The 288,358-nt window shown below is 43.9% G+C and overlaps 8 protein-coding genes and 1 long non-coding RNA gene across 12 annotated transcripts; 7 read left to right on the top strand and 2 right to left on the bottom strand.

The window, feature by feature from the left end:
- Positions 1 to 47,123: 47,123 nt before the first annotated feature.
- Positions 47,124 to 115,889, top strand: LOC120904139 (zinc finger protein 236). The gene is made up of 8 exons (XM_040313933.1): positions 47,124 to 47,234; positions 79,367 to 81,740; positions 82,005 to 82,480; positions 84,326 to 84,683; positions 85,601 to 85,999; positions 103,916 to 104,119; positions 115,366 to 115,525; positions 115,613 to 115,889. The coding sequence occupies exons 2-8, from the start codon at positions 79,501 to 79,503 to the stop codon at positions 115,820 to 115,822; spliced, it is 4,047 nt and encodes a 1,348-aa protein (XP_040169867.1). The 5' UTR covers positions 47,124 to 47,234; positions 79,367 to 79,500; the 3' UTR covers positions 115,823 to 115,889.
- Positions 115,890 to 117,237: 1,348 nt separating this feature from the next.
- On the bottom strand, positions 117,238 to 120,339 carry LOC120901980 (RNA polymerase I-specific transcription initiation factor RRN3). The gene is made up of 3 exons (XM_040310388.1): positions 119,805 to 120,339; positions 118,763 to 119,712; positions 117,238 to 118,168 (listed from the first exon to the last, which is right to left on the bottom strand). Exons 1-3 carry the CDS (start codon positions 120,006 to 120,008, stop codon positions 117,502 to 117,504), a joined length of 1,821 nt encoding a protein of 606 aa, XP_040166322.1. The 5' UTR covers positions 120,009 to 120,339; the 3' UTR covers positions 117,238 to 117,501.
- Positions 120,340 to 121,784: 1,445 nt separating this feature from the next.
- On the top strand, positions 121,785 to 123,769 carry LOC120901981 (probable cytosolic Fe-S cluster assembly factor AGAP009023). Its single transcript, XM_040310389.1, has 5 exons — positions 121,785 to 121,924; positions 121,981 to 122,076; positions 122,148 to 122,415; positions 122,489 to 122,881; positions 122,953 to 123,769. The coding sequence occupies exons 1-5, from the start codon at positions 121,862 to 121,864 to the stop codon at positions 123,567 to 123,569; spliced, it is 1,437 nt and encodes a 478-aa protein (XP_040166323.1). The 5' UTR covers positions 121,785 to 121,861; the 3' UTR covers positions 123,570 to 123,769.
- Positions 123,770 to 126,316: 2,547 nt separating this feature from the next.
- On the top strand, positions 126,317 to 137,743 carry LOC120902647 (probable chitinase 10). Its single transcript, XM_040311542.1, has 10 exons — positions 126,317 to 126,437; positions 129,165 to 129,224; positions 129,317 to 129,525; positions 129,605 to 130,116; positions 130,831 to 133,769; positions 133,833 to 134,018; positions 134,080 to 134,359; positions 134,430 to 135,430; positions 135,500 to 136,110; positions 136,186 to 137,743. Exons 2-10 carry the CDS (start codon positions 129,201 to 129,203, stop codon positions 137,621 to 137,623), a joined length of 7,200 nt encoding a protein of 2,399 aa, XP_040167476.1. The 5' UTR covers positions 126,317 to 126,437; positions 129,165 to 129,200; the 3' UTR covers positions 137,624 to 137,743.
- A 1,820-nt stretch (positions 137,744 to 139,563) lies between these two features.
- On the top strand, positions 139,564 to 155,365 carry LOC120900844 (transmembrane protein 65). 3 transcript variants are annotated; one of them, XM_040308352.1, is made up of 7 exons: positions 139,564 to 139,748; positions 139,894 to 140,377; positions 142,552 to 142,680; positions 146,914 to 146,955; positions 150,500 to 150,567; positions 151,503 to 151,706; positions 152,090 to 155,365. In XM_040308352.1, the coding sequence occupies exons 2-7, from the start codon at positions 139,960 to 139,962 to the stop codon at positions 152,264 to 152,266; spliced, it is 1,038 nt and encodes a 345-aa protein (XP_040164286.1). In that variant the 5' UTR covers positions 139,564 to 139,748; positions 139,894 to 139,959; the 3' UTR covers positions 152,267 to 155,365. The 3 variants fall into 3 exon arrangements, with proteins under 3 accessions (XP_040164286.1, XP_040164287.1, XP_040164288.1); XM_040308353.1 differs by lacking the exon at positions 142,552 to 142,680 and having other exon boundaries at positions 139,564 to 140,377; XM_040308354.1 differs by lacking the exons at positions 142,552 to 142,680; positions 146,914 to 146,955 and having other exon boundaries at positions 139,564 to 140,377.
- Positions 155,366 to 157,099: 1,734 nt separating this feature from the next.
- LOC120902466 (protein CNPPD1) lies at positions 157,100 to 161,527 on the bottom strand. 2 transcript variants are annotated; one of them, XM_040311222.1, is made up of 4 exons: positions 161,407 to 161,527; positions 158,873 to 159,163; positions 158,454 to 158,576; positions 157,100 to 158,376 (listed from the first exon to the last, which is right to left on the bottom strand). In XM_040311222.1, the coding sequence occupies exons 2-4, from the start codon at positions 158,954 to 158,956 to the stop codon at positions 157,447 to 157,449; spliced, it is 1,137 nt and encodes a 378-aa protein (XP_040167156.1). In that variant the 5' UTR covers positions 158,957 to 159,163; positions 161,407 to 161,527; the 3' UTR covers positions 157,100 to 157,446. The 2 variants fall into 2 exon arrangements, with proteins under 2 accessions (XP_040167156.1, XP_040167155.1); XM_040311221.1 differs by lacking the exon at positions 161,407 to 161,527 and adding an exon at positions 159,288 to 159,553.
- A 47-nt stretch (positions 161,528 to 161,574) lies between these two features.
- On the top strand, positions 161,575 to 162,508 carry LOC120902468 (ATP-dependent Clp protease proteolytic subunit, mitochondrial). Its single transcript, XM_040311223.1, has 2 exons — positions 161,575 to 161,710; positions 161,781 to 162,508. Exons 1-2 carry the CDS (start codon positions 161,669 to 161,671, stop codon positions 162,414 to 162,416), a joined length of 678 nt encoding a protein of 225 aa, XP_040167157.1. The 5' UTR covers positions 161,575 to 161,668; the 3' UTR covers positions 162,417 to 162,508.
- Positions 162,509 to 162,577: 69 nt separating this feature from the next.
- Positions 162,578 to 163,813, top strand: LOC120902469. Its single transcript, XM_040311224.1, has 4 exons — positions 162,578 to 162,912; positions 162,980 to 163,144; positions 163,229 to 163,390; positions 163,495 to 163,813. Exons 1-4 carry the CDS (start codon positions 162,835 to 162,837, stop codon positions 163,666 to 163,668), a joined length of 579 nt encoding a protein of 192 aa, XP_040167158.1. The 5' UTR covers positions 162,578 to 162,834; the 3' UTR covers positions 163,669 to 163,813.
- A 76,730-nt stretch (positions 163,814 to 240,543) lies between these two features.
- On the top strand, positions 240,544 to 240,962 carry LOC120902901. Its single transcript, XR_005739503.1, has 2 exons — positions 240,544 to 240,586; positions 240,681 to 240,962. It is a non-coding gene; the product is annotated as an uncharacterized LOC120902901 (long non-coding RNA).
- Positions 240,963 to 288,358: the final 47,396 nt, after the last annotated feature.

Below are 288,358 nucleotides of genomic sequence, written 5' to 3'. Positions count from 1 at the left end.
CCCGCACGCTCTACAGGAGGCATGAGGCACGCGCGACAAACCAAAACTACTGACTGACAGCTGGCCTCGGAAAGCATTATTGCATCCTGCGAAACTACGTCCTCACCGTTAGGCGGGTAAATCTTTAGCATCATCGTTATCGTTCCGCAAGGCGTACGACAGCGAGAGACACTCCACCGAAAAAGGGAGCGCTAGGGAGCAACACTGTACGGCTGTAGCCGCGTACTAGGAGTTCTTTCGGGTGCATCGTGAAGGATACGTTGACCACACGTTGGCTGGCTAAAGATAGATGACCGCACCGACAACGGCCGGTCTGGCGTACCGCGATGCATCTGGTCGTACACGCTTCAAATTGAATGACTGTGTTGTTCCCCTGTGTGCACGCGCAGCAAAGCGGACAGGACAGGGCGTATTGTGCGTTTATGCAAATACATATTTCCCGTTGATGCAGTTTAAATGCCATCCATCGTGTCTCGATGGATGCCAAACCCCGTGCCAGTAGGGAGTAAGGCATCCTGGGCCTGGGAAACGGTTGAGCCTGAACGGTCCGAACGCTTTGCTTTTCTCCAAGGGTTTGTCTTCATTCCGAATGGGAGGAAAGGGTGATCCCCGGTATACGACGAAGATGTCAACTCGTACATTTGAATGCCTTCCTTTTGCCTAGCTCAGTGCTTGTTTTGATACCGTACTAACCTGCTGGTTAGATGGATCGCATACATGACAACGATTGGGGACCACTTGGAGTGCAGCACAACTGCAGCAAACGCAAACGCAATGTACGACATGATTCGGAAATGTGTTTCCGAAACAGCAGGAATAGGATCGAAAGAAGAAGGATAGGAACGGTAGTAGCAGCAGCAGCCGAAAAAAAACGCACGCATAGAGGAACCGACCGTATCCTAACGGTGGCAACCATATCAAGAGTGTCCGAGGCCGCCTTCGCACTGCAAGCCAATCGTAAAACAATCATACTGAAACAGAAACAATGAAATAATCATTGTGGTTTTAAGGTCCGAAAGATTGAATTGTTTTAGGTTCGGGGGATGGAGACGGACGAGACCGAACCCGTGCCGGGAATGCCCGGAGACGGACGAGCCACTAAACAAGACTGATGAATTTTAGGGCAGATTAGGTACCGGCGTTGCTTACCGGTTTGGACTGTTGGAGACGTGTTGGTAAGGTAAGATTTTATGACTCCAAACCCCCCCCCCCTCACCCAGAGTCTCCATGTCCTAGCACATGAAGTGGAGAGACGTGCGTTTTACGTTTGGCATGCTGTGAATGTGAAACGAACGCATCATGCCGGCTCTCGGTTGGAGAACGCACGACGACCATGATGATGATGATGCGTCTGCTTGTCTGCATGCTCAAGTGTCGGGCAAAGAGTGGACACCGGGCACTAATGGCACTAAATAGTTAAAGGGATCAATATTTATGATGCCATTTGATAGAGCTGGTAATAATTTACGGTGATTTATTGGACGAACATAATTGTTTTAAGTATCCGGGTTTTTTTTTCCTGTTGTTGCTGTTGTGTGTAGTAAAAAGTAAATCATGAGTGCGATAAGGTTAATGGGGATCGTTGGTAATGTTTACCGTAATTTTAAAGTGAAAGAGTCATGTAAGGAGATGATTGTGTATTTAAAGCGTTTCGTACACTATTGTAAACTAGAAAACTGTTACTGGGCCCTTTTCCCTTTTAAGATCAGAGGCTTAAATTTATGTCTATCAGCTGCTTGCATTGCATAGCAGTTTTCGAGCAGCTATTAAAGTGGGTATAATATACAGGTGGGTTTATCCCATGGTGTATGTATTTAGAAGGTTAATTTTTATCGAAGTAGAAGCAGAACTAAATGAAGATTTCAAGATTTTGTGTATTCGTTAAGTTACCAGAAAGCCTATTAGAGCAAAAGTTGACGCCCGTCCTGTCAAAAAGTGACGTTCAATTTTGGTTTTTATTATTATTATTTTTATTATTATTATCATTATTGTTATTATTATTTTTATTATTTTTAATATTGTTATTATTGTTATTTACTAATTCTCTGGATAATGTAAATCCCGGTGAGTGATCCTAATACATATTAAAAAATAGGCTATGAGATCACCTGGTCTACATACACTTTGATGCTAGATTCCACCACCTGATTACTTTAAGACACCTTGGGAAGAATAAAAACACGACCTTGTTTGGACATTTTTTCGAGCAGATACTCGAATCTAATTCCAGCTTTGATGCTGAAATAATCTAGGCAAAAAATTGGAAGCTTGTTTTGTGTGTGGTTCTGTATGGCACTTTGACATGATTTCAGCCGGAAACTGTCAAACTCCATATAAAAAAAACTGGCAAGTATCGTAAAAGGCCCCACTATTTGTATTTTTTATTTCATTTATTCAACTTATCTAAGTAATTTGACAGAAAAATGAGGACTGAGAAAATTAAAACATAGGGGAAGGTAGGTAAAGACGGACACGTTAAGGGAAATGGTAAAAATCTAGGGAAATATAAGTGCAACGACCATGAAAATGTGCATACATTATCTTACAATCATGTTTTATCAGAAAATGTGTTAAAACTTTTAAGTTTCCATCGATTTTTGCGTTTTTTTCATGAATGAAAAACATGTTGTTTTTTTTTGTGCAGTTTTGAAATGTTCGGGTAAGACGGACACCTGATATGGGAAAGATGGACACCACGAAGGGTAAGATGGACACCTTTAGAAAACGTTGGAAATTGAAAAGTTTTACATTATTTTAACAAATTCTATAGCTTTCCACGTCCTGGTACGTTTATAAACCAATTCTAGGCCAATTGCAACGACGATTCATTCAGTCGTGAATTTAGGAATTGTAAGCATCGCTACTAATAGAACGTAGAATGCAGAATCTAAGACATCTTTTTTTAATATCGGGCACTAACGGTGGAGGTTGCACCAGTTTACAGAACAACAATTTAAAACTTCGCTATAGGCAATTATTTCGCGGAAAGTCCGCGACCACAGCATATTTCAGGGACTTGTTAATAGGTCCAGCCATTTCTTACATTGAAGATTGAACTTTTTGATATCTGTAAACCCATAGAATCTCTCATCTATTCCTGAACGTTTTGATATCTGCACTTTAAATTTTTTTTATTAAAGTTTTCCAAGTCGTGAAAAAATATTGGATTTCGTGAAGAACCTTATCAGCGTCGAGCGAGTAATATCATAACGCATGACTGCTATTTTGACCGGTGATTCATTTCTCGCTTGTTTATTACTTTTTCTAGTTGCGTAATGGTTTATATCTTCAAAATACCCTTATTTAAGGTGTTTGAAGAAATATATTTATCACCAATTGATATAAGAAGTAAAATAACTTAACAAATTCGGTGTCCATCTTTCCCTATGACAAAGTGTCCGTCTTTCCCGCTATGGTGTCAGGATTTTTAAACCATCAGAAAACAAGATTTTGTATTGCTTTCATTCTCGTTCTTTCGCCAGTTTTTTGCTTTACCATCATGACAAATCGTTCACCTAATAAAACTTCCGAAAATATAAACAATGCCAGATACAGAGCTTAAGACCCGCAATAATCAAATTAGATCCACAAAGGTGCGCACAATTGAAAATTTGTTTTGTTCGTGAATTTAACCAATTTCGCTTATATTACACGAAAAATGTTCTCAAAAGTGTTGTTTTACCTTCAGTTTGGATTCTACATTGTTGAATTACACGAAAATTACCTTTTTCATGCATTTATGAGAAGTGTTCATCTTACCCGCAGTGTCCGTCTTTACCTATTTTCCCCTAATTCGGATTTTCAAAATCAAATGCTGTAAATGTCTCAAGCAACACATCAAAAACAGAGCACTAAACAAAATATGATACTAAACATAGATGTTAAAGCTCAAGCTTTCATTTCGCATAAGAAAACAATATTTTTAAGGCTTTTTACGTTTTGGTGGTCATTTTGGTCCGAAGAGGTACTAATTAAACACTTTTTCCCCCTTTTTGTGACAACTTCAACATACGGCCATGTCTGTTTTTTTACACTTTTTTTTACACACTCCGAATCCACAAGTGCAAATTCCTCGTGGTCTGATTATTTTTATTTCCCGCGCCAAATCGCAACTCCCTCCGCCCGTCGAATCGGTTGCTGTTGCCCGAACCCAATTTTCCCTTCATTCCCGGCAAAACCTTCACGGAATGAAGCAATGTGAAACGTGAGTACAAAGGTACCATTGCTCCCTTTTATATTTTTTTGTTTTTGTTTCACTTGTTTTGCTTTTCACTTCCTTGTGTCCAATGCGTTGCACCATATATTGCACCTTTCCACTGGCCACCGTGCGAAACATGGGACCGTGGGTTCGTGTACGTTGTCCCGGGCGGAAGACAATCGTGTACTTTTAAATTAATTAAATATGTTAAACACAAATCTTGTTAAACGCTATCAATTTGTAGTATCACCCACCCGACTGGGGAATCGTTTGTGTGTGTGTGTGTATGTCTGTGTAACCGCAAACGCTTTTCCGATACCACTCCCGGGGGCTACCGCACCGAAAACTGGCACGCCGCAACAACACCGCAACGACCGCTCGGTCGCTCTTCGAACGCACGCCCGGTTCGTCGCCTGTTGGTTCCGTTTGGCAAGAACCCACCGAGGTAACGTACATGCAATGCGTACATGCTTTCTTGATTTGAGAGTATTAGAACCGAATGGATTTCACTGGAAGAAAGAAAAAACAGAAGCGAAGCCTAAATGCAGCGTAACTCGACGGCAGACAACACACACACACTTACCCAATGGTTTAAATTGATTCGAGTGAAGGTTTGTCGATACGTTTTCGAACTCCCCCAGACAAGGGTGGTAAAGAATGGAATGAAGCGAAGAAAAAAATCAACATGTGTGTGTTGTTACAATTTTAACTCCTCGAGCTGACTTTACTTGAATTGTATCAATTCCTACGCATCGCATTCAGCACCCCAAAACCACTGGTTAGCCTTCTGGACACACGGACACCGATACCGAAGATACTGCGCTGCCGGGTTCCCTGAATCGTCCCCGGGACCACACCGAGCCAAAGTGTGGTAACAAAACGGGTGCACCATAAATTTAAATTCTTTTCCTGGCCCACCAAACCAACACTGCTACAAGGGTTGTGCAAAAACGGAGTTAATACTTTGGCTGCGGTGCGTAGTTGCCACCGGATAGCAGCACGTCACACCGTTGTCCCCGAAACGAAATGCATATCGAATCCATGTTTTGCCATTTGTGATTATTTACCCAGAGCAAAACAAGCTCATTTGACTGTCCTTTTTTTTCATTCGGCAATGCCTACACTACCGAAAACGGAATGTCCCGCCGAGCACGAAACACACACTCGCACGCAAGAGGCAGCCTGTCGTGCCGTTTTTGGGCATCAGTCAAACCGATCACGGTAGAAAGTTTTGTCAACGTATGTTGTCTTAGACCTGTCAGTTCTGCCGTTTGTGCACGATTTACTGCTCCTCAAGGCACACAGCCTGCTTCCGAAGTGAATCATCCCGCCGCGGTGGGTATGGATTGGACTAGTTTTGCACACTGATTTATGAGCAGGTCGGAAAGCGATGTGTGCAGAAAGCGATTGGGTGATCCTGAGAAGCGTAAAGGAAATTGAAAGAGAAAGTTGTAAAGGTGCCACCATGTTGAGTGATGTTAGGGGACTGTTTCATGGTGGGTCTGTGCTGTGAATGTCGAGCAACAAAAGCAACAAACAACGACAGGCAAAAAAAGGCTGCCAATGAACCCAAATCAGGTTTATGGCAAATCTATCAACTCATTTGCATTCTTTTCGCAGCAGGAAATAGGGGCAAAAATAAAGGTCAAATTTTGGGAGTTTTGCTTAGATAACCATATGCGGATTGCATCGGCACAACATTTCATCATACAATAGCAACGGTCTATTGCAATAATGTCAAGAAAAATGGCACATCACAAACATTTATTCATGACTTCAAGACTCGCTTAACCTCAGTTTCAACAAATGCCGACAAATTGCATTCTGTCAACTCAAAACCAATCGTTGAATCGTTGACCATCGATAAGCAAAAAGCAGCCAGCCTGCCAGCGAGTGATTGAATCATTATGCTGCTCACTTGCGTCACCGTCAAAGTGGAACGAAATAACTCTTCCTGCAGGACATTCGGCACACGTCGTTTAACGATCCAGATCGTCCGGCGCTGTCCAGCGCTACACACAACGACGACACCGACGACGAGCAAGTAAAACATCACATCAACCTCATCGATTCGAACGCACGAGACAGAAACGATGCAAAGCTAACCAAAAAACAATTGATCTCATCCGTACAACAGTGCAACAAAAAACGACCTGTGAGTTGTTCCGGAACGGTCGGGAACTAGCGACAGAAAAAACACCAAACCCCGCTCACTGGATTGCTGCAGTTTTGAGGACATTGAAATGGAGCGTAACAAATTGAGACCCCATCAAAGGCAACGACCACAGCACACGGTCGGGGTGGATCTGCCGGACGTCACAGTCAGCACACGCCTTTGTGTCAGCGCAGTGAAAACTGCATCGAAGAAGATGTGCAACGTGTCAGCAAGTGTGGATGGACACTTTGGCACGGTTGTTGTCCCCCCTACCCTGATCCGGGGGTGCGATCGAAGTGATTGACGGGCTGGTACAACCGCAGTCATTATCTGTAGCACTATTTTTCCCTGGCCCTGTGCGTGTCCGCTGCGTGTTTATCGTTCTCCGCCAGTGTTCTCCCCGATGCATTTGCAGCGCGAAAGGTGCGAACGCTGATTGATGAATTACCGTCACCGAAACGGGGGGTTAAAGAAGGAAGAAGAAGAAAAAAATATGTCAAAACCAACATTCGCCAGCATTTCTTGCTTCCTTCCGCAGGCACGGTTTGTTTGTCGCACAGTTTCCTGTTTCTTTGTTCACGCTATCCGTACAATCCTTTCAATCATTCACCACCATCACCCAGATGGAAGGCGAACCGGACAGGCGAGCGAATGTGTCAACCGTTGCTAGTGATGCGATTTATTGCTGCATTAAGATTCATGATAAATTAATGTAATTTTATTTTTTTTATCAAATAATGAGGCAAACATTTCGCCGGTGATGCAGAACGGTGTGTTCGAGCCAACGGGTTCGAGGCTCGAGAAAGTAAACAGAAACTGCATTCGGATGGCACACGGTGCAGGCACGGTATACGTCCCGGGGTTCGGTTGGCTGGGGTGCGGTTTTGATTGATTTATGATGGACAGTATAAATCATTGTGAACGGTGTTAGCGCTCGCCCGCTTGCAATCGGACGGATCGCGAAAATGCCGAATGATTGAACGTTGTCACATCGCGAATGGGTCAGCTATGTCACGCCAGAGATAGTGAAAGACATTCTCATGCGGAAGAGTTTTTTTTGTAGTTGTTTACTGCAACGGTGAATCATTTGTTTGCCATGATGCCTTTCTGTCGGTGTTTGATTCTGAAGAAGGAAAGAAAAAATCTCGTTTTACGGGATTATTCATGATTGACCCACCCGTTGGAATTTAACGATGAGAGTGCAAAATTCGAAGAATTCAGACATTGCATCATGTCGTAATTTGTACCACTTCAATAGGTTTGGAAGTTGAAACAATTCATTTGAGTACTTTTGGTTTAAAGTTGGCTCATAAAATACACTTTACAGAAAACAACATGTTATTTGAAAGACAACATTAAACAGTTTAGTTTACTTACTTATCAGGCATTGAAATCGATTCATGCGAGTAGGTGCTCCATATATCCTTCATTGTACAATCGTAAAGTAAACAACACATTTACGCATTGCTCATATTTGTATGGATTCAAACCACTACAGTAGAACGACTTTGAAATCCTTTTTGCTGGACAGACAAAGAGATACACGTATGTACTCCTTTTCTAAAGACATGGTAAGTCCTTAGGGTAATAGTGTAGACCACACAAATACATTTTTAAAGGTCCACCAATTTTGCTGTTAAAGTTTATTTTTCCAGTTTCCATTAAATTACTACATGAATCGAAATTAAGCGGGTTTGGAGTCTAAACTGCTTCCACACGAATCTAGCCTGCCGGATCCTTTTTTTCAGATGTGAGTGCATTTGCAGTAGCTTCAGAATTTACAATGGAGACTTTACTTTATCAAAATGCTTTTTTTATTTTATTATGTATTGTTTAACCATAATAATATAGAACAGTGTTTTTTCGGGAACTATAGGCGCGTACTGTAGTCTAGACGCCATAATTTAGAACATGATTATGTCTTTTCGAGAATCGCTAGCCATACAAACGATATTGTTAGGACTGTTTTAAGCTTAAGCTAGTCGTTGACATTACAATTTTTGATAAGTGATATGCTTTCCATATATCTCTTAGCAAATTGCTCATAGCAGTCCTTTCTTCAATTTCGTAGTTTTTATTTCTTTTATATATTTGTCTAAAATTATCCTGCGCAATTGAATTTCCTAGCGTTTTAAATTTCTTAAACTTCTTCTGCTTCTTCTTGTTTGGCACAACAACCGTTGTCGATCAAGACCTGCATTTACCACTAGTAGGCTTGGCTTTCAGGGACTTATCACTCAGTGACTTACCATTGACCATAGACCCAGTGACAGTCCATTCGGGGATTGAACCCATGATGGGCATGTTATTAAGTCGTACGAGTTGACGACTGTAGCATTTAAATTTATTATTTATTCTTAAATCTTCATCCATGGCATAATCTATATCTGTCTTGTATCTTGCATATCGTGTTTAACCAGAGGAAGTAAATCAGTCGATCATTTCCTTTGACGATAGCTGTGCCCTAAAGAATGCCGTAGCACTCTTCGCCTACGGTTCAGCATAACGAAAGATCACAGAACACATTATATGCTGAGCTTGCATAAAATGTGTCAACTCTGATGGTGCATCATTCGCCAAAATCGACGCGTTAGATTCCAACTAGGGGCAATAAGGGAATTTTCATCGTTTTAGATCCTAAATTCAGATTTACACTGTATACTATACCCTCAGAGCAATAATGCACACGATTAACGATTAGACAATCAACAATCAATAAACGAATTCAAACGTAATGCACAAGCGTTTCAAAATAAAACCAACTTCGGTGACTAGTTTTGTCTCGCTTCGCTCCTAAATTACTAAACAATAAAACGTGACATTCGCATGACATATAAACTACGGCAGTTCCACAACACAACGCGGTCACAACAACAATCCTAACCCCCAAATTCGCACCGACAGGCTACAGTCGGCGGAAGCACACTTGACGCCGTAATAATATATTAATAGCGCTTGCAGTTCGGTGCAGTTCGTTACATCGCCCCGGCACTGATGTAAATCAACTCCCTCAGGAGATTATAATCGCTTTTCCTGAACTACTTGCAGGTGCAGGACGGTGTATAGCGCGGAGGCTGGGGAAATTTTATTAGCACAAACTCGCCGAACATAAAAATCCTGGAACCTATCCTGATCGCATTGGCCCCCCAAAACAAACGCATATCATCATATCCGCTGTACATGTGTGTATGGGTATACCTATATCTGTATGTGCGCGGATACCTGCAAAACTGTTCGAGCTGAAATCAAAAACTAAACGAATTATCAAAACATTTCGATGACGATTGTTCTGGTTACGGTTGAGTTACAATCGTTGGAAAATTGCAAATCGTAAGCACCTGCGCCCTTCGCCTGGCACTGACCCACACCGGCACTAAAATTTCAATACTCTGTGTGTGTGTTTTTTTTTTTTCTGCTTGTGCTTGCGATGCCAACCAGCGCTAGTTTTGGAATTGATTGCACTTTTACGCAATCCCTCCCAGGTTCCGCGCCACAACCGCTGTTTTCCCGCAGCACAACAACCTCTCGAACACATCCGTTTTCACCGCTATTGATATTTATGAGCGGCAGCGGTTTAGTCACACAAAAACCCAACCCCAACCCAAACCCTCCCCAACCGTGGGGGTTAAAAATCGTGTCCTCCGTGTCGCCGGACATCGATGGAGGATTTACTTCCAAATGCACATCGACAGCGCTATCTGCTCCGGCTCTGCATTCCACCTTCCCTTCGTGTCGCATGCGGCATTAGCACACGGGAATGATTAGTGCAGTGCCCGCGTGCGTCGTATTTCAAATGTTGCAGTACAAATGTGGCCCACCTTTCCCACCCACCTGCCACCCAACCGAACCGCGGACGGGCCACGGAAAATCACGGACACCGGCACTAGCCGGTCGAAATCGCGAAGCACACCATAAATCATCAAAATTTCATTTCTATTCACGCAATTTCGGTATTTATTGCAAACTAAATAATATTATTATAATATTGATAAATTATTGAATGTACGATTTTAATCATCATTTATGTGGACAGTTTTCTATTGTAACATCGAAAGCGGTGCTGCTGCTGCTGGGTCGGTTCCGAAATCGTCACGGTTCGTTGCATTCGCAATTGCAACCCGAGAGCTCGGGGGTAGTCTTGCGATTAGTCGAGAAATAATTTATGTCCAGTTGCGCCAAGCGCCAAGGCCTCACTTTCCTCCCCAATAGCCCTTACCCCCACTTAGCTATGTTGACACATACGCGACCTCGGCAGGATCTGGATGTGGCCATTGCTTTATTTGCCGTGCGAAGACAATTGCTGCAACCTTGTGTTTGGTGAGGTGTTAAATAGCGCAGCGCTGTGGTTTTTGCACAATTTAAATCAGCAGCAAAAATTGTGAACCCAAGTTTCATATTTTCAAGTGCGCAAGGACTACGTCTCCACCGCTAAAGACTGTGGCACTGTGTGTTGCCCATAATAATATTCCTGTTTGCGGCATTACCGCAGCCATAGAATAACAGTACACGATGGCAGCCCATTATCTGTCAGAGTTATTTTTCAACTCATTTACCTTTGATTCACGGCACGGTCGCCAGCCCACGGTCCGTGGGGCCTGGAATGGAAAGCGTGCACCAGAAACGATCACTGCGCCGCAACCATCGCAGAGACCCGCTTTTCGGGGGTCGTCTCTTGTTTGAAATAAAGCCTTTCAGCCCGTATGCAAAAAGGATCCCCGTTGACACATTGATTAAAGTTATTGATGCAATTTTTCAGCTAATTTTATGACACTAGGCGTGCCCTGGTCGGACGCAAAACGCGAATGCACCAATAAACGTCAACAAAATACGGCCAGATACAATACGGCAAGAGAAAAAAACAGCATAAAGATATACATACAGCTGCATTTCGGGCGTTGGACTTGAGTGAGAGTGCCCGACTTTGTCTTAATTTTGACACCGACAAAAGCTGATTGCAGCACAGCGGTTGTTATGGTTTTATTTTATACAGGTCCTGGAATACCATTGCACTGTGCTGAATGGTGTGCCTTTTTTTTGGAAAGTAGTTCTCCCTTAATGCACAGAATTCTGGTTCCGATTCTGGTACATAATTAAGAATTTATATGATGAAAGGTGATTATGATTTTTCATCGTTGAAATCAAATTCTTGAAATTAAATTTCAGATTAAATTGTATTTTTTTTTTGTTGTATCAAAGCAGTAAGTAACAACTGCGCACGAGATACACGGCAACACAAGGAAAGAGTGAGCAATCATTGGCAGTTTTTGTAATTCCGCATTTTATCATTCGCACCACTTTTGCACTAAACATTGCCATTTATCAACACGCACAATATTAACAGATAAAATTGTAAATTTTACCATGAGTCAAGATAATTACTTCATTAGCTAAAATACCCCTTGAATGTCATCGAACTACTTTATATTTTAAAAAAATCCATTTCTTCAAAGACGCAGAATGCATCCCGGGATAACTTCTTAATAACCGCCGCCTAAGCGAGTGCGAAACCCAATGCGACCAGATCGCGGAACAGCACCCAAAGGGTGCATCTCCAGAACCTGAAAGCGGTCATCATTTGTCGTACTTTACGACCCGCACGATTCGATAAAAGCAAAGCCGTCAAGTCTTCAACTTTCGACGTCGATGCGATCCAATGGTATCCGCATCCCATCCCGTTTTGGCGACAGAATTGCATTTGCGGGGACAAAGTGACAAACCGATAGTTTGTGCCGCGTGAAAAGCCGCGTGTTTTGATCGTCCTATAGCCCCCCGCCTTGTTCCAGCTTGTGCCAATTGTGAGGTCTTTGAACTTGTGGGGCGAGTGCCGGTGTGCTTGGTGCCGAGCAACGTTTCTTAAGGCTCTCTACGGCTAAAGCTCACTCGCTTCGGCGGCCAGCCTTGACAGAGTGCCGTGTGGTGCGGTGCGACACCTTGCGCCTGACCGTGATTAAAGCCACACCGCAATCGGCCTGTTGCTATAAATCAATACCTTTATGTGTGTTAATCGAAAATGATCTAAGCACCGGCACCGTGAGGGAGCCGTAGGAAGAGCTTGGCAACTCCAGCTCCAACCGGCAGCCGTTGCATACATGAAAAGCCTTATATTTATGCTCAATCGAGCTTGAAGGCTTTATGGTGCAACCATCAATCGGGCTTCGGAGGCGCGCGCGCTCGCGTTTGTTGCTGTGTCCAGTGAACTTTGTTGGCCATTTAGCTAATGCAACCTCCGCATTAAGCTGGTTGGCCCAAGATGTGGGGATTTTTACAATGTTTGAGCTGAAATAATATCCAACATGATCGAACAGGCCGATGATTTTAATATTACTGATGTTTACTGAAAGTTGATAGTGTAATTTATTTGTTTGTGCATTTAGTTATGCATTTTTATTAATAATGGCATGCCTTAGACACAATTTTCCCTTCACTATGTCATTATTTGTAGATTAATGTTTCATTGTTTAATCTTGTTTACTGATCATACCCGTTTTGTATTCAAAGTATTATATTAAAGCTTCAATTAAATATTCTTAACTATTTTACCTGTAACTCAATGAAATAATTTACTAAAATTATCACTCTGTAGGAGATGAATCAACCCAAAACATCCCCAATTTGCTATCATTCACATTCTCTCTTAATTGTGCCACACGGACACACACTCCGGCTCACGGATCCCTCCCCCAAAAACAGGTCCATCACTAAATCATCACCAGTGGGATCGTAATGGGTGAATTATGGGTTATTTGTCAAACCACGGGACAATTTTTCGATGCCCGTTTCATTCCGCACTGCTAATTGACATCGGCCAATGTCTGAAAGTTGGCTGAAACCGCTTTGGCTTCGCTGCCACGCTGCTCTCGCTGTAGATCAACCGGTCACCATTTCCGATATGGCGTCTAATTTATTGTAAAATATTATTGTTGTTTTCGTGCGAGCACATCAAATATTTCATTGTCTGCCTGCCTTCCTCGACCAAATAATACCATGCTGCGGTGGTGTTTTTGTTTTTACATTCGGTGAGGGAAAAAATTTAAGGAAAAGGACCGGTAGGTGAGGCAAACTAAGACGGCCTGACAACGACGTCAGAAAATTAACACTAATGAGCAGAGTGCAGATTGATGACTGCAGAGTACTAAATTATTTAATGCTTTGTATCATTGGTTGCCTTTTATGGGAAGTGAATAACATAAGTTGCCAAGTAAATAAGAGCATACGTGAGAGAAGATGATGTGTAAAATGAACAAAAACTGTATTGCTCAGTAAATAATTAAATTGTTCAACAGTCAATGTATGCAAAACATGTAAATTGTGCCCATAACACTTGTGTTTCTTCAAAACCATTGTTCGTTAATTTAATAGCAATACTACGTAATAATTTCCTATATTTTCCCCCATCAGATCTCCATCAGATACCAGATGGAACAACTGGCAAGAGGTTTGTCCAATGCACAGCTGCATAGCCGTACTTGCACTCCACGCAATAGCTGTCCACCGCCACGCGAAAGTGTCAAGATATCCCGCCAAAAACAACGACGTGTCAGTCCCGCGCAAGGCCCGTACATTCATTTATTTAACAGTTGATGGTGACAGCCCGAAAGCTCATTTGCCCCACCGGGGGAACGCTCTGGGAAGGGCCAAATTGTGCCAAAAATATAAGCGCCACTTCAACGCATCCCCGACCCCATCGTTCTCCTCCTCCTAAACACGGACATGCAGAATGCAATCCCACTCATCATCGTGGTTATGCCACTGACATACGGACCAACTCCTCGCTCGCGCTTAACCGTGTCCAGCTTGAACGCAGTCTCCACACGTGCCACCACGGAATGGGTAGCAAACTCACTCACACACACACTCGCACACACCACAACTGATCTTTTAAATCACAATTCGGACAGCTGAAACAGCTTTTGATATGAAATATAATGCGGCGCTCTCGAGCAGCAGCAGCAGCAGCGAAAGCCGTTGTATCCGTGGGCTGCACCACCATCAAAATAATGCTGCCAACGAGCAATTTTATAATGTCCTGTCTCCCTTACCCCGTGCTTCACGCTCCCCCCGGGACATCACACACCCACAACCATTGATTCATTCATTCATTCATTCGGTCGTCCATTATAAAATAACACCGCGGTTGGTCGACCGAAAAACATTATAATAGCATATCACCCCGCTCCGGCCACCGGTCAGGCGCCCTTGATCCCCAAGGCGCCTGTTTAGCTAACCCGGGTGCCTTCCGAAATGTGAACATTTAGCCCCACACAACTCGCCTCCCCTCACAACGACCTCACCCCGGATTGTGATGCCCAAGCGGATGCAACTAGCCTCCTTTACCACACTGCAATCGCGATGTGTTAGTGTGCTTGTGTACGTGTGTTTGCCAAATCAGCATAAACAGATAGCTGTTTCGGTAGCGATGAAAGATGGCAGCAGGATGGCCGGCATCCAGCCAGGAGGAAATGTATCTCGGCCCCGGAGGGTAGCGTCGGGCTGGGCTGCAGGGTTTTAGGGGGACGCGAATTATCCCTTTTTCGGGTATTATTCGGTGGATTTCCTACCCACCCGCACCTATTTAGTGCAGGAGGAGGATGTGAGGGATGGGTAAAGAACTGTGGGATATGTTCCGAAACCCCCGCTGTACGGGGTGTGAAAATCTAGGCGTATCTAATTTTATTCCCACTGTCTCGCTGAAAAGGATAGCCGTTTTTCCGTGACCCAAACTGACCCATCCGGTCCCCATATCTCCTGCGCGTAGCCTCTACACCCCTCCCTGCCCCTGCTCCTACCACGATTGAATCGCGTCCTGATTGTATGTCATGTCCATATAGATGTCGTTTTAATAATAATTAACTGTCATTGTCACATATAAACGCATATAAATAAAACTTATCGGGTTCTCCGGAGTTGTGAGCAAGCCGGACTTTGGCTCTACTACGACCAAGAGGGCCCAGCAGGCGGGTGGTTTTTGTGCTGCGGCAGCATCGGTTACGGGTAAACATCTCTCATCCACACAGACACATCCACACACACACATGAGTACGCCTGCACTTGCTCGGAAAGGATGTGAAACATGCCTCACACAATCGCGGTGGACGAGAGCCTGGAAAAAGCGGCACATCTCGGTCTGCTGGCCCCGGTTGGCTCGTCGGTGTACTCGTGCCACACACGGGCAAGCCCCACGAAACGGTCGAACAAGCCGTCGGAAGGATATGATGCATTTCATTTCGTCGCAAATAGGAACCTGCATTCGAAGGCGTGCACGTGTACCGTGGTGGGTGGTGTTGTTGATGTTCATTCGCTTGCATTTGCATTCGATTGACACGTAGCCGCGGTCTCCGGTTTCCGGCCCACCGGTTCCCACGACCTGTCCCCTCCCCAACCACTCGAAATGGAATCGGGTTGGTGGATCGGTCGCTTCAGCAACGGACAAGCTATCGGAAGCCGTAAATTATTTATGCAAAACACACGCGAACGCAAGCAAAAACCTAATGGACCAATCTAATTGCAGGTGATTATGGGGTGCAAATGTATTCTTTATTGTAGTGTAATAGTAATAAGTTTTCGTTTGCAGCGCAGCAATGTGCCGGTATTTACCACCGGGGTCTAAACTAACGGCGGGTGGGGCAGTTTTTCGGGTGGAGTTGGGCAATGTTTGGGGGGTAATTAGTAGGGCTACGCATTTTTTTATATTGATTTTCCAGTGACCAATGCGTTTATGGGAGTTACATTGTTGTTTAGATTTTAATGATTCTGACGATCATTTTTACAATTAGCTGGATTACTGGATTAAGCGAAACAGTTCCTATGCACATATAAAGGCAGAGAATCATTACAAAAAGAGCACTAAAACCCATGGTGATCCTGTAAAAATTCCTATGACTATTTCGGTCCAGGAATTGAGTCCGAACCCATACAAATCCAGGAACACTTGATACTGATCTTAAGCCCACATCAGACTTCGAACTGATCCTGAACCTACACCGGTCTTGGAGCTGATACTGCAGTCATACCAATTGTGGAACAGAACATCAAGTTACACCAACCCAGGAATTGTCACTGATTCCATAACGATATTGAATGCAGTCCCGAGCCCATACCGATCATGTAACTTCTCATTAACTCATACAACTCATGGAATTGATCATGAACCACTTTCTGGATCCAGAATTGTACCGACATCTAAACTGATTCGGAAGCAGAAGCTGAAGGAATACCGATTCTGGAGTTGATCCAGGTCCAGATCCTCTGGTATTGCAATTTGTGTCTGACGTCTACACCAAGTCTGGAACCTAAACCGATCTTTTGATGCTATCTGGAGGGATTGATCCTGAACCCATATGAAACTTGAATTATTAATATTGAATTATACCCATATGAAAAAAACCAGTCTCCTTAACTATCGAGGAATTGAATTTTGATACATACAGGACTTAGATCTGATTCTGAATCCATTCCGATCTCAATAGATCTCGAACTTATGCCAATCCTGGAACTTATTCTTATCATTTTTTAAAAAAATGGAACAGATCCTAAGCCCGTACCGATCCTTCAACTAATCGCAAATCAATACAGATTCTGGAACCAAAATCGACGGGGCCCCTAAATCGACGAGGCCCCAAGCGACCGCCTAATTTGCTTACTGTTAGATCCGTCGCTGGCCATATGAAATGATTCTTAACCCTGACAAGTTACAAACTCATACTAGTCCTGAGATTTATTGCAGATCAATTGGTAATGTAACTGATCCTGAAATCAGTCTAAGAATCTCTCTTTGACTCACAACAGTTTTGGAACGAATTACAAAGTATTGAGTTGATCTCAATGGTTTCAGAATGTTTTCGCATAGGTTAAGGAAATTCAACATAAATTTTCTACACTTTAATACATTGAGGATAAATAAATTTCAGTATTTAAGGTGTCATGACAAATTCCAAAAACTGTTATTCATATTTTAGCTAAAAGAACAGACAGACATTAAAATATGAGCTTCATTGTGTCAGCATTAGGCTGAGCTCATTAGGCAACAATCAGCTCGAAAACCTTTCCGCCACCCTTATATATCAAACAAAAAATCATTAACACCGACACAACTTCCTTTTCAAACATGGAGATTTATTATTTGTTCGTTTTATCGACGTTTGAGCACCTCTCCCACCATCCCTTCCAGGCACTGTAAATGGCACCGTTCAACAATCATTCTATTATTAATAGCCCCGCTCGGGGCCGTACACGGTGCACGCAAATGCAAAACCATACCACACCTCACCAAGTGGAGATGGGTGGTTGTTCTCCCTACGATGGACATACCCCGGGTGGACCAGCAGCCCCAGCAGCAGCACGAGCAGCCTGGTGGAAAAGGCTAAATAATACCTTTCATCGAAACGATCAATTTGTGTCAAATTTGCACCAACGCAGTCAGCCAACACTGCACAGCGGCCAAACGCCTTGCATCGAACTGCATCGAACTGCAGCAATCTTTCATTGCTCAGGTTCGTAACACATTGCTTAGAGAATGCACTACAACTCCTAACCCTCCCCTCTCTCTCTCCCTTCACACAAGTCACCGGATCGAAAAGAGGGTCATTTGATGGCATTGAAATTTATGACCATTGATACATCACAAGCCAAACGATTTATACCACAACCGTTTTCTTACACCGTCGCACCGTCAAGCACTGGACGGGAAAGATTTTCTCGAAATGAGAAAGCCCAAACCAAGCTGCGGAAGTCCCTCCCGTCTACTCCCTAACACCTCTGTGAGTGCTTTCTGATGCGAAAATCATTCGGAAAGTAACGCCTTTTCCGAAGCGTAAGGCGGCCGTCCCCCGTCTCCCTTGGTACAATGTGGTGCAACATTTCTGCGGCAAAAGGTTTGAAGAATGCGTTCACGGCATCGTTGCAAGAAGCCATAGCAGCAGCAGCAGCAGTACCATGTGTGTACGTAGCAATGCACACATGCATCATAATAATTTACTGGATGCCTTTGCCTTTGGATGCTTATAATATAGTCATGCATGTGCCGTGATAATGTACACCGCTCACGGCAATTTGTTCGAGTCGGCGTGCTTGTGGGTGCCCGCGCGTGCTTTTCGGCCTCGGTCAGGCTCCTTGTGGGGATCGTTATGGGTACCGGAATGTGGCAGAAGCTCTTCTGGCGATGGGTGGTTTGCAGTTTTGGAAAATCGTTTGCCGAAGCTACCATTAGCCGGGGATGGCTCGTAACGATGGTAACGATACTGCCTGTGTTCCCTTTGTCGAATCGGTGTGCCATACTAGCATTGCACTAATTGAACCCATTTGAGGCAGAATGGAAGGTCCGGGCAGGGGTGCAAGTGGACAGTAACCCATCATCATAAATATTAGCCTAATGGAATGGTCTTTATTGTGCCGTGGAAAGAGTATCGTGTTTGTTTTGTTTGCGTTTGCTCTGCTTACTGTTAACTCAATATTACAACCCGGAATTGAAGATGGCGTTGAGTAATCTAATTTTTCCATAGAAACAACTGCACTTTATATATAACCTCGAGAGAAATTATGATTAACCTACCACAGTTTCCCAACTCTTTTTCCCTATAATTACCTACCCCGTTCCATAAATCACAACTCCAGGCAACATCGCCAATCAAGCTACTTTTAATCGCCCACATAAATCCTTCATAACCATTTCGTCCTTGATGGATTAAAAATAATCCTTCGCACCACGCACCTCGGTGGCTCAAAAGCTGCCCTCCATCGGTGCATGCCATCAATCATGGCCAAGCAGCAGCCAGGGGCCCTAACGGCCTCGCATCGCTCGGTACAGAAGGGCCCCACGGTTGCATCCTTGTAACGCGGTGGCCACACCAGGTCCACTGCGAATGAATCACACCCCGTGGCCCCGTTGATTTATCGACACTAGCAGGGTGCTAAAAGCTTGTCACTTCCGTAGAAGGCAAAGGCCGTGAGCGTTTGCTTGACTTTGGTGCGTTTACCTCATACAATGTGTGTGTGTGTGTGTGTGTGTGTGTGTGTGTGTGTGTGTGTGTGTGTGTGTGTGTGTGTGTGTGTGTGTGTGTGTGCTTGTGTGCTGCAACCGCGTTATTTATTGTGCCGATGGATAGAATAATTCACATTCGCTTGCACAAAAACTATGAAGCCCGAGCGTTCGGTGTAGTAGCATCAGGCGTAATGCACCCCTCTTCCCCATTGAGGCACCATTAGTGCACCCGGGCGGTCAGCAATTGAAGCGAACCGAGGGGGTGCAATCGCGTACTAAGAATAGTTCACACATACACACTGCCACGAGCTGGCCATACGGTGGCAAGTAAATTTTTAATCGCCAATACTTTGAAACCTGTCCTGCAAGGCGTCGTTCTACCACAGCGCGCTCGCGGGAGCTTTCCCTATGCGTCGGGGGTGACTTTCTTTGCTTTCTTTGTGCCGGCGCCGGCAAGCGTGAAAAGGCGCTACACCTTGCCTTCCCATTGAGCCCGGGCACCCCAGGAGAGCCCGGGAGTGATTAGAAGGGTTAAATTTACGGTCAGTATAAATCATCGATTGTCAGTAATTAGTTTGTGGCTGTGACGTTTATGTTTTGCAACCCTCGCAGCCCGGACCCAGGGATGCGGGGATAGGATAGGGGTGGCTTTTAATTTACGAGCCCACTCGCCGGGGATCGCCGTACTCCGTACCCATCGCATTTTCGACGGGATGGTCAAACCGTGCCGGCCGTTGCGCCCCAGGAAACCGGAACTGAAATGAGTCACGTGGCGGACAAGATGGCCCAGTAGCAGCCGAACGGATCTTATAAAATTGTCAATTAAAATGATTGATAGACTGACACGTACTTACGGTACTTAAGCAGCTGCGCGTGGTCGCGTGGTGATCCTGGATCTCGACGAGCGCCACAAAAATCTAGCGCACGGTGTGGAAGCGCACCCAGAAGTGGGTGAAAACAAACGGTAAAATATGACGATTCAAGCCCGGTACTCGGCGCAGGAACATGCAAAAGCGGGCGCGCAGTGAGCGAATCTGTGCGGTCCCCAGAAGTGGCAGAACTCGTTTGGCAACACGCGCGAGTAGGACGCCAGCGCACCAGCGCCATCGAAACCATTGCGAGACCGGCCACGAGTGTGACCCAATAATATATCGCTTTCCCAAGCGCTCCCCCGGACACCGGAAGGTCAGCGTTACGCGCGCGGACACCGTTTGGCAAGCGAAAAGGCAAGCTGCCTCTGGTGATTACGCTCCGGCGATAATTAAGAGCAGCCGTAGCAGGCGTATCTTGCAGCCAGTGCCCGAAGCTCAATAATGCTCGATATCATCACCTAATAGGGTACTAATTGGTGCCCATTAGGCATCAGGCGCAGTGACCGTTCGGTCGTTTGCATATCACGTACGACATTTAGAATGAAATGCATTCTTATATCCAATTTTTTATTTTGGCAAAGCTGACCTAATAAGGAAGTGTCACTGCTGTATTGATCGTGTCTTGTCGTTTGCGCTTGAACGTACCAATGACAGCTCATTTCCTAATGACGTTTTATTATTAAACCAATAATTTGTACGATAAATCATCACCTTCACAAGGTCAAATTTCAAAACATTAGCAAATGATTTACAACTCCACAGAAATCGGAACGTTTTTTTGAAACATTTTCTTTAATTGATGACACAGAGCGTCAACAAACGCGCGGTTCTACCCAATCCCAGACTCGGTCCCTAGGCGGGAGCAAATCCAGTGTTGCGGACATGTCTGTTGCCTAATTTATGCCACAAGCAAGCGTCCGAAAAAATGCGTAGGACGCACACACACACACACCGCACCACCACCGGACCAAAACAACTGTCCAAGTGCTGTCCGTATATCCGCAAATGTCGCCCCAATCTTCTGCGTAATGCGGCGGTGTGCGGTAAAGAAGACACAAATCACTCTTTATTCGTCGTAATCGATTCGGTCTTCGTCAGCTCGGCCGCCTTCCCACTCACCAGCACCAGCCTGACACACACACACGTTCGGGAACGGCGGCACAAAAGGGGAGCGGGCTGTCGAACTCGCTGGAAAATGCCAAGGGCAATCTACTTGACGGAGTTTAATATTAGCCGGCCCCGTTGATTTATGATCGAGCGCCATAAATCTGTCCGATATATCCCCTCTTTCCCCCCCCCCTCGCTCTATGAGCTCACTCTCGCTTCAATATCTACGAAAATCAAGTCAATCTTTCGCACCACCCCCCCTGTTACCGGTCCGTTACCTTGCGCCTGAGCTGTCACGGAATGATCACAGGGCGCATTTCGGTACCGCCGGCCTGCTACGGCAAATCATTTCCCTCACACTAAACAAACTAATTATGTGATAATAAAACTTCGCCCCGCACACACACGCGGGGTGACACGCGCGTAGAATTTGATCGATAACGAATAGTGCGCGCATCTGTGCCGGTGCCGTAAATCATTGCCCTCCCGCAGGGGTACATTCCACCCTGCGGGACACTCCACCCGGAAAACCCGTTCCTTGGGAAGGACGACGAAGGCGAAGGCGCATGGCGCAATCGATGCATTCCAGAACCATTTTAGCAAGCAGTGCTCAAGGAAAGTGATTGCTGTTTGACCTATCCACGGCATAAGCGTGGGGGAAAGTGCATGATAGCGAAACCTGAAGGGGGGAAACGATGGAATGTATGTCAAGAGGCATCGAAGGCACATAAAAAAATCGGATCATAAAATGATACGTTTTTAGCCGTTGGAAAGAGGCGCATTTTGTGTCTTTTTCCCCTTTTTTTTAGCTCTCCGTCCGATCTTGCGAATGACGAATTGGCCTATTCGAATGTGTTCATCTCCTGCCGGTTCGATCCGAGCCGAGGCTTTGGTGCTATTTGATGGTGCGATTTTTTCATTCTTTTTTGACTGCGCTTCAAAAAGCGAAATGGGCATTAACGGGTGAAAGATTTATAGAGTGGCACGGCTCGTAACGGCTGTGTTGCCGCGCGGCTGCGACTGGACTGCGTTTTATGGACACTCGACACGATAAGCTTGTTTTTATTCGATAACGTTTTCCCTACCCCTCTTTTTTCACGCAGAAAATCGACAGGAAGGTGTGCATGGGAAAAGGATTGTAAATCAAAATGTATTCAGTCGTCCACTTGGGGAAAAGATGCTTTCGCATGGTTTTGAGGAGAACATAATGATTTTTAAACGACATTACAAGCTTCTCTTTCAACTAAATGCTGCGAAGATTTTGTGAAACGGCATTATTTTATTTTTGTGATTAAAAAGAACCTTCAATAGTCGCTTGCAAAAAAATAAATTAAATCACAACTGGACAACTGTTGATTTAGATACCGCTACGAACCGCGTAACTTACAGCTCCGATCTTACCAATACTTTTTAACAGCGTGCCATTTTGCACTGCGCTAATGTCATCCGGCCAAGATGTAAATCATGTGCAACGAAGCCTATTGCCATGCCTCACAACAACAGCAGCAGCAGCAGCACAGACATAAATCGTTAACAGCAACCACGTGGACGTAGGAGAACGCGTGGTTCCCACCGATCGTGCCGGCAAAGGTAAAGCACCGGGGAGGTTAATAGGAAGGTAAGCTACCTGTCACAGCATAAGCCACGAACCGCGCGCAAAAAGCGTCCTGTTTATGACCGCAGCCAGCCACCGGCAGCATTACTTCCAACCCCAATAATGCCGCTGTCGCCGCTGTCTGACGCCATAAACAAACAGATCGTTCAGGAGGCCCGCGAGGGCTCAACAAACGACACCAACGTGTCACTCGGAGGCGTAGACGCGAAGCGTAATCAAAAATGAAAAACACACAGAACACAGAGACGACGACGACGACGACGACGACGACAAAAAAAGCGCTCAACCGCGCGCGGCTTTCATTATTTACTCGATTCGGAAGGGCGGAATGGGGGCCTGGGAATCGAGCAAATGAAACTAACAGCTGACACGGTGTGAAACATTACGTGCAGTCGAGAACGTGCAAGGGAAAAGGGAACCCGTATCGCCACCCCTAACGTCACCCCGCCACCGAACCTGAGGCTGCATTGTAAAGATTGTGTCGCGGCAGTGTGAGGAAAGCACAAGTGAACTGCTGTGAACGCCACACACACACGGTCGAATGACACACATAGATCCTTGACGGGGCCTATAACTGTCGCTTGGCAGGTTGTCCATGTCACAACTCAACGCGACACGCCGCCCTGTACCGTACGACGGGGCCCTCCTTCAGCCTGGGACATTGTTACTCGAGTGTGTTGGGTCTTTGTGTTTTTCCCGTGCTTCCCTGCTAGCACCTTTTGCTCTGTTCCTGTTGCTTTGCCCACTCACCATATCAAAAACGCCACTTCCTGTAGCTTCCGTGCAGTGGCCGGAAGCCTCCGATCTGTGCCAATACGCTGCGCTACTAGCGAAATGTGCGCTTAACTGATGGCAGCGCCTACCATGCTTGTCCACCTAAAAGGCATGACTGTATCGGAATGTATGAAGAAGCGACAAAAAAACACAATCATCCCTTCCAACCTGCTCCGCAAAAGCGGCGCAAAAAAGATCCGAAACGCGCTTTACATTTCCACTCTTTTCTCGTGCACTTGTTTCTTCGACGGGAGACGCGTGCCCAGTGATGACCAAAAAAACAAACATAACAAGACCAACCACTTGCCATGCTGCTAAACGCTATCAAGTGCAGCGGCAGGCAAAAAAGAACAGGCGTTGCCCCACATGACAACGTTGACGAAATGTGAGGAAACAGCACCCTTCACTCGGAACTGGGATCCTCGTGGGATCCCCCTTTACCATTGTAACCGACGGGGGGAAAGAAAAGGTGAAACAAAACTGCAACCACATTTTGAATGCTGCCCGGTGTCGGTTGATCATTGGCGAGGCGAACGCGCACCGACATAGGAACAGGACATCCGAAAATGTCTAAGCAATTCATCTTTCTAAATGGATTGTAAACAACTGCTGGAATCCGTTGGCGATTCTTTTTTGGGGGTGCTTTTGGTGCCTTTTTTTTCTCCACCACATAAAGTGTGGACTGTAAATCTTTCCTGTAAGCGTAAACCATAAACCAGCCGACGCATTAGTTCATCAAACCGACGATCTGGACCGGACGGACCCGTCTTGATGGATGCGGGCCTGGCGTCAGTGCAGACAAATGACAAACAATGGTGGCTTCTGTTCACGCAGTACTTTATTTACATTCAATTTAGGGCGCAGGTTTTGCCGTTTTTTTGTTTTGTTTTCGTTTGGCTTAAGGAGAATATGTGATAATTCCTGGACAGCTGTTAACGGGATTGCCGTTTAGCGTGCTCGAAATGTACGAAAAGAGAAAACAACCAAAATTGATTCCTCCTTTCATTATTTTTCTTTTATTTGTTTTATTTTTTCATAGTTCTTCTTCTTCTTCTTTTTGGCTCAACAACCGTTTCCGGTCAAGGCCTGCCTGTACCACTTGTGGCCTTGGGCTTTCAGTGACTAATTGATTTCCCCCCATAGTAGGATAGTCAGTCCTACGTATGGCGGCACGGTCTATTTGGGGATTGAACCCATGATGGGCATGTTGTTAAGTCGTACGAGTTGACGACTGTACTACGAGACCGGCATAGTTATGTATAATTATTTTTCATAGTTATGTATAATTATTTTTTCATATACATTTTAACATTTAATGAATAATTCCGTTGACATAAAATGTATCCTTAGATATATTTAATGTTCTTTAGTTATATACTTTAATTTGATTATTTTTCTTTTCCTGGTTGTGTTTTCACTGTTGTTTGTTAATTATAGATTTTTACAATTACCTATTCTTTGTTATTTATTTATTATCTGAACTTTTCCAGAGTTCTCTTTTTTAACTAACTTGAAATATCATCTCGTTTAAGTATCATATCCTTCAATATTAAAATTGATTTATTCAATTATTTATTTTTTATTCATTTTTGAGAATTTAAGCGACTGGTATTATTTAGACTATGGTATTACCCTTGCCACTAAATTCTATGGGTTAAAACTAATCTTGCCTATTTTTTGAGTGCGTATGAATCTAAAATCCTAGTTTTGAAGCTCTGGGTAGTCACATGAATGTCAAATGATTCAAAAAGAGGATTGATTTGTCTAAACATTGTCAATAGAGGGTCATTGTATGAGGCTAAAGTTCTTCTATACTCATTGTGCTGTAATGTACATTGTTTATAAGTTCTAGCTGGTGATTATGATGGCAATAAATTATATTTATTGTTGTCAGGTCAAAATCATACAGTTTTCTAGTATATTTTAGTTATTTTAAAATTATATATACAATTTAACATGTGCAACACGTTTTCATTAATTTAAAAATATTGAAATGATGAAAATAATGAAAAATATTGACAATTGTAGATGAACTGAAAGTAACGTGTTTAAGCGTGTATTACGACCCTACGTGTATAACAATAAAAAAAAATTCAATATTGTAGTTAAAAAACTGTTTCACCTTTAAACATTCAAAAATCAATTTTGTCCACGTTACTCAGACCATGTTAATTTAGAAAAAAAATCTTTTTTTTTTCTTTTTGAGTTCTTCTTGTATGAGCGAATGGAAGGCCTCAGTTTACCATTGGATTAATTTGATATTTTTTTAGCTTTATTTTTGGAGCTTATGCTTGAGTGGCTCCTTTTTATGAACTTGAATAATCATTTAAAGAACCAGTGAGATCAGCTTCCTTCAGTATACAAACCTCACTTTTTTTTCTTTTTCTAGAACTATCTTTGATGATACGCATGCACCAGACTATCTTCTTTAGTAGTCAAATGTAATCTCAAGTGTCAAAATTCTAGGAATCGGTGCTTAAATTCTCTTCTATTGTGTGATTTGCTTAAGATAGAGATACAAAACAAAGGAAAAAAATAACTTTCTGAGAGAAAAGCATGAGTTTCATTATTAATATATACATTGATTCAATGTTTTGAATTTAAACGAAAAAAACATTAACTTTGGTCACCATATGCAATGGACAGCTTACTTTCCCAAGAATGTTATACGAATACAAAAAAAATCAGCTACATCTGCCATTTTTATTACTCCTCATCTTCACCACAGCTCTATCACGCTTCCGACAGCTTGATACCGGCTTACCGGATTATTCCTTGGCACTCGCTCACGACACGAAACAAGACACACAAACACACACACACACACACACACACACACACACACACACACACACACACACACACACACACACACACACACACACACATCCACTGCACTCGTAAACAAATATTGCTTTCTTCGTTTGCAACAAATCATAACCGTCCCGTAATAGGAATTATGGACGCCAGAGCATAAAATTCGTTCCAAATATCATTGTGTCACACAGCCGTTCCGGTTGCAATGTTTCTTCTAATATAAATCATAAACCCATCGTCCAGCAGCAAACACACACACACAAAGACTCGGGCAAGGTCCCGAACCGGAGCATAGTTGGAAGCCGGGGAATGAAATAGGATAATCGAACGCAACATAAAAATATACGACAACATCCCATAGCGCATACACATACTTTCTGAAACGAATCCCAGCGCAGCATAAATCCATCATCCCGGGAAAAATGAAATAGAGCGAACAACTACAGCTGGCCGGGATGTGCACACACATAAAATCCCTCCGCACACACACACACACACAACTACCACCGCAATCGATCAATGGGTGTAGAGACACTCTTGGGAAGAAATAAAATGGGGGTTTCATAACATCAACAAAAAACACACACACAATCAAACACAACCGTGAGCAAGTCATCCTAAGTTTGGGTAAACTAAAAAAAGAAATAGTAATAATAATAATAAAACTAACCGAATCCCACAAATTTTGCATCGAAATAGAGGCTATAAATTAAGATTTCTGTCGGATTTTCCCGGCCACTTTCCAAAAAAGCAATCGTTGACGAGCGAAAGAGAGAGAAAGAGCGAGACCAGGCTACGAATCTGAATCACGAGGCGCACGAACGCTCCTTTTGTCGGAAGTGGCCCAACAGCAGCACACACACACACATTCCAGACGGCCGGTCTGATGGCTCGCCTGTTCGGTCATGCTTCTCACGGAGGATGTGTCATCTCGTCCTGGTTTCCGGTGCCGGTGCAATGCAGAATGCATTCCATCTTTCCGCCATCGTGCCGGGTGCATCACCGACAAGCAAGAGAAGGGCAGACGCGGCTGTGCCGGCTTTCTCCAAACGTTTCCGATCGGTTCTTTATGATCGGTGTGTCACTTTTTGCACATTATTTCTATTCTCTCTTCAATCAGCGTTTCAGATGCTCCGTTCTGCAGTGTCGGTAGAAATGAAAAAAACAACATGCCGGCTAAACCCACTCTGTCTGAGCGTTCTGTGTGCACCAGCCCGATTCTGTTCTGTACCACTGCGAGACAGTGAGGTGCCATTAAAGTACATAAATAACCGATCTTCTGGAGGCAATATTTTATGGAATGGTATAATTTTAAAGGCCAGACCCGGCTAGACGTCTCGTCGTTGCAATGTTTAAATGTGAACCGTTGCACACTGTTTTATGGAAGTTATATTCTTTACTATTTCAAAATATTAAAAAAATATGTCATATTTACGAATAATAAATGCAAAATACATGTTTCACTCATTTGATATGACAAATTAACAAAACTAAAAATATATATATTAAAATAAAAATTGCATGATAAATATTGATTGAGTAAAGTGATTGACAAACGACTGAAAACGCTTACAATTTTCACGTTTTCGTCATAAATCGTTTCGTTATTCCCCCCCTTTTAACGATGCAGTACACTGCTAGCGAACTGCATTCGCAAAATACATCCTATCGTGAGACTCATCCCCCTCTCACTGCCAAGAACTGCAAACAACAACAAGCCAAACAACACCAAACTGCCATCGATTCTGCGATGCGACCGACCAGGCTTACGCACTTGTCACACGTGGAAACGTTTCTGTATGACATGACCCCTCCAACCCCCTCCCCCCTCCCTTGCAAACAGCACAACTGGAACGCGTGTCCCATTAAAAACGACGAGCCAGGGCATGATTTAAGCGCGAGTCGTAAAAATAATTGTTAAAACAATACTATGAAAGCGCATAAAAATGCATTCACTGTCGCCATATATCATATCTTCGATGCATTGTCATCTGGATGTCGTTCGATGGCGAGGCTGGACGTGCGCATTTCATCTCCGTGCACGCGCGACCGGATGTCTGGATCGAAGTGGGCCTGCATCGAGGCCACAAGGCACACCGTCGGCCAGAGCTGCTGCTGGGAACAATTTTCTATGCCAATTGTCACTCTCCACTACTGCTGCTGCTGCTGCTCCTCTACCGGGGGAATGGTTGTCTTTCCGGTGCATCAATAAATCGAATGCAACGCGTGGGCAAGCCGGGTACCGCCAGCCTCCCCCCACCGCACGGTGGTATGCAATTTCACGATGGGGCCCCATCTCGGTACTCGTTTACATTTGAAGTATGTGTTCATATCACACAAATCATTCGACTTCACTTCTCTGTTTTCTATTTTTTGCAACCCCCGCCCAGGTTTGCCTGCCGAAAAGTTCCATCCTGTGTTTTTTTTTTTTTTTTTTGGGTTACGCTTCATACTCTCGCTCGAACACTCGTTTGTGGTCACAGGTTCGGGCACAGGAGTAAGGGCGCGCGCGCGCGCATGAATCAAACCAATCCATCGCGAAATGGTGCATCCGCGCGGCCCAGCCCAACGGTACCACGATGCAAAATGCTGCTCAGGATATTTGAATTGCCACGTGAGTAATAAATAATTTACAATTATCATGTCAAGGTTGGGTACGCTTCTTTTTTTGTGTGCCGGGCGGTTCAATTCCCGCATGCCCGCAGTCATCTCGCGGTGGTCCCGAACGGCGCAAGCGATCGAAAGATGGCCAGTACTAGCAGGACGCGATGCAATTGTGTTTTTTTTGTGTGAATGTGTCCCTCTTGTTGGTTCGCTCTTTTCCGCCATCCATCCAGCACGGTGTGCTCGAGCTGAGGGTTATGAATGACCGAATTTGGCGCGTTCGCCTGCAATCCAACCGCCAAACTAGCCATTTCGCACGAGGATGGATGGATGTAACTGGCCATTTGTGGAGTGTTTTTGTTTCATTTTTCATTTCTTTTTTAACCGTGAGAGGCCAATTCTTTGCTTCTCTGTTACTCTTGCACCCCAGTCGGTCACTCGGTACATCGAAGACATGCTCTCGATGGCATGCTCCCGACGCAACGCAAAAAAGACATACACACCTTCCCGCAGCTCGCCGCCCCCCTCCCAACTGGTCCACTGAACGAACACAGATGAGATGAAGGATCGTTAGTTTTGGCCTGCCTCTCGTTCCTGGTGGTCGGCCGAAAGCCGAAACCCGGGAAGCTATATTTTTGCGGTTGTTTGCCTGCGGATCCATATTTCACCGTGACGAATGATCACTGCTCAAAAAAGTATCCAGAAGCGTGCGATGATTTATTGCGGGCATGCCGGATCTGGCAAACGATGCGCGCCAAACTAAGGCCTTTTGTTTTGGAGCGGGGGCACAGGGAGACAAGGACGCGGAAAGTTATGGTTTCTGGCCGTGGAGTTCGGTGTCGGCCCGTAACAGCGACAGCTTACGGCGAAGGACGAAGCCGATGAATATTAAAACTATTTCTACTAGTGCTGTGGCGCGAGAAAAGGTTCCATTCTTTCGGGACCCGGAGCACCGGCATCCGGAGATTGATTTAGCTGCATGGAAGGGTTTTTTTTGTCTGTTGTTGTTATGGTTGAGGAGGATAAAAGTGATAGTTTTAAGTGGGACACCACAACGGAATGCACCGTGTGACCCAGAGAGATGTGGAAAAGTGTCTCCTGCAGGTACTAAAGTGGCCAATGAAACCAGAAACTCGTTTGAAGGCACATAAAATATTCACTTTAGTTGCACTAAAACGCACATCGCACACATTGCCTAACGAGCGCAAACTTACAGTCAACCAATCCAACAACCGTTACAATGTTGACAAATTGTTTATAAAGTGATCCTCAAAACATTACCCTCCTTTCGCTCGATGTGGGGTTTGATCCAAACAAAAGCCCCATTTCCCAGCGTCGCCTACTCTACATTGGCAACAAGACCGTTGCGGAAAGGTCCGGCAGCGATTGCACCCTTCTTCCCTTCCATTCGATTTCCTCCTGCTTCTCTCCCAACCGTGTCACCATGACCCCTCTCCCTGTGCCCCGTGTTCACACAATTGTGCCTGACGAGGTTGGGCATCACGAAAATGACGTGGTCTTTAATTTACGACGTCTCACATGCTGCAGCAGAGCAGCAGCAGCAGCAGCGTTCACTTCATCACCAGTCGTCAAGTGAAGGGCGAACGCCGAACGCGCCACTGTGAACAAATCACGAGCTCGAACCCTGAAGCGGACCCTCTGGAGGGTTTTGCATGCCAGTCCCACACACACAAACAGAGACACATGTGATCGAGCGATCGAGTGGACGGGAGAGGGCGATGCGCGCGTCGAGACATCGTATGTCATTCATCTCGCACCATGCTTTATAGGCAAATTACATAAACACATAAATACAATTCGCATCTTCAACCGCCTTGTCCTGCCCACTGTCCGCTGTCCGCTCCACTTCGCTCTCTAACAGAGACATCCGAGCGAGCCCCAAGAGCCAAGAGAGAGGGAAACACGGGGAGAGGGGAAAAAAGATACACAAGCGCCACAACGCACATGAACCCGAGCCGGAGGAGCCAAGCCACATATCCCCCATTCGGTGCCTGACAGCTGTAAATCATTCAATCTTATATCAGAACGTTAATGTCACCTCGGGGTCCGCTGCGGGAATGCACCCGGCCGGCCAGTCCAGGGCCGTTTTTGCCCTGGGAATGTGACTGACTGCGTGTGTGTGTGTGTGTGTGTTTGTGAGAGTGGTTCGTTGCTGATGGGACACTGACAGTGCGACAGTGTCTCGGAGATTGGGTGAAATCCACATCCAGCACGACCTGATTCTTAACACAACCACCAGTCGGCTAGTAAGCGAGAGAGAGAGAGAGAGACACCATGTCGTTGAGTGTGGGCCGAAATGAATGTCTCTTCTTGTCTTGTCCATTTTCGTTTATCACCACCCCCGGGCGCCCTGCTCCACTGCTCCACTCAAGATCTTGAGCACCCAGACACTCTTCGGAAAGCTGTAAACGAGTGAATCGCTGCAAATATCATTATTAGCAAAGCATCTTTTCCCCCCAAAAACGCGTCGGCTGAAGGTGCCGGTGCCGGTGCTGTCGTACGCTCTCGTACATCAGTGCCATCGTTTCGAGAATTTTCCAATGACTGACACTCGCGGTGGTTGCCTGCATCCCGCGGCCGTTCCCTTGCTGGCGATTGCTTGAAGAAGTGTATGGCGTGTATGGCGGCCGTCGCATCAGCGCACGGTCATAAATTTTTCTTGCAGGCAATAAATAAGAGAAAAAATCATAACATGAGTCCCCCTGTGCCTTCCGCTCCTTGAGCGAAGCAAGTCCACTTGTCGGGGGGGAACTGCATCGCTTGAGAGTGAACCTGACGTGATCGAAGAAACTGGTGTGCCGATTGCTGGTTTGCTCCGTTTTTTTTTCACTCTGAATGATGTCATTTCATGCATGGAAAACATTTCATATATTGGGAGAGACTCGCTTAGTCTGATGATCGACTACCTTCGTCTTCGAGACGAAAAACCAATAAACGCGCTGCTTTTGAAATGTATATTATCGCGAGGGCGAGGTTGTCTAATTGTCTCCGTTCCTTTTGCGGGCATGCTAACAATCTTTCGGAGGGGGGGGTGGAAAAAAACCTCTTCCATAATCCTTCCCACACTCCGCTAACCTCAATCAGTGACTGTACGATCACCCCAAGCGCAAGCACTACATTCATTTCCACCCGGTTCCACCGGGACTCGTCCCGGTCCGATTGAAGGAATGTAAATAAAATAAATTAACACGTCAAACGCGTTTATTATTGATTTATTGTCTTGTTTTTGAGTTTTATGTGCGCACATTAAATTATATGCATGTATCTTCTACCATCTACCGTACCGTACCTCCCCGCCGGGGGGGGACACCGCTCGTATCGCTCATGGTATGATGGAGCGTTGATTAACATCGCGACAGGTCCGCTGTATGCGTCCGCTTTCTGTGACGGTGGTTTATTCCGCTCCTTCCTACATTCAACTTGATCGCTGTACACGCACGCGTTGACACCGGTTGCTGATCGTTACCGGTTGCTTGCCACAGCGAAAAGGGAGGAAGGCCTTTTTTGAGCGCCTCTGATCGTCCACTGATGGACAGGCGGCCGGCGCGAAACTGGCCCATTTAAAGCAATCGAGATGTTTGCGACCGAGAGAGGAAGATGCGGGATGCGTTTTGCCGCGGGGAGCTACGCAAGCAAAGATTTATGTGTTTTTTATTATTTTTTGCCCTTTCCTGTCTTTCCAGCGGACCGGTCCCCGAGAGTGGAGAGTATTTTTATGTGTTTTCCTGTTGAAATATTCTTTATTTCGTCGATATTTTGTTCATTGATTTATTGATATGAACGGGCAGGGGGGTTTTACATTTCCTGAAGTGGTGCTTTTTATTGACTTGCGTTATCGGCATAATTAACTGAGTGGTATGATTCTTAACAAGAAGCCACAGTATCCGTTTTCGTTTTTTATTCACATTCGAGACGAATATTTGCTTATTTCTGAGGGTTTTTTCTCAACCCAACATGAAGATTTTTCTACGGATACTACGATATCAAACAATTATTCATTAAAAGACACATTTGTTCTCATCTTGCCATTCATTCATTCAGTCTCTCATTCAATACTCAACCGGTAATAAACGAAAACAAATTCTTCAATTGATACCTGCAGCGCCATCTAGTGTTCGGTGGCAAAAAGACACTGCCAACACTGCAGCAAACGCGAAACTACCCCTGTCTCGCGCTGTGCCCCCGTTTTTGGGATTTGCCCTTTGCGTGATGAAGCGCACCGCTCTCCCCAACGGCACCCCATCACCGGACCGGTAGCCGGCAGCAGTCCGAAGCAGTCGCTTCACACACACACACGCTTCACACACACACACGCTCGCCCAACACTCCCCTGTGGTTCGCCAAAATCCTGTTTTAATCTCGGCCAATCGTCAGCGCTGCTCGCTCGCCACAGCACGCGATGCACGAACGCCATCCATCTGCACACTGTCCCCGCGAAAAGGGAACGCCACGATGGAATGCAACCGCCCCGGCGAGGTGACGAGCGAATCCGGGCACAAACATTTTCTCAGCGTGCTCGAAAATGCTCCGTGTGTCAAAAGGCACAAGGCATCGCGCGAGAGAGATGCATCCTGCAAAACAATTAATAACAATCAAGCAGCTGCCACCATCATCATCTCGGCACTGCACTGGGACGCCTCAGATCGGGCAGCTGTACTTTGGCGTGCATGGCGTGGATCTAGCGCGCACACACGGCGAGTAAACAGTAAGCGCCCGCGCCCCACCAATCAACGGACATCATCAGCTTCATCTCTACACCACCGTATTGTAGTCGCTGGTGCACGCTTTGCGGGGCGTTAGGCAAATCTCGTCGTGTCCATCCCAGCACGGAAACCGGACCCAGCCACGCAGCCCTGCTCCAAGTGGGGAAGGGAGAGGGAACCTGTTTCCCGCTGTCCCGCAGGAACACTGTCGCATGATCCCTTCGTTCGTGCGGGCAAGGCATCGCCCCGAGGGGGGGGCGGATGCAGAAAATGGCAAAGCCGAAGCATAAATTAACAGGCTACCAGTTTTAAAATTAACGACATCCACCCGACCTGCCCCCAAACGGGAAGCAAATAGGATTCTTTTTGCTTGCCGGAGAGAATTGGCATCGAACTGGCACACCGAAGAAGATTTATGTTGACGTTAGACGCGTAGCTTATTGGTATTGCTAGATTGCAGGTCATTAGGGTTTTTCTTTCTTTAAATACCCTTTAAAATCATTAATTAAATAATTTAATCGTCATTTTTTCTCTCAAAAAAGTATTACTTTAATAAACACATGCTCCAACCACCGCTGGAGCGCTACATTTGATCGATGTAGATGTTAGAATACATTCATTTATCCTTTCCCACAACACAACAGGTGTCAGCTGATGGATGCCGGCTCACCGCACACAACAAACTCCAAAAAACGCTTCGGCTGTACCAAAAAAGCAGTGTGCACACCCACCCCGGAAAAACAAAAACACAATTCCCGTTCACACGTTGCCGTTAACGATTTGCGGGCTGGAAAAACAACATACGCTGCAGCCCATGCGGCACATCACGGAAGGGGAGGGTCAGGAACGGCCGCCGAGCCTCCCATGAGGATGGCAAACGTTTAGTGCTGTTGTGCTTTATGCCGGCCGCTTTTCGATGAGCGGATAAAAAAGGATTTGAAGAGGCTTCCGTTTTAACCGCTGCTAACCACACACATACACTCTCACGCCTTCAAACCCCCTCCCCTCCCCTGCTCTTATGGGGGGTTGGCAACACAATCTGTACGTGTGAGAGAGCCCTTTTTGATTTTGTTATTGCTGTCAACCCTCGGAAGTGGTTCGCACTTTCGCTTCAAACGGAACAACACCAAACAAACAAAAAAAAAAGGCAAAAAACAAAAATGAGTGCAACCTATGCTAGATAAATGGGAAGCATAGAGCACAAAGCGGAAGCTTTGCCGAACGACAAAAAATGCCCCTTTTGCTGCAAGCAGGCAACGGCAGCATGAAACGATTTTGTCAAATTGCCGATTTCAATTTAATATAACATACACGAGATACACCCGGCTCATCGCCCACAACCACACACATACACTATACCCTAAACGATATCAATCTGTCCCACATACAGAGGCACACACACACACACATACGCTGACAAACACTTGAGTCGCGAAAACTAGCGCCACACTGTTGCTGATGGAAGTAAAAAACGGGGATTCACACCGACAAACCAAAATAACGAAAGCAAAAAAAGAATAGAGCTCAATACAATAAAACAAAACCAACCACAACAATGCAGGGCGGGATGGCGGTAGGAGGTGGTTGGATTTTTTTTTTTGCCTTCCCACTTTCTGCGTGAGTGTAAACTATGCTGCTTCTCTGATAGTCAATTTTAACCACCAGCGCCACGGTACAGTTCCTTTCCTTGCTTTTGTTGCGTACATTGCTCCTTACTTTGCTTGTTTTGCGCGTTTGCCTCATCGCGCAAAGCCACGCGGGCACCCCCGAGCCAGCCTACTCCGTTTGCTAATTGAGGAAATCATTGCCGACACGGGGGCGGCGATGTGTGCACACACAAGGGAGCGCAAGAGAAAATGGAGCAGCAACAACACCAGCACCAGCAACACTTTCATATTCAGTAGCTCAAAATGTGCAACAATTCGAAGGTTTTTTTTGTTTTTTTGGCACCATTTTTTACCAGTTTTTTTTATATTAATTATTTAAGCTACTTTTTTGCTACTCTTGCCCAGCGCTGCGTCAGCGGGTGTTTTACTGAGTAGCCAACCTCCCAAAAAATCAGGCTCCCTTTTCCGGCAGCAGTAGGCTGCCAGATGAACTGAGGCAGAAAATTGGTAAGCTACTGGTTGGTGAATATTTTATGCGGCCTTGCCTTGTTTGGGGGGTGTAAGGGGTGCAACGTAGGGATTGATTTTTTCTACTTTAACACAACTTATGGTTTGTTTAAGCAGTGTATAAGTATTGTTTTAAAGTATGCTTCATAGTATTTTAGTTTTTTACATTTGTTAGTATTTTTTTTTAGATTTTTAATATTTAATATTTAATATATTTTTTATTTTTAAGCACAAGGTTTCGCTGAACATATCGATAACTTGTTTAACTTGTTCGATACTTTATTGACAGTTTTCAAACCAATTGTCCCCAAAAAATGGTAATAAAATAGTCAACTATCTGAGAAATGCGGAATAAATCCTCCGAAAATGATTATGAAATAACTTTTAGGTAACTTGCATTTATTAATTTTACCTTTCAAACCATTCATTGCTCAAGTAGAAGTTTCATTTTCAAAAAAATAATTATTTTTCCTCCATTCTGGTATACGAGATGAATGCACTGCTTTCAAACTGCTCAATATCATCCGCAAAAAAATCGCCATACATAAATGAATACATTAATACGGACAGTTTAATAAACAAAAGCATCAAACCAGCGTACTCCTCGCTACTCCGCCGTTGCTTTCATTGCAGTTCGGAAGCGGAAAATCGCGAACCTTCGCGCGGAAAACTACCCACCCAAAAAGGTGAGTAATTTGCACCGAAAGCAGTGCGGCCTCATCATCATCGGCGGCGACGGCGGATGGGCGAGTTAAAATTACTGTAGAATTTCAATTCATTTTCACGCATCAATAATTGATTAATGTTATAATTATTGAAATAAAGATAATTGACTGAAATACAAGCCCCCCTCCCCGCACGGTTGCTCGCTCGAAACCCCCCCCCTGCATACAGTGAACGACGAAATTTCGGTGCATCATGATGACTTCTTTGATCTTTTTCCACGCAACCAAACCACGCGAGGCAGAGCCACGTGTACGTGTTATCCCTCTTCTACCAGCGGCGTGTTAAATCGACTATATTTTAGCTCAACAAAACAAGCAACAACAAAAAATTGGCTGTTTTTGAAGCATTTCAAGGTGAAAGGGGCAAACATTGTACAGCGAGCTTATTAATCGCTATCCGTTTGAGCGTCAGCCGAGATCGTGATTTGATCGATCAGTTGCAAGCAGAAGCCTGGAAGGTTCAAAGGGGATTTATGCATGATGTTTCACGATAAACATGCTTAATTTGACGGGCCCACATTCCATGCTGCCGTGAAGCGTGCAATGGATTGTGAAAAATGATTTTAATTTAAAACGCAAAAGTCGCGTTGTGAGGGGAAAGAACGCTCTTGCAATTAATTGCTCCATCATTCCACATCAAAGTTAATGCAAAATTGTTTTAAATACTTTAAACATTCCCAATTCAATGCTGCATTACTCTTCCTTTGTTCAAGCAATGGCGTCCTTAACAAAAATCCGCCCCCATCCAAAAGGATAAACGCTGGCTCACCGAAAGTATCATTCCTGAAAGCCATCACAAGCGTCTTTGCCCGCTGCTACTGCTCAGCCATCGATAATGGCGCTGCTGATGGTCACATCACGATGGCCGACCAAACCATCCCTACCACCGCCTCTCCCCAGAAACATCGCACAATTACGCCCAGTCGACTGGCACAAGAACCATTTACAAACACCAGCAAAGCTCGGGCCCAGCACACACACACAAACACTGCCACAAAACCCCGGGAAAGCAGGGAGTGAATAATCAAACCGAAGCTGAACGCCGCTGGTAATCAATCATTGTCATCTCTCATTACAAATAGAGTTTGTTCGGGGTGCGCCTCTCTGCGCAGCGTCGCTTCAGCTCGTGGACCGGTTCAGGCGGTACACCGGATTCGTCGTATTAGGAGACTGTTTCCCTGGCCAAATTCGTTCTTTCGCTCGCACCCGTGGACACGGTGGATGATTGCGCTGCCCCGCTAAACGGGGAAAGGGATAACCGGGTTTTGTCCAGCCCCGGCGTTTCCATTGCCCTTTTGCCGTTGGTCTTGGTCTAGCGGGGACGGGAGTCGTTCGCAACGTCAAACCATGCTCGATGAAAGATGGGTCTAGCAGTTGAGTGAGTACACGGGTTGGTTTTTTCTCTTGCCGTACCCATCCACTCGCTCCTTTGAAACCCTGTTCAACCAGCCAGCAGAAAGCAGGCAAGCACATTATATACAAATCAAGCAGAAGGCATCGAATTGACCCATCGGAACAGTTGATGAAAGCGACCAGCGAGGAAGAGAAAGAGAGAGGAAGATAACTCGACAGAAAACGGAGGGAAACATTAGGGCATCTTCTCTTCTGATTGGGCCACGCTAAGGAAACCAATCAATTTTTATGCTTTACATACGGCGTTCCTCAATGTCAATTTATCAACGTCAGCGGCGTACTGCGCGCCATGCAATGGGGTTGATTCAATTGTTTTTTATGGCTCGACAAACTGCCACAACGACGAGTGACTCATGGCAAGCTGGCGGCAACTGTTGTGCTAATAGAACGATAATATCACGTTTTATTTTTCGTTGTTAGAATTAGGATTCAATTATTTTTTTTATTATTTAAAACTGTTTCTATTATTCACACTTCTGTGTGCCGTTCTCTTTGAGAAGAACAGCCCAGTTAGCATTAATCTCTGCTTTTCTCGTGCAAAACCACCCTCCCTCGCCAAATTCAAATCATTGCATCATTTTGTTTTGTACCGCCAATCGTATATTCTCGCGCTTTTACGCATCGAACAGCCATGGTACGGCAACGGAGCGAAAGCAACGAACTAAACAAAAAAAACCGGCAATTATTTATCATCCATTGCTGTTCGACTGTTCGACCCTCCTCTGTTTTCCGTTTGCCTCTCTGCCCGTCGTCCGGGCTTGGGGTTTGATTAATTACCTATTATGGGCAGAGGAATCGAGTGTTCGCCATTTGCTTTGCGCTTCGCTTAAATTATCTGCCCAGACATCCATCCCGCCAGACGCACGGACTCACACCGCTCTACAGCCACGATGGCTGTACAGCGTGCAACACAAAGGAGCTACAATCAAGGATCTGACATATTTCAAATGCACGAGCAGGATGGGAGGGTGACCACTGTAGAATAAAAAAGTGGTTGATTGGTCGGAGAGGAATTGATTACATTTTAGACTCATTCCTCATCGGGGCCCAAAGAAACCCCGTGTTTGGGGTGTTTGCTTCTTTTGCTCGCTGTGTTTTTAATGTTTTATCGGCAACACCCATTCGTACAGAAGTATCGTTCACGTGGAGCGAGCAAATAAAAAACGTTCCCGTTTTAAGCCACCGCGCCCATGTATTTGCGCTGCGCTGTCAAGCGCTGGGTTACTTTCGTGCGAGAGCTGTTCAGGTTCAGGTTCGACAGTCGATCGAGAAACACTCTGCCAGCGTCTAATTGCGGAAACGAAGCGATGATGAACTTTGTGCGTGTGATATCGCCATGTAAGGTTGCCGCGAAACCGCGAACGACGCAATCGCGTTGCGTGCAGATACGTCACTCGGCCCGCGGTGCCGTTGAACTCGCACAGTCTTTGCGCTGGTTATGGCTTCGCGTCTTAAATCGCGTTCGACTGCAAATGATGCAGTGCGTATTGGTTGGTTGGGGGTATAGAATGTTTCAGCAATTTATCAAGCATAAGTCTCAGAAATCTGCCATGACTCTAGCAGGGGAGGAAACGAGTAGGGTGCGAGAAAATGGAATCCATCGGTGGTGACGTTGACAAAGGAGCGATTTAATCAGATCCTCGCCATCCTTTGCGCACCGAGCAGTTCCGTGTGCACGGCATTGTACTCATGGACATGAAGCAGTACAATAAATACGCAATATTTGTTTTATTAGTTTAATGCATTCGACGCTTTGGTAAAGGATTTCTTATTTCTTTTTACACAATTATGTATGATAGATGACTGATGATAGACTGTATGATAGATATTTCTATTCAAATGTTAAACGGGAAGGAGGCAATTATTTCCGAGGATATTCCATGTACTTTTGTGCGCTCTAACATTCAAAGAAGGATTACTCAATATTTTGGAAATATTTAAATCATATTATAGTTCTTAAATGCATTTTAAACCCTTAATATTATGAATTCTTTATCTTTACATCTTCTTGTTCTTAACGACTATCTTTTATTATCACTCGTACCGTGATTTCCATTGTAATTAACTCCTGATACGATGACAGGCTCTAAGGCATGAAGTTTTAACAGTGTGCATCAATTTTCAACTCTATCGTGTCTATTTTGTCTGTAGGTCATCAATTCATGACTTTTGAAGGAATCATGATAAATTTATAAGATATTTGAGAAAATTTATGACAAAGGTAATTTTACTTTACAAAAACACTCCAAAAACAGTGAAATTTGACTGTAAACAATGGATTTTTTTCGGCTAGCCATAAGAAAACAACCTAAGAGAGATATTTTCTTATATCCTTATATATGCTTATTTATATCATATAAATAGATATATCCTTTGAAAGGTAAAAAAATAAGTTCGCAAAAATAAATCTACGATCTTGCAAGCTGCCTTTCGTCAGTTATCCGTAATTTTTGCCATGACGGACGAAGACATGCGTGCAGGCATGTTTTTAAGACCTACCTCGATTTTTTTCAATTCGTCCACAGTTTTCGAGTCAAAAATTGTTGGATTAGAGTTTTTCATCATATTCTTCTTCTTCTTCTTCTTCTTCTTCTTCTTCTTCTTCTTATTCTTTGACACAACAACCGTTGTCGGTCAAGGCCTATCTTTATCATTAAGTGCGCTTGGCTTTCAATGACTTACTGATTACATATATCAGGATATCAGAGAGTCAGGAATGTAGCCAAGTATCGGAAATCATTTTCGGAAATCTTCTCGGAAATCATCTTCAGCTTTCTTTGGAATCACAAGTCGCTCTGAATCGTCGGCTGTTTGAAACCGGACATTCTTTCGATGCTCTGATTGTTGCCTTACTGTACCAAGATGCTATAGATGCCGGAACAGGCTTATACGACACGCTTCTTCAAGAAGTTGCTTTACTTTTTTGGCCATCACGGTTATAGTTCAACTAATAGAAGTATCAGATTTTGTCGCATGACTCATGGAATTCTTTTATTGGAAATGCAATTAGACGTTAGTGTGGGTTAAGATCTTCTTCTTCTTTGGTACAACAACCGCTCTTGACCGACAGCCTGCCAAGTGCCCACTAGTGAAGTGAGCTTGGCTTTCAGTGACTTATTGTTTACCATAGCAGGATAGTCAGTCCTACGTATGGGGGCACGGTCTATTCGGAACTTGAACCCATGAAAGTTAGGTGAGTTTGAGTTAAAACTTAGCGGCAACGACTGTAAATCAAAATTGGCGTCAGGTTGTTTGCATTTTAAAGGACATCATGTCCTGTACCTGGGTCTATTTTCAAATGAATTTGGACATTTTGTCGTGTTTAAGCAAGCCAGTGGAAAGCAGGAACAACTATTCTGATCCGTGTGAATCTACTAGTCACAGATAATGTTACGACTCCATCTATATGTTTTGCTCCAACTAAGAAACTAAGCTAGTTGAAAAATTGGTTTACTCGATCAGGGTTGTTTTAAAGGATGCTGTAGTTTGTTGGACTTCGCCACAATACCTAACACGATGCTTAAAACCTTTACAAAATCAAACCATTCACCCAAGAACCAGTTGTCGTTCCAAAGATTTATGTTTTCAAAATCGCCTGTCAATAAAACGAAACAAGCATCGACTCAAGCGAATCAAGCGAAATAACAACATCCTCCCAGGAAACGTCCGGACCGAAACACCGGTGGCAGCAACATTTCAAAAAACCACATCTGATAAGTCCCAAAAAAACAGTCGTTGAGCTGCGTGCGTCGTTTCTCGTTCGTGCAGCCCACTGTTGGGGTGTTAATCAATCCCCACGTTTCGCTCAAATGAATATTCAGCCTGACAGTGGTCAACTTTGCACCACCACCGATCTCCCTGTCTGTCTGTCTGTCTCGGGCTGGTACAGCGACCGGGTTAAATTAACTCATTTCACCACACCGAAATCGATCACCGAACGAGGCCTGAACCGATTGCATACCATTATTTGCGCGACTGCAGATCGAGCGCTTCACATATTGGGCGATATTTGGCGACCGCATACACCGCGCTGTTCTGCCACCGTAACAGCAAACAAACGGACGAAGGCTAATGGGTTCGATGGGCGAGCGATCGTGAGCCGGAAAATTTATCATCAGCAGCAAAACAATAATTTATTCGCATTCCTTCATCGCTTCGCGCAAAAGCGGGGAAGCGCAAAACCGGATCGCTTCGTCGCATCTTAAATTGCATTTCAACACGGGCGGACACTATCGACGAGTGTCGGTTGCGCATCGACCCCCGGGACGTCTGCGAGCTGAGTGCGCCGAGCGGTTCGATCAAATTGATCGTGTCCGATCAGCCGTCAAGCACTCTTATCCGGTGCTGCCGACAACGACGACGACATTTAAAGAGACTTCGACGAAGTCTCTTGCAAACTGACACGTCCGCCCGCGGTTTCAACCTTTCCGGCTATCAATTACCAGTCCCACTGCGCGCGGCCATGTTGCCGGGCTGATCGTCATGCTGCACATCGCCGTGCTCATGGGCTCAGTGTTCAGGCCCATTGCACGACTTAAGCTCACTCGTCGGCTAGCTGACACTGTTCGGTAAAGATGGAGGAGTAGGACGGGGGAGAAAATCACACATAAGAACTCCCTTTTATTGACTGCTCCCATTTTAAACCAGTTCACTACTACTACTACTACTACTACTACCACTGCTTCGCCTCCACACGCGCGGTCAGTCACTATCCAAAACCTGCCCATGATTACGCTTGCGCTCGATAGCCGCGGGCTATTGCTCATGTCCGCCGGGCGCTCGCTGCGCTTCGAAGATAAATCTGCGGCAGTTTTGACATTTTTCATTGCTAGCGCACATCGAAAGTGACTTAAATGTGCCGTTCGCCGGTGAGGAACGGCGAGGTTCGAACGGGGTTGTCTGATAGTACAAATACAGGGGGAGAAAACCCCGGCACAAATGGCTGCAGCAAACCTGTATATGGATGATTGTTGGCTTGGTTGCCCAGGCTCGATGTATCACAATCTCCACCTGCGGTGTGGATAATTGGGTTCTATTTTTGCACCACATCCACCAGATTAGCCCTCTTCACACAAATAGGGTCGCTGCGTAGCTTTCGCTCGATCACGAGGTATCAGCCGATAGGCAAATAAGCGTTATCTATGAGTTCGAAGTGCGGTAGCTGTTGTTGGAAAAGAAACCATCGCTTTATGTGTATTGTATCAGTTTGCTAATGCATTTTCGTGATATTTTACTCTATTGTTTGCCTTGGTTGAATTTGTACAGGCGGCGAAACATATTTTTTTAAATAATTGAGCACTTTTAAACCACCTCTATCTCGAACAGTATAGGGCCCCGTGAATCAACTTCCAACCGAAATCCATTTATTATCATTTTCAACCCCTTCCGGCAATGACGTATCGCGCAAAGGGGATAGCTGCAAATGCAAGCAAAAATGTGATTCGAACCACAAATCAAACGAATCTACTCCTCAATCGCTGAAACAGCAAACACCTGTCACACTCGTAAACTGTCCCTCCGCTCCCACCGGTCCCCAGCGGGGCGAACGATCATCAACAATGGCACGGAACGAAATTGCACTTCAACGCTCCCTTCAAGAAATGTGGCTCGCCTCGGCCGATGTTCGATGAGGACCAGGTCGACGTGACCACAAATCACCTACGGCTACGGAAAAGCTTGCAAGAGAACCTTCCCCCCCTTGTTCGGCCCAACACATGCATGCCATGGCACTAGCCATAGCCTCCGGGGGCCTCGAACCCGGGCTCGGAACACATTTTTTCGCAGGTGTTGCAAAAGGTGTAGCCCCCAGTAGCCCCCGTTGTGCTGGCACTTTGTGCTGGGAGCACTACCACAAAGGCAGCAATGGGAGAACCCCCCCGAGTTGGAATGGGTAACTTTTCCTAACATATGTTTCGATCGATCGACATTCAGGCGTACGGTGCCTCTCATGTTGCAAGTCAAGCGTTCCGTTTTCTGCACTCTGGAGCTGGAGGTGAAAATGGATAGGCAAAGAAAATTTCACTACACGATACACAACCGATACACACACACCAGATCCCAGGCATATACGACAGACAGACAATCCGTGTCCACATATATACACAAACGCGGATGCTCGGTGCATCCACACCACTAGAGCGCGTCCACTAGTGTGTCGGTTGAATACGGTTACATACGCCCTCGTTCGTCTGCTGCTGCTGCTGCTGCACCAAAAAAGGGGTGCATCAAGGTGCGATGAAAGAAAGGAAATTCTTTTCCCCTCCAGGGACGTCATGCGAGCGAGTCGGTATGTTCCTGGCGTTCTTTTTTTTTTCTTCCTCCCCTTGTCTTCGTGCACTCGTTTCTTGAAAGGCAAATCGACGGGCCAAATTCCTCACCCTGCGGGTGTATGTGCATGGCGGGTGGTGAGCAACTGTTCGATTGCGACAACCGGTCATGCGATAAGCAGCAGCAGGCAAGGGTAAATCGTAACCAGCCGCTCAGCGTCCAAAGACAACGGGCCCAAAATGCTGCACCACGAATCTGATGAAAACTGAACATAAAACAAACAAAAAAAATGTATGCCAAAAGCTCGTCCGGCCTGGAATGTGTAGCGCTGTCCACGCTGGATCGCTACGAGAATGTACCTAAAATGATTCAAATACCTGTACAAACTGTGACATGTAGCTTTTTTGTTGTTGTTGTTAAAGGTAGAAAGATTTACGCTACGATGTCATGTAATTGGAGGAAACTAAAATGTGGTGCAAGAGTTGCGAAACAATTCTTCTGTTTGGAGTAACAGACTCCGCGGTCGTATGAATCCTTAAACAGGCTTTATCAATCAAACAGAACAAATTAAACCGACCATGCTAAGACAGAGATGGTACAGATGCACTTAATATCAAAATTGTCACTCTTCACATGTATCATTACCATAAAGTTATGCTCAAAATATATTCACTAGTCTATGGACTAATTATGAGAAATTTCCATTCAATTGATGTTAAATGAATGATGTAATTTTGCAATATAATTTTGATTAATACACAAGTTCATAGTTGAAAATGCTAAATGTTGAACCGTCATACATCAATTGCAGCAAATAAATTCAATTATCACTCGTTTATGCCCAAAACGCAAACTCAAAATGCTGCAGCGCTGCTTGCTGTAAATGGTGCAAATCGATCACAAAACTGACGCTGGCTAATTATCATACACCTTTTTCTTCCCCCCTCTTTATGTGCTCCTTCAAGCCCGCCAAAAGCCACGCTGTAGCCCTAAACGCACCGAAATGCTTATGCCCATAAACACCTTTGTCGGGGTGCGTTGTCGGCAAGCAACAATCAGCGATCGGTTTAATCGCTTACTAAAGACCAGATAGTGCACATAAATAATGCCCCGAGCGAGCAGGCAACTTGCATCGACGCCGGCCGCGCACTCGATACCGCAAACGTGTTTCGGAGCCATTTTTCGCTGTTGCTTTCTTTATGTTTGGTTTATGTTCTTGTTGTTGTGCTTTAATGCAGCTGGTGCGTTACTTTTGAAGTGTTTCGTACTTAATGTGTCTGCTGCCGTCTGTGCTTCCATAGCGAATTTGTTGCACAATTATAAGTAATGCAACCTGCCTTGTAATTTATGGATAATTTATTGTTGAAATAATAGCATCACTGATAAAATTAAATGCAAAGTCCGATGATGATGAATTATTATACTAATTTTCATATCGAAAATGCTATGAATATTTAAATGTCGCTACATTTTTACAAATTTCCTTCCTATACAATCTTTTGCTCTGTCGTATGGAACAAAATTGGAACAAAGTGTTTTTGAAAAATCGATCTTTTTATCTGTAATGCTCTCTTATATCAGCCGCCTTTACCAAAGCTTTCGTCATCGCTGAAGACATCTTGGACGAAAATGTGAAGAAAATTGAAAAATTGAAAACGATAAACGCTGTGCCAAGCATGCGCAATGCCACCAAATTCAATCTTCCGAGACAACATTGACGAGATGTTCGGCTGTGGGTTGACTGGCAATGCTTTTCATTCGTCACTCTTGGGCTTCGAAATGGCTCGAGTGGATTGATTCAATATCGTGCTTTATGATGAATTAAAATGTACGATTTAGTAAAAAATAAAATTCCTATAATCTCTTTTCATATTTTATATTATTTTTTATTGTTATTATTGTATTTTGCCTAATAGATTGACTTTAAACATTAGAATTATATTAGCTGTTGATCCTATCTGTAGGTCCGAATTTAAACTCCATCTAACAAGGAATTAAGGCAATACAAAACCACTACTACAATCTATCCATAGACTGCCGAGCGCAAGATTCCGATGCATTGCTTCAGTTGTGTGATTCACTACCAGCAGAGTGGCCAGTACAGCTATGTGCTTGACAACCTTATTCACACCACAGAAAAAAGAGTAGAAACTGCCCTTATGTATGCGTGGCAGAGCTCGTGTAAAGCAAAGAAAATACAAACTTGTACCAGATTCGTCTCAGAACGGCGACCGATAGAACTGCCAGCCGAAGACGTTCCAACGCCTTACGTTTATTTTTTGCATTTTTTGATTGACGCGTTCAATTGTAGTTGTACAGTTCCTAGCTCTTATTTTTCTTCCTTTTCCAAAAAACTGAAAACCTTATTCATGCTGTAGACAGATTTGATTTTAGCATACCATACAGCAGCCTCCTCCAGTAGCGATGATTCAAATAAAACAACCTTATCGCATGGTATCGAGGCATATTAAGTTAATACTTTTTCCAATGTTATTCCCCTTGAAAATATACAAAAACAAGTAACAGATGGTATAAAAAGAAAGCAAAATTGCCTCTAATGTTAAATATACTTCCGCTAACCACTGCCGTCAAACAAATACTGCACCATTTTTAGGGCAATCAGCTGAGATGCTTCCCCTCGCCATCGTGCAACTCACGATGGCACTCACAGCGTACGCAAGCTCGCACATCCACACACACAGACACGCGCTGCTCAGCCAGTGCGCACTCAGTTTTGACAGTTCCTATTCCGGCGTCGTGTTTGTGCGGTGCAAGCTCCGTACGTTACGGGTGAAAAAGTGAAGTGTAGCATGGTTACAGTGCTTTTCGTGTGATAAATTGTGCATCTACTCGCTGAAGAACAACAGCGTAAGGTAAGGAAACCGTTCGACAAACAATAGAACACAGCGAAACGGTGCTTCGGGTGGTTTGTTTTGGGCTCACTGTGGCAACAGTATGGGCAATGTTTTTGCACATATTTTGCACACAAAACGAGGTTCTTTGTGTTGTACTCCATTTCTCCCGTGCGTAGTACTGTTTGGTGAACACATTGAAATGTGAGAAACATTCTAAAACAATTGAATTTGATTAGGAAAAGCATATTCTTGCTGGCTAGCGGTAGCTGCACCAGAATCAAAACAATGGGAGCCGTCGGCTGGGAGACGTGTGTGTGTGTGTGTGTTTGTGCTGTCATGCAACGTACACGCCGGCTAGATTGATGTAGTTGTGAGTGATATGTGCACGGCAGTGACACTCACGCTTGATTGTACCGCCCTTTTTAAAGGTGTGGCCTGGGCCAATCGCACCTCTGCGCTCGCTCTGTCCTGCCAAAACCGGCATGTTTGTGGCGGGGGAAATGATTGATGTCGGACGTCTTTGACGTGTGTTTTCTTAGCAGCGCTTTTACCGGCCTTTTACTACCGTCTCTTTGCCTATTTGGTTTATTACTTTAATTTGTATCTTCTCCAAGCGTCGTTCCACCTGCAATGCGATACCTATTAGCAGCAAATTAAACCCACAGTGCATGGTTCAAATATGGCCATATGTGTGCCTCCAAAGTGGCTCGTTTGCTTCTCTCTCTCTCCCACCCTGGAAACTTTATTACCCTGACCTTCAAGCGCGCACACTCTTAAAGCGAAGTAGCATCGTTAGCACACAAGGGGCGAAGGCATAAAACTTTAAGCTTGCCGCCGCCGATTTCACGCAACCCGGGCACGAACCGGACGAAAAGGCCAGACAGCGAGTCAAAACCTGCCGCACGAACTTGCACGCACCGCCGTAATGGCCATAAAATCTCCGCTCCCGCTTAACGCAAAGCAAGCGTTGGAAAATCCTCTGCCCGCACCGCGTCACCACCATTCACCACCGGTGCTGCAATGGCAACATGGGTTGGCGGGATACCGCAAGGGCAAAGGGGACGGCATCCCAGCGCTTTGTGTGCATGGGGAATGAAAAAATCATTACGCGTGCAATAAAACATTCTAATGTTGTTCGGCCGACAAACGGTGGAGGCCAAAAGGCTGCGCCCTGTGTGTGTATACGTGCGTGTGTGTATGGATTTTCCTTCCTTTCATTTTTTTCCTCCCCCCCAACCCCGAAATAAGGCTCGTCTGGGGAGGCGGCGTGGAAAATAGCGTCGACGGTTGTGGTGTCGGCCTGTTGCCGAAAATTTCCAATCTGCCCCTGGGGCGGGAGGGGAGGATGTGTGGATAGGATGTTTGGTTGCATGCCACGGGGAAGGTCAACCACTCTTTTTGTGTGTATGTGTGTGTTTGTATGTGTCAGTTGTTGCGTCTTTGAGAAGGAAACCGAGGAAGTAGATACAAAGGAAAGAAATAAGCCCATAAAAACATAACTGCGCCGTTGGCCTTGAAATATCGATTGACACCAGGACCGGCCGGCCCGTCGTTCTTCTTTTTTACGACCCTACCCAAGCCCCGGGTTACGTCACAATAACGTGTGTTTGGCTCAAGCGTCGCACACAAGCGTCTAATGCTCGGGAGAGAGAGGGCGCGCGCATTGCACACAAACAATCGTTTCTTGTTTCCCAAACGCTGAGCGCTGCTTTAAAGATGCTTTAAAGACCTTAAGAATGGCCTTGGAAGAGAAAGCGACCGAATGTAGGTGAGGCAAACGGCATTGCGGAATAGCAAAAAAGTGTGTGTGTGCACAAGATGTAGATGCAAGATGCAACAATGCACAAATAGGCACATAAAAGAATTGAACCGTTTATTTACAGTTTACAGTGTCTAGTTTTGTTAAGCTGTACTTTTGTAGCGGAGTATATTCGTGACATGTATCCTTTTTAATGCCTTTTCCAGTCAATTTTACTTATATTTGTTTTTATCTATGAGACAGATCGTTTAAGGGCAGTAAACGGAAAACGAGTGACAAAGAACATGACGAGAATGTTTACCCATGCTCAAACTGATTCACAAGCACTTCGTATTCATGGACGTGTCTGGCGATTGCAGCCAGAGCGATCACATCTCATAAATCATTCAAATGTAGAGTAGACTTCGGTTGCGTCGGTGAAGATGCTTCCGTTCCGCATGCATTTACATGATGGAAAATCCATTAAGCATTAAGGGAACAAATCGATTGGTATCAAACCGATTGCCAGATACCCGTTTGAATGTGCAAGACTGAAGTGGAGACTTGTGGAAGATTTGTGTGTGTGTTTTAAAGGCGAAACTATGATTTGGATTTATTGCGGGGGTTGAATTATTAGGTGGCTTGTGATTTAAAGCCTTGTTGACACATTGAAGAGATGGTTAAGAGTAATTTTAATGGCTAATATAACAAACAGCAGAATGTAACGATAAAAAGGCTAAAGTCTCTAATAAGTCTTGTGGTTAAAGAGGCATACAATTGTACGTTCAATTCATGTTCGTTGTTTGATTCTTTTTCAAAGTTTTAATTCATTGATTTAGCTTTGAATTTTACAATAAAAAAAACCAACTAAAACTAGATTTACAAAACTTGATTGTACCTCCGATCATGCTATCAATCAGCTGGAATTTTCTCATTTATAATTAAGATTAATGTTTGGTCCATCATCACAACATTTCCTTGGGTTCCAACAAATTCCACAATACGAATCCGGTCATCGAATTCGCTAATGGGAGAGAGAAATCAATTTAATTCATTGACGGACAACTTCTACATTCTCCCTGGGAGATATCGGCCTGGCCAAGACTACAGCTCCACCTCAACTCGAGTAGCTTGTTTTGCGAACCGTTCGGGGGTTTCGCATAGACACATACACAATTAATCACCATAGCATCAGCAGGAAATCGAATATTTGCATAATGACACAAAAGTGAGACGTGTTTGTATCGAGTTGGGAGGCATAAATATTGACCATAACTTACGATCACTATCGCTAAATAGCAAAATAGCGGTCATGTTCGAAGGGAACTACTTGAATTAATGGGACGACCGCTAAAAACGTATTGAAAAAGTCTAAAATCATAAAAAGAAAAGTCACCGTTCAACGACCAAAGAAGTATATCATTTTATTTAAAATAAAAGACAATTTTAATATCAAAGACTACCAATGAACCTCTTAAAATAGTCGTGCAGGTAAAATATACACATTCAAGCGAACGGAACCTCCAACACCTGCCATCCAGCCACACTGATTTGAAACACATTCGGCGCCCATACGTTCGCACACGCATCAATACCGTCGTAAAACATGTGCCACTCTGTCAGCATAATTTTGCACCATTGCCAATAAAAAAAAAACTAACTCCAATCCTCCCGGTAGCCCGACCGACCGACCGACCGCTTCCTTCCTAAACTTGATTGCTTTTTGAATCTTTTCCTTTCGCACTCTCCCCCTTTCGGACATCCCCAAACACGCACCAAATTACGATTGCCTTCCGTCAACCCCACGGTCACGGCTATGAACAGCGTGTATCGTGGATGTGGATTTTAGGTTTGTATCTACTCTTTCCCCGATATCTTTCCTCGCCCAGCGTGTCTGTTCCCGTTTTTATTCCTCAGCTCTTTTCCTTGACACGACTTTGAGTGTTTTTCTGGCATCTTTTAAACCGAAATCGAAGCGCAAAACTCAAAAACTAACGCTCCCGGGCAGCTTGCAGGATGGAGGGGGACAAAATATCAATAACACAATGAAAGAAAAACCATAAATTATGAAGATTTATACTTAACTCAATCTATTCATTCCATTTCATTTTCTTAATGAATGATTTATATGCAACGAAACAAAACAGGCACACACTCACGGTGGTAGGAGCAAAGGGAAACTGAGAAGGGAAAGGCAGAGAGAGAGAAAGGAGAGAGAGGGAGAGAAAGAAGCATAGCAAACAGCACCCTCCAGCACCAAAGACACCGACCGGCATCCGCATGAAAGGGCGACGCAGCCGGCCGATTTTGCTTTATGTGACCATGCCCAGCATCCAAGACGGGCATTGCTGGAAACGATCAACCGCTATGACGGCCATCGATGACGGCTTCGAAGATGGGTTTGTCGATGAGGGCCTTATGTCCCTTAACGATCAAAAAAACCGGATTGTGGGAGGCTTTGGTCGGTCGTGAAATGCACCAGCGCAATAGAGCAAATGCGGGTTCACAGCTTCCACAAAGCAGGGCGGCTTCCGCCATTGAGCGTGCATTAGATTGGTGCAAGATTTATACGCTTCGCTTTGGACGATCTCACCCACTCAACTCGGGGGGAAGAAAAAGAAGCTCTGATTGAAAGGCACTGCACAAGTGGTTCACTTGAGCGGGGAAGCCATTCATCAAATCGCAGACATATTTGGTAAACTCCTTCTCAACTATTAAGCTGGTATCTGGCATTTTGTTTCGACCGGATTGAAGGGATTTGTTAATGTGTTTTTTTACAGAGAAAATTGTAAATTTCTTAAGCATGTTTCATTTTTATACTTTTGAATGGGGTATAATTAATTTTAATAACATATGTCTCGAGTAGTGTTTTGTTTAGTTGTAATAGAGCCACTATAAGTCTTCGAATTGCTCACTTTCATTGTTAAATGTTATTTAATGAAGAATCATGTTATTTTAAAATTTTCAGATTTTTGCAGATATCTGTTGCCTAAAATGTAAATAAAAACAACAGCTTATTCTCAAAAAGCTATTAATATTGGCTTTCTTATTAACATCACCACATTTGCCAGCAATCACAGCGATCACAGGGTGATAATTTATTAACCTCCTCCGAATGGTGTAATCTGTCTTGGGAAATAGCGTCCGATACCTTACCAGTAACCAGTATCCAACATATGTGTGGAATGTTGAATTATTACATTCTCCCCACACAAAAAAAAGCGCCCGCGATCGACCGATTGAAGCCTCGCAGATCGTGATGATCGCTGTGTGGAACACATTCGCTGCAATCGAACAATCGCGCACCACAAACGAGCTGTCGGCCGGTGTATGATTTGTGTCTGTCGACTACAAACAACAACCAAAAACCCTCCCAAAACATACCGAACATCCAAATCAAAAACCATATTTTTGTCGATCGGGGGCCATCGGCGAGTGAGAAGTATATTTTTTTACTCCACAAAAATCCACTTCTCCAAACTAAATGAGATTCAAAGCAAAATGTAACTCACACACACACACATACAGAAAGAGAGGCAGAGCGATGCGGGATGCGATAAACAAATGCTCTCGAAGGCTTCATAAACCATAAAATTGGGGAGTTTGCTTATAATGAAAATGCGTAACCTGATCGGAAATTAGTCAAACAACGCGGCCACGATTTTTATCGAACGAGCGCGAAGAAGGCACGCCGGAAAAGACACATTCCGCGTCCGCATCTTCGCGTCCGTTTGGCCCTGCTCAATCTAAAGGCCCGGGCGCCAATACCTGTTCCCCGTTGGTGGATCGATCATTGAACGTTTCGTATCATTCTTACCCTGTGATCGAACCTTTAGGAGGTTTTATATTTATCGGCAGTTCTTTTAATTCGTTTCCCCCCCGGGTTCGCCTTCTTTTTCCCTCCCCGTTCCAAAGATCAACTCTCCGCGGCAGCGCATGAATATGGGATTCTTCATTCCAATTTGATGGTTTTTAATCCAATAACACTAAAATATCAAGCTCAGGAATCCCGATGCCATAACTCACTGTCATAAATTGTTATGAATGTGGCACACCTTCGCCCTCCTTGCTCCCTACTCCCCCCTGCGCACCTGTCCACGCCGGTTTGTCGTTAGCGTCTTTCCACGCCACAGGACCAGTTCACCTAAAATGGATCAATCCCGCCATCGCCACCGAGGGACACATACAGTTTGCCGCGGTAATGCAGTGTGTCTCTGTGTGTTTGTGGGTCTGTGTGTGTGTGTGTGCTAGCACTGGTGTTTGAGAATATTATCGTCGGAAATTAAAAGCTCGTAAAACTTTTACGATGCTTAATTTTCCCTCCGCGTATCGCATGTCGCTTCCTTTTGGTGCCTTTCGGTGCGTTCGGAACGGTCCGGGCGGTTCTGCGGTTCTGGCCACGGTGCTGTACCAAACGGTTCTTCCACGGTTCGGTCGCTTCCGCTTTTTCATCAACGATCGTCCCGTCATCGAAAGGGAAGGGAACGGGGGAGGGGGGGTACGTCCAATCGCGCACTCATAAAGGTTTCCATTCCATTCCGACGGTCGTTATCTGGCGGTCGTCCGGTAATGTGACAATCCCATTTTCAGCGACAGGACAGGTTAGCGCATCCTGACGTCGATGGGAGCCACCTGAAGCTGGGCGCTTAACGAACCGCACCGAAAGCTAGGTAGCACGTTTGATGAAGAAACAATTTAAAAAAGCAAAGGCGGTACGCATACAGCAGCAAATACTAATGCAGGTATCGTACAGCGCGGGCTTATTACAATGTCGGGAAAAATGATGCTTTAAAAGTGCAAAAGAATAGCTAGGTGACATCTGCATTACAAGCGTTACAATCATTTCTGGTAAATGATATGTAAGGGATAGCATAAAGAATTAATACATGTTAAATAAGGAATATCTAAAGTTGATAAAGTAGATCCTAAAAAATACACCTACTGAATTACTTGGATTGTTGGATGATTTTCATTAAATGTAACGTTAACAGAGACTCTATTTAGCTAGTGCCGATGGATGGACTAGCGCCGAATACTTTATTATTCATAGCAAGGCGAAGATAAAGAAATGCTAGAGACATATAAATACTTCCTAAAGATTGTGAATTGACACAGTTCAGTAGCTCGGTACGCTGGATGTTCCACTGTGTACTGTAGAATTACAGATTCTCTTAAATTTACAGAATCCCTTTGTAATAGAATGTCGAATAGTAACAATTTCCTGTCAGAAAAATTAAAGACCTCGTATGGTTAAGCTCGAGAAACTGCTTCGTAATATGAAGAGTAGAATCACATAAATATATACAGTGGAGTGCCGTTTGTCCGGGTACCTTTTATCCGGCCATCCGTTTATTCGTGCTGTTACGAAATGACAGTTTAATACAAAGGTGACATTGCGTTCTGAGGAGGATATTTAAAAAATCGGTTATCATAGCACATGGACATAAAAAAAAACAATATAATTCATAGCAATTTTCAAATATTCTCATTGGAAAAAAATGTAATTGATAAAAACTGGGTATTTTTTGTCAAAACAGACGATTCATTTCCAAAAAAACATAAGGAATTTGTGATTAAATATATCATTTGACTCATTATCCGTGTTATTCGCATATCCGGGCGAGGTCAAGTTTCGATGAACCCGGATAATCGGCGCTCCACTGTATATATACATATAAATTCATTTTAGCATGAGCTACTATAAGTCTGTCCTTAAAACATGCAATCCTTTTAATTTGACGTTTCATTGAGCGATATTGTGAAATAATTGGAAAAACATGGAAAACTCATGGAAATTAAGATCTGAAAAAAATATTTCATACACCTTTTTAAAAGCTGGAAGCAAAAATAGGGAGAAGTAGATTTTTAAAAGCTATTTATTCAAACATTTTTAGTGGCTTTTTTCATCTTTGTTCATTGGACATTGCACTACTAACTTCTTAAAAGCTACGATATAACACATAAAACCAAAATCTTCATAAATGGTTAATTGATTCATATAAAGCAATTAGTTCTAGAAGCCTTTTACATAGTCTTGCTCCTTGTACCTTAAATCGAGTGTCCATTTTTCACCTCTTACAAATGCTCCCCCACACCTCCTGCTGTTACACCCCAAACACTAAACGGTACAGATTCTTTTCCCTTTTACTGCAAGATGTAAATGCTGCTCGTTTTGCTCCACTTTGCAACCGGCCACAGCTACCATTGTGTGCACCAACGTGTGCACCCTGTCCAAGACGCACATAAAAACGGTCCGCCCCAGTAAACAATTTACCCAACAACCCAATCCCCCGAACTGGTCCGAAGATGTCGAATTAAGATAGGACCTAATGTTGGTATTTATTAAAACGTTTATTAACAATTTATTTCGCTAAATTATGATATCATTTAAGTGTTAAATCATTTTATTGCATCCAATTATGCATCCGCACCGGTAGCGTACCCAATACGGCGTCTCCCGATGCCAACCCCCCCCCCCCCCCTCATTCACCTTTCATCCAGAGCAAAACACTGTCGTCCAGGCAGGCGTGCTATTGAGAATTGGCAAACGGCATTACCACGGTGGTACCAGAAAACCGAATAGGTGGTGAATGCTTCAGGGCACCACCACGGACCGAGCTGGCAAACAGTGTGTTTGTGTGAGTGTGCTGCAAACTGCTTTCGTTCTGTGGGATTGGGATTTGCGGCACGGATTAATTCTCCTTCCGAAGGTGCAACACCAACAACGGATTGATTAAGCATTATTTTTACCGTCGATTCAGCCGCGACACCCGCGTGTCTCCTGATAATGTTACCGGGCACGTTCCAGCAGGCACTCTTCGCCGTGCCGCACAAAAGGCACCAACAAACCCCGAAAACGTAATGGTGCCTCGCTGCTTCTGTGTACCTCGGCCCGGCTAGGTAGAGAAAGAGCAGTTAAGCTTGCGCTTTTTCCAAACAAACAAAAAAGCATACAAAGCCAACCGAAAAGGAGCGCCGAGACTTGGGGCCGCTAATGTTTGCGGCCAGTGCCGGTGCTGAGGTCGTGGATGCAAAAGGAGCGAATATTTTTGCGAATTATTGATAACACGGACCATAACGGAACCAGAAACCCGATACACTTGAATTAAAAACGAGCTCATAACCCCACAAACTGCACAAGCTCGCTGTGAGGTGTAAGAGATTCGTTGCAATGATAAAATTTCATTCTCCGTTCTGTTGTTGCGTTGGTTGGCCGATTCCCGAGGTGTAATTAGTTGCGAACGGGCCGGGGCAAGGGATGTATGCATTCCAGGGCAGCGGACGGTATAAGACGGTTTTGTCTAATATGTTTTCGATTCGGTCACGTTGACCGGAACGCTCGAGGGAAGGCGCTCGAGAGTAGTTTTTCGATAGCGAAACAGTTTACATGCCGTTTTAGTGCAGGCAATCTAATACAATCGATCTCTCGCTCGAAATGGTCAAGCAGGAAATGCAATACGCTTTCTCCCTTTCTGTTCTCCGCTTGGGGGGAGGGTCTTGCGTAGAGTGAGAGTTATAAAAAATACAACAAAGTTAAGCCGTATGAGCATTGACCACGATCCAGCACCGAAAAGCTTAGGGCCAGGGACACGGTAAAAGTATTTAACATGTTTTAGAAGATAGGTATCTATAGAATGAGAATAAAATATTACCATCAAATACCCGTGCACCGTGCCGTTCGTTCGTGCTGACCCATGACAAACGTTCGCGCAGGATTAAAAACCCACCGAAACATGGGAGAAAGGTAAAAATTCTCCCTAAAAAAAAAGGTGGAAAGAAAGTTCCAGCACACACCCAAAGCCTGTACATCTCAATAGACCAAAAAAAACCGAGCGACCTCTGTGATGATTTATACCATTTTAAACGTAATCATCCATTCCAGCTTTCGACGTCAGGCTCGATTGGCTTGAGCGCTGTAATAATTACATGACTTCGGGCTTTGGGCTGAGCAATGGGAATGGGAAACGCAGGATGTAGCGCTTCGTGTGACCATGTGTATAACGAGAAAGAACGAGCGATGATGTCCCGCATGCCACGCACTAAACAGCATCACAGTCTTTCATCATGCATCAGGACGCCACACCGCGCTGGTACACGATGATTTACAACCAGCAGAAAGGCGGACCAAAAGTAGGAAAGAAAGAAACTTTCTAGCTTAGAATGAAGATGTTGCATGTTACAAGGAGAAAAAACGAGGATGTGTGTGTGTTAAGGATGTTGGAATTTGAAGAATGATTGCCTTCTTGATAGTGCCTCCCCGCAACAGGACGCACGAAAGGTGTTTTTTATCCAGTTTCCTGTTCCTTTTTATGTTGTTAAGCTGAAGGAAACACACATGCTAGGTACGTCAAAAAGAGAGCTGAACTATTTCGTGTATTTTGTGCCATGAAATGCATTCGATTGGTTCACATATTTGTAAAACATTCTTCTACCGCGTTTTGGAAAAGTTGCCCTCCTGTCATTCTTCACAATATGATCCGATCTTTCGTTCAACGTCATCGCCGACCGATACTGGCCATAAATATGACCGGTGCGATAGATATACCATTTCTTCATTTTCAATCTTAATGGTCTCGGGGCTTGATTTACGTTCCAATTATTGCCGATGTCATTCATTCCCGTCCAGTTTCTGGTGTGATTTGTTTTGCTCCATCGGCGCAGTGAGCTGATAGCATTCCATCTGCTTCGCCTCTTTCGACCTTCAAAGATGAGAAGAATATGTTTTTTTTTTTTTTTTGAAGTTTGATGATCTCCACTCGCGACAAAACAAAATCATTCACCCATACGTAGCCAAGTTATGAAAGCAGCACATCGCGCGTCACCCGATCAGGGTGTCTATAAATCAATCCTGGGGGTAGGCAGATTTTGATTGGTTTTATGGGACCGCACCGGGTCCGCGGGAAGTGACCTTTCGGATCGATCAAATCCATAGTTTATAGCTTCATATTTGGACCTGTTTATTATCGAGCACGGCTTGTATCGTTCCGGCATGGAGACGGATGAAAATATGCGTGTGTCTCTGTTGTATTTCCTTGACACAAAGTATTAAAATTACAGTGACTAGTGTGTTTGCTTGCAAAAGATTACACTTATTGGGCCAACATGTGAGAAAGCGATCATTAAAGGTGGTTCTGATGACGATAACAAACAAAATCCCTCTTTGTTTTAAAACTTTCATAGCTTTAATACTTTCAACTAAAAGACATTTTTTGTCTCTCTTTCATTTCTCCTTTTGCGTTACAATTCAAGCACTGTTAAACACAAGTCACACGCGTCAGCTCATGAATGGTGAAAGATAAACACCATAAAACATTTTATTGCTTGTACTGTTTTATGGCTATGGTTTGATGCATTTTTTTTGCTCTTTGTTTCTCATACCTTTTCTCCACCCGAGGGGCGAGACAGAGAGAGAGAGAGAGAGAGAGAGAGAGAGAGAGAGAGAGAGAGAGTTCCAATAATGCTCCTTATACGACGCACCAAAATACGGCCTCCCTCCTCGTGCAACCATTAAAACTGTATCCTCGAAAAAGCAACACACACTCGTATGATGATTTTACGGTAAGCGTTCCGTAAGCAGAACCTCCCGAAGCAGGAATAAAATTCTCTCCCCCCTCCTCCCCCCCTCCCCTCCACTCAAAGACATGAAAGAGCAAGAAGGGATTCCCAGTTTTATGACTTTCGATCAAAAACACCTTTCCTGGTCGGCTGGTCGCCTAATTTATTCATCCTTGGCTCTTTGTGTGATTTCAAAAGTGCCAACTTTTGTTTTCCCACTTCCACCGGCCGCCCTCACCATCGTGACAACTGTTCCATAAATTTTCTTTATCGATCCGATACGTCTTTAAGTAGCATTTTTTCGTAGGTCATCAATCGATCGATGGACCTTTTTATCAAGTGTGAAGCAGTTTTTAAGCGCTTGCCACGGTCGCGTCGTAAAACGGCTAAAAGGACGCCAAACACTACCAAACAACAACGATATAAAAACACACACCTGCTAGCGTTGTATACACGATACAGGAGCAACGCTTAGTTTGGCTTCAAATATTAACAAGAAAAATATGGTTTACACACTGAATTTGCTAGAGAAGAAATGTACACCAAATTCGTGCGCCTTGCACGAGCAGGCAAACAACAAAGGATCGTAAAATTTAATTGCTAAAATAAATGCTTCTAATTTTATTATCGTCACGTACGTCTCGTTAACCGTATCGCAGAGTAAAAGGCAGAGCAGGAACTGCGCTGCATGTGTGATTCGTGTGTGTATTTTACAAAATTCATTATATTTTATTATTATTAAAAGTTTGAATGAATTTCCATTTAAATCACAACCTTTGTCTGTAATTCGGTCTGTTTGATTGATAAGTTCAGTGCGCTCGCCTTGAACTCACCAGCCTTTTTGGTACGCTAATCCCAAGCAAGGATATTACTATGCATGTGCCCATCTATCAACCGGTTCAAGCGAGACGACGACAATCGCTAAGACATCTACTGTGCTTCGCCCTCGGCGCCGATCTCATCATGCCGCCGGGTTAACTTGCGAGCCATTAATATATTATAGCTAATTTTCTTACAAAAACAAAGACACCGCCAAGATTAAATTCCCGGCGCAATTTCCCGCCCATGACGCCCCATTGAAATGATGCCAATGAAGTGAAGGGTCCTTGCACCCCCGAAGATACTTGTGTGACATGACCTGGTTTGGGTCTAGCAATGATGCTGAAACCGTATCACAGTAAAATGGGTAGATGCGAGAGCGAGAGAGAGTAGTAGTAGTAGATCACTTCCATCGAGACTACAGATATGATACTTTTATGTAAATACGAAGCACAATCCCTGCTTTACCCCTTCTGCGAGCGTTCGATGACATTGCTTTATTTAACGCTGGCGAGTAACGCCGAAACGACTGACTCGTAGCGCTCGGAAATGTGCTCGGAATGATAATGGTGGAATCAGGAAAATTTAATTTACTGAATGAAAATCAATACCTCTCTGCTACGATTCCCCCGGACGTCTGTTGACGTGGGACTGTGGGTGTTGGGGTAGAAATTATGTACCTCTGTATTCTTGTTGGAGGAAGAATACAAAAAACAACAGCTCGCTAGCAACTAAATTTGACCAAAGAGACACAAAGAAAAGGGTGATTTAACTTAAACTCGATGGAAATCACTTTTCTTTACGGTCTATTAAGCTCTTCGGTTCCTTTTTTTATTTGCGCTGCGATGGCATTTTCATTACTTACGTTATGTTTTAATATATAAAATGGGATAATAATGCTTAGTGTTGATTTCTTCATAGAGTTTTTGTTGAATTCTCAACAATGTTTGATAGTTTTATAGTAATTCAAATCTAAATCTACTGTAAACATAGTGGAAAACCTTATATTTCCTACGAAATTCGGTTGTTATTTTTTAAATTTCGTACAATGTTTCCATAATTAAACTCTCACTGGCACTCAATCATTGATAAACATCATATTAATACACACATATCTTGACTTATCAATCGTTTTTCGCTACATTCCTCTCTCTCTCTCTTTCTCTTTCACAAAACACCCAAACCGTACAGCGTCATTTAATTTTTCATCTTTCATGTCCCTATCATTCCCCGGAAGCAATTCCCTAAACCTCCCGGGTTGTTCAGTTTCGTCAGCCATCCCCCGTCGTCAGGCCAGCATTTCCTCATTTCGATCGCACACACACACACACACCAATACCACGGCAAAAGGACGGTCACGGCTTGGGACGGCTTGCAAGGACCAAACCACCATTGCCGTAACAACACATCTACCAGCGCAGTGCTGTGTGTCGTGCGCCAAACAAGGACGGGTTGCTGGGACTTCCTTTTCACAGGGAAAACACGCATCACACAAACAGTCTCAATCGCAATCGTCATCCTTCGCTCATCATGTACAAGGCGTTTTTTGCTCTCCTCCTCCTTCTCTTCTTCTTTTGTGTGCTGTGTATATTGTACAAATCCCTCTTTTTTTGTTGTTCGCCTTTGCTTGCACGCTTTCTTCTCGTGTGGTGCGCGGCTTCATCTTGCTTTGCCGCTTTATAGATAGCAGCTCTCTGTTGCTATCTTGTTTCGTCCTTCGCTCCGAACGAGCCCTTTTCAAATTTAAAGAAGAAAAACATACACTCACACACAGTCACAGAGAGACAAACGAAGCTGTCTAGAATTGATGCTGTTTCGCTAGGCCAGTGCCATTTCGTCCTTGCTGGCAGATTCCTTCCATCATTCTTGCTCCCGGGGAAAGTTCTTGCGCTCGCAACTGCGACGGTTCGGTCCGTCACTCCAGAACAGCTCACCGCCATCGTGGTGAGTGGTGTACAGCATCATCATCCCTTTCTCTAATCTCTCTGTCTCTCGCTCTCTCTCTCGTGCTTGTTCTCTTTCATTTACTCCGATAAAACGACGCGTCCCGGGCGCATATCAACATATCAACGTGACGAATGCCAGAAACGCTTCCATCTGGCGCTGCTGCTAGCCATTTTCCTGCTCTTTTTTTTTTTTTTTTGCTTCCCTGTTTTTCTCACCCGCTCTCATCCTCTTTCATCCCCTATTTCGTTCACTCACTCGCACTCGCCTCCCCTAAATCTTGCCAAAGGAATCTCTTCATCCCTCGGTGGGAATAAACGGTAAAGGTGATTTCGGTACAGCCTTCCCCGTGTGTCAACTTGGCAATGCGCGCTCATGTGTTTGTGCGAAAAGGCAACAAAAAAACAAGGCGGTACGAAGAAAGAAGACAGCAAAAGCCCCACACGGACGTGAAAAACGATGCCCTGTCACGATGGGTGGTTGGAAAAAGGGGGGGGAGAGGGGTAGAAAAGTTTGGAGCGCAAACTAAAGTCCTGAACTGTTCCGTTTCCCTGTGTTTTTTTTCTTCTTCTTCTGTCACGTGCCTTCGGTCTCGAGTGGCACTTTCGAGCACAGTTTCGCCACAGTAGAGCGAATGGCGACAAATCCTGTCGGAACTTTGGAACGCCGGAAGACAGACAGGCAGGGAACGTTTTATCCTTCTCGCTCTGATTTGTGCTTCCGGTGCGTTGAGCCACGGGACGGGCGTTCGAGTTGGTGGATACCCGCATCAGCTTGCACTTGCCAAGATGGATTTGATGAGTAGCGCGTTTCGGTAACTTCTTTTGTCACACAAGAAAACCGTCCGCTTTTTTGGGACGTTGTGGGAACCAAGGGAGAATGTGTGCGACGAGCACGCCGCACGAACGGTTCGAACGGAGCAACTGCGCCATCCAGGACATTGCACTGCGGAGTGATGAACCAAACGCTTGGTGATGCCAAACCGACGAGGACGATGTCCTGACAATCTCTCGAAGGAGGTTTTTGTTGTGTGTCTATCTGTGTGTCTGTGTGTGTATGTGTATCGCAATTGGGATGGGTTTCGCAGCGTCGTGCCACAAAAGAGAAACGTATTTGGGAAATAGGGAGGAAAAACTTTGCACTCACACATTCACAAGCAGCACACAGACACTCAAACTCGCGTCGTGGAGGCAAACATCGACCCATCAGATGAAATCTTTGCATTGCTGACGATGATAATGGTGATCATCGGGGTGTCTGCAGAGTGTAGCAAGGAAAAACTCCCATTAAGCTAGCTGTACACAACACGATGCCGGGTTTTGGGTGGCAAAAAATGGGGACGGTTCATCCCAAAGCAGCACCGTCCAATCAGGTTTTTGCTGAGAAATGTTTGTGCAGAATGTCTGCAGAAATTTTGGAGACATTTGCTCTCACAAATATCACCGAAATATTGTTTCGCTTTCAATATCTGATGTATCGCATTCTATTGGAGAGCCTGTTTTTGTTGGTTTGATTGAAATTCCGGAGCTCAATTGATAAACTCCATGACGTTTTGTGAGCTGTCTGTATCCCGAATACAGAAAGTTCATCCCAAAACAGTAAATCCTCCCCCAGCAAGAAAAGAAAGCGCAAACAAATCTCAATTCAAAACAGTACACGGGAACATTATCATTTGCAAAATGTGATGCCCTAACCTTACCGAATGAAAATCGATCCACTCCTACAAATCCCAGCGACCCGGGTGGATGGGAAGGTTGGGCCGGAGATTGAGACGCGAGCAGAGCAAATCCCAAAAAACGTTGCAGAAGAAACAGCAGTCTCACCGACGGCAAATGGCAAACGAAAAACGGGAAGGACAGTGCCGGAGAGTGACGACAGGCAGGCAACTTACTAGCTCAAATGCGGAGTTTAAGCGGAGCTAGGAACGTGGCAAAGAAACCCGACCCGACACTTTGAGGGGTAAATAGTACATTTCGTCTATTTTCCGACATAATTCAAACTCCGAGACAGGCCGAACGTAATAAATCTGTCAGAAAATGGTCCCTTTCCGCACTCCGGCACTCCCCCCCGTCCGTGTGGGTTCCGAGTGGTTCTTTCACATCGACCATCATTCACAGGGCTTCCTGTGGCCTTTGCTGTCAGGAAGAGAGAGAGAAAGAGAGAGAAAGAGTCCTCTCCGCTGACTCCCGCCGAGGACCTGCCCGGCTGGAACGATTTCCAGCATGGAGCCAAATGGCTGCCTACGTCAATACCATTCCATTTTTTTCCCGCCCAGCACTCGTTTTCCTCTCTTATCAACCGGAGGAACCCGTCAGTCCTGGGTACTTTCCTTCTCGTCCTCTCCTCCACCATCCACCGTGTGCATCCATCAGACCGAGCGATCCAGCATTGGCCAGGAGAGTTCTTTTCTCCCTGCTCCCTTTCCTGCTGCTTCTTCGCCGTCCTCCCCGTGGGGCACTTTTAAAGACGCTGTGTCTTTCAAAGTCGCGGAAAAGCTCACTTTCCGGCAGCCGTCCTCGCAGCAGCAGCAGCAGCAGCCGGAATTGCATCACAGTTCACTGAACGCTTTTGTTATTAGACACATCAGTAAATTATGTGCCACGCCGTGCCGCACTTGGCCACCGTGCGGTTTGATGCGAAATGTGTTTCAAATGTGTGTGTGTGTGTGTGTACGGTAACTTTGGCAAAAGGGAGATGAAATGTACCGCCATTCCAGGTTTTTCTTTGGGCTAAGACGCATAACCGATAGACGAGAAGAAGGTGGAGTGGCAAATAAAATTCTACCGTCCATCGGGATCTGCGGGGAGTTGCCCTTGCAATCGGGAGTTGAAATGGCATTGATAATGGCCCCCTCCTGGTCTGGAGGTTTAAGCAGCGAACGGAGCACCGTTGTTCGATTCTGGATTGGTTTGGTCGCATTCGTCGTCCGCTCGAGGTTTCAAGGAGTGTGCTGATCCGGTTGATCGATTTATGCCGCTGCACTGGAGGAGGAAAACTTTCCATTCTTTTTCTCCCTGGAACGTCGTGAAAGATTGAACGCCCTGTGCGAGAGTAATTAAGGGGAGAAAGAGCGATGCGCAAGGAGAGCACAAAGCGGTGACATAAATTTTAAAACCGACGGGCTACCTATCGATTGGTGTACTGGAAAGAGGGCTCTTTGTAGTATTTTCACAAGGTAAAATGGTGCTGCAAATTTCCCAGACTTTGAATGCATTCATTGGTCGAATTTGCACTCGAATTTCGAAGAATTAATGCTGTAAAACTAAGATTTGTTTTAGCTATATTTACAAATTAATTCATATATGTCATACATATTTTTGGTTTCCATGAAGTGTCACGCACTGGCTTGCAAGACATCCTCTTGACATGCAAAATAAACCAATGTCCCCAAGACACATTTGCGTTTCGCCCAAAATGTTGCACAAATTTGTGACAACAATGACCAAACATATTGTGTCTAAATTATCTTCGTAAGGCTGCCGGTCCCCCCGTTCCCGTGACACTGCAAAAAGTTTACAGACAAAAATTATTTGAATTGTTGCTGTCCTCGTCCTTTGCTGTCTCGCCTCCCAGGGTCTCAGCACCAGCGTTTGGGTGTGGAAATTTATTTGTGCCATATTTTGTTGGTCCTTTCATAGTTTTTGCCAAACGACGCGGACCCAGCTTCCTCCCCCCAAAATGCACGGTTCCCATTCCTCATAGCACACCCATGAAAATAATCGGGCACAGTCTCACACAAACGAACACGCACAACTTATTCAAAAACACTCACGGTGCCTGAAATCTTCATCGAGCGCAAACCCGTATCAACCCGTGTTCCGGGCTGGCGGTCCGGGCTGCTTCCTGGCCAAAATGGCAACCCATCGCACTGTAACGGCATCCAATCAAACGGAACTCGTTATCGTAGATAACATAGTCGTAACATAAATATGAAAGGAAAGGATACCGCCCCAAAGAACCCGTTGCCGCTGCGCGCCCCCCACGAATGGCACACATTTTCCATCTATTTTCCATCACTCTCTCTGGGGCTGCTATCTCGCCGGTGCCGGGTACACACACACTCGACTCGACAGTTGAAGGAAAAACGTTTTCTCCATCAGTGTCGACTCCGGTTCTTCATTTCAGGGTTGTTTCGGTTTCTTCTTCCTCCTCTTTTTTGTGCTGGGCTGGTTCGACTGTTCCAATCCTTTCCAGCGCTTCCAACCCCTCCCGGTTGGTCCACCAAAAACGGGTCCTGTTTTTCTGTCCCGTCACATTTCAAACAGTGGTGGAATATTTCCCATCCAATCGACCCCGGCAACAATCATTCCGGCCGGGGCAGCAATGCAGCTGTGTATGTGTGAATGTGTGTGTGTGTGCATACATACAGTCACATACAAACACACACACATACATACACACAAATGGGACGCAAACACTGTGCGATGTACAGTCGTGCATATGGACAGTCATAGTCGTAACATAACTCGATCGTGATCGGAAGACGCTCCGACGGGCGCTCTCGCTTTGTTTTGCAGCATCTCCGAGGCGGCAATAACACGTACAAGACTTATGAGGGTTATCTTAAGTTATTGTTTATATTTACTAGCATCTCATTTCTTCTCCGACGACCGATATTGGACGGCGCGCAAATGTGCTGCTTGTTAAAGGCGTTTTCCTTTGCCGGAGCCAGGCGCCCCATGCCGAGATGAAACGCCACGCGGTGGAGCCATTTTGCAGAACGGGTGTATAGAAGGCAGTGTCTGTAGACGGACGAGGGGACTTTTGTGTCGATGAATGTTTTTGTGGCAAGCGTGATGTGAGAGATTTTAACATAACAAGCATGAAATCAAGGCAGTTTATTCATTCATTTACACAATCTGTATTTATTTCATTTGCTCTATCAATACTTTATTATCTTACTTCATGTTACTTTATCTTATTGAGATTAACTCTGAAACTGCTTTCTTTGCATCATTTTCTTTCTTGGTACATAAGCAAAAATCAATAAAAAGTATATGAAAAAAATGTTCTTATCTTATGTTTGTTAGTTTCAAATTTTCTTATCTCTTTAATGCATTAGAATCAAACATGCATTATTCTTCTTCTACAATATTACAATGCTTACAGCCATTTTATTTTTTTATTCATCGTTTCAATAATTGTGTTTTAAATTAGATTATTCATAAATTATTTATTCAAATTAATTTATTTTTATATTTTTTTATTACCATAAACATCTCTAAGCTTTTGTTAGTTCGTAATATTTTTATTAGAATCTCACTTCCTTTGCTGCTTCCTTTATTACATAAGCGTACCTAATACATATTTTCTTTTGTACAACTCTATATGATTTCATTTGTTTATTTATATTACCTTTTCTTTCTACTTCTTTTACCGTCTTTCTGCCTAAATATTACATTACTTCATCACATTAAGCCCCAAGAGCTTCATTTACGGCTCAAAAGTCCTTCAACTTTTGTCGCACTCATCATATCACATCAAATCTCACCTTTATACATTTACCCTTCCTGCTACGAATCGATAGGGTGAATCGAATCATTCTCGCTATATTTTCACCCAACCACAGACACACATCACATTCCCTGTTCTTCCTATGATCGGAACCTTTTAGCAGGTTAGATCCATATCCTCCCTCCCCACTCTTCACATCATTCTGACATGTTTTCGCTCCAATATTTTCTTCACGCCCTGATAGGCAGTGCGAATGCCCGAGCTGCGTCCAATTTGTCGTTACGCGATCCTGGCAAACAGGGACGCTGGTAAAGGTGTTGAGGGGAAACATCCTATCCAACCACAATCATTCCTTTTTCCCGTGCTCCATCGGCGAAAAATCAAAAGCATAGACACATCAGGGTCGACAAAATACGGTTACGATTATGGAAATAGATGAATCGAAGATAGACACCGTGTCACGCCGCGCGCAAAATGGCAAAATCGTGTCGGCAAAGACATTGAGCGCCACAGAAACGGGGGCCGTGGGAGAGCATCGTTGGTGCCGATATTGCGGAGCCTTGAAGCATTGAACACCGTTTTCCTATATTTTTGATCAGCTTTTCCATCAAAACCAAATCGAACGGCAATTCGACGCTGGCTCTGAGGAAGCGGTGGGCTTTTTTCATTTATTTTTACGTTCATACTTACGCGCGCGAAGAGGAATCGATAGCGAGGGAAGGAAGATTTGCACCGTCGAGCATGTTCGTTCGAGCTGCGGTGGACCGATTTATAGTGACGACTCTGCGGAGGAGGACGTAACAAAGAGATGTCAGGCTTTTCGTGGTGCTAATTTTGTTTGCCTTGATTTGATGGCGATTGCGGATATTTCAATGAATTTAGCACGAACGCTTCGCCGAACACACGGGAGAGTTGGTTTGTTGTGGCTGTAATTTGTTTTCGGGGCGACACATTTTTTGCTCATTACGGGTTAATGGCGGATGGAATTCGATTTCGACCTAGCTCATCATCATTTTCTGAGCCTAATAAATATAGGCATCTACCAATCGAACAGCAGACGAGAGAAAGGTGCCTTCATCATCAGTGCTGGACATGCTTCATCACCATTTGCGCCCGAGTGTTTGGAAGAACAATCCAAACAAACTGCTCAGTGCCCTGGGAAAACTTCGTTTTCAATCAAGCAAATGGTCCCAATTCCACGTGCCACAAATCCATCCCGATTGCGGAGGGGCTGAGAGTAATCATGGCACAATCGTCCCATCGTCCTGTCGCAATATTCATCACGCTGTACGTACGTGTGTGGGATGCCCATTTTTCGCGAGTGCAATTTTTCTTCATTATCGCACACACAGTTGCTGATGTGCTGCTTCCTCTTCTCCTCGGAGGGTTTGTCCTTCATCTTTCGTCCTCAATTTGAAAGATTCCAGCATCCAACCACGCCCGATTATGGCGTCGTGGTGTCATCTTTGCAGCACCAACGACACTAATATGTGCTCCAGAACGGTTATTTGCGTTCCATCCAATCAACACAATGTGTACGATGTGTGTAACGTTTCTGTTTACCGTGGTCGTCCGCCATGCCGGTGTACCCGCACGTGCATCCGTCAGGCGTCAGATGGCGGACAATGCTTGGGTATGGCAAGGTAATGTGCCATGTGTTGTATGTGTGTTAGTTGCAGCATGGCGAAGATGTGAGAAACACGATACGAGCTCTGCTTGGAGTTATGTTTTTATATAAAATATGAAACATTACTTTCAATTATGCTGGAATTTGCGCTGTTTTTGGGTGAAAACGAAACTGAAATATGTGATAACATAAGTCATGTAAACGTTCTGGAAGATGATATTTTGGAATTTCAGTTATATTATACTTTAAAAAATAGAAACATTTAATCTTTTTTTTTTGTACCTACCATTTTAAATCTCTTTTTCTGTACTTAAAAGCTTTTCAAGCCACGATGTTACGATTTCCTGCCCTTTCCAAGCAAACTCTAAATAGACTGTTCGCAACACTGGCGTCATCTAGCGGTGGGTGTCAAAAGCTGAGCCACCATCTTCAAGCTCATAAATCTTTCCCAAACCCCGAAACCCGTATCCTGATAGGCGTACTATCCCTTCATCCCTTCATAATCCTCCACCGATGGAAAGTATTCGTTTTCCTCTTCTGTCTCTATTTTTTTGTGTGTTGCCTTTCATTTGCTTCACATTACTCACGCTCATGTCCTCACGCCGGAGCTGGCTCAGCTCGACGAACCTGTTACGACCCCGTCAAAACCCGTACCGTGCTTGATCAATCCGAGCATCATCCTACGAGAGAGAGAAGAAATAAAAAAAAAAACACGACACCGCACCATGCGAAAATCCTGGCGAAGCTACATGTTACACGCATCAAAAAGTCAAAGCATCCCTATCGAAGCGCTTGGGAGGGGATTTTCATTCGCTTGCCGCGTTCTGAGTTATGCGTTTTATGTGCGTTTCATTTGCCGGGGACGCCGGGGTGTGTGGGTTCGCCCCGTGTCCCCGGGAACGTCAAGATAGTGGTAAAGTGAAACGAAAACACGCAGCCAGCAGCCGCAGCCGAAATAATGGTCTCGGATGGAAAGTAACACGGACCATTAAAAATATGACATACGGTGAATGGCGTCATAAAAACGCCCAAACGATGGGTCGTGCGGTGTTGGCGGCGGCAGCGGTGGCGGTGCTGCTGCTGCTGCTGATGTACGCTGGCGAGAGATAACAAAAATCTAATGAGGATCATTTCTTATTTATTTCGTCCTGCCAAAGTTTGAATTTTACAGCGCTGTAGGGTGTAGGAGGGTGTGCCTTCAAATTGTAGGATTTATTGCCATTTTGTTAGCTAGCACGTTGTGTTGTGTATTTGTGGAGGCGGAATGAAGCGCCCGAATCGACAAGTTGACGGTGGAAATGGTTTGAGTGATGCCATTTTCCTGTCATGAAATCGAAATTAAACATTCCTGTTTTACTCACGCGTAATTTAATATTGTAAAGAAAAACCTGTGCTGCTAAAAGACAAACGTGTACACACAGTTGAAATTGTATGCGTGCAGGAGTTTTGCTCCGTCCTTCGCACGCGAGGCAAACATGGGAAATTCCCCGGAGGAAAATCATTTACACAAATCCCGTGATGGCAGGGCGCAGGGCAGGGAGGGCAAAGCATCACACAAATGAAAGCAAATCGCAACCAAACGTACGGTTTGTGCTTCGTGCGGAATGAAATGGAAAAATCCCCTCCGCGCAACCGGCGAGAAAGAGCCGGCCTCTGAGCCGGGACCCGATGATGCTGGTGTTGGTGTCCTACGGTATGCCCGAGCCCGAACGGCTGGACAGGCAGGCAGGCGATGGTGGCGATGGCTGGAGGCTTTGTTGCTTCTGCCGGCGCATGCCATCGCTTTGACGAGCAACGGACAGAATCGAAGACGGAGCCGAACGAAACCGGCCCAAAAAAAGCGGTATGTACGTTTCCTGCGCACCAGGCGGCACACCATCCAAAACCACCGTGGAGCCACGTGGAGAAATCGTTCGAATCACACGAAGGGTTGTGTAGATAGGAAAATTTTCGTGCAAGCGAGAGCGAAAAAGAGCAGCCACACGCCAGCCTGACGGAGCGAAACGGAGAGAGATCCGCTGCCGTAAAGGTGCGTAATGACGTTCGCCGTCAGCTCGACGGAGCGCATCCCTGACATCGATTAGACATAAACGTGTCACTGCTGAAGGCTGGCACGGACGCCTTTTTTGACGTGCCGCAGGGCTTCCGGCGCACCCGCATCCTTCGCGCGGCGTGGGGAGGTTCGAAATTAACCCCCGCGCACACGGACACACTGAAACTGCTTGGAATACACCACTACAGAGATGTAGCGAACGTGTAGCAGCAGCAGCAGCAGGACCAACCGTGTAGCGATTCGTCCCATCGATACAAGACGGTGACGACGACGACGACAAGGGATGGCGATACACACTGACGCTTATGTACTGCGCGTCTCGCGTGGAGGGGTGTTTTTTGATAAGATGCCAAACAGTGAAGTGAGCTGGGCGAGTGTGTTTGCAGAGGAAGGACGAAGAGAAGGGAAAACTTTTGAACACTGCCTTGGACGCACACAAACACAGCTACACATTGTACCTTTTCTCGAGCACGAAATGAATTTTCCTTAATTTTCCTATTTTTCTTAGAGTTTTATCAAAATTCTTGACTGGTTTTTGTCGCTGCTGTTGTTTTTTTATGATGTAGATTTTTGGCGTTCATTTCCCTTCCCTTCTGCCTTTTCATACCTATGTGTATATATATATATTATTCAACAAACTCCATTAGTTGAAGAACGGTAAAAAGTAACATAACGGGATGCCAAACTGAAGTGATGTCGAATTTTCACGCAAGACGCTAGAATGGATTGTTTCGATGGTTTTTGGTTTGATTGAAAGTTTTGTGCGCCGGATGGAAGGCTGCCATGCGAAAGGCGGTTACTGTTACTGAAGGCAAATCTCTACCAATTTTCGTTCGCACTCGCAAGTCATTCGCTTTTCGCGCGGAGGTTTTTATTCACTTTTCATAGCAGTTGGAATTTTGTTACTGCACGTCATCATCATTTAGCATAAATTCGGCGAATGGTTTCGGGTACAGTTCAAGCGCCATTTCGTTGTTTTGTATTTGTTGTTAGTTTAATGTTTGAAGAGTGGGTGAAATGTTGGCTTTATATTTACGTTACTTTTGATGGTTTTGAAGGTAAAAGATGAACCATTATGGGATTTGGTGCTGTAAATGTCGTTTTGCATCGTCTTGATTGCTTTAAGGAGACCTAATCCTCTTACCTAGCCGTAAAATAATGGCAACCTTGTTCCAAACTTTATGATACAATGAGATAGTTTTATAGCTTGTTTAGTATCATTTCTGTTTATAAGATAATGAGATAGTTTTATGGCTTGTTTTGTAACATTTCTAGACATCAGGTTAGGACTATTCTATTCAAGCAAAAATTCCCGTTGAAGAAGGCCATAGACAAATCTATACAAAACATAGAGATGCAGTATAACAAGTTATTCGAAAAAGGCGACTGACCGCGTTGAGCTATTTCATGCTTCATAATTTTGCTTACATTTTTGGTAAAAGAAACTCAACAACTGCTGTATATCTCTGGACCATATATCTATTTTAAGACGCCCGTATAAAATTCAATACTTTTGGACGCTTAAATTCTTCAACTATATGTTAAGATTCTATAGTCGGATGATGAGAGTTATTTTTGTGTTTTTCTATACTGAATTGGTTGTCATCAGATCTATTGGCGAAAGTATTTTCATTTTATTGGACTTCCTTAATTTATCAAGGTCCTCTAACATAACTTTGATTCATGTAATTTTATCAGTTAATGATTCAGAAATGCAAATATGACATAAACGACTCACTGTAACTGAAATACAGTAACAAAAACGTTGATTAAATAGACCAAAGGATGTACTTTAAAACATATTTTTAACTCTTTTTAGTATAAGTATTATAGAATTATAGTATAAGAATTAAACATATTCTCCAACCTCTCTAGTAGGCCGCTAATGAGATAAAAAGGAAAAGAAATTAAATCAATTTTTTCCCTAATTTCTTTCGCATAAAAACATTTATCATATTATTTTTTTCCCTAATTATTTTCCCCCAAACCAACAACCATTGCCAAAGCTGACGTAAAGCTAACGCTCTTACTTCATATTAGGCACGTGGAAACATTTCGCACGATTGATGTATCCCACGGGAGTCGAAATTATTCATTACTCCCGATATTATATCGTCAATTTGTCAGTGCCGGAGCATTCCCGGTACAGCAAACGCACTTGTGCGTGTGTGTGTGTGTGTGTGTGTGGGTTTGTATGAATTCATCGTACAGTACACTCAGCACGAAACCCGAAATCTCTTCTCCGTACGGAGCCCATCTCTTTAGCAAAACGCATCCGACGAAAGTGTACGCAACGCCGCAAGTACCAAGTGCGACAGAAGCAACTCTTTATGCAAAACGCAGGATCCCCCTGCTGTTGGGCAGGATGCAAACACAGCTACACAGGAAATAGGCAGTTCTCCGGTGTTTTGATTTAAATCTACCGTTAAATGGCGTAAATTGGACTGGTTCATACCAGCGCGCGCGGGGGAAGGTGCAACTACTTTGTGCCCATGGGTCTGCGCCTTGCGCAAAGTGTTGAAGGGAAGTGAAGTGAGCTCTGCTTCCAAGGGGAGAACCGTACGTTTGAACGACGATGACGATGAGTGTTCTGCTGCTCCGGAGATTTGGTTACTCTTCCTGGACAAATTTAAGCATGCTGCATGCACAGTGTGTACTTGAAAATGGACAAAATTGAGCTTTTTATTAAGAAGTATTGTGAGAGTATTTTGTTATTTTGAAGGCTTTTAAATTCTCTTAAGAACCAGATACACTTGAAACTAAAAAAATATTATGAAATTTCTGTACAAAACTCAGCACATTTTATTCGTATTTTAGCGAACCTATTCAAAAAATATTTAACATTCAGTGGAATTTATATTTTTATGAACCTATAGAGGACTCTGGCCTACCTTTTTCTACGTGTTAAACGATCACTTTCTTCGCTTCCTTCATTTCATAACATTCTGGGCTGTCTAAAACCAACCTGAACCATAGTCCCAAACCCCCGGCGGTGGTGTGTTAAATGTTCACTTGTAGTTCATATTTTGTCCAACGCATCTTGTTGCTTAAAAGCCCGTACAGCCTTCCAGTAATGTTCTACTTAACACTTGCCCACGTGCTTCGCGCACCGTTTCGGCACTGTCCCGCTGCCCGCAAAATAATGCACCAAGTGTAGCCGGACGCATAAACAATCAGCTCGCCGCTCCGTACGCAAATATCTTTCAAACTAACACGGCAGGGGCCTTACTTTACGTACGCCGGACCGGCCACTATCATCCATAGCAAAAGTGAAGCTCGCAGAAGTCAATCTAAAACATACGTGTGTGTGCGTTTATACGAACCGGTAACCGGAGCTAGGAGCAATATGCAATTGCCACTACCGCCTACCGTTATGCGGCGATGCCACCGATAGATCGTAGTCTACTTTCTACTTTGACCACGTCCGTCGTGCCTCGGGTCCAAAGCTCCAGTGAGACCACGCTCCGCAACGAGCATGCGAGAAAGCATTTATCTTCAGCTAAACACGCTAATACGACGACAAAACATACATGTCCTTCCGGCCTCCGGGAAGCCCGTACACTGGAGCCGGTAGACGCGATGGTAGTATCCTTGCTTCATCGTCGTCATCGTCGTCGTCGAGTGGCACATAGTACTCCGCACGGTGTGCGAACGCTACCTGACGTGTTGGATTTCGGTGGAGAAGCATAACCCAACCCAACACGTGTGTGCCTCCACGTGCAAAGCCTCCACCGTTCTCGACCGTTTGGCTTCGGTCAGTAATTTTTGGGGTAAAACGAGCGTAGTCATTTTTGGCGCTCCGTAAGCAGACCCGTTCACCATGTACCGTACAGTGATCGCGCATTCCGTCGCGCCACGGGCATTACGGGCGCGCGGCTCGCTCACGTTACGGCTTGCGGTATTTGTGGCTAATAACCGCAGGAATTTGAAGCGCGAAACATTAAATCAGAGCGAGTTATGAGAGTGCTTTAAATAGCAATTGTTAGATCCGGTGTTTATTGGTGGCTTTAACGGGCTCCCGAGGGCTTGCAAGGGTACGTGTTTCTTGGTGTGAGTTTTTACTGGAGTGGTTTTTTTTATTCGTACGCTAATCAATTCAGCAGATGATGTGTTAGGTACGTCCAATAATTATATTGAACAAAAGTTTTAACATGCAGTTTTAGAAAGGATTCTTTTTCTTTAATGACATTGAAGAAACAAATGTAAAAAAGGGAACAGTTATTGGTAAGAAAAACTAATTTCGATGCTATAGCGCCACCTGCGAACTAGTCACTCTCAATTTTCCTCCCCTTTAGCACACTATCAAGGCATTGGACCTTTACTATCGGCAAGAAACACTCCATGGTTGGGACAGGCCTCGGTGTACTGACGACTTTGTCCCTTGGGTCAATTAGGTCGCTCCTGCGCACGGCACAAGTCCGCAACCGATTCTGCATCCACAACTGACCGGGTTTCGTGGTTATCAAGACAAGCGCTTGGTCGTAAGTAGCGTGTTCGGACTGTAACTGTATGTACTGTTGACCGTTTGCGAATGGAAACCTCCAATACAATGCGCTATCCTTGACGCAAGGTCCGGTGTCGTCAAGTTAGTTCCGACCGACAACGATATCAGTGCTATTCGCACCATCCTAACCTCACGCGTCCTACTGTTGCAAAATCGGACAGTGGAACGTGGAACCGATTGTCAACCGTATGGCCGGACACTGAATGGAAAATATGCGAAGAACAGCGTCCGGACAGCGTTCGCCCGAGCGCATGTTGGCGCAAAGTTTTACTGCCGCTGTCCCGGTCGGAAAGACGTCCCCGGGACGAAATTTAAGAGACCTCAGGGACAATTTTATTGTTTTCAATATCCTGCAAATCAGAACCCGCATCCGGTATGTGTGTACTCTTGTGTCTAACGGTTCAGTTCCGTACCAATTTGTGAGCAGAGATGCGTTTAGAGCTCGGAGGTTAGAGTTAATAGATAGGAACTTTTTTTTACTTCTCTAGTTAATTATTAGTCTTGAAATATGAAATGGACCAATGCATTCCTTTTAACTGTTATAATTGTATAGTTGTGATAAGATCTTATATTTAAATGTATTTTTGAATTAATTTAAGGATCACTTATAGATGATCGTCAGGACTAACAAGTATATTACAGGCTTTTTTCTATAATCTTACAACAGACTCAGAAAATAAAGAAAAAGTTCATACAGTTACTAACACTTTTCATTTCAAATTCCATCTAAATCGTCTCACTATAACATAGACTGACACAGGCCAGTAAGATCGCGTCGTGAAAAAGGAACACATTTTACATTTCTCGATCGTTGCAGGAAAGCTTAAAATTTCCCGGAATATCAAACTACATATCGTAAATAATAATACCATACTTCATACCATACAGTCGACTGGAATCTTCCTAGCCCCTTTTCGTGGAGTTTGACACTCTGTTGTATTTGCCCTAATATGTAATTGGATTTCACCCATTGTAAGTTCCTCCTCTAAGAACAATAGTAACCAATTTTACCATAAAGCACATGACCAAACAAATGGCTCTCTTCATGCGCTTTACAAGTTGTTCCCAAAAACCAAGAAATACAGTCATTTTGGTAGCTCCCAACCAGTGATACAATGCTCATTCAAAATGACTGATTCTCCTCGCTAATCCATACAAAGTACCTGATTATCAAAATTTGTCCAATGTTTAAGCGACATTAAGAGTCGTCATTTTTCTTGCCTTTGCGCACATCTTGAACGAAATATTCACTCGTGTATGTGTGTAAACAAGCGCTCCAGACCGCCCCAATGCACTAGAAACCACAATCGTAAAACACTGAGCATAATCTTTTTCGGCTCAAACTTTGCCTGCTACTGTTCGGGTGTAAAATTGGACTCGTACTTCCGCTCCTACACGACTTAATCATGAGTTATTAACAGCTTAGAAAATTTATGATCTTTTACAATCTTTTACTCCCCCCTTTCTCTGGGACCATTAACACACACACATCCTTGTGCTGGTACTCTATGTTCTTCCATTTTGCAACTAACCCGTACCATTCCGACACACTCAGTCGCTACTATTTGCATGATGAATTTTCACTCACAAAAACCATTCGCCACTCGTACGGGTATGCTGCGTTTCTGTATCATCCGTTGTTTTGTGATACAATTCAGCCACAGCAAGGGAGAGGGAGCTGTTGGATTTAGCACCATCATGTTACTAGAAGCACCAAGCTTCACCACTGCAAACGCAAAAGATCATCAGCGAGCCGGCCGAACCTGCCGATCGCACGTGCTCGTTCATTTTCGCAGGGCCTCCAAATGGACTCTCCAAACAGTTGTTTGATCGAGTGCGCACACACCACGCAACCGATGTGTCTGCCGGGTACCATCACCCGAAACCTTTGCAAACGTAATTAGATATATTTATTAATGTTTCTACACGGCCGTACCATTCATGGCTGCCCCAGGGGCCCCGGGAACCGGTAAATGAAAGTTACACGCCCCGATTGGGGCTATACTTGCCCCGCCGAACCTCATTGACGCTAAACTCTGGACCACTGGTGCTGCTGCTGGACCTCGGAGACTTCGACCGGTCCGAGTATTGCGCCCGCGTGCAAGAAAACTTCCCTTTTTGCATGATGTCGTTCACTGATGAGGGATGGTCTGTTTCTCTCGCCGGGCCGGCCTTTCCCAGCCCGTGGCCGTGGAGGACGATGGGCGATGCTGACCTTATTCAAAGACAGCCCGAACGAAATGAAAACGTGCAAAAGTAGCAAAAGGTTTCTGGTTGCTGGCTGGTCCCGAAAAGAGTTACTACCGATGTTTCAATATAACCTGTTTGATAACGGCGTACAGTGGTGGGCATAATAATAGTACTGATTTTAATTTTATTATGATTTGAACTGTAAACAATTTGAAACCAAGCTGTTTGCTGATAATAAGAATGTTATCATTTATATTCGACGTATTTTTTCAATTTAATTAAAAACAATTCAATCTAATGGAACTAAACTTTTGAGTCCAAAGGAATAATTAATCTTAAGGTTTTCTCCCTTAAATTAATTTGGATTATTATTTTGACAAATATTTAAAGAGTTATCTTCAAATGCTGATTGTTACAATGAGCTAATTGTTGTGACAATTTCAATCGCTACCTCCTTAACAGTTATCTATTTTTCTTCTCAAATCGGACTCCCGACATTTCCCGTCTCCTAATTAACTGGTTGGACACGCTCTGCTAAAAGGATGCCCATCACTGTTCACACGTTCACGGCACCAGGGGTAGTAAGTTTTCCATCCGGTAGCTTCGGGTTTTCGGGTTGAGGTGGGGTAGAGAACCATGTCTATGTGTACATAAATTTGTGTAATAACCATGTGATATATCAAACAGAATTTATTCCAACAATTAGACAACAACTTTGCCCATTCATCAAAATAAGGATTTCAGTTTTATGACCGTAACAAGCTCTAGATGGCAGTATAATCATCCTCCTCAGGGATCATAACATTCAGCAATGCTGCCCGAGCGCCACGGTAGCCGCTCGACGGCCACGGACAATGCGGGAGTTGCTGGTCAGTCCCTGTAGGTGGAGTGCTCTTCCCCTACCCTACCAAACACACGAGGAATGTGTTACAGAGAGAGGTGGGTTGCAGCCGATATGGCAGTATGTTAAAAGATATCGCTTGTACAGGGCACTGTCCCTTCCAGCGGGTGTGTGTGTGTGTGTGTCGGATGGAAGTCACACGCCACACCGTGTATGCTTCGGCCGGTGCTAAGTGAACAATGTTTCAACCGTGTAACCGGTGGCTTCTTTGTGTCAGGTTCGGGCTGTACTTTGTGTGCCCCGTACCCCCGCCAGGTCGCCTTTCTCCCCCGGCTGCAATGTCAGTAATGTATGTTAGCCCTTTTGTTGCTGCACAACTAGCAACCGAGCTTTATCATCATCGTCAGAGGGCTGGCCCGCTTGCCGCGTACCGGCAAAAGTGTCGGAATTTGTGTGCTCCGGAGCCTCCGAGAGACTGAAGCGTTCCTTGTCTTGCCGTGTCTAAATTTTCCTCCCGGAACACGGGTCAACTCCCGGGGCCCAGTTAATGGAGACTCGTGTTCTCCTTCTCCTCCTCCTCCGTACGTTTTGGCAGCCTCGGGGAAGTTCCCCAGCAGTCCCCTTAATTCTTCTCGCTTGAAAGTTGTCCTGCCCTCTCCATGCTTCCGGGAAGGCTCCAAAACCCTACGAAGCCATCCGGTTTACCATCGCTTCAAAACTTCCTTTCCTCATCATCTTCCAACCATCGTCATCGTCGTCATGATGTTTTCTCAAACCACTGGGAGAGACTGATATTTTATCTCGGTAAAACAACGAACCGAACTTGTCCCGAAAAGCAGGTGACGTTGGACCGAGGTGGGGCACGGCCAACGGCAAGAGCATCAGCATTGTGTAGCACCGAACGCCTGGTTCAATGTTGCTCCCTCAAGAAAACCTCCACCAGGGTGAGGAAAGACGTAAAGGGAGACAATAAATGTTTTCACATGATATATTTATCAGAAAGTTCTTTATCACCTTCTCGAACATATCCACACACACACACACAGCTCATGTGCACACACGTTAGACACGATGCAGAACTGATTCGGCCCTCACGAGGGATCCCCCGGGTTTGTGCACTCTTACACACAAGCCCACGGATGCACCTCGTTCGCTTCTTCATCATAATGAAGCTTCCTACCTTCATGCCCATTAGCTATGCAAAACGAGCGCTCTCAAGGCACCACGGTTCGATCCGCTGGCCGTCGTCGTCGTCGTAGCCGTTGTTGTCATCGTTCGGCTGTCACCGTACTGTAGTTCCAAACCGGATCCACACGAGAGCGTCTCGGGGGCTTCTCTTCATGGTGGGAAGGGGGGGGAGGAGGGATCCGCTTCTTAAATGCTTCGCTTATGTCTAAAGTTTGATTTACTTCCTGTTTTCGCCAGACCGTTCGACCGTTGCGCTCAACGGTGCCGCTCGTGTGTCAAAGGCGCGACCGCAAACTTCATCCACACGGCCCACGGTCCCGTTCGATTGCGGCACGCATCCACACTCGCAGCGCTAATCTACTGCGGCAGAAATGCTCGCCGTAGAGGAGGACACCGAGCTGGACGACACCCATCTCTGCATCAAGTGTGGCAGCACCGTGGAGGGAATTGAAAATTACATCAAGCACCGTAAGGCGAACTGCACGCAGCAGCAGCAGCAGCAGCAACCGGCCGGCAAATCTTCAGGTGATGGTACCGGTGGTCTTCCGCCCAGTTCGGCTGCGGCTGATGGGAACGGCGATGATGACCAGCCGACCGTAGCCACACCGGCGGAACCGGCGCCCTATGGGACGTTTGACTTTGGCAAAACAATCAAGGAGCAGGAGCAGCATAAGAAAGTGCCGAGCTATGACTACCATAACTACGAGCTGGAGCCTCATCATCATCATCATGAGCATCATGAGCATCATGAGCACCACGCTGACCCGGTGCATCACCGGTCGGACGGGTCGAAAGCCGCCGGTGCCGACTACAAGAACGAGGTGAACTTTGAGTACGAGCTGGGAGCGGATTTGTTCTTTTACTCGCTAGAGCTGCAGAGCAGCAGCAAGCAGAAGCAGCAAGCAGCCACCCAGCCGGGTCCGAGTGCCGGCGGTGTTACTGGAGCCGGTTGCATCCCGGTTGCGTCAAAGCTAGCCATGGCGCAGTCTAGACCGAAAACCCGCACCCGTAACGTCATTCTCGCCAGCCTACAGCTCGAAGCAGATCAGCAGCAGCAGCAACAGCAACAGCAGCAGCAGCAACAGCAACATCATCAACTGCCGGACGACTGGCTGGCGACACCGAACGAGTCCGATAAGCTTATGAAAGCTGTCAGCGCTATCAGTGGCCACAAAAAGGTGGAGCTGTACCCGATATTCCACCAGGAGTCGCCGGAACCGTCGGACGACGACAGCGAGGACGAGGAGTGCGACTACAATGCGCCGCCCCGCACGCACACCGGCGGCAAGTGGAAGCCGGAAAACCGTCCATCACCGAACGCACTGCGCAGCACGTCGCAGTGGCGCCACTGGCCGCCCGGCTCGCCGCTGGACAAGTCCGCCACCGGCGAGCCGGAGGAGGAGGACGCCGATTGCTTCAAGAGTTTCCCACCGCCGCCCGGGCACACGCGCGGCAAGTGGGTGCCCGGGTCGAAGATTACGCGGCTGGAGTACAAGCGGAACGAGGCGCCGGTCAGAGGCTACGAGGACAATTACTGGTGCAGCATTTGCAACCGGCGGCTCGCCTCGCGCCACGTGTACGAGCGACATCTTCAATCAAATCTGCACCTGAAGCGGGCCCAGGAGGAATGCGAGCTGGAGCGTGCGATTAAGCCGACGCTGTACGCGAACGAGCTGTCGAAGCGGCTAGTGGAGCCGGCCACGACGAGTGGTGTTAGTAGTAGCACCGTCGTAAAGCCGTTGGAAGAAACGGACACCACCGCCGCCCGGGACGAGGGAAAGCGAAAGCGCAAATGCTACTACACCAAGTGCGCCGTCTGTAAGACGCGGCTGCCGACGCACCTGCTCGGGAAGCATCTGATCTCGCGCTACCACTACCGGCGGATGCTGAACCACCCGCGGCACAGCTTTGACGTGGTGCTGAAAAACATGCACCGCATCGTGCTGCAGGCTCCGTTCCAGTGTCAACCGTGCCGGTTCTACGCGAACAGCGAGCACTACTTCATGGAGCATTGGCGGTCGGGCGAGCATGAGGCGCGCGTAGCCGGCAGTGGGGGCAAGTTTTGGTGCAGCTTCTGTAAGTTTGAGTGTGAGGGTAACTTCCAGATGACGGCACACTTGATGGGTGCGAACCATCGGGAGGTGATTGCCGTTATCAATCGGTCGGTGCCGATCATTATAAGGAAGATTACGCGCATCCGGTGCAGCTGCTGCGAGCAGGAGTTTCGCTACAATGCTGAGCTGCGGCAGCATCAGCGGCACTGTGGCGCGGTTAGTGAGCGGGTGATTGACGAGGTGCGGGTGCAGGTGCAGAACACGTTCGCATGTGAGCTGTGTCCGGCTAGCTTTCCCGATCGGACGCGGTTGCTGCAGCACGGGCAGAAGCTGCACCGGCTGGGGAACTATTACTGTTCCATTTGTGAGTGTTTGTTCGAGACGGCTCGGGAGTCGGTGCAGCATCGGAGGACTTCGAAGCATAAAATAATGTCGGCGAGAAAGTGTCGGAAGGGAAGCCTGGTGCCTAAGACGTGCTCGGTGTGCAAGGAAACGCTGGGCGACGTTTTGGAGCTGAAGGAGCATATTGCGAGCCGTCATCCGGAGGTGAAATACAGGTAAGCGTTGATCGATTAGTCTCTGAATTGGTTGAGGTTAGTTCTGTCTCTCCTCAAAGCTCAAGGATTTTTTAAAAATTGTCTTATTGGAATTGCATCGAAATGATTCACTTGAACGACTACCCTTGTGACGACCAATTTCTCGGCTCATTTCCTAAACTCTCGGTCCCAAGCCCTGGGCACAGTTTTTCATCCTTCTGCCCCTTCTTTATAGCACTCACTCATCTATTAATTTTCTGTTCTCTCGCACGGCCCGCGCTCCAGCTGTCCGCAGTGTGGCGAATGTTTCGTCCTGGCGCAAGAACTCGGCAGACACGTACGTGACAAAAATTGTACATTTTTCAATTCCTCCACCGAGACATCGTCCGCGGGCCCGGCACCGTACGCCCCGACGGAGGTGCTTTCGATTCCGGCACCATCCACGCCAACGACGACGACGACGACACATCAGCTCACCGGCGGTGCAGTGCCGGCGATAGTCCCACAGGCGGAAACTTCACCGTCATCATCAGCAACCCGGCCGCATCTTTCGGGCACAAATTCAATTATCTCAAATGATTCAATTAAAGTAAATATGAATGATCGTAAACTAGGCAGCAAGGAGACACATCTGTATTCCTCGACGGTGGCGGTGGCGGTAGTGCCTCCGCTTCTGGAATCGCCCGATGCCCAACCAGAACCAGCCACGACGACCGTCGACGAGCAGGCCGGGCAGGGCTCAGCTAATGAGCGCTCGAAAGGTTAGTGTACATATTTCACCGGTTTTTATTTTCCCAAACCCGCCTCTCATCCGCCCCGTTTGTGGACGATTTTGCAGGCACCCTTGGAATGGAAATCAGTTTCCCAGACCAGAGGGGGAGACATGGGCAAAGAATAACTTTTACTGGTTAAATTCTACGCGCCAGGCTGCGCTCCGTCCTGTGATGCGCTAACCCGTTTTCGTGCTTTTGGGATACACGATTTTGGGCCAGATGACTAATCCGTTGCATCTGGCCACCAGTAAAGAACGGTGATGGGCAGCTAAATAATTGTACTGTCAGAAAGTTTTTGGAGCACGCCTGGACGTGCCGGGATTGGGTTTGTGTTGTGGGTCAAGGGTGTATATGCTGTAGCTAAGAGTGTAGCACAAATTTTTCAGATACAAATGAAAGTAAATTAGATCATCTTGAACAATGTTATTATTATTTGACATAATAAAATATTTTGAAGGACTCGTACACCTTAAGGCATATAGTATTACGTATTAAAACATGGGGCAATATGCATTTCTTTTTCGTCCTTTTGATCGAAAGCTTATAAGGTTAAAACAATCCATTTAATGTGATTTTAAGAAGTGTCAAGATTTACCTATAATATCGTTCCACTGATGGTTTGCAGTGTCGTTCAATAAACATTTGAAAGCTTTTTTGGAGCTATGTAGGTATTACGAACGACTATTTTTGAGATGTAGATTTTGTTTAAATTATGAGAACAATTTTCGTTCCCCAGTCTCATGGATAAGTCATCTAGTCGTAAGCCTCATCAACAGGTCCGGCAGTGGTTCAAGCTGCCTATAGATCAAATCTTCATATTCGTCGTATCTCGTCCAATATGCACTGCAACTGATGTACAAGCCCATTGGGAGGCCTAGGCAGGACTAGACAGATTACGGTTGTGTTTACAGATTTTGCAAAAATGTATGTGTTTTAAACATTTCATCACAAAAAATGCACCATTTTGGAGCATAATGCACACATGCTTTTGGCAGCTATCTTTAGAATGCAGTGAATCCAACAGCAAGAATCAAGGCTGTTTTGTTCATTGATAATTGTAGTTGGTTTCGTCCTACAATATAGCAAATTATATGAGGTCACAACTTGACCCCTTAATGAACCATTTCCAGGCTTGATAGTGCTTAGTATATGTATGGAACATTCTAAATATTTTCATTGCATAGTTTCAATAGCTAATCTAACTTGCTTAGAGCACAACAAAGTTAATTGATTGGAATTTTCGATTGTAATAGTTATTTATGACAATCTACTCCTCTCCGAACAATAACGTCCTTTATTTAGACTTTATATTGTATTACTATTATAGTAAATCTAGATTACTTTCATGCATAAACTTAATCAAAGAGGGAAGGATTTTGTAATTATACGAATTTTGTCAGGTTATGAACTCAAACCAAACATTTGATTTTTTACAATCCTATTTTGAGCTCAAACCCTCGATGGTTTCACAATGCCAACACGGTGGTGATAAGAATTTCATTATTAATCAGATAAAAAATTGTTAACCTAAAATATTAATTTTCTCAACACAACATGTCCTGTACTTTGTAGCGCTTTCGGAAAAACAAATTTCCACCTTATGTACACTCCCCGTCAATGTCAACCCACTTACCGATACAAATCACGTCCTTTGATAGGCTTCGCATACCATCAGCGCAGCAAAAACACGCACCAAGCCACTAATACCTGTCCACCGTTTCCTCCCCTCTTCCCCGATTTCTTTTCATGCCCGGATGCCTTCGCGGACGGGGGAGTCAAAAATCTCATCAAATCACGTCACAAAACCGCTACGGCCGCGCGCTGTACAAACAGTTGATATGATGGAAAATTATTCACCCACCATCGGGCCACCGGGCCAACGCTCCTCCGCATCGACGCCGTTCGGGATTAAATTGGAATCGCTCCGGCCGACAGCCCGACAGCCTTCGCCCACTGTCCAACGCTCGGCAGCCATCACCACCGCCGCCACCTCAGCCCCATCGACAGTGGTATCAAATTCGGATTGCGATAATATTGTTGCCGGCCGGAGCCCGCAAGCGTCAGCAGAAATCTTTTTCACCATGGCTAATAATGCGTCCGAAAATAATACTGTTTACGTTGATGAAATTGTTGGCACCATCGGCGAGGACGGTTCGGCCGTTTGCTGGCAGTGTAAAATATGCCCATTCAGGTATTTGTTAGCCCCAAATTGGGAGCGTGGGGAGCACTGGAGGGCTGTGAAAAACCTTCCCCCCCTTAAACCGTCCCTCACCGAACCTTCCGACGTACCTTCCCGGACCCGCTGGATCGTTAAGGGCCTCCACCCTCTCGAAACCGGTCGGACATACGATCGGTGCCTCGGAAAATGTATATTCGGAGGCACGCTGCCTTCTGGCAAAAGCACCGTCTCCTCCACCACCGTTCCATAGCTTAGGGCTCTGTTCTCTCTCTCTCTCTTTGCTTCTTTTTTCTTTGCTGTTGTTGTTCACTTACCTTCCCTCTGGTGAGCCATCGAACCACCACGGCGATTGTCCTTTCGGGCCTGGCTGCTGTACCAAATGAGCCAGGATGAGTATCCGGAGTGTGTTTACCTGTTTGCTTATTTGTTGCTGTCCTTGCTAATTTTCCATTTTCCCGCTCCCTCTCTCCCCCCTGTGCGAGTGTGCCGTCTGTGCGTGTTTTAGTGTGCGAACATTTCCATTTCCAGTACCCTTGCCAGTGCCGGGTATGCGTATCGGTCTGGTAGGTTTCGTAGGAAACTTAAAATACATTCGCACGCCCGTCACTGACCAACTCCGCTCGGGGATAATTCAATGGGGATACAAAGAGCGAGAGAGAGAGAGGGAGAGAGAGAGAGAAAGAGAGAAAGAGAGAAAGAGAGAGAGAGAGCAGCACTCAAAACATGGCCCCTCGGGCAGTAAGCGACGAACGGAGGGCTCGGAATGGTTCGGAATATAGGGACGAGTAAATGACGCTTTTTCAACCTTCATTAAAATTTTCTCATTTCATTTATTTTATCCCCCCCACTCTCCCACCCATCGTCGTGTCCTTTTGTGTCCTCCCCAACACCAAACAACAATGAAAAAAAACACCCTCCACACCCCACAGAACCTCATCGCAGGCCGAATTTCTGTTTCACGAAATTTTGCACTCATCAAAGTTGGATGACAAAGCAAAGCCGTCCCATTCCCCGTCGGGGCCGAATCGGGCCGAGGGAAAAAGGCCCGCCCCGCCCGCCAAAATCACCTGCCCGCTGTGCGGGAAAGCATTCTCCAAGGCGTCCCTGCGCTGCCACCTGCGCCAGCACACGGACGAGCGGCTGTACCGCTGCCCGCACTGTCCGATGGCGTTCACGCGCAAGGCCAATCGCAAAAATCACATTGATAACATACACCACGAGCAGAGGCCGGTGGGGACTGCTGGTGCACCGGGCGACGAACCGAACGAGGACGCAGGCCCATCCCGCCGGGCGATCTGTACTAGCTGCGGCAAATCGTTCGCCAATCGGTGAGTATAGTAGTTTCGGCTTGTTCTCTTGCTGCCCCTTTTTTCCCGCTGTAATTGTTGTATCTACCTGCACCCGCTGTTGGGCTATTGTCCCACAGTTCTACATTCTCCTGCCAACCCACCCTATCTGGTCCACACAAAACCGGACGCATTTGCAGCTAATTTATGACCCGCTGGGAAATATCGGAATAGTTAAATATTTAGCAATCGCTTTCTTCGCGCAATGTTACGTTAGCCATCGGTGGGCTCTTGGGTCCGTTGGAATGTTGGGTTTGTGTGGGAAAGCGCAAACCAACCGGCTCGTGTTTGTGCTAATGTGTTTCCGCTGCGGGTTGCGCTGTCTTGAGAGATAGTGGAATTTATAGAAAACCATCGCTTCCCGTTTCAACCGGGCGCCCGCCTTCTGTAAGGACATGTATGAAATTAATACACCATCCATTAGAGCCGGCGTTACTGGCCTTTAAAAATATTTTGCCACAATTGCCCAACAACAAATGAGATGTGCTCTCCGTTGTTGACCCCAGCCCCCAAAAAGGAGACGCAAAAAAGGGAAAATCTTTCCCCAAACTTAATGACCCTCGGCCTTGCCCGCTTTACGTGGCATTATTTCGGAGAAATATGATAACACCTCCCGTTGTAAATTGCATAAACATATATTTCGTCCGGAAAATGATGCTTGCGACAGAAAGGATGAATAGCCAGCTGGAGAGAGCGAGAGAGACACACACACACAAACCAAGAATGGGCTGCAATTAAGCGCTGGTGAACGGGCGAAATGCGAAAACGACACTCTGGGTGTAAGGAAAACCTCTCATCAGGTCCACCAACGGCGACATGAGTTTTCGATTTGACAAATGTTTACATAAGCGTGTGTGTGTGTGCGCGCGATGGTGGCACCTTCTTGCCGCAGTAATTAGGGTAGGGAAGGCGAGGCATGGAAGTGTCAGGACGATAAAACTGATAACTTTATGTGACCCAGCCCAGCTCCAGCTGAAGATCCAGGACCTGCTGACATGAGCAGGGCAGCCTCATCACACAGACACACAGGGCTCAAGATAACGAGTTTCGCATACGGGTGTGCGCCTTCCGTGTCAGTCAACCGATCCGACCAGGCCCAGCACAAACGACTGTGACTGGTGGTCACAAATTTCCACGCCCGCCCGTAGATGCGGAGCCCGGAAGCTCCGAACAAGTTTGGGTCATGTAAATTCTTCGGCCCAAACAGTGGAGCGAACCCACTCAGCATGTAAACACATCACACGCCTTCGACGTAAATAATTAAATATTTTTACCTCCTTTACACTCGCCGTACTTTATGAGTGTTTAGATAAGGCGCCGTTTGAGCCTGGGGCTGTTTTATGTTGCTTGCTTCGGCCCTCTCCACAACCCTCACTAGGAAAGACAAAACACGGCGCACACACACACATGTCATGTCAGTGATTGTCCCACACAGGCCGGCAGAAAATGGCCATCAGAGTGCTAATGCCTATGCCTTTGAAAGACACTGGTGTCGTCTGTCGGTCTTGCGAGCTTGCCAGTTGTGGTCGCCGGTCCTGCACCGTACCGGGGAGCTGGTAGAAGGAAGAACGTCCAGCAGCGCCCGGAGCAAAGATTCCGATGGTCACCGCTTGTGGGGTTTGTGTGCTGCTTTTCCTCACATGAATGTCAACGAGATAATTCAGCAATTATCCTTGCGCCCTACCGACAGTGGAACAGCGAGAAGGAGAGAAATAAAGCACATGAGATGGTGACCTTTTTCCCGCCTTCCTTTTAGGTACTACGATTACCAAGGTAGGTCTAGATGGAACCGGGTGAACTAATTCATGGATCCGCACATCAAGATCACTTAACCGTGTGGGTTTTTTTGTTCTCTCTCTCTCTCTATTCTTCACCTGCCACATCTCACACACGCCCAATACGGGTGCCCATGCTCCGGGATTGGCCGTAACGGTCTGCTGCCTCCCGGCAGGAACAAAATCGGTAAAAGATTCATTGTAAATGGTTTTTGTACGTTCAGGTCGGCCACTGTCCACTGCGGGGGTTTTACCCCAAAGATACCCAGGCAGCATAAAGATTCGCCCCGGGGGCTAATCCGTTGTGTCGCATTGCACTGGAAAGACAAAACGCGCAAGAACGGTTCGCAACAACAAGACGGCATCGCGATGCCGCCTGTAACGGCGCAATGAGGCACAAATGGAGCACAAAAACACGCCATGGGTGGCTCCAGTTGCCTGGTTAGAAGCGCATCCTCATCGCCGCGGCCCCATTATTGCACAGCCGCCACATTAGCGTAGTGGTGGGGGTCGCGATTAGTGTGACCGGCCGTGATTGGTAACTCGGGCCCGCGCAAATGGGCATATCGGACATGCGGATGGGGGTGAAGCTAGTCAAATGAACCAGAAAAGTCCTTCACATCCCTTTAGTGTGCAGCCACCCTTACACACATACCCACACGTGGGTAGAGTGTAGCGATAAAATGCAAAGTTAATTACAGAAATCCTAACGTAATTTGTGAAAATAGCTACTTGAGTTGATAGATTTATAGAAAGAAACACACAAAAAACAACCACCGCTACACACACACACACACATACTGTTTGCTTTTGTTGCTTTCGGGGCTGCCTTTGGTTCCTTCTTTGCTATTAACAATCGTATGGGATTGTGGCCGTTCCCGTTCCGCACGGGGCAAGTGCTTCACGGCGGCAGCGTTTACGAATATAGTACCAATTAATGTCATGTGTAATCTAAAGACGAAACAAACAAATAAGGTACACTCCGCTACCTGCCGATCGCGTAATTGGTGGTGTACATTTCGGTATCGTTTTGTTTGCCGGAACAGTTTTGCACGAATCGAGGTTTTGTAGTGGCATTGGGTGGGGTGTAAGGGTTGTTTTTTGTTTGTTTTTGCTCGTACATGACTCTTTGATGTATTTAAGCAAATTAGTGATTTCATTATCTTTGTACCACGATTTGTTCCATCGTTTAACCTGTTTTTGTTACTTGATTCAACTAATGCTTGTATTTTTCCTTTGTTATTCTAATCTTACAAAAGTTACGCTTTGTAACTTACGGTTTACATGCCTCATATAAAATTAAGTTTTTACATTTAAAAGTTCGCCTAACCTATCCGAACATTACCCAAAATCTACCTCCAAACTATAAAAAAGAATAAAACCCCCAATCTCGTCAAATACGTATTTGCTGCTCGGCAGATAACGGATAAAAAGGATCGTCAGATCGTCTCTCGATCCAATGTTAACGTCACAAAGTTGCCACTACAATTAGGCGTATTATTATTATACCAGCACAAAGGTTGGTAATGGTTATTTCTCATAATTATATATCTTATCTGATTGGCTAGAGAGCCTTATTCAATGCTTGAGAGATGTTTTTCACCAGTTGTCAAACATTTTTAACAGCAGTATTGTTAATAATTCACTTCAATAATGCTTTCAAAGTGAAAAGTGAACAGTATTTACTCAAAAGAAGCGTTTAAATTCTAATATATTTGAATATTTCTTTTTGTTTAGAAGCAAGATACAGCGTTTCCAAGTCATTTTCGAATTGAAACATTGCTTTTCATCGCGTGCAAGAATTAATGACTCTGTTAATTCATGTTCATCATAATAATTTTTAATTTCTTCAGCATGATGTTCAACACTTGACCTGTCAACGGGTGATGAGATCCGGCTTCAAACCCCGGTGAAAAAAACGATGGCGATTTCAAGAGATGTCAAATGTTGTATTTGCTTAACTATATTTTTTTAGTTCTTTAACATGATTTTCAACACGCCTTAAACTGGATTGAATTTGACTGTGATTTGTGATGCATAAGAACTGAAATTTTATTCTGATGTCAATACAATGTGTGACAGCTGTTGAAACATCTTGAAGGCGGTGAGACAATGATGTACACATTCGGAAGTGACTTGGAAAGCCCTATGAAATATTGTTTCTTACTCTTGATTTTCAACACGCATTCAGCTTCACGCGCGTTGAAAATCATCTGGAAGAACTGATAGATTATTGTGAAACAAATACTATTATTGTGTGCCTGTTATCGGAAAAGGCTTATTGATATTCATTTGTTCAAGCTTTTAATTAAATGAGCCTTAATTTCCTTATTTCAATACAACAGATCAATGTTGCTGCTTGGTTTTATGAGTTTTCTTTATCTTCATTTACTTAATATAACTAATTCATTTAAATCACATATACGCATACTCTACGTAGCCTAAACGCTATAAACCACTGCTAAAAACACATCACCGCTTAACGAGCTCGTGTGCGTAACTGGTACCGGCTTAGCTGTAGATAAATTTCCAACAACTACCACCATCACCCGACTACCCAACTGGCACTCAGCTCCCGTTGGGTCGTTCGAGGTCGTCCGCTTCGAAGTTGAACACCGCCCAACACTCACACCTACCGTACAGCGAGCGGCTGGGCAAGAGCAGATGGGTAGCACAACTATGCGCGAATGTCCTGTCATTTTGTGACACTGGCACCGCAAACGCTGACGACCGTACGCCAAGCCGTGTAGCACGAAGTTCATCACACGGTCCTCTTCTTAATTGGTGCGATGTTACGGAGCTGGGACAAATAACTCCCTCTCCGTGCTACGGACACAATGGTGGCCCAGTTGGCGCATAAACATAGCCACCACCATGCCGTTAAACTGGCCACCATCACCGGTCTGGCATTTGCGACGCGCTCCAGGACGAAACTTCGTGGACGGATCATTTTTGTGCAGAGCAGCACAGTCGGGGTACGCACCTCGACGACATAAACTTGCCACCCGCCCGTTTCTGTGTGTGTGTGGAAGGGGGGATTGGAACGAGCGCACCGTAACCATAACATCGTAACAGATGCGATACTCCGGGTCGTCCCCGTGCTGTGTCGGTCACGTTGCCCACAGTCGGCAGTGGATGTGGTACGGTATTAATATGACAAGCCCCCGGTAATATACACGGTCCCAACACATATATTTAGAAGTCCTTGTACCGTTGTCAATATGGTTAGTTTTAAGATTTACTGGGCACTTCGCCCATCGCGCCCAGCGGGCTAATCCTGCCTGTTCGTTAATTCAGTCGGCGGCTAGGCGTCGGCCCAGCGTTGGAAGCCCGGGGTCCATCAAAATGTGCCATAATTGTATTTTAGCCAGCCCACAGCATACGTGCGGGTGGGCGGCGGACTCGTCGTGCCGAGCGATCGTGGGAAATGCATTGCATCTTCCCATACACGTTGCGCTAATATGCTATTAGTTTAAGAGAGAAAATGGCACCAATACATTGTTAAGGTTAGCTCTATGTGTTGGTCCTTCAATTGGCATGTAATGTACGTGAAATTACTTTTTGAAAGTATAATCTTAATTTAAACAAATATTATATGAAGATTATGATTTCTCTTAGATCATATTTATTAACTTTTCTTATATGCTGAATGTTTCTTGTACGATTTTAAACCTTTTAAAAATATGGTGTACTGTTATGGTACAAGATGTTGACAGCTTTTACAGGCAAAATTGAATAAGGCAATGATGTCCAGTATTGAATTTTGGCGTTAAGCCTCGAAGAATAATTAGAAATTTTCATTTATTAATTTAAAAAAGCAATTAAGGAACGCCATATTTTTCACAAAATATGCTAATAATTAGAAAACATGTTAATTTATACCTCAGAGACCGAAAGCAATGCTTGACAAGATATTGAAAACTACAAAAAAGAGTAAAACTGAATGATTAATAATAGGTAATAAAATAATAACATTTAATACTTTAATGTTGCAGTCTGCTCTCTTCATTTGTGCTTCTGAGTACATTTTGCTATAATAAGATAGTAATTTCAAACTACTATTTTCCTCATTTTTATCACAGCTTAAATTGAGCTTTAAGAATTGTGTGTACAACCCATAGAGCCTGACAGTTTTGTTACATCTTTTTAGCGTTTAAAGCACTTAACTTATGACCACTTCTCCCCAAATCCTACCACACTGACAACGCAAACCTGGTGTGCATAAATTTCTGGCAACATATGGAACGCTAGATGATATTCACCCTTCACGCAACCCTCGCAGTAACCCCGCAAGCCAATTTACAACCTCGGCACCGGTGCCGGCTCAATAACGATCGGAAGATTTAATTACATATTCATACACCACTCGCTTTTGCCCGGGGTCCAAAAAAGAAATATATAACACCGTTTGTTTCCTCCTGTGCTGGGCTACATTGTCGAAGTGTAATCTCGCCACGGCCTAGGCCACGTTACCGAAAAGGGATAATTCGATTGAGTTTTGATGATTTCACTCTGCTAACCTGCGCCCAAACTTTGGAAACCCCGTTTGGCCTTCCGTTACAGGGCAGCCAACAACGACAAGAAAAAACGGGACAACACCAAATAATGGTAGGAAATGAGCTTAAGTCCCTGGAAACATTTCGTGTAATTTATGAGTAAAACACCACCGTCCGGAAGCGTCGCCGGGTAATGCAGGCGCACTACCCAAAAACATTCACCTATGCGATCCGAAACGCGTGGACACCGTGGCCTAGCCGTGTGAGGAAAATGCCCCCGGCTGCGCCTCTGTACCGGCAGCGCGAAGACATGGCAAAGGAGCCCGGTCGGGGTTTTTGCAAACGGAACAACCAACCCAACCGAAGGGACAGATCCGCAGAAACCGCTACAATGCCAATTCATCTAAATACCGATGCTCGTTTACATTACGACCGGGCGAAATACTACAAATATACTTTTGTCCCGTAATGGGCACTTCACACACACACATACACACACACCTGCCCACGTACCAGGTTGCACTGTCCGGCATCTCGGATTCCGGTCGCAACATCCGGGAACACATGTAGGGAAAGATTAAAATTATTTCCACAGCACAGCCTCGTAATAATGGAGAGTTCTTAGCCCTCGACCAAACGGTAGCCCCTTTGGCCCGGCCGTCCGTGCTCAGTTGACCACGGGCATCAGCAGCACTTCCCCGATGCTTTCTTTCTGCAAAGGTCTTTACCGCGAGTGCATGGGTACGTGTGTGTGTGCTAACAGCTTTCCGTTTGTATTTCCGTATGTATCAGACCTTCCGGTCCGGTGCCGAAACAATCCTCGACCGTTCGGTGTTGACCCGCGCCGACTACCCCATTAAGCATAAGTATAAATCTAAATAGCAAATAAATTATGAAGATTTTCATTTTATTTGTTTGCGGGAAAATTGTAGACTCTCGTGTGGGCAGGGGCAGAAAAGAAACAACGACCAGGAACAAAGCAACAACAACAAAAAATACAAACCCGGGAAGTGCAACGACAATAGGAGCTTTTCGTAATGAGAGGAGCAAATGTGTGGAAAACAGTTTTGTATGTCGTTCGCGGGTAAGGTATTGCTTTTCGCGTTACGGTTACTGGGAAACACGAGTAAAGCGTTCGAACACGGGTGGCAAATCATGCAGAAAATAGTGGCATAAAAATGGTAGATAATAATGGTACTATTCATTATTGTTTTTTTTTCGATTTGAATTGAATGTTCAGTGCAGTGATAACTGTTTTATTCGATCGATTATTATTTGTTGCTCGATCTGTTTTGATTTGTGTTTTGTATCTTTTTATGTTTAAAGTTCTTTTCATCTTTTCGTTGTTATTCTTAACAGTAGTTAAGTATATTCTGAGTGTTTACTATTTATAGTTACTATTCATCTCCATTTAAACATATTTTATACTTCTTTTAAATATTCATTCGTATGCACCTATTTGGTATGTTATTTTTACTACATATATTATTACTTTTATGCAGTATTATACATTTTTGCATTTACATTCAGTTAATTAATCAAACAGATGCAATTTGTAGCTATTAGAAGAAAAAAATATTATAATATTTGATTTGATTGTAAGATTTCAATTGAATTATTTAGTTTGAATGAATCTATTTGAAATGCACGTTGCTAACGTTTATATTTGTTTTTATTTTATGGGTTATTGCTCGATTTTTTTGTTTTTTTTTAATGTTTATGTCTTTTTGCAGTTTTTATTGTAATATTGACAGTTTAGATTATTTTTGTTAAATATATTATTACTGTTAATTTTTTATATATTATATTCTTTTTTGGAAACCACGTTTCTGGCTTATTTTTAAAAATATATATGTTTAGCTATTTTTTTCTGTTTTTACTACTTATATAATTATTTCTTCTAGTATTTGATATTTTATGGTTTTTTTATTGTATTTAGTCAGTTAAGCGATTAAAATATAAATTTATTGTTTTTGTTATTTGTAAAATGTAATATTTTCTAACTCTATTTTAGTTATCGCATAAAAAAAGAGATGTAGTACACAACATCTAAAAGTCGTAAATAAATTGAAAGTGTTGTAATACATGATGCTACAACGATTATCTACCACTAGCAACAGGAAATGAAACTACAGGACTTCCTAGCCTTTGTTTGCTTTTTTACTTTTTTTTCCACCCCGACGTGTAATGTTTGTCGTCTCATTGTTTTTACATACACTTTTTTTCAACACGCCATACTGTTCTCTCTAGTTTCGGGAAATTCTTTTCTATATAATTACAGGCCGTGGCAATAAACAAGTTGTAGGCATGCTATTTGCTTCCGGGCTCGCAATGGACATCTATGCGGAAAATAAAACACTTTACTATCGCTCTAGTACCGCTGTGTCTCCTAACCTCAGACAAACCAACGACCTCTACAGTCAGAAATTTTCCCGCCATGTACCGAGATTCAGTAACATCTTTCCGCCAGCAACCGGGCCCAACAAATGATCATCCCATCCACAAAAACGACCAGGAAAAACTTTTTTCCCACCATTCAGGGGGAAAATGTGCCTTTGCAACGCATTTGCAAACTGTTGTTTCGTAGCACGGAGGTTTTGGTCAAACCCTTTGGCCGCTTTCTATTGTCAAATGTGTCCTACCGCCGTCGTAGTCGTAACCGAAACTCGGTACTTTGTTTTATTTTCCCGACTACAGGGGGGTCCATTTGCCATATAATCCCATTGACGCCGAACATCTCCTGTCACCTTTTTATCCCGGCACAGTAAACCGCCAGAAACGGACCAAAAATGATTCCAAGACCCATTATCCAGGTGAACGGGCTTACCGGGGTTTGGTCAGCCATACGTGGCCGTCGGTTTCGTAAATCGTTTCCGTGCGTCTTTCTGTTGCCTTCCGTCCTGCCAGGAGCCGGAGTCGGAGCTGGCGAGAAAAGTCATCCACGGAATGCAAGAATCCATCCGTGATCGGACACATCGGATTCAACTGCATACTTTTTGGGGTATTTTTGCCCGTTTGGTCGTGGTTTTTTTATATTATTATCCTTACGCTTTCCGCTGCACGGTGCTAAGGTGTTTCGGTATGTGGGGTTGGCAAACGTTTCGGTCAACCGAGCAGCCAGGCAGCTTCCCTTCAATCCAAATGGATTAAATAGCAAAATGACCGCGTCTGCCAAGGATTCGCCGACCACATTCTCGGCTATAAACTCTCATTTGCCGTGTACAAGTGGGAATCCGTGCCGATTTTTGGCTCCTTTCGTATCACCACGTTTATTTTTTTATTTTGAACTTTTCATCCAGAAATGGTTAGAAAACGGATCTGAATGGCATGCAACCTGCGCACTTCTTTCTAGCCGTGGAATATGTTTGTCGTGTAAATAAAAGTCTATCTAGAAAATGGTTATGGTAGCAACATTCCTTCCAACACATCACACCGCTTGATTGGTCATTTGATGACTCCCCGAGAGTTCCGAGTGCAACCTGATAATGGGTAAAATTCGGACAAAAATAAAGTACCAAGCTTACCAAATACAGTCGAATCATTGCCATAACCATTACTTTTAATTTCTTCCATCCCGACGCACGCATTCCAGTATTGCCGTGTTTATTTTTTGCCCCGGTTTTCTAATTTCTTTTTTTTTGGATCATGCATTCAAAACTCATGAAAAAATAAAACTTCACAACTTGTGTCTTTGGAGATGCACGAGACTCTTTCCGAATTGCCTTTTGCATCGAACACTTACGGTCGGCTTGTTTTATAGCGCACTCTAACTTCATTTGAGCTCTCAAGTTACTTTATCTACCTTTTTGGAGCCACGTTGAATTCTTGTAGACAACGGGATGGTTTTGCGAAAGTACTTCAGCACTAGCTATAAGGCCGCAATGGCATGAAAACGGCACTCCAGCTGCTACGGTTTGCTGTCGTACCGTTTTGATAGGCGAAAAAATATTCCTTATTTCGGTTGACCAGCACATAAATGTCTATAAATATTTCGCCCTCCAAATCCACCTCTTTTCGGCGCAAGAGGTCATCGGGAGGGTTGTCTTGGCCGTTTGCCTGGTCCTTTCTTCCGCAGGTGATAATAATATATTTTCTTCCCTGGACATGAGCATTCGCTTTTTAGTCGTATCTTTTGCTCTTGCAAACAAACAAACAGCGTACACACAAACAAAAAACTACACTAAACCGGACACTTTTACGCTTCTACAAGCTGTAAAGTCAAAAGGATCGCACACTAAGACTCGTACGAAAATCCTACGAAAAATGCGAACGAGAAATCCAAACCTAGCTTTGGTATTCTAGCTTCATCCCAGACTTCCCCCCATTGCACCTGGTGCGCTGCTTGCGTACAGGGGACAATCGCTATTTTATGAACCGCCCGGTGCCCGGTGACCAAGACTGCATTTTGTAGTTTATGGCGCACTTTGTCGGCGGCCTCGGGAACGATTGAATACTTTTATCTGCCCGTGCAACGTCCAACCGTTTACATGATTTACGGTCCTGGGCGCGTCGAAACATCCTGCCAGTTCGGTGCGGTGGTCAAGGATTCAGCCCGGCTTTAGGCCTGGCTTTCCGGGCGGAATGGATTTCTTCACTCCGCGCCCCGGCAGAAGGGTGTGAAAAATGTGACCGCAGTCAGGTCGAAACTCCCGCCCTGCAGAAAAAAAAACGTCATCCAGGGGGGGATCGGAAGTGCACAAGTATTTTAACGTGCATTCCATGACCATGTCCGAAATCGTTTGACGTTTCCTTGGACGCTTGAAGCGGTGAGATGTGGTGTTCCTTCGGTGTAAAGTCCCAGCCGAACAGAGTAAGGGGGGAAAAAACGGACCGGCTCGTTTCCACCTTTTCTGACGATATGTGCTGGCTGAAGGTCTGATGTGCGATGAGACCATAAATTCCACTTCACATATCATCCCGCACCGCTTTCCCACACAGGAGAGTTTGAGCTTTATCGAAAAACGATTTATAAACGACAATCCACTGTGGATCGTTGTTGGGACCAGCGGTGGAAGGTGTAGGGGCGACTTGCTGAATGACGATCCCATCTCAAACCGTGCCGATCACACTGTAAAAGGCGAAGTGTTTCGCTCCCATCATCGCACACAAACTGCCTTTATAAATCTTCCCGATATGCTGGCAACCGTAGCGAGAGCCCCCAAACTACCACCGAAAACGCATCGCATCCCAAAACATTGCTGCACCGTCTGTCAGACCCGTGCAACACACATATCCTTGACTTTGTCTCCACGCTCAAACTGCTGTCGACGGCTACGGTAAAACGGCAACGATCCGGAAACACACCATCCAGCCCAGGCTTCACTTGATGGTACCGAGTCCCCCATTTTCCACGCCGGATGTGGTAATGAAGTGTGCACGGAAGTATTTACCACGCTCGGAAGGTGAGTGAGTTGAGTGGTGAGCGGGCTCGATATCTTGCGGCTGTGGTGCGCATTTCCGAGTGATTGGCGCTTGGTTAGATGATCCATGGAAAAGTGTGTGTTTGTGTGTTCCATTCAGTGGGAAACAAATCATTCTTATCGATACCTTGCCAAAAAAATGGCATCACATTGTGAGCGGCAACACCTCACGGTTCTTGGTCGTACGGCTGTGGATGGTTGTGGGTTTTATGTTGGTGGATTTTATGGTGAAACGATCGCTATTGATGTCTGAGTTTGACAACGTGAGGTTGATTTAAGACACACCCCAGCATGATGGTTTGCTCCACTGCTGTTTCCTAGTGCTGAGATAACGTTTGATTAAGCGCACAGTAAGTGTTGTGAAACGTTTCATTGTTGCTGGTGTTGCTTTTGCTTCTACTGCTTCGGTACACTGGCAATGGCTGTAGACATCAGTAAATGCAGTATTGAGTTTGAATGTTATCTTTGTCTGTGTTTGGGTCTGTTATTAACAGCGCAAGTGATTTTGACATGAAGATGTCTCATTTGTTTTGTTGTTAGCCAATGACTTCTTATCAAAGGAAAGTCTGTCCTTTGTAAAAGATTTTTGCAAGAAAGCAAAATATATGTTAGTGTTTTATTACAAATGATTTACATCGTAATTTATGTGCTTTTCATTGTCAATTCGAATTCTTAATAAAGGAATCTTAAGGAATAAAATAGTGTCTATTTCTTCTTGATGAATTAAGATATGGATTTATATCTTCTTGATGAATTAATGTAACAATTTGTTTGCAATTCAGATTAAACTTTTCAAATGAAAGGAGCCATTGCAAATTGAATGGGAATCTTACCAATTTCATGATTTTAGTCATTATTTTGCTACATCAAAGTCTTGAATCTACTTGCGTGTTTCTCATCTAAATGCTACATACTAAAGTGTTGTTTACGTTTAATGATACAAAATCACTGTTCAAGTGCTGTGCTATTGTCAGTATCACTTTATTTATCTTTTTTTTTGTAATTACTGAAGCTTGTCAAAGCGTTTAGTTTATAGCTTAGTAATGTCATAAGATGAGACATTTTTTCTATGTTTGTATTATCTCCTCTTATTTTCTATGAAAGTAGTACAATAAATGTTTGGTTTATTCAGATAGGTCTAATAGAAATACCTCAAATTCGGATATCAACGTGTCTCTTAACGTTCCTAACAAATCATCTGAATAATGTCTACAACATCTTTGAAATACTTTGAATTAATAAACAACAAATTTGTTTTTATTTTATACAAATAATTATTGTTAAGATTTATCTATAAATTGCTTTGACACATTTTTGTATTTTTAAAGATATTGTGAATATTTCTTCTTAAATAATGAAAACAAAATCTTCAATGAAGTATGCAATCTCAGATTCAAGCGATTTGCTTTTCTTATTTTTTCATCAGAGAATATTAAATAAAGGCGTTCATGTTATCCGCTTCGCGAGTCATGTGTCTTCGGAGTACCATGGCTCATAACATTTTCATATTTTTAGCCAAACCCCCCGCTGCCACACGAGCCTACCATATATGCTACCGGGAATAATGAAACACCTTGCCGGTACATGGATTTATAATGCGCTTGTTACCCGTATTTGCCCCGTTTCGTGAGAATGTTGGCGAACATTCCGCGCTTTCTCGGGAGCATGAGCACCCTCTTTCCTGCCCAGTTTGACTGGGAGGAAATGTTATATTTGCATACTACACCTTTTGTTTGGTGGAGGTGTAAAATATTTGTCCCAAAATCGTTCTATCATAATTTTTACAGATAAAGGCTAATTTCATAAGACACAAACTTACGCCGTCTCTTAGTCATTCACGCCGCCAGCCAGTTTACTCAGCGGATTCATTTCGTATTTCAAGCGTGCCTCTCCGTTTCTCTGCCTCTCTCTTCCCTTCTTGTTTTGTAAGAGCTAAGGTAAGGAAAAATTAAGTTTCATAAGCATCGCAGCTCCGAGACGTTTAGCTGCGTGTGGATGTGGATATCCTGCAAGGATGTGGAGGATGCGCAAACCACACGAAGTGCCATAAATATGAAAAACAAACACACGTGGAAGCGGCTGCTCGCAAGGATTAATGGAAATGAAAATCGTAAAATGCCACCGCCACACCGCCTTCGCCAGCACAAGTTGAGATGAGTTAATGGGCGCCCCGCCCCGAGCTCCTAGCCGGTAGAAGAAGTGTTACTTTTGTTTGTTGTGTGCTCAGCCACACTACAAATGTGCTCAGGTTACGGGAGTTCATATCGGCGGTACTTCTTCACGTACGATTTTCTTACGACTTTTCATCCTTCTTAGTGGCACAGCGGCAGTTTCCCCTTTTGCCGGGCCCCGGTTAATTACGGGTGTCTTCTATTGTCTTTTGAATTTTAAAACGTTCCATTTCCGCTGTGCACCATCTTTCACGCCAACTTTTGCCTCCCGCGCGCATATGAAGACACATTTTGGTTGGTGCTGCCGCGCTCCTCCCGGAGCAACAAGGCGGCAAAAACTCACACCTTTCCGTGGGCGCTGAATTTCACATTCAGCGCGAAGATACGAACCATATCTTATGGTTTTTTGGCCCTGCGAGTCTTTACACCGTTGGCGGGCATCGCTTTCGCAAAACCTCACGATGAATACCTAATGCAAGCTGCTCGCTTGTGAGCTTGGCAATTTGCTAAGTGTTTTGCTCAAGACGGCCGGTACCGTACGGTCAAACTAAGCTAGCCGGCACACACACACACACACACACACACACACACACACACACACACACACACACACACACACACACACACACACACACACACACACACACACACACACACACACACACACACAAATAGCCCAGCAAATTAGCGTAGCAGCGCCACACACACACACTTGCGCGTAATTGATTGTGGACAAACTCTTCGTTTGTGTGGTGCATGGTGCATGGGAAGTGTTGCATTTTGTGCCTTAAATGGAATGAGCAGCCATTTGCTGCTACGAAGTGAAAATTATGCATTTTGATCGCGCCCGATGCATCTCGAATTACAATTTGTGCACGCTTTTTTTGCGTTACAACGGCAGCTACTTGCTATTGGTAAAATGTTTCCTCCATTCAAAGTAATCGCTTGCCATTAACCGTCACTCGATGGACACCGAGTGCCAAATAGTCCATCGTCGTAAAGTATTGTGAGCGTGTGAGTGGCAAAAAAAGGAACCTTCCATGCAAAAAGGCGATATCGTCACCAGCAAAGGACACTATCCACTAGCTTCCTACTTCAACGGCAATGCATGCACACGGCAGTGCAGCACAGTTAGTAGCAGAGAAGGAAGAAAAGAAAGGAAAAAAAACACACTCTCCACTCCGAATCCGTTTTCCGCTGAGACGAAAACACTTCTGCTCAAAGTTCCACTGCAGTTGATGAGTTTTACCATCGAAATAACTCCACGCAAGAAGAAGACGAAAACAAAAGCGCAAAGAAAAACCCTCCCCCAAGCTCTCTGCTTCAGGGAGAAGCCGTTCTGAAACTTTTGCCCTAAAATTGCATCCGCATTCTTTTGCGCAAGTTTCGATATCTGCTCCTTCTTTGCTGATGCAGCAGCTGATGCCCCTCGATGTGGATGTGGAGATTGGTGGGGGAAGAAAAAAACTGTGCAAGGATCATTTCACGCGAGAGATCCTGCACCCGAAGACGCAGACCACGGTGACGAAACGCTTCCTCTGCTGAAGCGGGTCCGAGCTCCGATTCCGATGCATCAGCCAATCAGCAGTCCAAGGGAATGGCTGGCTCGTTCGCTCATCAAGCATGAGCAATGCATGACCAAGTTCACTTCACCACAGCACTCTTCACAGCGCGTCAAGATGCGCCCGTACAGAGGGAAACGGAATGCAAATTGGCCATCGAACACTTGACACACAGGCGCTCAAGCACACACACACTGCACATTCAGTGCGGGTCCCAGCGACGGCGGAAATGCACCGCACACACTAAACATAAAAATTTATCGCATCATCCATTTTGAGTAAGAGCAAAAAAAAGCGGCTGCAGGGAGAAAAGCAACGACAACAAAGGAAATGAAACCTAACAGAGATGTGCCGTCCCTGGGGGGAGGGGGGAGCGATGGACATTCTGCATGTCCTTGAGGAGGAGTCCGAAGGAAGTGCTCTCGAAGTGGAGCGGTTGGTAGGGTACAAAAAATATGTATATATATCTATCTCGCAAACGCAACTCAAACGAACGAAGCCGAACGGATCTCCGAGATGTCATTTGCATTTCGAACGTAAAATGTCACATCATGCAAAGCAAGGAAGCGATCGTCTACTGCTACTACTACTGCTGCGATAGTCTTTTTGATGATTCCGCGATGGGAAGGGCGAAGGGCTCCCGCTGAGGCAACGGAGTCTGACGGGAGATAGGGTTCCGTCCGTACGTTCGTTTCGTGTGCCTTTAGCTGCCAGCCAATGCCGGCTTATAGATATATATGATAATTGCATTCCGCTTTTGGGATGAATGGTTTTTAGTGCACGATAGTCGTAAGTTTGAGTTTTGCATGCGAGAGGAAATCAGCTCGACGCTGACCGCTTTCTTTGTTCGGTGTAGTATTACCGGAGAGAGCGAGAGAGAGAGGGACAGAGAGAAAGGGGACGAAAATCTGCACTGCAAAATATTGCAGTCGATGGTGGAAACGGAAGCAACTTGCTTCTTGTGAAATAAAGTTCCTTTCCACATTCGTAGTTAGGATTTGGCTTTGAAGTGAATGAAGAACGTTGAAGGGAAGTGGAAGTATAGATTTACTTTCTAGATTTTTGTCTAGATTTAATAGTTTTGTACTACAATCTAATGCACTTTGGAAGATACAGTACAGTACAAACATTACTAGACGACTAATAGACTGTCTAAACGATATGACTTCAAACAATTTGAAAATTTTAAGATACTTATGGTCTTATTTAATTCATGTAGTTCAATTTAACCAGTTAACTACCCTAATTTTTTCCATATTTTTTCCTCATAGAATTGCGTTTAACTTTGAACTGCCGTTCGAGAAATCTGGGAAGCTTCCAAACGTTAAATTTGTATTTTCGATTGGTAGAGGTTATAGTAATTAGGTATAATTAGGTTATAATAGAGAAGCAGGAAGTGCAGAGAAGTAATCGGTAAGCTTCTTTCCACTAAATCAACATCTTTTAAGGTCAACTATATTCGTATCCACTCGACCTCACATTATAATTTATATGCATTTTTCGCAAAACCTGGCTAATAAGTACAATCTTTCAGTTTGGTCCTTTGTTTGTTCGGTTAAACAGACAATGTTCACTACTTTTGGATGAACTATACTATAAGAAACTGTTGAACATGGGTCCATCATTCATATGTATTAGCTGAACGAATTGACTAGTTCTCGTTCATTCGTTCCACCTCTAGTTCAAAGGTCCTTAAAATCTTACCTGAAACTAGAAAACAGCCTTATTCCTTGCTATATGCGACAGTCGCTATACTTCTGGCGACAGGACAATCAAGATTAAAAGTAACTGCAACATCTGGTCACTTATTCGACACTTTCAACCAACTCATTTGTAACTGCTTGTAAATTGCCATTACTTTCCAGTCCTGCAAAGAGCAATATTTCTTTTTATAAAGAGATGTTTTTGTATTAATGTAAAAGTGATGGGAGAGAGATGGAAATGTATAACCACAGGTGGACGGCGAACAATATTGGACTATACAACCGTATGACGATGACCAAAACTGACTGAGGGCGTAGGGAAGGTGGACCGAATAAGGGAACACCAGATGTCTTCTGTTCCAAAACGACGTTCCTTTATTGCGATCTGACTGGCGATCAATCCAAGTTCTTCCCTTTTATAACAATTCAATTGCTTGCATCAGACAATACTATCCTGCCACAATTCTTACATGAATATCTGAAGAAGCTAATTAACACAATTGCTATCAATTGAGTGTTTTTATGTGACGTATTGTGGGCACAATCCTGCTTGATGTTCCTGTCACCTGTAATTGCGACACATACAAACCATCCACAGCCTTTTTGTTTCTTAAATTAATCCCACACACTTGTACTGGAAGCGGATTTGCTTGCAAACGGTTCAACTCCCGCCAAAATCCATCATGATTGATTGAACCCAGCTAACTAATCATCAAACTAATCTAATGTAATATGTTCCTTCGAATTCCCCTCATCACATCTCCTTTCCAGCCACATTATGCTGCAGCACAGCCGGGTCCATCACGACCAGCGATCCGTCAGGGAGTTTGCCTGCCAGCACGAAGGCTGCCACTATCTCGCCCGTTCCGCGACCGATGCCCGCCGCCATCTGGTGTCCCACACGAGCGACCGGAACTTTGCCTGCAGCGAGCCCGGCTGCGACTACCGGGGAAAATCACTCGCCCAGTTGCGTAGGTAAGTCGAATTTTGTTCGTCTTTCTCTCGATAATTAAACGCTAATTTAGCCCACAACATCCAGCAGTACCGGGCATACACGCCGGACGATGACGGATGGTTGTTGTTTGTGATTGTGAGGGTTGTTTTTTTAGTATTTCTTAGATTCTTTGATTAATAAATTACCACATTCGCAAGGGAATTTTGCCCACAGTACCGTAGGCATCAATTAATTTGTGTGCAGCACACTTCTGGATCGAACCGGTACGAGAACTATACCACAGAGCAGCGGGTTGGATTATCTCATCAATATCTTCAAACAAGGCTACCCCGGCGGACGGACGGGCAGATGCATACAGATGGGATTTAAATACATTAACATTATCAGCTGGTACATTCTTTGCTGTTTTTCCCCCAGTTTTCCTTTTCCCGCGCTATGAATCATGTGTATTAGCATTGAATTCAATGTATTGTGTGCTAACGCGTGCCACTAACTGTTGCCACAAGTTAGGGAAGCTGTTGGGGAGAGCTGCCTGGCTCACTCGCCTGCCATATAAGGCAAATCACGCCTAGGCACCTTAAGGCACCAAACAGGATAGATTACACTGTACCATTTGCTATTGTGTATTGCTGTACGCTCTTACGCTTCTTGCGTTCTAAGGAAGAATTTCACGTGTACCTGCTACAGCTCAAGCCACCGGGACGCACTCCACACCAAGCGACGGATGCGCAGCACATAACATAATGCGACAACAAAGAAAACATTTCAACATAAATGCAAACCATGTTTTCCGTCCCTTCCACCGCTGCTGTCTGTGCTCTATCGCGAATGGGCAGATAATTTATCATTGAGCGCGGGGTATTGGGTGAGCTGTTTTTAGTATGTACGCTGCTCACCAGAGCACTTCACGTCATCGTCCGAGGACGGCGCGCGTAACGAGCGTTCGATAACCGATCTGGCGTGAATCTTTTACGCATGAAGGATTTCAACCCAACCGTTTGGGGCTTTGTCCTCGGTGCCGGAGCGATCGATCGGTCCTGCGATGTTTTGCACATTTTCTGCACTTCTGCAGAGACTGCTGCAACACGAGGAACAGCGAGTTCCAGAAATAACTACAGCGCGCTAGCATACACACTAGCGCGCACAAAAAAACAGAGGCTCTCCTTCCTATCAAACAGACAGATACACACACACGAGCATACCCAAAACAACTACAAGGCAATGGAGAATAATTAAATTAAATTAATACCGCATTCCTTTGATATCGAAGCACTTTTTTATTGTTTTTAATTTTCAATCTTACACACATATTCACTACCGTTCGCTGCGATTACTGCTGCTGCTGCTGCTGCTTTTGCTGCACATTGACTTGCCACTCGCCACTCGGAACCACCTTTTCGTCATATTAAGATCGGAGGTTTACGCAACGACTTTTTCTCCCTTGCCTTCAATGACCGCTGCTATCAGCTGCCCTGCTTGTGGGGTTTAGTGCATGCACATAAATAAGCAAAGGAAGCGAAGGTAACTGAGTGAGAATGACGTTCCTGCCACGGTTTACGCGAGCAGCCGCCAAGGATACGCGAAATAATTGGACACGAGCATGCCCGCGTGAAGGGTTTCGAGAGAAAGAGAGAGAGAGAGGTAAAGATTGTGGGATATTGGGTCTGCGAAATTGATGGGCTCACGGAACGGAACGGTTTACCATGGGAAATACGCAAAATTCTATAGCCACATCCCTGATCGGTTCGGGGATCGGGGTTTTTTTTTCAATTTTATTTCAATGCTTTTTTAGGTCGGTGTTTGTTGTTTTGTTTTCTGACTTCTGTTTCTCCTCAACCGTTTGAATCATTGTTCGCTTGTTTGATGTAAGATTTTGCTCAAGAAATTAGTTGCTTGTTTCAGTTTATTGCTTATAATTGCTTCGAGGTTTTAAGTTGATGTTGAACATTTCAATGATTTATTTTGAATTTTGCAGCTAAAATCGTTTAAAAAATCGCATCAAAACGTACACTCCCACAAAAACGCCATTTTTCTTGCAGTCTTCTCGCTCAAGATCCTTTTAACCAAGAAAAAAAGCCTACGAAAGCAATCGAGAATGCATATTTTGTGCAGTACTGCAATCGCTACTGCAAGATACTTCAATCGGTAGAGCAAGCCACCAACCACAGGGTGGCATTGAAAGCAAACAAACAAACAACAAATAGCATTTTTCAAATGGAAACACATTTTACGGGAATCCACAAAGCGGACCAAAGCTTCGCTTGTATCGGAAAAAAGGAGGCAAGATCAAATCAAGCAGCACTCCGTGGTTTTGTGAAAGCGATGAGCAAAAAGACACAGGGCAAAAGTTGGTAAAAAAAGTGATCCCATTTAAGGTCCCCAAACAATCGAACCGAGAATGACGGAGGGGCGCTACAATGCCAACGAAGCGTTTGATGGCACGAAATGAATGTGGCAAACAACCAGCAATAACAACAATTCAAGTCTTTCTGTGCTCTGCCTTTAACTCTTTAAGGAATGCACGAGGATCGTGGTTTTCGTTGATCGACGAATAACAAAAACTAGTGGTGCCCTGTCAGGGGCGTAATATTGTCAAAATGTAGATCAAAGTGAGATATCAACTACGAGACGGAGCGTATTTTGGAGGATCACAGTTTTTGGTTTCTGTTCAAGCGAATAAATTCCTTTAATACTCGTTTTTTAGAGCGATTGAAAGCAGTTCAACAATACGCAGCTGTGTTTCGAAGAATGTACGTCTCGTATGTAAACATCAAGAATTTTGGTTTGTTTTGGACACTCAACGGATTCGGTCACTTCATTTCAAGTACAGTTGAAGACTAGCTGTAGCAAATTAGAAAAATAGAATTCAATTTTGGCAATATTTGCACTCCTATTCGATTATTTGTGTGTATTCTGGAGCTCACTATTGCCTCTTCAAATTGGTCGGCTTAATGGGATACACGTCAAGCTTACTCGGTACGCCTTATGTCTACTTCCCTGGTAGTACCATGACACTATCGATCTTCCTTCGTAAGCTGCGCCGTGTCTTCTTCTAAGTCTTTTTTCTCTTTCTGTCAGAAGACGTAAAAGACAGAGCATTTTCATTGTCGGCTTGCTTAATGCTGCAGTATCGCATCGACATTTACAACCCCATCTCGACCACTTAGGTCTAGGATGACTCTGTCCATAGTTTAGCCCAGCACCATCGCTCCGCAATGTCGCAAATTTAACACTATTTTGGTTTATTTCAACTTTGGTATTTCAACTCAGTGTCTCAAAAAAGACCTTCTGGCGTGGTCGTAGGGAATTGCGGGGTAAAGGTTGGAATTTGTCTAAACATAATCTAACACTCACTGTGTCTTGTATCAATTGGGTTGATCATGACTGGTAGAAGAACATTTAAATTAAATGGAGAAGAATTTTACTCTGAAATTTGTATCAACGCTTCTTCTGACTTAGCGCAACAATTGTAGATGATCTTGATTGGCCTTTGAATGTGTCAAATGTTTCAAAATCAAATTAATTTTTCAAATTATTAAAACTTTTGTGTAGAAATCTTTTGGAATACATTTTTGCACATCTTATTTGTCTTATAAAATGCTGTAATCAACTTTAAAGCATCTGCAGAACTATTAATTTCACCATAACCTTCAACTCTTTTTCTCACAATCCAACAATTACATCGAACAATCCTTAGCCTATGTCACATTACCGCTTGCCCGGGCAGACACGATCATCAAACTGCGGACACATTGTATGAAAACATGGATCGCTTTCTACACCTTCCAAGCTGCATCATTTCCTACATCTTTCTCCCTGGTTGTTGCATGCATAATGCATAAAATTATTGCACCGTCCACGAGATAGCGTCATCATAAATTAAGGCAAAAACCCCCAACCCGGCCAACAATGGGATGTGGGAAGGGCGGCTGGCTTTGGCCCTCGAACGCCATCGCGCCCCATAAAGCAACGATCCTACTAGACCATTCCGTTCGTATGCGCCTCATCAAGATCAACTGGCCGAATCGGTCACGAACTTATCACCCAGTTCGATACAAAATTCCTACTTACTTTTCACCCCCTGTTAAGCTATGCGGGGTACGGTTAATATTCCACCCCGAGCGCGCTCCATTTTCCATTGTTTTCACCAGTTTGTGTGTGTTTGGGGCTGGTGTTTAGCAAACCGACCGACCCCGGGACGGCTCACGTCTGTTAATCGGTTGCATATGCATATTTTCCTCCTCTATCTGCCGGTACATCATCATCTTTTGCGTATGGCTGCTACTGTGCCGCTCCGTTCCTCTGCTGCGGCCCTCCAAAAAGCTCCCAGTTAGTTACTTTTATTAAAAGTAAATGGTCAAACACACAAACCGGGCTGCCACTGGTACGTACTTTTAGCACTGTTCTTTGCACAATCTGCACACTCCACAAACAGGCAATGCCATTTTTCCAAATGCACTCCTTTTTTCCACGGACGGTTTTATTTCTTGTGCTTTTTCCCTCCTTCCGTTCAAAGAAGAACGCCCAAGCAGCAAAGAAAGGGAGAAAAAACCCTCCACCAGTTCGTGGACAAAACTGGGAGCGGGAAAAAAACACGGCCACTTTTCCCTACGCTCAGATAATTCTTTATGTTATTATTTCATTTTATTATCATTTGCATTATTATGCATTCCTCGGGCAACAAATGCATAATAGCTGCATAAATAGGGGCAGGACCGGGGTGGACACAGCCGCTTGCGCCTACATTACCGTGGATGACGATGTTAATGACGCTTGTGTTGTGGATGTGTCATCAATATCTTGGACGAGGAGGAACAACCGCAGCACAGCCGGCCGGAGTAGAGCATGGGGTAAACAGATTTTACAGCTTAAGACACACCGTCCAAGGCCCCTGCAAGGCTTCGGCGTATGGCCAATACCAGCAGCTTCAGTAGTAACGCCGCCCGCAATGCAGACGCTCAACGGCGCTCCGGGCCCCGTACGGAGTGCAGTCTTAATCAAAACAGACAATCCTCACGATACGCACATTAAGAAGCTGATGCTGCTCCTTTTGTGAGTGGGGAGAACGCCATGGTCCGTGGCCATTTTTATGAAGCACGCGGGTTGGGATGTATTGTGGGGAATGAAATTCCGCACCCTGATCTGGCAAACGATGGCCCCCGCCACAAGCAATGGCTGAAAATGGGTGCAAACGAACAAAGACAATAGTTGCGAATGGAGGAAACGAAATGAAGAACCATCCTCAGTCCTCTCCAGCATAGCACCATCCTCCCGTAAACGATTTGTTTACTTCCGCAACCGTCCCGGTCCCGGACACACAGCCACACTGCAATGGATTAGCTGTGCGCTAACCGTACCGGGAAAAGCGCTCTGTGATGCTCCTCCTTGCCATGCATTGCCATGATGCCGTGTTATGGTTATGACGAACGCGCGTCGGAACGCTCCCAGCTGCACAAATGGGTTTATTAGACCACCATCGCACACACAACACCGGAGCACCCGAATCCGATCCAATCCTATTGCAGTGTGTGTGTGTGTGTCTCGGATTGTAAATAGGGAAGCAATACACTGGAACGGCATTGGCGGCATGATCTGTCCGCGCCTGTCGATGAGGCGAACCTTTCTCTGACCTTTCTTCGCACACAGCTTTCGCGCGTGAGATTGTGTTAGCGCTCTCGCTCTCAAAGGAAGCTCGCATCGCTTATTGCGCATAAAAATGTCTTCATATTTTTCGTGGTTATGCCTGACTTTACACTACACACTGCTGGCTAGCTAGCATTCTTCAGCACAGCATTAGCGCAGTGCAAACATTGAGCAAAACGGTGGTTCATTTCAAACAGCTCAATTGACGGGGCTAGCCGAAAGCTGTTTATGTAAAAGAAGCTCGAGCAAAAACTTGCAAACAGGGAAAATTGGCTGAATGCAACGGTTAGTCGTTAGCAGCTGTTTCACTATACGATGAGCTTCTTCACTTCAATTTTTGATTATATTTTTTCTGATAATTAATACATTATCATAAATAACGTTAATAATTTTAACAAAAAATTTCAAAATGACGAGCAGTTTTTTGCAAGGATGCTACCTTCTATTGGTAAAACATGAAAGATATCCTTAATAATTCAAACTTGTTAAATGAAAAGTATTTATTGAAAGCTTCTAGATCCTCCTAGGAAGTGGATTGTAAGCTCCATTTCAACATATTATTCATTTCTTCTTGTCAAGACATCGGTCTGGACAGGATCTAGTCTGAACAAATAGTAGTTTGATCGGTACACAGGAATACATACATTTGAATGTTGTTAAGAGATTATAAAAGTGTTTTTATTCTTGATATTGCATACGCTAGTAAAATTAAAATATTGATTGATTGATTGATTGAGGATGCTAAGGACTAAAATGTTTGTTGAAAAACGTCCCCAATCGACTACGAGACGCACCCTGTTAACTGAATATTACCAAGTCAGTGAATATAGTCACCTACTAAATCCTTCCACGTGTTGCTCTAGATCCTTGTTCATTTAGGGAAATTCCACGGTCAAATTTCGCTCTTCTTCTTCTTCTTCTATGGCTCAACAACCGTTGTCGGTCAAGGCCTGCCTGTACCCACTTGTGGGCTTGGCTTTCAGTGACTAATTGATTCCCCCCCATAGCAGGATAGTCAGTCCTACGTATGGCGGCGCGGTCTATTTGGGGATTGAACCCATGACGGGCATGTTGTTAAGTCGTACGAGTTGACGACTGTACTACGAGACCGGCTTCGCTCTAACTCTCTGTTATTGTTCGTATCTCTTGAAGCCCAAAAGACTGGAATAAGTCATGGACATGCTGTACATTGATATTCATCAGTGTACCATAACCATTAATAAAACGATTGATCCATTGATTGGAAAACCTCAGCTCGAATTCTGTTATGCTAGATTTCAGAACAGCGTGAACGTCGTTCTTACTGTTCCGAACACTCAGTTCAGTAGAACGGAGCTGCAAATACTCGTCAAAGCCGAGGACGAACTACAACCACGAGAAACACAAATGTGGTCAGTGTTTATGTTGAAAACTTGGAGTATAAATTTGAAAAAAATAGGCTTAATTCAGATCATTTCTGCGAAAGCCCTTAAATATGTAAGATTTAAGTAACGTTCCTACTATTAAAGTAAAAGCCAAACACTACTGACCAAAGACGAATATTGATACATTGTCATCTTTATCAGCAAGGCGCTTCCATGATTAAGAAGTATGCTAGAAGATACTGAATGCAGAAGAGGATGCTAGAGTGATCTTGAACTTCTTAGACTGATCATGAAAAAAGTCTTATCAAGAAGTATTGTGGTTTGAAAGCCTCCTCAGCGTGTCTGTAACAATAAAGTTATCCATGAATAACATCTATCTTCTCATGAATAAAGTTAACGTAACTAACTGATACGTCCATAAGGTTTTCATCTTCGTTTATACATTTTAGATTTGATTGGATTATTGCTATGGATCATTGCTCAATATTAATAACTAGAGGCCTCCAGGATATCAAAACACATTATTATACACTTACCTCAACTTCCACGGCATCGACGTGGTCTCTCCACACTGGATATCAGTATTCTGCGATTTATCTTCAGCCTGATGCGATACCATTCCCATCCCCTGCCGACGACACGACAGTAAAAAGGCTGCTGACAGTTGAGAACCTAGCAACCCGAATCGCACAACTACGCTTTCAGCGAACTGCGGTAACATACAAATATTCCACAAAATGTCCGCCACCATTCCCTCCATTGCCTTCAATTTCTGCCGATTGGCTTTCCCGATCGCATCGATCGCACCGAATCGGGTGGCTCCACATTCTGAAACATAATACCTAAAATGCGAGCAAAACCCAAACCCCCCTCCTGCCCTTTCCCCTAGCCAAGTGGGGACGGTCAAATTCAACAAGAAAGGAGAGGGGGAAAACACCACCATTTCAACAGCTCGGCTTCCGAGTCCGAATGTCGCCTTCACTCGCCGAATGCCGATTGTCGCATAGTGATCGCAATTTACATAAAACGCGCGGTGGAAGCGCTGCAAAAAATGCAGACGAGAGACGGTGAGAAACAGAAATGTAACCTCGTCCACACAAACTTCAGGACGAAGAACGCGATCGATACACGCCATCGTCGTAACCCGCCACCGCGATCACTGCAAACATGCGCTTCTTCTCACCTTAGGTTGCTTCTCACTGTCGCTAAACGAAGACGACGCAATGAGCCCTTTGCCGTTTGGACTGCATATTTATGCCCTCGATCGTCTCCCCGTCTCGATGCTCCATCGGAACTTACCTCAAAAGCGATACACTTTCTTTCCCCCTTTCCCTTACTTCAGGCAAATATTTCACCGCAGAACGCAGCGCTGAGGACTGTTTGGTGATATTCGATCAAGATGTGTCTGCGGTCCACCCCTTACACCAGGGACAGGCACAGGCAACACGACTCCAAGCTCCGCAACGAACGAATGAAGGAAGCGATGCAAAACAAAAATCGAACGCGGTGCTTTGTTTCCTTGCGCGGATCCTTGTACGCTGCGCGACTGTCCGCGATTCCGCTTGGCGGGCTCGGGTGTTCCCGGGCGGGTTGCTATTGTAATATGATCGTGGCAGGCGTGTATACCGGCTCGGTGTGTAAGTGGAGTGAAATTGTTACAGTTTAAATCTCTTGTTTGTCGCCAGGCCGTACTTTGGCCGTATAAGGGCCCCGCTGATCGGGGCTGGCTGATCGAGCAAGCAGTAGCACCCCCGTTTTGCAGGGGCAGCGTAATGAAACGTAACATTAATCGCAAGATGTCCATCGTGTTCGGGAGTCGAAACATTGGACGTGAGGGAAAATGGTGTGGAGGATGGAATGTGGCCAATGAATAAGTCACATGGGGACACTTAGAGGACGTGTATGGTTTGAGAAAGAGGCGAAGCCTGAAAGTAACTACAATTATTAAATTTCTCCAATCCGAATTTATAGTATTGCTATCAAATCAAGTGTACATGGTACATCAAATCCAGTCTTAATTGTTCCCCCGACTGTATTGTTCAGAATCCGCTAACGCATTCTGTGTGTCAAAACAAACTAGAGTAATAAAAATGATAGATCGTGTGCCACGCTTGAACCTCTTTGTGACCTCTTCAATTCAAGCTTATTTTCTCGTGGAAACAGGCTTTACGTTACAAGTTGTCTTGGTGTCAATGACGAATGACATGATCCCGCTAGGCTCCAGCTTGATCGTCGTATATACCATACAGATTGTAGCGGCTCCTTCATCAGACTGTCCATGCAACCATAAGAAGCTCGACATCCCTCGAAGCATCATTCTCCAAAAATGACTGTCGTCAGATCAGGACAATTTAGTGAGTCCTCAGACTATGACAAGACTCAGACTTGTTCCTTCATGCTGGTATCTACTCAGAAGATACCTAATCATTATTGGCTAATCAAGATATAATTGTTAAGGTCGTATCCAAGTTGACCAAATCCAAACACCTTCAAATCCGTCAGAATAGCAGATAATGACAAGATTATTACACTTCCTATATGTGATTTAGTCCTTATATTTAGTTGTTCTATGTTTAAAAAATGACCTACGTTTCAAAATAGATATTCCACCCAGACATTGAAAAAAATGTCCAAGATATAGGTCACTGTAAATGACTTAAAGATCAATTTTATGTTAAAAAGCCTTCAAAATTCACGTAAAATTTATATAAAAACCAACGAGATTGGATCGAAATTGAGATTTTAATACTGTTTTGAGATCAAATTCCAGAGGTACAGGATGGATATAGATTTAAAAGCTTTCGAATTGTTAACTAACTTTATCTTAAATGCTATTCGACACTATACGCCGTTTGACTGTTCAATTGTCTCTGGTAATACTGTTAATTGTTATTATCTAATGCATTCTTTTTTGAATGGTATTTCCTCACTTTAAAGAGACCTGCAATTGGAACAAAAATTGCATAAAGCCTAGAGTTCTTGGACATCATAATTGAGTTTCGTAACTGGGAACTATTTGAGTAATAAGCGATCCTTAAGTAGTTTTTAGCTTGTATCCGTTTTTTCACCTTTAAACATATTCATAAACTGTCTAGACTGTTAAGGTTAATTTCATGACGTATGAAATGTCCATTTTCCTTCAGTCCATTGGTAATGCATCTCAAACTACACTATAGCACCCACAGCTCACATTCACGACTGCTTCCTTATCCCTTACGCGTACACTCCGCCACAGCAGCTCCATTAAGCTTGACGTGATGAACGAGGAAGATCATGTTCCCATGGTAACCCCCGGGGGAAAGCCAGCTCAGCCAGTATCCATCCGAGCAGCCTACTAAGAACCTCGTGGTACGGTACCTCTTTCGCCCGGCCGCACCCCGTACAGTAATCGTAGCCATTTTGGCGAAGTGAAAAACCTTAATACATATTATTATCGACACGATAGCATCAACGTGTAGTATAATTTATATGATCACAACCGCAACCATCTCTTTATTGTTGTTTCTGCAATGCCTCTGCTGCTGCTGCTGCTACTCGCAATGGTTAAACTGCTCTTGTTCCTTTTTTCTGTTGCTGTTGCTCCACCGTTGACCTCCTCTCTCCGAAGACGCGTGCGCCCTCGATCATACTGCGCCTCAAGACTTCCTCCCCGCAGGGAATCCGCACTCACATTGCTTGTATCGCTGTGGCAGCAGCAGCAGCAGCAGCAGGCCTTTAATAAGTCACGATTTCTTCATTTTACGGCAGTCCAATTTGGTGCGCGACCGATCACATCGAACGATTCTGGACAGTGCTGTGTCCACCCCACCCGGGAACCTCGGCCTGGACTCGTCCTCACCCGTGTACACGGTCGATCATTATGCTTATGCTGCGTGCCGAATCGATGCGGAAAAAGAATGTGCAATGAAGGAAGCAAAAAATGCATTCCCCGCAAGCCGATGCCCGATCGATGGACAATTAAAGTGCACCAGATTTTACCTTCCGTTGTACGTGCACACATACACGCGCGCGCGCGTCTTGTGTCGGGACTTATCAAGTGAATTTATTGTTCAGCTCGTACTGCGGCTGCCCCGGCAACACATGACATGCAGGGGACAAGGGACAGCGCATTACCATTTAATGTGTCAACTCTACCCATATTTGAAGTGGTAGACGACGAACCTCATTCCCCTAAATTGATCTTCGATCTTGACTCGATCCTCTCTTGGTGTGATAAATAAATGTTTTTTTTTATTCTCTCTCTCTCTCCACACAAACAGACATGCACTTTTTCGGCACGAGGAGCTGGAGAAAAAGTACAAATGTGATCAGTGTGACTTTGCGACGCACATTCCCGGACACCTGCGCCGGCATCTGCTGGTGCACACCGGCAGCAAACCTTTCTCCTGTCCACACTGTGACTATTCCTGCAACAACATTGTAAGTGTGGGCTATAATAGCTGACGAATGATTTTACCTTCAGTGCAACTCTTTATCTCAATTCTTTCCTCCCCCTCTTGTTTGTAGGAAAATTTACGCAAGCACGTTATTTCTACCGCGAAGCATAAGGGGAAGTTTTTGTACGAGTGTAAATTTTGCCCCAGCGGCGCGGCGAATGAAGCAAGCAGCACGTCACCGTACGGTACCAACTTTCAGAAAGAGTTTAAGGACCATCTACAGCACAGCCACAAGCTTACGCCGGAGGAAGTGAAAATGTTTACTGCCACTTTACTGTAACCGAATTTTGAGAAGAATGTACGGATTATTACGACATGGAAATAAATCTGAAAACGAAGCAAAAAGACAGCTGAGTATCATAGCTATTAAAATTCAACGATTTAGAAAACTAATTGGGTCTCAAAAATAAGAAACGAATTAAGTGTGCATAAAAATAACAACAGCAAGGTGTGGAAAATTCAAAATATATTTGAAAAAGCGCCACTCTGCATACGGTGGTGAGTTGTTGAACTAATAGATGTTACATTTTTCCTATAAAATGGAATGGTTTGTATCTTTACTAAACTCGTTTGCATGCAATGTACCGTCATTGGGCACATGTAACGCTTAGTAACGCTGTTGTGTCCTTTTTTGCATTTGAGCTTTGAACGGTTCCGACGATTCCAATGGGCTTCGACAGTCGACTAGTGACTTTGAACTAGTGATGTGCTGTATGGAGCGCACCCACGACTCCGATCCGACTCCGACTATTGTTAGTTCGATTCCGACTCCGGCAAAATGGAACCACTAGATCCGCCCGGAGTCGGAGTCGTTCGGAGTCGTCCGAGTCGACGAGTCGTCCGGAGTCGACCGAGTCGTCCGGAGTCGACGACTCCGAACGACTCCGAACGACTCCAGTCGACTCCGGACGACTCCGAACGACTCCGACTCCGGGCGACTCCGGACGACTCCGAACGACTCCGACGACTCCGAACGACTCCGACGACTCCGAACGACTCCGAAAGACTCCGAATCCGGGCGACTCCGGACGACTCCGAACGACTCCGAACGACTCCGAACGACTCCGAATGACTCTGACTCCGGGCGACTCCGGGCGACTCCGGGCGACTCCGGGCGACTCCGAGCGACTCCGTACGGCTCCGGACGATTCCGAAAGACTAAGGATATTGCAGCGCGGACCTACCTTCCGCAGTCGATTCCGAATTTATCGGAGTCGGATCGGAGTCGGATCGGAGTCGACTCCGGATTTTTGCCAACTTTACCCATCACTACTTTGAACGTCTGAGGATAGTTTCTGGATGGTTCCGATCTTGAAGTGTTGTACTCATCTACCAGAATCTAAATACGAATGCAATATCTATCTGTGATTTAGAGAAATATCCACCTTGGACCAAGTGTTCTGCATGGCTTAAATGGTAATTGACCATAAGTGATTCTTTCGTTTCACTTTCATAGCTTCAAATAACCGCCTCTCATTCGATGAATGGGAATAATTTGACCAGTTTGACTTGATAACTCAAAGCATTATATTTATTTCCGCAACTTTTCGCAAAAATTAATAGAACGAAAATTCAAATAATAACCGATAGAATTCCGTTTATAAAGTTTGAAGTATGTTTCGTAATGATAATGAGTAAAACGTAGCGTGGTGTGTGATGCAAAGAGAAGATAAGACAAGAGTACATTTTAGCGAATCTAATTCAAAACACACAAATCAAGTTATCAAGAGAACTGATAACCAATATGACTCATCTAATGTTTCTTTCCAAACACACGCGCCAACCTGTTAACGCAAATGCTCCGCATTAGTGTACTGTGTATATTAAATGTTGGATAGATAGTGTATTTATCATCAGTTGTGTAGTGTAAAAGCATTACAGAGACACGGGAAGATTGCACGCCCACCACTCAAGACCATACCACTGGGACCATAGCGTGGTACACGTCTCCCACCCACTTCAGCTATGAAATCCCGGCGACACACCGTACGAGAACGTAAACTCGCCGCTTACGTCCACCCCGTGGTGCTTGTGGCGCTTGCTCTCCGGGATGAAATCGTCCACATCTTCCGACACCGATTCGTACCGCTTGCGACCCCTAGCTCCACTGGTTTCGGCACCACAACCACCACCGCCGCTCTCCTCGTCCAGCTCGTGCGCCTGATACTGCAGGTAGAACGGTTCGATGCGCTTGCCCGACTTCTTCAGCATGTACGGATCGAACGGGAAGAACGTGTCGAGACAGTCCTCCGGCAGCTGCGTGTTGTTCTTGTACACGGTGGCTAACTTGCGGCGTGCATTCCGCTCCAGAATGGTGTGACAGTAGGCCAGCTGGTAGGCGCGCGTAATGCCCGCGAAAGCCGTCGCCACCGTTGGCAGGCAGACGCGCAGCGGGTTCAGCTGACAGGTGACGATCGACGACAGCTGCAGCGACTGCAGGAACGTGAGGTTTTTCGCGCTCGAGGTGAGATGGTTGGCGCGGAACGCGACGACGTAGAAGATCGCCTGACACACCGAGTAAAACACGAGATGCGCCTTCAGCGATTGATTGTAGTGCATCGAGTCGCACCGCTGTATGTAGTTGTGCACCCAGTGCGACATTTCCAGCAGCATGGACTTTAGATAGCTGCAAGTAGAAGAGAGTAACACAAAGTTTAGCAAAACGGGAGCGGACTAGTGGGTTTACAAGTAAATTTAAATTCTTTGCGGTTATTAATACGTAGCATCATTGGACCCAAACGCCTATTCTTTTAAAGATTGCTGAAACTGACTCCGATTTTGATTCCGGAGCCAATTCCAATTCCGGAGCCGATTGCGATTCCGGACCCGCTTCCGATTTCAAAACTGGTTCTGATTTCGGAGCCGATTCCGGAACCAATTCCGAACTTGAAGCCGATTCCGATTCCGAAATCGATTCTAAGATCAGTTCCGGATCCGATTCCGTAACCAGTTCCGGATCCGATTCCAAAACCAGTTCCAGATCCGATTCCAAAACCAGTTCCGGAGCCGGTTCCGAAACCAGTTCTGGAGACGATTCCCAAGTTGATTCCCAAGCCGATTCCGAATCCATTCTGGAAACTGATACCGGACCTTCTATTATTCGGAATCGATTCCAGAAAACTTCGGAGCTAGCCGGAATCGATTCCAGTACGAAAACTTCATTTTTCCCATTACTAAAACGGACAAAGAATCCGTTTTCCTCCTGCTGCCCCATACTTACTTTAACGGGACATATTTGGCCCGGGCCAGCATGCTGGCGATGTAGCCGACCGACGTCTGCCGCACGTTCGGCGATTTGTTCAGATTGTTCACGTTCTTCCACAGCGAGCTGATGAAGTGCTCCGCGTACGACAGCTTGAAGCTGCAGATGTAAAACATAATAAACTGCGCGTGGTCGGTGTTGTGTGCCGGCAGGATGTGAGCGTCGAACTGGTTCAGCACGATCTTGAACAACCGATCGCCCTGCCCGTCCACCTTCACCGTCTGCTCGATGTAGTTGAAAATGATTTCCATAAACCAATCGAGCGTTTCCGCCACGGGATGCTTCATCGTGTCGCTTTCCTCGCCACTTTCCCCGTCCTCACCCTCTCCGGTGTCCGTCATCTCGAACATCATTTCCTCGTCCGGATACTCCGTCTCCTCGATGACGCTGCGGGGCATATTGACGTCGAGCTGCAGCAGATGGTAGAACACAATATCCAGCAGCTCGTCGCAGTAGATCGACGCGTACTCCGTCATGCGCAGCACGTTGTAGAGGTAGCCGGCCACCTCGCCGGACGGCCGCTTGTAGTACGGGAAGTTCTTCCGCAGCTGCGTCAGCACCACGTCGAAGATCATCGGTATCACATTTTTCAGTCTTATTATCAGATCGTGCAACGATCCCATCTGCTGCTGCTGATCCTCGCTCGGGATGCAGCTAACCGTGGACGACGACGACTGTAGTGCCCGGTCCGGGATGAACTGTTTCACCAGCTTGGCCACGGTCATGGTGCAGTAGTTTTTCTGCACAATCGACAGCTCCACCACGAACTGTTTGTACGCTTCCTGCGCCTCCTCGGAGCGGTTCAGCCAGCGGGAGGACAGCAGAAACTCGACCAGCTTGCCGAAGTAGGGCTTCATCAAAGGAACGGCTTGCTTAGCTTCGGCGAATATTTCTACGAATTTCATGTCCTGTGCATAAAGAAGAAGAAGAAAAACCACAAACAAGCTCCGGATTAATAGGGAGCACCAGTCAACCGGTAGTACTACGCCCTTTTACTTACCTGCGGATCTTCATCTTTCAGCTTTTCTAAAAGTTCATCGTACCCCGTTAACCGGTTGTTATCCAACACGTCCCGCAGGGCCAACTCGATCGACAGCTCGGCGAAGCGCACCTTGTTCCGGGTCGGTGTACCGCTACCGTCCGGCACCGACTGTGATGGCTTGAGGATGGACGAGACGCGACGTTTCTCGGTGAGTGTGGACATTTTGGCATTCTGGTTCTCACTGGGGGTGGAATGGTTTTTGCTTGCAAAGGCTAGCACACACAGGAAACGCCACGATTCCACGCTCTTTCAAGGTTGCTTATTACGCAGTACCGCACCGACGGTGTCGCTCCCGGCGAACCAAAACACTGCAGCCAGGTGATTCCTGCACCCGGGACTAGCCGTACGACACTACGCAACAACACTACGGAAAGGAATTAATTCACAATTTCACCGAATTCGTGGCACTATTTCACAATTCACCCCACGAGCACCTTTTCACAGCCGGGTGGCGAGCACGTTTTAGCACGATTCGATGACGTACGGATAATCGGAGATGGGTTTTTTTCCCCGCTGGGCAAAGCGACGAAAAAAATCATTGCCTTTCACCCATTTTCTCAGGCCTTCTCCTTCTGTCCTACGGCAAATTTGTCAAGCAGCTCGTCAGCTGAGCGCGCTGTCGAAGGTTTAGATGTGTTGGTGCGCCCGACGGCCAACCGCTGTCAGTTGTTGTCTGTGCTTTTTCCTCCATAGCGCTATTTCTTTCTCGCGTGTGGTAAAGGTGGTAACAATCATTGCGACGATGAAGTTACATTTTCTCAAACTTCGCTATATATAAAATCGAAAATCAAACCAAAAACGCTGCAATGTAAAAATGACCACGGAATCGCTACCTCACGCAACGCGCAGAACCCTAATTCACATTAACACGTTCAACCCGGTGCTTATTTTCATCAACTTTCCGTTCCGCCGGCATCTAGAACGCAGGCAGTTGATTGTGACACCGGCATACTGGAAAGTTCTTTGATTTTTTTCTTTTGGCACAACAACCGTTGTCGGTCAAGGCTTGCCTTGTACCACACCACACTGGCTTTCAGTGACTTATGGATATTCCTCATAGGAGGATAGTCAGTCCTGCCATACGTAGGACACGGTCCATTTGCGGAATGAACCAATGATGGGCATGTCGTTGAGTCGTACGAGTTGACGACTGTACCAAGAGACCAAATACACCATTCGAATGCAAAAGGTTAGTGTAACAAAGTTGTGCTTAAGGGCCGTGTCTGTGCTGCGTTGGGTGCGATTTTATCGGAAAGCCTATCAAAATGTTATATAGGATTTGACAGATAAGGTCGGACGTGCGATTTTCTCGTACGACGGTATCAATCTTGTTTATTTCTTCAGACGCCGCATTCGAGTTTATCTGTCAAACTAATTTTGTGGTGTTTTGTAGGAACAACCTCAACTTAATTTTTCACAATCGTTTAACTATTAAAATCATCCAAAAAATCGCAATAAGAATAAAAAAAGCGTTTGACAACACATGCAATAAAATCGCATGCGACGAAGCATAGACACGGCCCTACTGCTTAACACGTTCAGCCCGGTAGCAGGCCCCAGGACCTGCCGGTGGAACGGTAAGTTGATGAAAATAAGCACCGGACTGAACCTGTTAATCCGAGTTTGTTACCACATCTAGCACACGCGAAAAAGAGATAGCGCTATGAAGGGAAAAAGCACGGACAACGGCTGACAGCGATTGGTCGTCTGGCGCACCAACACAACTAAACCTTCGACAGCGCGTTCAGGCAGAAGGGTAGAAAGAAGACAAACAGAGGACAGGTAGCTCAACGAGCTGCTTGACAAATGTTGCCGTAGGGCGGAAGGAGAAGGTCTGAGAAAATGGGTGAGAGACAATGATTTTTTCCGTCGCTTTGCCCAGCGGGGCGCGCGCTCCAACGTTCGAGCAGTGCAGTTGCTCGATTTTCAACGCAGCTGTCAAAATCAGATGTGTTTTGTTTACCAAAAATTGTTGCGTTTCCAAAACATCGTAATCCATTTTTCTGGTTGTTGCAATGTCGCGTTTTAGCAGCGCTCTTCAGCTTACCGATTTGGATGATTTCATTACGCCGTCGCAGGTAAGCATAAGTGCAATCATAAAAGTCCAACAATGCAATAAAACTCTCCCCCACAGGAATGTATAAAACCAGTAAAAATCGAGACGAGCAAAAGCAAAACCGGAGCAAAGATAACAATCCAGGAGGATGGTTCCTACGTGCAAGAATCCTCGGTAAAATCAACCACCATACCCAACAAATAGTGGAGCAAATGTTTATAAGTTTACACGTCTTTTCCCCACAGAGCGGAATCCAGAAACTGGAAAAGGTGGAAATAACGCTCGCTGACTGTTTGGCCTGTTCGGGCTGCATTACCTCGGCCGAGGGCGTGCTGATATCGCAACAAAGCCAAGAGGAGCTGCTGCGCGTCATGAACGCGAACAATCTGGCCAAGCTGAACAATCAACGCGACGAGATCAAGTTTGTCGTGTTCACTGTCTCGCAGCAACCGATTCTGTCGCTGGCACGAAAGTACAATCTCACACCGGAAGACACGTTCGAGCATATCGCTGGTAAGATAAGATTCACCGTTGTTGATTACATCAAGTTGCTAATAAATGCACACACACACACACACACTTCCAGGTTACTTTAAGAAGCTTGGTGCGGATATGGTAGTCGACACAAAGATAGCCGATGATCTAGCGCTGATCGAGTGCCGCAACGAGTTCATCGAACGGTACAACACCAACCGCAAACTTCTACCGATGCTTGCCTCCTCCTGTCCGGGCTGGGTGTGCTATGCCGAGAAAACGCACGGAAACTTTATCCTCCCGTACATCGCGACCACCCGCTCGCCGCAGCAAATAATGGGCGTACTTGTGAAGCAATATTTGGCCAAGCAGTTGCAAACGACCGGCGACCGGATCTATCACGTCACGGTGATGCCCTGCTACGACAAAAAGCTGGAAGCATCGCGGGAAGACTTCTTCAGCGAGGTGGAAAACAGCCGCGATGTGGATTGTGTGATCACGTCCAGTAAGTAACCCTGTAGCTGTATTACGGATTTCATAGCAATAACCAAAACCCTTTCCGTCGCCCTTCTACAGTCGAAATCGAACAGATGCTCAACAGCCTCGAGCTCCCATCGCTCCAGCTGGTAGAAAGATGCGCCATCGATTGGCCGTGGCCAACGGTGCGGCCGCCCGCCTTCGTCTGGGGCCACGAATCGTCCGGCTCGGGCGGCTACGCCGAGTACATCTTCAAGTACGCAGCCCGCAAACTGTTCAACGTCCAGCTGGACACGGTCGCGTTCAAACCACTGCGCAACAACGATATGCGCGAAGCGGTGCTGGAGCAGAACGGTCAGGTGCTGATGCGCTTTGCCATTGCGAACGGATTCCGTAACATCCAGAACATGGTGCAGAAGCTGAAGCGGGGCAAAAGTACGTACGACTACGTGGAAATCATGGCCTGCCCGTCCGGCTGTCTGAACGGCGGTGCCCAGATACGGCCCGAGGAAGGTAGGGCCGCACGCGAGCTAACGGCCGAGCTGGAGTGTATGTACCGTTCGCTGCCCCAGTCGACCCCGGAGAACGAATGCGTCCAAACCATGTACGCCACGTTCTTCGACAGCGAAGGGGATCTGAACAAGCGGCAGAGCTTGCTGCACACCAGCTATCATCAGATCGAAAAAATTAACTCAGCCCTCAACATCAAGTGGTGAAGCGGGAAGAAAGGCTGGAAGTTTACCGGGTATGAGGGACAGGGAAGGATGCATTAGTAAACATTCACAGGCTGCAGAAAGCAAGCAGCATCGCGCAAAGAACAAGTGGGGAGATAAAACGGACCGATTGTACGAGATAAATAAACAAAACGGGCTATCAGTGGTCGGTAGCTAGGCTACGAAGAAAGTCAAAACAAGCATTAACCGGTTTCACTCTGGCAAGCGCAATGGCACGCACGCGATCCGAACACACACACCCCGCCAACGATGCGTGTTGCGAAACGGGTTTCCACCTGGAGGGGGTGGCGACATCCCATCCCAACCCATGGGCCATGAGCTGCAATAGCGCTCGATCTTGACATTCAATCTTGACGCGGTAAAACTAAAACACACACCCATCACCACCAGCACTTTGTACGCGAGCGGAGGTGTCTGTGCGTCCCATATCTTCGGTGTCGTTTAATGTACACGCACCAAGATGGGACACATCCTCATTGACAAACCAGTGCGAAGTACCATCCTCGGTACACTCGGTACAATGGATAAGCATTATAAATATTAATTGCCACCCTGTATCCCTCCGGCCAGTGTGACAACACCAAAAGGTAGCGAGTCAATGTGAGAATGTAACGATAAAACAGCAAACGCACCGCGGCTGAAAGGTCTATGACATTTGCTGTCTGCAACGTACAAGCCACCGGATTGTTTTGTACTTCCCATCGATTTCGCTGCCCGAAATGATCGAATTTTGGTGGCATTTATTATTAGTACGGTCTTATTTGTCCGGATTCTGTTGTGTTATTGATTTTTGCTGCTGGCCGGCCGTTGCCGTCGCCGTCCGTTCAAAACGGGTTTCATGGGTTTACCGAACCGGGGCCCGGGCAAATAAGCGGAGCGTTTGACATTTTGAGGTTTGCGTTCTGTAACCAGTTGTTCGAGTTGAGGTTTTAAAGAACACACAAAAAGAGCATTAATAAATACATTAATCTTATCTTTTTTCTTTGCATATTGCAGACCAATTGAAACAAAAACGTTCATCGGGACCGTTTTGCGTTTGAATATTTACTGGGCGTCTCCATAAGCGACCGATTGCGACGCACCGTGTGAGAGTGGGCCCAGTCAATGACCCCCCAATGGCAAAACATGGCTGCTATGTAACATGATCGTGCTTGTTAATTTTTACGGGTTTATATTTCCATCTCTCTTCAAAAGATAAAAAAGAGGAAAGAATCCACTCTCCCAAAGCCAAAGGGGACAGATGACGATGTCACCCAACAACGTTTGTTTGTACCGCCTCACTGCATTCGCACATCCTCCCAAAGCTCCTCCTCACAACCCCCAAAAAAGGGGATGAAATAATCGAAACGAAATTCTAATTTGCATAAGACAGATTAAGCAGCTTTTCGAACCGCGGCAAGGCTGGGTACGGCACAGGCTTAAGTTTTCGCGTGCGAGACACCAACCATCCCGTTGGAAAAGCAACGGTACATCCCGAAGAATGTATTTTACCCCAATTTGCGTAACGTTATTCAGAATTTTGGTCGATTCTGTTTATTATTATTTTTTTTTTTGGAACGAATGGGGATGCTGCGTATGCGTGTACCGGTCGGGAATTCGGGAAGCTGTGAAGCCGCGCACCTACGCGCATACCGTACGCGAAACCAGTTTGAAACAGTCGCAGTCCGGGGATCGCGCGGTAGGTCTGGCCTGGGATGATCTTTGCGGTTTACTAAGGAGATATGTATCTATCGTGACAAGTGGTAGGCAGCATCTGGCAGCCGCGAAATCGTGCCCAAAGGATTCGCCAATCAACACACCGCCTCGACGCCTCCCTTGCGCGCGCTCCTGTGGCGTAATATGTTGTGGTGCGTGCTGCGCTGAAGATCAAGGGCGTCCAACAGCCTTTTCCGGTGTTTCGTGGGCAAGGCGTAGGGAATGAGAATACCGGTTCGATCGGTTCGATGACAATTGCATGCCACGACCAAACGACCAAGCCGGCCGGCTGGACACAGCGCCTGGAAGCGCATGGGATGAACTGGAGCACTTGAGTGCTGCGATTTGTTGCGCGATACGCGCCCAGTACACACACGCACTGCAGCAAGAGGTGCCTCTGTCCCTGTCGATCGGTTTTATCTTTCGCACGTGTTGCTTTGGTCGAGAAGAGCTACCGCAATCTTCCGGGGTGCGTAGGGGCCTCAAGGGCTTGAGCTGACAGCGCGATGCGCAAAGACTTCCAATCGTGGGGTTGCAGCCGGTCCGAGATGCTTGCTCACCGCTTCCTAGAGCACGTGGGTATCTAATGTGTATCGTTGCGCGCGGCCGTTAATATTCTACACGACGCCACGCCACGAATACTAGATGGCACTAGATAGCGTGCAAGGGGTTCCTTCATAGATTAGTATCTGAAGCTTCCGTTGCAAATTAACCCGTTTGCAATGCAAGGATGCCGCTCTGCGGTTAATGCCCCGTAAAGAAAGCCATCGTTATTGCATCCTCTTTTTTATGTTAAACAATATTAACAAGTAATAAAAATAAATAAAAATGGAATAAACTGTCTACCGCCCTCCATGGTGGATTTATTTTCACCTGAATCGCAGGAACGGAAGAATCACCGACCAAGAACGAAATGTCGCAGAACAAGTTTTTGGCGTCTTCGGCGTGTCGTCTTGAGCTTCCCTGCGGAGCCCGTGTCCAGCACCGGAAAGGTATAAAAGCGGGAGTCGCGGATGAATAAGAATTAGTCGGATCGGTGGTGTCTTTGACGGCGGTACGGTGTACTATCGACTGTGATCGAGTGTGATCGTGTTCAAGTGCTTGTGAAACCGAGTGCCGAGAAGAAGTGCAGAATTTGTGCCAATAAAACCAAGTGTAAGTGAAGAAGGAGTGGAGCAGAGGGAGAAGGAGAGAGAGAGAGCGATTAAAAAGTGAATTAATTAGAAACCTCAAAAAAGGTGGTTAAAGCCTGGTTAAAAGGCTTTAGCAGGCTACAATTGTTTCCAATTACTGTGCGAGTGCAACGGTGAAGCGTGTGCAGGCGTAATGGTGCACTGTCTGAACCCGGTGTGGGTCGGTGGGAAATTAAAATGCATACAACATAATGCAAATCGGTTGCTTCTGCTGAAGATCAATGGGAAGGAAAAAAAGCAGACAACAGACAACAAAGAATAGTAATACAAGCCCCAGTCGGTCAGGTAGTTGTGTGTGGACCAACAGCATTATCAACTGTTCGATTTTGCCGACCCCCAACGGAAGAAGCCGAGTGTTATTTAGTTTTAAATAAAAATTGTTATCGCAAAACGATCATACCGCGGGACTATGTCATACCCTGAAGATTCTGGCTGTGAAGCTCGGACCCAGTGTGAAAGCATGAACGTGTCCCGTGGGCCCGTGAGCTGTGCAACAAAATTGCGCGGACCGATAGACGGGGCGTGGAACGAAACCGTTACACCGCTGTCCAAGTGACCCCGATTGCTGGTGAAGAATAGAAATTGAATTGATTTCTTGGCGTGGCGTGTTGAGGATCATGTGTGCGATTGTGTTTGTGAACGGTGTGCTAGAAAGGCACGTTTGTTTGTGGGGAAAACGTCTGATAAGTGACTGTAGTACTGGCCAATTAAAAAAAATGAGACTTTTTTGCGTTATAGTGTGTTATTTCTACATTAGTGCTTATTTTTCATCAAATATCAAATCAATCAGGATCGCTAAAAGTTGCAGATCGTTAATCAGCGCGTAATTATTTTTGATTTAGATAATCGTTCATAAAGGACAGTTTTTGCTGGGTATTAGGTGTACAATCGTGCCTTTGATTCGAACCCAGCAAAGCATTCCAGAAGGATCTTCTCTCAACAAATAAGGTCCGTGAACCTTTTGCAAGAGCTCCGTAGAGTGTATTCTCCTTGGAGAACAAATGCAGCAAAGCTTTTGCTTATTTTTTCGCCATGGTACCACTAACATCAGGCACATTAACAAAATGACCCAAAATCAGTAAAGAACATGATGAACATCTATTGTAAACAGTCAAAATGCAATATGAGTTTGAGTAGAGCACTCAATCCCAAAGCATCATAAAATAACAACATCTTTCCGCCTTTATTAATTAAGAAATACATGAAGAAAGTAGCACATGAGGCAAGATATCAACATTGAAGCTTAGGCACACGTCAGATCAAACCGTGGTTTTGCTGGCGCGCAACACCAGGGAATATAAATATACAAGTTTTTCGATCTGTTCTACATCTATTTGTATCTATCTTGTCTATAGATGGAAAATACTAACGTTATGATAGAATAACAACGACTTCTAATTCATCCGCCTTTGTAGTGCAATCGTTACTTGTACGTCCTAACAACGTGTTCGTCTTAAGTTCATATCCCATGTAGACTCGAGAACTTTCCGGTATGTCGGAGTGTGAACATATAAAGCTTGGTCGGGGTGAACCAATGAGCCCTATAATACCAAATGATCTTTTAAGGCTTAAACACACCTGGATACAAGTCATTGAACCAACAAAAATAAAAATAAGAAGGAAATCGTGATGTTTGTCTTTACGTGGTAGAATTACGGTGATGTCTTCTCGGAAACGCATTAATCGCCTAACTCAGTCAAACACGACTGTCAAACAGCTAATCGTGATGTCATACCCTCGATCCCACTGCCAGAGTTTGGGCTCACTGCTAAAAATCGAATTGCTCTCATAGTCCTGGCACTACACTCACTCACCCAGAATACATTGATTTGAATTTTGCCAGCACACACGTCCATTTGTTTTAAACTCGAAGGCCTTAATACACTGGAACCATAATTTTTCGCATCAACCCTGACCATTTGCCCAAAATATCAACTACCGCCATGGTCAGTATGAGCAACAAGCGAACGATACGAGCACAGAATCACTAATTATCGCACTGGCCGACCTATTACCTGCGTGGCATTGCACCTGCACTGCCTTGAAGATTCTCATGGCTCTCATAAGCTTATCGATCGTGTTCCACCCGTAAGCTCAAAGCTCGCTCAACACCTAGCAGATATGTTTATGCAAACCGATGAATGATCATAGTAAGCGGATGGATCGAGCTCTACTGATCATTCTTTCTGCTCTCTGCTCTCTACCGCTCATTCGTTTCATCTCCTTCATCTTTCTGCCACTGCTTCGGTATGTCGCACTGTCGGAGGTCGAGACACCCACCGCCGCCTCGACCGTATGCTAGCGGTACCGTGCGTAGCCGTGGACTTGAATCATAACTTTCGTAGTATTTTCTTATGCTCGTCAGTTCTTTGCTCTCGCGAGATGTCTTGAATGGGCACGTGTGCACGGGAACAGGTTTCTGCTGCTGACGCTCTACACCTGGGCACTGGTGACATAGACCTTGAAACAATTTTGCTGTTTCGCTGCAATAAACAATGTAGTTCGTTGGAGGGGGAGGTCGGGCCAGGAAAGGGTGACCCATTTTCGGGGGCTTGGGCTTTCGTTGTTTGACTGAATGAGGATAGCACTAATTGATTTGTTTTAAGTACGATTGCCATGGTAATTTTAACAGTCCGGGATTTCCCTCCTTCTTTTGTTGTCGCCGTTTTTTTTTTCTTCCTCCTCACAGTCAGCTCCAATGCTTCGTTGAGGTGAAAGCATCAGAATGAGTCTTCTGCCATATAAGCGGGTTAGTATGCGCTACGTGCAGCGAAAGTACAATCACCGCTGTGCATTGTTGCAGTTTTGATTCACGACAACCATGCATCTCATTCTTTCCAGCTGACCATTGTCGGTGTCTGGCTGGTGCTGGCAGCGACCGCTGCGATCCGAATCGAACGTCAGCCCGAACCGGTCAGCTTTGTGCGTAGCAGCGTGGAACGGATACCGCCGCACGGGTTCGAAAAGCAGGTGGCTGACGCAGCAAGCCATGACTTTGGCAGTGAATCATTACCGCTGCGCAGTGCCGTCGAGAGTGTTCCAGCGAACCTGTAAGTACGCGTATGGCTTGGTAGGAAATGCAATGGAAATGCAATAACCCCAGCGCACCACCTACTGCATTGTTTCCAGCGTCGATGAGCGGCTCCCGCTACGTGATGCCGTCGAGTTTCGCATCCTGGACATGGATCAGGAAATTGAAGACACCGTCAGCAGGGTGAAAGGGGTAGTGAACAAGCAGAAGATCAAGCTGGTCCCCGTTGACACGTCGGAGGTGGAGAGCTTCCGTGTGTTTCCGTTCCAGGATCGGTATGCGGCGTACGTAATTCCTTCCAAGCCCGCCAATCAACCAATGCCATATCGGGCTGGGTCACCGTACCAGCAGCTGCTAAGCAGCAAGGATGTGGCAATGGTTCAAAGCGCACAGAATAGTAAGCTGTTGGCTGCACAGAAAGCGGCACCGAGCGAGTACAAGGTGCTGTGCCACATGACCAACTGGGGCTTCTATCGGAAGGGTGAGGCACAGTTTGTGCCGGAAAATCTAGACCCGGGGCTGTGTACGCACATAGTCTATTCGTTTGCCACGCTAGATCCGGCAACGCTGACGATGAAAGAGTTTGACAGTTGGGCGGACATTGATAACAGTGAGTATATTGGTGTATAAGAGGTGGATCATTCCGAATTGGGGCATTCGGTATATCTTGTATCGTTTTAATAATTACGGGGACATATGTACTATAAATCCTGGGTACGGGCAGTATTTTTTTAATAAACAGATTCTCATCTTCCCTGCACATCAAGATAGATAGATTCTGAAGCATTACTAGAAATCAAACTGAACTTTATCATTCCTCGAACTGATCCTGAACTCATACTTGCCCTAGAACTGATCTTGAACCAATTGAACAGTTAGTTCCAGTATTGGTTCTGAATCCATACCAATCTTAGAACTCTCTCATATTCAACATGTGCACAGTTTCTTCAGTCACCGTTTTGACGAGTAAATTCCACCAATTCTACATTTGTGCAATATCCTTGGCTGCTCCGTATCCCTTTTCTTTCATTTCTTTTTTTTTTTATTTCAATATCTGTTTATTAGACGGAACTGATGGCTATTTGGCAATTTCTGGGAATTTTTGGATCAACTTGACTCCATGATGGTTGTACACTTGTACTATAGCACGTTGCTTCCTATAGTGGCAGCTAATTAGATCAGGCAATAACATGACTGGGTCCGTTTTAGGCCACTGCGAGAACTACTAGGACTCCTACTTTCCCAAATAGCCCCATTTCTAAACGAACCATGTCCTATTTGTTATTCAACTCTGAATTAATTTGATTGACGTTATATTCGACAGATATGTACCAACGTACCGTGACCGCTGCTGGTGATGTCCCAGTGCTGCTTGGTCTAGGCGGCTGGACCGATTCAGTGGGCAACAAGTACTCCGAGATGGTTGGATCCGCCGCCAACCGGCAGAACTTTATCACCAATGCAATAGTGTTCCTCAAAAGGCATCGCTTCGCTGGTCTGCACATGGACTGGAACTATCCCGTCTGCTGGCAGAGCGATTGTTCCAAGGGATCGGATAGCGACAAGACTAACTTCAGCAAGCTGATCCAAGAGCTGCGAAAGGCTTTTGCAGCGGAAGAACTTTTGATAAGTACGAGCATCTCCGGCTACAAGGAAGTGCTGATGGTGGCGTACGATGTGGCCGAGCTTACGAAGTACGTCGATTTTATGGCCGTCATGACGTACGACTATCATGGCTCTTGGGAGGAACAGACCGGGCATGTAAGCCCGCTTTATGGTAATACATACGACAAGTATCCACAGTACAACACCGACTACACGATGCAGCTGCTAGTTAAGATGGGTGCAGATCGAAGCAAGTTAATCGTTGGCGTTCCTTTCTATGGGCAAACGTTCACGCTGGCACAAACTACGCGAGCTACACCGGGCGAGGGTAGTCCAAGTATTGGCCCGGGAACAGCCGGCGATGACACGAGACAGCCAGGTATGTTGGCGTATTATGAAATTTGTCAACGCGTTCGCAAGCAGAAATGGAAAGTTGGGAGAGATAATTCAATGAAGTCGGGTCCGTACGCAACGAATGGTGATCAGTGGGTTGGTTACGATGATCCCGTGTCGGTCACGGCAAAGGCACGCTATGTGATGAAGTCTGGCTTTGGTGGAATTGCCGCGTGGACGATCGATTTGGATGATTATCAAAATCGATGCTGTGAGGAACGGTTCCCTGTGTTGCGTGCGATCAATAGAGCACTTGGACGGCTTGATACACCCGCTCCGACCGGGATGGATTGTTCGCGTCCTACGCAACCGGCTACTCCGAAACCGGCCGAAATGACATTTAGCCCGGATAGTGGAATTCCGAGTACAACGTCAACACCGGCACACTCACACACCACGTGGCCATCGTGGACGCCGGAAACGACGTCTACAACTAGGAGAACTACGACTGCACAGCCCTCAACTACTACTTCTAGAGCAACGACTACCACCACAACAACTACAACTACGACTACCACTCAAAGAACGACCAGAAGAACGACTCCATCAACAACGACCTACAGTCCAACGACAACTACCGGTACGACCATCCCCGTACCCGGACTGGTAATGCCCGAGCTCAGCAACGCGGAAAGCTGCGAAGGCAATCAGTACAAGGCCCATCCCACTAACTGTAACTCGTACTACCGTTGCGTGCTGTCCGAGTTCAAGCAACAGTTCTGTGCCGGTGGACTTCACTGGAACGATGCGGCAAAGCTATGCGATTGGCCTGCATCAGCCAGGTGTGAAATGGACGAGGGAACACAGGGACCAGATACCACAACCACCACCACAACAACTCCAAGACCAACGAGAACCTCTTCCAGACGTACAACTACGTCCAGAACGACCACTCCGACCACCACTACCACCACCCCAGAACCGATGACATCCCGTCCCACTCGCAGGAAGACGACGCTCGCTTCGAACACTCCCACCCAGAGACCCACCAAAAAGCCAGCCACAACGACGAAAAAACCTGTCAGTCGTCCCGCAGAACCCTGCACCAATGGCGAGTACTATCCGCACAAGTCCTGTGACAGTTTCTACATCTGCGTGAACGAAAAGAAGGTAGCGCAACAGTGTGGTCCGGGCTTGTACTGGAGCCAAACGGACAAGAGCTGCGATTGGGAGGAAAACGTGAATTGTGTAAGCAATGAGCAGTACTTCCGCCTTCTCACGACAACATTCGGCGCGCTGAAGGCACTGTCGGAGGATGATCCGTGTGATGGGAACTCGCACGTCCCTTATCCGGGCGATTGCAGCCAGTACCTGGTGTGTAACTGGGGCCGCCTGGAGGCGGCCAGCTGTGCCGATGGGTTGCACTGGAATCAGCAGCTGAAGATCTGCGACTGGCCAGCAAGTGCCAAGTGCTCGCAGGGTGGCATCCCCGAGAGTACGGAAAACATTTCCGACGAGAACAACGCCTGGCAGGGTTCGGACATTGATGGACCCCAGTACGTGATGTCTACGACGGAGAGGAGGACTACAACCACTACAATGCGCACTACGGTCGCACCGTCGACACCACCACCTGTGCTAGAACCCCTGTCGGGGCACTACAAAATGGTGTGCTACTTCACCAACTGGGCCTGGTACAGGAAGGGTTACGGCAAGTACACACCGGACCACATACGGACCGATCTTTGCACGCACATCGTGTACGGGTTTGCGGTGCTGGACTACTCAACGCTCACGATCAAAACGCACGACTCGTGGGCGGACATTGATAACAAATTCTACGCACGTGTGGTGGCCGCCAAAGAGAAGGGCGTGAAGGTAACGCTTGCGATCGGTGGGTGGAACGATTCGGCGGGCGATAAGTACAGTCGGTTGGTGAGGAGTGCGGCGGCACGATCGAAGTTTGTCCAGCATGTGGTGGGCTTTTTGGAGAAGTATGGATTCGAGGGGCTGGATTTGGACTGGGAGTATCCCGTGTGCTGGCAGGTTGATTGTAAGAAGGGATATGCGGATGAGAAGGAAGGATTTACCGAGCTTGTGCGGGAACTTTCGGAAGCGTTCCGTCCTCGGGACTGGTTGCTTTCGGCGGCTGTATCTCCGAGCAAAACGGTTATCGATGCTGGGTACGACGTGGCTGCCTTGGCGCAGTATTTCGACTGGATCGCAGTCATGACGTACGATTTCCATGGCCAGTGGGACAAGCAGACGGGACACGTTGCACCGCTGTACTACCATCCGGACGATGAGATTGATTTCTTCAATGCGGTATGTGATGATGTGACGATGGGGGGGCGTGTTTTTGTTTACTAATTCAGATTTATTTCTCAGAACTACTCGATCAATTACTGGATCGAGAAGGGAGCACCACCGCGCAAGCTGGTCATGGGTATGCCACTGTATGGGCAGTCGTTCCAGCTGGCTGATACGAAGAAGAATGGACTCAACGCGAAGGCTCCCGGGCCGGGTCAGGCTGGGGAATTTACCCGAGCGGCAGGATTTTTAGCTTACTACGAGGTAAGGATCCTGATCGTGGAAAGAAATTTCATTCAATAATTCAAATTGAATTTCCAAATAGATCTGCGATCGCATACAAAACAAAGGATGGACGGTGGTACAGGACGATCTCCAGAGAATGGGCCCGTACGCTTACAAGGGCAATCAATGGGTGTCGTTCGATGATAAGGAATCGTTGCTGCGAAAGGTACAGTTCATTCGTGCGATGGACCTTGGTGGAGGTATGATTTGGGCCCTCGATCTGGACGACTTCAAGGATCGATGTGGACAGGGCAGTCACCCGTTGTTGACTGCCATCCGAGAAGGACTGCGGGAGCCGTACAATTCGAATGATGTGCTTCGTAAGTATTACATAACATCTTTGTCAATGAATCAAGGTAATAGATAATTTTATTGATCATTTCTTCGCAGCTACGATCGTAAAAGAACCAATGGCAAATGAAAATCTCGCCTTGAGTACGGAGTCCCCCAGCACCAACAGTAATTCTTCTCCAGAAAAGCAGCAACCTGCATCCAACGAAAGCACCGAAGTGGATGAAAACTCTGTCGATTCCGATGAGTACAAAGTGGTCTGTTATTTCACCAATTGGGCCTGGTACAGGCAGGGTAATGGCAAATATCTCCCAGAAGATATCGATCCCGATCTGTGTACGCATATCGTGTACGGGTTTGCGGTGCTCGATCGCGAAGGGCTAACGATCAAACCGCACGACTCGTGGGCTGACATCGACAATCGCTTCTACGAGCGTGTGGTGGAGCTAAAGAAGAAGGGCAAGAAAGTGACGGTCGCGATTGGTGGATGGAATGATTCGGCGGGCGACAAGTACAGCCGGCTGGTGAGGAGCGCTCAGGCAAGGAAGCGTTTCATCGACAATGTGATGCAGTTTATCGAAAAGTATGGTTTCGATGGGCTCGATCTGGATTGGGAGTATCCGGTGTGCTGGCAGGTGGACTGTAAGAAGGGTTATGCGGATGAAAAGGAAGGCTTTGCCAGCTTGGTGGTGGAGTTGGCGACGGCTTTTAAACCGTACGGGTATCTGCTGTCGTCGGCGGTGTCCCCGAGCAAGAAGGTTATCGATGCCGGGTATGATGTGCGGACGTTGTCTGACTACATGGACTGGATCGCGGTGATGACGTACGATTATCATGGCCAGTGGGATAAGCAAACGGGGCATGTTGCGCCAATGTACGAACATCCGGACGATGTTGATACAACGTTCAATGCGAACTTTACGATTCACTACTGGATCGAGCAAGGGGCGGACCCAAGAAAACTGGTCATGGGTATGCCAATGTACGGGCAGTCGTTCTCACTGGCGGACGTGAATGCGAATGGGTTGAACGAGAAAACGTATGGAGGTGGAGAGGCGGGCGATCAGACGCGTGCCAGAGGGTTCTTGTCGTACTATGAGGTGAGTAAGGATTTTAGGTATTTAGCTGAAGTAAGACCAGATTAAGACATAAGGATGTTATATTTACAGATCTGCTCTAACATCAACAAGAAGAATTGGAACGTGGTGCGTGATCGCAAGGGACGTATGGGCCCGTACGCCTACAAAGGTGATCAGTGGGTTTCGTTTGACGATCAGTACATGATACGCCACAAGAGTGAGTACGTGAAGGCAATGGGTCTGGGTGGAGCTATGATCTGGGCACTGGATTTGGATGACTTCCGAAACATCTGCGGATGTGAAGAGTACCCGCTATTGCGTACAATCAACCGAGTGTTGCGAAACTATCCTGGACCTGGACCAAAGTGTATACTAGGATCAACTAAACCGTCGCCAGATCGTCCCACTACAGCTATGACTACTACTACCACCAGAAGTACTACAAGAAGACCTACAACAACGGTAAGAACTACAACTACCGCCACCACTTCTACCACACCCAGAGCAGTATCGACAACAAGGCAAACGACGCGTCGAACTACTACTAGATTTAGCACTACTAGCAGACCTACAACGCCATCAATTGATGATCTTGACTCTAATCAATCGAGCAGCAAATGCGATGGACGGCTGTTCATTCCACATGAGTCTGATTGTTCAAAGTACTACATCTGTCAGCATGGCAAACGCTACGAGCAAAGGTAAATCGAAGGGAGTCTTTGTTAGTACATCGATCATTGTACTAAAAAGATACTGCTTTTCTTTCTTGTTTGCAGATGCCCAACCAACACAGCCTGGAACAATGGATATTGCGATTGGGAGGAGAATACTAATTGTAAAAATAAACAAGGTCATGTAACATCGGCCCCTCCAACTACAGAGGACGGCAGCTGGATGACTTCGACTGGTCGTCCCGCTACTACAACAACGCCGCGACGAACCACTACTTCAACAACTCAGCGTACTACAACGTCTACAACGAGGCGTCCAACCGCTAGACCTTCGACGACCAGTTCCACAACGATGAAACCGCTGCCTCCGTCCGCTGAAATCCCCCCAGGTGGCAGCAGTGACTACAAGGTGGTGTGCTACTTCACCAACTGGGCCTGGTACCGGCAGGGTGATGGCAAGTACACGCCCGATGATATCGATAGCACGCTGTGCACGCACATTGTGTACGGATTTGCGGTGCTCGATCGTGAAACACTTACGATCAAGACGCACGACTCGTGGGCTGATATAGACAACAGGTTCTACGAGCGGGTGGTCGAGCAGAAGCGCAATGGTGCGAAGGTAACGCTTGCGCTGGGCGGTTGGAACGATTCCCTCGGCGATAAGTACAGCAAGCTGGTGCGTGATGCTGCCGCTCGTGCTAGGTTTGTGAAGCATGCGGTTGAGTTTATCGAGAAGTACGACTTTGATGGGCTGGATTTGGACTGGGAGTATCCGGTGTGCTGGCAGGTCGACTGTCAGAAGGGATATCCGGACGAGAAGGAAGGCTTTGCGAAGCTGGTCCAGGAGCTTGCGGTCGCGTTCCGGCCCAGAAGTTGGTTGCTTTCGGCGGCCGTCTCGCCGAGCAAGATGGTGATCGATGCCGGGTACGATGTGCCAGTGTTGGCGGAATATTTCGACTGGATTGCGGTCATGACGTACGATTTCCACGGTAACTGGGACAAACAAACGGGTCACGTTGCACCGCTGTACTACTACCCTGGCGATACGTATGACTACTTTAACGCAAACTTCTCCATCAACTATTGGATCGAAAAGGGAGCACCGTCGCGGAAGTTGGTCATGGGCATGCCACTGTACGGGCAATCGTTTTCGCTGGCCGATACGAAGCGAAATGGGTTGAACGAGAAGTCGTACGGACCGGGTGAGGCGGGTGAGTTTACCCGGGCGGGTGGATTCCTGTCGTTCTACGAGATATGCGACAAGGTGAACCGTCAGGGCTGGACCGTGCGGCGGGATCCGGAGGGAAGGATTGGCCCTTACGCGTACAGCGGAAGCCAGTGGGTGTCGTACGACGATGTTGATGAGATTCGGCGAAAGTCACAGTTTGTCAAGCGGATGAATCTGGGCGGTGGTATGGTTTGGGCGTTGGATTTGGACGACTTTAGGGGCCGATGTGGCTGCGGTACTCATCCACTGTTGCGCACCATGAACTTGGAGCTGGGACGGATCAGCACACAGGCGCCGGAGAATTGTACGTAGAGTGTAGGAGGGGAGTGTAGAGTTTAATAATTGAGTGTAACGATGTGAAACTAAGTTTTGTGTACTAAAATTGATTAATTGAATAAAATTCAGTAGAATCAATTCTGCTTAATCCACGTACTAGAGTGTATCGTTGTGTCGCAATGTAGCGTAAGGCACTTTCTTGTTTCGCAAAACGAAAATGCAAAAAAGTCTGTGGTATCACAATAATAACCCTAAGAATTAATTCAATTTTCTTTTATTGGGAAGTTTCCTACGCGGTCATGTCAAACTATGCAGGTTTTCGATACTTGTTGTACCTAGTAGTGGTGGGAGCTCGGAATCGGACCTACTCGATTTCGATTCAATGTTCGGAATCAATTCCGTAGCCGATTCCGATGCTGGAATCGATTCCAATTCTAGAGTCGATTCTGGAGCCGATTTCGGAGTTTGTTCCGGATCCGATTCCGGAGTTGAATCCGGAGCCGATACCGGAGTTGACTTCGGAATCGATTCCGTGAGCGGCTTCGGAATCAGAACCGCCTTCGGAATCGATAGGTGGGATGGTTGGTGCTTCCATGTCCTTCCACAGCACGGCCCAGCAGCAGCACCGGATCACCCAACACCAGCCAGCACGAGTCGTCGCCCGAACTGAGCAGATTCCGGGACTAAATCCGGAGCCGATTCCGGTATCGATTCCGGAAACTGATTCCGAACCTATCAGTCCTATAATTAATCCTGAATGCATATCGGGGCTGGAACTGTTCCTGAACTCATACCAGCCCTTCCGCTGATCTTAAATCCCATTAGGTCATGGAGCTGACTCTGAAGCTCTATCGATCTCAGAAATGATCCGAACCTCATTCCGATCCTAGAACTGAACCCAAATCCATATTACTGAATGAATTGAACGAAAAAGGTACAATCCAACCTTAATATTTAATAACGAACTTAGATTTTAAATTTGAAATCGTTCCAACCGCTATTCGAATATTTCGAACTCGAAACTGGAAGTAGCCTTTCTCTTTCTAAAATCGGTTTGTCTCTCTCTCTATTTGCTAACACACTATGGGATATTGTTGTCTTTGGATAGTCATAGTTCACATTGAAACTTAAAAACGGTCAAAATATGCTTATTTATTCTCAAATTTGACTCCAGCGAGGTATGTACATGCCATTTTGTGAGACACGCACTCTCACGAAAGGTCTTGATAGTTTTGAGCAAGGTGGATTATGCCAATGGTTACAAAATATATGTTTTTAGTGCTATACGAATTTTCATAGAATGTTAACAATTCATTAAGCAACACACGTCGCCTTTGTCAACTGTCATTAAACCTGGCTTTAAGCTTGTTTCAAAAGCCTTTACAGTCATTATCCGATATTCGCTATCGTACGGGACCGAGCGCAATAGCGTATCTCGAGTTTTCGCGTATAGCGGATTCCTATGGAAAAATAGTTTACACTACCGGTTCGAGGGTTGAAAAATATCGCCACAGAGTTTTTCATTAAAGTTTTTTGTTATAAAATAGGTATCTTTTGCACAAATTTAATGCAAAATGCATTAAGAACATTAAAGAAATTCAAAAAGAGCATAACATATTTCAAAAAATTAAAATATTTGCAAAAACACATGGAGCTGTCAAATTTAGAGGAATCGCGTACTGCGAATTCGCATATATCGAGTATCGCGTACTGCGGATAATTGCTGTATAAGAAAATGTTCTACATGACGTAACCTGAATTAGTCATGCACTTTGTGGTTTATTCATTTTAGTAAAGGGGACAAAAAATATTAAAAAGATGACCAATCTCTCAAAGCTCAAATCTACTATGAACTCAAATGTCAGTTCTTCACCTATAGTCACCCAACTGTCACTTGTCATCCTACATTGAAAATGTACCAACCGTCGCGCTCGGCCAACTTTGCTTTATTTATTTTTTTCTTCTCCCCATTGTGTCATTTGTTGTTGTTCTAGAGCGCACGCACGCCAGTTCCGCTGCAGTTTTCGGGGGGTGATAAGCGTGATTACGGGAGTCAGAAGTGCGAATCATTCGTTTCCCCACGCGAAACAGTGCCACTGCTGCAGGGATATCGAAATACCTGGCTCGTGCTAGAGTGAAGCGAAAGTGATACGAAACCGAAGTGAGTGTGAATTTATTCACGAAAAGCGAAACGTCGAAATCGAAAGCAGCAGCACACACGCACTCGGGCCCGCACTGATAAGCGTGTGCGGTGAATCTTTGGCAGAGTGTGTAACAAATTTACCTTCCCCCGCGGTGCGCACCAGCTTCCGTGTCCGATTGTTTCCGCCAGGTGAAGAAGCAAAAAAGCAGCAGCAGCAACCGCAAACGGAATGTGTGCGAACGTGTCGTGTGTTGTGCGCGCTGCCAGCATGATGTCACAGTGTGCTACGCTGTGCAGTGCCCCACGGATGCCACCGCGGCTTAGTCACCGGATAGGTGGGATGGCTGGTGCTTCCATATCCTTCCACAGCACGGCCCAGCAGCAGCAGCACCGGGCCACCCAACACCTGCCAGCGCGAGTCGCCGCCCGAACTGGATACAACCACCACCTCCAACGGCAGCCCGTCATGGCGCGGGCGTACTTCTTTCCGGGAGGTGGCCCGGTGAGGTCCTACACCCAGGCTGCCTCGACCCTCACCCGGGAGCAGCTGCACGATCTGGTGTACAGGTTAAACGAAGATGAAAGAGAATTGCTCATGAACACGCTCAAGCAATTCGAATCCAACAAAGTGAAGGCAAAGTTTGAAGGTGAAATTTAACACTCGGAGCCACTCAAGAGGGGCGCCCCCTCCCGTAGATGTACTTGATCCTTTTGATTTTCCCGAATTCTCGATGTTTCATCCCTGTCTGTCTCACTCGCTCTATCTCTCTCTCTATCTTTCATTTTCCCATCCCTTTCCCCGGAAACGGGAGCAGAAACGTGCGCGGCGCCAAATGGGAAGCGTGCAAATTGAGAATTTGCTCTGGCAGTGGCGCTCGGTGGGGCACCACACAGGCAGCAAAAATAGAAAATGCCACAAATTTTACGCTTCACCGCTGGGTGTTTGCACGTGAAATGTAAACAAAGACTCGCTCGCGGTTCAAAATGTGCGTACTGTGCGCGTCCCACAAACGGCGCGCGCGAATGCCATCATGCCATCATCATCATCGTCCCACCATCTCACAATGCCAAGCAACAAGTTCTCAATTTTCTTCCCATCCGGGCACGTTTTGCTACTTTCCTTCCTCCCTTTCCCCTCCTACTTACCGATTACCGACCCTGCGTACCCTGCGTAGGACAGTGAAGAATGGATGATGATGAACTGAAGATGCCGAGTAGAGCGAAGAAAGGCTCTAAATCGATGCGAATTCGATATAGCTTCAGTGGAATGAAAAGGAAAATGAAAAAAATGGGAAGAAAATACTAAATCAACCAAAACCACCATTCTTCATCTGTGTACGTACCGTGGGTACCGGTGGCTCCGGTAATGATGTAATCAATCTTGAACAAGATAGTACCCATGTTTCCCACAGCCCACTCGAACACACTTCACCCTGCACAAGCTACAATGCGATACCAAATGGAATCCCGAACCAAAAAAAAAAACAAAAAACAAACAGAACAGAACACCTCGTCCAAGTAGCCCGAGTACTTCTTCTCCTTCTTCACACGTTTTTATACTCCCCGCACACTCCTTCCCTCAACTGTCTTATCAAACAGCATTCAGTACCTGCTATCCGGGTAACCTACGGGTAATTGTCTTTCTCACTGCGGCAGGTTTGTTGCACGTTGCCGCCGCCGCCGCACTTGTCGGCTGTAATCAGGGCTTCTCTCTGTATGTTATCTTTTGCTCCTAGTAGGATCTGTCTACCTAATGTCTCTATATCAGCACACCTACACACACTTTATCGCCTCTTCTTTCAAACTCTAGCTGCTCTACTCTACTCTTCTACTGTACCACTACTACTGTTATCTATCTATCTGCGCGATTGATGTGATTTTAATTTAGATGTATTTTTTTCTTGTGATAAGTGGTAATCGTGCGTACTTCTTTTTTTAGTTCCCTTTGTTTTAGTTTTCGTGTGCTTTCGATTAGCTCTGTACAGTTTACGTGACACTGCAAATGGGCTTGCTTTATTTGCACTGTTACAGCAAGATTATTACAGCAATAATTATGGTTTATGATGGGACCCCGTTTGATGGCAAACCACGGGCTGGTTGCGTAAGATTTGGGAAGAAAAACTGGAACTGCAAAAGCTTATTTAAGTTGAACATAAATATTTGCGACTTTTTTAAATCATTTTCTGCTTCCCTAGTGATCGTATTATTCGAGGAAAGGTAAAGTTTACCGTAGATAGCATTACGTATTCCTTTTGTAAATGTATTATAAGACCCCTCGAAAAAGGGTAACGTTGGCAAAACATGACCCAATGCTTATGCTGCTTTTGTTAGTTAGACCCCCGTTGAACGCGCTCTTGGAAAAACGATCCTTCGAGTGGGAAGGTGCCTACAAATGGCAAACTTTCCCTCTCTCTCTAGCTATACCCCAGTCTAATGATTGTTCATTCATAGCTTTATAATACCCTTGACAATTGAGTGGTCTAGGCGGTCCAATCCCGGGAACGAGCCCTGACCGTTTGCAATAGCAGGTGTAATGGCGTGATCTTACACGCTCGACCGTGTAGCTCTCCTTTTGGCCAGGTGCCCTTTTAGCAGGATGGATTGTGGGTGTACGTGTGTCTGTGTAGACCGTCCCCCGACCGTCATTAGTTGCGCCGTCCCCCTCCGTCCAACCCTCGTGTCCAATCCCCTAGTACTAATAAAGCAATGCCTTCCCTTGATCCCCCACGGTAGTAAACGACGATAGTCGAGGAAATGTCGCGCTGCTTACTATATTATTATATATTCAAAACCCTCCTCCCTCCTCCTGCATCACACATAGGGCAGTTGGCAGCAACCGTTTGGCGAAGTAGATTCGGCCGTCCAGCAAAGCTAAAGCCGGTCCTGGGTGATGTAGATCCGACCGGTTCCTACTGCGCGGTGCCGGAAGATTGGCTGCAAAAGAAGTTCGGTATGCTTTGTGTATGTTTACGTTTACTTTTATTGGTTCTGTGGTTTGGCCTGTGTTTTTTTTGTTTTGTTTGTTTAGTTTTTGTTTACCTTATATTTAGATTGCTCTGCCATACGTGCATAAGGATTACATTTTACGTTTTTCCTCTGCTTCATTTATTCATTGAGATGACCGGCGCGTAGTGGGGAGATTAGTCGAGTGCTTCATTTGTATAACGTTTTGGGTTGCCCCCCTTTTCGTTCGCTTACTACTAACCCCTTTTGTATTCCATCATTTTAGCGTATGGTTAACCTGGGCGGGGTGGAGGGAATAGGTTGACAAAATAACCTTTAGAATAAGTAGTGTAAGGCGGGGTAATTGTATTATATTAATTTTATCTTAGTTTATTATAGCAACTAACTTGGGCAATTTGCTTCCCTTTTGCTCAGTACCGTATGAATCGAACCGAACGACTTTAAGCGAGTTTTTAAAGTATACTTTTTTAATTACTATTTAATATTTTCTAAAAAGTTTTTTCAATTTTTCAAGCTTTGCTGAGCTTTTTTTTTAAATGAAAATCGTACAATATTACAGGACTTTCCTAGTCAGTTTCGAACCATTGTAACCATTGTTATTCACCGCGTGCAAAATTTTATTCCCCATCACTCTGATATTTCACTTCCGTTATAATAATTTTTAATTTCTTCAGCATGATTTTCAACACTTCCACGGTTTGCTGCCATTGTTTGTTCACCGGGTTTTGAAGCCGGATCTCATCATTCGGTGACATCTAAAGTGTTGAAAATCATGCTGAAGAAATAAAAAAAATATTACAGGGTTTCATGTCACTTTTAAATGTGCACATAGTTACAGGGGTTTTCAAGTCAGTTTCGAATGTAAACATTGTTATTCACCGTATCCAAAATGTTTGTCAACAACTGTCAAATGGTTTCTTTGTTTCAAAATGAAATTTCAGTTTTAACACATAACAAAGAACTGTCAAACTCAATCCAGCTTGAGAGCTTGAGAAAGCTTAGAAATGAAAAATTATTATGATGGAAATGAAATTTCAGATCGATGTGGATTAACACCTTGCACGCGGTGAACGACAATGTTTCGAAAGCGACTTGGAAAACCCTGTATTCACCGCCTATTGCATGTTTTTCAACAGCTGTCAAATATTGCATTTGCAAAACAACAATTTTCCTGTTATTATGCATGATTTTCAGCACGTCACACAATAACTGATAAACTCAATCCAGCCTGGGGGCGGGTTGAAAATCATGTGGAAGAACTGACACATTATTGTGATGCCAATACAACATTTTACAACTGTTGAAAAACATCTCGCAGGCAAGGAAAAATATCGTTGACATTGGACATTGACTCGGAAAAACCCTGTGTATGATGAAAAGGAAATATCAGAGTGATGTGTAATAACATGGTGACCCTAATCGTATTACTACCAATGTTCGACATTGATTTATATTATAGTTCAATTATATAAGACAAAATATTAATATTCAAAACGAAATTTTAAAATGTTTAAAAATGAAATTTTATTTTATGTGTATATAATATGTAAATTGTGAACTGTCATGTAGTAGTTTACACAAATCTTTCTCCAAATTTGGAAAAAACACATCAAACTTGAACAAGTTAAACTTGGTTTATCTTTTAGAAAATTCATAAAAGAAGAATTATGATACAAAACACAATAAAAAAAGAGAAAAAAACAAGAATAACTACACTTCCCCTATCACCTTTTCTATATAAAAAAAATAAAAACGACCCAAAACTTGAGTGAAAACTAATAAAAAATAGTTAAGAACTTTAAGTAAAAATAAGTAAATATGATCCAGTTTTTTTGTTGTGCATTAGCATATACCTGTTTCCCATCGTCAAATCAGTACATAAACCGTTTATAAATCAAAATTACAATCCTATTGCACAACTTACCCCAACCTGTAATACGATTAGGGGGGGGGGGGGGGGGGGAGAGGGGAGGTGGAGGTTAAACACCCCCTTTTTACCGCCCTTTCCTGCCGAAGAATTTAAAACGCTTACACACCCAACTATACCTTACGTACTATGTAGCAAGGATTTGGTTTCTCTTCTCTTTTTTTGTGCGCTTCGTCAACTCCTTCTTCTTCTTCTGCTACACACGCCATATATGCCTAGACGCAAAATTAAGTCAGTTGGTGTGGGGACAAACAGGGCACATAAATATGCGATTTCGGTAGGTTCCTGGCGCTGTCTTACGTGTATGTGTACTGCGAAATAGGTGTGTGTGTGTGTCGATGTTGTATATGGTGTATGTTGGTAAAGCGGTAGTATGTTTATGTATCGGGGTAGATCGGTATAGAAGGATACCGTTGGCAAAAATTGAACGATCCCCATAGCATTCACCCATAGACCAGCGCCCAATCCAGCACCCGGGAGCTAATTTCATGTTGCAAACCCACCTCCCCCCCCCCCGCCCCTTGTATGATTCGTGTGCTCGCTGTGTAAATATTGATTTTGCATTATATTGACTGTTTGCGTTGCGCCAGATGATACAACGTGCTCCCCGAAAAGCCAGTATTTGCCAGCACTTTGAGGTGCTAGAACGATTAGATTTTGCATTACATGTAGTGCTGCAAATAAAGGTGAAAGTATGTAGTATTGAAAAACAAATTCAAATGCAGATTAAGTAGAAATTGTAAGATTTGAGGGCCACAAAACAAAAAAGAGCTCGAGAGACGCTCAATCAGTGTAAGGATTAAGCTTTCATTACAAAATTAGCATGCTGCTGCTGCTGCTGCGGCCAAGCAAGCAGTGAGAGCTGAGAAAGGGCAAAGCCAGGGAATTAATTCCGTATTCGGCAAAGCTTCATGCTTTTAGGGGTTTTTGCATCACAATTAATCTTGTTTGTGGGTGGTTGGTGCTTCCTACATCAAGCGCTGCTGCTGCTGCCGTGGCTGCGTTAAATTATGTTCGTCCCACCATGTGACGCGCTATTTATCTTGAGACAAGGATCAGCCAACCTTCATTACGGCTCTAATCAACCCGACCCGTTGCATTAATCATCGGCAGGAGTGGCGCGTGGCCGTGCGCTTGGACGTGAGCGGCATGTGTATGGAAAAATTAGATGTACTTTCTGCGACTGCGACTACCGTAATGAAACATTGATTGGTGACCGGTAGCACAAACCGCGATGGGACAGCGTTGCGTTGCGTGATGGACCGATCTATTTGCTGCACACACACGCGCGCTCTCTGTCTGAGCGGATTGGCTTTGCTGTTGTGGCTAATGATTGCATGACTTCCTTGTATTGATGGGTTTTAGATTGGTTTTAGCATTTTCCGCCCTTCCAGTTTTTTGTATCTCTTGCTTTACCTTCGCTTCGTTAAGCTGACACTAACAAGACAAAGCATGTTCACGTGAGAGAATGTAATATTACAAACCCGGACAAGGGCAGCATCGGGGGTGGGCAAATTGCTTCATAAATTCGCATGCCACGTGCTGTTGTTGCTTGTTCTATTTTTACCCGGCGTACGGGGATGACCACGATGTCTGCTACCTATAAAACGCGTGAAAATGTGTCCATAAAATAAAGTGTGTATGAGCTCTCGTGCGTATTACATTAACGCCTAATGTGTGTGTGTGTGCATGCAACACAAACTCCACAACAAAACACTCAAAACGATAAGTCTGAAACGCGCTGAAATACCAACTAAGCACTGGAGAGTTGCCCTCGAGCCCCTTTGTACAAAGCCTGGCAGTGAACAACCCCGAATGTCTGGTTGCGAATGATTTAATTTAATGTTTTATTATATTTTCTTTCTTTTTCTTACGCTTTCCTGCTCCATGCTCCTATCGAGCAGCGAGTGGACTGGCTTTTGATGTTAAATTATGCATGAAACGAATTTAATTCTGGTCTCTGTCTCTCTCTCTACTTGCTCAGGCACAACAAGCTTGCTTCCCTTCTCATCTTTGCATGCTCTTGTTATCCCATTTTCATCTTTGCTTGTGTTGTGTTTCCTATATACGAAGTAAAACATGCGCCAATCGTCTTGTAAATCCGTAGAAGCATTAGAAGAGCTATGTTTTAGTGCCGAAAACAACCCTGAAAAGACACTGTTATTGTGGTGATGGTGGCGGTAGAGATAGGTGATGGTGGTAGCCACACTTTTGGTGCAATTATTATTGTTGTAATTTTTTGCTTTCCTCTATACTAATCGATACATTTTGCTTGCCTACTCCACATGCCAGCCGAAACAGTGCCAGTACCACCGACTTCGGACCTCATGAAACGTAAGTAACCGAATTTGTTGAACACCGTTTTCTCTCTCCACACACACTAATGGAGACGCATGGTACTTTTCAGCTTGAAGCATGCATTTTTCACGAAAACCATTTCTTATTACAGCCGAAGTCTCGAAAAGAAGAAGGGGAAGAATTTAATGTGAAAACTTAAACACTTTAACACAACAGCAACCAAAAAAAATCGTTACCTGTTGTCAAGTGACGAAACGCAAAACCGACGAAACCAGTTGGCAAATTGCTTTAGTAGAGGAGCGACATGAAGATAGATGGTGCTCCGGTGCTGCTGCTTTTTCACAATCTGTCACCTTTTTGGGCCCCCGTTGCATTGCTTGACGAAAGAATGGAGCAATAATTGTTATTCAGCTTCAGCTTTTATTGCAACCCCGGGGAGAGAAAATCGTTATTGCTTTGTGTGTGCGGAGAAGAAACTGTCCCTGGCATCTGCTGCCGGTGCTTGACAGCTAAAAAGGAAGACGCGCCACAAAAGCATTGTGATTTCATTGCCGTGCCAGTGTGGGGGACGAGTTGCTCGAGCTGTAGCTGTTATCTGGAGCCGGTGTACGTTAGATAGACGGTTGGTTTTATTAGTTTTGAAGCTCTTTTTTTTTGTACAAGTTTGCGCTCCGTGCGCTTCAATGTGTGTGATAAGCACCGGGTTTTAAACTCATTTTGGCTAACATGCTTAGACAAAGAGAGTTTGAGTTATACAATATTCCTATTTTACCAACAATTATTGTAAATGAACCAAGTTTCAAGTATTATTAGCCCACTGAATGTTTGTTTTAATTGCAGCGCACGAAATGTAAACGAAACGAACAGAGCAATCCGACTGAAACTTTAATTGAAACCAACAACACGAACCAACGCTGGAAAGGAATGGAATGGTAGCATTAAACCCGTTTGAAACAACACTTCTGCAATTGCTAGTAGTGGTAGCTTGCACACACACACACGCTTTCGCAAAGGATTATCCCTTTATTCAACTGATGGCGAAACGCGCTCGCGTCCAATTCCCGCCCCGGCTGTTCTGTCGTGCCGTATCAGTTTTTTTCCGAACTGCTCCATGTCGCACTGCGTGTAGTAAGGTGTGCACCATTTGTCGACTGTGTGCATGCGGCCCTTTCACTTACACCTGTGCTGGGAACACGTCGGTTCTGGCGTGGTGGCGTTTGATAAATCTTTTCCACTTACATTCACTTGCACGGCGCGCGTTTGCCACGCGGCTCTGCGTTTTGGCGTACTCGTCGTCTGAAAAGGGCTCGCTTTCCTCCACTCGAGAGGGCAAGTGGGTGGAAATAAGCAGGAAAAAAGGCAGGTTTGCTATGGTTCTAGTAGTAGTAGAAGTAGTCGACAGACAGGGAAAAGAATTGTTGATTCAGTGAAAGGAGTGAGCTACCTTGCACAATATGTGTGAGTATGGCAGTGGCAGCTACTTGATGAGCTTAGCGAAGAAGTGACAGCATTTGAAGAAGCATATCATTCGTTAAGGACCGCTCGGCTGGCACAGAACGGATATGGAAAATGGGGTGCAATCCCGTTGATTGAGAGCAGTAAATGAATCATCCACTAATTGAAGGCCCGTGATTGAGCGGGCACATATCTAACACAGCTAAAACACAGCGTCCCCCTTCGCTCTGTGTTGCCTTTTCCATCTCGGTGCGGATTTCGTATCGATTTTTCTTGAAGCGAGACGACGACAGCCGCCTTCCGTTATTATTCAAACCAAATTGACTGTGGCTACAGGTTACAGGCGGCACGAAGCAACAGTTGCCAAACCGTTAACGCTTTTCGAATTGATTTAGGGCGGGCGGGCGAGCGAGTTTGTGGTTCACTGCATTGTAGTATACCCTTTTTTTGCTATCCTCGGGATATAGAAAACCGGAAGCGCGTATTCCGGGAGTTGGAAGGTTGCGGAAAGGTTAAAGTAACTTTTGTTTGGTCCCGGTAGCCTGACCGCCTTCCCCCGCAGCATTGTAACATAATACGGTAGGCAAGAGAAGAAGAAGAAGAAGGAAAAAACCATAAACTCACACACACTCACAGGCACACAGTACAGAATCAAAGGGCAGATAGAGATAGAAATTTAACGTTTTGTTGAGGTGGGCGTTTGTTAACTTTTAACCGCCTGAGAACTCTTGGGGCGTTTCCGAATACTGCTGCATTATCCCGGAAATCAGTGGAGACCTCCCTCGGTAGGGGAAGGGAAGGGCGAGACTGAAGGGATCTATCATCATGATTCTGCGGTTTCTGCGGGGCCATTTTGCCGCCGGGGAGGGCAATTTCCGGACAAAGCATAATATTTAACAGCTTTGTGGTGGCATAAATGCACCTTTTCTTTCTACATTTAAGCCAAAAACCCCACAAAACTTAGGTGAGGTCAACATCTCTTAGATTGCTCCCCCTTCCCAAAAAAAAAAAAAGAAGGAAGTTCAAGTAAGGTTCGCTTTAAGTTATTTCATCATTTGAAAAGATAACAAAACCCCAAAACCATTCCCACCGCCGGGGAGGTTTATGAAATTATGCACAATCTCTTTGCTTCTCAAGATTGGAGTTTAACGTGCTGGAGACAAACATCAATAGCGCACAGCAAAAGCAGTAACAGTAAGCAAAAAACAACATGCATAAACTTTCAAAGGAAAAGGTTTTTGTTTTGCACAAAAAGAAAAAAAAGGAAAGCTCTCGTTCGAAAGAATGGAGCCGTTTTCGTTGTCCTTCGCTAATGAGATACTGCTGCCCGGGGAGATCCGCCACGGAGCAACGTTTCACGTTGGCGAATGGGGTGCAAAATGTCGCCCAGCGACCCCACCCATCACCACTCCTTCACCAAACAACGGTGCAAACTGGTTAAGTTTGGAAAAGTGTTTAAAGTTTTAATGACGTGCATTATACCACCGTGCCTTCGTCGTCGTTGTCGGTTGGGTTGTGATTTCTATGATCAAAAGGTGGAAAGGCGGATTCTTCGGAACACGTTTGACATGTTGGAATGCGCCAATTAGTTAATCATTAATTGATTTAGTACATACCCCGTACTTTGCATATTTTAACGGATCGGGTGTTTGATGGAGACCTTTGCAAATGCGCCATGTCGTAAAAGGTTAAGTTGGAATTAATAGACAGTTCTTGTCAGCAAAAAAAAAACATTACAGGGTTTTCTAAGTCAGCCTCGAATCAACATCGTTATTCATCGCATGCAAAATGTTGTTCCGCATCGATCTGACATTTCATTTCCATCATAATAATTTTTAAAATCTACAGCATGAATCAACACGACTCAAGCTGGCTTGAGTGTGACAGTTCTTCATGTGTTGAAACTGAAATTTCATTTGGAATCGAATAAATCAGCTGTTGAAAAACATCTAGGAGGCGGTGAATAACAAAGTTTACATTCGAAACTGATTTTGAAAACCCTGTTAGCATATATTTAAATTACAAAACAAAGTTAATCCTTCAAATAATTGCCTGACAATGTTTTAGAAGAATTAATTCCTTAACTCACTTTGTTTATGTTATTTTTTTTGTTTTTAAATTACAGTTGGATTGGTGAACGCCCTCCCATTCATTGGATTTGGTTTCCTTGACAACTTTACCATGATCATTGCGGTAAGTACTAGTGTTGGAAGCTCGGAATCGGACCTACCCGATGTCGTGTTCGGAATTAATTCCGGATCCGATTCCGCTGCTGGAATCGATTCCGATTCTGGAGTCGATTCCGGAGCCGATTTCGGGAGTTGACTCCGGAGCCGATTCTGGAGTCGGTTCCGGAATCGCTTCCACGATTCGAATCGGCACCGGAATCGGAATCGATCTAAGTACCGCAATTTGGCCCGATAACGGAATCAGGATTGTCTCCAGCAAAGGAATTAGCTCCGGAATGAGAATCAATTTTTGAATTGCAATAAAAAATTTCAGAAGCGAAAAATTTCAGTCCGAGAATCTCCATGAGAATGGATTATTTACAAGTACATTTTGATTCTTTGCGGTTATCAATACGGACGGACCATCACGGACTATAAGGATCATCATTAGACCCAAATGCCTATGCTTATGGAGATTCCGAAACTGACTCCGCTTCGAAGCCGATTCCGATTCCGGATCCAATTCCGATTTCGGAGATGATTTCGATTCCGGAACCGATTCCGATTCCGGAACCGATTCCGATTCCGTAACCGATTCCGAATCCGGAACCGATTTCGATTCCGGAACCGATTTCGATTCCGGAACCGATTCTGATTCCGGAACCGATTTCGATTCCAGAGTCGATTCCGTTTCCAGAGCCGTTTCCGAAATCGATATCGGACGTACTATCCGGAATCGATTCCAGAAAACTTCGGAGCCAGCCGGAATCGATTCCGTCAAAAACTTCATTTTCCCATCACTAGTAAGCACAGCAGCAGACCCTTTTTTCCCATCGAGTAGCAGTCGTTTACGGACACGTAGCTCGTTTCTGTTGCTTGCCATTTTGTTGCACAACTCTCGCTCTCCAGAGGTGTATCCGTATACATTTAATTTCCCCTTTCGTTTCATGCCATTTCCAGGGCGACTACATCGAGCACACGCTCGGGCTGTTCATGTGCATATCGACGATGGCGGCGGCAGCACTGGGGAACACCATCAGCGACGTAATCGGCATCGGGTCCGCCTTCTACGTGGAGAAGCTGGCCGAAATGAGTGGCGTGAAGCCGCCGAAGATGTCGCCGATCCAGCTGGAGATGAAAGCCAGCCGAAGGGCGGCCAATTTGGTAAGCTTTGGTGCTGGAATGAGCGGAGAACTTTTTTTTTCTGTGTGTGTTACGGCTGAAAGCACTCGAGCGTCGAAATGGCCACGAGTTCGCTCGGCGAGTACGTCAATGGAATAATTTATGGGCATGAAATATTTTCACACCTCACTGTCCCGTCCCGAATAGCATTGGTATTTTAATTTCAAAATACATTGCGCCATACATACCTTTCTGTTGGTGCGTTTCGTGCCCCAAACCAGCACCATTTTTCCATTTCTCAAGCGGAGACGAATTCATTTTAACATTTCTTTCTTTTTTGTTATTCTTTCCAACACGCACATACACACACCCGGCGCCTACTGCGTGTAAAACCCCGCACACAAATACACAATGTTGTGCTCTAGGGACGAGTGCTGGGTATTACCATCGGATGTCTGCTGGGAATGTGCCCTCTATTATTCATGAAGGAGGATAAGGAGAAGGAAAAGGACAAGGATAAGAACAAGCCGTCGGAAGCAAGTGCGACTGATGCTGCTGCTGCTGCTGCGGATGGTGTTGCTAACATTGTTGCCGTGAAATAAGCCTCCGTCAGTGTGCAAAAGGTACTGAATTTGAGCTGCGCTGCTGTTGCTGTGTGTTGTTGTCGGGGAGGCAGACATTCTGTGGTTTACGGTCAATTTACGGTGGCGCTTCACACGCGTGTGTGGAGCAACGCAATCGGAAATTTAAATTAGCAAACCTTCCAGCTCGTTCCGACCCATCTCCCTCCCTAGCGTGGTTCATATTTTACGTTGATTGATCGATAACGACCGCGTTTGTTTGAAATTTCGAAATCGCTTCGGGCATTTTACCGACCAACGAAACGAACGATGATAGAGCATCGAGCTCGATGAGAGAGGATAGATTGGCGGTGACACCCTCCCCCAGGGAGCTGGGTGGTGCAGGAATATGTAAATATTATCAGTTGATCGAATCCAGTACTACCCGAGACACACGACACGCTTCCCCGAAACGACGTGCGATGTGATGCGTATCGCGGATCAGTGGTATAGGATTTATCGTTCCATCGTTCCACTCTGGGAGATAATTGACACAAGGATAGAGGAGTTATTCGATTAGCCCACTGCACACGATTGGTGCTACTGTGTTATTACTATTGCTATATTTATTAACCACCACTCTTAACGCAACAGCCCACAAACGCTTTCCTGTGTACTGTGTTTGTGGCGAGCGAAAACAATACGACTTAGTGCAACGTGCTTGTGTTTCGGTTAGTGTGTTACGATTGTGTTTCAGATTAGTATCGTTAAGAGAATGGGAAGGAGCAGCAAACTTTGTTAATGATTAATGTTCTAGGCAAACCTGTTACCTACTAGTAGCGGAATGACTAGTCAAACTAGTCCCTATCTATATAATGTGTTACTGTCGACGCAATAGAGGAAAAAACACGCAACAAACGATATTACTCCTCGGCTCGGGATGAGCGTAGTACGTACACGACCTGCTCGGGTGAACTATACTAATAGACGAATTAAGAATTCGATGACACAACACCAACCAGCCAGCCGTGACCCACTCTAGTAGCATCAGGCTTAGTTTAAGCGCTATTCGAACAGGAGAACGAGTTTTGTTGCTTGCGATTGATTGCGATTTAAAGAGTAAAACTATCCACTTTCTTCCCAACTTTCGGCGACGACTTTCAAAGGAGAGATGGCGGTTTATTAACGAGGTTGAGAAATTACTTCGAAAACAAAACAAAAAATGCTATTAAACAAATTATTAATGTCACTTAGGGGTATGTAGGCGAGAGTGCAGTGTAGTGTAATTGGGTCCATTTAAGAACAAGAAAAAAAGATGCAGGAATACTTTTTATTAGCGATTAGAGATATTTAAACACATTGGTATTAGCTTTTCCGCTAAATCCGTGACCAATTTCTCAAGTATGTACTAGCAGTAGTAATAGTAGTAATAGTAGTAGTAGTGGTAGTAGTAGTTGCATAGTAAAAGCAGATATAATCATCGTGTTCGTTGGTGTGAATGAAAGCTTACCAAAACTCTTCTCTTTGCGCCATTTTGCGGTAAGCAATAGATTACAATATACCTCATTAATTTCGCATACAAGTATTTACTTACCACACATGCTGCGCCGCCGCCGCCGCCGCCCTCCTGTGTGGCACGCTAAGGTGAAACGCTTTCGCGGAAAAACTTTCACTGAAACCCGTAAGAATGAGTTGGCACATTGGCAAACGTTTCGCTTTGCAATGTTTTTTTTGTGTTTTGTGCCACGTAGTAATAAGCAGCATGGTTTAAGCATGTACCAAGTGGCCGAGATTCCATTCACACCTTTTTTTTGCCTGCGCGGAGTAAAAACAATAGAAGCAAGTTTCTCGTTCCATTTCATTTTTTGCCTTGTTTGCCTTTGCCTTATTGCCAACAAAAAAACACCTTACAAAACAAAACGATTCGGAACCAAGTTCTTCCACACACACACACACACATTCCCTATGCAGCGTGCGGATATTTTTGACTAAGCAAAAGAAGGAGCTGTCGAAAAAGGCGACGCGCCCCCCAAATGCGCCACGTAAATCCCTCCATGTTAAGCACAATAATATTCTAAACATGATATTTCTACTACCCCAAAACCTACACCTCGGCCTTACACCTTTACCTATCTACTAATTATTCGAAGAAGAAGAAGAGGAAGAAGACGAAAAAAAAACAAAAAACTATAGTATATCATCGTTGAATTGCTTAAGAAAATGAAACTATTTTTCTATCATCCTTCCTCCTTCTGGCTGGCCTTTCGTCGGTAAGCAAGCATGCAGTCAAAAAAAAAAAAAAGTGGGCAGCTACTACTAACTAACAAACTACTAAAAGAAGGGGGTTGGGCAAGTGCAGCCACCTTCACAGTACCTAAGTATAATGGGTCAATTTTCTAGCCACACAGCGCCACATGGATACTGTTGTCCCTACGTCGTCTTTCAACCTACTACTACGTACTGTCGATTAACTTATATAGCGTATGAAGGGGGTTACATCCTGCCCCAAACAAATTAAGGGGGACTTAACCTAATAAACCACACCATGATGCACAGTGCATTTGCAGCATACATAACGTAACACACAGACACACACACACGCTGTATTCTAGCTATTATAGCAAGCAAAACAAATTGACAATTTTGAATTATGCTGTAAACTGCGCCAGGAACCGGAATCGCGGAGCCTAGTGTGTTGAATGAAAACAAGTATAGTCTAGAAAATAATCCCGTTCTAATACCGTATTTCCATCTCCAAGAGAGCGATTGCTTGTGAAATATGTAATGCTTTCAGCTAGATCTTCCAGTTAGCAGAGTTCAGCGAGGGGGAACGATGGTCAAACCGATGCTCAAATCAAAACAAAACAATGAGATCACAACACAGTCTCGCATACACGCACACCGAATAATATATGAATATATAGTAGGATATTATAGTATTAAAAATACTACTACTAATACACACTCTCTCTGTATCGCTCTCTGGTGTCCTCGACACTCGATTGCATACGCATACACGAACACGACAAATGCGATAAAACAATACAACAATCGACGAACAGCAATAGAGAAACTAGCAAATATTGAAAACCGAAATGTGTACCAAAATAAACAGTAAATTCATTATCATATTCAACCTTACGATTTGGCGATTCTGTCCTTTCTGTGATATTTGGTTTTTATGGACAATTGTTGTTGTTGTTTTTTTTTTTGACGATTATCGCTATACAAATTCTTCTACTAAATTTCGTACGAATTGTATCGGATACATACCCGAATCCGGTCCAAATATCATTCCGAATCCGAATCCGGAACAGTTCCAGATACCAATCTTGGAAATAACTGATGTTGGGAGCTTTACTTGGATCAGTATGGGTTCATGATCGATTCCAAGTTCACCATCAGTTCCAGGTCCTTTATGGGTTTACTTTCAGTTCCAGGACTGATACGGATACATCCTATCGGATTATCCTAAAGAACGAACGACCTACGTTCATCTAATCTTCGTTAATCGATTCTTTATAAAACAAAAATGTACTGAGCTGGTCATGAAAAGAGCGTCCTACCCGTCGAAAAGTTTTAGTACGCCAGGTCGTTCATCTCATCCAATACAAATATGAACGTTAACCGTAAGACCAGATCATTCACAAATAGAACGTCCTACTCGTCGAAATGAGAAGATAGTCCTGGTCTGCCAAAACAAAAAAAAATCCAGATTTAATAAAGTAATTCTTCTTGCGAAATGAAACCATTTACCATATTATCTTACACTGAAATGAACGAATGAATCGCGATTCACGTTCAGTCCATGTAAATGAAAGAACTAGTTCGTTCACGTTCATGAAAATGAACCGAATTGCCCATGCCTAGTTCAAGTCCTGAATAGTAGTGATGTGCTTTCTGGAGCACACCCACGACTCCGGATCCGACTCGGGCAAAATGGAACCACTAGTTCTGCCCCGAATCGTTCAGAGTCATCGGAGTCGTCGGAGTCGGCCGGAGTCAATAGGAATCGGAATCATTCGGCATCGTCTAGAGTCGATCGGACTTGGTTTAATGTACTTGTGATCAGGCATTTCGTTTCGTTGTGTCTTTCCCGTTGCGCGTGCACCTCGTATACAGGCCTTTGTTTTGAAGACCGACTCCGAACGACTCCGGACGACTCCGAATAATGCAGGGCGAACCCTACCCTTCCCGAGTCGATTCCAAATTTATTGGAGTCGGATCGGAGTCGACTCCGGATTTTTGCCAACTTTACCCATCACTACCGGATAGACTATACCCCCATACGTACAGGACTGACTATTCTGCTGTGGAGCGAAGCCCACTTCATTAGTGGGTACAGAGGTAGGCCTTGACTGACAGCTGTTGTTATGCAAAAAAAAAAAGATAAAATGAGTTCATATTAGGTTCCAGGACCGGTATGGAGTCATGATAGGCTCCACGACCAGTAAGTGTTCATGATAGGTTCCTGGGCAGATATGGGTACATGAACAGTTCGAGGACCGGTATGATCAGCATCGCTTCCTGGGTTCGGTTTGGGACTCAGTGTCGAGCCCTGGACTTGCATAGGTTCATAGGTGCCAGTCCTGCAGGCATTAGGTCATGTGCAGTTCTCGAACTAGAAAAGGTAATGTATTGGTGTCAGGACCAGTATGAGTTTAGTGTTGGTTTTAGGTCGCTTAAGGGCTTGTCATAAGTAACTCATTTTAATTGAGTTTCGATACCATTGTTTTCGGCTTACTCTTTACAGTAAAGGGGATCGTTGAAAATTACGCGATTCGCGAAAATTGCGTAGCCCTGTAACCTCTTCCGATTTTCGTTCTTTTTTTCGGACCTTTTAGATGTATATTTCACACACACACACGCGCGCGCCTTTCTGTATGTATTGAGGTCCAATAATAAAATTTATTGCAAAAGCATTAAACGGATTTTTAAATTAAAACAAATGGAGAAATGTCACAATTTACAGTACACACATTCAATGTAAATAACATACATCATTAGTCCTGCTTTTGAAATAATGTTAGCTGTAAAACTCGAGGAATGGAACGCATGAAAAAGGTACACTTTTTTGTTGGGGTTTTTGGGGTTTGCAATTGCACAATTCATTGATTTCATGATTTTAGGTTCCTTTAAACGAAACGAATCCATGTTGTGTTATTAGTCGTCTATCCTACTGCGGTCAGTGTTTGACGCCGGGGGCGGGGAGGGGGTATACGTTAGAGAAACTTCAGCAGCGAACTGAACATGTCGTACGTTTTCTTGTAATGTTTGTAGATACCGTCATAGTTGCCGTGCTGCTGCTCAGCGCTGCCCTCCGCACACCAACGCCCACTGCCGCCCATCAGTGGAATGAAGCAATCGTAAGAACAATTTAGAGATCCAGCGTGACGAAGTTCCAGCGATCGATCGTTGTTCGATCCGCCGTCGCTCGGTGCCCGGTCTGACTCGTTCCCTTCCTGCTCGGAGCGAAGGAAATCAATCTGCTGCACGAAATTGTTACCACCAGCAGGATCGAAAATGAAGCGTATGTTGCGATAGCGGTAGGGTAGTGAGAAAACGGTCGCTTCGTGACGTTCGTTTGTGCTACTATGCCAACTAGGATTGTGCAGCTGCTGTTGTTGGTGGTGATGGTGGTGGTGATGTTGGTGATGGTGATGGTGCTGCTGCTGCTGCTCATGTCCGGCAGCAAAAGCAACCTCGCAGTCTTTCAGTGCTGTTTTTATCTGCGATGCGGCAAGCGTGCCATTCGAGATGCAGTCTTCGAGTGTGTTTGTGTCATCGACCGTCGCATGATCGAGCCGACTGTCGACCCCCGTTGGCTGTGGTGACGACAGCGGGTTGCTGTTGCTGCTGCTGCTGCCCTCGAGACTGGTCGATGAACCGCGGTACAGTAGGTTGCCCGGGAGATGAAGATTGCTAGCTAACAGGAAGGCTCCGGCAATGGTCATCACGCTGGCGGTGTAGCTCAGCGCGAGCACGGTGCTGTAGTGGATCAGCTGCTTCGCCATCGCAAATGAGGGTAGAAAGTTGATAAGCTCGGTGTACGTTAGCCAGCCGCGTGTGAGGCCCTGCCGTTTCGCCAGCACCTTTTCGACCGCTTTCAGCTTCTCGAAGAAATCGTGCTTGGAAACGTAGGCATTCCAATTCTACGGACCGAAACCGAAGATGTATAAGTAAGCAGCTGGGGGGGTGTGGTACGAACTGACAAAAACAAATGATTTACCATTGCGTCCAAGAATTCCAATTCCAACGCTTTCATCTGATCCGGCGTCATGTTTCCATACTCTGCCCAGGCACTTAGATAGATGTCTTCGTCGTAACCGCAGTAAAATTTAGTGGAGACCATCTGTAAAAAGAAGGAGGAGAGAAGAGCGATGACGCCAAAGCATGAGTAAAGCACATCGAACGAGAAAGTTGTAGCTTGTGCGAAAGGAAAAGCGGGCGAGCTGCTGCTGCTGCTGCTGCTGTTGGAGAGAAAATTAGCAAGCTTTCTTGTGCGTGCTTAGTGAGCCGTGAAATGCACGCCTTTTCTACGCCTCTGTTCGAGAAGCTGCGTGCCATTCGATTCCAACCAGAGCGAAGCGCGCTCGCTTTATCAGGTCACCGACAGCAAAACTGCCAATTCTACTTAGCGCTACTTACCATCGACACTATAAATAATTCCGACGGCGTTACGCGACGTACAAAGGTCGGATCGGTGGCGTTCAACCGATCGAGATAGATCATCGCCAGGATGAGCGAGCATGGCGTCACGGACAGGTTGCCCACAGTCGCAAAGTTCAGTCGACTGAGGGAATGGCCGCGGTGGGTTTCGGAAAACACGTCCGCCGCGTAGTCGGCCAGCGGGCGGCTAATCTTGGTGCACCGTACCTTGGACGAGCCGTAGTACAGCGTTTTCTTGATGCGATCGAGAAACTCTTCATGATCTATCACCTGCAAAGAGGAAACGCGACCACGACCCAAAACATGACCATAATTAGACCGATTGGCAGTGAGGAGGAGGGGGATGTTCGCCGTCAAATGGATGTATCGCCTGCGGAAGTGCTCGTCTCATTACCACGGTGTCGGTGATGTTCGGCTGCTCACATTCAATCATTGCGCACACTTTACACTAAGCAAACACCATCGATTGAAAAAGGGGGGGGGTAACTTCTGTTCCAGGTACGCTGTAACTTCTGCACTGCACAAAGTGCAATATAGTGTTGCTTGTAATAAACTTGCGACGAAGAAAAGAAAAACACGCGCTGTCCCGCTGCTTCCGATGGTGGGTCGCAGAGTGACTGCAGCTGTACGAGCGCGAGGTACTGTCGTGCTGTCCCGTTTGACTGCTGCGTTTGACGTTCATCGACCCGGTGCGGCAGTGTGACCAGATTATTTTGGCGATTTTCGGTAAGAGCACCAAAAAATTTTATCAGTAGCTTTCGGTTGGTTTTAAAATTTGATTCTCAGTTAAAAAGAAGTGTTGAGCGTGGGAAGGGGGCGAGGGGACTTATCTGCAAAACGAATGTTCCAGGGAAAACGAATCCTTCATCTATTTCGAGGAGATGGATTAGATTTGGTTCAGCGGCCACATGAATGAAGGCCTTTCTGAATCCAAATGCCTTAAATCCACTAAACGACTCAAGCTCTCTACCTGAACGAAATATAGAATGATTTTCCAAGTGCCACAAATCCACTAAACGACCACTAAACGGCTTCTAAACGACTCAAGTTCTCTAACTAAACGGAATATAGAAAGACTTCGTTTAGCAGACGGCAAACGACTCATACATTCTAACAATGGCAAAAAGCTGGTGGCGCCATCTGTTGGTGGGATACCCAACCAGTGAAGCTTCGTCGCTTGGAGGAGAGCTTTCTCATTCCCTCTCCTCTGTACTGTTGTACGGTTTCGTATTGAAGTTATGCATCGCTAGAACTAGAACGGCGATACGATTGTTTAAATACTAAACTCCAATGGACTCCACCAGCACTGAAGCAAGTGAGATTTGATTAATGGTCGTTGGTATTGATACCCACGTATCTGACCACACGACCATTCATATAGATTTTTGCTCAGAAAGTTAGAAGGTTATATAGGTCATGATAAGATGAAACTTGTCGAAACACATTGCAAGAAAAAGATAGCAATATAATGATGAGCAACGCCATCTATTGATCAAACCAATGAAGCTGTGGAGCTTTCATTTTTTTTCTATGAATATTCAATTTTCCAGTCGTTAAAGCTTAATCTGTGGCGCTTGGGGAGATTTGAATAATGGTCGATGGTGTTGTGATACCCATGTACACGACGATTCATATAGATTTTTGCTCGGAAAGTTAGTAGGCTATAAGTGTCAAGATTAGATGAAGCTTGTCGAAACACATTGCAAGAAAAGGACAGCGATATAATGATGAATTATAATACCACCGATAAACCAACGTGACACTTCGAACAAAATGAGCTTCAAAAGTTGTCTCCTTATTTCAAATGAAAATTTCATTTTGCTTAATCTGTGGCGCTTGGGTTTTATCTTCAAGGTTGACTAGATTTTGTTAAGGAACGAATTGCCTAATCGTGTGTCGATTAGTGATGGGAAAAATGAAGATTTCGTCGGAATCAATTCCGGAATCAGTTTCGACCGGAATCGATTCCGGAATCCGCTACAGAATTGGTTCCAGAATTGGTTTCAGAATCAACTCCGGAATTGGAATTAGCTCCGGAATCGGAATTGGTTTCGGAATTGGCTCCGGAATCAAAATCGGCTCCGACATTCAAAACTAATTCTTATTCAATTCAAAAACTAAATCTCATTCCGGAGCTAACTCCATTTCTGGAGTCAAGACTGATTCCGTTACCGGTGCAAATTGCGATTCCCAGGTCGGTTCCGGAAACGATTCTGTTTCCGGAGCCGATCCGTGAATCGATTCCGGAGCCGATCCCGGAATCGGCTACGGATTTAACTCCGGAATCGGCTCCGGAACCAACTCCGGAATCAGCTCCGGATTCAATTCCGGAATCAGTTCCGGAACCAACTCCGGAATCGGCTCCGGAATCGACTGCGGAATCGGAATCAATTCCAGCATCGGAATTGGCACCGGACTTGATTCCGAACACGGAATCGAAATCGATTAGGTCCGATTCCGAGCTCTCACCACTAGTGTCGTTAGATTAGTGAGGAAGAAAACCATAAGCCTACCTGATATATACACTCACTTTGGCCGCGCCTTATAAATTGAACAGGGAAATGATTTCATGACATCTGACCAGTATTTAAAAAAAACTGTGTTTTCGCTAGGAAAAATAAAAAAATAAAATAAAAAAAATGATAGGATTACAGATAAATCTGGTCACTCTGTGTCAGCCGGCTGCTGCTGATGGATTGGACATGATTACGAAATGTTGTTTACATCTTGCATTCGTGTCTGCCGCCAGTGTTTATCATCCTAATCGCATCCACAATGAATAGAATAAAGTCATTTTTACCGCATTTAGCTTCCGTGGTAAGTAGCTGGAGAGCGTCCCGTATGCTTTTCTGAACGCTGACCCGTGTTGCTTTGTTTTTGTTTCTAGCGCAAACTGCATGCGACCAACAAATCATTCCTGAACCTGGTCCCGATCGTGGTGGAGCAAACAGGTCGGGGAGAGCGGGCGTACGACATATTTTCCCGGTTGCTGAAGGAACGAATCATCTGCCTTATGGGCCCAATCCATGACGACCTGAGCTCGCTGATCGTGGCCCAGCTGCTGTTCCTACAGTCGGAAAATGGCACGAAACCGATCCACATGTACATCAACTCACCGGGCGGAAGTGTCACGGCCGGGCTGGCCATCTACGATACGATGCAGTACGTGAAGCCCCCGGTTGCTACGTGGTGCGTGGGGCAGGCGTGCTCGATGGGCTCGCTGCTGCTTGCGGCGGGTGCGCCGGGAATGCGCCACTCGCTGCCGAACGCACGCATCATGATCCACCAGCCGTCCGGCGGTGCCCAGGGACAGGCGACCGACATTCAGATACAGGCGGAAGAGATACTGAAGCTGAAGAAGCAGCTAACGGAGATTTATGGCAAGCACACGAAGACGTCGCTGGACGTGCTGTACTCGAAGATGGAGCGCGATACGTTCTTGAGCCCCGAGGAGGCCCAAACGCTGGGCATTATAGACACGGTACTGGAGCATCCTCCCTCGTCGACGGAAGCCGCGTCGTAAAAATGGTGGGGCGGTGCGTGGCACAACATTTCGTTTGGTGTTACTGAACTGGGAAGGAAATAAAAAGGGATGATATATAGCAAATTGTTTAATTGCGTATGCCTTTCCTATCGTTTGTGCAGGAAATGAGAATTAATTAAATGATCGAGGCTTAAAAATCAATTTTTTGAAATTTTCTCTCGAAAGGCAAACTGAAGCTAAGTTTGGAATAACACAAATTGTTATAATTAATTTTTAATTATTTTTCATTTTCATATCTTTTGTCCATCTTTTGTCGCACCGGATTCAAATGGTAATGATGCCTGAAATTAAATTAACCTATCTCTACGCTTCGCGGATTGCGATGAATTGAAACAAATAACTAGTAAAGATTTACTACCGTTTGGGTTAGTTTTAGCCAAACTTTAGTACCCACGACATGCATTCCACTGTTTGGTGCTACCTTTTCGCCGTTGCTGCATTGGTTTTCGTTCCCACCACCAACGCACTGGGAAGGGTGAGCATTACCGTTGGACGTGTTCCGTTAAGTTGCTTCGTAATTTAAATTCTCTTCGGTTTTGCAGCGAAATAAAGAGCTAGTGATTGATAAAGCGAAAACATGCCAAACGAATAAAACCGAATCATTTTTGATCAAGTTCATCATTCCGGCAAACTTCACGTCCAGCAACAATGTGGTGCGCTTTTACGGGAACTTTTCCGTCGTACAACAGATTCGACCACCGCTGGAGGTATGCCACTTATTGGAATACAATAAGAATATGCGCAATTGTCGTCTTTTTTTCCAACGGTTTCCACTTCCAATTTCAAAACAGCTCACACTAGTGGCGTATCGCTGCACGCTCGATTTGCAAAACTGCCAACGGTACAATGCGGTGCAGGTGCCGAAAATTTGCTCCTTTTTGGCCGACACCAACTCGTTCTGGTCACCGTTTGTGCGCAGCATCGAGCCGACAGTGAAGTGCCCCCTGCAACCGGTGAATAGCTAAATCTGTTCATTGTTAACCTTATTAGCACCGTTTTATTAATTTACTTCTTGTTTTCTTCTTCTTTTTCTTCTGCAACTTCTTACTCTCGACAGGCAACGTACGTGTTTAAGGATTCCGCGTTTGATTTGAGCTTTTTTACCAGCTTTCCACTGGACGGGTACACCTGGCAAGTGACGATGAAGCTGTACAGCACGGCCGTCACGCCGAAGAAGGAAGTGTTTTGCTTCGCTGCGCAAGCTACGCTGAAAACAGTCCGCCGACCTTAGCCATCGTGTAGTTAAGGGAGTGAAAAGTCTAGTGCAAACGGGTGAGCTCAGCTCAGTCTCAACTTTTAAATAAATCTAAATTATCAGCAAGTTTTACTACACCAATGAGTAGGATGAGTAGCGGATGTACTCTGCCAAAACCGGACTTTACAGCGCACAGTAGCCACCTCAATTTGGCTCTACCACGCCTCCTCTGTCGTTATGAACGGCCTAAAAAGACTTTACGGGCTTTTTGTTCGTCCGTTTCGATGCGTTTAACATGGCCATCCATGGGGCGGTCCCGTGGTACAGTCATCAACTCGAACGACTCAGTAACATGATTCATTTAACCGACAATGTGTACAACCGCCTACACGGGTAAGTTTCGCCTCTTTATTCCTAAATAACTTTGGATTAAAAAAATCGTATCGACTTCAAATTTAAAAAATGCCTCATAAAAGATGTTTTCTTCCCATGTGCAAAAATTAAAAAATATCAAAAAATGTTTAAATATGTTTTTAAATTATTTATGTTTGTATACCCTTTACATGTACACCCAAGCTCCCGACCACGCTGGTTTTCGTTGGTCTTTTTGGGGATAATTCGTTAACGAATTATCCCTGAAAACATCAGCGATATACAAAAGATTTTCGGGGATAGTGAACACACGTGAAGGATGAACCCATGCAAAAAAGAGCTAAAAATAGAAATGAACTTTCGGATTCACTCCCTCCCTCCATGTTCCAATTCATGCTCATGCTTCATCCTTGATGCTACCAACCACATCGCTAATTCTACTTCGAATCACTTTGCCAGTTGCGCCACCATATTATTATTCATGATCTTGCTATTTGCTTGTTTTGTTGTATGAAGGGGTACTGATGCTAATTGAATCAAAAGAAATAAATAAAACAATAAAAATAACATATTGTCTATTAAACACGCATTTCTAATAATGAGAAAAGTGGTCTGAAGTAACTGGAACTGCTTGGTTTAAAAAGATATCAGAAACTTTAAATCATCAATGAAAACAATAAAAATGGAATTGAACTCATGTCGACCATGGTACAAGCATTACACCATTACCATTAGACCATAACTACTTCATGAACATGAATCGTTATCTATCAGTTTTAAACCCTTCAAATATAGCACAATGAACTAAGAGATGTGTAAAAGTTCATCGATGCGTGTGAGAGAGTAGAGCTGATGAATAGAAAGAGATGGCATGAGTTTATGTTCATTATCCCCGAAAAATTTCGCTTGGGCAACCACCTACCCTGAAATCACCTCTTTTACAGGGTTTTCGAGGATTATATAGACATGTTCAGCGAGTTGTAGATTCGTTCAGGCATATAATAGACTCTTTCAGCGAGATATAGATTTTTTTTATTATTTTTTTTTTTTATTGATTTTTATAGACACTTTGAGCCTTCCGGCTTCATTCGCCTCTAGATATAGAATTGTTCGGAAGTAGGTGTAGACATGTTTGGTTATACTGTAGAGTTGTCACTTTACCCCTTGAACTGCAGTTTGGATCTTGCTCATCAGGAGGTAAACAAAAGGTTTTCGAAAAAATATGCGTTTTTCAACTAATTTATGTATTAAACAGCTTGGGGAATGATTATTAGCAACTTTTAGGGCTTTTCAGAATGAAAAATTGAACCCTGCGGCACAGTGTGTAAACAAAACAAGTGACAGCACTACAGAATCGCTGAACATGTCAACGCCTACTTCCGAACAATTCTATATCTCGCTGAAAGAGTCTATTATATGCCTGAACGAATCTACAACTCGCTGAACATGTCTATATAATCCTCGAAAACCCTGTAAAATGATACCTACCACTACAAGTAAACGAAATACAGGGTGTTCGAGATAAATTTGACACCTGGCCTTTGGGTTTATATCTCAGGGTTGAGTAGACGTATCGAAATGATTGATCCCAAATAACCAAGATACCGAAAACGCCACCAATTTCCTGTACTAAAAATCCAGTTGCATCGAACAAAAAAAAACTGTCAGATTGCTGGGTTAAACCACACATCTACAGAAGCGGCCACTTCAATGTTTGTTAAAGTCAGTTTTCTTAATGCACGGGTAATTCATTTACTCAACATGTATCTACCCAAAATGTGTTTAATTGTGCAAAGGAAGCAATAAAAAATGTGTGTTTAAGTTCATTTGTTGTGAAACATATTTGTGTAAGATGTGGGTGCGTGTGTTTGTTTACTTGCAAATGGACTCTTTCATTTCCCTGGTCAGTGCACAGTTTATTTATTAATTATATTGCCGAAGTTATGCTGTGTTGTAAGTGAATGAGTTAAAGTAATCGATGTGTTAAAATCATGTTCAGCATATTGACCTTAGCCCGCACTTGACCCATCTTTTTCTCGTCAACATGTTTGGAAAAGGTGGGCCAAGTGTGGGTAAGGTCAATACATCTTATTAGAACTGACAGCTCCGATTGTTCTAAAATTTGGTGGGTTAACGACTGAATCGACCACCACAAACCCACGTGGGTTTGAAGTGACTTTACAGTGGGTTAAGGCTGATTTGGTTATTTGGGATATGTCATTGGTTTGCTAAAAGTTGTGCGAACAAGTGTAAAAAATGTCTAGCTCCGTAAATATGTGGAACCCGTCCGAATTGTACAAGCGCGTAACGTGTGTTATGATGGTTCGTGCCGGCCATACGAATGCCGAAATTCGGAAGGCGGCGATGTGTTCGCTGAACACCGTAAAAACAATACGGTGACCAATGGGCGGCCGTACGTTTGGCAGCAGGATTCTGCACCATGCCATACGGCCATAAAAACACGCCAATGGCTCACTGTTAATTTCGACCGATACACCAGCACCAGCGACGTTTGGCCACCCAGCTCCCCTAACCTAAATCCTATGGATTACTTTGTGTGGGGCACAGTTGAGCGGGACACCAACAGGGCGTCCTGCAATACCAAAGCGGAGCTGCTGGCCAGAATAAAGGCCGTGTTTGCGGCCATCCCCAGAGACATGGTTGTCCGGGCTTGCGCGCGGTTCCGGAAGCGGGTGCAGGCGGTCATCGACGTAGAGGGGGGTACTTCGAATAAAAAATGCGGCAAACATGCGGGGCAGGTACCGGCTTCGGACGACGAAATCCGTTCGACGCTCATGAGAGAATGAGAATCATGAGATACAACTGTCAAGCATTTAAAGACGTTTATATCTACGATTCAAGGATGGTTATGTTTTGAATTTTGATTTTTTTGGCCGTTGGTATTGGATTTCATTCGTTACATCATTATTGGATGATTTGTTATGAATTATAAGGTAGCTTTACTCACTTTCTTTAAATTTGAATTTAAGTTATTTCAAATTTAGGAGGGACGACAGGATTGGATTTGCTTTATAAAAAAGTATAAAAATACTGATTGATTTTATTTTAAAGAGTTATAAACGTTATTTACATTTGACCTTTACATGAATATTCATGAATGAATATATTATTATATGTATTATATATGTTATATATATATTATATATATATATATATATATATATATATATATATATATATATATATATATATATATATATATATATATATATATATATATATATATATATATATATATATATATATATATATATTTATATAACTTTTTATTATAGATATTTGTATTTTATTATGTATATTTATATTCCGATATATTTTATGTTTTTTATATACATTTTCAAGACTGATGAAAAACTTTTTTTATTGGAAAAAGATCACAAAACATTTTCAAAATGTTACATACCTCTAAGTTCAATTCACTTCAATCATTTAAAGCAAAATTTGAAGCAAAACGTTACATTGAAAACAACATTCGTTCCAAATCCGCAGCGCAAAACCTCGCGGATTTCTCCCCATACAAACGGGAAAATTCGACCCCGGCAGGTAGAACTCATTCTTTCGCGCGCTTCTTACGGTCTCTCAATGGTACGTTATTTTAAAACTGAGCGCCAAGTGAGCGCCTTCTGACAACCGCGGCGAACGGATCTCGTCGTTCGAAGCCCATAGTCGCCCCGATGGTAAGCTAAACTTGGTAGAATTTTTTTTTAATATTTAACAGAAATTTGATAAAAAATTCCTTTCCTATTCCCTCACAAACTGTCAAATTTATCTGGAACACCTATATAAATATACATATTGGTATTTAATGGCTTAGTTCATTCCTTACCCTTGCTCTGCAGACACGTTCCTGCAATGGGCGCCTCCAACTGCACTCTTCTCTCCGCTGCGGCGCTCTGCTATTCCGCAGCAGGCCACCGTGTAGAAGAGGCCATTGGAGGCCCCATCTCATCTGCTTCTGAGCGTTCTCTCTACAAAAAAGTTTAAAGGAAATAATGAGTTATTTGTGGTTTTTCACAAATCAAACTGTTTTATCTACATACCCCACCAGTTTCTCCCAGCGACTGATCAATTATTTCCCGCAGAAAATTCAGAGCCCTATAGCAGTGCCACGTAGGGGATTGGGGAGGGGGATTGGGATCTGAAATTATAATCAATAAATATAAGCACGATTTAATGTGTTTTATTAGATACATTTACAGCGCGTCTAGAAAATTCTTACTTACATCCATTTTTTTTGACCGCCTTCAGCTCATCTATCCTCATCGCACGGTACTTGTACCGGAGCTGGTGCCAAACTTTCTGGCATCTGGCCACGGTGGTCCCCAGATGCCTGGCTATTTCCCCCCATGCTCCGGCAGTCTGACTTGTATTTTTATAGTTGTCAGTGGTATGCCAGAGCATGGGGTGCTCCGATACAAGTCGGATCAAATCCATTTTCTCCTGCTTTGAGGAAAGCTTGCAAAAAAGGAAAATCATAAATTAGTTTTCTATACAGACAGTCTTGTTTTTGCAAATTCATAAAATGTATCTAAAAACATTAAATATTGGTTGAACAAGAACCAGAATTTCGGAGGCGCGAAATTGTGGCGCCCTATATTGAGTGGCACGTTAAACGGTGGGCGGACTGGGCGGCCGCTAGGGGCCCCGTCAATGTGGATGTTCGACTTCGTCTAAGGGACCTATGGGCCTTGTTCATTTTTATATGGTTTTATTTATCGACTACAGGCGTACCCCGAGTTACGACCCTCTCGAGTTACGACGATTCGCAGATACGACGATTTTGATTTTGACAGTTAAAAGTAGTTATTGAGACGAAATTGATGCATATTTTTGAATTTCTGTGCAGATAACCGATACAAAAATATTTCCTCAGATTCCACAACTCCCCCATCTTGAATATCTATATTGTGTAAACGGCTTTTGGAGGAAAAATAATACATTATCGTATATTGTTTTAAATAAAATATACGATTTCATAGATTCCGACTCTTCAATTTCGGTTATAAACTATATATTCACAGATATTCGACATACGACTATTTCGACTTACGCCTTGCTTTGGGACATTTTTTCGGTCCCAAATACAGTCGTATCTCGGGGGACACCTGTATGTAGAAACGCTCTCAGAGTATCGCGTTGGACTCAAGAATAACACATGTCGTGTTCAGCATGTCATGACGTACTTTGATTGACTATCAGCAATGAGCATCAAGCTACCACGGATATGTTCATTGTTTTTGTAGGTGAAAATCTCGTGATACTCATGACATTTTGCAACACTGGTTGAGATCGGTTTCGGAGCCTTTTAATGTCGTATGTGCATGTCTCAATAACTACTTTTAACTGTCAAAATCAAAATCGTCGTATCTGCGAATCGTCGTAACTCGAGAGGGTCGTAACTCGGGGTACGCCTGTACACCGAGAAAGCAGCTGAGAAAATAACTGACAGCATGCTTTGACAGCGACTGACAGCATTTTCGGTGAGAGAAATCTCCTCGGCATGCAAAGAACGATGGAGCTGAGAAAAAATTGAATTGGCAGTTTATGGCGAACGATCAATTATAGTTTGTATTTTTGCCGTCTAATAATCGTATAAATATTATTAAAAAGTAAAAGAAACTTTTTTGAGTACATTTTAGCGATTAAAATGGATTTTTTCAACATCATTTTAAATGTCTCACCTCGGCGCTTTTCAGAGCTTCTACACACACCGGCGTGAGAAACCGATTGTCAATTCTCTCACAGCCATCTCTCACCTGCTTTCTCGGTGTATGTAGAAACGCTCTGACTTACAAGCTTAGCTTAATGCCGGCGCAAGCATAATCATGATTTTTTTTCTCGCTGTGAACAGTGCTGCCAACTGCCACTGTTTCAGTCATCAACACTCATGACTGAAACGAAGCTCAAATCAGATCACGTACACAACTGAGATGATCAGTGACGATACTCAAAATGTTGGAGAATCACATGCTTGGTGACATTTAGTTTAGCACCCAAATGTTGGTCACTCACTTGGTCACGACATTTTTGTTGGCGATAATCACGACATTCTTGGAATATACTTGGCGCGTGGGCTCTAGCAACAAAATGAGCATGCTCTCCCTCTATCTGTTTTGATTATCTGTCGGGTCAAACAGAGCGAGAAAACATGCTCATTTTGTTTCTTGGAACCACTCGCATGCACCAAGCATGTGATGGTCGCACCAACTGTTTGAGGCTCCCCTCTGAGATGGTTTTTTTTTCAGCCGGAATTTTTCATGATTTTCCATTAGCAAGAAAAATTGGCTGACACCAAGAACGCTCTTTTTGGCTGGTATTATTGAATCCGTTCGTAGCGGCGACGTACGTCCCGACACTCATTTTCCTAACGTACTAGATGGTTGCTACAGTTATTCACCGCGGCGTTGTAGGACCGGGCTCAAGAAATGTGTTGCCATCCCTAGAATTTCACGTGAGCGCCGTACGTTCCCGCTACGAACGGATTCAATGGCTGGTATTGGCTGGTATTATTGAATCCGTTCGTTGCGGGAACGAACGATACTGCGATTTTACTTTGTTGTTTGGAACTTTTAATGACTTTTGCACACTATGCTGCTGAATAATCTTCACAATTAATTTTAGTAATGTAATTTAATAAAATGAATTTTAAACTTGCTTGGATAATAAAATAATTTAAGAAAAACAACAATACAACCAATCACATTGTTTTATATCATAAACCAGTTATTTTGTTTATTAACTGTAATAATGTAATAATGAAAATATTGTTTTTCCCGCGTGCAAAAACTCCATATCGCTCTGACCGATTGAAAATGAATTAGTAAGAACATATGAAATTCCAAAAATTACCTTAAGCGGCCGTAATTCGAAGCAAGACGGTACTGCAGGTTGCATTGTAAAGGTAATCACCAACGTAAAAGCAAAATATTGTTCTCATGTTATGCTCACATTTTTAGGAGAAACAACTTTAGCATTTTGTCCGGAACTCAAAGGAAGATTGTTTATGAAGTTTTAAATTTGGGTCAGCCGAAACAAAATTATGTTTTGTTACTGTCAATATTTTAAATCAAATCGTCCGTAAAATGAAACACGAGCTGGAAACTGTAAAATAGGAAAGAAACTATCTTTTAGAAGCATCGTTCATGCCAACAAAAAACAAACGTAACTCGCTTAGTGAAAACAATAACTTCCCAACATACAACCCGGAACCAAAGGTGCGCAACCTTAAAATTCTTTTGAGTATTAATAAAACCAACTCCGATCATGGCAAGTCAGATTCGGTCAGATAGGACTATGCCCATCCAACATCTATCGACTTCTCATTTAAAGAATTTACTTATGTCCCCCTGCCCAAGATAAGGCCTCTAAACTCCAACTTTTCCAGTAAGAGTAACCTACTAAAGGTTTCTATGATTGGCTAAACCAGCGGTCGGCAAAGTCCGGCCCGCGGGCCAAATACGGCCAGCCGCAACATTAAATCCGGCCCGCGAAAAGATTTGGCAAAAGATGGCAAGAAACGATCGTACACAAATTACTGAAGATCTTCTAGTATACCATATTCAACCATCGTACTTTTTCAACTTTTAATTAAAGATACTGAACGGTCCATCATTCCATAACACTTTAATTAAAAGTTGAAAAAGTACGATGGCTCGAACTCGAGGTCAATATCCCCGTAGCTTTTGCATGAAAAAATATGCCATTTTCGACTAACTGTAGAAAAAAACTAGGAAAGATAATTTCTTTACATTTACAGGTGTCCCCCGAGATACGACTGTATTTGGGACCGAAAAAATGTCCCAAAGCAAGGCGTAAGTCGAAAAAGTCGTATGTCGAATATCTATGAATATGAAGTTTATAACCGAAGTTGAAGAGTTGGAATTTATGATATCGTGTATTTTATTTAAAATAATGTTCGATAATGTAATAATTATATTTTAAAAACCGTACACAATATAGATATTCAAGATAGGGTAGTTGTGGAATCTTTGGAAATGTGTGTATAACGGTTATCAGCCTAGATATTCAAAAAAATACATCAATTTCTTGTCAATGACAACTTTTAACTGTCAAAATCAAAATCGTCGTATCTGCGAATCGTCGTAACTCGAGGGGGTCGTAACTCGGGGGACGCCTGTACTTCTGTTCAAAGGGAATTATTTCAGATCACTTGCACAAATAAGTTCAAGACTTTGCGAATTGCCTTTCGTCAGTTATTAGGAATTTTCACCATGGTGAACGAAGACATGCATGATTTAAGTTCTAGCTTCGAATTTCATCAATTCCTCCTAAGTTTTCGCTACAAAATTGTTAAAGTAGAGTTTTTGCATCACTTTGCTGCAGAAAAAAAAATCAATGGGACACAGGTGACGGATGTTGGACCAGTTTGCGGACTATGGTATTATATAGAAAATTCTGTCGAAATTCACCTGAAATGATTGCATTGAGTTTTCGAGTAAGTGTTTGCCACTGTGAAGCCAGTGGATGCGATTTCTAATTCCTGATCGGTTTATTTATGTTTCCCAGCAATTATTTTACTGTTTGGTGGGTTGCATCGATATCCCGGTCCAGCTAACGCAGTAATGTAGCTACTTGTCCCTCTGTCTTCATTTCAGCTTCTTTTGGAATTTCAAAAATGAACCTGGGCTTTCTTTCGATGCTTTCATTGTTGCCTAATAGTGCCAAGATGTTGGCGACCAAAATATCGAAACGAGTATATACGACGTCCACAAACTTCCGTACGGAGTCTATTTTAGACGCTACGGGGTGCCATTCTTTGATCGCGCACGCTTTTGATTCACTTTTTTGGCCATCATGGTTAGAGTTCGACTGATAGAGGTGTCAAATTTTGTCTGCTAACTAATGGGATACTACTGCTCAAAGTGTAATCAACGTTTTATTAGTGCAGGTTAAGAAAAGACCCATGAAAAATCGACAATTGTTGTCAATTTTTTAATGCATCCGTTATGTAATATTGACATTATTTTAACACCACAATAAGACTATCAAAATGCATGTCGCATACGAAATTTTATGATTTAATTTTTTGTATATTTTTAAGTAAATAGTTTTTAAGTAGGTTATATCAATTTTGAACCATGCTTGGATGACCTAATTATAGGAAAACAGCAATACAGTATGTTCCCGAGTTACGCGGTTTCTGCGTACCCGACGAATCCGCGTAACTCGAATATCCGCGTAAGTCGAATTCCACGTTTTTGACTAAAATACTATTGATTACTCGGAATTTTAGATTTAATTTAGTATTTTTATACACTTTATCATTTATTTGATATGATTCGTTCAGAAAACTTAATATTTCTGGCTCTTAAGCGGTTTCAATTTGTTAGCAAAAATGCAATTTATACCGAAATTTAAGCAAATTGCACTGATTTGACATTTAATCTGTCAAATTTAGAAAACCGCGTATCTCCGAATCCGCGTAAGTCGAGAACCGTTGTTTCTAAAATTATTTAATGTAATAATTAAATCACGATAATAGAAAAACCGCATTCTCCCGGCCCGCTTGCTTTAGATCATTTACTAAATTTGGCCCGTTGCCTCAAAAGTTTGACGACCGCTGATCTAGACTGAAAATTGCAGGCTAGTTTTAAAGCTTGCTTCAGATAGAATTGGAACATAGACAATTGCCTGTATGTTAGTTATTTATTATTGAAATTAAGATCTTTTTTATGAAAATGTAGCGTTTTCTTCATACTTTTAAGGAAAAATACAGATAAAACTATTCTTCACGGTTTCGAAGGAATTCTCGATTTTTTCCTGTAAGATGGCTCATTAGGCGGCGCACATCTTCTTCGTCCATCGTTTTAGCTATCTTATTCCACCAGGTCGTCAACTGATTGATGTCTTAGACAACCTTTCCCTTTGCCTTGAGTCTCCTCTTCATGATTGCCCAGTATTTCTCAAAAGGGCGAAACTGGGGGCAGTTGGGTGGGTTAAGGTTTTTCTGAACAAACTGGACCCCTTTCTCTGCATACCATTCTCGAACGACTTTACTGTAATGACAGCTTGCCAAATCCGGCCAAAACATTACGGGATGGTCGTGCGATCGAATGAATGGCAAAATTCGTTTTTGGAGACACTCTTTTTGATATAGTTCCGACGTCATTGTCTTGTTTGTAACGAAAACTTTCGTTTTTTTGCCACAGATACAAATGCCCTGCCAAATCATAAATTTTCTTGCAAATTTGTCGGCAAAAACAAATTTAAATTTGGCGGGAACATCCCCCGACCCGTTGCCAAGTAAAATTTTTGACCTGGGATTTGCCCGAAGTCAGCCATGTGTTAAACATGTGTTAAACATGTTTCATCATCCATCTGAAGACACCCGTCGAACTTGGTCAGCACCTGATCGTATAGTTTCCGAGCAAGAGTTTTGATCAAACTATTCTGTTTTATGGTGCGATTTGGCTGTTTGCTAGCTTGATACGACTTGATTCCTTCCCGGAGTCGAGTTCTCCTGACGGTACTATGGGCAGCACCGAATTTTCTAGCCAAATCGCGGTCCGACAGATTAGGATTCCTTTTAATCGTCTTCTAAATCTTACTACGCAGATTCCGGTCGACAGTTCCACTCCGACGATTGGCTTGAGGCTTCCGAATCGTCGTCAATGTTTCCTTATACCGTTTGATAACACGCCATACGGTATTTCTGGGAAATTTCAGCTTTTTAGCTAGCCTAGATGCAGACCACAAAGGATTTTCCAAATAACTGTGCACAATTTTTTCCCTTCTTTCGGCTTCCATGTTGATTGTTTACTAATTATAGTCGATTTGCAGAAAGTCAAAAATACATACGTCAAGCTTCCAAATCTGTCCACCAGGAGCGCCACAATATGAGCAAAAATTTGTTCCGATTCTAAATGAAGCAAGCTTTATGTGTGGTTTTGTATGGAGTGTATACATGATTTTAGCCTCCAACTGTCAAACTCCATACAAAAAAACTGACTAGGGGGGCCTTCACGATTCTAGTTAGTTTTTTGTATGGAGTTTGACAGTTGGAGGCTGAAATCATGTAAACACTCCATACAAAACCACACAAAAAACTAGCCTGCAATTTTCAGTCTAGATTATTCTAGCCATAAAGCTAGAATTAGATTCGATTACCTGCTCGAAAACACGGTGTTGTTTACATTTATCCCAAGGTGCATTAAAGAAATCAGGTGATCGAATCTAGAATCAAAGTGTATGTAGTCCAGGTGGTCTCATAGCATTTTTTTCATAACCAATTTTGAACATCACTTTTTGAAAGAACGAGTGAATACATTTGCTAAAACGAGCTTTCTGGAGGCTTGACGAATACTCAAAACACTTTTACAATCTTCATTCAGAAGCAGAAGCGATAAAAATCAGCCTTCTAAATTCATACACCTTGGGATAAGCTCACCTGTATATTATAGTCACTTAGATAACTACTCGAAAACTGCTATACAATGCAAACAGCTGACAGGCTGAAATTTCAGCCTACGAACTTCAAACGGAAAGGGCCCCTAGAATCGTGAAAGGCCCCATTATTGGCCCATCGACTATTTTGAAAGATCCGGAATGGAGAATTAGTGAAAATATACCGCCTAGGCTGCCATTTAAGACATAATTGCCTCAATGCCGTTGTTCATTGTGTAGATTAAATAATTACTGCTTACAACTGATTTACCATTTTTGTTCTTGGCTTGATTACTGAGCATTTTTGGTTATGTTAATAACATGAATCGTATGTATCTTTAGCAAGATAATGATTAACCTTTAAGTTGGCAACCGGATACCCGGGTATTTTTTTCAACTTAAAACTGCCATAACTTTTGATTCATTGCTTTTATTGACCTGAAATTTTCCGTAGCCTCCCAACTTTTAATTTATGATTTTTTGGTGCATAAGTTGTAATTTTAAACAGCCTGTAAGTATTTTATTTTGATTTTTTTTAACTTTACCACGTAAGTTGGCAACCAGCATACCCGGGTATTCCATACATTTTGTATGGAGAATGACGTTTCTCTTCTTCCTCTTTTCGTATTGTGCTTATTTTCGAGTCAAATTCAAGCGATTCCAAATTTCAATATGACCGTTTTTTTTAGATTAAAATGAAAAAAAACTTAATGAATAAATGAAATAGAAGAGAATATATGGTCGGCATTACTTGCTTACAGCATTAAAATATAGAAAGCATTGTTTACCTATGAAAATCGTTAATTTTTTGCATCAAAACGTGTGGAATACCCGGATATGCCGGTTGCCAACTTACGTGTGTAAATCTGGTTGCCAACTCTACGGTTAAAATTTTGTGCCATAAGCGCCAATGCATCGTCATAACTTACTAGATACCCTAACAAGTTCTACAGTTATAAACATGAATACTGCTTTAGGATTTTATCAGCCTGCCCGACATTTGCCGCTTCATTTGTTTTATTGATGCAAAGATTCTAAATAAATTGTAACTTAAAAACACAATTTTAAGGATACCTTGACAGTTTGTCTTTACCTTTGAGCAAATTGTGACTTTCTTACTAGGGTAAAGCATATATAAATAAATTTGTTACAACCGACAGCTTTTTACCGCGGCCTCCAAGCATTTTTTTTGTTCTTATCAATTGATTAAATTCATGTATTGGGACTACATCAATGTCACAAACATCAATAATTATGTTGTTATACCAACACCCGCAAAAACAGTTGTTTTTGAAGACATTTTGTGGATCCAAATATTTCATTAATATTCATATGTTTATCGCCTTTTACGCCGTCGTCCGGAGTCGTTCGGAGTCGTTCAGAGTCGTCCGGAGTCGTTCGGAGTCGTCGAAGTCGTTCGGAGTCGTCCGGAGTCGTCCGGAGTCGAAGTCGTTCGCAGTCGTTCGGAGGCGTTCGGAGTCGTTCGATCGGAGTGGTGGGTGCGCTCCATACATCACATCACTACTCACTAGCAAATGAAAGTACTTTCGTGTGGGACAGTTTTGTAACGCAAGTGTCACGTCGGTTTGTCGGTTGTTTTTCATCCAACATAGAAATCAGTAGATACAATATTATTACAAATATGGATGAATCCAGGAGAGATACAGCGATTGTAAAGCGTGACCACCTTAAAATTTCTCACGGTACACATTTCTCACGTCTCTCGTCTTACAGGGTTTTCCAAGTCACTTTCGAATGTAAACATTGTTATTCGCCGTATGCAAAATGTTGATCCACATCGATCTGAAATTTCTTTTCCGTCTACATAATTGTTAATTTCTACAGCATGATTTTCGCTGTACGACTCAAGCTGGATTGATTTTGACAGTTCTTGTGTTGTGAATGTGTTGAAACTGAAATTTCATTTTGAAACAAATAAACCATTTGATAGCTGTTGGAAAACATCTAGGATGCGGTGAAAAACAATGTTTACAGTTGAAACTGACATGGAAACCCTGCTTAAGAGTAAAATTACTTTGTGCAATTTATATGCTCTCTCGGGAAGCCAACGCTACGAACTGAACGGGAAGAATTCTTGAGTCGCGCATTGCGTTTTTACCTGTGCAATGCAACCGAGTTTGTGATTGGCGCTGGAGATTTTAACTGTGCACTACGAGATCGAACGGACAATGGAGGAGCCGTTACAATGACGAGCTATACGAAATGTACGGCGACCTCACCGTCGTGCAGTGTATCAACCTCGCCAGACTGCCCGTAAAGTCTTTTTAGGCCGTCCACAAGGACAGAGGCGTCCGCCATTAAGGCGGAATAACGGACTGGTGAACTCCGGTCTGGTGGTACAGTCGTCAACTCGTACGACGTAACAACATGTCCGTCATGGGTTTAAGTACCGAAAAGACCGTGCCCCCATACGTAGGTCTGACTATCCTGCTATGGTAACAATAAGTCACTGAAAGCCAAGCTCACTTCACTAGTGAGTACAGGGCAGGCCTTGACCGACAGCGGTTGTTGTGCCAAAAAAAAACTTGAATAGCATCTATACTGAATCATACAGATTACAATTTTAATGCAGTTATTTGGGGCGCCCTGTAGTCTTTGAGTCCTTGCGTCCATGGAGCCTCTATCGCTCATGGAGGCCCGCGATGAGAGTACTGTACACACCCTATATGCTGGACTTGATATCCACGGGGCCTCCCGCAGCCCGCTTAACGTTAAATCCGCCATTGCAGAGGAGGTGTACTGGGTTTAAATTTAAGTGGTCAGATGACTTCAAGGCGTCAGACATTAAGGCCAGGATAATGGACTGGCGAGGACGAGAGACCGTGAGCGGCTTCGGACACTCCTTATTGCACGGAAAAATTGTACCGCGTTGTTTCAAATTATTTTTGCACGAAAGCGTAAAATACGGACGTTCACGGATCCAACGTTCGCGGGGGCTGCAGTTAATGGGCGCACATGGTACATGGCACAGGACAAGGATCAGCGAAAGCGGCTAGTTCAGAAAGGATTCAAAACTCGTCCTAGAGTTCATACTATTTTGTTTCATCTAGACTTGTTCAGTCAACAACCCGTTCTACACTTTACCCGGATTGTTTGAACAGGCTACAGTCGGTACTGTCTAAGGCCACTTCTGGTGTGGATTCTTCACTAGATGGTCCGTAAATAAGCCAAATTTACTATTTTATTCATTCCGCAAAACAACACCTCTGAACTAAACACTTTTGTTTAGTGTGATTGACAGATAGGCAAAACCAATGGCTATTCGAATCGGAAAGAGTTATCCACCAGTGGAGAAATTATTCACCGGTGGAAAACAAATTACACTGGTGGATTCGAGCATAATAACCGATCGGATAAATTTTATCGACTTTCGTTAGCGATCAGGCGACAAGTTTGAAAAGCTTGCGTTAGTATAGAAAAAACTTTGTACTTTGAATATGGCAAGCTATGAAAAGTTCATTAAAATCGCATGCGCTATCGAGAAAATTTCGGATTTTTTTTTTGTATAGCAAAACGTGCCAAATAAAAATAATAAATTTAATGGTTGGCAGGGAAACGACGTTCAACCGGTGAGTTCAAATTGTACATTTAATGTTTTTATCTATCTATGTAGGAATAAAAAAATGTACTGAACGTTACATGGGTTTTGATTCATATAATGGAATAATTCAATAACTTAGGTAAAAGTATGCACATTGATAGTGGTATCCTATTATTATTATTCAAGGAAAAAGTTTAATGTTATCATAGTTAAAACTATTCTCCATTTTTTTTGTATTACGTTACCCATCTATCAGGATATGTAATACATTGTATATGTATATCACTGAAATAAAACGCGTATCTTTGGCTATTATTACTGTATTGACTTACATGTTTTTGATAATATGCTGCTCACTGGTATTTAAGAACTGAGAGTAATACATTTTTCATTTGTAATTCAATTTAAATAAAGTCCAAATTGTGTCTCTGAATTCCAGAATCACCTACCCAGGTACGTCATAATTTAGCTGGGATCATGGAGCTATGTATCATTTATCAATTGTGACTCCGTGACAGAATCAATTTAGCTTAGCATCGGTTACGGTGTACGATTTCACTATCGGTTTGTAACAATTCCCTAAACTGTAGATTTATTCCATAAGATGATTCAAAACCCCGAATGGTTGGTGCTATAGTAATACTTACGGTCGATACACAAGCTGGCGGATTTGCTTGGCGGCTCTGCATCTGTAATAGAACGAAATGATGAATAATTTTTGAACACACACAGACACAAACACACACACGAATGTAATAGAACGAAAAGTATGCACATTGGTAGTGGTATCCTATTACTGTTGTTAAAGGGAATTTGTTAATGTTATCATAGTTTAAACAATTTTCCAATTTTTTTTGTATTACGTAAACCATCTATCACACACCAACACACACACACACACACACACACACACACACACACACACACACACACACACACACACACACACACACACACACACACACACACACACACACACACACACACACACACACACACACACACACACACACACACACACACACACACACACACACACACACACACACACACACACACACACACACACACACACACACACACACACACACACACACACACACACACACACACACACACACACACACACACACACACACACACACACACACACACACACACACACACACACACACACACACACACACACACACACACACACACACACACACACACACACACACACACACACACACACACACACACACACACACACACACACACACACACACACACACACACACACACACACACACACACACACACACACACACACACACACACACACACACACACACACACACACACACACACACACACACACACACACACACACACACACACACACACAAAAAAGCAATACTTACAGCTGTACCTCCTAGTGGCACTGCTTTGGCTGTTCTGCGGGAAATCATCTGTAATAGATAATGGGTGACAAGACAGCCAACATACATTTTTCAGATTCGAGTTGGGATTTTACGCGTTCAAAACCTAGTGTTACCAAATCGAAAAGAGTTTACGGATTCGAATTGTATGTACGATGTTGACAATCGTTTAACGTGTTCGAAAAATAGTGTTACGATGTTGAGCTGGCTTGAGAAACCCTGTATTGTTATGCATCAACACCATAAGTAGTGTTACTTACCGCTGGGTGAGCATTGGCGGATGTACTACCTCCCATCTGTAATAGAAGTAAATAATTAATACTGAGCAAATGGTATTGTTGGAGATTGAATAATAATTTGACTTTTAACAAGTTCAAATTTCAGACTGAATTACGGATAGGTTAGAAATGAACTCGTAGGCAAAGATATGGATAGTGAAATTAACTCATTTACGAACATGTATTTGTATTTGTATTTTTTGTATTAAGGATTGACAAAGCATCTTACATACTACGTGCCTAAATTGGCCTAGTCTTATTCTCATAAGCAGCTAACGAGTTGGAAAAAAACATAAAAGGAGAGGGAAGCTAAGGAAAGGTTAAGGAATGGTATCAAGCATTGGATGATAAGAGGGGGCGAAAGGTGGAAAGGACGATGTGATAGTCAAAGGGATGGGCTGATCGGTTAAAGGAGCGAATTGCGCGCATCAGTGGTGTGGACCGGAGTGACGATGTGGAATAAATAGAGCGGGACGTGAACGAAGAGTGCAAGAGAGGACATAAAGAGTAGTGGGCGAGAGAAGAGCCGGGGCATCGATTGAGTCAGTAAGCAGCGCTGCGATGAACATGGACTGTGTGCATGCTCGGCGATCCTCCAACGACTGAAGACCTAGCAAGCGACATCTGTCCTTGTAGCACGGCAATGCGGCGGACCAGTCACCTTAGAATTTCCGTATGGCAAACCTAGTGAAGCACCTTTGAAGAGGAACTGAAGTGAAGGATAGAGAGGGACTCAGAGATCTACCCTGGGGTACGCCAGTATTTGACGATAGAGGGGAAATAAAAGTTAAAGTTTACCCGATACAGGCGGTTGGATAGGAAGGAGTTAAGCCAACAAATAACGAAAGAGTGTATACCGATTTGGGATAGTTTCTCCAGGAGGTTTGAGTGGGGGACCCGATCAAACGCGGATTTGAAGTCCGTATAGACGGCATCGACTTGAGATGTCGTTTCTAATTGTGACGATATGAATGGCATAAAGCACATTAGGTTAGATGAAGTGGATCGTTTGGAGAATGGGATTTTTTTAGCGATCTTAAGGCGTCGCAAACATTTGCCGCATTGATAGACCTGGAAAATCGTTCCTACGAATTACCCGCGGTTGTGTTCGTATCGCTAAGTACTGGAGATGGAGCTATGTTAGGGGATGTGGAGAAATTTGTCGAGAAGTGCTCGGCACACAGAGAGCATATGTCGGTTGCGCAGTCAGCGGTTGAGAAGTATAATGACATCACGGTCGGATATGAGGATTTGTTGTGCTTGTTTGCATGTGACCAAAAGAATTTGGGATGAGAGTGGGGCCGGTATTGGAATCTTCCAACATACAACGTATTTTGAGCTCGGTTATATATATAGGCGATAGGCTGATGCTGCACACTTGAATATTCTGCGGTGAAATTCAGAACGAGTGCGACGGTAGTTGTTTAGGGGCACGAGTTCTGTCCCTATGCATGGAGTGTTGGGACCGCGAAAAAATGATATCTAATGTTGTTCGAAATTGAATACATAGCGTGTAGATAGGGCCTAGAAAAAAACCCAAACGACCAAAACGCGATGAATGGGTAAAACTATGGACCTGAGATGGGGCCCCATCTCAGTACCCATACTGGTACCCAAAGGCAGACAATTTTGGACTTATTTTTTGAGAGAGAGCAAAAAGCTGACGCTCCTCCCTCTCTCCCACTTCTTTCTCGAATTTCATTTGTATGAGTTCTAGGAGAAGGGGAAAGGGAAGGACATGAATCAAGTGAATTAAATTGATGAGGAGAGGGGTGGACACACACTCACCATTCACCGCCAATATCGGGAATTTGATATTTGCCGGTGGTGTTTGGGGTACAGTATCGGAAATAAAGATAGAACGCTGGTGTTTTCAACGCATCATGCACCCGTTGGGTCAGGTTTATGTGTGATTTGTATATGTTTGTGTGTGTGTGTGTGTGTGTGTGTGTGTATGTGTGTGTATGTGTGTGTGTGTGTGTGTGTGTGTGTGTGTGTGTGTGTGTGTGTGTGTGTGTGTGTGTGTGTGTGTGTGTGTGTGTGTGTGTGTGTGTGTGTGTGTGTGTGTGTGTGGGTGGGTGTATGTGTATGTGTATGTGTATGTGTGTGTGTGTGTGTGTGTGTGTATGTGTGTGTGTGTGTGTGTGTGTGTGTGTGTGTGTGTGTGTGTGTGTGTGTGTGTGTGTGTGTGTGTGTGTGTGTGTGTATGTGTGTGTGTGTGTGTGTGTGTTTGCATGTGTATTGGTGTGTTTCTTTCACAAGTATGTCGTTTCGGATAGATTTGTTAGTGGTTTGTTTGTGTTTTGGGTTAGTTTTTTGTTGTAATTAGCAGGACCACCGCCCTTGCGAGCAGTGATCCCTATTCAAAAATGCAATAAGCTCAGTTCTTGATCTTATTGCCGTCGCCAACAATGACATTAATCATGCGTTGACGCATCGACATCACCAGTTTCTGGATCGTTTTTGGTGGAATTTTTCTCCACACCTTTTGCATGTGATCGAAGAGGTGATCCAGATCTTCCGGTATGTTTTTACCCAGCCTCTTCTTGAATATTGCCCAGAGGTTCTCAATGGAATTGAGATCCGGGCTAAGGGCAGGCCACTTCATTGTTTTGACATCATTGTCAGCAAGCCAAGATTGAACAGTCCCGGAAGTATGCTTAGAATCGTTGTCTTGCATAAACATCCAAGACCGAGGAAGGTTTTTCCTAGCGTGTGATAGCAAATGAGTATCAAGAATATCTCGATACCCAAACCGATTCAAATTACCGTGGATTCGAACCAACGGACCCATCCCATAGTAGGAGAAGCATCCCCACACGATGAGACTACCACCGCCATGCTTAAAAGTCTTGAAGCAGTATTTTGGGTCAAGAGCACAATTAACAGGGCGCCGAACCAACCTGCGTCCGTCCGACCCCTGTCGATTGAATTTCGACTCGTCTGACCAGAAAACCCTGCGCCAATCCTCTTCATCCAAGAACATGTGCTCAATTGCAAATAACACCCGTGCGTTTTTATGCGCAGGTGTTAAATTGGGCACTTTGCGTGGCACTCGCGCGAGTAGCCCAGCACTGACCAATCTTCGCTGAACTGTTCTCGGCGTCACCGCCAATTTCAGTCTGCCTCGGATCTCTGGTGCCGAGCTAAACGGATGTTTCTTCGATATGTTAACAATCTTACGGTCTTCCTCCGCCGTGGTCTTCCGAGGACGTCCGGGTGACTTGCGCGTTTCGGTTGTCCGAAGCGCGTTTGCCACAAACGTGCGCGATCGTTCCATCACGAACTCGATCGTTCTGCGCTTAATGCCAGCAGCCGCCATTCGCTTAATGATATGTCGCTGATAATCGGTACAATGTTTTCCTCGACCCATTGTAATAAAAATTGCTTGCTAAGACCGTCAAGAACACACTGGTTAAAAACTTGGACACGACTGATGCCGTGCTCTGCCTGCATTCTGCTTTTATACGCGATGAATCACATCGTTGTCGAGCAGCAAAAAAAGCGTATGGATAAAAACAATCAATGAGTAAGCGAGCGAGCATCTACCCATTCAAAACCAGAACAGGTTACTGCCGCGCTCATGAAACAAAACACCCATTGAAAAGAACACCTGCGCGCTTGCTCAATGCACACACAAAGCTTCCCATGCGCACACAACGTTCAACGCAGAGATGCACGCAGGCCTTTCAATTGTGTGCACTGGCGAAACACCTGTGAGGGAATGCCGAGTTCATTGCTATTGTGCGCGTTTCCATTCATGAATGGAATGCATTCACATTCATGAAACAGCACACCTGCGTTCTCGTCCGAGGAACAAGCGCTGCTGTCGATGCAAACTTTAGCTTTTATCCAAGTGTGAACGCACGCTGTTTCACATGATAACACACATTATCAGAATACTTTCAACGCAATATGACATCATGGCAAGCTATGTTTTTCAGACACAAACCCGCGCACTTGCAAATACACATTAAAAAGCACACTCTCTTTCTACTACTACACACACACACACATGCACACACACACATACACACATACACACACACATACACACACACACACACATACACACACACATACACACATATACACACAAACACAAGTAACGTTTCAAAACAAGTGCACGGTGCGTTGAAAAAAAAGGGTCCTATCTTTCTGTCCGATACTGTATCAGCGTTCCGTGTGGACCAGGGATGCTAGGGTAACTGTACCAGTATTCGGCAGTGTAGCTGTTTTCGGAATGGTAACTAAAACATGTAATTACGAAAAATACGCGCTGACAATAGTCTCCACACATATTTTTTTTAATAGAGATATACTCATTTGTTCTTCATATACGAAGTATCACATCATTTCCTTGCATATATTTAAAAATATCAAACAAAATGTACGGAGTTCAACATGTTTCGGCAGATTTGCTGTCAGCCAATAGTTCGGCAGGTTTCATTATTAAGAGAACCAGAGCACTTAAACAATGAATGTGTGGTTTTTATGAAAGATTCTATGGCTGCAGATTTTATACTAGCCCGCTTAAGTTTTTAAAAATCACGAAAAACAGGTAATTATTCACTTTAAATGCTGCCGAAAATAGGTACACGGTAAATGTTGATTTTTGACAGACCAATGCTGTGGGCTCCTGCCGAAACTTGAAACAATAACACTCTTTTGATTTTGCTGAATATTCATTTATAACTTGACCAGACCATTACAACGCGTACGTCGACACATAAAACCACATTTTTTGTATCTAAAGGCCGGGCTACATTGATCGTACTCCTGAGTGTAATTTCGATATTCACTAGCGCATCTGGCGGCGGCTGGTGGAAGCTTTTTTTGGTCATCAAGGGAATAGTCGTGCCGGATCTCAAATTTAAGTTGTTTTTTCACCGTTTTTTGATGCGAAAATGGCTGAAATACTTGCACAACATATTCATCTATCAATTACAAAGCTTTTCCAGTCCAGTTAAGGTAATAAACATGGAAAAATAAAATATTTTCTGAAGCGGCTCCAAATTGTTTGGAAAAATGCTTCGGTCAGCCGCCGCCAGATGCGCTAGTGAAAATCAAAATTACACCAGAGAGTACGATCAATGTAGCCCGGCCTTAATATCACCAATTTCACTATAATCCAATAACTTGAGAGAAAAATAATAATTTGTGATCCAGTCGGAGCCGTACTCGACAGCCGTCAGGCAGTCTCATTTCACCAATGCCTACTTTGTTTGTAACTCAAATCAAAATGACTGTACCGTATTAATACACGATGCGCAATCTCAGATTGCGCATATATTCGTTTTATCAAAACATGTCATTTCGCCTAGCCAACCCTGAGCTATAAACGTCATTTCCATACAATTTCAGATTGCGCCAAGATTGCGCATAAATTTTCCAGATTATATGTCCGAGATATATAAATATTTTTTGACAGATAAATATATCAAACCGATCCGTTTGACAGATAAATATATGCGCAATCTGAGATTGCGCATCGTCTATTGCTACGGTAAAAATTGCCAGCAAAACATTTGTTTTAAACATTTTTGTCTATCTATTGGCATTGATTAAAACATTTACCGACCCGTATTCGCCCAAAATAGGAGGACAGCCTGCCGAAAATAGGAACAAAAACAGTGTTTGCATTTTCACAAATATCTCTATAAAAATACATTTAAATCGGCAAATAAAAAATAGCACAACATAATAAGATAGTTTATCGTTCAAACTAATGTGACTTTTGTGAAAAGTAATAAAAATTGTAAGTGTACGAGCAGTTTATGTGAAACTGCTGCACTAACCTGCCCAATACTGGTACATTTACCCTATATGATTTAAATGTTATGTATATTTTCGTACAGTATGTAATTGTCACGGAACCCTACAAATGTTACTGCGCGATTGAATCAGGAATCGCGCATCGAATCGATGGAAGAAGGGAGTACGAACGAGGGGGGAGAAGCACAGAGAAGCACGATGCACATTCACTCATACATTCTTACAGCAATAGGCAATTCGCGAGAACATGAAATCGGGAGAGTATATTTCAACGCTCGCGAATGAGTGCAAGCAGGTGCGGTATAGAAGATAAAGCAAGACAGCCCAGTTTTTGTTCAAGCTAGGTCCAAAATGTTTCATTGCGAAGTGACGTGAAACATTACGTCGTTTCCACTGTTATAAGGCTTTGGTTGGCCCCCTCCATCATCAAAGGGTATATAAAGGAGCGGAAAGAGGCAAACGATCTCTTTTGAACAACTATTACCGCCCGAAAAGTGAACTATATAAAAAGACAGTTAACGACAAATTAATCGTTCTTGTTTCCTTTGTGACTACCATTGATTATCGTGATGATTTTATTAACAGCATTGTCTATCAACAAACTTTAGAAACGACCAGATACTGGCCGAAGCAATCAGAAGGAATTTATTGTAATCTATTGTATGAAAGTAAACTCTTGTTTATGTCGAAAATTTGAGTAGGAGCTCGAGGAAGGAACGTTAATGCTAAACTCTGGTGCTGAGTGGTATATAGCGGGTCGCCGGTGCGGATATGAGAAGTTTGAAACTTTAGATGCTGTGAAGACAACAGATTCATCTAAAAAGACAAGATATAGCTGTCTATTAAGAGAATTTAAAACACCCGAGATTTTCCTAAGTTTACTCTCACTGAGGCGAGAAAGTGTGATGTAGTGGGTGAACCGTACGAGGGAATAAAATACTTGTTTTCTGGTGACGACGGTTGATTAAAGTCACCACATAGAAGCATTATGTCATGCTTGCACATTGAGTATTGAGGCAAATAGTGCATCGAGGGTGGCTATGTTGGTGCTCATTTGAGGGAGTATAGAATCGGACACTAGGATAGGGATTTTTTTCACCGCATCGGGCACTTGTTTGATCCAGGTAAACTTGTTTGTGTGCGTGTGCCTGCGTGTGCGTGTGTCTACGTGTGCGTGTTCGTGTGTGTGCATGTGTGTGAGTCTGAAGAAAAGTAAGCGTGTACATTAGATATGGGCAAGAAGAGCGAGAATCATAAGGTTCGCTCGCTCCCATTAGTGAGCGGGCGCTCGCCGCTCTTCATTCCAGAAAAAAATTATTCGCCCGCTCGCATAAAAAAATATAAAAAAGCTCGTGTGAAACTAGTTGCGCCGAGAAAAAAAAATCAAAATCTATTATACTGTTGCACTTATACGGAATGTAAATAGCTGCATGTAAAAATAGCAAATATTTTGATTGTGGTTAAAACTAAAATTCAAATTACGGTTTTATTTAAAAAAACATCACAAGCTACTTTCGTCGACCCACACAGCCTATTGAAAACACACGTATAAAACATCGTAGAGCGCGAGCGTATCGTATGTGCAAAACACACAGAGAAAAAAACAGCCTAGCTCGAGAGCGCACTGCCTATCCAAAATCCATGCAGAAAAAAAACAGCCTGGCTCGTGAGCGCGCTGCCCATCCAAAATACGTAGCAAGAAGAATAGGGTAGCTCGCGAGCGACCTGTTGGTCCAAAATCCATTCATAAAAAACAGCCTAGCTCGCGAGCGCCAACATGCATAGTGAGAGGATCAAGCTAACTCGCGAGCGCGCTGCCTTCGCAAAACACGTAGTGAGAAGAAAATAATAGAAGCTCGCTCGTGATTCGCAGTAAGCAAAAGAGCCAGCTCACTCGAATCGTCGCAAAGAATCATTTTGCCCATGTCTAGTGTACATGTTGTCCAAATGGCAATTAGTCTGATCAAGTGTGTTATAGAGTGAAACGGCGTAAGCGCACACTTGGATCAAAGCTTAAGTTTTTATGGACAGCAACGCTTGTGCCTCGGACGAGAACGCAAGTGTGCTGATTGTTAAGCGCACATGTAGGGGAAAGCGGGGCAAAATGGGCATGTTAAGCAGTTTACTGAATATTCCTTTGAATATTCCACAAAACACAATTTTTCTTTCATTAATGTATGCCTTAACCATTTATCTATGGATTAAAATTGCCACATAGAATAAAAACAACTTGAAAACATGAAAATAATGTAAAATAAAAGTTGATGTTTTACGAGAAGCTATTTTGACACGCGGGGTAAAATGGGCATAGCCCTGGGACAAAATGGGCATATGTAAACAAACTGTGAAACGTCAAAACACTGGGGCAAAATGGGCCACAACAACTGCGCTTAGGTAATGGTCTAAGCTTTTGCGCACGTTTCGTGAAATGTATTTTCGTTCTATCTTTTGCTAGTCAGAAAAGCCCTTAAAATACTTCCAAAAATATGTTATCAAAATTAAAACAGTTTTCAAACGTTTAAATCTACAAAATCGAATGTTTTTAATCTGTGCCTGATATCATTATTGAGGCGACAAATACAACACCATAGCCTCACCAAGCGCCGTATGTCAAAAGCATCTGCCCATTTTGCCCTAAGCGTAACTCCCCATTTTGCCCCACGTGAAGCATTTTTGTATTTTTTGTTATATTATTAAAAATACGCATTCAATCGCCTTGCTTTCTTCAGACAAATTGTAAAGAAATATCATATCTTTAAAAATATATCATGAAAAACTTCAACGCATCCGCATTTTGCTCGGGAGTTCTGCTCCCCTTTCTAAAAATACAGTCCACGAGACGGAGTAGGCCGTAGAAACCTACAATCACTTATAAACTTTAAAAACAAGTTTCTGCAAAATATTCAGACATAACATAAAAATATGACAAAAACCCTTTCCAACAACCCATTGATTATCAAAATCTAACCATCATATTTGGTGTACAGATGTGATCGTAACTTGTCTAATAGTATGCAATCTCGTGGTGGTGGCGCACTGATGGCATGCTCATCCTTATTGAACACCCGTGAACTCACTCTACCTAGTAACTCACTTGAGCAAGTGTGGGTTATAGTTCGACTACCATCTTGCACGATATTCATCGGAACTGTTAACATACTTCCTAATCGAGCTAACGACAGAGATACTCTTACATCTGTGATTGAAAGTGAAGATGCAATAGTAAACCATGCAAAAACTAATGATCTAATATTTCTGTTTGGCGATTTTAGTTTTTCGGCAGTAACATAGTCACCATCACAACAAACATTAGGTCACTTATCATCGTTTGCGCACTATGTGGCAAATTCATCATCCTCGGTCAGATCCCGGTTTTTGGATGAAATTACAGCTAGTGATCTTTATCAAATAAGCGGTATCAAAAACTTGCTTAATCGACAGCTCGGCTTAGTATTCGCAAATTTTACTGTCGCAACTTACTGCATAGATTTGCACTCTTGCCCAACACTACTAGTCTCTCCTGACCAGTACCATTATGCCATCGATTTAAGGGTCGAATTCCAAACACAATCCCTAATCCTACACTGACTCAGGCAAGTAGACCTAGGATGAATTTTTATTATTATTATTATTATTATTATTATTATTTATTAATCTTCAACGGGCCGTATGGCCTAATTAAGATGTAACAGTTCAATAAAAAAAAAAAAATACATAGCAAAAACAAGATTTGCATCGCAATTCACTGCGGCCACGGCAAAAGCCGGAGACGTTCCTTGAAGCACTGAGTTGAGATGTCGAAGTCGAAGCAATCCGAGACAGTGTTGAAGACAGCCGACATGCGGAACATAGGGTCTGACCGACCAGCACTGGAACGGGGTTGAGCGAGCCGTAGAGTTTCTCTAGACCTAAGTGTTCGGGATGGTGCATAGATATCGACTCGATGCAACAATGGCGATGAGTCGATAGAGCCATTTAGCAATCCAGCGATGAAAGAACACTGTGCATTGCGTCTTCTAACCGAAAGAGGTTCAAGGCCTAGAAGACGGCACCGCGCAGCATACGGAGGAAGATTATTGCGATCCTGCCAGGGAAGTAGGCGTAGGGCATATCTCGTGAGCTTACGTTGAATCGCCTCAATTCGAGCAATTGAAGAAGCGGTAGTAGGGCTCCAGACTACGCACGAATATTCCAGAACCGAACGAACGATACAGTTGTACACAGCTTTGATGCACATGGGGCTGCGGAATTCATTAGTTGTCCGGATAACCACGCCAAGTAATTGATTTCCTCTGGCTACAACGTCATCGATATGCTGTTTAAAGTTCAAACTAGAGTCAAGCAGAACGCCCAGGTCTTTGGCATGATTCTGTCGATTAACTGCAGTGCCGTCCATGAAGTAGGTCCCAGTCACTGGGCTCCTGCATCGACTAAAAGACACACAGTAGCATTTCTCGATGCAGATAGTCAGTCCATTACGCTTGCACCACGAACAGAAAATTTCGATGCAGTCTTGCAGGAATGTACAATCACCTGTGTTGTTAATAGGCGCAAAAATTTTTGCGTCGTCGGCAAACAGACTGATACTGTCGGGAGGTAAAGCGAGGGTAATATCGTTGATAAACAATATGAAGAGAAGCGGGCCAATGTTGCTTCCTTGTGGCACACCCGAGCTGCTGACTATTTCTTTGGACATGTGCTTATCAATTTTCACGATGTATGTGCGATTAATTAGGTACGACTTAAGCCACTGTACGAGCGGGCTGGGAACTCCTAGCTTATCGAGTTTAGCGAGAAGAATTGCGTGCGGAAGAGAGTCGAATGCTGCTTTTAGATCGGTATAAATTGCATCGACTTGAGCTCCGGCATCAATTTGACTAGTGCAATAGGTTACAAATTCAACCAGGTTCGTGGTAGTCGACTTTTTGGCACGAATCCATGTTGATACGGACTTAGGTAGCTGCGGCATGCATGTAGCAGATTTTTGTATATCACTAGTTCGAACACCTTGGCAATGGCACACAAGGATGTAATACCCCGGTAGTTGATGGCATCTGTCCTGTCGCCCTTTTTGTAAATAGGAACCATCCAAGATTTCCTCCATGCTTTGGGAAAGTAGCCATTGGCTAGCGATGCATTGAACAATTTTGCAAGGATAGGTGCTACTGTCGTTTGACAGCGTTTCAGCACGGTAGAAGGAATTCCGTCGGGTCCAGGAGCGAAGGAAGGCTTTAGTTGCGCTAGGGCAGATAAAACGATCTCACTGTCGATGAAAGGAGTGCTCATGTTAATTGCTCCAGCCGGAGTGTTGACGAGAGCAGCATCAATGGTATCGGTATCATTCATGGCCGGTGAAAAGCAATCTGCGAAGCGATCCGCGAAGAGATTGCACATTTCATTAGTGTTGGCACTTGTTGCTCCTTTGTACGTAATGGATTTCGGTGTATGCGTGGATTTTGTTTTGCTGTTGTAGAAGCGCCAAAACGAGTCAGGCCACCTGCAGAGGTTACGTTGAATTTTACTCAAATATCTGCGATATCGAAACCTGTTATAGCTGCAGTATAAAGAGTGCGTGTCAAAGTAGATCGAGCGAGATCTTTGGCAGCGGCGCGTTTGGTAGTGACGATAAGCAGCTCTTTTTACACGTTTGAGTCGTTTGAGTGTGCGGTCCGCCCAGGGGGGGTTAGGTTTAGGACGCTGAACTGGGACGCATACAACAAAAGCTTGCAGCATGAAGGACGAGAATGAACATACTGCTTCGTCAAGTGAAATAAAATTGGAACAATGAAAGCTATTGTTAAACATTGATATCATGTCGTTCAGTTTCACATAGTCAGCTTTAGCAAAGTTATAACGATAAAATGCGGTTGTCGTCGAGTTTTGTCGAGTCGTCGAATTGCGTCGGGTCGACGAGTTAATACGTATATTGAAGTCTAACGCCGGATGGTAGGAGTCAAGAGGTACAAGCGGAACAACACTTGGAAAGACAGGCGAACACAATTTAGCTGCAGCATTGTTAGCGTAGAGCAGGTCAAGCATGCGTCCGTGCGAATTATTGATGTGATTAAGTTGCACTAATCCGTTAAATTTAAATCCATCCACAAAGGTGTTGTTGGCCAGTGAGCGCGCAGTTGGTTCATAGTGCGTGATTGATGAGTATGCTGGCGAGGACGAAGGATCAGCTGTGGACCAGCTTATGCTAGGCTGATTGAAATCGCCAATAACAAACAGCAGATCCGAAGGCTTCAGTGTGAGAGTGAAGCTGCTGATACAATCATGTAGAGAGCGAAGAGTCGATATCTCGGAGCTAAGCTGCGGTGGAATGTATACTACCATGACGTACAGATGTGCGTTATTACAGGCAACGCGCACACAAATATACTCGAGAGAACGATCACGGGAAGGTAATTCTATCGACTCGTATGCGTTAGAAACGGCTAGCAAAACACCACCACCGCGAGAGCTAGAGCCGCTGAGAGAGCGATCACAGCGGTAAACAGAGAAGTTGTTGTTGAAGAGAAGAGCAGATGGAATGTTGTCAACAAGCCAAGTTTCCGTGAGTGCGATGAGATCGAAGTCAGCCTCCGATACAGCTAAGTGAAATTCTTTTGTTTTAGTACGCAAACCTCTAACGTTTTGATAATAGCAGCTTAAATACTCAGCGGTAGCGTTGTCATTGTGGCGGTTGGATAAAGCGGGTAAACGGTTAGTCAATTGAGCTGCGTTGTCAGAGCATGAGGCTTGGCGTGTTTGTTGCGTGCAATGAGCGGAACTTCGTCTAGTTGAGAAAAAAGCGATCGATTGTAGACTGGTGTAGGTGCGGAGATGAAGCACGGTGGTTTTGGGGCGGCCCAGAAACAAGTGTTGAGTTGGGTGCTTCCAAGGTATCATTCACCGGGGGGTGACACTGTTGTGATGATGTTGTTTCAGGATCAGGTGGAGTAGACGTGCGTGCGGCTAAACGGTGAGTCGTTGTTGGTGTGCGTGTGGTGTAGCGGTGTTCAGTACTAGTAGCTGGTGTGCGTGTAGTAAAGCGGTTTCGGGTGGCTATAGGAGATGAGGTTTGGTGGTCGTGTTGACGCGATTGAAAAAACTCACGTACACCGATACCGACGGGCCAGGTGGATGGTGTGAGTGCCGCATCTCGAAGGATAGCCGGGACCCTCACTTTGAATGAAAGCCAATTCATGCTGTCCACACTAACCCCTCTTCTCAGCAGGCAATACGCTATAACGTCATCGGTGGCTAAGCGACGCTTTACAGAAGCGACCACTTGTTCCACAGTGACGGCCGTTGATAAGCGGGATAGGCGGATCCAGATCCTATCTGTGAATGGCTCACGAGGTGCAGCTTGAAGCGGTGATGATAACGGATCGGTTCCCACCAGTTCATGCGGTTGTGTAGGTGCCGGCTGGACGGCAATCGTGGTGTTGGTGTATGCGTTTGGCGATGACGCGGCACAAAGGGTGTTGCCGCGACTGTTTACAATTTTGTTTACACCAGGAGATGCCGAATCCTCGATTATACGCCTCCGCTTTCTACCAGTAGCTGGTCGAGGATCAGAGTTCCGATTGTGAGGCGTGGATGCAGTTTGAAGGAGGGTAAAACCACTGCGAACTTCGGCGACAATAGGCTCAACGAGCTTGCCAATAGCTGCTACAGCTGAGTTGAGGGCGGCTTGGAAACCGACCTGGGCGCCTATTTCTTTTACCGAACGGCAGCGCGGATTTTTAAGCATGTTAGTGCAGCCAATGCAGCTCCAGTGCAGGTCGACATTGGACAATACTGCGTCAATCAGCTCGGGGGGCAATTTGCAACAGCCGCGGTGGAACGTAGCGTCACAATATGCACAACTGATGATGCAGCCGGTGGCCTCTAGCGGTTCAGCACACGAGAAGCAAATAGCCGCCATCGCGAAATCACGCGTAATCACAGCACAACACTGCTAAGCCGAGCAGGAAAAAACAGCAGGAAACCACAGTTGTGATGCAACTAAACAATTCGCCAAGACGAAGCGATGATGTTAAACAGTTTAATAGTCCGTAGAAAAGGCAACAATGCGATGCGACGCAGAAACACAAGAGAATTATTGAAAAATCACGGAGCGCGACGGAAATGCGGCCGAACAATTAAACGTCAAACGTCGTTTATAAAACCAATTTTACTCGGCTTGATGAGCTCATAACCAATTTCAATAGCCAGTTCAGAATTATCCAGTTTAATTCTGTTGATCAAGTTTCATTGATATTTAAACGCTTTTTTTATCCTCGTTTGATTCGAGTGCACCAATTATCACACCAAAAAGCGACCATGCTTGGTTTGACCACCACCTAAAAAAACATAAAAGAGCTTAGGCAGCTACATTAAAAAAAAAAACAAACTAAGAACCGATCACCTGTTAACAAATGCATATTAAATGAAACAACTCGCTTATACCGTAGTTACAATAGAATACGCTACGGTGGCTACTTGTCTCGGTTGGAGAAGAATTTCATGAAAAGGCCTCTCTGGAGTTTTCGTAAGAAACATAATAACACGAATGTGACACCTATATCTATTTACCACAATGATCGAGCTGGTTCAGCTGCCTCATATATTTGTGACATATTTACGTGTAGATTTGAGTAGGCATACACAACCTCAACTACTGATGACAACATTATCACCAACGCTTTAATTTATACTCCTTACTAGCTGATTTACCCGGTCTCACACGGGATAAAATTAATGTCTCGTTTTAATAAAAAATAGAATAATTTGCATTCCAAGGAGTACAAAAACAACGATAAAAATGATTACTATGATTTTATCCCAAAGCTTCGATTTTTGTTATCATTCGTAATAACAGTATGTAATAAAGATCTGCTATGACAATCAGCCGCTAAGGTACCACTGTGTTTTTGGTTTACCACAGAGTTTATTGGACCCTTATACCATATATCATATACAGGCACTCCATGATATTAATGCGGACTGGAGGGCAATCGCGTATCTCTAATCTTAGCGTAAGTCGAATTTCGATGTATTCGGTCAAATTATAGCTAATTTTCGTTTCATTCTGCATGAAGGGGTAAGTTTTAGCCATTAAATTAGTTATTTGATCTGATTTCAACTAAAAAATTAAAATTTTGTACCATTTAAAATGGTTTTTAAAATTTGACGTAAAGAGAATTTATTTTTAGTTTGACATTTGATGTATCAAATTAGTATAAGAACTGTCAAATTAAGAAAATCGTGTATAGCGAAATTGCGTATATCGTGTATTTCGTATATCGAGGAATACCTGTACCTTTTGAAATGGTTTTGAAAATTCGACCAAAGGAAAATTATTTTGCATTTATCATTCGAACTGTCAAATTTGTACAATTTGCTAAAAAAACTGTCAAATGTAGAACATAACGTATACCAAAATGGCGTATATCGAATATGGCGTATATCGGGGAATATCTGTACCCATATACCAGCGCTAAAAAGCTATCGCAATTGCAAGGCCTCGTGCGAGCTCGCAAACTGCTCGAAATTGCTTGCGGGGTTTTAACACCAGTGTAAACTGCACTTAACACCGAGTGTCAAAGCGATGTATACAACAACAACAATACGTATGGGATGGGATTGGTATGGTATGGGATTAGAAAATTGCTAATAAATAAAGTTTAGTGTAACTTCTGAAAATGATGTAAGTCTTAAAACCTATTCTCATACCACCATAAGGTGTGTGCAAAGTTTCGTTGAAAATGATCTAGCCGTTTCGGAGGTTGCTCGCAACAAACACCGTGACACGAGATTTTTATATATGTATAGATAGATGATGTCATCGACCTTAATTTAACTAATATATCACAAGAAGCTGTACTAAATGTACTCAAAGCAGTTAAGCCCAAAGCTAGTCCTGGCCCAGATGGTATTCCTGCCATCATTCTCAGCCGATGCTGTGAGTCCATTGCACCGATCTTCACCCATCTATTTGGAACAAAAACAAATGGATTGTCCCCATATCTGCTAGCATATTTAAGCATATCTGCTAAACAGAACTTATTATAAACTACACTATCAACTATAGACTCATTGTAACACACCTCGGAAAACCTAACCACACTATTGCAACACATTCATTATAACACACTCAGCAAATCAGATCATACCATAACAAAGCAACCGGAAGAATTCAGACCCCACCCACCCTTCATATAAAAACAATTGTGACACACTTCTTGAAAACACCCGAAAGACGCATATTAAGCAAATCAGGCGTTACTGCAGGCAAACTAGGTGAACCGAGAACGCATAGCAACTTATTGCTAAAAGCGCAGTGTAGACAAAGATCGACGAACACACCCGATCTTTAACTAGAGCAGTTCATACTTTCCAGAATCTTCGTAAAAACACTAAAAGCGCAGCATATGCACATAATGACAGACATCTCACTCCGATACAATGTATAAGATGGAACCTCATATCAATAACCTTTAATGAGGACAAAAACACATTTCAAAACAAAATGTACGAAACTTATTGACTATAAATAAAACCAATTCCGACCGTGGCAAGTCAGAATCGTTCGGACTGTCAAGATAGGACGTTACGCTGCTTAAAAACTTCGCCTTCCAACTTATTTCAAGAGTTCAGTTATGTCCCCCTTCCCAAGGTAAGCCTTCTAAACTCCAAAGTTTCCAGTAAGGGAAACCCCTTCTGGGTTTCTATGATTACCTAGACGATCAAGTGTCGAAATGTCCGTTCGAACGAAATTTTATTCCACCTCAGCTCATATCAGTAAAACCTGACTGACCTACCGCGACGGTACTCGAGGTACAGTTGTATGATCGCATTACATGGCGACCGTGACCATAATCTGCAATCATCGAGCAGTTGTTTAAGAACAATGTGAGACATATAACGGTAACGTAAAGCGCAAGTGACATATTAACGCGCCGAAAGTCATTTGAGCAGTAAAAACGTATGAACGCTCATGCGATCGATTTACCAAGTAGAGTATCGTTGAAATAAGAAACGATGAAAGCTTAAAAAATGTAACTTTTCACAATAACCCACATTACAGCACAGATTTATAAAATGGGTAACGACGCATCAAACCCTAAAGCTAATGTCAATGGTGATAATAATCTTACCATTAATTAAACACAAAATGTTCACTCAGCAAAATGTTCAAAAGTAAGCAGCATGAAACCCATGAATTAAAACTGAATATTGTGCTGATACTTCTTGCTATCATACAGATGCAAACAGTAATTAAAATCGTTTTCAAAATATTGAAACCTCTAGCAAAACGTGATGCAATCAATAACATGCAACTGCCTATCTAATATAACTAATTTTGGTAATCTATACGATTCGTGGAGCAAGTGATATGGAACAATAAAGTGCAGTGCGAAACAAGTTGTGGCCAGCGTGATAGAAAGGAACAACCGTTCCCAACGTGGAAGACGAGCTCACTGTCCAATCTGGATTAGCAGGCGAGAATGGACAAGAGTCCCAACCTCGACAAGACATCGAACGAAGACTGATGATATCGTAGAAATTCACATCAAACATCGAGTAAACACCAAGCAGCTAGTAAACTCCAAGCCGGTAAACCGGTATAAATACAGCGTAGAATCAGCAGCAACAATATGCACGTTGCCTATTCCATTAAGGTAATGTAATTTTAAAATATAATCAAATGGGTTTTAAAAGCTAGGAAATGTGTTCCATGTATAGATATAAGTATAAGTAATTGAAAACAATACGAAAAAGGAATGACTACTATAAGCGATAAAATCGAAATTTCATATATAGCGGCACCCACAGTCTGATGACAGCTCCACAGTACGCTTGCAACATTCCCCTAATCGATTGCACAACTCCCCTAAGTGATTGCAAACATCCACAGCTTGCATGCAATATTCCCCTACCGATTTGCAACATTCCCCTAAGTGATTGAACTATTCCCTTATATGATTCGAAACCCTGTAAACGTGCTAAAGTGAATAGTAAATCCAGAAAATAAAGAAACAATAATGGAACTAGTATTAGGACGTCTTACAGGAAAAGCGCGAATTGTCGTAGGGGAAACCCCAACCTCAATCGAAGATATAGTGAGCAAATTACAAGGTAACACCAGAGATCGTAGTATCGAAAATGGACAATACTAAACAGAATCCCCTTCTATAAGAAGAAGATTTTGGAAGCGTTATTGAAAAATTAACACAACAACTAGAAGAAGCATACATTGCCGAAGAGATAGCGTCAGAAGTAGCCAGAAAAAAGGCAACTAAATCAGGAATCAGTACATTGAGTTATGGACTTAAAGATAACGAGACCAAAAATATAATTAGATCGAGTAAATTTGAAACCTTGCATGAAGCAATAAAGCAGTAAAGTTGGAACTAGAAGACAAAACTAAAATAGGAACGAATGATCAGACAAAGAATGATCCTATATTCAAACGCTACCAGGAACAATAGAGGGTATGGAAACAACAACCAGGAATGTACTAACTTCAACTAATTCCCAAATAATAATAGGTTTCCAACACAAAACCCTCCCAGGTTCCCACCCGTAAGATATGAACAGAACAACAACCGAAATAATAATAACTTTAGATATAACAACAATAACAATACTAACAACAACAGAAATCAGCAGCCAAATCGACCAAATATTTCCAATAAAAATCAGTACGTACGGTCAAGTTAGAGGCAAAATATTCGAGCGCATATTCATAACACAGTAACAGCAGAAGAACAGAATATTTTTTTAGCCCACTGTTAATAATTATTAACAACCGATTCGCACAGAAGATGTTGTTCCCTGTAATTGCCGACAGAGGGCGACGCGGTAAATGCTTAGTGTGGACAACGTCCAACACTGATCGTGCCGAGTACTCCCGAAGGCTCACGATCGGGGCTACAGGAGAGAAGAAAGTTCACTCTCGGGCCAAGGCGAAAGTGACAGATTTTTTAGCGTCTCCTAATAAAATTCTAACTCAAAAGAAACTTAAAAAACGCTTGTTTTTATTAATAATAATTAACTGCGGGCGAAAGAAAGAGTGTTGTTGATAACGTCTCAACACCCACTCTAAATCATCAGAAAATACCCTATATTAACCATAAACACTGATGCAGATAATTTTGTTAAAATTAAAATAGAAATTGCAAAGGAAATCTATAGCACACTCATCATAGATACAGGAGCAACCGTATCCGTACTTAAAGCTAGTCAATTAAAAACAGGTTGCAAGATAAATACATCTAAAAAAATAACTTTGATAAGCTCTAGTGACCATGAATCAGAGACTTTACGAACTGCTATGACAACAATTCACTATGGCGATTATTCCATTTTACACGAATTTCATGTACTAGAAGACGTAGAATCCATTTTTTCTGACGGACTGTTAGGAAAAGACTCATAAAGCACAGATGTATTTTTGATTATGTTAATTGGATGATATACTTCTCATCTGATAACGGATTGATTTCACATCCAATAGAAGACAATGTAAATGGAAATTATATTCTACCAAAACGAAGTGAAGTAGTACGAAAAATAACCATACCAAACATGAATGTTAAAAAACGAAGCGGAAAAATAATTTAATGCCGAACATTTAAATAGTTTTAGTTTTAGTCGTAAGATGTTGCCAAAAAATTGGTCTCTTTATTTCGCTGGCTATTTGGTAATACTCCCGCGGTTTGTCTTTCGAGCCCTTTTTAGGCTTTTTCCCATAGCTTTTTCTCCCTTTTCTCCTATCTCTTTTTCTCCTAAACAATTCCTAACGCTAATGTCGACAGGTCGTTGGAACCCTTCTATCATGCTGTTGTAAGGTTCCAACATTGACAGCAGATTCAATCATCTTATCACAGGAAATCCAACCATGAGTATTTTGCGGAAACACAACAGCCTCCAAACGTAATCAGTATATCAAATTCATTAATACCACAGATAAAGATATTTCTTTTGAGATAAAATCTTATAAACCAGAAATCGAACCTTTAACAGATTATGAGCAGCTACAGAGAAAATCTAACACATCTAGGGAACGAATACAGAAAATTCATGTAGTAAATATTCTATAGATAGCAAGAGAAGAGTTATAAAATCTTATCACAAAATACCTTCTTATATACCAAATTACAAGCAAATACATTCACAAACTGAGGAAATGCAATCGCAGGTAGAAAAGATGTTTAAAAAAATATTATTGAACATTCTATTTCGTCATATAATTCACCGATACTATTAGTACCGAAGAAATCAGTTGAAGACAAGAAGAAATGGCGTTTAGTAGTGGATTTTTGTCAATTAAACAAGAAAATTTTACTAGACAAATTCCCGTTACCCCGCATAGACACGATACTAGATCAGTTAGGAAGAGCCAAATATTTCAGCATATGAGATCTGATGTCAGGGTTTCATCAAATCAAGCTTGATAAAAATTCGAGAAAATATACAGCTTTTTCCACACCTACCGTCCACTATCAGTTTACACGAATGCCATTTGGACTCAACATCAGCCCAGATAGATTTCAAAGGATGATGGCTATCGCTATGGCTTACGCGTGCGCGCTTTATGTCTTACGGTGCGTGTTGGCACGATATCTACCTCGTGCAGATCAGCAGCGGCAATGTTTATCAAAACAACGAGCTGTCAAGGACAGCTCGAATAACATATGAAGAAAGCACCAGATGGCGCTGTAAAACAGATAAGGACAAAAAGATATGCCCAAAGGTGAAACAACTAGATTATCAAAAATAGGGCCAATTAGGATAAAGTTCGGCAGCGGTCGCGAAATAGGGTCAAGTGCGGTCTAGACTGAGGCTGTTCGAGGAATAGGCGCCATCGAGAAAGTTAGGCCAGTGGCAAAAGTCAAGCGACAGGAAATAGACTAATTTTTAAACTGAGCAAATACATCTTAAATACACACAAAGCCAGGTCTAAGAAAGTCTATCCAGCTACTTACCAAATTGTTACCAGGCGTAACAACAGTGCGCATGCACTTGGCGAATTAAATGAGCTGCATATTTTCGTTGACTCGCATAGCGGAATGAGCGGAAGCGATTCCCTTCATCTGCGTCCTATAAGGTCCGCCCTTAAGGACATAAGTGCTTTTTTCGGTCGTAGTGGCAAGACACCAAGGTCACCCCCGGATGAAAACGCACAGAGTTCTGCATCACTTGCAGTGGTTGCCGTTGAAGAAACGCCGGTTGAACACGCCTTAGTCAACATGGAGGCTGAAGAAGGAACCTTGTAGGCGTCGGAGAGCGTAGAACAGACCATGGTGCAACTCCCGTATTTAGTTCCCCCCTCCTCCAAGGAACAGGAGCTTGCTTGCCGCATCAGTAAACTGCAAGAAGCTCTGGCGGTTACAAGAGAGTTGCATGAGTTCACCAAGGATCGGAACAATGTACATGCTCCGATCAAAAAAATGTCGGTGAGCATCCTGTCGTCGCTAACCTGTATTGAACGGGAACTGCTTACCATGAAGATGAGAGTGGAAAGGATCAAAAAGGCGTCTATGAAACCCAAGGCAGGCTACACTGATCTCGGGGAAGAGAAACAGGAAGGTGAGAACACCAGAGGAAGCAGAGGAGATAAAACGGGCAAAGAACGATGCCCCAACTAGTAACCAGCCAGCCTCAGAACCTAGTGAAGAGCAGGAGAAACCAGAGAGTAGCGAGTTATGGAGCACGGTGGTCAGCAAAAAGACCAAACATAAGGCTACAATAGATTCGGCCACAGATGTTAGACAAGGTAGACCTGATGCATCCAATGGTCCAACTAAACTAACCTCATGGCGACCGAAAACGAAGGCGATTCTAGTCGAGACAAACGAAGTGTCTACACACAAGGACATTCTTCGAAAATTGAAGACTGATCCCAAGCTAGAGCCGTTTGGCAAACAAGTCACACGAGTTAGGAGTACCAAAAATGGAGGTTTACTCTTTGAGCTAAAGAAGAACGAGGGAACCTACAGTGAAGATTATTCCGAGAAAATTCAAAAGGCCATCGGAGAATCTGGTAAAGTAAAAACCCTTGGGCAAATGGAGACTGTCGAAATTCGCTATTTCGATGAAGAGACAGAGGCAGCTGATGTCGAACGAGAAATGCGAAATCAATTTACCTGCACAGAAGGCTGTAAATTGGAAGTAAGAATGAAATCTTCTTTTTCGGGTATGCAGACTGCTGTCGTGAAACTTCCAGCAAAGCTAGTGCCGGCGATGACAGCAGCATAGGCAAATAGCAAATGGGCTGGTCAGTCTGCCCAGTGCGGGTCAGCACTCCGAGCAGTAAATGCTACCGCTGCTGGCAAACGGGCCACATCTCGCAAGACTACAGGGGTCCAGACAGGAGTAAATGGTGTCTGCGTTGCGGAGATGAAGGTTACTTCGCTTCTGCGTGCCAAAAAACCCGTCGATGTGTGTTCTGTCCAGCTAGATTCAACGTGCATCATTCGAGTGGAGCATTCTGCCCACTGACGAAAAAAACAACATTATGGAAGTAGTCCAGATAAATCTGAACCACTGTGAAACAGCCCAGGACCTCCTGAGCCAAGTATTTTTTGAAGAGGAGGCAGATATTGCTATTACATCAGAGCCTTACAGGGCTCCAATCGGATCTACAAATTGGGTGGCTGATAAAACTGGCGCAGCAGCAATTTGGGCGGTGCGAAAATATCCCATTCAGCGGGTTGTTTCAAAAACGTTCGAGGGCTTCTGCATAGCCGAAGTTAACGGAGTATTCTTTGCCAGCTGCTACGCACCTCCTAGCTGGGAACCAAAAATACACAACAACAACTAAACAATCTATGTGCAACGCTAGAGGGATGCAGTCCTTTGGTGATTGCCGGTGATTTTAATGCCTGGGCTGTCGAAAGGGGGAGTAAACGGACGGAGAGGAGAGGCAGTGGTAGAAACTGATGCCCAAATGTAGTTCTGGAAAACGTCGGCTCAACCGCAATCTGCAGCAGAAACGAAAACACACACACACACACACACACACACACACACACACACACACACACACACACACACACACACACACACACACACACACACACACACAGACACAGCATCGACCTCATCCTCCTACCAGACAGCGATTGCCAGCGTAAACTTTTTACATTCCTTCGTACTCCTAATCTTTATGAGGAACTCTAACCAAACCCACATATGGAACTTACATTTTTTTATTAAATCAATAGATAATAGTTTCAAGTAAGCAAATTACTTGCAAAGAAGAATGTTAAATTTTAAGCTTAGAATTAATCTATAGATTGAAAGAGGCAAATGAGACCAATTGGCTCAAAGTCTATATTAATAAAAGGAAAAAAAACAATACTTACTGATGCTGCTGCTGCTGCTGCTACTGCTGCTACTGTTGCTACTGTTGCTACTGCTGCTTTTGCAGCTACTGCTGCTTTTGCAGCTACTGGTGCTTCTGCAGCTACTGCAGCTTCTGCAGCTACTGCAGCTTCTGCAGCTACTGCAGCTTCTGCAGCTACTGCTGCTTCTGCAGCTACTGCTGCTTCTGCAGCTACTGCTGCTTCTGCAGCTACTGCTGCTTCTGCAGCTACTGCTGCTTCTGCAGCTACTGCTGCTTCTGCAGCTATTGCTGCTTCTGCAGCTATTGCTGCTTCTGCAGCTACTGGTGCTTCTGCAGCTACTGCTGCTTCTGCAGCTACTGCTGCTTCTGCAGCTACTGCTGCTTCTGCAGCTACTGCTGCTTCTGCAGCTACTGCTGCTTCTGCAGCTACTGCTGCTTCTGCAGCTATTGCTGCTTCTGCAGCTACTGCTGCTTCTGCAGCTTCTGCTGCTTTTGCTGCTGCTGCTGCTTCTGCAGCTACTGCTGCTTCTGCAGCTACTGGTGCTTCTGCAGCTACTGCTGCTTCTGCAGCTACTGCTGCTTCTGCAGCTACTGCTGCTTCTGCAGCTACTGCTGCTTCTGCAGCTACTGCTGCTTCTGCAGCTACTGGTGCTTCTGCAGCTACTGGTGCTTCTGCAGCTTCTGCTGCTTTTGCTGCTGCTGCTGCTTCTGCAGCTACTGCTGCTTCTGCAGCTTCTGCTGCTTTTGCTGCTGCTGCTGCTTCTGCAGCTACTGCTGCTTCTGCAGCTACTGCTGCTTCTGCAGCTACTGGTGCTTCTGCAGCTACTGCTGCTTCTGCAGCTACTGCTGCTTCTGCAGCTACTGCTGCTTCTGCAGCTACTGCTGCTTCTGCAGCTACTGCTGCTTCTGCAGCTATTGCTGCTTCTGCAGCTATTGCTGCTTCTGCAGCTACTGCTGCTTCTGCAGCTTCTGCTGCTTCTGCTGCTTCTGCTGCTTCTGCAGCTTCTGCTGCTTCTGCAGCTTCTGCTGCTTCTGCAGATTCTGCTGCTTCTGCAGCTTCTGCTGCTTCTGCAGCTTCTGCTGCTTCTGCAGCTTCTGCTGCTTTTGCTGCTGCTGCTGCTTTTGCTGCTGCTGCTGCTTCTGCAGCTACTGCTGCTTCTGCAGCTACTGCTGCTTTTGCTGCTGCTGCTGCTTTTGCTGCTGCTGCTGCTTCTGCAGCTACTGCTGCTTTTGCTGCTGCTGCTGCTTCTGCTGCTACTGCTGCTTCTGCTGCTACTGCTGCTTCTGCAGCTACTGCTGCTTCTGCAGCTACTGCTGCTTCTGCAGCTACTGCTGCTTCTGCAGCTACTGCTGCTTCTGCAGCTACAGCTGCTTTTGCTGCTGCTGCTGCTTTTGCTGCTACTGCTGCTTCTGCAGCTACTGCTGCTTCTGCAGCTACTGCTGCTTCTGCAGCTACTGCTGCTTCTGCAGCTACTGCTGCTTCTGCAGCTACTGCTGCTTCTGCAGCTACTGCTGCTTCTGCAGCTTCTGCTGCTGATGCTTTTGCTGCTGCTTCTGCTGCTGCTACTGCTGCTGCTATAGCTTCTGCTGCTGCTATAGCTTCTGCTGCTTTTGCTACTGCTGCTGCTACTGCTGGTGCAATAGCTTCTGCTGCTTTTGCTACTGCTGCTGCTGCTGCTGCTGCTGCTATAGCTTCTACTGCTTTTTCTGCTGCTGCTGCTTTTGCTGCTGCTAATGCGTCTGCCGCTTCTGCAGCTTCAGCAGCTTCAGCAGCTTCAGCAGCTTCAGCAGCTTCAGCAGCTTCAGCAGCTTCAGCAGCTTCAGCAGCTTCAGCAGCTTCAGCAGCTTCAGCAGCTTCAGCAGCTTCAGCAGCTTCAGCAGCTTCTGCAGCTTCAGTAGCGTTTGCTGTTGCTGCTGCGTCTAGTTCTGTTCTCACCTGTAATAGAACGAAATGATTAATAATGTTTGAGCAAATGTTTCATTCATGGGCAGGTCATCCATTTTGTATGAAAGTTTCATCTTTCACGACTGAAAAGCATTTCTCCTCGGTTCTAATAGTCGTATAGATTTCAAAGTTTTATTGATGATCTGTTTTGATTAATGGGATGTATTAATAATTATTAACGACCGATTCGTATAAAAAGTGTAATTGCTGACAGAGGGCGACATGTTAAATTTTTAAACACAGCCACACATACCTGTCCTATTAGTGGGCATGGTACTATTTTCGATTTTTGTGCTATTTTCTTTTCTATAGCTTCTAGTTTTTTTCTGTTTACATCCATAACAATACAGTTAATCTTTATCTAGACCAGTTGGCCATAACAAAAGATTCTTATTTACACAAACAGGATTACTCCTGACTAAAGCTAAACTATTAACTATATCGGGCTGATTCTAGACTTCGACTTCGACTGACTAAACCTAACGAGCTAATCTTCTAACTAGGCTGCTTGTTTTTGGCTGCATTGGTTCGTTCTCACGATCGGTCTGCGTGTCGCATTACTTGCGCATGTCGCCGTTGTCCGCTCGTGGCCGGTGTAGCGTTACATCTTCGTCTGCTCGTAGCCGGTGTGGAATGCTAGCTTGCAGTCTGGTTTCTAGCGGGTCGGTCTAACTATACCCATGACAGTGATCACTACCCACTTTTTGTCCAAAGCCATCAACTAACCCACAGCCCTCAAAAACGTCCCAGGTGGAAATATGAGAAGGCTGACTGGGAAAAATACAAAATGGAAATTACATCCACATTATCCTTAAATGATCCTCCCTCCCTTACCCGCTTTACAGAGACAATAACAAATGCAGCCTTAACTAGTATCCCTCTTAAACAGAGTACAGTTGGCAGAAGGTCCGTGCCTTTGTGGAATAAAACAGTTGCCCTTGCCATTAAGACTCGACGTAAAGCACTGAAGAGTCTTCAACGTTCAAGAAAAACAGACAATGGGGCCCTTTCCGTTTGAAGCTCGTAGGCTGAAATTTCAGCCTGTCAGCTGTTTGCATTGTATAGCAGTTTTCGAGCAGCTATCCAAGTGAGTATAATATACAGGTGGGCATATCCCAAGGTGTATGAATTTAGAAGGCTGATTTTTATCGCTTCTATTTCTGAATGAAGATTGTAAGAGTGTTTTGAGTATTCGTCAAGCCTCCAGAAAGCTCGTTGGAGCAAAAGTTTTCACTCGTTCTGTCAAAAAGTGATATTCAAATTTGGTTATGAAAAAAATGCTATGAGACCACCTGGACTACATACACTTTGATTCCAGATTCGATCACCTGATTTCTTTAATGCACCTTGGGATAAATGTAAACAAATCCGTGTTTTCGAGCAGGTACTCGAATCTAATTCTAGCTTTTAGGCTAAAATTTTCTAGACTGAAAATCGCAGGCTAGTTTTTTGTGTGTTTTTGTATGGATTGTTTACATGATTTCAGCCTCCAACTGTCAAACTCCATACAAAAAACTAACTAGAATCGTGAAGACCCCCATTGTTTGTTCTCCGTTCTTGGCCGATCAATGCCGAGAAGCCAGTCGGAAATCAAGAGAAGTCGTTACATTTACGAAAAAACAATCTTGGGGCAAATTTGTTTTTAAAATTAACCCTAAGATAACCATCAAAGTAATATTCCAGAAAGTAGCAATTTTATCTGGTAACAACCACATATCTGCAAATCATTCTAAAAACAGAAAACACCATCATTCCACCTTCAGAAATACCTGAGGGTTTAGCGGTTCTACTGGTTGTGGAATTTGCTCCAGCATCGACTATAGCGCCATCCGGCTACCAGACCATACCTCAGTCTTCACCGCAGAAGCAATAAACTTGGTTATGGCTGCTGATGAAGGTCTACGCAGAGACAAACCCAACGTGATCTTCACCGACAGTGCAAGTGTCCTTCAAGTACTTGAATATGGAAATATCCGTGACCCGAACATCCAACAACTTTGCAATATACCGATTTCTCACCACGTCACATTCTGCCGGATTCCTGGTCACACAGGAATTCAGGGAAACGAAATAGCAGACCGACTAGCAAATGCAGGACGTAACAACCCGGCCTGCTGCCATAATACTCTTCCACGCCGTGATTTCATTCGCCTTAGCAAAACCATGATCGCCATTAACTGGAATGGTTATTGGGTTAGCAGCGGTCGCTCAGAACCTAGTCTTGATAGTTCACCATCATGGAGAGACTAGTTTTGTGCAGAAAATGCACAATTAGTCCTTAAAAGGGTTTTTTTGTATGGAATCATGTGAAAACTTTTTCATCTAACTGTCAAAAACAAGCTTTGAAAATGGTGGACCGAAATTAAACTTTGCATCGACTTCTGTATTATTAGCAGTGCTGCAAAATGTCACTATCAATGTCATAAAAAAATCTGACCGAAACAAAATCCATATCAGCGTCACGTACTCAATTGTGATAATCAGAGGTCATACTCAGAACAATTGGTGTGACTAATACATGCTCATGACATTTTTGCGACCATCGCTTGGTCAGTCACTATATCACGACTTCTGTGGCTGTGATCAATTTTGCTAAATGTCATTGACATAGTCATGAAAAAAATGAAAAAATGTGTTTGCTCCACCCCCTTTTCGGAATGCTTATAGAAATGATGAGGCACACATGTTTACATTTGCTATATGCACACATTCGCATGTGGTTTATTCCAACTTTTTCTCTCCCTTCCAACACGTGCTTTGGCATACTCACACTGTGTTGACGGCAGAACGGTCTCCCCCTTCCAAATTTACCGTTCTTCCTCCTCTCGATCTTTTGTCTTCTTATCGCGTCCGGGGTACAGTATCGGACAGAATGATAGGGCATTGGTTTTTTTAACGCACCATGCTCCCGTTGGGCCAAGTTTATGTGTAGTTTGTATGTGTTTGTTTTTGTGTGTGTGTGCATGTGTGTGTGTGTGTTCATGTGTGTGTGTGTGTGTGCATGTGTGTGTGTATGTATGTTTGAATGTGTATTGATGTGTGTGTTTGTTCACAAGTAGGTCGTTTCGGATAGAATGGTAAGTAGTTTTTTTGTGTTTTGGGTTAGGTTTTTGATGTAATAAGCAGAACCACCGCCCTCGCGATCAGTGTGTTTTCGATATATTAACAATGTTACGGTCTTCTTTCGCCGTGGTCTTCTGAGGACGTCCGGTTGACTTGCGCATTTCGGTTGTCCAAGCGCGTTTCGGTTGTCTAAGCACGTTTCGGTTGTCCGAAGCGCGTTTGCCACAAAAATGCGCGATCGTTCCATTACGAACTCGATCCTTTTGCGCTTAATACCAGCAGCCGCCATTCGCTTAATGATATGTCGCTGATAATCGGTACAATGTTTACCTCGACCCATTGTAATAAAAATTGCTTGCTTGGACCGTCTAGAACGCGCTGGTTAAAAACTTGGACACGGCTGATCCCGTGCTCTGCCTGCGTTCTGCTTCTATACGCAATGAATTACATCGTTGTCGAGCAGCGAAAACATCGCATGGATAAAAACTATCAACGGGTACGCGAGTAAGCGTCTTCCCTTCAAAATCGAGAACAGAATACTGCCGCGCTCATGAAACAAAACGCCCATTGAAAAGAACAACTGCGCGCCAGCTCAATGCACGCACAAAGTTTACCATGCGCACACAACGTTCAACGCAGAGATGCACGCAGGCCTTTCAATGGCGTGCACTGGAGAAACACCTGTGAGGGAATGCCGAGTTCATTGCTATTGTGCGCGTGTCCATTTCGCACCGGTGTCGCATTCACATTCATGAAACAGCACACCTGCGTTCTCGTCCGAGGAACAAGAGCTACTGTCGATGCAAACTTTAGTTTTTATCCAAGTGTAAACGCACGATGTTTCACATGATAACACATATTATCAGAATACGTTCAACGCAATATGACATCATGGCAAGCTATGTTTTTCAGACACAAACCCGCGCACTTGCAAATACACATTAAAAAGCACACTCTCTTTCTACTACTACTACACACACACACACACATGCACACACACACACACATACACACACACATACACACACATACACACACGTACACACATACACACACACAAACACAAGTGACGTGGCAAAACAAGTGCACGGTGCGTTGAAAAAAAGGGTCCTATCTTAATGTCCGATACTGTACCATCAGAGCTGCGCGCAGGCTTTAGTTTTTCCTCCTCTCGTTCTTCCTTTCTTCTACCGCGCACGGGGGCTGCGCGCGTTTCGACAGATTCTTAGCGTAATCCTGTGCGTTGTTTTGTGGCTGAGTTGTGAACGCACAACCTGAACGCTGTCAAAAAAATGAACCAATGATTAATGTATGTATTACGTATTACTTTGGATAGTTTTGCGTATATGATGAGAGCAACACTTACCTTAATATTTTAAAACTGAAAAACAATTTCTTTCCGTCACCCACTTTGAAGATTGTTTATGATGCCAACAGGTAGTAATTGATGAATGGCGCATGCACCTGTAACTAAGAAGCCGATAAGCATTAGTTGAATTAGTACATTGAAGCACATATGAGATCAAGAAACTTACCTCAACAAGTTAGCTAGGATAAATCATTCCACAATGCAAGAAGAAGCAACATTGCGCAAAACGTAAACAAGGAAAGTAGGGTACACAAGAAATCGCACATCACTCCCGCACATCTTTCCACAACGAAAGTCCTGGACAGACTGAGGATGCCTAACACCCAGATGAGTGCGAAGCAGCAAAAATCATGGTAGATCGAGAAAGATGGGTAGACTCGGTGTAGCGCAATCCGCTGGTAGATGCATGTGTGTGTGACCAACGAAAGACTTCAGACCCCGCTCCTCGCGTTTTTCGACAATCGTTTTTCGTCACACGCACACACCTCTACACGCGCGGCGGTTTGCTGTCCAAAATCTAGAGAGAGAAGACAGGGCTTCTCGCTTTGGCACACAGAAAAATCTCTGAACAACTTCGGCTCTGCTACTTGGGAGGAGCTCTCGGCAGGGGCGCTCGGTGCGGCTGGTGCGCGGCCACTGCACGTATTATTTTAAAGTGTATTGTTTATTATAAGTTTCATTACTTATATTATGTGTTTTATAAGTGTAATGAAATAAAGCAAAGTTATCAAACATAACAAAAATAAACTCAACGATATAGAACAAAACCTTTGGTGTTTAATGTTTTGCGAGGTTAGAATCTTTGAAACAAAATGTAGTAAATTAACGGTTCATACTTGTCAATTAAATAATCTTCTTGCCTATGTGACAACACGTTACTTAAGAATGTTGTATTACTGAAAATATCTATTCTGCTTATTTCTCGAATTCACAAAATTATTAAACAAAATATTTGGTAGAAGTCCAATGTTACGTACTATGCCTAACTAATACTTATTTCATAATCTGTGCTTGACACTAGAAAAAAAGTCAATTGCATCACTAATCTTCCTTCAATTCAACTAGTTTTTTCTGCGCATCTGCCTCTTCACTCAGTAACTTTTCACGTTGTTCCACCATTATTTTTAAACAAACCACTTGAGGGTTGTCATTTTTCAGTTTTTTCAACTGGGCAGTTATAATATTAGTAAACTCCTCACTTGCTTCACGTTTCTTTTTAACTAAATTTTTCTGTTCTTCAACTTCCTTTTTCTTGCTACTCAATCCTAAATCTGCATTCTTCTTTTCTTGTTTTTCTTTTACAATTTTTTCGTTGTGTGTCTGCCTGGCCAGTTTTGCTTTCAATAATAATTACTTTGGTGGAATAAACTTTTCTATATCATTGTGGAAAAATTGCATTCCATTGATTATGTGTTTTCGATGGTTGAAGAGTTCTTCAGACATACATGAGCTTTTTTCAGTCATCACCAATTTGGAAGACGAGAAGCGTCGTTCAGCCATTGGAATAGGAAATGGTGATGACAATTTGAAACAGTTTTTTTTAGTTCAATGAAATTATACTGCCGGAAAAGAACAGCATAAAACTCCAAATCATCATTATAAGGTGGAAGGGAATGCTTCAAATTTTGTAGTACCACAATTTCTTCAAAAACACGAACTTTGTCGAGTTTAAAATCGACCTTTTCAACTAATTTCAACATTTTTTCCACTGTTTTAATGAAGAAACCCTTTGTAGGTTTCACGTATGAAACGAGATGATAAAATTCGTGGGGAATGTTATTCTCAAGCAAATATGTTACTAATTTTACCACATACTTTTTCATACCTTCTTTAAGAGTGGTCCTGTTCATTTGTCTCATACTTAGATAAATAACTGGGCAAAATTATTATTATTATTATTATTATTATTTATTTCATATTGTCAGCCGCCTAGGGTTTCACAACAATATGTCTTACAAACTAAGGAAGAAGGAAGTGTTAAGGATGGGAGGTTGATGATAGAGACAAGGACTCAGAAAGACGAGAGCGAAAACTGGACAAGGGGACGTGGTAGTCGAACAAATCATGAGCTTCATTAAATGCTGCGCAAGCTCTCAAAAATGGATCTCTCTGACCAAAAACAGAACGGCGGGAGGGGATAAAAATGGGAGGTCTGTCGCGGAGACGACGAGAAGGGACGTAAATAGGAATGGAGCTGAGGAGCGAAGGAGCATCGATATTGGAAGTCAGGAGGCTGGCAATGAAGTAAGACTGCGCGTGTGAATGCCGGGATTTGATTTCCATCAAGCCCAACATACGACAGCGGAGAGAATAAGAGGGCACAGGTGCTTTATGTCCGTGCAGAAATCTACGAATAGCAATACGCGTAAACTTCCTCTGTACTCTCTCTAGTCTCTGCATAGCGACACCTTCAGCCGGGGTCCACACAACACTAGCGTAATCCAGAATAGATCGAACCCAGCAACAGTAAAGCGCCTTCAGGCATAGCGGATCTCTCAACTCAGAGGCAAGACGAATTATTAGTCCCAACGCTTTGTTCGCTTTAGCAACGACATGATTGATCTGATCCTTGAATGTGAGGGAGTCATCGAGCCAAACACCAAGGTCCTTAATAGAAAACTCTCTAAAGATCTGAGTTTGACCAAAAAAGTAATTCCATGTAATTTTCCTGTTAGGACGACCAAAAGAGACAACACAGCATTTAGGGGGACAAAGCACTAACCCATTAGACGAGCACCAAGATGAAAAATTATTTAAAAAACTCTGAAGCGTTTGACAATCAACAATAGAGGACACAGGAAGAAATATCTTCAAGTCGTCAGCAAATAGAAGGTGTCCATCAGCAGGTAGAACATTAATACAATCGTTTATGTATAAGATAAACAGTAAAGGGCTAAGCGCACTTCCCTGGGGTTCAAAATGTATTTATTAGAGTGTTCTATGAACACCATGTAAGTTTCATAACCCTTACATGACAAAAAACTAAGATAAATGCAAAATAAGGATTAGTAGCATATTGATGTAATTTTTGCCACTTCGAAAATAAGCTCAAACCAGTGTCACAGGGATGCGTTGAAGTTGTACATGATATATTTTTAAAAATATGATTTTTCTATATAATTTGTCTGAAGAAAGCAAGGCGATTGAATGCGTATTTTTACTAATATAACAAAAAATACAAAAATGGTTCACGTGGGGCAAAATGGGGAGTTACGCTTAGGGCAAAATGGGCAGATGCTTTTGACATACGGCGCTTTTGTATTTGTCGCCTCAATAATGATATCAGGCACAGATTAAAAACATTCGATTTTTAGATTTAAACGTGTAAAAACTGTTTTAATTTTGATAACATATTTTTGGAAGAATTTTAAGGGCTTTTCTGACCAGCAAAAGATAGAACGAAAATACATTTCACGAAACGTGCGCAAAAGCTTAGACCATTACCTAAGCGCAGTTGTTGTGGCCCATTTTGCCCCAGTGTTTTGACGTTTCACAGTTTGTTTACATATGCCCATTTTGCCCCAGGGCTATGCCCATTTTACCCCGCGTGTCAAAAATGCTTCGCGTAAAACATCAACTTTTATTTTACATTATTTACATGTTTTTAAGTTGTTTTCATTCTATGTGGCAATTTAAATCCATAGATAAATGGTGGAGGCATGCAATAATGAAAGAAAAATTGTGTTTTATGGCATATTCAAAGGAATATTCAGTAAACTGCTTAACATGCCCATTTTGCCCCGCTTTCCCCTAACTCCCTAAGCGGCATCGCTGAGAGAGAATTAAGCTTTTCCCGTTGTTTCCCCCCCCTGACATACCCACGAACGGTGTGTTTGTTTCTAGTAGTGATGCGCGTTGCGTTCCGAACCTGCCAGGTGCGATCCGTTCCAGCATGCAAGCATCCGGACCGCGATCCTTATTTTTTACCCAAGCAGGTTCAAACTGAACCTGTTGCTCCTACCGTTCTTTGCGATCCGACCTGAACCGACTGTTATCAACGATCTTATCGATCCGATCTGAACCGGCTGCTCTCAGCGTTCTTTGTGATCTGTGCTGGGTCGGTTGCTCTCAGCAGTGCTGCAAAATGTCATGACTATCACGAGATTTTCACCAATGAAAACAATCAACATATCCGTGGTAGCTTGATGTTCATTGTTCATAGTCAATAAAAGTGCATCATGACATGCTGAACACGACATGTGAATTCTTGAGTCCAACGCGATACTCTGACTGACAAACTTAGCTTACTGCCCGCATAAGCATAATCATGACTATTGCTGGCTGTGTACTGTGCTGCCAAATATCACTGTTTCAGTCACCAACGCTCATGACTGAAACGAACCTCAAATCAGCTCACGTACACAAGTGCGATGATCAGACGCAAGATGAACATAGTCGTTGTGACGTGTGACCAGATTGGTGACATTGCAGCAACCCCCTCTTGTCGGTCACTTTGACGTGACTTTGTTTGTATGTGATCAATTTCGAAATGTCACTGGTTCTATCACGAGCACTCGTGATTGAAATGAAATTCATTTCGGTTCACGTACACATGTGCGATGATCAGGGATGAGCACATGGTCGTTGTGACGTCTGATCTGATTGGTGATATTTTGGTAACCAACTCCTGGTCAATCAGTTTGTCGTGATTTTTTGGTATTTTATTATCGCGATAGACTTAGAATATACGTGGCGCGGGCGAGTGGTGTTTTATTAACCATGTGCATTTGATTACAAGCAGTAGTCGGTTCTGCTAGCTGGTTAAATGATCCCGCATCCTACATATATTGCCAGACTCATTTTGCTGATCCAAACGTTTATGTATGAACTCTCGTAAGCAGTGCACATGCAAGGATGCCGCGAGCATTGCCTTTCTGTGAAAAATTCACAAACCCGCGACAATCACGGTTGCCTCTGATTTAGTTCTAAAACTGAGAAGTTGTTTTAGAACAAAGAGCTCGCAAAAAATTGTCGCGGAAGATTTTGTGGGTCGTCTAGAAGCAGTGTGACAGAAAGTAGCCCAATTTTGCAAACAGAGCTACTTGCCTAGCGCAATAATTCTGCTGCACCAAATAGAATCAAATTATCCAGTTTGTTCCAGCCAGATTAATGCCAAACTAAAAGAAAAATAAAATTGAGCACAATTCAACTTGTTTTTTATGTTTTTTTAACAAAAAACAAGCAGGTTGACTGGGTAAACTGAGCTAATTTGATCTACTCGGTGTCAAATTTATCAATGCAATTCACCAAAAACGTGAGCGAAATTGTCGCAAAAAACGTTGTCGCTTTAAGTTTATTTAAACGGTTACGGGTTTCAATCATAATATGCCATTCTATTAAGTCACTAATATTAAGATGTGTCGTACAAATTTGGAAATTAAAAAACAGGCTATGAGCAGCCTGGTCTCCATACACCTTGGGCTTGGAGAACGATTGTTGTTGATGTGTGTTTAATATTTACATTTCAAGAGGCATAGCAAGCGGAAAACGGTTTGGTTTGTTATTCGAAGCTAGGAGATAAAATTGCAAACGGTTCGTGTTTCATACCATTTAACATATCAGCAAGTCGAAGCACACGTAGAATGGGATCGAAGTAACGGCTTCATATTTTGGAACCATGCACCAGCGTTGGATGCTGGTGTCATACTTAGCACTCATACTTAATTCATGGTAAGTTTTGCTTCTTTCTTTCACTCGATTGATTGATAAACATTATTATTTGCTATTTTTAGGAACGGTTTATAATGTAATAAGCTCGCGTGAAGTTTTTCCAGCTTAGTTAGATTGCGTTTCAACAGCTTCTACCGTGTGATTTAGCTGTTTCTCCGAGTGTTGGCGGCACCTCAAAGGATACCCGCTCGCTGTCGGTTACCTACCAACGCTGGATGTATACAGGAGTGCATTGCCACGATTACGACGGTGCAGGCCATTTGACGTGCCGGCTGATTCTCTGACCGATCCAGTTTTGACTACCACATTTGCTCGCTTTGATGTCACCATGCTGTTGCATGCCATCGCCGAGATAAGCATCTACTTGGATGTGAATCCACTGGATTCGATATCGCGTATAATGAACCCAATACATCACCGACGCTGAGCATTATAACATTTACCGTGGCGTGCAGTGGATCCTGTAGAACTACAGGACGCTCCAGGAAATAATTCCCATCCTGACAATGAATGAGCTGTTCGTAGTGTTGCACATAGTGCATTGTGCTAGCACTTTCCGCACAGTTTGGTCTACGAGAACGGTGCGCTTTTTGTGCTCTTAACGTGCTATGCGCTTTGAGTTTTTGAGCCCTGTCCGCTCTTTAAGCACTTGAGGTTTGGTCTCCATTTTTTCCACGTCCACGTAAAATTTTCCGCACAGTCGCGTACTTTAAGCGCTGTGTTGTAATGCGCGCATAATGTGATGTGCTGTGCGCATGATGCGCCGTTTCTAGCGTTTCGAATTACAGGCGTTTCAGGTCACAGAAGTGTTCACGGGCTATGCCGGCAAGCTGGTGAACAAAGAGAATATTATCAAGGTTTACACCATGCTCATGAACGGCAAACTCGACCAACTGACGGAGATTGCCTTTTGGTCATGGTCGGTACGATCGAGAATTTTGGCAAAACGAAGTAAAGCGTCTGGCCAAGGAACTGGCCTAAGAATCCGGTTGACTCAAAAAGATAAAGTAGGCAGTTTTCCAGTAGTTGCGTCGGCGTTCAATTTCGGTTGGAAAACGATCAAGCAGAGCTCTTCAGATGTGAACTCACTTCAGCGACACCTCCTCATTCACTGTGTTGTTAGTGTAATAATTTTAATCGAATCGGCGATATTCTTAGCATACGAGGCGTGTAATTTGTTAGTTTCTCCATAGTGCAAATATAAAAAGATGTTTTGTAGATGGATGAAAAGGTAGATAGTTTTTGTTTTACATCCTGGTTTTATTATTTTCATATCCGAAAGCACTGACTCTAGACAAAGCCACCAAATTCCTGCGCCTTTCATAATCCACCTTTGGCGCAATTGACACCGCGCACGGGTACGGATTTTCTAACGGGCACGGCATGCTGACACCTAGCGTCTATCCACTGCCACCAACAACAGCCCGTGTATCCGCCCCCGGAGATCATCATTAACATAGGATTCCCGTTACCATTGAACAGCGTAAAATTGGTCATCTGGACAAGAAACTTAGGTAATGTCCGCTAAAAGTCGTACTGACTCTTCCTTCCCTTCTTCCAAATCGCCTGAAATTCCAGTGCCGGCTGTTTGTGGGTCTAAGTGTTTTTCTAGAGTAACTAATAAATACATTATGAAGCGGTAATCTTTGCATGTGCACTGCTTACGAGAGTTCATACATAAACGTTTGGATCAGCAAAATGAGTCTGGCAATATATGTAGGATGCGGGATCATTTAACCAGCTAGCAGAACCGACTACTGCTTGTAATCAAATGCACATGGTTAATAAAACACCACTCGCCCGCGCCACGTATATTCTAAGTCTATCGCGATAATAAAATACCAAAAAATCACGACAAACTGATTGACCAGGAGTTGGTTACCAAAATATCACCAATCAGATCAGACGTCACAACGACCATGTGCTCATCCCTGATCATCGCACATGTGTACGTGAACCGAAATGAATTTCATTTCAATCACGAGTGCTCGTGATAGAACCAGTGACATTTCGAAATTGATCACATACAAACAAAGTCACGTCAAAGTGACCGACAAGAGGGGGTTGCTGCAATGTCACCAATCTGGTCACACGTCACAACGACTATGTTCATCTTGCGTCTGATCATCGCACTTGTGTACGTGAGCTGATTTGAGGTTCGTTTCAGTCATGAGCGTTGGTGACTGAAACAGTGATATTTTACAGTGCTGCTCCTGGTCCAGAAAATTTCATAACAGTGATTGACTAAAAGTTTATTCCCAAATTGTCACCAATCATATCACTCGTTACAACCACTTGAGAATTTCACCTGTGATAATCGCAATTGAGTACGTGACGCTGACAAGGTTTTTGATTCACTCAGTTTTTTTTGTGATATTGATGGTGACATTTTGCAGCACTGGCTCTCAGTGCTCTTTGCGATCCGGCCTAGAACGCACGACATTCTACTCTCTTTGTATCGATGAGCCGGTTTGCCGGTTCAATTTAAACCTGTTTCTCTCAGCGTTCTTTTCGATCCAGTCTGGAACGCACGATCATCTGCTCTCTTTCGTACGATGGGCCGATTTGGTACGTACAAAGGAAACAGGTAAAATCTGAAACTGTTTCTCTCAGCGTTCTTTTCGTTCCGGTAAAGAACGGCGTTCTCTTTTGCTTCTTTCTAGTATGGACACACACACACACATTCTGTCTATGTGAGTGATAACAGCGCAAGCCATACTCTCTCAGTCAAAGAGATAACGGTACAACAGCTGAGCCGTGAAGCCAGGATAGAGATTTGTGATTGGTGGGAAGCTAATCGAAAACAATTTAAAGAGACAATCCTGCACTAGCGATAAGCGCAATGAATGAAATGTTTCTCTTCTGCCATATGGATGTTATCATTATAGGTGCGTTATTTGGGCTGGATTGTGGTAGTCAATGAATTGCTATGTGTTGGGTGCTTAGCTGCTTCGTTGCGCATGCATCTCCAATGAACTCTTAATTTTTTCCTGAGATCTTCTTTGTGCAACTAAATATTTAGGGTGCCTTCCGCAATAATTTCTTTAACGCCGTTTATCGCCCCGTGAAACAGCGCTATTCTTATGGACCATTAAAGTGCACTACCGGACACTTTCGCACCGGTAGTTCACCGTACAGTATAATGTCAACCCTTCAGAACCAACTTAACAGTCTATTTATTTTATACAAACCAAAGTTATTCGATGCTATCTGCTTCTATTCATAAATATTAAATTAAATCAGTGTAGTGTAATTTAATCCATACGAAATTTAAAAAGCCGATTAAACTTGTAAGCTTTTTGATTTTGCATCAAAATTTCATATGCGTTGCAACAAATTTCTGATTTATTTCTTTATTTAGAAGTATAGGGAAAAGGGAATAATGATTTATTTTAGTAAAAACAAAATCAACAAAATGCCTTAACCTTTTAATGAAAAAGGAACTGTATAGCGGGCTACTTAAGTTAAGCGTTTTAATTTAGTAGAAGAATAGTTTTACACATTCAGTAAACTATTATTTAGCTTTGTTCTAGTTGAAACTGTGTGATTACTGCACAAACAATATAATACACAATATTCAATAAATACTTTCAAGCTAACCATATAAAAAGAGAGCAACTGAAAAAAGCGTAACCATGGCAGGTCATCTTGAACCTGCGTTCCGCGTTCCGTTCTTTTTCTCAAGATTGGCAGGTTCGTTCCGTTCCTTAATTTTTGGAACTATTCTCATCACTAATCTCTTATCATCAAGCGATTGGAGAAGCTTTTTGGAAAGCCGGCTCAACTGATAAGGCAGTTTACGGATAGTGTGCGGAGGTTAGATCCACCGAAACCCGAACAGTTGAATAGTCTAATCACGTTCGGACTAGAAGTAGTAAACTTGTGTGATCACCAGACGCTCAGCAATATGCGAAGTCACTTCAACAACCCTGAGCTACTAGCAGACTTGGTGGAAAAACTTCCCGCAACACGACCGCGTATGAACCCCCCCCCCCTCTCCGAGGAGGAGGGAAGGAATCGCGACGAGTGAGCTTCCAGATATCAGCGAAGGGGGAAGGGCGGCGCTATTCTATAGCGGCCGCCCACACCGTGAAACAGCTAAGTCTACCGTCCTATAACGTGAATTACGACGCACTGATAAGATCTTTCCTACACTTGCAGCACCTTCCAACGTCATCACTGGAGCACGCGAAACCATCCTTGCTGATCGTAATCAATGATGTGGAACTGATCCGACCTCTGAGGAGCGCCCTGGGCTGGGTCATCTACGGGACAAACAACCCGAAGACAGGAAGGACGATGCTGGGAATGCATCAAATCCACCGGCAACTAGAAGTTCCCGCGGAGACATCCACGAAGAGGGTACGCACGACGATCTTCTACAAGAGATCCTACCGGAGAGCTCCCGCGAACCCCATCGCGATGAGGGAGCTAACACGGATCTACAAGAGGAATTGATGATTCCACAACAATCAACAATGGAGGGTACAGCAAAGGTAGAAGTTGACCGCGAACTAAACGAATTGCTACGACCACAATTTTTGCTAGACGATATAGGAACTGTGGTAGTTTCGGCCGCGCTTCTCAAACCGTTTCGGTGAGTCAATGCGCGGAGCGCAGTGAAAGGGGTGTGGGACGAGGAAGGGGATCGTACGGAACGCGACACCAAAATGTATACACATTCGTCGCGTATCGGTTACATCAACCCGTTCACACTTACGCTAAGTTCGAAAAGAAGCACTTGCTTACGTCGGCGGAATCGCGGACTGGATCGACCTTGCGCGTCGAGTTGATGACCGAGGCGGAATCGGACACCGTGGGAGAATTTGGGTGGAACTAGTGCAAACGTGCACTTTACTTCGATGAGGGTAATGCTGATTGGTCAACTGACTGAACAGCTGATAACCAAAAATGATTATCAAATTGGGCAGAGCCTTCGGCGGAATCTGCAAATTGGTGAGATGCACCAGAACACGAGTGATCTATGTGTCTAAGGAAGGTGAACTGACTTCGCCATCAATTCGAGCTTTATTTATAAGAAAGATGGTGTAAAAGTTGTGACACATTTGACAACCAGATGTTTTTCAAATGTGAGCTTTCGTTTGGTTTTCCGGGTTTGGGTTTTTTTTACAGGTGTTTCTTAAATTATACCTAGCGTGCCTGTGTTTTATGAACTATCCGTGCATTGTGGACGCAGCGAACGTTTTCCTGTTTATGCCTGGGTTTTACGGAAGTTTAATTGCTTATCTGTGGCGCGTTTTCCTTATTTATTTTCTGGGGTAAAACACGAGAACGTTTACGCTTCTGGTGTTTAACGTTTCTTTACCTGGCTGCTGGCTATGCGCTTGCGCTTCTGGTGGTTAACGTCTTTTTACCTGACTTTTGGCAATGCTAAGTTAGATGTGACCTACTGTTAGCAGTAAATCTGCTACAGAACGTTTACTGGCCCGATTCCGGAGCCTAAAGACATAGAGAGAGCAAAAACTATTTTAACCTCATTTAAGATAGGCGGTAGGTTTATAACCGGCCTACTTTGGAAAAATGATAGTATTTGCTTCCCAGACAGCAGACCGATGGCCTAGAAACGACTGTTTGCTCTGGAAAATAAGTTAGAAAAAGACCCTGAACTTAAAATTGAGGTACATAAGCAGATAAGGGACTATGTGGAGAACGGATTTGCCCATATAGCGTCACCCGAAGAGCTCCGTTCAGCTGATCCAAACAGAGTATGGTACCTTCCTCTTAACATCGTGTCGCATCCAAAGAAACCGACTAAAAACGGCTAGTTTGGGATGCTGCAGCAAAGGTAGGTGGGACGTCCTTGAACTCACAACTTCTAAAAGGTCCTGACTTGCTAGTAATGCTTCCTCGAGTTTTATGCACATTCAGACAAAGACGAATTGCGTTTGGAGGAGACATAGAGATGATGTTTCACCAAATTCGCATTAAAAAAGAAGACACACACAGCCAGAGGTTTTTGTTCCGATTTGAAAAGGACCAAGACCCAAAAACATACCTCATGGATGTTGCCACTTTTGGAGCTACTTGCCCCCTCTGCTCAGCCCAATACATAATGCATCGTAACGCACACGAATATGCGAACGAATATCCGATTGCAGCTGCTGCTATAAAGCTGGTATGGTTCTGGGACCCGACAGAAGATTTCCAATTTTCCAATTTTCATCAGCTTGGCACAAAGACTTAATCCCCTACGTGAATGAGGGGGAAGGACCAACAAAGAGAATAGCATTAAGGGTGATTATGGGCATCTTTGACCCCTTGGGAATACTAGCTCCTATGTTAATTCATGGCCGCTTGCTTATGCAAGATCTTTGGCGAGCACACATCGATTGGGATGAACAGATGAGCGACGATGAATTCGCCAAATGGACAAAATGGGCCGCTACACTTCCCAACATATTTGAACTGAAAATACCACGATGGTATTTCAAAGGCGCTAGCTCGATATCCCAAGAACCTATGCAGTTACACGTATTTACCGACGCGAGCGAACAAGCCTATGGTTGCGTGGCGTATTTCCGAGTAAATGATGGAGGTAAAATCCGCTGCGCATTAGTAATGTCGCGAAGCAAGGTGGCACCCTTGAAACACTTATCAGTACCAAGACTTGAGTTGCAGGCAGCCTTGCTGGGAGCGAGATTAACGAAAGCGGTGTGTGACAATCACGATTATAATGTGAGAGAAAAGTACATACACACGGATTCCCAAGTCGTACTTTCATGGCTCCGATCACCTCCTCGGGAATTTAAGCCATTCATAGCACATCGAGTCGGAGAAATTAGAACACTTACCGACAGTGCTAATTGGAGATATGTCCCTACAAAAGAAAATCCTGCAGACTGTCTCACAAAATGGAACAAGGATACAGAAATTAACAAAAAGGGCAGGTGGTTAAATGGTCCATCGTTTCTCTACCATCCAGAAGAACTCTGGCCGGAGCAAAAGACCGTAGAACCAACAATGGAAGAAAGAACGGTACCTATGCTAACCCATTCCATTACGCCACCAGCCATGTCTCTTATCGATCCTACCCGCATTTCCTAGTGGAAAATATGATTACTAACAATTGTAATTGTCCACAGATTCGTAGAGAACTGTAAGCTAAAACTAAAATGCGAAACTACTAAGGCACTAAAGGCTACTGAAAACCAAGCCAACGGCTACTGAAAACCAAGCCAACCAAGAGTAGAGCGAACAGCGATTACTCCGATAGAATCAGAGGAACTTCAACGTGCCGAAATACTATTACATAAACTCGCTCAAACAGAATGCTACCACAAAGAGCTAAAATTCCTATCGCAACAAACAAATGATGAAGCAAAATCGGGCATAGATAAAGCGAGCCCCCTATACAACATCGACCCATTTACGGATGAGATGGGAATATTGAGAGTCAATGGACGAACCGAAAATGCTAACCATATCCCCTATGATGCACGATTCCCAATCATTCTGCCCCAGCAACATGCCATAACGTCATTAGTCCTGGGTCACTATCACGAAAAATATGGGCATGCTAATCGGGAAACCGTAGTGAATGAGGTTAGACAACGTTTCTATATTCCTTTTTTGAGAGCAGCCGTTGATAGAGCGATGAAAAGCTGCCAACGCTGCAAGGTAAAGAAATGTAAACCACAAAACCCACGAAAGGTACAACTACCTGCGCCAAGACTTTACCCCCTTCCTGCGTCCGTTCACAAATGTAGGAGTCGATTATCTGGGACCAATAGACATTACTAACTTGCGCCGCAACGAAAAGCGATATGTGGCTGTCTTCACCTGTCTAGTAACGGGGGTGGTCCACCTCGAAGTCGCATATAGCCTATCGACTGAATCATGTATAATGGCCATCAGAAGATTCGTTTGCCGTAGAGGACCATCGACAGAGATTTTTTCCGATAACGGAACCAATTTCCAAGGCGCGTGCACCCAAAAATACACGAGCTAATTGATCGTGTGAAGTGTTCTAGGCAACGGCTTAGAACACAGTGTAAGCGATCCAGCGCTGTGACGCGCTTTTATACCCATAGACGAAGGTACTCACCACTATTTCGTCTCTCAGTGCAAAGGGAGCTCAAAACCCTCAAGCGAGTGCCGTAATATTCTCGCATTAGTAAATTAGAGCATGTTAATTAAAGACACAGCGAATTGCCACTGCGCTAAGCGTTTCTACAAAAAAAAAATGTGTACGCATTAGTTCACTAATTTAAGTTAAGTTATCTGACAACTAAATTACATCAAAATCTGTTATTTAATAATAATAAATAATAATTATTTTAAAATTTTCTGAACTGGTCCTATTATTTTGGCGCATGATTTTTGGGTTATTTTTACATTTCTTATCATAACTTTTTTGTTTCTTAACTTTTCACCAAACTTTAAAAACATTCTTAAAGTAGACATTCTAATAGTGCTTTCATAAAAGTTTGGTAAAGATTGATTCACTTTAAGTCATGAAATATGATAAGTGAATAATAAATTGATAAGTGGTCCTATTGATTTGTCCGACACTGTATGCCGTATGTCTACAAGTATTAGCGACAAAGGCCCCGGAAAGATGGTCGTAGGGATCCCATGACCATCCCCCTCCCTCCCCGCTGGCAATTTAAGTATACTGTTCAATCTTCCAACAGCTGTGTGCTAGTACCCCCTGCTCCCGGTCATCAGTTACCATTGACAGGGGCCTCAATTCGTCTTTCCGCCTTTCATAAACACCTTGCTTTCTTTGACCGATGGATCATAACATTCTGGAAGAAAACACATTTGGCGAAAGTGTTGCACACACACGCACGCTCACACCCACGCGCAGATGGCTCAGCATATCTGTGTAAGCTACAGCATACGAAAGCAAAAGGTTAAGGTAACAAAGTTATGCTTAATGCTTAACACGTTCAGCACGATGACATGCCCCAGGGACTGCAAGTGAGCTTTCCAGTATGCCGGTTTCACAATCAGCTTGCGTTCTAAATACCGGCGGATAGAAAAGTTGATGAAAATCAGCGCCGGGCTGAACGTGTAAATGCGAATTAAGGTTCTGCGCGTTACACAGCAAACCCTCCAGCGTGAGCTAGCGATTCCGTGGTCATTTTTACATTGCAGCAATTGAACTCATTGCGCTTTTTTTGGTTTGATTTGTGAAAATGCAACTTCATCGCCGCAATGTTTGTTTACGGCATTTTTAGGCGCCACAACAGCTCGCGAGCATTGTCCACATGCGAGAAAGAGATAGCGCTATGGAGGGAAAAAGCACGGACGACGGCTGACAGCGATTGGCCGTCTGACGCACCAACACATCCAAACCTTCGGCAGCGCGCTCAGGCGAGGGGTACGAGGCGAGGCCAGGGACGGGTAGCTCGACGAGCTGCTTGACAAATTTGCCGTTGGAGAGAAAAGGAAGGCATGATAAAATTCTCAGAACGCCACCCTCTTGGCAGAAATCGCCTGTACACTCTGCCTCTCGCTACCCCCGCTCTACACTTGCGAGCAATCATGCGACACAATCGCACACTTCCATACGTCTCCACCCCTGCACGCTCCCATCGTTGAGGTGTTAAGCAAAAATCCGCTCTGAGCTTGAGAGACACACTTGCACTCCACCAACCCCCCATGACCGATTGCTCCCGTCATTGCGATGATGGGTTATTGTTACATCTGTGCGTGAGATCCTCGCTCTCACTCCGCCATGCCATTAAGGTATTTACAGCGGCACCCACAGTCTGATGACAGCTCCACAGTACGCTTGCAACATTCCCCTAATCGATTGCACAACTCCCCTAAGTGATTGCAACCATCCACAGCTTGCTTGCAACATTCCCCTACCGATTTGCAACATTCCCCTAAGTGGTTGAACTATTCCCTTATATGATTCGAAACCCTGTAAGTCCCCGGTCTAACAAAGAAAACCACATTTTTTTGTCAAAATTCGTTTTTATTATTCAACATAGTTCCCTTCAAGAGCGATACAACGATTATAACGACCTTCCAATTTTTTTATACCATTTTGGTAGTACTCCTTCGGTTTGGCCTCAAAATAGGCCTCAGTTTCGGCGACCACCTCTTCATTGCAGCCAATTTTTTTCCCTGCGAGCATCCTTTTGAGGTCTGAGTACAAGAAAAAGTCGCTGGGGGCCAGATCTGGAGAATACGGTGGGTGGGGAAGCAATTCAAAGCCCAATTCATGAATTTTTGCCATCGTTCTCAATGAATTGTGGCACGGTGCGTTGTCTTGGTGGAACAACATTTTTTTCTTCTTCATATGGGGCCTTGACAAAAGTTGCTTGACAAAAGACGCTCTGTCTCACAAACTAATTGACATACAGACGTCAAATTTTGACACGAATCATTTGAAGGTTGGTACTATATAAAAATAATATGCATTTAATACTAGCGGCGCCATCTATGTGTCAGACCGGGGACTTATCAGCCAACCTGTTACAATAGGGGCTACTACCGGTGTTGGATTTTGGATTAACATTAATATTTCGAATATGAATTCTAATAAGAAAACACATACGAATTAGAAGGAACTAAACCATAGGATATAGATAAAACTACTTGAATAATTTGGACTGCATGAAATGAACTGCTCGAACTACAAGAATGAACTTTGTAATGAATTATGTAATGAACTCTATGGGACAACCGAATACACAGTTGCAAACCGACCAGCGATTAAGGTGCACTTTTCTCATTCTCATCAAATTTATACTAAGCTAATATCACAATCCAGCACTTTAGTGAACATATTTCACAACCGGTAACCAATCGAATAGAGGGTTTTATCCACAAAACTACAGGTCACGTGGACGAAATCGTCCTCCTACATACCGAGGAAATTTTCCTAGAGGTAATTCAAATGTGAGATCGTCGAACATAAATAATGGCAATTTTGCAGTGTTAGCACAGACACCAGATAAAAATTAGGCAAACGAAACAGAAGTAAACGAATCCACTTCTCAATTCACGGATCTTTTTAGTTACAGTTTTAACAGTAACATATTGGCAAATTTCTTTCTTTTTAATAATCCTATTTAATTAATAATTGATAGCGGAGCATCTTGTTGTATTTTAAGCTCAAAAAAAGTCCCTGAATATATAAACATAAATATTAGCCTTAAATTATCTGTACGAGGCATAAGTGTTTATACGAAAACAAAAGGATTTATTAATACTTTTATTACTTATCACTTATTATCACGTTTTAGAAAATTTACCATCGAATGTTGAAGAATTAATTGGCACTGATTTTCTTAAGCAAATAGGAGCAATTTTAAATTTTCAAAATCAAACTCTTTCCATAAATAAATTACCCTATTCTCTAAATTAAGATAAATCTAATAATCAAATATTGATACCAGCCAGGACAGAAATTGTCGCCTATGTTGAAACCATCGAACTAGAGGCTTGTGTCGTATGGAATGAGGAATTATTACCCAACGTGTTTATTTCCAACACTATTGCAACCCCCTTAAATGGTAAAATACCAGTGAAAATGAATGAGAATGAATGTGAGAAACAAAGCAGTAAAAATTGAACATCTTAGACCCACTATACGACCCTCCAAAGAGTATTTCATATTGACTGTGCAAACGAATAAGCATGATGCTGAACATTCAAAACAAACTCTTCAGGAACTTAAGTTAGATCATCTTTCTGAAAGGGAGAAAAATATGATAGAAGCTTTGCCTTAAATATAATGATATCTTTTGCATAGAAAACGATCCATTGAGTACAACCACATTACTACAAGCATCATTGAATGTTAAAAATAACGAACCTCCATCTTATTGCAAACAGTATAAATTGCCTTACAACCAAAAGGAAGAAATAGCAAAGCAAATCCAAAGCATGTTAGACAACAAAGTAATAGAAGAAGCTTAATCCGAATGGAATAGTCCGATACTTCTTGTACCCAAGAAGTCGTCAACCGATAAGAAAAAATGGCGATTAGTAGTTGACTATCGCAATGTTAACAAGGTACTGAAAGACGATAAATTCCCGCAACCTAATATCGAAGAAGTTATTAATTATCTTTCAGGCGCGAAGTATTTCTCGCACTTGGATTTACAGGGTTTTCCATTCCATTTAACAACTGTCCACATTCTACTAGCAATCTTCGACTTGAAAAACACGATTGTCTACCACTTACGAACAAGTCAAGCCGTTTTTGGTACACTGTCCATTTCAATTTCACAATTGTCGTCTTCGAAAACACACGTCAGATGCGGCACGGGTTTGGCTGGAACGTGTATCACTTGTCTGTAAGAATTGAACCATGTTGTAAACAGCTCTTGATTGAATATCAGAATATGGGAAGCTGAGCAATTTGGACATGTTAAGCAGTTTTATCATTTGGTTTTAGTTATTCTTGGATCGTTACAGTTTTTAGGTTATTTTGGGACATTGTAATTTTTTTTTCATTGGTTACCAGTAAAAGCACCGATAAATGTCAAAATTCCTGCATTGTATTGAAAGATTAAAGTATACATAAAATGCCTAACATGTCCATGTTGCCCAGCAGCCCAACTACAAGTGATACACGTTCCAGCGAAAACCAAAACAAACCGTGCCGCATCTGACGTGTTTTCGAAGACGACAATTGTGAAATTGAAATGGACAGTGTACCAAAAACGGCTTGACTTGTTTGTAAGTGGTAGACAATTGTGTTTTTGAAATCGAGGATTGCTAGTAGACTGTGGACAGTTGTTAATTGGAATGGATAACCCTGTATTTTGGGACGTTGTAATTTTTTTTCACTGGCTACAAGTAAAAGCACCAATAAATGTCAAAATTTCTGCATTGTGTTGAAAGATTAAAGTATACATAAAGTACCTAACATGTCCATGTTGCCCAGCTGTCCCAAATACAAGTGATACACGTTCCAGCCAAACCCAAAACAAACCGTGCCGCATCTGACGTGTGTTTTCGAAGACGACAATTGTGAAATTGAAATGAACAGTGAACCAAAAATGGCTTGACTTGTTTGTAAGTGGTAGACAATCGTGTTTTTCAAATCGAAGATTGCTAGTAGACTGTGGACAGTTGTTAATTGGAATGGAAAACCCTGTATCGCAAGGATATTACCAGTGCGAGCTTAGGAAAGAAGATCGAAACATAACTGCTTTCACTACTTCGCAAGGACAATTCCAAATGACCAGGTTGCCTATAGGATTGAAAGTGAGCCCATCAATTTTTTCCCGTCTCATGACTGTAGCTATGTCTGGATTAAATTGTGAAAAATGTTAAATTATTTGGATGATATTATAGTTTTCGGCAATTCCATCGAACAACAACATGTAGGGATTCAGATGGGATAGGAATCAAGCTAATCGAAATCGATCTAAATTTCAGCTTATCTAGAGCTAAACTTATCTAGATCGAAGATAGATGTAATTAGAGTTAAGTTAGGAAGTAAGAAAGAATAAACTGTCTCTTTGATCGACAAACCACCGAGTAGTACGGTTGATTGTGTGAAGCTCCCATAACTATATAAAACCTCATGGCAATTTTCAACCGATTACGGAAAGTATCTCTCAGATTTAATCCCAGCAAATGTAATTTTCTCCAAAAAGAACTTGTCCATTTGGTGCACTTAATTTCTGCTGAAGGTATAAAACCTGATCCCAGCAAGGTAGCGTGCATTAAAGAATGGCCGATTCCAACTACTGCAGATGAAGTAGCAAGATCGATATTAAAGTGCTAAACGATGAAGAAAAACATAAAAAGCTTTTAATAATGAATGAACATCATAATTTACCTACAGCAGGTCATACAAGAATTTATCGCACCTTAAATACCATAAGACAAAAATATACGTGGAAAGATATAGAAGCAGATGTAAGAATGGTCAAAAACTGCAAAGAATGCCAAATGTATAAAAAGAAAATTTAATCTAAAATACCGATTAAACTCAAAACAACAGCTAGCGAACCATTTCAAAAAATGGGGCAAAATGGGCATATGTAAACAAACTGTGAAACGTCAAAACACTGGGGCATTGTGGGCCACAACAACTGCGCATAGGTAATGGTCTATGCTTTTGCGCACGTTTCGTGAAATGTATTTTCGTTCTATCTTTTGCTAGTCAGAAAAGCCCTTAAAATACTTCCAAAAATATGTTATCAAAATTAAAACAGTTTTTACACGTTTAAGCCTACAAAATCGAATGTTTTGAATCTGTGCCTGATATCATTATTGAGGCGACAAATACAACAATCTGCCTATTTTGCCCCAAGCGTAACAGCCCATTTTGCCCCACGTGAAGCATTTTTGTATTTTTTGTTATATTAGTAAAAATAAGCATTCAATCGGCTTGCTTTCTTCAGATAAATTGTATAGAAAAATCATATCTTTAAAAATATATCATGTACAACTTCAACGCATCTCTGTGACACTGGTTTAAGCTTATTTTCGAAGTGACAAAAATTACATCAATGTGCTACTAAACCTTATTTTGCATTTTTCTTGGTTATTTGTTATGTAAGAGTTATGAAACTTACATGGTGTTCATAGAACACTCTAATGAATACATTTTGAGCATTGGAAAGTATCTTTGTAGTCAAATAATGCTTAAATAGAGGGTGCCCATTTTGCCCCACATGCCCTTTTTGCCCCGCTTTTCCCTGATTTAAAAATATGGAGTACCACAATCAATATGTACAGATAAAGGAACATAATTTATGGCAACAATATTCGAGGAGTTATGTATTGAACTTCATATTCAAAAGCTCAACTCGACAGCATATCACCACGAAACAAGAGGAGCTTTAGAGAACTCGCATAAAATGCTAGGAAATTTCCTGCGAATATATTGTAACGGCGATCCGTTAGCATGGAAAGACTGGGTGCAATTTTATAAATTTGCGTACAATAACACGGTGCATTCAGCGCCAGGATATACTCCGTTTTACTTAGTTTATGGTAGGCAATCTAATGTTCCATCAAATCAAAAATTTAACAATAACAGAATAAGCTATAATTTAGACAATTATGTTGAATTACTCAAAGCAAAACTAACCATCGCACATAAAGAAGTAAGAGATAGATTATTGAATCGGAAATCGGAAACAAAAACGAAATACGATGTGAATTGTGAACGGAAGAAATTTCATGAAGGAGACAAGGTATTAGGGAACGATCAGAATCTCGCCGCATGCGATATTGCCGCATGCCCGGCCAAGAAACTCGAGCCAAAGTATCTAGGGCCATACGACATAATCAGTGATAGCAATGAAAATGTTAAAATAAAACATAAACGGAAAATCCGATATAGTACATAAAAATAGCGTTAAAAAGTTTCATTAAATGTGAGAAAAAAGAAAGGATAGGGCATGTGATAGTGTGCAACACACTATTCGATAGTGTGCAACACACTATTAGATAGTGTGCAACACACTCGAACTACCATAACCAAAGCGTTGCGTATTTCTCTAATAATGGGGCCCTTTCCGTTTGAAATTCGTAGGCTGAAATTTCAGCCTGTCAGCTGTTTGCATTGTATAGGAGTTTTCAAGCAGCTATCCAAGTGGGTATAATATACAGGTGTGCTTATCCCAAGGTGTATGAATTTAGAAGGCTGATTTTTATCGCTTCTGCTTCTGAATGAAGATTGTAAAAGTGTTTTGAGTATTCGTCAAGCCTCCAGAAAGCTTGTTTGAGAAAAAGTTTTCACCCGTTCTGCCAAAAAGTGATGTTCAAAATTGGTTATGAAAAAATGCTATGAGACCACCTGGACTACATACACTTTGATTCCAGATTCCACCACCTGATTTCTTGAATGCTTGAATGCACCTTGGGATAAATGTAAACAAACCCGTGTTTTCGAGCAGGTACTCGAATCTAATTCTAGCTTTTAGGCTAAAATTTTCTAGACTGAAAATCGCAGGCTAGTTTTTTGTGTGGTTTTGTATGGATTGTTTACATGATTTCAGCCTCCAACTGTCAAACTCCATACAAAAAACTAACTAGAATCGTGTAGGCCCCCAATGATCTATTAATGATTGATACCCACTTCAGGGTGGCCACTCGAGTCAGGATTTTAAATTCCCAAGGTTTTTCCCGTTTTTTCCCGGATTTTTTTGTAGATTATCCGGTTCACTATGCTGTGTTCAGTATGCGCTATGTTCAAAAATTAGCCCACTAGATCCGACACGACCGCAACTTCACGAGATGAATAACAATAGACAAGTGCAAGGTAGAACGACTAGGCACACCATACCCGAAATGTGCAAGAACCGATATCGATGAACGTAAGTATTGTACCAGTGCGAATGAAAAGTATAGGGTAACTGTACCAGTATTCGGCAGTGTACCTGTTTTCGGAAGGGTAGCTAAAAACGTGTAATTACGCAAAAACGCGTGAAAATTTTCTCAACTCATATGTTTTAAGTAAAAATATGCTTATTTGCTATTCATATACGAAGTTTCACATCATTTCCTTCCATATTTTACAAAATATCAAACAAAATGTGCAGAGTTCAACATGTTTCGGCAGATATGATGTCAGTCAATAGTTCGGCAGGTTTCATTATTCAGAGGACCAGAGCACTAAAACAATGAATGTGTGGTTTTCATGAAAGATTCTATGGTTGTTGAATTTATTCTAGCCTGCTAGGAGTTTTAAAATCACGAAAACCAAATAATTATTCATTTTAAATGCTGCCGAAAATTGGTACACGGTAAATGTTGATTTTTGACAGATCAATGTTGTGGGCTCCTGCCGAAACTCGTAACAATAACACACTTTTGATTTCGTTGAATATTCATTTATAACTTGATCAGAACACTAGAATGCGTATGTTGACACATTAAACGACATTTTTTGTATCAAATATCACCAATTTCACTATAAATAATTTAATAACTTGTGAGAAAAATAATTTGTGAGCCAGTCAGTGTTGTTAATTGTCGACATTTTTTTATGATATTCGCAGTAAGCGGGTGTCAAAATCATTTTTTGATCATGATATTCATGGTTTCCATGACACGACTTTCCAAAAGCGACAATCATTTGTGCATTAACAATCAATGCTTTTGCGATGACATGATTGCAAAAAATGTAGAATGAATGTCATTTGACATTTTTCAGTGAGAATCCAGAATTGCTTAATCTTGCGTTTACCGATACTAAGCCATTAGACCACTAGATATTTTCACTCAGTGAACCAGGAAAATGGTATTCTCTTACAGGAGTATAGAAATTCACGCGAAAACACGAAAAAAGGACCCATTTTTGATGAAGATCTAGTTCACTTGTTGTACGGCAAAATCAAAAAGTCAAAGGATTGTAGCAGAAAAAATATCATCGTGTCAAATGATATTTTTTTCCGTGATTGTCGAATGAATGCGTGGATCTAGAATGCGATGCTTCAAAAAGTATCATTTTGTAAAATTTTATGTCGACGACTATCACCGTTCGCAACACTGGAGCCAGTACTCTATATCCGTCAGACTGTCTCTTTTCTTTAATGCCTACTTTGATTGTAACTGACATCAAAGTGACTGTAAAAATTGCCAGCAAAATGCCCAAAATGGGCAACATAAAATTAATGACTCAAGTACTTTTCAACAGTAATTTTAGGAGTGAGAGTGTAAAATTGTTTTGAACATTTTTGTCTATCTATTTGCGTTAATTATAATATTTACCGACCCGTATCCGCGTTTCCGAAAATAAGAGCACAGCCTGCCGAAAATAGGACCATAAACAGTGTTTGCCTTTTCATAAACATCGCTAGACAATGCATTTAAATCCGCAAATAAACATAGCACATCATAAAACGATAGTTTATCATAATAATGACAATTTCAAGAAAAATAATAAACATTGTAGGTGTACGAGCTGTTTTATTCAAACTGCTGCACTAACCTGCCCTATACTGGTACATTTACCCTATATCAAAAACTTTGTATTGCATGTATTGCGTTGGTGAAATGCTATGTCTCGTCGCAAAATCACATGCAAAACTATATTACCGTCATTCCATATTACTTTAATTACAGTTAAAAGAGTACGATGGTATAAAATGTTTTCACAAACATTCAGTAAAATTTTACTGAAGTTTATTATAGGGTAATTTACCAGTTGTTAGTGTACCCAATGTTAGTGCAGCAGTTTCACTATAACAGCTCGTACACTTACTATCTTTATTATTTTTCTTGAATGTGACATTATTATGGACGATAAACTATCGTATTATGTTGTGCTATTTTTTATTTTCCGATTTAAATGTATTTTGTAGAATTATTCGTGAAAATGCAAACACTGTTTTTGTTCTTATATTCGGCAGTTTGGTCCTATTTTCGGCAGGCTGTGTTCCTATTTTCGGCAACTCGAATACGGGTCGGTAAATGTTTTAATTAATTCCAATAAGTAGACAAAAATGTTTAAAACAACTTTACACTCTCACTTTCCTAAATTTGTTAGTGTTGAAAAGTACTTAAATTATTAATTTTATGTTGCCCATTTTGGGCATTTTGCTCGCAATTTTTACAGTCACTTTGTTGTGAGTTACAATCAAAGTAGGCATTGTAGGCAAATGAGACTGCCTGACGGCTGTAGAGTACGGCTCCGACCGGGTCACAAATTATTATTTTTCTCTCAAGTTATTTGATTATTTATAGTAAAATTGATATTTGATACAAGAAATGTCGTTTTATGTGTCGATATACGCATTGCAGTTTTCTGATAAAATTTTAAATGAATATTCAACGAAATCAAAAGTGTGTTTTTGTTTAATGTTTCGGCAGGAGCCAACAGCATTGATCTGTCAAAAATCAACATTTACCGTGTACCAATTTTCGGCAGCATTTAAAGTGAATAATTTCTTGTTTTTAGTGATTTTAAAATTCCAAGCGGACTATTATAAAACCTGCAACCAAAGAATCTTTCATGAAAACCAAACTTTCATGGTTTAAGTGCTCTGGTTCTCTTGATAATGAAACCTGCCGAACTATTGGCTGACAGCATATCTGCCGAAACATGTTGAACACGGTACATTTTGTTTGATATTTTGTAAAATATGCAAGGAAATGATTTGAGACTTCGTATATGAATAGCAAATGTGCATATCTCTATTTAAAAAATATGTATGGAGAACATTTTCAACACGATTTGGCGTAATTACACGTTTTTAGTTACCCTGCCGAAAACAGGTACACTGCCGAATACCGGTACAGTTACCCTAGTTTATGTATAGTTTAGTGTACTTACTGCTTCAGCGGCAGCTTCTGCACGTAGTTGGGCGCGAGTTTTCATCTGTAATAGATTCAATTTTTTCAAAATAAATATAGCGAGAGTTTGTTGAGCAATGATATAATAAATATTAGTCTTCTTACTTTTTTTATAAACAAAAAATAACACAAAACGAATTTTTGTACAACACGACAGGACGTCACTTTAAACAAAATGGACCGGTAACAAAGTCTGGTCTCAAGATATATGTATTTAACCGTCCAAATAGACATACAGCGAAAACGTCGCGCGAGACGACTTCGCGCGCGAAAAAAAGTAGCTCAATTTTGCAAACAGAGCTACTCATCTCGTGCGACATTTTTGCTTCATCCGAAATAATCGAATTATCAACAAGCCAGATTAATGCCAAACGCAAAAAAATAGATTTGAACACATTTTAACCTGTTTTTGTGTGTTTTCAAATAAAAAACAAGTTGGTTGACTGAGTCAAATGAGCTACTTTGATCTACACCGAGTAAAATTTTTAGCTATTTTTCGTCGCGCGCGACGTTGTCGCTCTATGTCTATTTGGACGGTAAGAGGCGAATTATAACGTGACTTTGCCGGGCAGAGTGACCAGAAATACCGATTTCTCTGTACAGCAATTATCCGCTGTACACGATACTCGATATACGCGAATTCGCAGCAAAGTGTATGAAAACCAGGTGGTCTCGTCTCATACAAATTGACAACTAATTTCGGAATCAAAAAAAGCTCCTTTTGACAGAATGGGTGAAATGAATTTCCATAGGAACCGTTCGCTTTGTTCTTAGCAACACATACATAGTACATATTGGTGTCCTCATCGACGGCATTATTTTGAATCTAAATGGATTTTAATTAGTTCAGATTTGGTTAAGCTTACAATAAGAAATATTTGGTGTGATTTTTAATATATTTCAGTGCAAATAACGAAGATTATCTAAGATTATTTGTGTATTAGGCAAGTCGTCCGAAAGCTTGTTTGGGGAAATGTTTTCACCCATGCTGTCAAAAAGTGACGTTCAACTTTTGCTATGAAAAACAGGCTATGAGACCACCTGATCTTCATACACTTTGGGCTAGAAATAGACGAACCGAGATCATCGCGGTACCGCGAAAATCACGTATGACTGGAGCTGTCAATTATGTTCAAGGATAATGTATTTAGAAGGTTGATTTTTATCGCTTTTGCTGGGCGACATTGTGGGGGACATCTGTCACTCTCTGCATACAAATTTCATTACCCCGCAGCAGCCCTCCCAAGGTGTATGGATAATAGGAGGTGAAGTGCTTCAGAGCAAATTGACATTTCACGACTTGACATAACAATACTGGGGGCTCCGGTATTAAAATCGGGGAAGGCTGGAGGGGGGTATAGAAAATTGTATGGGATTTGACATAACAATACTCAATGATGGCGCCCGGAAAACGCGCTAACAATTCACCTCCTTAATAAACACACCTTGAGCCCTCCCCGATTTTTATTCTGGAGCCCCCGGAAGAGATATGTCAAGTCGAAAATTGTCATTTTGCTCTGAAAAACTTCACCTTGTCATTTATAACACCTTGCTTTAGGCCCGTGTCTGTGCTCCATCGCAAGCGATTTTATCGCACGTACTGTCAAACGTTTTTTCGTATAATATTGCGATTATTTGGATGATTTTAATAATATAACGATTATGAAAAATTAAGTTGAGATTGTTCCTACAAAACACCACACATTTACTTTGACAGATAAAATCGGATGCGGCGTCCGACGAAATCAAAAATTTTTGATTCCGTCGTACGACGAAATCGCACGTCTTACGTTATCTGTCAAATTCCATATAAAATTAAGACAGGCCTTCCGATAAATTCGCATCCGATGGAGCACAGACACGGGCCTATGACAGATAAATATATGCGCAATCTCAGATTGCGCATCGTGTATTAATACGGTCAAAAACATCTGGCCACACTGTTGCCGGTCGCCATCATTGATACGCTGAAACAAGGTCTGTTTAGGAACGAGGTCAAATATTACCAGATCGATTAAGAATGCGCAATCTCGGATTGCTCATTTATTTATCTATTACCGTTCAAATAGACATAGAGCGACAACGTCTCGCGTGACATGACGTCCCAAGCGCCACAGATTAAGCTTAAACGACTAGAAAATTGAATATCCATAGAAAAAAAATGAAAGCTCCACAGCTTCATTGGTTTGATCAATAGATGGCGTATTACAACTCATCATTATATTGCTATCCTTTTCTTGCAATGTGTTTCGACAAGTTTCATCTTATCATGACCTATATAGCCTTCTAACTTTCTGAGCAAAAATCTATATGAATGGTTGTGTGGTCAGATACGTGGGTATCAACACACACGACCATTACTCAAATCTCACTTGCTTCAGTGCTGGAGGTTTCCGTTGGAGTTTAGTATTTAAACAATCGTATCGCCGTTCTAGTTCTAGCGATGCATAACTTCAATGCGAAACCATACAACAGTACAGAGAAAATGAGAAAGCTCTCCTCCAAGCGATGAAGCTCAACTGGTTGGGGTATCCCACCAACAGAGAGCGCCACCAGCTTTTTCGCTATTTTTAGAATGCATGAGTCGTTTGCCGTCTGCTAAACGAAGTCTTTCTATATTCCGTTTAGGTAGAGAGCTTGAGTCGTTTAGAAGCCGTTTAGTTGTCGTTTAGTGGATTTGTGGCACTTGGGGTAGCTCCAAATTTAACTCCGCGTAGATCAAAGCAACTCATTTGGCCCACTCAACCTTCAAAACTTAAAAAATGAGTTAAAATGAGTTCAAAAAAATTTAGCAACTTTTTGTCGCGCGCGACAAAAAGTTGCGCGATGACGTCTCGCGCGACAAAAAGTAGATCAATTTTGCAAATACAGCTATAGTAGAACGGAGCCCTACCAGCATTAAACGGCTTTGAAGGCATTCAGAAGGCATTTAAGGCCTTAGTCGCCTTAGAAGGCGAATAAAGATTTCAACCGAAACTTTCACGGCTGAAACGGGATTTCTTCGAAATCTTTCAACTTTTTGATTCAACGAGAGCAGATAACTTGCCGCCATCTTAGCTTGTTTATATACTGGTTTTGCACCCTCACTAATGTAACTGCCAACTAGAGTAGTGACAACGTTAGTTCCGAACCGAGAAAGCGTGTGTTCAAAACCTAATTTTTATTATCTTTTTTCTGTGTTGATTTATTTATTTATTTATTTTTATTTTATTACTTGCTCGGCCACGTTGGGTTACAGCAATAGTGCTTACTGACTATAGTATACAATTAATCACGAAGGAGTAGGAAGGAGTTTATGGTACGGAAAAGGAGCGAAGACGGCATCGGTAGACAGGATAGGAGAGGACAGCAGGAAGGGAAGGCGGAAGTGATTACATTAGTAGACGCTGCTACAGCTTGATTTATGTCATCATCAGTAAAGCAGCAATCGGTACCGGCTAAAATATGATGAAGCTTTTGTGTTGTGGGCAGCCGTGCCGACCCCTGGACTTGCCGTGGCAATTGCGCTGCCACCGGTCAACGTCCAGGAGGACGACAGTGTGTCACACACACTGTCGCACACACTAAGCAGCGCAAGGCTTAGTGTGTGCCGAGCGCCATACAGGCAGAGTGTGCTCAACAGTCAAAAGCCGAAGATTTTATATTGACCTTTCACTTTTTCTATCTGTCTCTCGCTCTAATTTGAGCGATTTTCCCCTGATGAGTGTCCCCGAGCCTCCTCGTGTGGTTGTTGTTGTTGGAAGTTGAAACCGAACCCTCTTCGTGCGCTGCCAAAATCAGCGAAGAACGAAATCGAGTGGCTCAAGCGAAAGAACGAAAAAAATGATGAGCGAGTGTGCTGTGACAATAACACACACACACGCACAAGGCGACACCCGAAATCTGGTGCGATACCGGCTTTCAGTGGAGCAAGTACACACATGCACACATTTGGCCACACCAGCGCTCTGTTCTAGTGCAGGCAGTTTTCTGCAGTCCACGGTGATACTACACACAGCCACGCACTTGGCGATACACGCTGTGTGGTGGACGTTCAGAATTCCCCAGATAGCAAAGCCGAAGGCCTTTGTATGGGAGCCATCGCGCTGATCAAGGCTCACTTTTTCGCGCGCATAAAGCAAAAAGTGCGCGAAGGCGAAAAAAAACCCGAAAGCGCTTCGTGTCCTCTCTCGTGTTTCTAGTTTTATTCTCTCTCGCATGTCATCACTCTCTCCCAGTTTTTCGGATTGAAATGAGAATTCACTCTCTTGATTTGGTTGCCCCTACTAGCAATGAGAATGAAAAAGTGTGCGACTTTCAGGCGAGGGGCATGTAGAAGCATGGGGAGACGGTTGGAAATTCGCGGAATTGCTCGGAGGCGCGAGCGTGTTTTGGTTTCTACACAGTTTTTGCACTCACACAATTACACATGTGTGAATGTGTGCGTTCACTTTCAGCCTGCGCGCTCAGTTTGGTTTTCTCGCAGCGGCATGCGGGTATCGGTGTCTCGCTCGCACTAGTGCAGCGAGTGTTCCTCTGTGCGCTCCCCTTCTTGCCACCACACGAAATCGTCAGTTCAGCTCAAGCGTTCGCCGTGAAAGGCTGCGCGCGTGTTAGCCTAAGTCCCGGGCGATCGAAGTTTCGCTAAGTGTTGAAGTGTTGTGCACATTGAAATGAAGCTGCGCTTTTCTTTCACCATTAAACTGAAATGTGTGATTTGCGCTGCTTTATTTAAATGTTTTTTTTTTTGCTGTTTTGAACATCAACTACGGGATCCACGCAGTTAGACGGCTATTTAAAATACGACGATTTTTTTTATATAATGAATGTGTGTGGTTTGAAGCAAGATTGTGTGAAGCAATGTATTTAAATGTGCTTTTATTTGCAATAAAAGTGATAAAATATAAACCAAGTTTGATGTGTTCAAGTTTTTGTTTTGATTCGGGTGCACCAAGTCCGAATGAAGGGAAGCGCACAGCGCGCTACGAAAGAAACGAGCGGGAGGGGGTGTCAGTCCAGCGCAGCGCAATTCGCTTGAATCAAGTGGGAGGGGGTACCAGTTCAGCGCAGCGCAAGCCGAAAGAAACGGGAAGGAAGGGGTATGAGGAAAATACGATGAAACAGCGCGAGCGAGCGTTTTTTACAGCGAGAGCGCCTCGTGTATTTTAAAGGCAAGCAAGAGAGCGCATTCTCTCCGTGGTAGCGCTCCATCCGCCATTTTTAATTTCGAGCCCAAAACAACGGACTTTGGATCCGATCTTGGGCCGGGCCCCCACCGCGTGTTTCTACCTACCCCTCGCCAGAAAATTTCGTTCTCTTTGTCTGTCGGGTGTCCAGTGGTGCAAATATACACACACACGCACTTGGCTACACACGCAGTACGGCGCGGTTGGCTTGGCAGAAGCGCATACACACATTCACGCAGTAGGCTTCACTTTCAGTCCAGTGAGGTTGGTGCTTGTGTGGTGTTTCAGCGCTTGGCGGATAAACCCCGTAAAAAATGGAGTTTTGTTTAATTTGAGGTAAGTAAAAGTGATTAAAATTATCAACCAACATCCCCCCTTCTAATTAATATAATTTTTCTTCCATTTCATGTGTTTTTCACCGCGAACGGAGACAACAAAACCTGTGTTTGTGATGTGCAAATGTTGGTGCAAATGACGGGTACAGTGGAAAGATGACAACCATGATCAACAGCGGTGGAGTGCAGAAAGTACGGTGAAAATGTTGCGTTTTATTCACGGAACAGTTGATAAAAGTGTTTTTAATGTAATGTGCCATAATTTGTGTAATTTGCCTAATGTAATAATTTGTAAAGTGTTGACCGTGTGTGAAATAGTTGTTAGTGCGTCTCATTAAACCGATTTATTTGCTTAAATAAATCAAGTTGTTCTACTACATGTGTGTGACACTGTTTCATTTTGGAAAGAAAATCTGGCAAAAAGGGGGAGGGGGCTATTTTAACGAAGGGTCGTGCCGAACCCCGTTCGGGTTTTGCTTCGGCTTCGGGTTTGCTTCGGCTTCGGGACCCGACGGATCACTTGAATAATTTCGCCAACTCAAGTTCTTTTCAAGCGCGTATTCAAGCGATCTCTGAGTGCTGGTGCCCGGTGGGTGTTTACGAGCCGATCGAGCAGGAGCTCTCGGCAGGGGCGCTCGGTGCGGCTGGTGCGCGGCCACCGCACTTGCGGTTTTAAAGTGTTAATTGTTTGTTCATTGTGTCTTTTATTTATTATTGTTCGTTTATAAGTGTTTTAATAAAAGCAAAAGTGTCAAACACAACATTTTGGTAGTCCAGTTTCCTAAAATTGAACATACGAGCCGTAGGTATTCGTTGGGAGGATGCAGGGCGAGAGTGCGTAAGGAGCACGCTTGTCTCAAGAGCAGGATGATGATTGTCTAGCGCGACGAGTGGAACAGGTGAAGCTATGACGGGGGAGCAGCGCTCCAAGAAGGCATAGCATTGACAGCATTGGCAAATAGAAGGTCCAATTGACTTCCGCGTATATTTTTTATGCCAGATAATTGCGGCAAACCGTTTACCGACATTCCATGAAGCAGAGAAACATTTTCACGAGATACACCAGTAGGAATGAAGTGATTAACGCACGATGCAAACACATCCATATCATGCTCAGATAGACAGAGAGGCGTAACTCGTCTAGTTTTGTGCGCAATCCTCATACTTTTTGATAGTAGATGTTTAGTTGATCGATCGAAGGGATGAGAGAGCGAGATTAACGCGGATGAGAGAGCTGCAAGTTATTAACGGCGAAAGAGAGTCGGACGGATTATGTGTATTAGATGCAGGGTTAGCTTCCATCAATTCGGGTAAAGTCGGTAGTTCATGAGAATCTTCAGCCAGATCAGCCGGTTTACGCTTGCTGAAAGTACTGCGTATAAGGCAAGCTCATAGGGCCATGATCGGGCGAAATAGTGAAATCAGCGTTTCGCAGTTGTGTCGTGTGGTTGATAGAAGGTGGCGAGGAAGGATGATCCGATTCACGATTAATAGGCGCAGAAGGTGCAAGGGATGCTGCAGTAGTGGGTCGCCAAACATTGACGGAGCGGGGATTTAGGTCGATGAACTCCTTAAAAGAGATCCCGCGAGGCCAGGTTGAAGCAGCCAAAGCAATAGCCCGGTGCGAATCCGGTACACCAATTTTAAAAGATACGTAGGAGAGCGTAGAAAGATCCCGGTCGCGTCGTACAAGGCTGTATACCAAGATGTCGTCTGTCCCTATGTTGGAACAGGCCATTTCACGGATCGCTTCAATCGGAGTATCAGGAGCAATACGGGAGATAAAGACCCAAGTACGGGGTGGGCGTTCAGGAACGGTCGTAATATTATTGCAGGACAACCCTGTGCCCGATGAAAGCATAGCGCGTGTAACGGTATTGGTAGGCGATGGGTCGGGAGAGCGATCCAACAATCGACGTTTAGAAGGATTCTCACCAACAGCTTGATGGGTGAGCTTAGAGGCCGCAACTGGATTCGTGGTCGTTGAGTGCATAGCAGGAATCGCAGAATGGTGAGCACTCGATGTAGTAGTATGCGTGGCAAGATGAGAGTTGAGCTTGTTCATTAGTGAGTTGAAGGAAGTGAGAAGCTCACGGTGCATGAGATCAAGCTCCTTGATGCCATGCTTAACTTCATCAAGCGTTGTGAGTAGTGGAGCCTGTGAGTAGTTGCGTTCCATTGAGTGAGAAGCAGTAAGTGAGTCGATGAAATCTTTCACGGAACGAATTGACGTTGCTGATTCCTGTTTCATCAAAGCTATCTCGTTTCTAAAACAATCCAGTGAAGAGGAAAGTTCAAGTCGCAAGCCAGCTGATGTCGCCTGCACAGAACGTGAGGTATCGCGGAAATCGGACTGCAACGATTCCAACAGGTAGGCAGCATCACGAGAAAGGCCGTGCGAGAAGCGTAAAGTGTCAACGGCCCGCAAACGCTGAGCACAATCCGCGCAAGCCCAGAATAAATTTTGTGACTTCTTAAAATCATGCAGGAGCGGGGTTGAAAGTCCAATGCACTTATCGTGGTAATAGTGTTCACAAAGACCGAAGCACGGAATTGGATCGTTGCTAATAACACCTTCACATTTCTTACAGATCACAGACGCCATCGCAAAATAGACCAAAGTTCGACTGAACAGTGAGTGATCACAACAACCGCAGGCGGATTGCAATGTTTATATGTTGAACCGTACAATTCACAGGTGCCGCACAAATTTGTGATACGTGAACGAGCGAGTGTAAATTAACCGAACTAAAACAATTCAAGCCTTAATCAACAAGAAAATCGCGGTAAAAAGTCAACTTGGAAATAGGAGAGTGAGAGAGCACAACCAGCCGCTTTGAGTGACAAGTGAACGATTTCTTTTTAAATTAATATTTTTTTTATAATTAGAACAAACCAAATTTATGTCAAGCGAAATTTTAAAAACACCTTTTAAAAAAACATAATAATGAGTATGTTTACCCTTCATAATCAGGATGGGAGAAATATGTATCTCATTTCTCCTTTTACTAGAGTTATCGAAATAAGTTTGATATATTAATACCTTTCAACGGGTTGGTCTTTAACAACCGAATAATGCAGACCATATTTAATAAAGTGAAATAGCTCAAAGCTTAACGCATGAGAACACGTAAATCGTGCTATCGAATCTCACGCACATATCTGGGAACACTACAACAGCGCAGTGCTGAAGACGCTTGTAAGGTTTTCTTTTGACAGTTGCAATTTCAAATTAAAAGCGAAATTTTTCAATGATATATTTCAAAGGCATTTAATTACTGCTAAATGCACGGATGATCGCCTTCAATTCGCCGGCGATTACAAGGCGATTAGAAGGCATTTAACGGAAATTTGCGGGTAGGGAGATTCTCCGAACAGCTCGGGACCGGACGTTTGCCGGTTAATCGATATTCACGGAAAATAGTCCAATAAATGTCAAATTCATATAAAATTTATAAAATTCACCGGTATTACTGGTATCATAGCACCCTGTGTCGCGATTGCCGATCAGTTGACGGATAAGCCGATCACTCCCGATGATACGCGTTATCAGCAAGAGACCCAAATAGCCAAATCATGATAACAGACTCATATCTGAACCGATTTACGACGTCTTATATAGTGACTTAAAGATAAACTTATAGCAGTAATTATAAGACTTGGTTTGTGAAAATTATTAAGCCATAATTATAGAAAAAGTACCATAATATGAAATATTTCATTTATGTTAATGAAACATTTCAAACTCATTTCATGGTTCATTTTGTTGAAATGAAATAATTAAACAAAAATTAAAAGTTTCGATGATTCGTTAAAAAAAATTCGTTGTTTATTTTATTCGTTTAGTTTTGCTTGATAGCTCAATGTTTTTTTATCTCTTTCCGTACACGCCCCAAAAACATATCCGCCGAATGAAAATACAATACAAATGAGTATTGTGTTGGGTTTGAAAATTACTCATAAATTAAATAGTATTCGTGTCGTGCGACCTTTTACATGTTAATTATGTTACTTAAGACTAAGCGTGACAAATGAATGACCGAAATGTGTATGTTATAATGAATGAATGTAAATGAATTCGCTTCAAGTGGGCCACTTGCGGTCCGTTGAATTTTAATTAATAAATAACAAATAAATTCATCAGACTGCAAACTGGAAGGTTGTAGTTTTTTTGTTTCAATCGAGTATTGTGTTCCGACTGCTGGCTATTGCATTGGGCTATTGCCACAGCTCACTGGCAAAGCACTGTAATTAAAAAGCAGAAAATAATAAAAATAAAACTTTTAGTTCTAAGAGTTTGTACGTGTTTTCCGTATCCGTGAGAAGAAACGTGAGTAGTAGATGAGTACAGTACTGATTTTCTAATGTATTTGTAGCGACCAGAGCGCCATCTGGTGCGCACACCTAGAACTACCGGCAGAAAATGTTTAACGGGCTAGTTAGGCAGGGACTGCACACAAAGCTAGAGCAGGACAAACAATGGTAGCATGCTGCACCGCAGCTATAAAAACGGTGGCTTGCTCCATACACGCTCTCTCTCGTCCTAAACGTTTCAACACCGACACGCGCATATCCGTCCGGCTTACCCCACACACACTTCTTCTCCGGCAACTCTCGAACGAACAACACTAATTTTCGCGTCTCTCCCGAACTCACCGTTCCCCGGCTTAAAAGAAAAAAATAAATCGAATTCTACCAAAACGTAGTTCGCAAAGCGTGTTGCGTATCTCTTTAAAAAATTAGGGACCACTTTTGTGGCGCCCCTAAAACTGGTGACCCCGACGTGATTTGCAACCCGCCGCGGCATGCCGTCGGGATCCCCTAAAACTGGTGACCCCGACGTGATACGCAACCGACGTCGCGAATTCGTACGTGAGTGTGTGTGTACTACGCATCGCAAACTTGTACCGCGTTGAACGTGTTAAAACGTGCCACCGGCAGCGGAGATCGACGCAGAGAAGACAACGTGTGTGTGTGTGCCTACGACCGGGAGTGCTACCAGCGTTAGAGGTACCGGCAACGCAGCTGGCCTCCTCCCCCCTTTCCCTGTAAAGTGTGCAACGAGCGCCCTTTCATCATTCACAGGACATTGAGGGCGGGCCGACGAAAAAACGCAGCAACGCCGTGTTAGTGCGCCCGTAGCTACACGGAGCGTTCCTGCATTCAGCGAACAAAAGAACCACCCGCACACACGCGCGCCGCCTCGAAGCGCGACAAGCGCACACACACCATCATCGGCGCAGCAGAAAAATTCCATCCTTCTTTCGACGGCTGACGCAATCGACGCAATTCTTGGAAGCGGATCGACGACAATCTCCGCTGGTGGTCTCCTCGACGCCGATCACCGCCTCGCAAGCTGTTTCTACACCTCGTGCTACTGGGAATTTTCCGTTTGTGTGTGCTTCCATCTACGGGTGCGATCAAGAAGGAAGACACCAACGTCGAGTTGCGCACGCAAATTATCCAGCCGTAGCAGTAGTGACACCTCGCCGCCATCACGATTTTTTCGCTCGAAGGCGAACCCGCTTTATCCAGCTGACAAGAAGAACGACGCCGCCATTTTCTGTGCACCATTTCATCGCAAGTGAGAAGACGCCATTTGCTGCTCGCGAAAAAGGACGACGCACACCATCATGCGAACCGACGCACTTCATCGTTCTCATCTCTACCCGTGTCTGAACGGGGAGACAACCAGGAGTGTTCGCGTCATCATCACCGCTTAACACCATAGACGAGAGAGCCGCTGCCGCCATCATCGTGTTCGCGTGGATCTACCCGACCGGGAGGGCCGCTGACAGCAGGCCCCGCGAAGACGCCACTACGCACGCCGTCACCACGACATCGATCATACGTCATCATCATCGTGCTATTAAGGTAAGATCCACCCTTTTACGACTAACTGCGAACATTCTGCAGCGATAGAAAATGATGTGCTACCCCTACGTCAACGGGAAAACCGCCGCCGACCGCCGACCATGCGGTACCTCGCAACCGACCGATAACCGACCTCGCATCCGGACCGCCGAAGACGACTACCTTCCAGTCCGCGCCAGGCACCCAAGCTTTTTATTAGCTTTCGAACAACCTACCGACCAATATCTATTCGGTCAGGAGGCGTTAACTGCCGGTCTCTTTGTTCATGCCACCATGGACCGCAACGAGACAGTACGCAATCGACTTCCTAACCACGAACCATCAAAAGCTTCCGACGATTAGTATCAACGGAAAATGATCGCCTTGCCACGTTTCTTCGTCGCTACCGATGCCGACACCTAAGCGATTAATCGAATCGATACCGAATCTGCCGCACAGCGGCCCGACCGAAAACGCTACACGCTACGTATGCCGACCTCGAAGCAGAATCCCCACATCGACCGCTACTCGAACCCTAAAGCGAGATCCTTCGCCCAACCGATGACACTACGATTCGTTTGGCAGGACCGTAAGGGGGAACAGGATTCGTCTGCTTTCCTGCTCAACCACTTGCCCAGACATCATCGGATACCTTTCCGCTCAGCCAGGGTAACCGCTACCGACGAGCACCAGTCTACTTACCTGCTGACCCGAACGATACCAAACCGAAACGTATCGACACTTGTTTCAACGTTCCTACAGGACACCGTCTGGCACTTTGACCGATTGGAACAGTTGCTCGCCTATAGCAACATATCATTCGACCGTCGCCGCAACAAACGTATCACGCTTCATACCAAGCACTTACACGAATTTTCGAAGTCGTTTCAGATCTTTGTAACGGACAGCTACGCTAATCTCCGTCTACCGCCTGAAACCAACCCAAACAACGAACGACCACGACCATATCGGCCTCGTGACACCGTCACTCGATCGCCCGCCAATGACCGGACGCGCACATAACTCCGATGTCCCAACTGCCATCGCCCGAACAACCGTTGACGAGCCGGCAAAACACGACTTCGATGTCTCCGCTGTCGACACCGACTGAACGCCGAAAGCCCGAAAGTGCACTTAATCGATTTCGCATGCACCATCGCTACCTGCAGCTACGTCGACCGCCAGCAGCATCGACCGCCAGCTGCACCAACCGCCAGCTGCACCCCACCACCACCTATCCTACGACATATGGAATCGATCGTATCGACCGGTGTTACCAGGGCTCAACGGAAACTCGCCTTCCTCTACGATACCAGTAACACCGATCTAGGAGGGGAATCCTGTAGCGACCAGAGCGCCATCTGGTGCGCACACCTAGAACTACCGGCAGAAAATGTTTAACGGGGTAGTTAGGCAGGAACTGCACACAAAACTAGAGCAGGACAAACAATGGTAGCATGCTGCACCGCAGCTATAAAAACGGTGGCTTGCTCCATACACGCTCTCTCTCGTCCTAAACGTTTCAACACCGACACGCGCATATCCGTCCGGCTTACCCCACACACACTTCTTCTCCGGCAACTCTCGAACGAACAACACTAATTTTCGCGTCTCTCCCGAACTCACCGTTCCGCGGCTTAAAAGAAAAAATAAATCGAATTCTACCAAAACGTAGTTCGCAAAGCGTGTTGCGTATCTCTTTAAAAAATTAGGGACCACTTTTGTGGCGCCCCTAAATATTAAAAGCATTTCTATTTGTTTAAAACAATATCTAACTATGCCATTCTCAATAGTGCAAACCCGTGGGCCTAAAGGGTACGCTGAATTAAGCATTGTTCCTAATTCCTGGATTCAAGGCACTAACCATAAAAAACATACATATCTGTTTTGGCCAAACGTTAAAGGAAACATACAACATCTAATTCTTCTTCTTTTGGCTCAACAACCGTTGCCGGTCAAGGCCTGCCTGTACCACACTACTTGTGGGTTTGGCTTTCAGTGACTTATTGATCCCCCCATAGCAGGATAGTCAGTCCTACGTATGGCGGCACGGTTTATTTGGGGCTTGAACCCATGACGGGCATGTTGTTAAGTCATACGAGTTGACGACTGTACTATGAGACCGGCTCTCTAATCCGGAGACAACATCTAATTACGAATGATAATAGTGTTCCGGAAGAAGGATAGACGAAACAGGAGTGTCAGATTAAGCGGCAAGGATTATCATACACTGGTGGACATAAAAATAGGAAAAAAAAAATTTATGTTTTTTTTGGCGTTCACTTGGTGTGTCATCGCCAACAGTTCGAGGCGTACTGAATTTGCAATAACCGATTTTTGCCTTTTATACTCTCATTTTTGGTGCGCTACTTATCTGAGTTTTGAGTGTCGGCAGCGTTTTGCGGCAGTATAAAAGGAGAGCCAAACCGTGTTGCGCTTCATTCTTCCATCAGTAGTCAAGTTCCTCATTTCTTCCATCAGTCATCCTCGACTTGTGACAGCTGAAGTGTGCGGACGTATTTCTTATACCTCCTGCTCTGTAGTCTGTGATTTGTTACCCGGTATTTTTCCTCTTTGTTTCGTGTGCGACCTTGCTGTGAAGTGTTACTTTTAGCCGTTCAATGCAGTCCTTTTCAGGACTGGTTTTACGTGGTTAGGGATAATATCTGTAGCACAGTGAAGTGTTTGTTGGTGTGGTGATTCTGTGATTTAAACAGTGATTTGAAATTGAAATAAATAGTTGTTTTAAAAGAAATATTTTTACATTGGGCTGGCACCATGTCAGACCCTCCCCCCTTAGGGGGGAATTTTCCCCCTCCCGGGACCACTCGTAGAGTGAGACCTATGCCCTCATGGATGGACAAAGACAATGAGAATGGTGAACTAAAGTATTTGGTGCTTAAAATGGCAAATGACTCTGTCTTGCCCGTAAACCCATTCATCGTAGGTAAAACCATCAAGGACGCCGTTGGCAGTGATCTTAGTGAGTTTGGCCGTAAAATCGACAGTGGAAAGAAGCTTTTGCTGAAAACTAGGAACCAAAGCCACTTCGAGAAGCTTCAAAAAATTACAAAGTTAATCGATGGAACCCTTGTGAAAGTTGCTCCTCATGTGACCCTCAATAGTGTTCAGTGTGTAATTTTTGCCCCGGATCTAAAAGGATTAAGTGATGAAGATATTCTGGAGAACTTGAGTGACCAAAAAGTAATGAATGTTCGGCGTTTTACGCGTAAAGTGAATGGTGAAATTGTACCAACAAACATTTTTCTGCTTCGAATCAATGCTATCTCCATTCCGGAGTTTATTCGCCTTGGTGCTTTACAAGTAAAAACAAGAGCCTATTACCCGAAACCAATGCAGTGTTTTAAGTGTGGACAGTTTGGACATACACAGATTCACTGTAAACTGTCGCCTACCTGCACTAACTGTGGTACCCCTGCGCATGGAGAGTGCACCGTAGATCCCGTGTGCATAAACTGCAAGGACAACCACAGCACCACGTCTCGTACCTGTCCCCGCTACATTCAAGAAGAACAGGTCATCAAGTACAAGATCGACAACAACTGTTCTTACGGTGAGGCACGTAAAGTTCTGCTTAATGCTACCCATTCCACAAATTCTAGTCCCATTCAAAACCGCATCACATACGCACAACAGACACACACAGTAGATGAAAAAGACACCCAAATTGAAGAACTCAAGAAAAAGAATGAATCTCTAGAAAAAATGATAATTTTGCTTACACAAACAGTAACTAATCTAACAACAAAAATCGAAGATCAGGATAAAACTATGAAAAGAATGTGCAAGAATTTTGAAAAGAGTTTAGAAAAAAAGAAAATAGAATCTCAAATGGAAATTGAATTAATAATAATTTAAATGTTTTAGGGGATTTTAATGCCCAACATACCACCTGGGGATGCTCGACCTCATGTAACAGAGGGAACAGCATTGCTTGTGTTTTTGAAACAATTGGTCTGGAAGTAATTTCAAACCAATCCGCTACACGTATTTCTCCCATAAACGGCAAAGGCTCCATACTTGACTACTGCGCTGTGTCATCTTCTATGGCACAGCAGTTCACAGTTACAGTTTCTAATGACACTCATGGTAGTGATCATTTTCCACTTTTAATCCACAGTAGTTTAAATCCCCAGCGGCCTCTTCTCCGCCCCAGGTGGAAATATGAGGAGGCAAATTGGGCAGCTTATCAAAGAGAAATAATATTCAATCTTCCACTTGATGAAAATCCCCCTCTCTCTCGCTTTACTGCATGCATTGAATACGCCGCTTCTCGGAGTATTCCCCGTACAACTGGAAAACCTGGAAAAAGATGTGAGCCATGGTGGAACGCAACAGTTGCTGCAGCTATTAAAGCTCGCAGAGCTGCTTTGCGTAAATTCCGCCGAGCTAGCAAAAATCCGGATAATTTTTTCACACCAATTTTTGCTGAGGAATTTCGTACAGCCAATCGACTTGCCAAGGAAGCAGTTCGTCTTGCCAAAAAGAATTACTGGGATAATTTCATTAATGAAATTAATCCTCAGTTATCTAGCAAGGAAGTGTGGAGACGAGTCGGTTGTTTGAATGGTAAAAATCAACAAAGCTCCACAATAGTTCTCAAAACCCAGGACACTATCATTGCCCCTGCTGAAGTACCTGAAGTCTTTGCCATCCACTTTTTTGATGTTTCTGCCACACACAATTATCCGAGTAATTTTCAAACCCATAAACTTAACACTGAATCTGTTCCAATTTCCTTCCCTGATGCCACTGAACATAGATACAATAGTCTTTTCACATTAACTGAACTCCATTGGGCATTAAGGAAATGTAAAGGTAGATCTGCTGGTCCCGATAACATAGGATATCCCTTACTGCAAAACCTCCCTGTAGAATCTAAATCCACCCTTCTTAACATTTACAATAGTATTTGGTCTTCTGGTAATATTCCTAATGATTGGAAAAGTAGTTTAACTATCCCCATACCCAAACCTAACAAACCTAACAACAACGTTGATAGCTACCGTCCAATCTCCCTCCTTAGCTGCATGGGTAAAGTTTTAGAACGCATGGTTAATCGCCGCCTCTCGCAAGAATTAGAAGACAGAAACCTGCTTAGCTCTGACCAACACGCTTTTCGGAGCGGGTTGGGCACGGAAACATATTTTGCCAAATTAGATGATACTATTCAAAAATCAATAGACCAGGATCATCACATAGACTTTGCCATCATAGATATTTCCAAAGCTTTTGATCGCACTTGGCGCCATTCCATTCTTTCTCAACTAGCTTTTTGGGGCTTTGGTGGCCGGCTCACTAATTTCATAGACAATTTTTTTACAGACAGATCATTTAGAGTCCTAATCGGTAATAGTGTTTCTAATCCATATCCTCTAGAAAACGGTGTCCCTCAGGGCGCCATCCTTTCTCCTACACTTTTCCTTATCAGTATAGAATCTCTGTTTTGCTCCATTCCATATGAAATCAAACCTTTTGTCTATGCCGATGATATCATTCTGGTCTCTTCATCGAGATCTGTTAGCACGTCTCGTCAGCTTCTCCAAAAAGGAGTTGACAAGATAAGGCAATGGTCTCGGTGGACAGGTCATGAAATATCCCATTCCAAATCTCAAATCCTCCATATCTGCAAAATGGGCTTTCATCGCAAACTACCAATCAAACTTCACAACCACATCATACCAAATGTAAACTCAGCGAAAATATTAGGTGTTACATTTGACACAAAACTTACTTTCATTCCCCACTCCAACCGGATAAGAAAAGAAGCAAAAACCAGACTGAACCTCATTAGGATGTTAGGAGCTGGACAACATCGTGCATCACGTCTAACACTTCTGCAGATCCTCAATAGCTGGCTACTTCCCAAAATTCTCTACGGTATTGAGATTGTCTCTCGCCAACGAGAAAACTTTGAGAAGCGTATTGCTCCCATATACCATACAGCCATCCGCCTTTCAACTGGAGCCTTCTGCACCAGTCCAATCCTCTCTCTACTTTGTGAGAGCGGACTTCTTCCTTTTGATTACATTATCACCAACAGATTAACAGCAGCAGCAGGACGCATCCTAGAGAAGGATATCAAAGCCGAATCATTTATCAACAGAGTCAATGCACAATTTCTTGCCCTTACCAACAACCAGCTTCCCCATATCAGCAAGCTTACCGGACGCGAAGGACGCCCTTGGTATCGTCAACCGCTTACAATAGACTGGTCTTTAAAAGATAAACTACGTGCAGGAAATTGCAGCCATATCGCCGGCCATCATTTTACCAGTCTCATCCAAAGCAAATACCAGAATCACCATCATATCTTTACCGACGGCTCTGTCCTTAATGAATCCGCCGGTTTCGGTATTTTCTCCTCCAACAACAGTTGTGCCATCAAACTACCAGACCATACCTCTATATTCTCAGCTGAAGCAATAGCCATGATAGTCGCCGCGCAAGAAAGTATTTGCCTTAATAAACCAAATATTATTTTCACCGACAGTGCCAGTGTTCTAGCCGCCATAGAACACGGTAACATCCGAGATCCACACATCCAACTATTAGATCAACTTGATAACTCCCCAATTATAACATTCTGCTGGATACCTGGTCACTCGGGTATCAGCGGAAACGAGAAAGCTGACCAACTTGCAAACCAGGGTCGGCTCCGTCCTCCAGAAAACAACACAACCATAGCCCGCAGAGACTTCAACAAATGGAGCAAAACAATAGTTGACCAAAAATGGAACCTCACCTGGCACCGGAAACGAAATTCTATTCTTCGAACCATCAAACCATCAACAACAGCCTGGAAAGACACACACTCCAGCCAGAACCAACGAGTGCTATCACGCCTCAGGATTGGACACACCCGGCTTACACATTCCTATCTCCTAGAAAAGTCCAGTCCACCGTTATGCAGCTTTTGTGGCGTAAACATTACTGTTCGTCATATTCTCACCGATTGCCATGGATACACCACCGAACGCGCCTTATGCCATCTTGATACCAGCATAGACATCATCCTATCACCCGACCCCAAATGTCAGCGAAAACTCCTCAAATTCCTCCGTATGACAAACCTTTATAAAGAAATTTAGTTTATCAGAATAATATGTGTCGTAAATTAATATTGATCTTAAATTGATAATTTAATAAATTGATATTCCTTTTAGTTTTAAGCTTAGTTTTAAGGTAACCAAGCAAACTCGGATTAAGGTTTACACAGGGAGGAAATGCCCTGGGTAAGAAGATTGTTAGGTTTAAGTAGTTTACGAAGAGGCGAATGAAGCCGAAAGGCTCAAAGTCTCTATAAAAAAAAAAAAAAAAAAATCTTCCATCAGTGGTCAAGGTGAAAGGTTGCTATTCCACAAAATCATCATGGGTCGCGGAAAGCACTGCACACCAGAGGAGCGAAAACACATTCAGGGGCTATATCGTGAGAACGTGCCGATCAAGACAATCTGCAAGGCGTTCGACCGTTCGCGGACGTTTGTGGACAACGCCATTCGTAGCGAGGCTACGGGTAAATCGACAGGTCGTCCGCGAAAAACAACGGCCGACGTTGACGCGCAGATTGTTGAGATGATCAGGGCGGATCCTTTCAAAACTTGCGCTCGTATCAAGCAGGAGCTTGGTTTGCAAGTTTCGGCGAAAACGGTGTTTCGCCGTTTACACGCCGCTGGGTTATGTGCCCGGAAACCACGAAAGGTTCGTAAGCTAATGCCGCACCACGTAAAAGCACGCATTCGGTTTGCCGAAGAACATGTAGCTGCATCCATCTTTTGGTGGAGCAAAATCATTTTTTCGGATGAGTCCAGAATCAATCTGGATGGTTCAGATGGCATTAAATACGTCTGGCGCCTTCCTAATCAGGCGTATCATCCGAAAAATACGATTAAAATCCCAAGTCGGAGGCGGCCACGTAATGGTGTGGGGTTGCTTCTCCTGGCACGGCCCGGGTCCTTTGTTCCGTATCATCGGGACACTGAACTCGGAAGGGTATAGAAAAATACTTAGTCGTAAGATGTTGCCATACGCCCGACAAAAATTCGGAGACGAAGAGCATTACATCTTTCAGCATGATAACGACTCTAAGCACACATCGCGAACAGTTAAATGTTATTTGGCAAACCAGGATGTGCAAGTTCTACCGTGGCCTGCGTTGAGTCCTGACCTAAACCCGATTGAAAATCTGTGGTCAACTCTCAAGCGTCAGCTTAAGAACCAGCCTGCACGTTCAGCCGATGATCTATGGACACGCTGCGAGGTTATGTGGGAACGCATACCCAGAAGCGAATGCCGTAAGCTCATCGGCGATATGGCCAAACGCTGTCAGGAAGTGATAGCGAATATCGGTCACCACATTGACCGTTAGAATGTGTTTTCGCTCTGTGGAACACCGCAACACCTCCTCCCAACAACCACTTAAACAGACCTTTTCAGGGCTACCAAATATTTCTGACAAGAACTATGTCTTTCGGTCACAGAAAAAAGTTCCTATTTTTATGTCCACCAGTGTACAAAGCTGCTGATTGCACTATAATGATCATGTCCAAATAGCCAGCTCGTACTTTATAGCTGATTTGAGGCTGTTTAATGAAAATTCGTTCCGATGTCGTACTTTGTGGCTGATTAAGAGATAGACGGTACTTTGCGGAACTATGAAGCTTTTTAACAGGCACATGGTACTCTTTGGAACTTTGCGGCTGATTAGCACTGTGTGTAGGGTTCATGATAGGCTTGTTAAGAGTGTTTACCGAACTTGGTGGAACTTTATAGCTTTTTAATGCATGGCATCGGTACGAGGTGACTCCTGTCAATGTGTCAAACACTGGTGCCGTCGAGATGATTGACTTGCTGCTGCCCAAGCTAGTTAATTGACGGAGGAATATTGAGTGATGTGATTGTGATTGTACAGTAAATTGTGTTACATTTTGTATAATTCATGAATATGAATAAGGATTTAAAAATATACACATGTACACAAACAAAACAAATTCTGTTGTTTATTTCATCGATGACGCTGAAAATAAAACACAAAGAAAAATAATCCCCGGCACCGTAGCATAGGCAAGCTGCTTAAGCGCTGTTTGAAAGACCCACCTAGAACTTTGATGCTGTTTAACTACTGCAAAAGGCGAATTAGAGCAGCGATCTTTAGCGTGCCAAAATGAGCTGCTTAAGCAATTCTGGCTAATTGGGTGTCCGGCGAATCATCTACAGATTCCGGAAAGGAACCGATATTAGCTAGTTGCAGAGAAACAACTTCATACGCTGATATGTTTTCAAAAAGAATTGTGGAAAACTCTTTAACTCCAATCCGCGTCGAGAATGAAATCGACATCCCCTCACCACCTACGTCGCCTCTTACACCAAGTTTGTCAGAAGTGGATGAATATGTTGGTTCAGTTGTGGTAGTCCCAGAAGAAGTTTCACGTGACAAGACGATAAAAGAAATACTAGAAGCCCAAACTAATGTGTTGATAGAGCTTCGTAATGAGCAAAAGCAGATTTTAAAAGAACAAAAGAAAATAGTGAGTCGTATTGGCATAATCGAAGTACAATTAAATACTTTACTTAATCATACCGAAGTAAGTACTACTAATCTTACTGGTTTTGACCATCCATTCGTAGACAATGCCGAAGATCTGGAAAAATTTGAAAAATATTCAAATGAGGAAGAATATCATACCCAAGTAGTAAGCTTATTGAAACAAAAAATTATTGATAAATATATAAACAACAGAATGGTGTTAGAACCCTTGATGCCCTTTTTGATAGGAGTTTCTTAACAAAGTGCACATGGACAGGTATTTCTAAATCAGGAACTAAAATAGCAATGCATTCATTTAAAAATGTAGTTAATCTTTTTAAATGCGTAGGAAGTACTAACCTTGTGCCAGTCACAAATGAAACGGTGCGAGGTTTCTTTATGAATAGATTGAAACACGCATTAGAACGATCTAAGGCCAAAAGTTTACGCAAATCAACTAGCCGTAAAAGAAAATTAATATTAATTCTTGTCTACATTTAAGAAACATAAAACCTTTCATTTATTTGCCTTAATTACTACATAAATCTAGCTCTAACATTTTCTATTTCAATACGTGAAATTAAACTTAGGTTAACGTGTGCAACAATGGAATAAACAAATATTCAGAACTATTATCTACACTATACGCAACTAATTTGCATTTAATATCGCCAGGATGACAAACTAGTTCGTTAGAATTTAAGCTCTTAAGATCGCCAAGAAAAATGTTTATAATTCTTGATGGAAATGGTGATAAAAAATAATCCGTCTTGTCGGTTATTTCTTGTCAAAATATACTTATCTTTTTGTTGTTTTGTTCTGAAGACTTTGTGTATTTGACAATCTTATTGTCTTTTGTCATGTACCATTCGTTTCCGCTATCTTTACAAAGTATAAAATTTTTCATTTGCAAGATGGTATCCCCATTTGGTTTCGTTTTTATTGATATGCAAAATTCTTTATGATTCATAAAACGTAAATCATGACTAAATGCTTCCAATTCCGATAGTCTATTTACTATTCGTTGAAGATGCTGATCTGCTTTGCGAAGATGTTTTTTTAAACCTCCCAGAGCATTTTCAAAATCATAGGTGGAAATTGAAGGTTGTTGCAAATGCAACTTCCTTCCTAATCGCATTGAATAGACTAGACACGTTTTATAAAAACTTTGTTTTAACGAACTATAAAGAACGTGTCTTTATTCGCGGTAGCAGGAAAAAAGGACGAGAGCGCATCTCTCGCCTCTATTTATAATATTACAATTCGCGATGGCCGCCGTCGTCTTCGATCGTTCCCTTTTGCGCGCCTCGTGGTTAACTTCGTAAACGTCAGTTGGAGTCGACATAGGCCCATGCAGCAGACAGAGATAAAGGGCCATTACACGTTTGTAATATTCTCCCCATCAGTGAAAACCGCTCGTTATCACTTTAAAACCCGTATCGCTGTTTGGTGCCCCAGAGCTCCTATCCCTCACAATCCTTAGTAACATCGGGAACCTTGCCACTTTCTTCGTCTTCCATGGGTTTCACGTCCAGCACTGCGAGTTTTGTAGCTGGTCGCTCTAAAATTCCGTTCGCTGTTTGCACCGTGGCTCGTCTGACCTGTCCATCTCCAGATCGCACTACTGCTAGCACGCGCCCCTTTGGCCAGGTATTGCGGGGCAGGTTTGCGTCCACGATGATCACGACATCTCCTTCTTTGATGGGCCGTACCGACTGGAACCATTTCGAGCGGCGGGTGAGTGTGGGCAGGTAATCCGCGACCCACCTCTTCCAGAAGATGTCAGCGTTCCGCTGCGTTGTTCTCCACGTTGCTGATACCGCCGCTGGTGAATCATCAAACGGGACAGAGCGCTTGGTACCGTCGGAGCTGCCTAATAGAAGGTGATTAGGCGTTATAGGCATGTCCATCTCATCGTTTAGTGGTACATATGTTAGCGGCCGCGAGTTTATAATCATCTCCACTTCGGCTAAGGTAGACTGCAGCACTTCATCTGATGGGAGTCGTGGCAGGTTGAACTTGCACAAGATTTGCTTCACAGATCGTACCAGGCGCTCCCAGCATCCACCAAAGTGGGGTGCTGCAGGGGGGTTAAACGTCCATCTAAAAGTTGAAGTAGAGAACTCACAAATTAATTCATCTTCGTTTACCTCTGATACTGCCTCCTTCAGTTCCCTTGACGCTCCGATGAAGTTTGTCCCACGGTCGCTTATGATTTCTCTCGGAGGCCCGCGCCGTGCCACGAAGCGACGTATGGTCAAGATGCACGATGTCGTATTGAGAGAATGCGCCAGTTCCAAGTGGATTGCCCGGGTTGTGAGGCACGTAAAGATAACTCCCCATCGTTTTTCTGTTCTACGTCCCACGACCACTAACATCGGTCCGAAATAGTCCAGCCCAGTATAAGTAAATGCACATTGTCCAACCGCCATTCGGCATCTCGGTATACTACCCATCATTGGTGGTTTCGGTGCTGCATTCGCATTTTTACAGTACTGACAAGAATGCCGTATTCGGTTATACTCGGCCAAGACTCGTGGTATGTAGTACCTCGCTCGAAGCTCGTTTACAGCGGTACGATGGTTGCAGTGACGATATTTCACGTGATATGCCAGAAGGATCAGCCCGGTAACGTGATGTCGGCGTGGCAGGATCACCAGCTTTCTCAACGGTTCACTAGCTATTGAGCAGATATCCAGACGTCCTCGCATCCTTATTAACCCACAATCGTCCAGCTCCGGCGACAATTTGTAAAGGGCGCTGCTTTTCTGTAGTGCTCTGTTCACTTCTCTTTCTTCCCTTGCTTGCTGCTTCAGCAACTTTACTTCCTCTGGGAACGCTTCCAGCTGAACTTGAGCAAATATAATGCGTTCGGATGCCAAGAGTTCCTCCTGTGTCAGCGGTCCTCGGGTTACTGGCGTTTCGGTCAGCCGATGTCGAGCATTGTTAACGAACCGGACCACGTAGCCTATCGATCTTTCAAGCCTCGTCCATCTGGAAAATCTATCAAACGTGATTAGTGGATCAGTCACGGAATGATGGAGTACGTTACGGCGTAGTTCCTCCGGTGTATCGCTAGAGATATGGTTGTCAACGGGCCATTCATCCTCGGGACTCCATAAAAAACTGGGCCCTCGAAACCATCTGCTCGACGGATTCATATCAGGGATCCTCTGCCACTTGGTTCCTTCGTCTGCGACGTTTGCCTTAGTAGGAAGCCACCTCCACTCCTTTACCACTGTCGACTCTAGGAGCTCGCTGACCCGGAACGCGACAAACGGACTATATCTGCGATGATCAGATTTCAGCCAGCTCATTACGTTTCTAGAATCTGTCCAGAAAATCCTCCGCGTGATCTTCATTCGATGATATTTTACAATGCTCGTCGCTAGTCGAACCCCGATCACTGTTGCTTGTAGCTCTAGTCGCGGTATCGACAAGAACTTCAACGGGCTCACGCGCGTTTTCGACCCTATTAGCGAGCATTCAATTGTGTTGTCCTCTTCGAAACGAAAGTATGCTACTGCTGCCATCCCATTTTCACTGGCATCACAGAAGATGTGCAACTGTACATTTCGCACCGTGGCGGATGTTTTTACACGGTAGCAACGTGGAATCCGGACGGACTGAAGTGATGGTAAAGCGCTAATCCATTTAAGCCATTTCTCCGCACAGTCCCGATCGATCTGTTGGTCCCAGCTGTAGCCTGCACGCCAGATTTCCTGAAGCAGAATCTTCATAAACATTAGAAAATTTCCAACAAGACCCAATGGATCGTATACAAGCATCAATGTGCGCAGTACTTCCCGCTTCGTTGGCATTCGCGTACCAGATAGAAGACCTTTATCGTGTTTTAGATTCAGGCGAAAAATAAAGGAATCCGTTGTAGTCTCCCACCACATACCTAATACTTTTTCCGCCGACGAGTCCATGACCACACCTCGACCATCCTCCTGGCTGACTCCCCATCGTAGCCGCTCCAACACTTCATTAGAATTTGACACCCAGTTGCGTATTTCAAATCCTCCTTCCGCATGGATGTGCCGCACTGTCTCAGCAAGCTGCGCCGCTTCTTCGCTCGTTTCTGCGCTGGCGAGCATATCGTCCACATAGTGCTCGTATTTGATACAATGGACGGCACGCGGGAACTGTTCAGCAAACCTTTCGGCGTTATTATTCTTGACGAAGTGAGCTGTACCTGGTGAGCACGTTGCACCAAATGTCATAACAGTCACGGCGTACGTTGTCGGCTCAGCATTATATGTCTCTTTTTCATCCCAGAAGATCAGCTGGCTGCGCTGATCTTCCTTCTTCATGTTGATTTGAAAAAACATTTCGCGGATGTCACCAGCCACGGCTACGCGAAACTCTCGAAATTTATGAAGAACGCTCATTAGTTCTGCTAGTTGATCCGGTCCTGAGAGAAGAAAGGTGTTAAGGCTCACCCCATGAACTTTTGCGGCCGCGTCAAAAACCATTCGAAGCTTTCCCGGCTTGTTTTGATTTATTACCGGAAATATAGGCAGATACCAATCGCGTGATTTTCGTTCAACCAACTCTTCCTTTTCTACGCGTCGAATGTATCCCTTCCTCTCGTAATCTCTCATTTTTTCTATGATAGCTTTGGCTAATGCAGGATCCCTTCGCATTTTCTTCCTTAAACATTCGTTGCGCCGCAATGCCATGTCTTTATTACAAGGTAATCGAACATCATCGTATTTCCATAACAACCCGGTTTCAAACCTACCGGACTTCAGGTGAGTCTCCCTTGTCAGTATCTGAATGGCCCTGGTATCATCTGTGGACATTAGCGTTTGAGATTGATTGAAAATCCCTAACGAATCGAGGGCGAAGTACCTTTTCACAGCATCAGTTAGGGCTTCGTTGCCAGTTTCTTCACATTCGCATATGTGGAAGCAGTGTGTATCACTATTAGCGGATGAAGAGGCAATCGGACATCGACCATAAATCGTCCAACCGAGTCGTGTTTTTAATGCGATCGGTTCATCATTTTTCCCTTCCTTGGTCTTTATCGGCTTTCCTAGGTTACTGTTATCGGTTCCGATGAGTATTCGTGGTGCCTGATTATAATACGTACTAAAGGGCACCCCACGGAGGTGCTTATATCTTTCCATGAGCTGCTTGGAAGAAACCGATTGCACGGGCAAAGATAAATTGTGCATGGTGTGAGCCCCTGATATTTCATGAATGGATGCTCCGTCATGTATCCCTGATATGCGAAGTGAAACCTTTAGCGAACCCGCTTCGTTTCTTGTTGTGTTTCCAGTCCATTTTAGGCAAATGGGACTGGGAGTTCCCTCTACTTTAGGCTCCTCTACCAGGGAATGATCAACAAACGTAGAGGACGATCCATTATCAATGAATGCAACGGTACAAATGGTTTTATTTGAGCCGTAGAGGACCACTGGTACATATTGAAAGAGGATGCCGTCACTTGAACCACAGTGGGTAAAACAATGCTCCTGAGATACAACCGCTTGCCGGGTAGTTTCAGCTTCTTCGTGCAGCAAAGGATGATGCATTCCGTCACACCCATCTCTCCCACACTCAGACTTCACATAACAGCCATTGTTATGGAACTTCAAACACTTCCGGCACAACTCTTGTCTCCTCACAAATGCTCGCCTATCGGTAGGAGTCAAATCAAGGAATCTAAAACACTCGCCTAGACTTCTACAAGTACCGCGACACATTAGGCATGAGCGTTGACGGGGTGCTTCGTTAGTAGAGGTAGTTTCATGAACATTTAAATACGCCCGGGCCCTTCTAGGTGGTTGTGATCGATCGGTATTCCCACGGTTATATTGGTCGGTGTTAGTGTTGGGACTCACCTCTAGCTTTGCGCCCGCTCCTATCTCCGCGATCCACTTACCGAAATCCATAAGCGTTAGCTCAGGCAGGCGCAGTTTGTACCGCCCCCATTCCAAGCGCGTAGTCGGGGGAAGCTTCGCCGATAGTTCCTTCAGAAGCGCGACGTTGCATTGGTAGTCGCGTAGCCCGGAGATTCGAATCGCAGCGCACATTTTCCGTACAGCTGATCCAAACGCTGCCATCGTTTCCAGTTTTTCAATTTTGGGAGCAGGCATCGTCCTCACTTTCTCGATCAAGGTGTCTACGACCAGTTCTGGCCTTCCAAATTCCGCTTCCAGGACACCTAGCGTCTCGTTCAAGCTGTTAGGAAGTAGCAGCAGATCCTCAACAGCCTCCAAAGCAGGTCCACGAAGAGCCTTTTGCAGACGCAGAAGGTTCTCCTCCTCGGTGTAGCCACAAGCAGCAGATGAACGTTTAAAATGCGCATAAAATATTGGCCATTCTGAAATTGCACCGCTAAAGGAAGGCAGTTCACTTCCGATTGCATGCCGCGCATTCCCATGGCTTTGATTAAGCTCCGTGCTTCCGAGGCCGGCGCATGGCGATGATGACACGTGGTTTGTATCACCATTTTGTACATTTGTCGAGTTCAAATTGTACTGCCTAACGTGATGGCTTTCACGACCTTTCGTAAAGGAATTATCCACCGCGCAACGCCACGCCGCATACTCTTGCTCTTCAGCCGCTCGTTGATCATAGAACCATGTCGGATCGTAATGTGGGGGAAAGCTAGCACGGCTTCCCGTAGGTGTTAACGGGTGATGACTCAGGCGATGGTGCCCAGCGCTGCCGCCATCGCGTTGCACTCCGTTAGCCATACCGATACGGTCCGTCTCGGTAAGCCACGCTACGGTTTTTCTCCACTTGACCCGACGAGCCTACTTGACCAAATTGCCGCAAAATTTCCAGTTCACGTTCCTCGAATTCAATCTCCTTACGAGCCTTCTCCGCTTCGAACTCAAGCCGATCAAGCTCAAGTCTTCTCCTACGTACCACATGCTCACGAGCTGCTAACGCATCCGGGGTCGCCGATACTCTCACCTTTCCTGGCGTTGCGTCCTTCGCCTCGGTGTTTCGCACAATCGAGCTCGTCGACGGCGCCGCTTGTTGCTCGTGCTGCTGAACGACCATCCCAGACGTTGCGTCCTTCGCCCCGCCACTCCGTGCGCTCGATCTCATCGTGGGTCCAGCTTGCTGCTCGTGTTCAGCGAGCTGTTCGCAGGAGGCTTCTGTTTCAGGGCTGTTGCTTAACATTTTAACTTATCACTTCTAAATTCGCGTCACTTCTCGCACCGATTTACGTTACGCTCCAGATGAACACTTCGCGTTTTACTAGCGAACTCGCGGTTTACTCCCGAGACTTACACAACAATACACACCGGCGACCTAGTAGAATGATTTTCACGTGTGATAGTTTTTATTGTTAAGGACAACTAGAGTTCGAACGCGGTAGAAGTTCACCTAATACGCGCTCCTTCCTAATCGCATTGAATAGACTAGACACGTTTTATAAAAACTTTGTTTTAACGAACTATAAAGAACGTGTCTTTATTCGCGGTAGCAGGAAAAAAGGACGAGAGCGCATCTCTCGCCTCTATTTATAATATTACAATTCGCGATGGCCGCCGTCGTCTTCGATCGTTCCCTTTTGCGCGCCTCGTGGTTAACTTCGTAAACGTCAGTTGGAGTCGACATAGGCCCATGCAGCAGACAGAGATAAAGGGCCATTACACGTTTGTAATAAAGGTAAAGGACCGAACTTTTGTACTTCTTTTGAGAAATGAATTAAGTTGTGCACATTACTGGTTAAAAATTTCTCTCCGTACAGTTTACCGAAATCTTCAACATAAACCTTAAGCATTTCACCAGCGATTTTCCAATTAGAACGATAAACTTCAGAAGATAGCAAAACTATGGCACAACACAAGAGTTTGAAGTGCTCATATTCTTTATCAGGCAAATTATCTTTCAAAATATAAATGCTAAGATAGTGTTCAGGTTTGGGCACGGAAGCCCTGCCAGTTGATTCGTGTTTAACGAAACACGAAGATCATTCGTTGAGTTTGGAGCATTCGGGCACGATCGATTAGTTTATACACCTGTTTCCATCTACGTTCGAATCTCGTGCCGTTTGCATCGAATCGCAAACCGCCTGCTTCGAATCGCATGCCACTACGATCGAATGCGTGCACCCATGGTTGAATCGCGAACCAGTACGGTTGAATCGCGTTCCACTATGGTGGCACGAGATTCGAACGTAGATGGAAACAGGTGTAAGTATAAGTGAATTGCGTGAAATAAACTCTCTTCTAATTGTGCAATACAAGGAACAACACACGGTAATTATAAAACGCTAGAAAAAGTTACACCGAAACGCGAAAGAACATTATCCGAAATCGTAAGATTGAACATTGGTGCCGTGGCCAGGATAACGAAGAATTTTGGTTTAAATAATTTTACGGATTCTCGCGATATTTGTGATTATTGTGCGTGTAACTTTGCTTTAGTCGCAATACCGTCGACCGAGCTCACTGTGTTCGTGAAATTTAGCGTCATCCTAAAACCGAACTATGGCAACCCAACAACGCATCCTATCGTCCAGAAGGACAGCGTTGCTAGCGATGTTACCGGAGTACGAAAAGATTCTCATAGACTTTTACCCAGAACGGGATGCAATGCAGATCGACCCTCTCATTGCAAAAATCGAACAGCTTTCCATCGACTTGGAAACTGTGCAATGCCAATTAGAAGACGCAGCAGTCACACACGACGAAATTGTGCATAATGCCGTTGTACGCGATGATTACTATGACCGTTTGATACGCATAGAAGCCGTGTTAAAATCAAACAAAATGCATCTGCCGCGAAATGAAAGCGCAGGCATAATTTCTTTGGCAGGGACAAAACAGCCCACCATCGCGCTTCCCGGGTTAGCTTGTGGTTACACTCGTGTAAACAATACCGCGGCGACACCTAGCGGAAAGCAAATGTCCTACCAGCATAAAAAAGCTAAACCTTTACGCGAAGCTAATTCTCCGGCTACGACTTACGCACACACACGCACATGCCCTATATGCTATTCGCAACACTCTATAGCGAAATGCCCGCAATTCATGCTCATGAATTCGGATGAACGATATCAGAACGCAAATACACTCAAGCTCTGCCTAAATTGCTTGCACGACAATCACCACACGCGTGATTGCTCGTCGCAACACAAGTGTAAGCACTGTAGTTCAGCACACCACACACTGATACACACACCGCACTACACCAGCACATTTGCCACTGCACCGAAGCCAGCTGCGCCAAATGCTACTGCGTGTAATACACAAAACACCGGCACATTTTCCACTGCATCGACGCCAGCTGAGCAAAATGTTCCCGCGTGTTACACACATAAAATCGGTGCATTTTCCACTGCAACCAAGCCAGCTGCGCAAAATGCTCCGGTGACACACACACACAACACTGACGATCACACGGCAAGCACTCAAACAAACAGCGAGGCAGCACTGAGACAAACTTCTGAGAAAGTTCTGTCTCAAACTGCGGTTATTCATGCTAGCGATGCACATAGTATAATGCATCCTACAAGCGTACAGTTAGATAGTGTAACTCAGCTTATTCCAATCAGCGATCTATTCGCTTATACATTAAATACAAAACATAATTCGATCGACATCACTCTGATTGGTGCGGATCAATTTTCCATCCCGGTGCAAAACACGGTGCTTGCGAAGTCTGCGTCCAAAACCCACTACGAGCTGGATGTTGATGTTTTGATGATCCCCAAATTGTTCGAAATCTTTTACATGCCATCGGTAGCATGCATGGCATCACGAAATGAATCCACCGAGCAATTCTGTAAAGAAGAAGAAGCACAAGTTAATGATAGATATTCACTCAAAGTACGAAAGCACGAAAAGTTTCACGAAGTGACAAAACACCAAGCTGTTCACTTACCTATTGAGCTACATTTAGATAAAACGTATGACGTATCCAATTCACTTAATGTGCTCGCCGCTGTATATGCTGAACAGATCGAGACACGCTCGGCGCGAAAGTTTTTACTATACGAGGAGCACTTTTCGCACCAGCGATCGTGGAAGCATTTATCCTGCGCGTATTATCCTGCAGATTTCGTTTCTCACGGTATGTCAGCAGAATTCCTGAAAAGTAAGCTGCGGAGCTTCGGTCTGGATTGGTTTTGTCCACCCGCTTCCATCTGGCCCAACTCTAACCCTGAGCCAACCGAAGAAACGAATCTTGAGATTCGTATGGTGTGTGCTACCGTAATGATAACGCCAACTAATTTTCCTTTGTTTACGTGTTACAGCTACAAGCGATTGTCGCGTATCGTTGCATACTGCATTCACTGCGCACGTAACACTAAGGAAAGGTCACGCACTCAACGAACAGCAGCACACCACCACGCACCTTTAATCATCACTACCGAGCGCATGAAAACTGCAAACACTATGCTACACCATACAGCGCAGCTGGATGCATTTTCAATGGATCTCAGGCAGCCCGAAAACGGCAACGTTGTGACGAAACAAACACCCTGGCGAACACTATCTTCACTCCTAGACCCTCTAGGAATCATTCCAGTAGGAGAAATATTACGGCATACTCAGCTGCCCTACCATGCAAAGCATCCTGTCCTGCCTCCTAAAATGCAGTCGTTTACGCACATGATCGACAAGTGCCGTTAAACGGAGCATCAGCGAGAAGGAAGATCATTGCTCACGACGGTACGGGATGAGCATTGGCCGTTAGATGGAAGGAAAATTCTGTGTGGTTTTGTTGTGAAAGATTCCCCTCGATGTATACGCAAGCAACCAACACTTTGGCATTAACAACTTTTATCACTACCACGATTGACTGCGCGACGCGGTTTACCAGCACACAACGCGAGTGCTGCAAGCGAGCTTCATGAGCTAGTTAATCTGTTCCGCGGCGAACAACTATACTTATTCGTTACAGATTGCAACCGAATTTGCACTTGGCACTTTCCTCTACCCACACCACCACCCTCTTGCGGATTGTGGAAGGCAGCAGCGAAGACCGTCAAGGGATAACCACCTACACTGCAGCTTTCACCTGCACTACCGGTCTACACTTAATCGAGGCAGCGACGCGTTCGCGTCCTCTTCTATCGATGCCTGATGACCTATCGATTAGTCGTCACTTACCCCAGCGCATTTCCTAGTCGGTTGAAAAGTTGAAAATTTTAGCAAGGTGTGGAGCAAGCACGTCCTTACAGTTTATTAAAACAGAGGCAGGAATGCCATCTGGACCAGGAGTAAAAGAACGTTTCAACCCAAATAACACCTGTATATCTGTTTCAGAGCTAACCGAAATATCGGAGAGATTAATTAAGTTCTCTGGCGTGTAGAGTAGCCCACCCTCAATAAGGTTAGGGTCACTAACCGGTGGCTCAAACATTTGGCAAAAATGTGCAGAGAATAGCTCACAGATCTCAACAGGCGTAAAGGCAGTTCGAGAATCAAGTACCATTTCATTAGGTAACGTATTGCACCCTCTTCGAATCCTAACAAATTGCCAGAAGGATGCTGGATCAGAACGGAAACGCGATTGCAGTCTACTCGAATAGGCCTCAAAACGAGCCCTGTTGTATAGTCGATGCGCAGAGGCAGCGTACTTAAATAAACGAAAGTTGAAAGCAGATCGGTTCAGACGATACCTCCTAAGATATTTCATTCTAATAATTCTAATTCTAATTCTAATTCTAAATAATTCACATTCTAATAAACGATAATAATTCGTTTACGAATCGTTGTACTGCCATGTCAGATTATCGCACAGTTGTCACGGTGATGATTATTACGTGGTTCAACCATGAGTGCTTTTATTGAACTGATCATATAATCTTACACTAACCTGAGCCATAACTCCGATCTCACTAACACCTAGTTACATGCTATAATTACGCATATGTATATATACTACAGTCTCCCCACTAAACGCAAACTTACGATTAACTATTTACAATATTTCAGTCGCGGTTGACCTTTCAATCTATCTGATCTCCTAATGGGTGGAGATTGTGATTCGCTACGTTTGCGTTTATAATTATTCTCTGTATTCAACAATGTATCATTTTGGGACCAATTCTTTTCAGTAATATAACTATAATTCAACTTGCGTTTCAGCATCCTTAATTGGTTTTTGTGTACTAATCTGATATTTCCATTTATATTAGCAGTATAAGTAGTATAACTAACTTTCTTTATAATAGTGGCTGGAATCCATCGCACTAATTCCTTAAAATGGTTTCTATACACTACCTTTTCTCCGCTTTTAAAATCGATATACTTATTTTCCCTTCTTATGTTATGAATACGGACCGCTTTACAATTATCTTCGTTATCCTTATTTTTTTCTACTTGCTTTGCATTTAATTTATTTAAAACAGTTACTGGAATGTAAGCAAAAATTCTCTGTGATGGCGTTTCTTTAGTAACCGTAGTGGGCGTATTCCTATAGTGCAACAAAAATTTGCTTATTTTACGGCTCAAAGGCAAAAATTTATGTTTAGAATCTAACAAAAACTTTTTTAATACTTCTTTTACTGCCCTCACTCCTCTTTCTGCTAACCCATTTGATTGAGGGTGATACGCTGGTGATTTAGTTACTTTTACACCATACTCTCTCAAAAAATTCACAAATGATTCAGAATTGAACGGCGGACCGTTATCAGTAACCACTTCCTGAGCAATCCCAAAATAACCAAAAAAAGATTCTATCTGCTCTATGATGTCGTTAGCTTTGGCCATATTTAACAAACGCACATCTATAAACTTCGAATACGCATCTACTATTATTAATAATGTTCTAGATTCAAAATAAAATAAATCTATATGAATCCTTTCAAACGGAATTCCACATGAAGGCCATTTTGTTTCTACTATCTCTTTGCTAACTGATTGACAAGCTTGACAAATCGAACATTCTGTTACAAAATCCGAAATATGCTTATCCATTCCCAACCACCAAACAAACTTCCTCGCACTAATTTTCATCTTTACGATACCATCATGCTTTGCGTGAAATTTGTTGAGTATATCATTTCTTAACATTTTTGGAATCACTATACTTCTTCTTCTTCTTCTTTGGCTCAACAACCGATGTCGGTCAAGGCCTGCCTGTACCCACTTGTGGGCTTGGCTTTCAGTGACTAATTGATTCCCCCCCATAGCAGGATAGTCAGTCCTACGTACGGCGGCGCAGTTTATTTGGGGATTGAACCCATGACGGGCATGTTGTTAAGTCGTACGGGTTGACGACTGTACTACGAAACCGGCTCAATACCAACCGGCTATACTATCATCGAAAAATAATATTCCGTTTTCTATTCCTAAACGATTTTTCACTTTGTTATAAACTTTCAACCCTGGCTTTAAATTATTTTTCCATCCATACAGGGTGTTCGAGATAAATTTGACACCTTGCCTTTGGGTTTATATCTCAGGGTTGAGTTGACGTATCGAAATGATTGATATGTCATTCGATTGCTAAAAGTTGTGCGAACAAGTGTAAAAAATGTCTAGCTCCGTAAATATGTGGAACCCGTCCGAATTGTACAAGCGCGTAACGTATTGTTATGATGGTTCGTGCCGGCCATACGAATGCCGAAATTCGGAAGGCGGCGATGTGTTCGCTGAACACCGTAAAACAATACGGTGGCTAATGGGCGGCCGTATGTTTGGCAGCAGGATGCTGCACCATGCCATACGGCCGTAAAAACGTGCCGAAAAAGCACTGCCAATTTCGACCGATACACCAGCACCGACGTTTGGCCACTCAGCTCCTCTGACCTTAATCCTATGGATTACTTTGTGTGGGGCACAGTTGAGCGGGACACCAACAGGGCGTCCTCCAATACCAAAGCGGAGCTGCTGGCCAGAATAAAGGCCGTGTTTGCGGCCATCCCCAGAGACATGGTTGTCCGGGCTTGCGCGCGGTTCCGGAAGCGGGTGCAGGTGGTTATCGACGCGGAGGGGGGGGGGGGTACTTCGAATAAAAAATGCGGCAAACATGGTAAGCTAAAGTTGGTAGAATTTGTTTTTTATATTTAACATAAATTAGATAAAAATTCCTTTCCTATTCCCTCAGAAACTGTCAAATTTATCTCGAACACCCTGTATTTCACCAAGTTATAGACATTCCTGATTTCACCATCTTGTAATTGGTGTTTTTTTATCACCTCGATTTCAATTTGTGAATTTTCTTTTAGGACATTTACTCCCAAATTCACATTTTCCAGTTCATTTTCTTCAGGCAACGGTAATCTGGACATGGCATGTACATTTGACATTAACTTCCCTGCCTTATGTTCAATCGAATAATTATATTCGCTAAAAATAACGACCAACGTTGCAACCTTGCTGCTGTAATTGCTGTAATTGTTCCTTTCGACGGATTGAATATTTCCTTGACGCCACTGTTATCCGTAATTAGTTTAAATGCCCTTCCATACACATATTTGTGAAATTTTTGTATGCCTAATATTACCGCTAATGCCTCCCTATGCACTTGTGCATAATTCATTTACGCTGCAGTTAAAGTGGATGATGCAAACCCTATTGGTTTTTACTCACCATCGATTATATGGGATAAAATTGCTCCTACACCATAAGGACTGGCATCGACTTGCAATACCAACGGTTTGCTCTCATCATAAGGTATTAACACTTGATGATCTACTAACTGATTTTTCGACTTATCTATTTGACACTGCTCCGTCCATTCGAACTTAGTTTGTTTCCTCAAAAGGTTATACAAAGGATGTAATAAATTTGCTAAATTGGGTTCATAGCGTGAAAACCAAACGTCCCTGCTGAATTTTCCCTCCTTCCCTCCTTCCCTCCTTCCCTCTTTCCCTCTTTCCCTCTTTCCCTCTTTCCCTCTTTCCCTCCTTCCCTCTTTCCCTCCTTCCCTCCTTCCCTCCTTCCCTCCTTCCCTCCTTCCCTCCTTCCCTCTTTCCCTCTTTCCCTCCTTCCCTCCTTCCCTCCTTCCCTCCTTCCCTCTTTCCCTCTTTCCCTCCTTCCCTCCTTCCCTCCTTCCCTCTTTCCCTCTTTCCCTCCTTCCCTCCTTCCCTCCTTCCCTCTTTCCCTCTTTCCCTCTTTCCCTCTTTCCCTCTTTCCCTCTTTCCCTCTTTCCCTCCTTCCCTCTTTCCCTCTTTCCCTCTTTCCCTCCTTCCCTCCTTCCCTCCTTCCCTCCTTCCCTCCTTCCCTCCTTCCCTCCTTCCCTCTTTCCCTCTTTCCCTCCTTCCCTCCTTCCCTCCTTCCCTCCTTCCCTCTTTCCGTCTTTCCCTCTTTCCCTCTTTCCCTCTTTCCCTCTTTCCCTCCTTCCCTCCTTCCCTCCTTCCCTCTTTCCATCTTTTCCCTCTTTCCCTCCTTCCCTCTTTCCCTCTTTCCCTCTTTCCCTCTTTCCCTCTTTCCCTCTTTCCCTCCTTCCCTCTTTCCCTCTTTCCCTCTTTCCCTCTTTCCCTCTTTCCCTCCTTCCCTCTTTCCCTCTTTCCCTCTTTCCCTCTTTCCCTCCTTCCCTCCTTCCCTCCTTCCCTCCTTCCCTCCTTCCCTCTTTCCCTCTTTCCCTCTTTCCCTCTTTTGGAGTTTGGATAATTATTTTCGAACTTAAATTTGAATTGCATAAAACAAAGCGTTAAGGCCGGGCTACATTGATCGTACTCCTGAGTGTAATTTTTGTGAACGCGTACGCCATCTAGCGGCGGCGGGTCGAAGCTAGAGGCTGGTATAATTTATCTGTCAAAAAGTGTTTTGGGTCCAGGAGGCTATAATTTTACCCAATGATGGAAAGATGTTGGAAGATGGGGAAAAATGTTGCCTAGCGCTTTGTATGAATGACGATTTATCCACCAACAACAATTAACGGCCTATTTTGTTGCAATTTATGGTCGTTTGTCAACATTTCAAACGGCATACAAGTAGCCTGGTCGAAACTTGATGAGACACCAAGTATGAATAATTTTGACACATAAATTATACCGACATCTAGCTTGCGCTGGTTGTCGCCAGATGCGCTAGTGAAAATAAAAATTACACTACGGAGTACGATCAATGTAGCCCGGCCTTTAGGAAACTAAGATTAGGTTATAAACTACTCGACGTTAGAAACTGCTCGATCTGCATGAACTATGAACTGCATGAATTATTATATACAAAAAAGGACAAACGAATATACAGTTGCAAACCGACCAGCGATAAAGGTGTACACTTTCCTATTCAAATTTCCTCCAAATATCACAGCCAGCCCCTTTTCGTGAATATATTTCACAAGCCGTAAGTGATGAGCGAGTCGATCGCTTATTAGATTCGGTTGCGATGCGCTGTCCAACAGCGCCCGCGCAGGATGTGCTATTCCGAAATCGTCTATGATATTTATCATAGCAGTTTGCAGTATGACTTGTTCGGGTGCATGCTGCAATGCTGCTGCAAATGTGCGTTGTGTATTGTTTGTGGCTGTGTGATCGCTAGTGGTGGTGTGTGTGTGTGTTGCTGATGTGCAGTGAAATTTGGGTTATGGTGAGCGTGATGCCGTGGTGTAGTGGAACCTTGGCTGTTATGTGCGTAGTGCAATTTTGTGTGGTGTGCGGCATTACAGTAACGGCATTTGTACTGTGATGGACAATCTCGAGCCATATGATTATCCCGTAAACCATTTAAGCACAAACGCGAGATCATAGCAAAACGATGGCGTTCCTTCGGGTCCATCCGCTCGAAACGCGGACATTTCAGAAGATTGTACACGGAAATTCATAGCATGCAATTCGGCATTTCATGCGATGTGGAAACAAAACTGGCTTGGTGAGGAAAGGTCATTCTCCGTACGGAAGCTAGGTCGTTACCCTGTGGCGTATGACTGTTGTTGACAAGCAAAGTCTTCAATACACACATACGACGGTGCAAGAACGAAATCAAACTTTCGTAACTGGGATCGTTATTGCTTGATGATTGCTCCTTCCAATCGCGTAAAGTTATTATCGGAAGTTTAGTGCATAGCAAATGCTCGAGAATGCTACGCCATGTATTTGTTTCTTCCCTTAGTGTTTCAAAATCTTTGTGTGTCTCTCAAATTCATCTACAAGGTGGTGCAATGTTGCAACGCTTTCCTTCTGTACAGCTGGGATGGCAAACATTGCTTGCAAATGGCGTTTTTAAGGAGATATTCATTCGAGTATCGCTCCGTTAGAATGTTCCATGCTAAATCATAATTAGCTGCGCTTATGGTGATGGATTCTATCACTTGAGCCGCTTCTCCTTTAACCGCGGCGCGCAAATAGTGAAATGTTTAAATGGCCGGTAAATCCACATTATTATGAATTAAGCACTCAAACGTATCGCGGAATGTCAACCATTGCATATAGTCCCCCGTGAATTCAGGCAGCGCAATGGTGGGAAGTTTGATTCCCTTTAACGGATTCGCTCCGGTACTCGGTTGGGCATTTTGAAATTGCTCTTTTGGTATGCTTGCTTGCAGCTGGGATTGCACGAAAATTCTCAAAATCTATCCTCAAAATTTTCCCTAAGTGTAGCATTTTGCGACACTTCTTCCGGAGTTGCTCTTCCGCAATTGTTGCTGCACAGCTTCCAAATCCGCACACAGCTTATCGAACCTTTTTGCGCGTATTTCCTCCTCTACTTGATTCCGTTCAGGGACGAAATCCTTCATGAACTTCTCGTATCGCGAGAGAATTCCCAATAAAACAGTCCGCCGGGACACCAAAACAATGGGCGGTGTGGTCATTATGTTAGTGGATGTGGGTGTTTGCGATTACAGTGACTTGCGTGATGCGGCAAAATCAGCTGTAACTTTGCGGCAATCCAAAAAGTGTGTGGCACAAGCGGTAAAACGAAACCCCGATGGAATTATCGAAACTTGCGATTTAAAAACCAGATATTCCCACAATCCTGGTCACGGCACCATGAACAATCGCGAACGTTTCGGGTATAATTTTGCGTGGGCTGAATATTTTGAAAAAAAAAGAAAAAAAAATTAACAATCGCAAACGTTTCGGATATAATTTTGCGTGGGCTGAATATATACCGATGTGTTTGAATTTCCAAAGTGCAAGAGAAAGTGTATTCATTATGTTGCCCTATTTATAATTTTTCTATGATTGCCACTCACGCGTGTTGCAACTCACCCGCTACTCATCATTTCCTACCGTGCTCATTATTACTTGACGAAACTCACTTTCGTCAAGATATTATTTGACATCCAAGCGAAGCGTCAACAGTCATCGTTTGCCGAATTTAGCAGAACTGAGGTGGATACTGTTTCAAAGCGGACTTTCGACAATTGATCGCCCAGGCGATCATAGAAACCTTTTAGGGGGTTTCCCTTACTGGAAACGTTGGAGTTTAAAGGCCTTACTTTGGGTAGGGGGACATAACTAAACTCTTTAAATGAGAAGGCGATAGATGTTGGATGGGCATAGTCCTATCCTGGCAGACTGGACGATTCTGACCTGCCATGATCGGAGTTGGTTTTATTTATACTCAAAATAAGTTAAGGGTATAACGTAATGAATGTAATGTAATGAATTCAATAAATAATCCGAATCTACGTAGGCGTGATGTACAGATAGGCGAACGCACTTTTGAAGTCGTCCCAGAATTCACCTATCTGGGGTCAAAGGTCAGCAACGACAACAGCATGGAAGCTGAGCGCGCAAGGATGCTGGCTGCTAACCGGTCATTCTACAGCCTGAAAAATCAGTTCACCTCCAAGAACCTGTCGCGACGGACGAAGCTGGGACTATATAGTACCTATATAATACCAGTACTCACATACGCCTCTGAGACATGGACACTGTCCAAATCTGACGAAACGCTCTTAGCCGGGTTCGACAGGAATATGATCAGAAGGATACTTGGCCCCGTATGTGTGGAAGGACAATGGAGGAGCCGCTATAATGACGAGCTATACGAGATGTACGGCGACCTCACTGTCGTACAGCGTATCAAACTCGCCAGGCTCTGGTGGGCTGGACATGTTGTACGCATGGAAACGGACGACCCAGCCCGTAAAGTCTTTTTAGGCCGTCCACAAGGACAGAGGAGGCGTGGTAGGCCCAAATTGAGGTGGCAAGATGGCGTGGAGGCGTCCGCCATTAAGGCCGGGATAACGGACCTGCAGACGAAGGCGCGAGACCGTGAGCGGTTTCGGACACTCCTGAGGCAGGCCAAGACCGCAAAGCGGTTGTAGCGCCGGATAAGTAAGTAAGTAAGTAAATAACGTAATGAATTACAATAATTGAAGTTATTTTCCTGTGTACCTAATTAGTCTGTTTTTCGTCTGTGTCGGCGTGCATCCCCTGCTGATGGACCCTTTCTGCCAATAGCCCTGACAGACGATGTGATGCTGTAAGAACTATCGGATGCTTCGTTGATTTCGGTATGTTGACATTAACTAGCCGGGCACCGACACGTAACACACCCTGTGCTTCGATGTATGGGGCCAACCACTTCTGCTTCGATCTCGCATTAACCTGCTTCTCTCCTTGTAGATCATACAGCTCTTCCACGTGCGACTCCTGTCCCCTATACGCGGCGGTGCGCAGCTCAGCAACGTCTTGATGACCGCCTCCATCTTAACGTTCCTTGCCCGATGATTCCTTGCTAGCCGTAAGCGATAGCGGTAAACCTCAGGGCAAAAGTCCATGTTGCTGAAATCACATATCGTAGCTGTGCTGACAATGTGTTTGGCTACCAGTCGCTCGCTCTCCTTCATCGCTGGTTGATCACGGGGCTACTCCTCCTGTCGATAGAACAACCAATTCGGCCGATTGCGAAACAAACTAAGGCACTCGTAATTCGCTACGCGAATACAACGTGTTGTGCAGCTTCCTTCATTCTTCTTGCAGGTCAGATGGAAATGCTTCATCACAGTCAAGCGTTTATCCTGCTTTCTTCAACCCCCACAAATACAGAAACAGTTTAGCAAGGATTGGCAAGGTCTGGTACCTAGTTGGCCCTAGTAAGCCCAGGGAATCGCAGATTCTGGCCACCCAAGCACCTTGCGTAAGCTCTTGAGCTTGTGGTGGTCGACTCTAAACCGTAACATGTCGTTAGACAGTTCCCAAACCGCAAACGTTTCGGATATAATTTTGCGGACCCAACGTCGAAACCCTTCGATTTTTCTTCCTAGAAGTCTTGAAGTGGCTGGGTCGCTAGATCGTCGCTTGGAACTCCCTCGAGCACTTTGGAGATGTAAGATGTCCACTTCTTCAAGGTGAAACCTGCCGATTCGAGCACTTGCGAAATTTGCATTCGCATATTAATAGCCACTGCTACATCGTTCTGTCAACAGGAGTCAAGATCATGTAGCGCTGGATCAACTGGCAGAGAGTACTGTTGTGTGAGGTCGTGCGCAATTTGTTGTAGTTGTTGTAGGTAACCGTTTGCAACTGATACTTTGAAATGGGATTGGAGGGACATTCACGGTAGAGTAAGTTTGCACAATAGGCTTTGATCATTTTCACAATCTGCACAATGTAATTGTACATTTTCTCTTGTCACTATTGCAACAGCGAGTTTTTGAAAGGTTAGGATGATTATGTAAATAAATCATCCTGAACTACCGCGTGATGAGGAAGCAATGCGGTTTGTTGTCATCAACATGTTCCGTTAGTTTGACCATGTGCTCCAACGACCCATATTCTCTCATAAATTGCATGTATTCTCTTTCCAATTTAAGAGTTGGCCTTCAGTTGACGTTGTACACCCGGTAGACGACAACGTCGTCAGAACTCTCCAGAATGCTCTCAGCCTCATCAAAATTATTGGAGCAAGCGTTTGATGGTACAGTATCGGACAATAAGATAGGGCCTTTTTTTTTCAACGCACCGTGCACTTGTTTTACCACGTTACTTATGTTTGTGTGTGTGTGTGTGTGTGTGTGTGTGTGTGTGTGTGTGTGTGTGTGTGTGTGTGTGTGTGTGTGTGTGTGGTTGTGTGTGTGTGTGTGTGTGTAGTAGAATGAGAGTGTGCTTTTTAATGTGTATGTTCGAGTGCGCGGGTTTGTGTCTGAAGAAACGTAGCTTGACATGGTGTCATATTGTGTTGAAAGTATTCTGATAATGTGTGTTATCATGTGAAACAGCGTGCGATCACACTTGGATAAAAACTAAAGTTTGCATCGACAGCACCGCTTGTTCCTCGGACGAAAACGCAGGTGTGCTGTTTCATGAATGTGAATGCGACAGCGGTACGAAATGAAAACGCGCACAATAGCAATTAACTCGGCATTCCCTCACAGGTGTTTCGAAAGTGCACGCCATTGACAGGCCTGCGTGCATCTTTGCGTTGAACCTTGTGTGTACATGGGAAACTTTGTATGTGCATTAAGCAAGCGCGCAGGTTTTCGTTTGATGGGCGTTTTGTTTCATGAGCGCGGCAGTATTCTGTTCTCGATTTTGAAGGGAAGACACTTACTCGCGTACTCGTTGATAGTTTTTATCCATGCGATGTTTTCGCTGCTCGACAACGATGTAATTCATCGCGTATAGAAGTAGAACGCAGGCAGAGCACGGGATCAGCCGTGTCCAAGTTTTTAACCAGCCCGTTCTTGACGGTCCAAGCAAGCAATGTTAGTAACAATGGGTCGAGGTAAACATTGTACCGATTATCAGCGCCATATGAAAAAGCGAATGGCGGCTGCTGGCATTAAGCGCAAAACGATCGAGTTCGTGATGGAACGATCGCGCACTTTTGTCGCAAACGCGCTTAGGACAACCGAAACGTGCTTGGACAACCGAAACGTGCTTGGACAACCGAAACGCGCTTGGACAACCGAAACGCGCAAGTCACCCGGACGTCCTCAGAAGACCACGGCGAAAGAAGACCGTAAGATTGTTAATATATCGAAGAAACACTGATCGCGAGGGCGGTGGTCCTGCTAATTACAACAAAAACCTAACCCAAAACACAAAAAAACTACTAACAAAGCTAGCCGAAACGACATACTTGTGAAACAAACACACACACCAATACACACTCAAACATACATACACACACACATGCACACACACACATACACACATATGCACACACACACATACACACACATGCACACACACACACAAACACACACATACACACACATACACACACACATACATACACACTCACAAACACAAACAAATACAAACCACACATAAACCTGTCCCAACGGGTGCATGGTGCGTTGAATAAAAAGGCCCTATCTTATTGTCCGATACTGTACCGATGTCCACCGCTATCCTTCTCGAAGAGCAAAGGACCCTTCACTACCTGTCCAGGAATGTTCAAAACTCATTATTATTGAAAGCTATTCGTATGTACAACTCGTTGCCATCGGAAATAATAAATGCTGTAAAAATCCGGCAATTTAAATAATAAATAATAATAAATGTGTAATCTAAATTAAGCAAGTTGTTAATTAATGCTGTGTTTAGTAGTAATAAACGTATTTTGATTTATGTGTTTTGTGTTATATGTTGTGTATTTTTATGTGTAGCATTTGAACCGCATTCATCAACGTGATGATGATGGAATTTAAATTTGCTTTTCTGTTATCTATTGATTAATTATTAAATAAATCTTAAAAAGTTTTAATTTGAAATACCAAAAAATAGTTGAGAGTCTTCATAGATTTGAGACACGCGCGCGTCAAGTGGACCATGAACATGGGTCGGTCAATAGAAGATGATTGAACTTAGCGGCACCTGATCGGATTCTTTGGTCAATGTCTCATGTATCATACCATACACTCGTAATTAAAAATTAAAAAGTAATGAGTATATTTTACTAAAGTAATAAATATAAACATATCTTAAGATAATTTCGTCCTTCTCGTACCTATGAAGAGGAAAGGGTGGGACAATGATCATCATCATCATCATCATCATCATGATCATCATCATCATCATCTTCAAAGTAATCATTGATAGAATAATCCTTGATTTAGAAATGGCTTATATTGCCACAGTACCTCCTCGATCCAGTTCCTTGTCCTTTCATAAAACAAACCTTTCTAATCCGGCAACACGAGAAACGCAATTGGATCGTGTGGAACAGAAAATTGATGCTGATACGGAAAAAGCTTAATTTTTGTGTTTCGCACAAGAAATAAGCATCGTATTAAAAAATAATAGTGATATGAAAAATGTGTCTACTTTATAAGATGAACTCAGGGAAAGCTGAAGCTGGTCAGGGAAAAGCAATCCCGACGCCACATTACTACAAGAGAAATATGTTTAAGTGATAGTGATGTTTAAATTTGTCGAAGGTAGTCATTTTATTATGAATTATGTGTGCATAATTGATGAAAGGGTAAAAGGTTTCCTGGTTAACAAACTTAACTATGGAAGGGGTCGAAGTACTGCGAAAGGGTTACGGACAACGAAAAAGCGCAAAACAGAATGATCAAATTGGATAGTTATGTGTAAGAAAATGACGATTGAAATGAACTATCGTAGACTAAAGCCATTCGATTTGATTATTTTTATCATACATGTCTAACAAATACAAGACAACGCTGTTATGTTTTACTGTGCTTTATTTCACGTACGGTCGGGGAATGATCCCGAAATGAGAATTTATGCCCCTTTTATACTAATTTTAACAATAGAGTAGTAATGTGAGTGAGGACTGTTTCTGGTTAACTTATACTAATATAGTTTCCTATCGTACTAGTAGTAGCTCAATATATAACAAACGCATTAACAATAATTTAAATAAAATCATTTATTCTAAAACGATTAAACCATTATACATCCGTGGGTCCAGTATTTTGCCTCATCCCGGAAATAAACATTAAATTAATTATATTAATTCTTACTTACTTACTTACTTACTTATCCGGCGCTACAACCGCTTTGCGGTCTTGGCCTGCCTCAGGAGTGTCCGAAACCGCTCACGGTCTCGCGCCTTCGTCTGCCAGTCCGTTATCCCGGCCTTAATGGCGGACGCCTCCACGCCATCTTGCCACCTCAATTTGGGCCTACCACGCCTCCTCTGTCCTTGTGGACGGCCTAAAAAGACTTTACGGGCTGGGTCGTCCGTTTCCATGCGTACAACATGGCCAGCCCACCGGAGCCTGGCGAGCTTAATACGCTGTACGACAGTGAGGTCGCCGTACATCTCGTATAGCTCGTCATTATATCGGCTCCTCCATTGTCCTTCCACACATACGGGGCCAAGTATCCTTCTGATCATATTCCTGTCGAACCCGGCTAAGAGCGTTTCGTCAGATTTGGACAGTGTCCATGTCTCAGAGGCGTATGTGAGTACTGGTATTATATAGGTACTATATAGTCCCAGCTTCGTCCGTCGCGACAGGTTCTTTGAGGTGAACTGCTTTTTCAGGCTGTAGAATGACCGGTTGGCAGCCAGCATCCTTGCGCGCAACTCAACTTCCATACTGTTGTCGTTGCTGACCTTTGACCCAAGATAGGTGAATTCTGGGACGACTTCAAAAGTGCGTTCACCTATCTGTACATCACGCCTACGTAGATTTGGATTATTTATTGGTAGGTCCGCTGATGTTGCCACCATCAGTTTGGTCTTTGCCTCGTTTATCTGCAATCCGAGGTTCTCTGCCGCCTGCTCAATCCCTTGGTAGGCTTCTGCTACATAGGAGAGCCGCAGACCAATGATGTCTATATCATCAGCGTATGCCAGGATCTGGGTTGACTTATAGAAGATGGTTCCCGTAGTCTCCACCCTCGAGTCGCGGATGGCCCTCTCTAGCGCCAAGTTGAATAGGAGACAGGCAAGCCCGTCCCCCTGGCGCAGACCCTTTTTTTTTTTTTTTTTTTTTTTTTTTTTTTTTTTTTTTTTTTTTTGTTAACGAAGAGTGAGCATATTCCATCCCCCTCTCCGACTCACCCAACTCGGCCGGTACGCTTGTGGTGCGTATTACTTCATGCGGAGTCGTGTGTGCGATTGCACCCTGGGTCACGACGCATCTTCTGCGGCGATCTGGTCTGATGATTCTGCTTATTACGCTGCTTTCCGTGGTGCGACGCGGTCCCTTTGGTCCTATCGCCCACGCTTCGGGTGGGCAATGGGGGGTCGGCATCGTTAGTCACCACTCCAAGCACGTAAGGCAGTTCTCCTGAAACGAGATTTGGATAGAGGAAACAAGAAAAAGGAGAAAGAGATAGAAGAAAGCTGAAAATAGATGAGAGAAGAGAAAAAGAAAGCTGGAAAGAAACGAAAATAAATAAAAGATTAATAACTTTCCAGCTTTGGCGCAGACCCTTGGTGGTAGCAAAAGGTCCTGAGAGTTTTCCATCCACCCTCACCTGGCATGTGACGTTGGTCATAGTCATTCTAATTAGCCTTATCAGTTTGGCCGGGATTCCAAATGAGCTCATAGCGTCGTACAGTTTTACCCTGGCTATGCTATCGTATGCGGCTTTGAAATCTATGAAGAGATGGTATGTGTCGTTTCTGTATTCAGCCATCTTCTCCAAGATCTGCCGCATGGTGAAGATCTGATCAGTGGTTGATTTTCCGTTTCGGAATCCTCTTTGATAGTTTCCTACTATCTCTTCGACGTGCGGGACAAGGCGATCCTGAAGGATCAGGGAGAATATTTTATAGGCAGTATTCAACACCGTAATACCCCTGTAGTTGTTGCAGTCCAACCTCTCTCCCTTCTTGTATATGGGGTAGATGATGCCGAGATTCCAATCACAAGGCATCGATTCGCTATCCCACACCTCAGTAACAATTTGATGAATCTCGTTTTCTAGTCGTGCATATTAATTCTAAAACATATTTATTTACTAGCTATGCTGAACCTGATTGTAATGTAATGTGCTAGTCTCAAATGTAAATGAATGAATGTAAAAGAGCACCGAAATCAATGTACTTCCCTTATCTAAACTTGCTGCTACCAATTTATATTTTATTTTGATTAATTCTATTCGGATTACTTTCTGTAATTATTCTTCTTTCCTATATGTACTATTATAAATAGTTATATATGGTTCATTAAAAGCCGTTTTTACCTTCAACAATTGTCCTTCTATAAATTGATTCTGACAACACTTCCGTAGCACAATGCGCCTAACTATCTGATCGTCCTGTGTTAAAAACTAGCTCTTTCTTACAACACATTTTAGTTTGCCTAAATCATCTCGTCGTTTTATTTACATATCTTTATATTGCTAATTGTATCTTCTACTTGGTCTAATGTCTTACGCGGACGTGCCGGCCTATATAGGCTTCCGAGGCTTATACAGCACCACGTTGGTCCTAACACTAAGGGGGACTACTAAGGGAAGACGGTATATTCTAGTCTTGGCCTTTTGGCCGTTTGGAGCTGTCTTGAGTTGTCCGGAGCCGCTACTAGACAGCCAGAGCCGGCTCTTGAAGGCTCCGACTATTTCGACCATTCTGATGCTTCCGACGGCTCGAAGGACAAGGAACGGCTTCGGACGATTCCGACGGCATCGACGATTTCGACGACTTTGAACGATTCGGACTTTGAAATGTGCACCTTTTGTCCGGAACTGCTTCCGATTTTTGTGAAGCTCCGACTCTATTGTCCATAATCCATGCTTCCAGTCTAGTAGCATTCGTTATTCCTAAATGAAATAGTAAATTTAATACACTCTGGCCCGGGAGGAAATAGTAGCTAACAGCTTCATTTTTTAAACTAAAGCAATCTTACCTTTGATAAACGCACGGAGTGGCGTGTGTGTGCTACGAAAACTTTTAGGCGGATGTCGATTATCGCTCCCTTGATATAAGTTTCATGAACCAGTATTTGGTTTATATCATCCAGTAAAGGCAGGCTACCGCGATGTAAGCTCCAATCAATCTTACGAGCGGCGGCACATATCTAGAACGATACAGTAAGCCAAAAATTACCTCATGTTCATTTCCAATATCTATATTATTCTTATTGCTAAAAGTGTTGAAGAGAGCTTTGTATTCTTTGGTACTAATGCTGCCCTTCTCCCACGGCCGTAAATAGTCTCTCCTCCCGTTTCGGAGTCGTCAGTAGCGTCTTTGGACACCTAGGAAGAGAAATGTTTGTAATCTCACAAGTCAGCATATGTAACCGCGCGGCTACATGAGTTGAAATATACAGCGAAATGAACTATTTGACAGGTGAAATATCTGACAGGTACAGCTAAAAGATTGGGGGAGACACAACATCCGCTTTCGAAATTCTATTAAAATAATATCTTCTTAAGCAGAACATTCCCTAATTGGAAGAAATTATGAACTGTTGACTGAAAATTCACGAAGTACTCGAAATTGAAGTTATTTGATGGATTTAATTACGATTTTGTGCACGTTATTTGTTTAGACTAGTTAATTTGGCCCGGTTGCAGGTTTCGCAACAGAACATAGACGTGTAGACTGACTGCAGGGCATATTTAAATGTTTTCATGCAAACATGTAGATAAGCATTCCTGCTCTCTTTTGATGTATTTTTACTGATACTTTTTATGACCGTGTTGCTATCTTGGTACAGGTTTCCATCCAATTCTTATCCCGGTTTATAGCCCTTCCATAGTTTTGTCTTATTTACTTATTTAAATGTTTTATTTACAAATGTTAGTGTTTCCATTACATTAGCAATCGTGGCCCACTTTCTTTTTCAATATGTTTGACTATCGGCTGGACTTGTGGTACAGTCGTCAACTCGTACGACTTAACAACATGCCCATTGTGGGTTCAAGTTCCAATATGACTGACTATTATCCTGCTATAGGTTATCAAAAAGTCACTAAAAACCAAGCCCGATGTGGCGGTTGTTGTGGTAATGAAGAAGATGTTTGACTATTCCGCTATCATTGACCATTTTTACAACCATATAGGACATACAAAAATTTAATTTAGTCATGCTGAACTTATGAAATAGCTTCTATTAAATGATGTCATGACATTCATAAGACATATGGGTCTTCCATCCACAGGGCTCACTATCACGACTTATTATTGACCCGTGCCCTATCTTCTACAAGACTATTTGTGTACCAAGTAGCCATGGATATTCAGGAGTGCTAAATTCAAATAAAATCAATAAAACAAACTTCATTTAACTTTGTTACTTCATCATGTGCTTATATAAAAAAAACCCATGGCCCAGGAATGTACTTATTCCGTGTATATTATTATTGTATGTTAAGCAATACGGCCTTTTTGGACCGTTACTCCTGAATAAAAAAATGGTTGTATATTATTCCGTGGGAAATATAAACCCGTTATATGCATGTTTTAAATTTTTTCACTTAGTCCTAGTTATGCAGCTCCGATGGTTTCACTATTTTGCATAGCACCACGCATTTTTTTGATAATTTACATTGAAAAATTGTAATTGTTAAACGTTCATAGCGAACAATTTGGCAATCCTTTCAAGCAAGCATTTGACCGCATTTGGATGATGGTACAGGAAGCAAATACATGATAGTTCGAAGCAAGTCTTTTTATTTAAACGTTTTGAACTACACAAAAACACTACTACGCATGTTAAAATGGATGGAGCGAGGTGGAATCTCCACCACAGAATTATTTAGAAGCACTGGGAATAATTTGATAATTATTGATACACTTTCAACACGTGTGTTTAAGAAAACAATGATGTATTTTGATCTGAAAATATATCAATGATTCAATCACTCTACCATTGCTCGTTGCCTCGAAGAAAGGAAACTCCGCAAAGAAATAAAAATCATCCAAGCACCCATATTTGGTTAGCAACACTGTTCTATAGTGTGAGTAACTTTTTCGTACACAGAGATTCTATAGTGAGCAATCGTGTCACCTATGAGCGTAACGTGAGCGTAACGTGAGCGTCACCTCTTACTTCGTTTTGTATAGGGAGATTGCACATCAGCTGGTTGCTGTGATGCTTTATCCGTCACCGCAGGACTCCACACAGCATAACACGGAGCGCAACATAATAACTTACAGCTGCCAAACGCTTCAGAAAACGCTTCTTTGATGGTAACAAGTTTTGAATATCCTTAGTAGGCCGCTCTATGCTCGTAGAAAAGCTACCAACCTACTGCGATGACCGACAGGAATTAAACGTTTTGCCTCCTTTCCCAAGCGTTTTCTGAAGCGTTTGGTAGCAGTCAGTTGTTATGTTGCGCTCCGTGTTATGCTGTGTGGAGTTCTGCGGTCAGATATTTCGCCTGTCAAATAGTTCATTTCGCTGTTTATTTAACCTCATGTGGCCTCGAGGATCAGACGTGCGTGCTACGCTTATTTAATATTTAAAAAGTGAATTTCATGTGTGGCTTTTAAAATAAAGAGAATAAGTTTTAAACAATACAACACGCTACCATTGGATTTCTAAAACGTAGAGCATAGTAAACTGTTTGTTTACGTTTGAAAGCTGTTTCTTTCTTCACCGACGTCATTTCGTTTGTGAAATACTAATAAATAAAGTGAATAATTACCTTTTATTAGAATTTTACAAACGAATTGCCATCAGCGAAAAAGGAAGCAGTTTGCAAACTTAAACAAACAGTTTACTATGCTCTACCTTTCAGAAATTCAATGGTAGCGGCACATGATTCGACCGTAGTGGAACGCGATTCAACCATGGTTGCACGCATTGGATGGTAGTGGCATGCTATTCGAAGCAGGCGGTTTGCGATTCGAAGTATCTGGAAACAGGTGTAATTTTTGTTTGGGAAATTTTCTTTTCAGAATATGTTTATAGCAAGAAAAGAATATAATATATTTTTATAAATAATATTACTAAAAGTTTATTTTATTAATCCTTCATAAATAACATTTTAAGCCGTTCTCATGGTTTTTGAGCCAAAAGAAGAACAAGACTGCCCAGCAATCATTATGATTCTTACCTTTTCAATTTCACCAAAACAAACAGCGATGCAAACAAATCCAGAACATCAAAATCACACACGATTTTTGGAGCAAACCGACACGTCCCCCCCCCCCCGCCCTTCAATTGTTTGCCACAGACTGACGAGTGTGCGAGCAGCAATGTTCTTGCAGAGGTGAGCAACGGTAAGCATAAACAAGAAGACGACTATACGAGGTAGCGAATTACGCCGCCGCACACACAGCGTGCGTCATAATTACAGCAGCACGATGATCTTAACATTTAAATTAGTCATGACAAATTGTATCAACGTTTTCATACTCTGACGAATTTTAGCGAAAGATATGTAAAAACTTAATGTAGTGCAATATCATTAGCAGAACATAGTACATTGATATTTGTTTGTAAATTTAGATCCTAGAAACTGATACTTTTTAGAAAATAAGTGTAGAAACACAATTTTTTTTCTAGTCACAAACAGCAACATGGAAGATGTTGTAGTCTAAGTGCGGTGGTTTGTGTGTGTATGCGGTGAACGTTGCTGCGATAAGCGCGCTTTCGGATTCAACGCGGGTAGGAGGTGGCTAAAATCGCTTGGCTCACGGAAAATACAGGCAAAGTCCCCGGTACCAACATCCATGCGATTTCGGTCTCATCGGGCTCTATCTGGGCGTCCATTAAAATAATCCCTTACCCAAACGAAATTATCGCGCGACATTTTAAAATTTAGTACGAGAAAAAAAAGGCTCAAAACGTTCTCAAATCGTGCTCATTAGCAGCACTAAAGAGCACGTTTCTGCAACTGTGCGACAGCGTATATCATACATGTAGTTTCTGCATGCTACATTATTGTTCAATTTCTTTCATTCTCTCCTTTCTCCCAAAACAAACTCAGACTCTCTCTCATTTATCCATTCCACACATACGCTTTTTATTTTTATCTCTTTACTCGCACATGCACTTTTCAATACTCACACAAATCACTCTGCCGAAAACCGGTGCGGGATACACACGTACCCTCCCTGTGTCAGGCGCTAGCACGTTGGTGGATCGTTCCTGCCTTCCTGCTGCTTCTCCTTCGTCCGGCTCTAGCGCGTTGAATGATCGTTCCTGCCTTCTTTCCTCTCATGTTGTTGTCGACTCTCCTAGGTATAGAGGGAAATATTAACTATTATGCCAACAGCTATTCGATTTAACGCGAAGCACAATACTTACCAACCAATTGAAACTTGTTTCTATCGTAGTCCGTGCTCACTTCGACGGTGCTCACAAACGGTACTCCGAAATCGACGATAATCGAACGCAGACATAACAGACACAGATACACAGTCAAACAGACACACAGACACACAGTCAAACAGACACACAGACACACAGACACACATACACACATACACACAGACACACAGACACACAGACACACAGACACACATACACACATACACACAGACACAAAGACACACATACAAACATACACACAGACACACAGACACACAGACACACAGACTCACAGACACACAGACACACAGACACACAGGCACACAGACACACATACACACAGACACACAGACACACAGACACACAGACACACAGACACACAGACACACAGACACACAGACACACAGACACACATACACACAGACACATATACACACATACACACAGACACACAGACACACAGACACACAGGCACACAGACACAAAGACACACAGTCAAACAGACACACAGACACACAGACACAAAAACACACAGACACACAGACACACAGACACACGGACACACAGACACACAGACACACAGACACACAGACACACAGACACACAGACACACAGACACACAGACACACATACACACAGACACACATACACACATACACACAGACACACAGACACACAGACACACAGACACACAGACACACAGACACACAGACACACAGACAGACACACAGACACACAGTCAAACAGACACACAGACACACAGACACAAAAACACACAGACACAAAAACACACATACACACATACACACAGACACACAGACACACAGACACACAGACACACAGACACACATACACACAGACACACAAACACACAGACACACAGACACACAGACACACAGACACACAGACACACAGACAAACAGACACACAGACACACAGACACACAGACACACAGACACACAGACACACAGACACACAGACACACAGGCACATAGACACACAGACACACAGACACACAGTCAAACAGACACACATACACACAGACACACAGACACACAGACACACAGACACATAGACACATAGACACATAGACACATAGACACACAGACCCAAAGACACACAGTCCTGCTACAACGGCACCCAAAATTGAAGAGAGCCGATGCCAGTGCCACACTTGGTATAACCAGCTGTAGCGGATTTGCCTGAATGACGGGTAACACCAATGAGACTGTTTGTGGTGAGTGGGGTGGATATTTGTTGGTCGTTTCTCTTGAAATCGACCATTCGCAATCGCAATCTCACCAAGCCATGTGTAGCTATCTTCGCGGAGTGGTGGTAAGGAGGCTGAATTGCATTCGGACAATGCATCAACCCTCAAGGAGGCATCGCATGAGTTGCATCGCATTTATA

This window comes from Anopheles arabiensis, chromosome 3 (assembly GCF_016920715.1).
Source record: "Anopheles arabiensis isolate DONGOLA chromosome 3, AaraD3, whole genome shotgun sequence".
Lineage (NCBI taxonomy): Eukaryota > Metazoa > Arthropoda > Insecta > Diptera > Culicidae > Anopheles > Anopheles arabiensis.
This window is presented reverse-complemented; position numbering and strand designations above follow the sequence as displayed.

Bases quoted from the DNA above. Each gene is read 5' to 3' on its own strand.
- LOC120904139 (XM_040313933.1), top strand. From the start codon at position 79,501: ATGCTCGCCGTAGAGGAGGACACCGAGCTGGACGACACCCATCTCTGC. The intron at 81,741-82,004 runs GTAAGCGTTGAT...CCCGCGCTCCAG, and splicing joins CATCCGGAGGTGAAATACAG to CTGTCCGCAGTGTGGCGAAT. The intron at 86,000-103,915 runs GTGAGTATAGTA...TCTCCTTTCCAG, and splicing joins GGCAAATCGTTCGCCAATCG to CCACATTATGCTGCAGCACA.
- LOC120901980 (XM_040310388.1), bottom strand. From the start codon at position 120,008: ATGTCCACACTCACCGAGAAACGTCGCGTCTCGTCCATCCTCAAGCCA. The intron at 119,713-119,804 runs GTAAGTAAAAGG...CTTTATGCACAG, and splicing joins TGAAAGATGAAGATCCGCAG to GACATGAAATTCGTAGAAAT. The intron at 118,169-118,762 runs GTAAGTATGGGG...TTCTACTTGCAG, and splicing joins GCCAAATATGTCCCGTTAAA to CTATCTAAAGTCCATGCTGC.
- LOC120901981 (XM_040310389.1), top strand. From the start codon at position 121,862: ATGTCGCGTTTTAGCAGCGCTCTTCAGCTTACCGATTTGGATGATTTC. The intron at 122,077-122,147 runs GTAAAATCAACC...TTTTCCCCACAG, and splicing joins CCTACGTGCAAGAATCCTCG to AGCGGAATCCAGAAACTGGA. The intron at 122,416-122,488 runs GTAAGATAAGAT...ACACACTTCCAG, and splicing joins CACGTTCGAGCATATCGCTG to GTTACTTTAAGAAGCTTGGT.
- LOC120902647 (XM_040311542.1), top strand. From the start codon at position 129,201: ATGAGTCTTCTGCCATATAAGCGG. The intron at 130,117-130,830 runs GTGAGTATATTG...TATATTCGACAG, and splicing joins TTGGGCGGACATTGATAACA to ATATGTACCAACGTACCGTG. The intron at 134,019-134,079 runs GTAAGGATCCTG...ATTTCCAAATAG, and splicing joins GATTTTTAGCTTACTACGAG to ATCTGCGATCGCATACAAAA.
- LOC120900844 (XM_040308352.1), top strand. From the start codon at position 139,960: ATGTGTGCGAACGTGTCGTGTGTTGTGCGCGCTGCCAGCATGATGTCA. The intron at 146,956-150,499 runs GTAAGTAACCGA...TTTAAATTACAG, and splicing joins GACTTCGGACCTCATGAAAC to TTGGATTGGTGAACGCCCTC. The intron at 151,707-152,089 runs GTAAGCTTTGGT...GTTGTGCTCTAG, and splicing joins GCCGAAGGGCGGCCAATTTG to GGACGAGTGCTGGGTATTAC.
- LOC120902466 (XM_040311221.1), bottom strand. From the start codon at position 159,326: ATGATTGAATGTGAGCAGCCGAACATCACCGACACCGTG. The intron at 158,577-158,872 runs GTAAGTAGCGCT...TTCTTTTTACAG, and splicing joins AATTATTTATAGTGTCGATG to ATGGTCTCCACTAAATTTTA. The intron at 158,377-158,453 runs GTAAATCATTTG...TTCGGTCCGTAG, and splicing joins TGGAATTCTTGGACGCAATG to AATTGGAATGCCTACGTTTC.
- LOC120902468 (XM_040311223.1), top strand. From the start codon at position 161,669: ATGAATAGAATAAAGTCATTTTTACCGCATTTAGCTTCCGTG. The intron at 161,711-161,780 runs GTAAGTAGCTGG...TTTTGTTTCTAG, and splicing joins TACCGCATTTAGCTTCCGTG to CGCAAACTGCATGCGACCAA.
- LOC120902469 (XM_040311224.1), top strand. From the start codon at position 162,835: ATGCATTCCACTGTTTGGTGCTACCTTTTCGCCGTTGCTGCATTGGTT. The intron at 162,913-162,979 runs GTGAGCATTACC...TCGGTTTTGCAG, and splicing joins CCACCAACGCACTGGGAAGG to CGAAATAAAGAGCTAGTGAT. The intron at 163,391-163,494 runs GTGAATAGCTAA...TACTCTCGACAG, and splicing joins TGAAGTGCCCCCTGCAACCG to GCAACGTACGTGTTTAAGGA.